The sequence below is a fragment of the Homo sapiens genome, chromosome 3, assembly GCF_000001405.40.
Source record: "Homo sapiens chromosome 3, GRCh38.p14 Primary Assembly".
Taxonomy (NCBI): domain Eukaryota; kingdom Metazoa; phylum Chordata; class Mammalia; order Primates; family Hominidae; genus Homo; species Homo sapiens.
Genome location: NC_000003.12, coordinates 176963639 through 177225867, shown reverse-complemented (window position 1 = coordinate 177225867; position 262229 = coordinate 176963639). Strand labels below are relative to the sequence as shown.

Genomic DNA, 262229 nt, shown 5'->3' with positions numbered 1-262229 from the left:
CTCTACTAAAAATACAAAAATAAGCCGGGCATGGTGGCGTGCGCCTGTAGTCCCAGCTACTCAGGAGGCTGAGGCAGGAGAATTGCTTGAACCCAGGAGGCGGAGTTTGTGGTGAGGCGAGATTGTGCCATTGCCCTTCAGCCTGGGCGACAAAGCGAGACTCCGTCTCAAAAAAAAAAAAAAGCTTAAACTGTTTTTTGGTTTTTGTTTTGTTTCATTTTTGAGACAGGGTCTTGCTGTCACCCAGGCTGGAGTGCAGTGGCTCAATTCTCCCACCTAAATAGCTGGAACTACAGACGCACGTCACCATGCCCATCTAATTTTTAAATTTTTGGTTGAGACAGGGGTCTCCCTAAGTTGCCCAGGCTGGTGTCAAACTCCTGGGCTCAAGCGATCCTCCAGCTTTGGCCTCCCAAAATGCTGAGCTTACAGACATGAGCCACTGTGCCTGACCTAGTAGTTTAAAATGTTAAGTAGATACAATTATTATATAAGAGTTTTTCTTGAAACATTTAATAAGTTACACAATAGATTAAAATGGTTATTTAAAACTAAATAAAACTGAAGACTTTATCAATTATATACTGATAAGTTTTGACATATACATATGAATACATATATATTCAATTTGAGTGAATATATGTTAAACATATATATTTATATATGTTAAACATATATTTATATATGTTAAACATATATATTTATATATGTTAAACATATATTTATATATGTTAAACATCTACTTTCTTCCCTATAGTAAATTCTTTTTTTTTTTTTTGAGACAGAGTCTTGCTCTGTCACCCAGGCTGGAGTGCAGTGGAACGATCTCGGCTCACTGCAACCTCCACCTCCTGGGTTCAAGCCATTCTCCTGGCTCAGCCTCCCGCGTAGCTGGGATTACAGGCATGCACCACCACGCCCAGCTAATTTTTGTATTTTTGGTAGAGACAGGGTTTCACCATGTTGGCCAGGCTGGTTTCGAACTCCTGACCTCGTGATCTGCCCGCCTCAGCCTCCCAAAGCGCTGGGATTACAGGCATGAGCCACCGTGCCCGGCCTGTTAGTTAATTCTTGACTGAATTATTGGAATATTAAATTTCAAATCCACATTTACCTATTTAAATTCAACTCATATGTTTTAGTTAAAAATAATAAAGCCAATGAGGTCACAAGATGGGAGTGGTCTAGGAATTAAGTCTTCAGAAGTTCACTGCCTCTGGTACTTGAGGCAGCAGCCCAGGAGGTAGTTTTAGTCAAAGAAGTTCATTGCACTGAAAGAACCACATAGTTAACCACACCCTATTTCCTGTATATTTCTGGATGGTGAAAATATCCAATAAACTGAACATGAAGATTATATTATAACAGCTTTTATTGTATACAACACTTGCTTTCCTGAAAGGTGTCCATGCTTTCCTTTCAGTGGCAAAAAACAAAAAACAAAACAAAACAAAAAACCAAACATGTTTAGAAGTAAATAATGATGAAATTTGGTCCATTCACATCTCTCCCTACACAGAAAATTTTGAGAAACTCATAACACATCTTTAATCAGTTATTTGCTTTGTACAGAGACACATGTATATAGAATTCTTCAAAATTCTCTTGTTACCTACAGGGCTGCCTTGCTGTTGGGGTGGACCCAGAATAAGTAGCATGATGAAGGTTGTAATGGGACTGGGATCTAGCCAGCTCCCTCTGGCCAAGACTTGACTTCTGGTCCAAGAGGAGGAAGGTGTACCTGGTTCTAATCAGTCCACACAGAATGGGCACAAAGGACCTGGCTGTGTTGCCTGAGGCTCTCTAGGGCCCTGCTCTCATAAATAAGAAGGACGAAGGAGGTAGCCTACAAAAAGACTTTCTTCTTATAGGTGTATGGGAATTAATGTATAAATGTAACCTCAGCTTGGCCCTTATGGGCTCTGTACCTTTTTTTTTTGAGACGGAGTCTCACTCTGTTGCCCAGGCTGGAGTGCAGTGGCATGATCTCAGCTCAACTGCAACCTCCGCCTCCTAGGTTCAAGCAATTCTCTGCCTCAGCCTCCCCAGTAGCTGGGATTACAGGCATGCACCACCACACCCAGCTATTTTTTTGTATTTTTAGGGTTTCATCATGTTGGTCAGGCTGGTCTCGAACTACTGACTGCAGGTGATCCACCCGCCTCGGCCTCCCAAAGTGCTGGGATTACAGGTTTGAGCTGCTGCGCCCAGCTTCTGTACATTCTTTTCTTTTCTTTTCTTTTTTTGAGATGGAGTTTTGCTCTTGTTGCCCAGGTTGGAACGCAATGGCATGATCTCGGCTCACTGCAACCTCCACCTCTCAGGTTCAAGCAATTCTCCTGCCTCAGCCTCCCAAGTAGCTGGGATTACAGGCATGCGCCACTACGCCTGGCTAATTTTGTATTTTTAGTAGAGAGGCGGTTTCTCCATGTTGGTCAGGCTGGTCTCGAACTCCCGACCTCGGGTGATCTACCCACCTCGGCCTCCCAAAATGCTGTGATTACAGGTGTGAGCCACCACGCCCAGCCCTTTCGTACATTCTGAACGCATAGATCTAAGACTACAGAGAGCAGGGCCATAGCATCTGTGTTTTGCTAAAGGGAGTGGGATGGAGTGTAATCAAGTACTAGCTATGCTTGCACACTTCTCGACCAGTGAGCACTGATATAATTCTTCTGGCCCTCAAAGAGCATAACCTTATTTGTCGATCAAAAATCTGGCCTCGGCCTGGCATGGTGGCTCACACCTGTAATCCTAGCAGTTTGGGAGGCCTGGGTGGGCAGATAACCTGAGGTCGGGGAAGTCGAGACCAGCCTGACCAACATGGAGAAAACCCATCTCTACTAAAAATACAAAATTAGCCGGGTGTGGTGGCACATGTCTGTAATCCCCACTACTTGGGAGGCTGAGACAGGAGAATTGCTTGAACCCGGGAGGTGGAGGTTGTGAGCTGAGATGGTGCCATTGCACTCCGGCCTGGGCAACAAGAGCAAACAAAGCTCCATCTCAAAAAAAAAAAAAAAAAAATCTGGCCTCAAATAGACCCCTGGCCAATAATATTTTATGGCTCTGATGGGAAAAATATTTAATAATTTGTACTCTTCACACCTCCTTATAATCCCTCTTGATCCTAATTACTGCCTGAACTAGAATCCCAGGGTGCGAAAAAGTGAAGGATCCTTTGAGATCAAGCCCATCAGCCTCTTGCCTTCTGCATGCCAGAACTGAGACCACTTTGTGCTTTCTTTCCCTCTTAATTCTTCCGATATGTTCACATTTTGCATCATTCACAACCTCCTGAGCAAGAAAATATGAGCAAGAAAATCTTGTTCACTGAAAATCTTGCTCTGCATAGCTCCCAGCCCAAACTAAAGAGTGTAAGAGAAAGAAAATAAGAAAACTACATGCTTCAAGAACTTAAAGCACTGTTGTCCTTCATTATATATTATTTGTACACCATACAAACCTTTTGTTTCATTAGTAAAAAAACTTCTTTGAGAGTAGGGGCTGTGTTTTTAAAATTATCTTTTAATATACGTGGAATGTAGTACAGTATCATGAATGCCCAGGAGTTTAATAAATTATTTGTTGGTGATGAGCAGGTCTATTCCCTGGCCTACCAGGAATATCCCACATAATCATCCCAGACAGATGAGAATCCATTCTTGCTTTTAAAGATCTCCAGGGAGTGAGAATCTAAACCTTCTTCCATAACTCATTTCAGTGTCTAATAAGCCTTAGTGTCTGCTGGAAGATTCTTCCCAAGAAGGTGGCATTTAGGAATGCTACCTAGTAAATGCTAGAAGGCACTGGAGCCAGTCGCTTGAATTACTACTAGGAACTACCCTGGGAGGAGGGAGAAGTGTGGGAGCCTAGGTGGGTGCTGATGGGGAAGGCAGTCAAATGAGGAAGAAAAAGGGCAGAGAGTAGGTTCCTTTCCTGCTCAGAGGAAGTGGCATCATACACACTTGGTAGTAGAGTTGTCCAGTGTTAATATGATTTGAGATGGGTAGTAGTCAGGAAGTCGTAGAGTTGGGAGAGCTCTATAATGGTGGAAGGCAAGTCTACCGTTGGCTCCCCAGCTTTTTATACCCTCTCTGAAGCAGTCTCCCTATGAAGATAAAATTGCTGTTACTATTCCCCATTATTATTCCATGGATGCCAGGGTTTTCTGTTAGTAGAAAAGGAATCCAAAGGCCAGAAGCAGTGGCTCACACCTGTAATCCCAGCACTTTGGGAGGCCAAGGTGGGTGGATCACCTGAGATCAGGAGTTCAAGATCAGCCTGGCCAACATGGTGAAACCCCATCTCTACTAAAAATACAAAAAAATTAGCCGGGAGTGGTGGTGGGCACCTGTAATCCCAGCTACTCAGGAGGTTGAGGCAGGAGAATCGCTTGAACCCGGGAGGCGGAGGTTGCAGTGAGCCAAGATCGTGCCATTGCACTCCAGCCTGGGCAAGAGCAAAACTCCGTCTCAAAAAAAAAAAAAGAGGAATCTGCATACCCTAGCTGTGCAAAAAGCGATCTGAATACTTCCTCTGTAAGGGTGCACGTGCAGGAGTGTGCACACACGAGCATGTACATGTGTGTCAAGAAGCTTGGCTGGCGTGCACCCCCACACCCAGCTAATTTTTGTTAGCCAGAATGACAGGACGTGAATGAAGGAAGGGTTAGTAGGAAACTTGCAACCTCTCTGGTCAAAGCAGACACAGACAAGGGATTCTGATTAGGGCTGAAAATCAGACCTGAGGCTCAAACAGAGGAACTACAAATTCAGGGAAAGTCTAGAAGAGGAAGGGGGAAGGCCAGGTGCAGGGAGAATAAGTGGGGAAGTACAGGCCAGAGAAAGTAGGACTGTTCAGTTATCTGCACTGGAAGAGGTGACACAGAGTTCTGCCTCCAGGAAAATAGGTTGGCAGGATCCAGTTCAGAGGTAGGCTTCAGCCCTCTGGTTAGGATATAGGACAGGGCTTCTGACCACCCTCTGTCCATGTCCTTCCTGAATGGAAGGGCAACAGGAATGCTGTGATCAGGGAATCTAGGCAGAAGGAAGGCAGGAAGGTGGCCCGGCCTCCCTACTAGGGGCTTAGGATGAAATGTAACTGGATGGAGTAAGTACTGCTGGATAGATTTGAGGAAATATTTAGATTGGGAACAACCAAAACAAGTTTCAAATCCTGTTAGGCCCTGATTGTTTGGAGGAGAGAAAACAGCCTGCAACAAGCTGGAAGCTTGCTTTGAGGTAACTGAGAGCAGGGGAGGATCGGGCACACAAGGCCAGCAGAAGGGATTGGTACCTCAGTGACGACCAAGAAATTAGTCACTTAGGAGAACTAGGTCATTTTGGGTGAAGAATGACCTGGTTCACCATACCTTAGTGTATCTTTCTCGAGGTCCCCACAGAGAAGGCATTTGATTGGAGAACTGTGGGAAGCAATGGATTTCAAAAACTAGGATAATACAACAAGCCCTAGTGATGTGAAGAACGTGGAGAGGAAGTGTAGGTGGAAGCGAGTGAGTCATAAACAGTGGTTCGTGAACCTTCTAAAGACTGTCAACCCCTTGGAATAGAACAAAGGCTGTGTACTGTTTCAACCCTTATTTCATATTAGCCCCCACAAGTCATTTTCTATAGCCCTGCAGGAACCTGATGTTATTTCGCCCAAATTGTAAACGATTTATTTTATGAATGCTGAATCACAAAACTATGGTTGAAGAAAACACTCTCCACATAAAAGAAATGAATCCCTAACCTGTATCCTACATTTTTATTTTTCTCCCTCCTGTGTGTATGTGTGTGTGTGTGTGTGTGTGTGTACTGTTGATTAGTATCTATTCCAGATATCAGCATTTTCTTTAAAACACAAGAGTTTTCTGTTTGTTTGTTTTTTTGAGAAGGAGTGTCACTCTGTTGCCCAGGCTGGAGTACAGTCGGCACGATTTCAGTTCACTGCAACCTCTGCCTCCCAGGCAATTCTCCGGCCTCAGCTTCCCATGTAGCTGGGATTACAGGCACCCACCACCATGCCAAGCTAATTTTTGTATTTTTAGCAGAGATGGGGTTTCACCATGTTGGCCAGGCTGCTCTCAAACTCCTGACCTCAGGTGATCTGCCTGCCTTGGCCTCCCAAAGTGCTGGGATTACAGGCATGAGCCACTATGCCCGGCAAAACACAAGTTTTGAGAAGCTTTTAGGTCAAAAACTTGAATTCAAATCCAAAGCTGGCCAGAGCCCTAAATACTATTCCTACTTTTCTTGGCAAATAAATTTTCAAATTTCTCTGGCATATTTCTGTGAAAAGTAATAAAATATGATTTATTAAACTTTTTGGTTATAGTGGACCTTTTGTTAACATTTGCTTATACGCTATTATGTGCCTCGTTTAGATCAAATGAAGCTCATTTGAGGTGTTTATCAAATGCAAGCCTGACCTCTCTCTGCCAATACAGTACTGGACTTTCCTTAACACTTCACTAGCTCAAATATTTCCTCTATAAATCCAGAATATAGGTATATATATTTTTAAGTCAAGACTATTCACTGTACAAAACAATGTTTTGACCAGGTACAGGGGCTCACACCTCTAATTCCAGCACTTTGGGAGGCCAAGGCAGGAAGATCACTTGAGCTCAGGAGTTTGAGACCAACCTTGGCAACATGGAGAAACTCTGCCTCTACAAAAAAAAAAAAAAAAAAAAAAATTCACCAGGCTTGGTGGCATGCACCTGTAGTCCCAGCTATTTGGGAGGCTGAGGTGGGAGGATCACCTGAGCCTGGGGAGGTAGAGGCTGCAGTGAGCCATGATTGCGCCTCTGCACTCCAGCCTGAGTGACACAGTGAGACTCTGTCTCAAGAAAAAAAAGACAAAAAAGAAAGAAAAGAAAACAATGTTTTACCACGTGTTAATTTAGGCTAAAGAAATTGCTAGGGTGCGGAGATGGATCTTACTTATTACTAATATTCTAATCTCACATTTTAAAAAATCATCAGGCCGGGCGCGGTGGCTCACGCCTGTAATCCCAGCACTTTGGGAGGCCGAGGCAGGCGGATCACGAGGTCAGGAGATCGAGACTATCCTGGCTAACACGGTGAAACCCCGTCTCTACTAAAAATACAATTAGCCGGGCTCAGGTGGCGGGCGCCTGTAGTCCCAGCTACTCGGGGGGCTGAGGCAGGAGAATGACGTGAACCCGGGAGGCGGAGCTTGCAGTGAGCCGAGATCACGCCCCTGCAGTCCGGCCCGGGTGAAAGAGGGAGACTCCGTCTCAAAAAAAAAAAATAAAATAAAAAAATAAAAAAATCATCATAGGCCGGGTGCAGTGGCTCACGCCTGTAATCCCAGCACTTTGAAAGGCCGAGGCAGGTGGATCACAAGGTCAAGAGATCAAGACCATCCTGGCCAACATGGTGAAACCCCGTCTCTACTAAAAATACAAAAATTAGCTGGGTGTGGTGGCGTGCGCCTGTAGCTCCAGCTACTTGGGAGGATGAGGCAGGAGAATCGCTTGAACCCGGGAGGCGGAGGCTGCAGTGAGCCGAGATTGCGCCACTGCACTCCAGCCTGGTGACAGAGTGAGACTCCGTCTCAAAATAAATAAATAAATAATAAAAATAAAATTAAAATAAAAAGAATTATAGTAAAAGGAACCCTAGGCCGGGCACAGTGGCTCACACCTGTAATCCAAACACTTTGGGAGGCCAAGGCCGGCGGATCGCTTGAGGTTAGGTGTTCGAGACCAGCCTGGCCAATATAGACAAACCCCGCCTCTACTAAAAATACAAAACTAGCTGGGCGTGGTGGTGCCCGCCTATAGTCCCAGCTACTCAGAAGGCTGAGGCAGGAGAATTGCTTGAACCTGGGAGGTGGAGGTCGCAGTGAGCCGAGATTTTGCAACTGCACTCCAGCCTGGGCAACAAAGCAAGAGCTTGTCCAAAAAAAAAAAAAAAAAAAAAAAAAAAAAAAAGGCCAGGCATGGTGGCTCAGGACTTTGGGAGGCCAAGGTGGGTGGATCACCTGAGGTCAGGAGTTCAAGACCAACCTGGCCAACATGGTGAAACCCCGTCTCTACTAAAATATAAAAACTAGCTGGGTGCGGTGGTGGGCACCTGTAATCCCAGCTACTTGGGAGGCTGAGGCAGGAGAATTGCTTGAACTCAGAAGACAGAGGTTGCAGTGAGCTGACACAATGCCACTGCACTCCAGCCTCAGTGATAGAGACTCTGTCTCAAAAGAAAAAAAAAAAGGAATCCTTCCATATTTAGGATGTGTTTTATAATCCTCTTTTTAAAGCACTTCTCAACGTTTCTACCAAGCTACACCCAATGGTAGAACTCATACCCCTGGCAAATAAATGCTCTGCTTTCAGCTTAAAAGCTCTTTAAAATATTATTTTTATCTTGGGCTGGGCCTGGTGGCTCCCACCTGTAATCCCAGCACTTTGGGAGGCCGAGGCGAGTGGATCACAAGGTCAGGAGTTTGAGACCAGCCTGGCCAATATGGTGAAACCCCTTCTCTAGTAAAAAAAAAAAAAAAATACAGCCGGGTGCAGTGGCTCACGCCTGTAATCCCAGCACTTTGGGAGGCTGAGGCAGGTGGATCACCTGAGGTCAGGAGTTCGAGACCAGCCTGACCAATATGGTGAAACCCCGTCTCTACTAAAAATACAAAAAATAGCTGGGCGTGGTGGCAGACACCTGTAGTCCCAGCTGCTGGGGAGGCTGAGACAGGAGAATTGCTTGAACCCGGGAGGCGGTGGTTGCAGTGAGCAGAGATTGTGCCACTGCACTCCAGCCTGGGCGACAGAGCAAGACTCTGTCTCAAAAAAAAAAAAAAAAAAAAAATTTCAAAAATTAGCTTGATGTGGTGGCGAGCACCTGTAGTCCCGGCTACTCGGGAGGCTAAGGCAGGAGAATCGCTTGAACCCAGGAGGCGGAGGTTGCAGTGAGCCAAGATTGTACCACTGCACTCCAGCCTGGGCGATAGAGCAAGACTGCGTCTCAAAAAAAAAAACCATATATATATATATATATATATATATATATATATATATAAAATTATTATCTTAAAACTCTATCTTTTTTTCCCTTTTGAGACAGGGTTTCTCTCTTTTGCCCAGGTAAGACTGCAGTGGCTCTATCACGGCTCACTGCAGCCTCGACCTCCTGGGCCCAAGCCATCCTGTCACCTCAGCCTCCCAAGTAGCTGGGACTACAGGCATCTACCACCATACTGGGCTAATTTTTGTGGGGTTTGTTTTGTTTTGTTTCTCACTCTGTCACCCAGATTGGAGTGCAGTGATGTGATCTGAGCTCATTGCAACCTCTGTTTCCCGGGTTCAAGTGATTCTCTAGCCTCAGCCTCCCGAGTAGCTGGGGCTACAGGCATGCGCCAACATGCCCGGCTAATTTTTGTATTTTTAGTAGAGACAGGGTTTCACCACGTTGGTCAGGCTGGTCTCGAACTCCTGACCTCGTGATCTACCCACCTCATTCTCCCAAAGTGCTGGAATTACAGGCGTGAGCCACCGGACCCGGCCTAATTTTTGTATTTTTTATAGAGATGGGGTTTCACCATGTTGCCCAGGCTGGTCTGGAAATCCTAGAGTCAAGGGATCTGCCCATCTCAACCTCCCAAAGTGCTAGGATTACAGGCATGAGCCACCCTGCCTGGCAAGGCATTGGAGGGTTTTTTTTGTTTGCTTGTTTGTTTTTTTCTGAGATGGATTCTTGCTCTTGTTGCCGAGTGCAGTGGTGTGATCTTGTCTCACCACAACCTCCACCTCGAGGGTTCAAGCAATTCTCCTGCCTAAGCCTCCCAAGTAGCTGGGAATACAGGTGCCCGCCACCATGCCTGGCTAATTTTTTTTTTTAATTTTAGTATAGACAGGGTTTCGCCATATTGGCCAGGCTGGTCTCGAACTCCTGAGCTCCGGTGATCCACCCACCTTGACATCCCAAAGTGCTGGGATTACAGACATGAGCCACCATGCCTGGCCAGCACTGGAGGTTTCTAAAAGTTGTTTTGTGCAAATGTTTTGGAGAAAAGCCAGCAAGTAGGTAGGAGAGTAGTTAGGAGGTTTTGGAGATGACAGATACTGTTCCTAGGTCTAATTTGCAAATATGCATATTTTAATCAATTCATAGAATTTAAAAAGATCTCTAAGATGAAATTCATGTCAAAGCTTCCAGGTATTTACTTACCTAGACTACTAAAAGTAGAAAATTATTTATAATTTACAACCTCCACAGAACATAATACTAAAATTTATTGTGGGACAACTCTCTTACTACCTTTTGAAGTCACATACCTTGTTCGACACAGGAGCCCTTATCAGGGAGCTCTCCCTGAGCTTCCCCAGGAAAGGGCCAGTGCAGTGAGCTCAGTGGGTGCTTCCCCAAGATGCCTTCAGGCCGGCTCTAGACAATTGTGAAACAGGTGAAATCGTTTCCACGCCTTTTCTGCCTGGCCAGTGGCCCACTTCAGGCCTCTAGGCCATGGGGACCAAAGCTTCCCCACTTGCAGCTTTTCTCAGCCCGTCTCCCCTCTTATTTTTTCTTCCCAAATATCATGTTCCTGTTGAAAACTCTTTTGTTGACTGAGCGCGGTGGCTCATGCCTGTAATCCCAGCACTTTGGGAGGCCGAGGCAGGCAGATCACCTGAGGTCAGGAGTTTGAGACCAGCCTGACCAACATGGAGAAACCCCGTCTCTACTAAAAATACAAAACTAGCCGGGCGTGGTGGCACATACCTGTAATCCCAGCTACTCGGGAGGCTGAGGCAGGAGAATCGCTTGAACCCGGGAGGCGGAGGTTGCAGTGAGCCGAGATCGCACTGTTGCACTCCAGCCTGGGCAACAAGAGTGAAACTCTGTGTCAAAAAAAAAAAAGAACACTCTTTTGTCCTTTGCCTTACACCAATAACCTTCCCCTGTATTCCATTACAAGTAGCCTGACACGTTAACTCACATTAAATGTATTGTAAAGTTCTTTTTTTTTTTTTTTTTGAGAGAGTTTTGCTCTTGTTGCCCAGGCTAGGGTGCAATGGTCAATATCGGCTCACAGCAACCTCTCCCTCCCGGGTTCAAGTGATTCTCCTGCCTCGGCCTCCCAAGTAGCTGGGATTATGGGATTACAGGCGTGCGCCACCATGCTGGGCTAATTTTTGTATTTTTAGTAGAGACGGGGTTTCTCCATGTTGGTCAGGCAGGTCTTGAACTCCTGACCTCAGGTGATCCACCCACCTCAGCCTCCCAAAGTGCTGGGATTATAGGCATGAGCCACTGCACCCAGCCTAAATGTATTGCAAAGTTCTAATAAGTATTTGGAAGTCATGGCTTTCTATCAATTCTTAGGTAAAGAAGTGTTTTATAAGTTCCCTCCCTTCCTCTCACCTCCTGGCCTTCAAGCCATTTCTTTTTGTTATTTAAGAATAGCTTTAGCGCTTAGTAGCTCAAATTTAAGGTAGGAAGAGAAGACTTTGGCCAGGCTGGTCTTGAACTCCTGACCTCAGGTGATCCGCCCGCCTGACCTCCCAAAGTACTGAGATTACAGAAGTGAGCCACCACGCCCGGTTTTACAACTGTGTATTCTTATTGCAAAGCCAGGCTCTGTAAAGATGGCATTTTATCTGAGAGTCAGGTTTACCAACAGGTAAAACTCTTCTTACTGAGGGCAAGCTCTTCCTGAAGACATTGAGATATTCCATTTTTGGCTACTAAGAGAGAAAGGTTGCTACTCCATTTTCCTGGAATACAGTAATGCTGGGTTTCATTGCTCTGCAATATTGTCTTGGGCATAAGTTCCCAAATGGAATGTGGCATGAAACATAATTCTTGCAGAGTTGCTCATGCATGCAGCTATGTGTGGCATAAAAATCCCCAGAGCAAACCTTCAGGTCGCCAAACAGTGTTAGTCCTAAAGTACCTCAGTGGAACATACCTGAAATTTCATGAAGCCTCACCACAGTCAGAACGTTATGCCCCTTTCCTCATCTGAATGCCTCTCTCATTGCTTGGGAGGCCCTACTTCAAGTTAAATGGCCAGCACTGCAAGGGAGGGCAGGATCAGACTCAGGTAAAATGGGGAGGTTGACAGATTATTTCTTCAGGTTAGAAAATCAGTAACTCGAACCCATAGGCCAAATCCAACTGAAGCCAGAGCTCCGAATAATTCATACGTTTTTAAATGGTTGGGGGAGGGGGAAGAGGGAGACAACAGAGAACGTGGCCTACAGAGCTTCAAATAGTTACCATCTGGCCCTTTACAGTAAAAGTTTGCTGGCGCCAGCTTCTGAGCCCTCACACCTCCCTTTCTCTGCCTTACTCCTCTTTAACCCTTCTTCATGCTCTCTAGAAAGGAGCCCGCCCCAGCCCTCAGCTCCTGGTTTATATACTCCATAATTAGAGTTAATCCTCCTACCCAAAGGCAAACCCATTGAATTGACTGCTTTTTCCCAACTAGAGAGAGGAGCCGCTGTTCTGGTTCTTCTCCTTTTCCCCTCCTCACTTTCCCCTGACTAAGGGGCCAGGGAACAGAGATGCCCTTCCCCAGCCACCCAGGCAGTGGGTATTCCAGTTCTCAGCGCCTAGGGGAAGGGGTTCCCATCAACCAGGGGCTTCTGGACACTCTTGTGTACCCTCTGCAAAAGCACTGGAGAGGTCTGCTCCTTGGGTTAACCCCTTTGGGTTATGACACCTATGGTCCTAAGAGAGGATTTATAAGAACTCTGGGCTCACCTTCGTGACCCATAATGCTCTCTGGATGCCAGCCCTTCAACAGTTTTCTTTCTCCCTTGCCAGGCTTGGATCTGTTTGTAGTATAGAGTGGTAGTTAAAGGCATGACCTCATCTACCTAGATAAAAATCCACCTCTGACATTTACTAGCTAAGGAACCTTGGTCGTTTAATCCATGTGTGTTGGGTTTCCTCATCTGTGGAAAGGAGATAATAGTAGTCCTTACTTCATGGCCTGGTGCAGTGGCTCACGCCTGTAATCCCTGCACTTTGGGAGGCTGAGGTGGGCGAGTCACCTGAGGTCGAGAGTTCGAGACCAGCCTGACCAACACGGAGAAACCCCTGTCTGTACTAAAAATATGAAATTAGCTGGGCGTGGTGGTGCATACCTGTAATCCCAGCTACTCGGGAGGCTGAGGCAGGAGAATTGCTTGCACCTGGGAGGCAGAGGTTGTGGTGAGCCGAGATCGCGTCATTGTACTCCAGCCTGGGCAACAAGAGCAAAACTCTGTCTCAAAAAAAAACAAAAAAACAAAAAAAAACAGTCCCTACTTCAGGCTGTGGTGAGGTTTACATGAGTTAATCTGCATGAAATTATTTTGAACAAGGCCTAACACATAGTAAGTACTCAAGACAGTGCTAGCTCTCACTATTGTTTGAGGGTTTGAGGTTAAGCTGTATCCTGGCTGGTCTTGGCCCAGCTCTCCATGTCCTTAGGCTGTTATATAGCTCAAGGGGAGGTGAGCTCTCAAACTGAGGCCAGGCCACCCAATAGGGTAGGCAAAACTGAAACAGGTGAAATGTTATGAGAGGCTTCCACTTCCCTTACTCTTTGTGTCTTCCTACAGAGAATAATGACTAAAAACACCTTGCTTTTGTATGGAGGTTATGATCTGCTTTCACAAACATTTAATTTGACACATGCAACAGCCCCGGTACATAGACGTCACATGGCAGGCAACTGCAAATGTTGACTGAGTGAGGGAAATGAACTGGGAGGCTGCCAATTTGCTGTATGGTTGGGTGTGGTGTACCCTCTGCTCTCTGTTCTGATTGGTTGCAAGGCATATAGAACTGGTCAATAAGTATTTTGACTATCCACTCTGGAAATTTGTTGTTAATGTGGGGCCAATTTTATCAGTAAGGAAACTGCGTTTCTCAGCCATTTGATGCCTGTCTGAGAACATACAACAGTGAAGGTAGAGCTGTGTCTAAAACCCAGTTTCTCTGGCCTATAATCTATCCCTGTGGCTGTTACACCTATTGCTAAATATGCATAAAATAAAGTTTGTTTTGTTCAGTGGCAATAATTAACTCAGTACTGGCACGCACTGTCTTCCTAGTTTGTTGCTCAATGAAGACTCACAATATTAGAAGGCTATCTATAAAGGGGAGTGTACTTGTTTTGTGTTGCTGTAACAGAACACCGGAAACTGGGTAATTTATAAAGAAAAGAGGTTAATTTAGCTCAGGATTCTGCAGGCTGGGAAATTCAAGAAGCATGGTGCCAGCATCTGCTGTTGAGGGCTTTCATGCTGCATCATAACGTGGAGAAAGGTCAAAGGGAAGTGGACACAGGGGAAGAAGTAAAACCCTGACGGACATCTTTCTCTATAAAAACCTGTTCTTTTATTAGTGAGAACTAATCCATTCCCCCAAGAACTAAACCAGTCTCGAGAGAGCAAAAACTCACTCACGGCCCAGAGAACAACACAGAGCCATTCATGAGGAATCCACCCCCAAGAGCCAAGCACCTCCCACTAGACACCACCTCCCAACGCAACCCATTGTGGATCAAATTTATAAACATCAGTTCTGGTGTGGACAAACCATATTCAAACCATAGCAAAGAGAAAGCTCTTATGCCCTAGGAGGAGCTTTCTGTAGTCTTTGCAGGTTCCCCCTTTCCTCAGAGAACAAGTGATTTACAAGATTATAGGAAGGACGTGAGTGAGTACAAGTGCTCAGCGACTTTCCCTCTCTTTTTGAAGGAGCCTTGCCTCAGGACACATACTTTCTCTTGTCCTCTGCCCCTTGATAAGCAGTTTCCCTGGGAGGGAAGGGCTGCCTATGGCTAGGTAGGACAAGTTTAGTGGGAGGGAACTACCAGAAAGTCCAGCTGGGCATGGTGGCTCATGTCTGTAATTCCAGCAGTTTAAGGGGCCGAGGTGGGGAGATCGTTTGAGCACAGGAGTTCGAGACCAGCCTGGGCAACATAGCAAGATCCCATCTCTACAAAAAAATACAAAAATTACATGAGTGTGATGGTGCATGCCTGTAGTCCCAGCTACTTGGGAGGCTGAAGTGGGAGAGTTGCTTGAGCCCAGAAGGCAGAGGTTGCAGTGAGCCGAGATCACGGCACTGAGTTCCATCCCGAGTTATAGAATGAGACCCTTTCTCAAAACCAAAAAAAAAAAAAGTCCATTTGGTTGCATATCCAAGCTTTGATCTTACAAAAAATTAAAAACAAAAGATCAAGCAATAAAATAAAAACATTTTACCAAATAGAGACACAATTTACCAAACTGTGTTCCACAGAAAGCAAACTTTGCATGATCTTGAAAGGTATGTCTTTTATTTTTTTTGAGACAGAGTCTCACTCTGTTGCCCAGGCTGGAGTGCAGTGGCGCGATTCAGCTCACTGCAACCTCCGCCTCCTGGGTTCAAGCTATTCTCATGTCTCAGCCTCCCGAGTAGCTGGGATCACAGGCGCCTGCCACCGTGCCCAGCTAAGTTTTGTATTTTTCAGTAGAGACGGGGTTTTGCCAGGTTGGTCAGGTTGGTCTCGAACTCCTGACCTCAGGTGATCCACCCACCTCGGCCTCTCAAAGTGCTGGGATTACAGGCATGAGCCACCGCGCCTGGCCAAAAGTTATGTCTTTAAGAAGTGTTCAATAGGCTGATAAGATTGTTTTTATTTTTTTATTTTTTTTGAGACGGAGTTTCACTCTTGTTGACCAGGCTGGAGTGCAATGGCGCGATCTCAGCTCACTGCAACCACCCCCTCCAGAGTTCAAGCGATTCTCCCGCCACAGCCTCATGGCTGATAAGATTTTTACAATGCAAGATTTTTCAGTATTTTATATGCTAAAAAGCAATGCAGACCTCTAGAAGGTGAATTTAACATTTATTAGCAGGATGTCGTGGTGCACAATCCCTGGGTGTTGTGGCCTGTAATCTCAGCTACACAGGAGGCTGAGGCAGGAGAATTGCTTGAACCCAGGAGGCGGAGGTTGCAGTGAGCCAATATCGCACCACTGCAGGCCAGCCTGGGTGACAAGAGGAAAACTTTGTCCCAAAAAACAACAACAACAAGGAAAATAAAAACGTCACATTTCCCAAACATCCTTAATGTTGGAACTCTTTACTTCCAGAAGCACAGACTACGTGCCCATTATGAGCGGAATACAGTTTGGGAAATGCTGACATAAGGAAATGATAGTTGTTATAATGGCTGTTACCTGACCAACAGATATTTGGGACAATCTCAGAAAGTGCATTTGGCTTACTTTCTAGTAGCTATAACAATATTGGGGGTGGGGTGGGGGTGGTTGGAACTACAGAGCCAGCCACAAACATGAGCAATATACAGTTAATTTCTATATGAATTGAAGCACCATCAGGAGGAAAACAATTCAAAGATTCAGGCTAAAACGGAGTACTATACAAATTGAGCTCAGTCATGTGTCTCAGCAATCTGGTAGGAGGGGTGCAAGTTCATATCATTTCCAAGTGGTGCAACCTGAATCTGTGGACTTGAATTGTAGCAAGACCATCCCATTTGAAGGCAGGACCTTAGTGTTCCCATTGGCTGGCATAAGGAGTGTTCAGCACATCTTAGCAGCTTTGAGAAAAACCGCCCTGATGTCTGCATCTCCAGCCAGAACCACTCAGGTCAATAAGCTACTCAGTCCACTGGAGAGGTGTCTGCTATAATCTGAATGTGTGTGGCCTCCCAAAATCCATATGTTGAAATACTAATCCCCAAGGTGACGATATTAAGACTTGGAGCTCTTTTGGGAGCTCTCATGAATGTGATTAGTGCCTTCATAAAAGAGGCACGAGGGAGTGTGTTTGCCCCTTTTATCATGTGAGGACACAGCAGAAAGGTGCCATCTATTAACCAGGAAGTAGGCCCTGACCAGACACCGAATCTGCCAGTGCCTTGATCTTTGACCTCACAGCCTCCAGAACTAGAAGAAATAAATTTCTGTTGTGTAGAAGTCACCTAGTTTATGTATTTTGTGATAGCACTCCCAACTGACTAAGACAGCAACTCAGCTCACCTGGGCCAGTAGAATTGTTTATTTAAGGCATTAGGTTTTTTTTAGCCTTAGGAGAGCATAAAGTCAAAGCGATAAAACAAATCAAACCCATCGTCTTATTGTATTTACTTATTCATTTGTTTATTTGTGAAACAGGGTCTCTCTGCAGCCAGGCTGGAGTGCAGTGGCGCAAACATGGCTCACTACAACCTCCACCTCCCAGCTCCGGCGAACCTCCCACCTCAGGCTCCCCGGTAGCTGGGACTACAGGCATGCACCACCACAGCCAGTTAATTTTAGTATTTTTTTGTAGAGATGGGATTTCGCCATGTTGCCCAGGCTGGTCTTGAACTCCTGGCCTCAAGTGATCTGCCCGCCTTGGCCTCTCAAAGTGCTAGGATTATAGGCGTGAGTCACTGTGTGTGGCCACTATTGTTTTCATTTATGTTTAGAAATACTTGTGCATATTTGTATTTGGTATTTTAACTATTTGTAATCTTTTACGTAATTCGACATTTTAGGATTTCTAACAAGTTATCCTTGTGAAACCAGTTTAAAACACCTAAGTGAAAACTGTAATTAATTCAGATTCATGATTTTAAGTGAAAATATATGAGAATTTTATTAAATCTGTAAACATTTTTGTAATGTTCAAGAGAACTTGATTCATATTTTATAATTTATCATATTTATAAGCATTACTTAACTACTTGTGATTCTTTGTTGAGCAACTGAAGTATTTTAAAAAGACTGAATACATTAAATGAATTAATGTAGTTTAATAATTCAAGGAAATTTAATTAACCAAATTGTAAACATTCTCTTAAAAAACAGAGTTAGATTTGTAACCTGAATTTCAAAGCTCAAAGGAAAAGTAGGTTTTCAAATTTGTAATAAATGAAATGGAATTACTATACATTGTCTTCTTTGCCCACAAAACCTGTCTTCAAGAATACCCTATACTGGCCGGGTGCAGTGGCTCACACCTGTAATCCCAGCACTTTGGGAGGCCGAGGTGGGTGGATCACCTGAGGTCAGGAGTTCAAGACCAGCCTGGCCAACATGGTGAAACCCTGTCTCTACCAAAAATACAAAAAAATTAGCCGGGGGTGATGGTGTGTGCCTATAGTCCCAGCTACTCAGGAGGCTGAGGCAGGAGAATCGCTTGAACCCAGAAGGTTGAAGTTGCAGTGATGCGAGATAATGCCACTGTACTCCAGCCTGGGCGACAGAGTGAGACTCCCCCCAACCCCAACCCGCCCACACACACAGAATATCCTATACCCGGGCCGGGCACAGTGGCTCACCCCTGTAATCCCAGCATGTTGGGAGGCTGAGGCGGGTGGATCACCTGAGGTCAGGAGTTTGAGACCAGCCTGGCCAACATGGTGAAATCTCTTCTCTACTAAAATACAAATATTAGCTGGGTGTGGTGGTGGGCATCTGTAATCTCAGCTACTCAGGAGGCTGAGGTAGGAGACTTGCTTGAACCCAGGGGTCGGAGGTTGCAGTGAGCCGAGATCATGCCACTGCACTCCATCCTGGGTGACAAGAGCGAAACTCCATCTCAAAAAAAAAAAAAAGAACACCCTATACCTAAATTGCCATGAGGCAGCACGGGTGGTGATGGTGGATGGTGAGAGGGGTAGGGAGTGAGTGAGACAAAGGTCTTCCTTTTGTAATCAGTAGATACACTAACAGTACCAAAGCATGCAACAGATGGAATCCAACAGATTGATCGTAATTACGCCTGCATTCAGCAAACATTTTTCTAGATTCTAGCCTAAAATATGTGGGTCACATAAATGTGATTAAGATGTGGTTCTTCTCCTCAAGCAGTTTCTCCTTTTTTCCACTTTGCATTTCTCTGCTCTTCTCATTCACTGAAGTACTTTTTAGCAAACACTTGAATTTTCCTGCCTTGATCTGCTTAGTTTTATTCATTGGAAAAGCAGATACTGCACTTGGCCTTGAGTTCAAATCCTTGTTTTGCCATTTGCAGCATGACCTTAGACAAACTATATGGTCTTATTACTTCAGTTTCTTCATAAATCAAATAGAGATAATAATATTATTTACCTGTTATGGACAACATGTTTGTGTTTCTCCAGAATTCATATATGGAAACACTAGCCCTAAATGGTATGGTATTAGGAGGTGGGGCCTTCAGAAGGTAATTAGGTCACAGCCTACATGATGGGATTAGTAATCTTGTAACAAGAGACAGGAGAGAGCTTGCTTCCTGTCTTACTGTTTTACACCACTTACACACAGCAAGAAGATGGTCAGCAGCACCCAGGAAGAGGCCCTCACCATAACTTGATCATGCTGGCACTTTGCTATCAGACTTCCCAAATTCCAGAACTGTAAGAAATAAGTGTTTTGTTTGTTTGTTTGTTTGAGACGGAGTTTTGCTCTTGTTGCCCAGGCTAGAGTGCAATGGCGCAATCTCGGCTCATTGGTTCTCCTGCCTCAGCCTCCCGAGTAGCTGGGATTACGGGCATGCGCCACCACACCCAGCTGATTTTCGTATTTTTAGTAGAGATGGGGTTTCGCCATGTTGGCCAGGCTGGTCTCAAACTCCTGACCTCAGGTGATCTGTCCGCCTCAGCCTCCCAAAGTGCTGGGATTACAGATGTAAGCCACCGCGCCCGGCCAAGTGTTTGTTGTTTAAGCCACCGAGTCTATGGTATTTTTGTTATAGCAGTCCAAATTGACTGAGGCATTACCTTTTCAGGTTGTTGAGAAAATCAGAGACAATTACATGTTAACATACCTTGAAAAGAGTTGATAACATGCTTAATAAATGGTAGCAATTAACATTATCTATGGTTTCCATCAATATCCTTATGGTTAGAAAAAGTCACCTAATGCTGACCCATGATTTCATATGTTTAGGCTTTTCACTACATCAAGAGCAGAAGAGCATTGGAAAGAAAACATTTGAGGTAGGAGACAATTGAGGTGACAGAGAACTCAATGCTTTTTTACTTATATTTACTCTCTAGGTGATTGCATCTAGGTCCATGATTTCAAATATCATTGCTTTACTATGAGTCTCAAAGTTATATCTCCAGTTCCAGTTGCACCTCTGAACATCAGATTTATATATCTGGCTACCTATTCAACATCATCATGAGGATGTATAATAGGCACACCAAATGCTAAAACAGAACTCTTGATAGTTCCCTCATAAACTAGGTCTTCTTCTAGCCGTTCCCATCTCAGTAAATGGCAACTCCATTCTTCTACTTGTTTGGTCTAAAATCTTGGAATAATTTTTTTGTTGTTTTTGTTTTTGAGATGGAGTTTCGCTCTTGTCACCCAGGCTGGAGTGCAATGGCGTGATCTCGGCTCACTGCAACTTCTGCCTCCCGGCTTCAGGTGATTCTCCTGCCTCAGCCTTCTGAGTAGCTGGGGTTACAAACGTGTGCCATGATGCCCAGCTAATTTTTTTGTATTATTAGTAGAGATGGGGTTTCACCATGTTGGCCAGGCTGGTCTCGAACTCCTGATCTCAGGTGATCACCTGCCTTAGCCTCCCAAAGTGCTGGGATTATTACTGGCATGAGCCACCTCGAACGGCCCCCACTTAAGCTTTTAAAAGTGTTGGGATTACAGGCGTGAGCCACCACACCTAGCCTCCGCTGGTCCTTTAAAATGGAAGGTGGTTCAAGTCACTTCTTTGCTCAAAGCCTCCTGGTGGCTTTCTTTTTTTTTTTTTTTTTGGGACGGAGTCTCGCTCTGTCACCCATGCTGGAGTGCAGTGGCACCATCTCGGCTCACTGCAAGCTCCGCCTCCCGGGTTCACGCCATTCTCCTGCCTCAGCCTCCCAAGTAGCTGGGACTACAGGCACCCGCCACCATGCCCGGCTAATTTTTTTTATTTTTAGTAGAGACAGGGTTTCACTGTGTTAGCCAGGATGGTCTCCATCTCCTGACCTCGTGATCCGCCTGTCTGGGCCTCTCAAAGTGCTGGGATTATAGGCGTGAGCCACCGCGCCCGGCGCCTCCTGGTGTCTTTCTATGACATGAGAAGAAAAAAGTCCTTCACATCTGGTCCCTGTCCCCGTCTCCTGCCACTCCTTTCTTACTTCATGCCAATTAACTGACATCATTTTTATTCTTAGAATATAGCATATTTGTTATATTATTCTTTTGTACATAATATTCCTTCTGCCCAGAACATTCCTTTTTCTGATAGTGGCATACTCACTCTGCTACTTCCTTTAGTTTTTTGCTCACATGTCATCTTAACTGAGCAGCCTTCTCTAAACCCCATATCTAAAATAATATATACTGGCTGGATGTGGTGGCTCATGCCTGTAATCCTAGCACTTTGGGAAGCTGAGGTGGGAGGGTCAGTGAGGCCAGGAGTTTAAGTTTACAATGAGCTATGATCATACTGAGAGGTGACAGTGTGCTGGCAGCCCTCGCAGCCCTCGCTCGCTCTCAGCGCCTCCTTGGCCTCCGCGCCCACTCTGGCCACGCTCGAGGACCCCTTTAGTCCGCTGCTGCACTGTGGGAGCCCCTCTCTGGGCTGGCTGAGGCCGGAGCCGGCTCCCTCTGCTTGCCGGGAGCTGTAGAGAGAGAGGGACGAGCGGGAACCGGGGCTGTCTGTGCACAGCGCTCGTGGACCAGCGTGAGTTCCAAGTGGGCGGGGCCACGGGCTAGCGTGAGTTCTGGGTGGGCATGGGCTTGGCGGCCCCGCACTCAGAGCCGTCCGCCGGCGCCACTGGCCTGGGCAGTGAGAGGTTTAGCACCCGGGCCAGCAGCTGCAGAGGGTGCGCCAGGACCCCAGCACTGCCGGCCCGCCATGCTTGAATTCTCACCGGCGCTCAGCCGCCTCCCTGTGGGGCAGGGCTCGAGACCTGCAGCCCGCCATGCCTGAGCCCCCTAGCAATGGGCTCCCGTGTGGCCCAAGCCTCCAAGACGGGTGCCGCCCCCTGCTCTGCGGCGCCCGGTCCCATCAACTGCCCAAAGGCTGAGAAGTGCAGGCACGCAGCGTGGGACTGGCAGGCAGCGCCACCCGCGGCCCCAGCACTGGATCCACTAGGTGAAGCCAGCTGGGCTCCTGAGTCAGATGGGGACTTGGAGAACTTTCATGTCTAGCTGGAGGATTGTAAATGCACCAATCAGCACTCTGTGTCTAGCTCGAGGTTTGTAAACACACCAATCAGCACCCTGTGTCTAGCTCAAGGTTTGTAAATGCACCAATCAGTGATCTATGTCTAGCTAATCTAGTGGGGACTTGGAGAACCTTTATGTCTAGCTAAGGGATTGTAAATACACCAATCAGCACTCTGTGTCTAGCTCAAGGTTTGTAAATGAACCAATTGGCACTCTGTATCTAGCTAATCTAGTGGGGACTTGGAGAACCTTTATGTCTAGCTAAAGGATTGTAAATATACCAATCAGCACTCTGTGTCTAGCTCAAGGTTTGTAAACACAGCAATCAGCACCCTGTGTCTAGCTCAAGGCTTGTAAATGCACCAATCAGTGCTCCATGTCTAGCTAATCTAGTGGGGACTTGGAGAACTTTTGTGTCTAGCTCAGGGATTGTAAACACACCAATCAGCACCCTGTCAAAACGGACCAATCAGCGCTCTGTAAAACAGACCAATCAGCTCTCTATAAAATGGACCAATCAGCAGGCTATGGGTGGGGCCAGATGAGGGAATAAAAGTAGGCTGCCGGAGCCAGCAGTGGCAACCTGTTTGGGTCCCCTTCCATACTGTGGAAGCTTTGTTCTTTAGCTCTTTGCAGTAAATCTTGCTGCTGCTCACTGTTTGGGTCTGCACTACCTTTATGAGCTGTAACACTCACCACGAAGGTCTGCAGCTTCACTTCTGAGGCCAAGGAGACCACGAACCCACCAGAAGGAAAAAACTCCAAACATGTCTGAACATCAGAAGGAACAAACTCTGGACACACCACCTTTAAGAACCGTAACACTCACCGTGAGGGTCCACGACTTCATTCTTGAAGTCAGCGGGACCAAGAACCCACCAATTTTGGACACAAATACCACTGCACTAGAGTCTGGGTGACAAAAAGACTCTGCCTAAAACACAATACAATAAAATAACATATATACCCATTATCCCACTTTATTTTATTTAAGCTTGGTTGTCTTTTACCTACCTTCCTAGAAGCTAGGTGTGGTCATAAGACCAAGCACTGGTTAATGGAATATTAGAGGAAGTGATAAATGCAACTGCCAGGATGTGTCCTGAAAGGAAAGGCCTAGCCCTCTATTTCTTCTGTTTTCTTTTCCAATGGCTGGAATTTGAAAATGATGGCAGGAGCAAGAAAAACCATTTTAGACCAGTGGATGGAAGATATATGTTGAGATAGAACAATCTAGGTCTTTGACATCTTACTCCAGAATGACAGTCACATAAGATAATACGCTTTCATCTTGTTTAAGCCATTTTTATATTCCTTTTTTTTTTTTTAACAGTGGTCAAACAATAGCCTAATACAGACATATTTTTTGAAAGTCTGTGTGTACTCCCAACCCTCACCCAACGTGGGATGTAAGCCCTGTGAAGAGTAGGGGCTGTTTTTGGTTTACTGAGACAGTGCCTGGCACACTAAACATTCAATAAACATTGAATGAATAGCAAAACCATCAATATAATACTAGGCCTTGAGTGCTTCCCTGAGAAAGTATGTGGCTGGTCAGTATAAGTAAGTGATTGTACAGCAACATGCTGTGTGTGTGGTTGGTTTTCTGTTTTGACTGAATCACAATCGCAGGATACAACCTGCTATTTTCATTATCTGAGAGGCATAAATACTTGTAAGATAGTTGTATGTTTCTTTTGCAATTTAAATGAAGACTCTCAAGTAAAGTTTATTGTTGTAATGAAATTGGGTCATAGAAGCATGGAAAACTGTGACAAGGTTCACACTGATGAGGAAAGGTCACAAGCAACACGCTATGCACTGAAGGAGAAAAGCAGCTTGTGTACTGACATCTTGAGATGTGTGGTTGGCATGTGCCTCATCTCGGAAGAACCACAAAGAATTGCACAAGGTAAGTCAAAATGAAACGGAAACATCACAGAGTATCAGCAAGACGCCTGGGGGTAAACGCTACAGACGTAAAGCCACTGAATTCCAGGGTGAGTAAAGAATATAAAATGAGTTATAGCACTAGGAGAATATTTTTGGTATCAAATGTCTTTTTTATACAATTAAGTTTGTTTTGAATACTTTATGTAGATGAGCTAATGTAAACAATTTAAAACATCATGATGATTTAAAAATATATATAGTAATGAGACCCTGTAGTCCTGGGATTGAAGCAGTTTCAATTTAAAATGTTCCATGTCTTTAGCGATGAAAGTTGCAAATGTGTAGGCTATCTTGCCATGCCACACTCCTCTCGGAAAAATATTACTGAAATAAAACAAGTCAGGATTTGTTTTTTTTTTTTTTTTTTTTTTGAGATGTAATCTCACTCTGTCACCCGCCCAGGCTGGAGTGCAATGGCAAGATCTCGGCTCACTGCAACCTCCCCCTCTCGGTTTCAAGCCATTCTTCTGCCTCAGCCTCCTGAGTAGCTAGGATTACAGGCATGTGCCACCACGCTCAGCTAATTTTTGAATTTTTAGTAGAGACGGGGTTTCACCATGTTGGTCAGGCTGGTCTCGAACTCCCGACCTCGTGATCCGCCCGCCTCGGCCTCCCAAAGTGCTGGGATTACAGGTGTGAGCCACTGCACCCGGCAAAACAAGTCAGGATTTGTTTAGCCATTTTACAATATATAGTAACTTCTGATAACAGTTACTGGTATGAGGTTTCTCTTCATTGAGTAATTAGCTAGAAAATTCAAGAGAGAACTTTTTTTTTTTGAGACGGAGTCTCACTCTGTCGCCTAGGCTGGAGTGCAGTGGCACTATCTCGGCTCACTGCAACCTCCGCCTCCAGGGTTCAAGCGATTCTCCTGCCTCAGCCTCCCAAGTAGCTGCGATTACAGGCACCCGCCACCACGCCCGACTAATATTTTGTATTTTTAGTACAGACGAGGTTTCACCATGTTGGCCAGGCTGGTCTTGAACTCCCGACCTCAAGTGATCTGCCCACCTCAGCCTCCCAAAATGCTAGGATTACAGGCGTGAACCACCACACCCAGCGGAGAACTTAATGTGTTCCTTTGCTTTACAATTTCTTAGTAATACAGTAATATCTCCTTTCTAGAAACACATTAACATTTAATTCAAAGTGTAATGGGAGTGTTAGATTAGGACAAAGTACTGAATATTAGTAACAATAGTTCCTTCTTTGTCCTTTCCTCACCCAGTGAGTCTAATCATTGCTTGTATTTTGGTGCAGCCCTGATCCTTTATGCTGGATATGTTGGGACAGCTAGAGGGCGAGGCGACAATACATATGACCTTTGAGTGATGGTTTATTTCTCTGAGTATTTAACATTGAAGCCACACTGTTGTTTCAGATAGTTTCCAGAATATAAAAATCAAAGGGATCAAAATATGATCTGATTTAAAACCCCCTTTGCTGGAAGAATCAAGGCCTTTCCACATTTGGGTGCCCCTATTTTTGTTTGTTTGTTTAAAAACACTCCAGGCTGCCGGGCACAGTGGCTCACGCCTGTAATCCCAACACTTTGGGAGGCTGAGGCAGGCAGATGACTTGAGGTCGGGAGTTTGAGACGAGCCTGACCAACATGGAGAAACCCCATCTCTACTAAAAATACAAAATTAGCCAGGCGTGGTGGTGCATGCCTGTAATCCCAACTACTCGGGAGGCTGAGACAGGAGAATCGCTTGAACCTGGGAGGCAGAGGTTGCAGTGAGCCGACATTCCGCCATTGCACTCTAGCCTGGGCGACAAGAGCGAAACTCCACCTAAAAAAAAAAAATGTACTCCTGCTCTCTCCTCTCTCTTCAATTAGTATGATCCAACAGTGGTGAGTAAAGTACATTTTACTGCAACGGATTTGTAAGTCCCCAGCCTCGATGATCTTCATATTTAAATGCAGTCATTTACGCACAGAAATGTCTTGTAAACTACAGGGATATAAACAAATGCATGGATTATTATCATTGTGAGGAGGCTCAACTAACACTGAACAACTTTAGGAGGCAGCTTGGTGTAGGGTATAAGAACTTCAGGCTGGAAGACCTGATCCTATGAACCTGAAGGAGGGTGTCTCCTCCCTTGTGGAATAAGGGATAGAAGTCATTTAGGGGAAGGAGAAGGGGTGGGGTGGGCAGCTTTGAATATGACGCTTTAAGAATGGTATGGTTGAGAAGTCCTCACTCACTGAAAGTGGGGTTTGATTTTACAGTCACTGCTGTATGGAGAGGACCCGCCCGTGGTGGCACAATATGAAACTTAAAAAATAATCTAAGCCAATAGATATGTTTCATTGAGTGGCTCCACCGAGATAGTTTACTTACTGAAGACAGGGTATGTTTAGTGATATCTACGTCATTTATCAACTCAAAAAAAAAAAAAGGAAGATACTATATACTCTTTTCAATTCTGAAATAAAGTCTTCTGAAAGGTGTTAGTTCTGAGGTAAACAAGCCTCAGCTTTAGAATCCTATTGAAATGCAAAACTTGCTTTGTGCGGTTTCCCTGTACACTCTGCATAGTGTTTTGGAAACCTGCAGTTATCTAAATTCCCATCGGGTGACATTGTTTAATCCAACATTCCCACTTTCATACATGAAAATAGCTCTAAGGACACACCACTAATATGCTTTGAACTCTCTGGTGGTTGGAAGGGAGTTTCCAATCCCACTCCCTTTCCTCTGATGGTTTTCCTGCTCCCTGCCCCACTAGGTCATTCAGGAAAGGCCTCTGGCAGCTCCCCCAAGCAAGGGCTCAGGGGGGAAAGAGACATTGACCTTGGCCAAGAAAGCACCTGTCTAATTACTGAACTTATTAGGCCACCAGGAGTCCAGACTGGTGCAAGTTACGAGTAGTGTGTGTGTGTGTGTGTGTGTGTGTGTGTGTGTGTGTGTGTCGCAAAACTTCAGGTTTCTGATATTGAGAGGAAATGATGGTTGCTTTAAAGTGATCACTACATCTATTTTCAAATATTCTGATGAAAGTAGGAAAACAGAACCCTTCACCTTTAAGAAAGCTGCAAACATTATTTTGCTTTGAAGGCAGTAATAAGCGAAATAACAAAAAGGTTTCAAGTCGTATCTTAATGTAAAAGGGTGGCTGCTTCTCCAGTCCTGAGCTTATACAAAGCTCTAAAAAGCACCCTACCCCATCTTTCTGAAAGTCTTAGAAAGATTACCACCCCATTTGCTTTAAAACCTGTGAGGTGCCTCCCTTCTTTAAAAACAACCCTCCCTCAACCATACTGCCACATTATCACTCATCTAAGTTATACTTTATAAACCGCCTTGCTGTGCTTCACACATGCAAAAAGTACACAAAGTGGATAAACTTCTACTGTGGATGCCACTGTGCAGGTATATATTTAGTAAACATTTAGTTACATTATTTTATTTTTGTGAAATAAGAACTGATCGAGCAAACCTTTCAAACAGACCCACCAGATGATAAATACCACCATATGCTTGATTCACAGTACATTTGGGCATAAATACTTCAATTACAGCTTTGTGTTTAGTATCAAAAACCTTTTCTTGTGTGCGTGTTTTCTCTCCAGATCCCGTGCTCTGGATCACATTTTGAAAGTCGCTTATTACAGATAAAGCACCTTTCCAGGTACGCTTCGGAGAACCATATGTATTTACGCACACAAAGGTGTTCACAGAGATTTTCACAAACAAATGTCCATATGATGCCGCGCCGCACTCCCCCACATGCCCGCCGCGTGTGCGCCCAGCCCCCAACGCCGCCGGGCCGCCCCCCGGACACGCGGGAGCCCGCGGCGTCCTTGGGGAAACTTCGCCGGCGGCTCCACCCCGGCCACCGCGCGGGCCTCCCCGCCCCCACCCGTCTCGGGCCCAGCGGCCCACACCCGAGCACACCCAGGCCGGCCCGCGGCGGTGGGGGCGGGGCGGGCGGCCCGGGGCCCCGAGGCGCCTTCGAGTGCCCGCGGGGCTCGCCTGATTTTTAAAAGAATGCGCCGCACAGCCCAGCCCCCAGTGCCGCCAGAGCGGGCCGGGAAGGAGAGGAGCGCGGCCGCTGGAGCCCCCCCGCCGCGCCGCCGCCGCCTCCCGGCGTCCGCGGCGCCCCTCCCCCGCCGGCCCCTCCCCCGCGCGCCCGCCCGCCCGCTCGCCCGCCCGCCCGGCGCAGGCCGCTCGGGTTTGTTTTGCTGCGCGGCCGCCGCCGCCGCCGCCGCCGCGGGCCTCGCGAGCTCATTTGTGCCTGGCTGGTCCCCATTCCTCTCTCCCCAGTGTTGAGTGTCTGAGCCGTTGGCTGCTCCGAACCGTTTGGCTCTTTCCCTTAGTAACAGCTTTTACCTTCTGCCTCAATTCCTCTCCCCGCTCGCGCCCTTCCCCCGCGCGCCGCCTCCCCCCGCCGCCGGCCGCGTGCGCCCCCGCCCCTCCCCCCGCGGCGGGAGCACCTCCGCTCGCCACCTGGGGACCCGCGCCGCGCTCCCCGCCCCCGCCCGCCCGGCGCCCATCCCCCGCGCCCTCCGCTCGCTGGGGTTATAATTGCCTCTCACCCCCCGGAGGGGTTATTTTGGGGGTGGTTGGAGGCGGTGGCGGCGGCGGCGAGGAGGGGAATTTCCTTGTGCCTCCATTCCCGGGAGGGGGGAGCGGCGTTGGAGGCCACCGTTTCCAGGTAAGCGCTGGGGGCCGGACCCTGGAGTGGGGGCGGCCGGGGGCCTGGGCGGGGGGCGCGGGCCAGAGGCGGCCGGGGGCGCTGGGCCGCGGGGGGATGGGCGCGAGTGGAACATGCATTTTTCAACTTGGCCCTTGGGGGAACTGGGCTTGCGTGGGGGAAGGGAAGGCAGGGAGGGCACTTGGGGCGCCCCCATCCCCCCGTTTTCCTCTCTCAGGTTTCTTTGAAATGCTCACGTGCCTGCCCACCCCCCTACCCTTTCCCGGTCTCGGGGGATCCTCACCCTAATTATGTTGTCCCCGAAAATGTGCACCTCGGCCTTCTCCCCCTCTTCCTCCCTTCGTGCATTTACACCCCCTTTTTGTGCGTGTGTGTTTGGGGGGGGAGGCTTTCAGGAAAGGATTTGCAGCAAATTGAATCAAGGAGCCATCATGAGGCCGACTCCTTTATAGCCTATTTTTAGCAGAGGAGAAGGAGCTTTTCGGTGCATGCTATTTTGTGAAACCTCGGGCGGCAATGGAAATCTCCCCTCCCCGGGCGCGTCCCCGGCCCGGGCGCGGCGACCCCGGCCGGCGTGCTGGGGGCTGCGGGCGGCTGTTGGGGCCGCGCGTCCGGGGCGGGGGCGCCGGCCGGGGGAGGGGCGCGCGGCAGCCGGGCCTTGCTCCGGGACGTGTTTATTTGTAACTTAGTGCTTTTTATCGTCTTAAGGAGGTATTTGGTGGAGGCTCTTTGAAGTTGGGTTCAGGAGTGTAGAATTGGCAAAGTTATTGCCAGCTTCCTGGTAAGTTTTGGGTGGCACAGAGTCACGTTATTTTCTGACAGTGTAAAGGCCACGTTGTGAGGGTGGTTTCTCGGTAACTTCCTCTTTGCAACCGATTTAATTTTTTGAACAGAAGCAGACTTTTATTTAAGTGGAATATTAATCTTAAATGGCAGCTCGAGGGAAGCCATGCATGTGTTAACGTGTTCAGTATTTTTGGAAGTTCTTAATTTGCTGAAACAGGCATCACTTCGCAGTGGCAACCGGGATTAAATTTAGGTTGTGAAAATGGTGTATTTCATGTAAAATTTGGGTTGTGGCTTTTAAAAAATGCTCTCTTTGTTAGGTTATCTAAGTGTCTCTAAGATAATTTGGTGATTACAAATGAGAAATGTTGGAAACTAGTTAAAAATTAGGTGTTCTCAGTGTCTGGAGTTTACTTGAAATCTTGGACTGTGCAGGCACCAGGGGTGAAGAGTTTTAGTACCTATGTGATTTACAGTTGACTTAGGAAAGTTTACTATTCACTTTCTTGTTTTCCAAACAGGAACCGTATGCTGATCTAAACAAGCTTGTTAATAAAATGTGGGGGGTGAAAATGCCAGGTTATTTTTAGTTTGAATTTTAAGACTGAATGGTTGCTCTACCCCCCACCTCATATAATTAAGTGATCTTCCCCCTCCGTTTTTCCTAAAGGCTTCTTCACCAGTTTGGATAATAAGGCCCTCGTGGTGTGTTCATCTACTTACCTGAAATAACTTGGAATAAATAATTTCGATTACACGTTGAAGATACAATGAGTGACTGTTTGGGTTTTCCAGTGTGATTCATTTTCATTTTTGTTAAAATAAGACCCATGCTACATTGATGTATTTTAGTAATGCCGACTTCCTGGGATTGTATGTTCTCACCATTTTAATAGTTTATAGTCTGGGGAAGTAGGGCACCTTTGTCTCCCCGAAAACATGGTGTGGGTTGGGTGGTATCATGGGAGTTGATGGCAAGCTTCCCAAATAGTTGAGAGTTCTAGAAATAGTTAGCATTTACCTGTGGGGGAGGGGCTGCAGGAAGAAAGTATGCCTGAGAGCAGTTAGGCGTGTGATGTGTGATTAGGCTTCTTGCTCTTAAATCCAGGTTTTCTTGTTTGGAATATGATTTTTTTTTTCAACCCTATCCTGCACTGAGATGTATGTAATCGCAATCATTAAATTCATAAATAACTACTATTTTTTTTGACGTTTGAGTTGTTGGAATCCGACCTACAGGACAAAATACTAAACTGTATGGGGGACGAAAACTACGTGCCTGGGAAAAGTTTTTCTTATTGCTAAGGAACTTAATAAAGTGACATGTTAATGGCATAAAAATTGTTGCAAAGCTCACCGTCAGTTTATGACATTTTTCTTTTAACGTATACCAGCTTTGGGTATTAATGTGGGAGACACTGGTGGTAAATGGAGTGACCCCTTGCAGAGATGATATTTTTGCATTGGTTGCTTCAAAGAAGTGTTAAGCATTTTAATACGTATGTCTAAGAATCTTTTTGATATTTGTATTCTCGACACCTAATTAAAGGTTTTGCATGATTACCATGACACCAGTCTCCCGAAAGAATTAGAGGTAACTGCTTCCTGTGTTCTAGGAGCCTTTCAAGCTAACAGAAGGTAATATAAATATAAGGGGTACTGATAAAAGGAAATGTATTAATAGACCTTTTGAACATCAACTTGTTGATTAAATCTATCAGTGCAGTATATATACAACCTTGTCAGACGAGTAGCTGACAAAGGAATCTCCCTAGTACAACTTGTAGCAGTACTATTATAAAGAATTCCTGACTTGACACATTTTGATGAAGTTGGTTGAAATAATTTGTTGGGTTTGTTCAATTTTTGGTGTCATTTATATAAAAAGAATAAAGAAGAATGTGAATGGTAGGAAGTCAGGGGAGAGGCATGGCAGAAACATTGGTATTCACTAGAACTTGTATTTTTCTAGTGCATGTGAATTGGACTCATTTCACAAATAACATTTACAGTATAAGTCACTGAAATGCAAAAAAGGAAAGCAGCTAACACGAGACATTTATACTTTATGCTCAGACATTCTGGTAGTAGAGGAGGGCTAGGACCCTAGAGCTGTGTAGTAAAGAATTGTTGAGTATCGTTCAGTTTAGGTACCACGAAGGTGGTATCTCCTGCTCTGCCACCAATAGAAACTTGAAGTTAAAAAGAAAAGACTCTGAGAGCGCTGATGCTGGAGAGATTTGGCTGTTTACCCCTCTGGGATTGGATTCGGTAAGAGTGCAATTAATTGCCCTGTAACCATAGAGCCAGAGGAGAGGGACTAGGTGCTCCGGGCTATGCTCTAGGAGGTGTGAGGTGCTTTCTATGCTGTTTATACCCTAGGCTAATCCTATGAGGTAGATAGTGTTGGGCTTTTTTTGTGGATGATGAAACAGAGATGCAAAGAAGTTAATTCCCTTGTTCAAGGCCACAAAATTATTAAATGAACACTAGGATTCAAACCTGGGTCTGTCTTAGATGACTGAATCTGCGGAATTTTCCCAGCTGTTTTGTTAGTCTTGATCCGTGTAGATCATCCTTCCAAAAACTTGTGTTTCTAATCAAGTTTATGATCTATAGTTGAGCGTCTGTACTAAATGGGTCGAGTGATTACATGGGTAAATGAAATTGATAGAACTCATATCATTGTGCTGAATTCCCTAGCACCATTTAATAAGATGCAGTCTTGCTGGGTGCAGTGGCTCACGCCTGTAATCCAAGCACTTTGGAAGGCCAAGGCGGGCGGATCACGAGGTCAAGAGATTGAGACCATCTTGGCCAGCATGGTGAATCCCCGTCTCTACTAAAAATACACAAATTAGCTGGGCGTGGTGGCGGGTACCTGTAGTCCCAGCTACTCGGGAGGCTGAGGTGGGAGAATCGCTTGAACCCAGGAGGTGGAGGTTGCAGTGAGCCAAGATCGCGCCATTGCACTCCAGCCTGGGCGATAGAGGGAGACACCCTCTCAAAAACAAACAAACAAAAAATTTGTGTAAGAAAAATCATTGAAGTCTTTGTGTTGTAGCATAGTGGTTAAAGTGAGTTCAAACTCAGGCTCTATCCTTTACTAGCTGTGATGTTGGGGTAGTAGCTCCTCATACGTTTTATTTATTTTTTAAAATTTTATTTTATTTTATTTTTTTGAGACGGAGTTTCGCTCTGTTGCCCAGGCTGGAGTGCAGTGGCGCGATCTCGGCTCACTGCAACCTCCGCCTCCTGGGTTCAAGTGATTCTCCTGCCTCAGCCTCCCAAGTAGCTGGGATTACAGGTGCTTGCCACCACTCCCGGCTAATTTTTGTGTTTTTAGTAGAGATGGGGTTTCAGCATGTTGGCCAGGCTGGTCTCGAACTCCTGACCTCAGGTAACGTGCCTGCCTCGGCCTCCCAAAGGGCTGGGATTATAGGCATGAGCCACATTGCGCCTGGCCCTAATGTGTTTGTTTCTTCATCAGTGTAAGGGGACAGTCAACTTTCATAGAGTTAAGAAGATCCAGTTAGTGTGTGAGAGGTACTTAGAACAATGGTTGACATTCTAAGCATCCTGTAAGTGTAAGTTGCTCCTGATAGGTTTGATTTTTGAAGTTTGTTTCTTTGTATTACATTTTATTTGCTTGTTATTTATTTTAGTAGGGGCATAATGTCATAGGAAGGATTTGATAGCTCCATTTCCTAAGTAACCCATTTGAAGTAAACTTAGCTTGGTTTTTTTTACTCTTAAAAAGTTGTGGTTTAAGGCTTACATATACTATGAATAATTTACATGATTGGTGTAGGTACGGTGGTGGATCTTTTTTGCATGCCTTTGTTGCTATTCTGTCATCTGGGTTGGACTTCTTAAGCCTACTTGCACCATTTGAAACATTTTTCAACTTACTTTCTTTCTTTTTTTTTTTTTTTTGAGATAAAGTCTCACTTTGTTTGTTGCCCAGGTTGGAGTGCAGGTTGGAGTGCAATGGCGCGATCTCCTCTTACTGCAACCTCGCGCCTCCTGGGTTCAAGCGATTCTCCTGCCTCAGCCTCCTAGCTGGGATTATAGGCATGCGCCACCACGCCCAGCTAATTTTTGTATTTTTAGTAGAGACGGGGTTTCACCATGTGGTCTCCATCTCTTGACCTTGTGATCTGCCCGCTTTGGCCTCCCAAAGTGCTGGGATTACAGGCGTGAGCCACCGCGCCCAGCTTCAACTCTTTTTTTTTTTTTTTTGAGACAGAGTCTTGCTCTGTCACCCATGCTGGAGTGCAATGGTGCGATCTCGGCTCACTGCAACCTCTGCCTCCCGGGTTCAAGCGATTCCCCTACCTCAGCCTCCCAAGTAGCTGGGATTACAGGCGCCTGTCACTTGCCTGGCTAATTTCTTGTATCTTTAGTAGAGATGGGGTTTCACCATGTTGGTCAGGCTGGTCTCGAACTCCTGACCGCCCGTCTCGGCCTCCCAAAGTGCTGGGATTACAGGCATGAGCCACCGTGCCAGGCAAACTCTTTAAATACAAAGGGAACTCTTTCAAGGTTTGGGTCCAGCAGAACCTAGGGTCTGCCTTTTAGGCTGTAGTGATTACTTTGGGTAGGTGGTTTTATTTTATTTTTCCTGACCACTTTTTATCTGTGTATTCTTTTCCGTATTATCAGATGCTGTCTAGATAGTTGTCCTTAGAAGTTCAGTTCCTCTATGAGCCTTATCTTATGTTCACTTCCCATTTTTAACCATACTTAATTTAGCACTAGTGTTCACTTTGCTAATAGTCAAAAGTTCTATGTATCAGGACTATACAGGTGCTTTGACAAGTACTGTGACAGTCTGAGTGCTGATGCCTGAATTTAACAGTGAGAAAATTGAGGCTCAGGTAGTAGGGGACAGAGCAGGAATTTAGGCCCAGTTTGTGTGAATTCTAGGCCAGTGTTGTTACCTAGCAGTCTGTCTTCTCAATGAATGAATGGTTGTAGGTCTGGATTATTAAGTTTTTATTTGGTTGCCCTGAGCAACCTTTCTTATTCATTTTATCTTCTGTAACTACTGACAGTGTAATTTATTTAAAGTACTGGTTTCATCTTGTCAGTTCCCCTGCTGGAGAACCCATAATGGATTCTCTTTGCCAACTGGATTGAATTTGTATGCTTCAGTCTGGCTTTTAAGAAGGTTCCATTCTACCTATTCAGCTTTATTTCTCACTCTTAGTTGGGATTCTTGCCGGCCTCTCAAATACGGTAGTTTTTGCCATACTCACTACTTTGCTTTTGTGCATGCTGTTGTTCCCTTTGTCCTTCTTATAGCCTAGTTTCAGTCCCCCTTCTTCCATGAATCCTTTTCTGGCCATCCTGACTCAGGATATTTCTTCTCTGAGATTCCATTGCACTTAATGAAGATCACAAATCCCATAACTGTTTATTGTTTTGTTGCCCCAACTACGATGTTTCTTGAACGGATGGACCTTTTTCCTTCCAGCATTTGGCAGAGTTCTTAATACCATTTTCATGTTAAAATGGATTGTGAGGGCCTGTGTTAAAATGGGAGCAGTGACAGCCCTGTTCCACTGTAATGTGGCAGCATCTTCTTTTTGAGTTAGACCTTAAAGATTTAGGTGTGCTATAGTCACATTTAACTGTTCATTTAAATTTTAGTGCTGCCAGAGTTGCAAAGGAAGAAAAATTTGTTAGTTTCTTAGATGAAAATGGATGGTTTTGACTGGGTACGGTGGCCCACGCCTGTAATCTCTGCACTTTGGGAGGCCCAGGCAGGGGGATCACCTGAGGTCAGGAGTTTGAGACCAGCCTGGCTAACATGATAAAATGTTTAGCTCTACTAAAAATACAAAAAATTAGCTGGGAGTGGTGGCACACGCCTATAATCCTAGCTACTCAGGAGGCTGAGGCAGGAGAATAGCTTCAACCCGGGAGGCGGAGGCTGCAGTGAACTGAGATTGCGCCACTGCACTCCAGCCTGGTCAACAAGAGCATCAACTCCGTCACATACACAAAAAAAGAAAATGGATGGTTTTGCCCTTTTAATTCTGGAATAGTAGCCACAGTACTGGGGGAAAACCTAGTCTAGTTAGGAATTGTGTCACAGTAAGTTGACTTTATCTGGTTATATATGTGTCAGGTAGTTAGGTATAATGATGCTTAAGATTTTGGACTCTTTTTTTTTTTTTTTTTTTTTTTTTTTTTGAGATGGAGTTTCACTCTTGTTGCCCGGGCTGGAGTGCAATGGCACATGCTTGGCTCACTGAAACCTCCGTCTCCTGGGTTCAAGCGATTTTCCTGCTTCAGCCTCCCCAGTAGCTGGGATTACAGGTGTCCGCTTACACGCCCAGCTAGAACTTTATTTTCTTAATCTGTTAGGTTTTTTCTTCATTATTTCCTTAGTAGTGTACCTAAGTTAAGATAGTGTTTTTAGATCTCACTGTTTTACAGCATTCTGACTGCACTGGAGTTTCATTTGAGCCATTACTATTAATTTATTAACATTCAGTATAGGATATATGTATTATACAATGTAAGTGAGTTTTATCTACCAGAAGAATGTCTCTTAACCATCTCCCTTCAGTAAATTTTTATGGTAAGACTGTGCTGTATTAGTTCCAGCCAACCAGGGTAATTGACTATAAAGGCAACTAATTTGGTGTTACATCCTTCTTTTTTTTTTTTTTTTGAGATGGAGTCTTGCTCTGTCTCCCAGACTGGCTGGATGTGATCTCCGCTCACTGCAACCTCCGCCCCCTGGGTTCAAGCGATTCTCCTGCCTTAGCCTCCCAAGTAGCTGGGATTACAGGTGCTGGCCACCACGCCTGGCTAATTTTTTTGTAATTTTAGTAGAGATGGGGTTTCACCATGTTGGCTAGGCTGGTCTTGAACTCTTGACTTCAGGTGATCCACCCACCTTGGCCTCCCAAATTGCTGGGACTAACAGGCGTGTACCACCACGCCCAGCTAATTTTTGTATTTTTAGTAGAGATGGGATATCACCTTGTTGGCCAGGCTGGTCTTGAACCTCTGGGCCTTGTTATCTGCCCACCTCGGCTTCCCAGAGTGCTGGGATTATAGGCGTGAGCCACCACACCTGGCCTGAAATTGTTATTTCTTATTTTTATTTTGAGACAAAGACTCATTCTGTTGCCTAAGCTGGAGTGCAGTGGCATGATCTTGGCTCACTGCAATCTCCACCTCCTGGGTTCAAGCGATTCTACTGCCTCAGCCTCCTGAGTAGCTGGGACTACAGGAACGTGCCACCATGCCCGGCTAATTTTTTTGTATTTTTAGTAGAGATAGGGTTTCGTTATGTTGGCCAGGCTGGTCTTGAACCCCTGACCTCGTGATCCACCCGCCTCGGCCTCCCCAAGTGCTGGGATTACAGGCGTGAGCCACCGCACCCGCCCAAAATTTTTAATATTTATGTATAGAATGTAAGCTTTTCAGCATGATTTTGAATCAAACAAAATGAGTTAGATTGAAAGCTCTGCTTTCTGAGAGCTTAGATTTGTAACTCAGAATTAGTGTGGACTGTAAGGATCATGCTGAAAGGTTAATACATTTTGGTAAACATAGAGTACCCAGATTCAGGAGATTTATGTGAAATGAATAGGTTTGAGGGATGAGGGAGGAGGAATACCTGTTGAACATTTAAACTGTGAAGTTTGCCACCTATTTTCCCCTTTATTGAAGGTTTCAGGAGGTAGAATTTAAAAAAACAAAACTCTGGGCTGCAAGGGTCAGAGATGGTCATTACGGTATCTTAATAGAGTAATTTCTTTTTTTTGACGGAGGTTTGCTCTTGTTGCCCAGGCTGGAGTGCAATGGCGCAATTTTGGCTCACTGCACCCTCCACCTCCCAGGTTCAAGCAGTTCTCCTGCCTCAGCCTTCTGAGTAGCTGGGATTACAGGCATGTGCCACCACACCTACCTAATTTTGTATTTTTAGTAGAGATGGAGTTTCGCCATGTTGGCCAGGCTGGTTTGAACCTCTGACCTCAGGTGATCTGCCCACCTTGGCCTCCCAAAGTGCTGGTGGGATTACAGGTGTGAGCCACTGTGCCTGGACAGTAATTCTTTTTTATATGAAATTGTATTCTCTGGGCCGGGCACGGTGGCTGATGCCTGTAATCCCAGCACTTTGGGAGGCCGAGGTGGGTGGATCACGAGGTCAGGAGTTCGAGACCAGCCTGACCAACATGGTAAAACCCCGTCTCTACTAAAAATACAGAAATTAGCCGGGTGTGGTGGCATGTGCCTGTAATCCCAGCTACCTGTTAGCCTGAACCTGGGAGGTGGAGGTTGCCATGAGCTGAGATCGTGCCACTGTATTCCTGCCTGGGCAATAGAGCGAGACTCCATCTCAAAAAAAAAAAAAAAAAAAAAAAAGGAAATTGTACTCTGGACTCTCAAGCTTTTTTTTTTTTCTTTTTAAATGTTTAAAAATTTTAATTACCTTAAAATGGTGGATTTTTTTTTAACTTTTTAATAAACTAGGTGTCAGTCTATTTGATATCTTCGGTATTTTGTCTGAGATCGGATGTGGAATCAATAAGTGCTTTTTTTCCTGATAACCTTTTGTGTTTCTCTTTTCTTCTCATTGTGTCTTTTTCAGCACAGTGGAGAGCGGGACATTGTAAAGAGACATTCAGTGACTCAGTTTTTGAGTGGATGCTTTTGTTTTTTGTTCTTAGTTTGCATCTGCTTGAATGGGGTAGCATTTTAACATGGGTCTAATATTAAGCAAACAAGTATTTTTAAACCAATTCTTTGTAAAGCCATGGTTACATGAGTAAATCACTTAGCTTCTATAAATGTCTATTAAGATGATCAGATGAAATGTTACCTGAAGTTCTCTTATTTGTGCAAATACTTGAATGAGTATACTCGATACTTCAATTCCTTTATTAAGATCCTAGGATTCTTTTTTTTTTTTTTTTTTGAGATAGAGTCTCTGTTGTCCAGACTGGAGTGCAATAGCACAATCTTGGTTCACTGCAACCTCTGCCTCCCGGGTTCAAGCGATTCTCCCTGCCTCAGTCTCCCGAGCAGCTGGGATTGCAGGCGCCCGCCACCACACATGGCTAATTTTTGTATTTTTAGTAGAGATAGGGTTTTGCCATGTTGGCCAGGTTGGTCTCGAACTCCTGACTTTTTTTTTTTTTTGAGACAGAGTCTTGCTCTGTTGCCCAGGCTGGAGTACAGTGGCACGATCTCGGCTCATGGCACACTCCGCCTCCCGGGTTCATGCCATTCTCCTGCCTCAGCCTCCTGAGTAGCTGGGACTGCAGGGGCCCGCCACCACGCCCGGCTAATTTTTTTGTGTTTTTAGGAGAGACGGGGTTTCATCCTGTTAGCCGGGATGGTCTCGATCTCCTGACCTTGTGATCCGCCCGCCTCGGCCTCCCAAAGTGCTGGAATTACAGGCGTGAGCCACCACGCCTGGCCGAACTCCTGACTTTTAAGTGATCTGCCAGCCTCAGGCTCCCAAAGTGCTGGGATTACAGGTGTGAGACACCACGACTGGCCATGATTTCAATTTTATGAGTTTTGACGGGGATCTATATGGAAATTTTTTTTAGAGTATTTAAGTACTAAAAATCTACAGCCTTTCATAGAGTAATAGTCTGGAAAGTATGTGACATGAGCATAAGCAAACACCTTGCCAGATGGGGTATAGTAATAACATATTTTAGTGGTTACCTTCAACTGTGAATAGAACACAGTTTATGGGTTAGGGAGAGATGTTTTATTCTCTTCCTTTAATTTCAACAGGCTAATTGGGAAGAGTGTATACTAATGTTGCTACATTTCTGTTTAGTGGCTATCATATGTCATTAACTCACAGTATAAGGCAATTGACTCATCTACTTTGGGTTTCTGAAATAAGGTAATGAGAATAGATAATGAATTTATCTTTTCTTTTTCTGCAATTACCTTTTTATGGGGCAGAACTTATAAAAAATAAGGATTTTAGGATACGATTTGTAGCTGTAGCAGTGCTCTTTGGCACTCATTCATATAACAATGTAATATACATGCTTAAGATTTTTCCCCTAGTAAAATGATGGGTTTTCTTTAAATTACTGTTCTCTGTCCTCTTTAGTAACGGATATACATTTGTAAAATTACAGACTGGGGTTAGGAGTGCAGACTGTTATTGTATTGTGTTCTTGTGCAAAAAAACCCCAGGTGTATCATGGGAATACATCTTTGACCTTGGACTTCCTTGTGTCCTGCTGGCAGAGGTCACTAGTTTTGACACCTGGTGAGAGATGTGAAGTGTTCCTTTATTTACTTATATTTATTTATTTATTTATTTGAGGCAGGGTCTTGCTCTGTCACCTGGGCTGGAGTGCAGTGGTGTGAACATGGCTCACTTTACCCTCCAACTCCTGGGCTTAAGCAGTCCTCCTACCTCAGCCTCCTGAGTAGGTAGGACTACAGACGAGCAGCACCATGCCCAGCCAATTTTTTTATTTTTAATTTTTTGTAGAGAGAGGATCTCACTATGTTGCTCAGGCTGGTCTCGAATTCCTGGACTCAAGCAGTCCTCCTGCCTCCCAAAGTGTTGGGATTATTGGTGTGAGCTGCTGTGCCCAGCCAATGCTTCTTTTATATATTTATTTAGATTTGGTGTTTGATTTTTTTGTTAATAAGGGACCTTCTCAAAGATACTTTTAAATGAAAAGACAAAGGGTCAGAAAATACTGGTTTTTTTTTTTTGGAAACAGTCTCATTCTGTGACCCAGACTGGAGTGCAATGGCGTTGATCTTGGCTCACAGTGACCTCCGCTTCCTGGGTCCAAGTGATGCCCCTGCCTCAGGCTCCTGAGTAGCTGGGACAGGCTCATGCCACCATGCTTGGCTAATTTTTTTGTACTTAAGTAGAAATGGGGTTTCGCCATGTTGGCCAGGCTGGTCTTGAAATCCTGACCTCAAGTGATCCATCCTCCTCGGCCTCCCAAAGTGCTGGAATTACTGGCGTGAGCCACTGCCCCTGGCCGGTTGGCTGCTATTTTAACTTAAGGGGTAGAAGACTGGAAAGGAGGACACATGCAATACAGTGTGTATGAGTATGTGTGTATTTATATATGCTTGTTGTGTGTGCTTAGAGTGACTCTAGAAAGCTGTGGAAGAGACTGATAACAATGCTGTTGGGGTAGGTAGATTATGTAGTCAGATGTCAGAGAGACTTATTTTCATGTGTAACCTTTTGAACTGTTGATGTTCTTATTACCATTTTGAAAAAAAAATTGAAAAATCGAGGCATGTGGTTAAGCTTTTAAAAACTTTATTTCTTTGGATTTGGATAGGATGGTCAAAAGAAGGGGGAAAATGATGTTAATTTCTCCTGTGCTTTTCAGTCAGTTCTTAAAGAGCTGTAACTGTATATTTCTGTAAACACTTATTTTCATTTTTCAGACTTGTTGGCAGAATTAGAGTAGTGGTATGATTAACAAGTGTTGTTTCTGTTTCATGACTGGGTCCTTAGACCAGTGGTGAATCAGTGATGATTTTTTTTTTTTTTTGAGCCACAGTCTTGCTCTGTCTCATCCAGGCTGGAGTGCAGTGGTGCGATCGGCTTACTGCAGCCTCTGCCTCCAGGGTTCAAGTGATTCTCCTGTCTCAGCCTCCTGAGTAGCTGGGACTACAGGCATGTGCCACCATACCTGGCTAATTTTGTATTTTTAGTAGAGACGGGATTTCACCATGTTGGACAAGCTGGTCTTGAACTCCTGACCTAAGGTGATCCACTGGCCTCTGCCTCCCAAAGTGCTGAGATTACAGGCGTGAGCCACCGCACCTGGCCAACTGGTGAATTTTGAATCCTATCCAAGCTTGATACTTAGAAAATAATTTAGTGCAAACTTTAGGAGGTTTTGGTTGTCCAGAAGTACTACATTTTGTCTTATTTCAAAGGTATTGCTTTGCCAAGGGTTTGGACATTAGGTGAATATTGGGGTTCTCATAGTGGTTGACTTTAATAATTATAGTATTTGGCACAATGGGATTTGTGGAACTATGGCTTCTGATACTGCACCGATCCTGTCATGACTTACAAACTTAGATGTATGTGTTATTGATGTCAAGGTGACAGATATATTAGATTTTAATGCTATTTTTGGTTGCAGTTGGTGTCATTTGCAATTGTGTCACTTGCAGCTTTTTGTTGGCTATTTAGTTTACCAGTAAAGGGGCTTGCCTTCTAGTTGTGCTCATTTTCAACTTCAACTGGAGCAACCTCAGAGAAAGGGAGCACCTGTTTTGGTGCACAGAATTGTGCTGCACTGTGACTTTGACACTAGCCTTCCTTTGAGGGCACTGTCATGGCCCTCTTCTCAGCAGTAACAGGAGACTAGGTAGGAGAGTCTTTGTCTCATTTTTGGCAGTGAACTCTCAGTATGTTACTGTGGTGAAGAGCTGGTCTCGAGCTCCTGACTTCAGGTGATCCACCTTGCCTTGGCCTCCCGAAGTGCTGGGATTACAGGCGTGAGCCACCATGCCCGGCCGATTAGATGTTTCAAGAAAAAGAAGATTGTACCTTTCTTAAAAATAAAGTTTTTTGGTCGGGCGCAGTGGCTCATGCCTGTAATCCCAGCACTTTGGGAGGCTGAGGTGGGTGGATCACCTGAGGTCAGGAGTTTGAGGAAAAAATTCGCAAGGTGTAGTGGCGGGTGCCTGTAATCCCAGCTGCGGAGGCTGAGGCAGGAGAATCACTTGAACCCGGGAGGCGGAGGTTGCAGTGAGCCAAAATCGCACCACTGCACTCCAGCCTGGGTGAAGGAGTGAAACTCCGTCTCAAAAAAATTTTTGCTTTCCGGAGTGGAATCCCTACTTTTCTCCAGGCAACACTGCTCTGGTTGACAACTGACAACTGCTTTATCAGTCACTTCAAATATATATGTTAAATTTTACACAAACGTTAACATGGATTCTCACTAAAAATCCATATGGCACAACACAGGGTATGTATACATGCAGAAATAACTGAAGGGTTATCAGGAACTTATGCACACACATTTTCTGTACTCTTCATTTAAAAACATGCTTTTATAAACCTAAATGAATTTTATTACTTAATTTTATTCAGTGAATTTAGAAAATACTCGTTCAAAGGAGTATAGAATTGTACTTTTCTACTTTTATGGATTTAGAGTCAGTACTCAGAAACGTCGACGTTCTGAATGACAGAGCATGGATGAGTTACATTTATTGGTGCTAATGTCTTTAGGTTGTATTCTGAAGCTGTATGAGGATTCTGAAGTTATGGTGCCTCAATTTTGTAAGGCATACATAAGAAGTAAGATACAAATGATAAGGAATTTTGATTGCTCTTAAATGTAAATTTAAGAGTTTTGGAGGGAAAATCTGAACAGCTGTAGCTTAGGAACCCTGAATGCTTCTCATAAAGGACAGTACTTAGAAGAATGACCATTATATAAAGTTTCTTATATCCCATTAGAGAAGAAGTTTGGATAATTATATTGTTTTAAAAAAATTTACATGCCATAACATGTTGCCTGCATGAAGTTACACTATTTGATTGAAGATTAAGCATTAGGCTTCTTTCCGTGACAGTCTTAAATTAACATCCTTGCCAATGATGACCACTAGTCATGTGTTTCTAGCACAGGCCTCTCCTTGATTGAGAGTTATTTGTTGCCTCATCTCACTAGGCAGAGATCCTTCCTTGAAAACAGGTCTCTCTCACCCATCTTGACCCTCAGCATCTGGTACAGTGCCTGGCACTCTTTAGCCTTTCCATTGTTGAGTTGAATCCTATGAGGCTCTGACTGAGGTATACGTTTGCTAGTACAGTAGACTCTTGTTGCTTTTGTGAGTGATTCACATATACAAAACTGGAAAGGAGATACATCCAGTTTCACAAATTAATTGTCCTTAGAACTTACTGTGTTCCTGCTGTCAGAGTTTTCTTCTTTTTCTGAGACAGGATCTTACTCTGTCACCCAGGCTGGAGGGCAGTGGCACGGTCATGGCTCACTGCAGCCCTGAACTCCCCGGGCTCAGGTGGTCCTATCACCTCAGCCTCTTGAGTATCTGGGACTACTACGCCACCATTCCCGGCTAATTTTTGTGTTTTTTGGTAGAGATGGGGGTCTCACTATGTTGCCCAGGCTGGTCTTGAACTCCTGGGCTCAAGTGATCCACCTGCTGTAGCTTCCCAAACTGCTGGGATTACAATAGGCATGAGCCACTGGGACTGGCTGTGCTGTAAGAATTTTGAGGGTCTGCTTGATAACCTGGCACCCTGCTCTTTGGTTTTTGTCATCTGCAGAATCCTTTTGGCTTGAAAACAGTGTAGAACTTGCTAGGGGAAACAAGGAATATACTCAAAATGTGGGTAAAAGATTCAAAGACCTTGGCCTGACCGTAGCAGTTAAACCTGAATTGGGGTGTTATTTGGGCTTGCCCACTTCTTCCTGATATTTATGTATTCTGCAGTCTCTTTAGACCCTTCATCATGTGTGTGTTTTTTTTTTTTTTTCCTAACTTGAACCCTTACGTTTACCTGATACTGGCATATGATTCTTGCCTGGCTTTTTTTCTGATTCATGGTCTTGCATACCCAGTCCATACATCTACTGCTGCCCTTCTCTTTGACTGTGGTTTTCCCTCAGAGGTCAAAGGATGTGTATACTCTGTGTCCTTTGTCTCTTTAAACCAGTTGCACAAGTGATTCTGTGGCCCAGATTGGTTCTTCCGACCTCCTCCTCTCCTGATCTGCTAGCATGGAATCTATCACAATCTAGCATGGGGACATCTTGTATTTTCCCGTGTTTTCTACTGTTGAGTGTAGGCTGGCAGAGGCGTTCTTTTTTTTTTTTTTTAAGACGGAGTCTGGCTCTGTCACTCAGGCTGGAGTGTGGTGGCATGCTCTTGGCTTACTGTAACCTCCACCTCCCGGGTTCAGGTGATTCTCATGCCTCAGCCTCCTGAGTAGCTGGGATTATAGGCGTGTGCCACCACACCTGGCTAATTTTTGTATTACTAGTAGAGATGGGGTTTCACCGTGTTGGCCAGGCTGGTCTGGAACACCTGGCCTCAAGCGATCCACCCACCGTGGCCTCCCAGAGTGCTGAGATTACACCTGCGCCAGTTCAGATTTTCATTTAATGACAATGAGTTGCGACAAGACAGAGTTGGAGAATAGAGGAGGTTCAGAGTTGGAAGAAATGGGAGTAGGTGATGGCAACACCGAGTTGTCAGAGTGAGCTGAGGCAACATCCTCTACTTCTAGCTCACTGATGAAAATATCCAGGATAGCGGGTCTGGGGTCCAGTGCCATGGGTCACGCCTCTAATCCTAGTACTTGGTGGTAGGCCGAGGTGGGTGGATCACCTGAGGTCAGGAGTTCAAGACCAGCCTGACCAACATGGTGAAACCCCCGTCTTTACTAAAAATACAAAAAACTAGCAGGGCGTGGTGGCCTGTAATCGTAGCTACTCCAGAGGCTGAGGCAGGAGAATCCCTTGAACCCAGGAGGCAGAGGTTGCAGGGAGCTGAGATCATGTCATTGCACTCCAGCCTGGGTGACAAGAGCAAATCTCCGTCTCAAAAAAAAAAAAATTCCAGGGTAATCTGAGATCTTGGTATTTAGAGACATTTGGTTGGGATGAGGGGTCTTGGTAGATTTGATTCTGTTATCATTTGGAACCTTCCAAAGTAGAGGATGACGCATTTGTTTTTGAGCTACTTTCTAGAAACCAGAATTTACTGTCAGAGAATATAGGATTTTCGGTTTTAAAACTTTGAACTTAAAATGATTGCAACAGTATTTTAGTGATATTCTAAAAAATATTTAAAAATAAAAGTTTAAAAAAGTCGTCAGCAGATTAAAAAAACTCCAAGGAGAGTAATATTTAAATGAGTAACATTTTTGTTTTCCTCTGAATGTTGTTAAAACAGACAAGGTACTATTAAATGGGGGGGGGGGGAATGAACGTATTTATGGGCTTTTCCCTTTTTTACCCTTTGTTTACTTGTCTGTAGATTAAAGTAGGTACTTTAATCTTTTGTATCTCTGGGCTCTGTTTCTTGTAGTGGGTATGCTTTTTTTTTTTTTTTTTTTTTTGAGACGGAGTCTTGCTCCGTCACCAGGCTGGAGTGCAGTGACACGATCTCAGCTCACTGCAACCCACGCCTCCCGGATTCAGGCAATTCTCCTGCCCCAGCCTCCCAAGTAGCTGGGATTACAGGCACGTGCCACCATGCCTGGCTAATTTTTTGTATTTTAGTAGAGATAGGGTTTCACCATGTTGGCCAGGATGGTCTCGATCTCCTGACCTCATGATTGCCTGCCTTGGCCTCCCAAAGTGCTGGGATTACAGGCATGAGCGACTGCACCCAGCCTGTAGTGGGTATGTTTTTTAATTTGTTGCTTCTCTACTTGGTTTGTTCCCTTTTTTGTGTCAGATATGCTGGTGAATCTAGCTGCCTCATTTTATCTAGCCTCATTTGCCTTTCTTGCGTTTTCTTCCAGATGATTCATGTGTATTTTGCTAGTAGATATATCGGTTGGTTGGCTCCTTTGTTCTGACAAATCAACATAGAAGTGACTTGTTACAAGTGAGAACTGGTAATGACAGGAACCATAACAGCATGCTAATGGTCTTTGATAAATATGGTGAATGCACATGGTAGAATTTAAAGGTCTTGGTTTGAAGCCCTCCCAAGAGTAGTTGCAACTTTGAGGTTGGGTTTAGGAATAACTTCTGCAACCTTTAGCTTCACTCCTGGGAGAAACTTTGGATACATTTTACCTGCCTCTCTTGAGCTTCAGTTCCCATATTTGCAAAATGCCATGACTTATCTCTTAAGAATTTAGTTAGAATAAAACAGATACCGTAAGTTAAAAGAATACTTGGTTGTGCTCCAGCGTGTGTCTGTATCCGGAATAGGCTCATATGTAATTGGTAAATACGAGAATTATGTCAGTACAACAAGGAGATTGCTCTGGTTCATACGTGATTTTCCCCAGCATATTCATGTTTTGCATCAGGTAACAATAGTCGAGCTCAAAGTACACTAAGAGCTGAATGAAACAAGCCATGGTGGCCACTTGTGAATTCTTCCTGTTGGCCTAGTTTGGCCATGTTTTTAGTCTTTGAAGTTTTTGGAGGGGGTTGTTGTGCGATTCTCCCCCATCTCTTCACAGCCCCAAGTATCTTTTTTTTTTTTTTTTTTTTTTTTGAGACGTAGTTTCGCTCTTGTTGCCCAGGCTGGAGTGCAATGGCGTGATCTTGGCTCACTGCAATTGCCACCTCCCGGCTTCAAGCAATTCTCTTGCCTCCGCCTCCCGAGTAGGTGGGATTACAGGCACCCGCCACCACACCCGGCTAATTTTTGTATTTTTAGTAGAACGGGGTTTCACCGTGTTAGCCAGGATGGTCTCGATCTCCTGATCTCAGGTGATCCACCAGCCTCGGCCTCCCAAAGTGCTGGGGTTACAGGCGTGAACCACTGCGCCTGACTGATAATCAGGTTATAAAAGAAAAGAAACCACAGCAGTTCCATGGGTGAAGAATATTTATACCCTACCCAGTTTGATCCTGGAACCTTTTCCACAACTTGTCTTAAAATATGGTCCCATCTCCTTTATTTTTCCAATAGATCGCTGGATTCCTGTATAATTAGGGCTTCTCCATGTTGGTCAAGCTGGTCTCGAACTCCTGACCTCAGGTGATCCGCCTGCCTGGGCATCCCAAAGTGCTGGAATTACCTGCTTAGTGTGCTTCCTTCACCTGAAAGTTGTATCTTTATTAGGAACTTAATATTAAACATTTTTATTTGTATTTTTATTCACATTGCCTTTGTTAATATTTTGGTTACAAAGTGGCATAGGGATGGTCTTCCTTTTTTTTTCTCATAAAGTGCTTGTTACTTTTAGCATGTGACTGTGTAAAGTCAAGTTTTCCGGGAATGCTTATATTGTTTTATAGAGTGCACAGAAGAAACATTTATACTTATTTTTAAAATCTGGTACTATATTAGATGCCCAGTAAATGTCATTTTCTTCTCTTTCCCCTTCCTTTAAGGGTTTTTGATCACACTCAGTATAAAGTTCAAACATCTTAGCCTATGAGGGTCCCTCCTCCCCAAACTCTGCTGTGCGATCTGGCCCCTGGCCACCTCACAAACCTTATCTTGTTTCACCTTGTTCACCGTGCCCAGCCATTCCAGCTCCACACCCACTGAACAAGCTTATTCCTGTCTCAGCGTCTTAATTACTTTGTTCTTTGCCTCATACTCTGCCCTGAGATTGTTATATAGCTGATTCTTTTATGTCATTCCCTCTCAGTTCCAATGCCAACACCTCAGAGAGGTTACACTGAAATTACTGCCCACCCGCGGCAGTTTTCAGCCATCAGACCCTTATTCTCCACGTTGCAGTTTTGTCTCTCTGAAGTAACTTTGATCATTGTTTTTTTTTTTAAACGTCCCTCCAGAATTTAAACTGCATGAGAACAGGGAGGGGCTCTATTTTATGTGTCATTCTGTCTGCAGCTACCTAGAACAGGACCTAGCAGGTTCGTAATAAATAGTTGAGTGGATTGTTGTCTTAGGTATGTTTTCATGATTAGCTGGTAGTCTTAAATTGGTTCATCCTTATAATTAGAGTACTGGAAATAATTTATTAAAAGGTTAGCATTTAGGGGAGGGTCAGAAGAGGTTTTACTAAATGTTGAAATTTGGAAGCCCAGGGACATATGTGAGTGCCATACTTAAAGATGGCAATCGAGTCAAATAATAGAAAAAACGGGTAAATGGATAATTGATGGACCAATCTGAAAATGTGCTTTGTACTGATGATAATCATAAATGAGAAGTTAATGTTTTATTTTTATTTTTATTTTTTTTGAGATGGAGTCTTGCTCTGTCGCCTAGGCTGGAGTGCAGTGGCGCAATCTCGGTTCACTGCAACCTCTGCCTCCTGGGTTCGAGTGATTCTCCTTCTTCAGCCTCCTGAGTAGCTGGGATAACGGGCGCACGCCACCACACCCGGTTAATTTTTGTATTTTTAGTAGAGATGGGGTTTCACCGTGTTGGTCAGGCTGGTCTCGGACTCCTGACCTCGTGATCCGCCTGCTTTGGACTCCCAAAGTGCATGGGTCAGAACTCCTTTAGTTATATGATAGAAACTTCATGCAAACTTTTGGCTTAAGTTAAAAAGGGTATTCATTGGCATTGGCATATGGAATCCAAAAGTGGACTGATTGATTGGGAAGAGCATTGAGTCAGCTGGGATTTAGGAGCAACCGGAACCAGACCCATTTGGATGCTACCAGTAATCTCTGTCAACAGCCCTGCTATTTTCCTTTTTCAAAAAATTGAGATGGCTTCCCTTTGTTGCCCAAGCTGGAGTAAAGTGGTGCGATCACTGCCTCCTGCAGCCTTGACCTCCTGGGCTCAAGGAATCCTCCCACCTCAGCCTCGTCAGTAGCTGGGACTACAGACGTGCCCCACCATAGCCAGCTAATTTTTAAATTTCTTTTTTGAGACAGAGTTTTTCTTCTGCCCAGGCTGGAGTGCAGTGGCGCAATCTTGGCTCACTGCAACCTCTGCCTCCCGTGTTCAAGTGACTTTGCTGCCTCAGCCTCCTGAATAGGTGGGATTACAGGCATGCGCCATCACGCCTGGCTAATTTTTTGTGTTTTTAATAGAGATGAGGGTTTCTCCATGTTGGCCGGGCTGGTCTCGAACTCCTGACCTCAGGTGATTCACCTGCCTTGGCCTCCCAAAGTGCTGGGATTACAGGTGTGAGCCAGCTTGCCCAGCCATAATCAAACATTTAAATAATATTAGCATTTAAGAAAATTAACCAGTGGCTCACACATGTATTCCCAGTACTTTGGGAGGCCGAGGTGGGTGGATCATCTGAGGTCAGGAGTTCGAGACCAGCCTGGCCAACATGGTGAAATTCCGTCTCTATTAAAAATACAAAAATTAGCCAGGCATGGTGGCGCAAGCCTGTAATCGCAGCTACTCGGGAGGCTGAGGCAGGAGAATCGCTTGAGCCCAGGGGGCGGAGGTGTTGCAGTGAGCCGAGATCGCACCACTGCATTCCAGCCTGGGCGACAGAGCCAGACTCCATCTCAAAAACAAAAAACAAGAAAATTAACAAGTTACATATTCTGAACAACTTATTATTTTATTGATTTTTATTTATTTTACTTTTTAAATTTTCCCCCAGATATCAGTGCTGCAAATTTATTTATTTGTTTATTTTAATTAATTTTTTTTTTTTTTTAGAGACAGAGTCTCGCTCTGTTGCCCAGGCTGGAGTGCAGTGGCGCTATGTGGGCTCACTGCAAGCTCTGTCTCCTGGGTTCACCCGCCATTCTCCTGCCTCAGCCTCCTGAGTAGCTGGGACTACAGGCGCCCACCACCACGCCCGGCTAATTTTTGTATTTTTAGTAGAGATGGGGTTTCACCGTGTTAGTCAGGATGGTCTCGATCTCCTGACCTCGAGATCCGCACGCCTCGGCCTCCCAAAGTGCTAGGATTACAGGCATGAGCCACCGCGCCTGGCCTGAATAACTTATTATTTTAATGCTTCATTAGGTCACCAAAATAAGTAAATGGGTTGCCATGTAGAATAAGCCTTTTGTGACTTAAGATATTTGTTTCTGGATTTCAGTTGCTTCATCCTTAACACGTTATGTTGAATCTCTGAGAGGTTTTTTCTGGACCTAATGTTCTTTAACCCTATGATTGCATATATAATTTAAAAAATTAAGTGTGTTCACCCAAATTACAGGGAGTGTGTACAATACTGATCTCTGCCTGCACTGGTTTTTCTTAAAACATTTGCGTTTTCCAGGCACGTTCTCAATTTTGAATACATTAGTCTCAAAATATTTTTTAGATATCTGAAGAGGAAACTTCTATTTTATTCATTAAACTTGTGAGTTCAGGTGCATTTGTTACATTCTGTTTCATGGAAGAGAGAATTAAAATAATATCACCAAACACATTTTTGAGAATGATTTTTTTTCCTTTAATATCTTTATTTTCATGGTATGATTCCTGAATGTCAAAGCCAATTCTTCAGCAGCTAAGCTTTTATTTTGCTTTGTCTTGGAAATTGTGTACTAAAACTGTGTTTGTTAAGTAGTACAATACAATGTTATTCACATTTATAATCTTCTAAATACTAAAATAAGTTTCAGGAGCTGCTTATATTAAGTGCTAATTGAGAACCAGTGTACATTAAAATAATTTACCATAAAAAATAAGACATGAGAAGAAGGCAGGTGTCAGGGAATAAAGATGCCAAACAGTTTGGTCTTTTCTGGCAAACAGTTTTGTTTATGTCTAGCGTACAGTTTTTAAGTTGGTAAATGATGAGAAGGAGCTGGAAATTGGTAAGCAGGGCTCATATCATAAAGTGACTTCTTTGCTGTGCCTAAGGACATTCTTCTGACCGTAATAGGAACTAGTGAAGGATTTTAAACGGAACGGCAGGATTATGTTTCAACCTTGGATGTGTAGTGTGTGAAGGATGAGATGAGGATTTGGGAGGGAAGGGCCTTAGCTCTGGACAGGGGAGAAAGTTGAGCTGGTAGTAGTGTAATAGGTGTGAATGACACCAGTAATTCTTGGAGTATTGCAAACTAGTTCATGTTTCTGAATTCTGCAAAAAATGCAATTGGAGATTCATAAGAGAGTGGTATTGAAAAGAGCTAAGCATCCGGGTCTCCTTTCTGGCTTGCTACTGCTCCTCTTTTTCTGGGGAACAGGAGTATGAAGATTGGGAGTTTGTTGGGATGGGGAATTAATTTGCTTCTGAATAGCTAATGGACAAAAGCTAAAGCAGGAGGGTGTGTTATGGGAAGTTGCTATTGAGAATGAGGAATCCTTTGTCATCATCATAACCTTTTTTTTTTTTTTTTTTTTTTGAGATGGAGTCTCGCTCTGTCACCCAGGCCGGAGTGCAGTGGCACTATCTCAGCTCACTGCAAGCTCTGCCTCCTGGGTTCACGCCATTCTTCTGCCTCAGCCTCCCCAGTAGCTGGGACTACAGGTGCTTGCCACTCCGGCCGGCTAATTTTTTTGTATTTTTACTACAGACGGGGTTTCACTGGTTAGCCAGGATGGTCTCCATTTCCTGACCTCGTGATCCGCCTTGGCCTCCAAAAGTGCTGGGAGTACAGGCGTGAGCCACCGCACCCGGCCTGTCATCATAATAACCTTAACCAAGGGATAAATAAATTAGATGCTTATTTGAGAATAGTCACGTGAAAAATCGATTGGTATAAGTAGTTCATGAAGTTGCTAGTGGGTGTAATTTTTGAATTTCGGATTAGTCCCTTTTTCATATATTTTGACAACACTTCTAAAGATTTTACATTAATATAAAAGTCATTAGAATTTCTTTGATAACATTGGAGTGTTAATCTGGATTAAATGTATAACTGATTATAATTTAAAAATATTAACTTTTGAAATAATTTTAGATTTACAGAAAGTTGCAAAGTTAGTACAAAGTTCCAGTGTACCCTCACACTGCTTCCTCAGTATTACAGTCTTACCTAACCATGGTGTATTTATCAAACCTAAGAAATGAACATTGGTATAATACTAAACTATAGGTTTTATTTGGATTTCTCCGGTTTTTTCCACGAATGTCTTTTTTTCTGTTCCAATAGCCAATCCAGGTTCTCATGTTGCATTTAGTTTTCTCCTTAGTCTCCTCTGACCTGTGACAGTTTCTCAGTCTTTCCCCTTTTTCATGACCTGGACAATTTTGAAGAGTACTGGTTTGTCTGATATTTGTAATGATTAGACTGAGGTTATGGGTACAATACCATAGAGTTGATGTGCCTGTCTCATCACATCATATCAAACAGGGGACACTTATTGGTATATTTTAATCTTGGTGATGTTAATCTTGTCTCTTGGTTAAGGTAATGTGTGCCAAGTTCCTTCGCTCTGAAATTACTGTTTTTCGCTTCTCAACCTGCTCATTAGAAGTGAGTCTACTAATCTAGCCCTCATGCAAGGCAAAGGGATGTTAAGTTCTACGTACTAGAGGGAAAAGCATGGAAAATTTGTGGACATATGTTAAAATCACCACGGTAATTAAGAAATATGGTGTTTTGTTTTGTTTTGTTTTGTTTGAGATGGAGTTTTGCTCTTGTTTCCCAGGCTGGAGTGCAGTGGCACGATCTCGGCTCACTGCAGCCCCCGCCTCCCAGGTTCAAGCGATTCTCCTGCCTCAGACTGCGGAGTAGCTGGGATTACAGGCATGCATCACCACGCCCGGCTAATTTTGTATTTTTTGTTTGTTTGTGTTTAGTAGATACGAGGTTTCTCCTTGTTGTTCAGGCTGGTCTTGAACTCCTGACCTCAGGTGATCTGCCCTTCTTGGCCTCCCAAAGTGCTGGGATTACAGGCATGAGCCACCGCGCCTGGCCAAAGAAATATGTTAAAACCACTGTGGTAATTAAGAAATACTTTGGGGAGATGCTTTGAGGCTGTGCAGATAGCCATTTTTTTCCTTGAAAGTTTTGTCCAATAATTTTAGCATTCATCAGTGGATCTCATCTGGAGCAATACTTACTATGGCTTGGCTTGGCTTGGCTCGGCTTGGCTCTTCTCTTCCCTCTCCTCCCCTCCCCTCTCCCCTCCCCTCCCCTCCCTTCTCTCTCTCTCTCTTTCTCTCTCTCTCTCTTCTCTCTTTCTTGAGATGAGGGTCTTGCCTTGTCACTCAGGCAGGAGTGTAGTGGTACGATTATGGCTCACTAACCTTCCGATCCTGGGCTCATGCGATCCTCCTGCCTTGGCCTCCCAAAATGCTGGGATTAGAGGCATGAGCCACTGCATCTGGCCGATGACTGTGGTTTTCTAATGGTGTGATTTTTCTAGTTCCCTTATTCCTTTTTACATGCATTAATTGGGTTTTTTTTCTTTACAGGAGATTTGTTCCTTTTCTCCTGTATATTTACTTATTTATTCACTCATTCCATGACTTATGTCAGTGTGGACTTGTGGATATTTTTGTTCTTTGGGTTATAAGGGTTATAATTTTTTTTTTTTTTTTTTTGAGGTGGGAGTTTTGCTTTGTCTCCCGAGCTGGAGCGCAGTGGCGCAATCTTGGCTCACTGCAGCCTCTGCCTCCCGGGTTCAAGTGATTTTCCTGCTTCAGCCTCCCAAGTAGTTGGGATTACAGGTGCGTGCCACCATGCCCAGCTAATTTTTTGTATTTTTAGTAGAGACGGGGTTTCACCATGTTAGCCAGGATGGTCTCAATCTCCTGACCTATCCGCCTGCCTTGGCCTCCCAAAGTGCTGGGATTACAGGCGTGAGCCACCGCATCTGGCCATTCTTTGGGTTATAATTTAATGTTACCACTACTTGATTTGCTGCTACAGTTGTTCCACCTTTTGCCACTGGCACCTCTTTCAGGCTGGCCTCCTGTGCCCTTTCAACATGCTCTGTCCTTTGATTTTTTAAGCAGTTTCTTACTTTCTGACATAACAATTTGCTCCAAACTCTTCTGGTATTTTTCTTTTCTAGCCCTAGAGTCAGCCATTTCTCCAAAAAGCCCTGGATTTCTTTTTTCGGAATCACAGCAAACTTTTTTTTTTTTTTTTTTTTTTTTTGAGACGGAGTCTGGCTCTGTTGCCCAGGCTGGAGTGCAGTGGGGCGATCTTGGCTTACTGCAAGCTCCGCCTCCCGGGTTCACACCATTCTCCTGCCTCAGCCTCCCGAGTAGCTGGGACTACAGGCGCCCGCCACCACACCACACCTGGTTAATTTTTTTTTGTATTTTTAGTAGAGATGGGGTTTCACCGTGTTAGCCAGGATGGTCTCGATCTACTGATCTCGTGATCCACCTGCCTCGGCCTCCCAGAGTGCTAGGATTACAGGTGTGAGCCAGTGCGCCCGGCCAACAGCACACTTCTAATTCAGGAGGTAGTGTCTTCATATGGATTTTATGTGTGTATGTATGTATTTATTTATTGAGACAGAGTTTCACTCTTGTTGCTCAGGCTGTAGTGCAATGGTGCGATCTCAGCTCATTGCAACCTCTGCCTCCTGGGTCCAAGCAATTCTCCTGCCTCAGTCTCCCGAGTAGCTGGGATTACAGGCATGTGCCACCACACCTGGCTAATTTAGTATTTTGAGTAGAGATGGGGTTTCTCCATATTGGTCAGGTGTGTCTTAAACACCTGACCTCAGGTGATCCGCTCGCCTCGGCCTTCCAAAGTGCTGGGATTACAGGCGTGAGCCACCGCGCCTGGATTTTATAAGGTATCAGTATTGGCTTGAACGTGATTGTATAATAGTTTTTTCTTAAGGCTTTTGAACCACAGTTATTCACTCAGTGGGCTTCAAAAAGGTGTTTGCTACATGCCAGCATTGTTAGAACTGGGGATCCAGGGACAGGTAAGACATGATCATTGGCACGGTGGCTCATGCCTGCAATCCCAGCACTTTGGGAGGCTGAGGTGGGTGGATAGCTTGAGCTCAGGAGTTTGAGACCAGCTTGGGCAACATGGCGAGACCTCGTCTCAACAAAAAATACAAAAACTAGCTGGGCATGGTGGTGCATGCCTGTATTCCCAGGTACTTGGTGGGCAGAGGCAGGAAGATTGCTTGAGCTGGGGAAGTGGAGACTGCAGTGAGTGACACAGTGAGACCCTGTCCCAAAACAACAACAACAAAAACCATTGATCTCAAGGACTTTAGAATATAAATGTGAGAAAGACCTTTTTCTCCCCACCCGATTCTATCATTGAGTGCCTATTATGCTCCAGGCACTGTGCCACGTCAACAGGAAATAAGAGCCAGGTAAGCATAATACAGGCTGTTTTTAGGAGCACCTGGGAAGGGTTATTAACCCAGTGTTGGGCCAGGTGGAGTGTAGAGCAAATCTTGAAAGATTTGCTAGATATGGAGTTGTGGAGGGGTGGGGGAAGAAGGACATTCCAAAAAGAGGAATATTAGTGGAAAGACCGCCAGGGATAGTAATTTATGAGTTAGGTCTACAGGTAAGTGTTTTTGTGTGGGACGGTTGGTGTGGGAGTTGGAGGTAGTGATGACAGGATCCCAGGTCATGAGAGGCTTGTGGATAAGCCAAAGCTTTGGAAAGTTGAGGGACCTAGTGAAGGAATTTGAGTGGGGCTGCAGTGTAATCAGATAACCCTGGCAGCACCTTGGAGAATGCATTGGGATTCAGGAGGCTATTGTCATGATAGAGGTGAGAAGTGAAAGTCTTAACTAGGAACAGTGGAACAGTGGAATAGTGGTTCTCAGATTTGTGTGCATCAGAATCACCTGGAGGGCTTGTTAAAACACAGACTGCTCAACCCTGCCCCCCAATTTCTGATTCAGCAGGTCCTAGGCTAGGACCTGAGAATGTGCATTTTCAGCAGTTTCCCAGGTGATGCTGATACTGCTGATCAATAAGGAGTATTTTAGAGCCACTGGGTGGGATAAAGGGAGTGAATTAGGGGGAAGGATTTAAGTAAGTGGTCATTGTGGAACTCTTCATCTCCTGATCTTTTTGTTGGCAGTGCTCCTTAACTTTTGGTCTTCATCTCATTTACATCTTTTAGAGCTGCTGACTGTTTTGACCAGTGAAGAAAGAGTGAGGGATTAGTGTTTGGAAACAGTTATATGGGTATGGGTGCAGTTTGTCTTGTGTATTACCTTTGGAAAAGTTGTACCACTCCATTACTGGAAGTCTTTGTCATTTCTCTATTAAGCTTCAGTTATAACAGTGGTTTTGTAGTAGCATTGCCTGAATATACATGTAGTGCATAGTTTGCAAAATGTTCTAATATGGTAGCATTATTTTGAATAGTTTCTTATTCCATGTATCTGCCATGATCATGCTTTTCTTAGCTTTGACTCTTTAGTGTCTTCCTGGAACCCTTGTGATAGTAACTGAAATGTCAATCTGATTGTTTTTATAACTGTGAATCTTAACATAATGAAATAGTGCTTTTTAAAAAGAGAGATAATTGTAAAATTCAAAGATTTATCCACTTTTGTGGCTGCAAGGTGATTATAACTTATTTCTCCTTTAGGCTAATGATTACAAAAGGTATAAATTCTAGATTTAAAATCTAAAGAAATTGGTATCCATGGAATTTGGTCTTCACTAATGTTGGAACATATCGAAGTGATAAATTCCCACTTTATCGCTATTGATTAATGAACAACATTAAGAAAATGATAAAATGTAATTACTATTACCACCTTAACAACTGAGTTTTCATTTTTGTAAATATGTGGAGTTTTCATTTTTGTAAATATGTGGTCAAGCTTTAGGGATTCAAGAATCCTAAAATAATAAGAAAAAAAAAGTTAATCACTTAGTCTAAGATGACTGACTAGAGGGTAGTTGGATTGGTAAGGCAAAGACAGGGTAAGTCAACATTTGTTTCCCCCTCTCCAAATCTGTATTTTCCTATTATGGAAAACCATAAAATGGCTGAAGATTTCAATGAAGTGAATACTTTAAATAATTGTAAATCAAATAATGCAGCTTTTAGGCTTAATAAGTAAATGTAATTCAGAAATGATTGAATTTTTATTTTAATACAAATATTTTGTAAAGTATATGTTTATTATAGCATTAAATGTATACAAGTTTGTAGAGAGAGAAAAGTTCAGTATGTTCATTATGTTCACATCCTTTCATGAACACCAAGTGAAGCAGTAACAACTGATTGTGAAATACATTGTATTTGGAGCCTTTAGAAAACGGTTCATGGCCGGACGTGGTAGCTCACCCCTGTAATCCCAGCACTTTGGGAGGCCCAGGTGGGTGGATCACCTCAGGTCAGGAGTTCAAGACCAGCCTGGCTAATATGGTGAAACCCCGCCTCTACTAAAAATAAAAAAATTAGCTGGGTATGGTGTCGGGTGCCTGTAATCCCAGCTACTCAGAAGGCTGAGGCAGGAGAATCGCTTGAATGCGGGAGGCGGAGGTTGCAGTGAGCCGAGATTGCACCACTGCACTCCAATCTGGGCAACAAGAGTGAAACTTCGTCTCAAAAAAAAAAAAAAAGGTTTATTTCCGTGTTTTCTTCCATGTTGATTCTTTTTAACTTCAAGTAGTAATGTATTTCTTAGAATTTTGTGTACCTAAATGAACACTTTAATTAGAAGAGGATTCATAAGTTATTTTTAATTTACCTGTGACAGAATCCTAGTTTCTGTTATATAACATGGCCTAATGTATATTGTTTATATATTTATCTCATTACATGGAAGAATTTAGCTTAACTGAAAAGATGCTGAAAGTTTTTGGTTGTTTCCCATTTATTATTTGAAAGTCCAGAGTAGTAGTTATAAAACTTGTATTGGAGTTTTTGTCCTATAACAACACTTTTTTAAGATACTTATTTTTTTTGTTGTTTTTTTTGAAACAGTGTTTCGCTCTTGTTGCCCAGGCTGTAGTGCAATGGCATGATCTCGACTCACTGCAGCCTCCACCTCTCATGTTCAAGAGTCTCAGCCTCCCGAGTAGCTAGCTGGGATTACAGGCATATACCACTACGCCTGGCTAATTTTTGTATTTTTAGTAGAGATGGGGTTTTTCCATGTTAGTCAGGCTGGTCTCGAACTCCCAACCTTAGGTGATCCGCCTGCCTTGGCCTCCCAGAGTGCTGGGATTACAGGCATGAACCACTGCGCCCAGCCTAAGAGACTTAATTTTTAAAGAGCAGTTTTAGGTTCACAATAAAATTGAGAGAAAGACACAGAGGTTTTCCATACCCTCTGCCTCGTGTCCCCAGTTACCAACATCCTGCACCAGAGTGGTACGTTGGTTACAGTTGATGAACCTAAGTTGACATCATTATCACCCAAAGTCCATAGTTTACATTAGGGTTCACTCTTGGTGTTGTACGTTCTGCGTGTTCGACCAAATGTATAATGACATTTGCATCTTGCCTTATAATAGAGAGGATTTTCACTGCCCTAAACATTTTTTGTGCTTCACCTATTCATCCCTTCCCCCACTTCCTGGCAACCTTCTGGCTGCCTCCATAATTTTGCCTTTTCCAGAATGTCACATAACTGGAATCATGTAGTATGTAGCCTTTTTAGATTGACTTCTTTCATGTAGTAATATGTATTTAAGATTCCTCCATGTCCTTTCATGGTTTGATAGCTCATTTCTTTTTAGTGTAGAATAATAATCCATTGTCTGCATGTACCAAGTTTATCAACTTTGACCTACTGAAGGGCGTCTCCATTACTTCCAAGTTTTGGCAATTATGGATAAAGCTATTATAAACATCCACGTACCGGTTTTTGTGTGGACACAAGATTTAAACTTGTTGGGTAGATACCAAGGAAATGTTTGCTGGATCATATGGTAAGAGTATGTTTAGTTTTAGTAAGAAAGTGTTAAACTGTCTCCCAAAGTGGCGGTACCATTTTGTGATTGCACCAGCAATGAATGAGAGTCCTCTTGCTCCACATCTTCACCAGCATTTGGTGTTTTCAGTGTTCCAGGTTTTGACCATTCTAATAGGTGTGTAGTGATATTTCATTATTGTTTAAATTTGCAATCCCCTAATGGTGTATGTAGTAAGTCCATTCTCACACTGCTATAGAGAACAGCCCCAAACCAGGTAATTTATATAGAAAAGAGTTTTAGTTGACTCACAGTTCTGCATGGCTGGGGAGGCCTCAGGAAACTTACAATCATGGCAGAAGGGGAAGCAGGCACTTCTAACATGGCAGCAAGCAAGAGAGTGTGAAGGAAGAGAAGTAGGAAGAGCCCCATATAAAACCATCAGAGAACTCACTATTATCAGAACAGCATGGGGGAAGCTGCATGATCCATTCACCTCCCATGAGGCCCTTCCCTCAGCACCTGGGGATTAGAAGATGAGATTTGAATGGGAACACAAAGCCAAACCATATCAGTATATGATGTGGAACATCTTTTCACATGCATATTTACATACGTATGTGTTCTTTGAATAAGGTCTCTGTTTAATATTCTTGGCCTATTTTTAAAATAGGGTTGTATGTTTCCCTATTGGTGAGTTTTTAATGTATTTTTCCTTTATTGTATTTTATTTATCTCATTATCATTGTTATTGTTATTATTTTTAGAGATGGGAGTTTCACCATGTTGCCCAAGCTGGTCTCAAACTCCTGAGCTCAGCCAATCCACCTGCCTTGGCCTCCCAGAGTGCTGGGATTACAGGTGTGACCCACTGTGCCTGGCCTATGATCCATTTTTTTGGACAGGGTGTGGCTCTGTTGCCCAGGCTGGAGTGCAGTGAGGTTATCTTGGCTTCCTGCAACCTCCGCCTCCCAGGCTCAAGCAATCCTCCCACCTCAGCCTCCTGAGTAGGTGGGTCTACAGGGGCATACCACCATGTCCAGCTAATTTTTTGTGGAGATAACGCTTTTGCCATGTTGCCTAGGCTGGTCTTGAACTCCTGGCCTCAAGTGATCATCTTACTCAGCCTCCCAAAGTGGTGGGATTACAGGTGTGAGCCACTGAACCTGGCTCTGTGATCTATTTTGAGTTAGTTTTTGTGAAGAGTGTGAGGGCTGAGTCTAGACTGGTTTTTTGCATATGGATGTTTAGTTGTTCCAGCACTCTTTGTTGAATAGACTGTCTTTGCTCCATTGTATTGTCTTTGTTACTTTGTCAGAGATCAGTTTTCTATGTACAGATGTATTCTGGGCTATTTTGTTCCACTGATCTATTTGTTCTTTCACTAATACCATATTGTCTTGATAACTGTAGCTTTTTAGGAAGTCTTGAGGTCAAGTAGGGCAAATCCTTTCACTTTGTTCTCTCCTTCAAAAAAACTTCATATAAACTTAAGACTTAAGTTTGTTGATATCCACAAAATTTGCTGGGATTTTGATTGAGATTGTGTTGAATTTGTAGATCAAGTTGGGAAGAAATGACATCTTGACAGTATTGAGTCTTCTATCCAAGGAAATGGAGTATTTCTCCATTTATTTAGTTCTTTGATTTATTTCATCAGACTTTCTTCATATAGATCTTATCCATATTGTTAGATTTGTGCCTGAGTAATATAAATGGTTTTGTGTTTTTCACTTCAAATTGGGAAGCGATTGACTTTTGTATACTAACCTTGTATCCTGCAAGCTTACTGTAATTGCTTATTAGTTCCTGGAGTTTTTTTTGTCAGTTCTTTCAGATTTTCTGTGTAGACAATCATGTCATCTGTGAACAAAGATAGTTTTATTTCTTCCTTCCCATTCTTTACCTTTTCTTATTGTGTTAGCTAGAACCCATAACAAATTTTTAGATACGAGAAAGAAGGAAGGCATTAAGGTTAAGTAAAATGTAGTACTATCATACATTTCTTTGCCACGGTAAAAAAAAAAATTAAAACTTCAACAAACTCGAACATATGTTTAAAAATATTTTAAAGTAAATATACAATTTTTCCTACAATGCTGTAGAGTATTTGAAATTTTTAGGGATACCATAGTCTTGTAGTTCATAATCTCTATTCAGCCCAGCTCCAGAAGATGTGAAAAATGTCATTGAAATTTTGATAGAGATTTCATTGACTCTGCAGATAACTTTGGGTAGTATGGACATTTTAACAATATTCTTTCAGTTCGTGAACATGAGACATCTTTCCATTTATTTGTATAATCTTTTTCAATTTGTTTCTTCAAAAATTTAGAAGTAGGCTGGGCGCAGTGGCTCACGCCTGTAATCCCAGCACTTTGGAAGGCCGAGGCGGGTGGATCATGAGGTTAGGAGTTTGAGACCAGCGTGGCCAAGATGGGGAAACCCCATCTCTACTGAAAATACAAAAATTAGCCAGGTATGGTGGCAGGCGCTTGTAATCCCAGCTACTCGGGAGGCTAAGGCAGGAGAATCGCTTCAACCCGGGAGATGGAGGTTGTAGTGAGCCAACATTGCGCCATTGCACTCCAGCCTGGGCGACAGGCAAGACTCCACATTTCAAAAAAAAAAAAAAAATTGAAAATAGGGAGTGATGTGTAAATTAAGCCATTCCAAGTTTTAACAATTTAGGGGCCATTTGAAGGTCTTTGCAGGAGGGAATACTCGGATAGCAAACATTGTGGTAGTTGTAAACATGAACAGTTTTTAATGTCAAGTCAGGGAGTCCTAACCAAGCCACAATAATGAATTTTACTCAGCTCTGGAACAAGAATTTTGAAATGTTATGTTAGTTGTTTTACGGTATGTTGCTGAGCGTATGCGTGTGCACGGTTGGTGTTAAGAAGGGCGTATAATCTGCTGGGCTTTCTCTATTGTTGATTGTTGCTAATAATTCTCTGGTTGAAGAAAAATATTTCCTTTTCAGGAACGTATTGGGAATATATTTGAGGTGAGTAAAGGTATATATTCTTTTTTGTGCTTGGGCAGAAGTACTGAGTTTTTACTGTTTAATTGTAATAACATAAATCTAAACTATTGATACATTTTGCGTATTTATGTGTATATCTATGTGTATAGAAAGTGATACATATGAATTGAAGCTGATTACTGCTTCAGAAAAGATTTGTTGGCTAGGTAATATATTCACGTTGTTCAAAATTCATAAGTATTCTCTCCCCTACCCCTACCCCTACCAAGTTACTTTCCTAGAGCTAACCACTGTCATCAGTTTTCTTTGTATCCTTCCAGATATTTTATATATATAAAAGTAATTAAGTGTATACTTTACACCCTCTCCCCAGTATTGTTTTAAATACAAATATTAGGGTACTAGTCACTTTGATGTGTTTTGCTGTTTTTACCTTATATATTTTACATCTTCTCACATCTACACAAAGAGCTTTCTTTTTTTTTTTTCAGACGGAGTTTTTGCTCTTGTTGCCCAGGCTGGATGGTAATGGCATGATCTTGGCTCACTGCAGCTTGCACCTCCTGGTTTCATGTGATTCTTCTGCCTCAGCCTCCTGAGTAGCTGGGATTACAGGTGCCCGCCACCATGCCTGGCTAATTTTTTTGTATTTTGAGTAGAGACGGGGTTTCCTCATGTTGGCAGGGCTGGTCTCGAACTCCTGACCTCAAGTGATCTGCCCGCCTTGGCCTCCCAAAGTGCTGGGATTACAAGCGTGAGCCACCACGCCCGGCCTCTTTTTTTTCTTTTAAATGGCTGCAAGACATTTTACTGTATTGGTACTCCATAGTTTAACCGGTCCCTTCATTGATGGATATTCAGGTTGCCTCAGTCTGTGGCTGTGGCAATGTTGAGTGAATAACCTTGGTACATAGATCATTCCCTATGCATAAAAGGATATCTGTATGATAAATAAATAATTGGAATTGCTGGGTCAAAGGATACGTGCATTTGTAAATAATTAGGGTAGTGACTGCCAGACTGACTTCACAGAGGCTGTACCGGTTTACATTCCTGCTCTCAATGTGTCTCTGCCCATGTTCTTGCCAACATAGTGTTACCAAATGTTTTGCTCTTTGATAATCTGCTAGTGAAGATATTACTTTAGTGTCTTTCTGATTTCTTTTTTATTTTGAATAAGATCGAGCATCTTTTTGTATATTTAAGTCATTTCTTCTTAGCGGACTTTTATTTTGGGCACTTCCATTTTTTATTGTGCTGTAATTTACATAAGGCAAAGTATACACTTGTAGATGTATAACTCAGTAAACTTTCTTTTAGTTGAGGTATGATTTACTTTCAATAAAATGAACAGATGTTAAGTGTACTGTTTTGATGAGTTTTAACAGCTCATGTAAAACTGACCATGTAACCCACCCCAGTCAAGATTTAGAACATTTCCATCACTCAGAAAATTTCCTCAGGCCCCATTTTGTTTTTCCTTCTCTCCATCTTAGACAATCAGTTTTCTAATTTCTGTTACCATAAATTAGTTGTGCCTATGATTTTTTAAAATTAAAACATATTATCCACCCTTGTAACTACCAACAAAATTGAGACATGGAACATTTCATGCCTTCCGGCAGGCAGGCTCCCTTGTCCATTCTTCCAGTCAGTATCTTGCCCACCAAAGGTAACCACTGTATTGACCTGTGTTCACTAGAGACTGGTCATGTAAATCTGTGCTTCATCATTTATTGTATCAAGCAGTAGTTTCTTTTTCATTGATACACACGCATAAGTGTAATACTACTATCTATTTTACTCTTTGGACAGATATGTGGCGTTTTCAACATTGCGCTATTCTGAATAAAACTGCTGTGAACATTCTAAAGCACTTAACATCTTTTTGGTGTATTAGAAATGAAATTGATAATAGGATGTAGATATATGTTTAACTTTAGAAACTGCTATAACCATTCCTCAAAGTGATTGTGCCAGTCTGCTCTTTCACTAGCAGTGTTTGTAAGTTCTAGTTGCTCTGTGTTTTTGTCAACACTTAATATTTTTAGTTCTTTTTTAGTTTCAGCTATTTGAGTGGGAGTGTGTGGTGTCTCATTGTGGTTATAATTTGAATTTCCTTGGTGACAAATGATGTTGAGAATATTTTCATGTGCTTATTGTTGATATATGATTCTTAACTGGGTGATGGGTCTTAGATTTTTTTTTTTTTTTTGAGTCAGAGTCTCACTCTGTCACCCAAGCTGGAGTTCAGTGGCATGATCTTGGCTCACTGCAACCTCTACCTCCCTGGTTCAAGCGATCCTCCTGCATCAGCCTCCCGAGTAGCTGGGATTATAGGCATCCACCATCATGCCTGGCTAATTTTTATATTTTTTTGCAGAGATGGGGTTTCACCAAGTTGGCCAGGCTGGTCTCAAACTCCTGACCTCAGGTGATCCACCCGCTTCAGCCTCCCAAAGTGCTAGGATTACAGGCGTGAGCCACCGCGCCTGGCCAATTAGTGCCTTTTATGTAGGGTTTGACATTATTAGTGCTGAGTTCAGAATCTTTTACTTGCATTTGAGTCACTGAAAAGTGTAATTAACCTAACTGGCTCATAATGTAAATAAAAATGTGAGATATGTGTGGGAAATAACCTGTTTGCTGACTGCTTGTAGAAGTCTTTTTTTCAGTCAGGGTTTTGGGGAAAAGAGAACTTAAGGGGTAGCATGTAAACTAGCTAAAAGAAACACATGGGAAAGCAAGGAGTCAAGGACTGGCACAGGGGTTATCTAAGATGATAGGCAAAACAGTCAGAGAAACAGGAAAACAAATTAGACTATAACAAATGGAAAATTATGCTGTTAAGCATTTACCAAATTTCCAAAACGGAAACACAACAAACCTAGGTGTGTTTGTGTACATTTGTGTATCTAAGATTAACTGGCTTTGTTTTAGTACTTGATATAAATTTTTTTACATTTCTAGAGAATGTTTTAGATCTTTATTTTTTTTTTTTTTGAGACAGAGTTTCACTCTGTCACCCAGGCTCGAGTGCAGTGGCGTGTTCTCGGCTCACTACAACCTCCGTCCTCTGGGCTCAAGCAGTCCTCGCATCTCAGCCTCCCAAGGAGCTGGGACCTCAGGTATGCACTACCATGCTTGGCTAACTTTTGTATTTTTAGTAGCGATGTGGTGTCACCATGTTGGCCAGGCTGGTCTCGAACTCCTGACCTCAGGTGATCCACCCTCCTCAGTCTCCCAAAGTGTGTGGATTACAGGTGTGAACCACCACGCCTGGGCTAGAATGTTTTAGCTCTTTATAAACATGTTTTATGATTTAGGACTGAGTTTCAAATAATAAAAAATAATCGAGAGCTTGAAGAAAAAGAATTCATTGGGAAGTATCCCATCAAACCCAGTGCAAGTAATATATCCTGGAATTGGAAGCAGAATGGGAACTATGGACTCAGTGAAGATTGTTCTGGACATTATTTGATTCTTCTTTCTCGCTGCCAATTGGATACTTTTTTTTTTTTTTTTGAGACAGAGTCTCGCTCTGTCGCCCAGGCTGGAGTGCAGTGGCGCAATCTTGGCTCACTGCAAGCTCAGTCTCCCGGGTTCGCGCCATTCTCCTGCCTTGGCCTCCTGAATAGCTGGGACTACAGGCGCCTGTCACCACGCCCAGCTAATTTTTTGTATTTTTAGTAGAGATGGGGTTTCATCGTGGTAGCCAGGATGGCCTAGATCTCCTGACGTCATGATGCACTACCATGACGTCCTCCCAAAGTGCTGGGATTACAGGACTGAGCCACTGCGCCCTACCAGATACTTCTACTTACATGGTTTGCAAAGCAGCTAAACAAGGCCTCCAACAGCTCTTCAATTTACTTGTTATTTGAGCTTCTTGAGAAAGTACTATTATTTTGTTCCCTCTTGCTCCATTTTCCCCACTCTTTATTGGATTAAGTAATGTGCTCAGGGTTACATGCAAATCTAGCTGTCTAGCCTTGCTCTTCACCACTACTTTATATTAAGTTAAATTAAACTATGAGGTTAAATGCATTAATGTGGTGGTATTAACGACCTTGACCTATTAATATAGCTTAAAAAATTTTTAAACAAATAGACATCCTAAATTTTACTGCAAAAACGTAGCATCCTTATGAAGATGCAAAACTAGTGTCTTGAAACTCAGGGGCCAGCATCGCTTCACTTGGAAACAGTGGCCATCATTAGTCTTTACTAAGCCCTGTGCATCAGGTGGCAGCAGGGACATTACTTATTTAGGACTTTCGTAGGAGCTGGTACTTTGTAACACTTAACGCTGATTATAATTATTTACTTGGATGACTTTTTTCTTTTCCTACCTGATTTTTGCACACTGACATATCTTTAGTGCTTCAAAGGGGTGCTATAAATTTGGTGCTTATTTTAAGAAAGAAGAGAGAATGGATATAAAAACTCATGCTGCTGAAAATGTGATGAGAATTTTGTGTCTTGGTTTTTCAAGTAGTTATTTTGATCAAGCTTGTCATTTATATGTGTATAAATTATATATATTGACTTTTCTATAGTATTTCTTTTAAATAAATCATACAGTTCTCACAACAGCATTGAATGTACTTTATTTTAAAATAGAGGGCCCTTATTTTATAAAATGTATACTCCAGTTGTGGTATAAGTGGTAATTTCCTTACCATTTTTAAGGTAATCTTTTTAGCATTAGAGAATTGATATAATTTCAAGTAGCTACTTCTTTCAGTATTGGAAGTGAGCTATTTACTTTCCTCAGCAGCAGGAGAATCAGCCTCAGCTTTTTAAACCTATGGTAGAAACTGATTTCTCTCTTTTTTTTTTTACCCATTGAGAAAATCCAGCTGAGTTCCACATAAGTAAAAACTGTCTTTACCACTGCAGGAATTAAAAATAAAAAATTCTTCTTGTTCTTTTTACATTTTAGGAGAATTAAAACTTTTAATAGGGTATCTCTACATTGAGGCTCTTTGAATGCTAATAATTTTAGAGACCATATTGTATTTATTATAGCTTAGTTTTGGAGGTGGGAAAATACGTCCATTTAGTGGCCTTAGTAGTTTAATGTGGCCCGCAGGATGGATGTTTCTCTTCTTGATTTATATTGTTTATAGAAGAATGATATCTCTTTAATATTACTTGAGGGGCTGGGGAGGTTAGGTTAATTTCTTGGGTTTATATAGCCTTAGGGCTGTTAGTAGTGTCCAATTTTCTTTAATCTAGAGGTGCTCAAACAGAATCCCTAAAGCGCCACAGATGATTTTCTAATCATATCTATATGCAGGTCTGTCAGCTTCTTAGCTCTTCCTGGTTACTGCTGCTGAAATGTCTCCTGGGAGCAACACCATAGCAACAGGATTTTCAGGGTCTAATATATAATATGAAATTTAGGAGTATACCATAGGGATGAATGGCTCTTCTGTCAGTTGTAGTCTTGTTTTAAATTCCTATATTGGCCGGACGTGGTGGTTCACGCCGGTAATCCCAGCACATTGGGAGGCCGAGGCGGGCGGATCATGAGGTCAGGAGTTCGAGACCAGCCTGGCCAACATGGTGAAACTCCGTGTCTACTAAAAATACAAAAATTAGCTGGGCATAGTGGTTCGCACCTGTAATCCCAGCTACTGGGGAGGCTGAGGCAGGAGAATGGCTTGAACCCAGGAGGGTAGAGGTTGCAGTGAGCCAAGATTGTGCCACTGCACTCCAGCCTGGGCGACTGAGCAAGACTGTCTTAAAAAAAAAAAAAAAAAAGAAAAGAAACAAATCCTATATTTACAGTGGAATTTGCAGCAGGGTTTTTTTTGTTTTTGTTTTTGTTTTACTTTTTATTTTTTAGAAATAATGTTATAAAAACTATCCAGTTCTTCATGTAGATTGTTTTATTGAAAACTACCGTGGTGGGACCTTAAGATATATGAGATAGCCTCACAGTTTTCCAACCTACCTATGAGCAAACCTATTAGCCTTGGGGGTGGGGGGAAACAACTAAAATAAAACACTTAACGAGGATAGTATTTATGATCTTCAAACAAACTTCATTGAGCTGTACTTTACATATGATAAAATGCATTCATTTGAGGTGTATTTGAATAATATACAAATGTATATACCTGTGCAACTACCACAATTTAAGACGAAGATCACGTATAAAACTGGAAAAGTTCCCTTGTTCCCAATTGCAGTTAGTCCCCTTTGGCACGCCCATCCCAGGAAACGGCTAATTTGCTTTCTAACACTGCAGGTTAGTTTTGCTTCTTGAGAAATTTCATATGAATGGAATTCCATTCCATTTTGTGGTAGGGAGAATAAAGATCCCTCTAAGACATCCATACTCTAATTCCCAGAACCTGTGGGTATTTAACCTTCCATGGCAAAGGCATTTTACACATGTGATTAAGAGCCTTGATGCAGAGAGTGATGCCAAGGTAATCCTCATTTAAACCAGCAAGGTCACTTATAACCCAGAGTGTTCTGAATTGAGTACAAATGTGCTATTTCTTTATGTTAAATTCAGAATTTTATAGTATTATATACTAAATCATGCCAGCAAGTCTAATCTCATCATACAGATCCTTAAAATCTGTAGTGAGAGGGTGATAGGACTAATGACTGCTGAAGAATGGTCAGATGCACACATTTCTTGGCTTGGAAGATGGAGGACGAGGCCCTGAGCCAAGGGAATGCTGGTGCCTCCAGAGTCTAGAAAAGTCAAAAGAAACTAATCTGCTTTAGGAGCCTCCGGAGAGGAAATTTTTTTTTCTTTTTGTTTTTTGAGATAGAGTCTCATTCTGCTACTTAGGCTGGAGTACAGTGACACAATCACAGCTCACTCCAGCTTTGACCTCATGGGCTCAAGCAGTCCTCTTACCTCAGCCTCCCAAAGTGGGATTACAGGTGTGAGACACTGTGCCTGGCCCAGAGAGGAATGATTACACCTGTTTACACCTTCATTTTAGCCCAGTGAGACCTGTGTCAGACTTGTAACTTACAGAACTACAAATTAACAAATTTGTGTTGTTTTAAGCTACTACGTTTGTGGTAATTCATCATCTAGCAAGAGTAGAAAGTGATACATACACTGTGTATTTTGTGCTTGACTTGTCCCTCCTTGAATTGTCATTTTGTTGTGCGGATGTAGCACAATTTTTTGTCCATTCCCAGTTGATGGATATTTGTGTTGCTTCCAGCTTTGAGCTATATTCTAGTGTATAGTAGTATATAGAAACTAGTATCTCCTTGTGTTTTAGTTTTTACTTCTGAGGACATTCATACATCTTTTTGTGAACTGTTCAAATATTTTGCTCCTTTGAAAATTTGGGTCATATGTCCTCATGTAATTGTTGTGGCATTCTTTTTTATATTCCAGACACAAGTGTTTTGTCAGAATTTTATATATATATATATAAATGTATGTGTGTGTATATATATATAAGTGTGTGTGTGTGTGTGTGTGTGTGTGTGTATGTATATATATAATTTTTTTTTTTTGAGATGGAGTCTCACTCTGTCCCTAGGCTGCAATGGCGTGTTCTTGGCTCACTGCAACCTCTGCCTCCTGGGTTCAAGGGATTCTCCTGCCTCAGCCTCCCGAGTAGCTGGGATTACAGGCGCCCGCCACCACACCTGGATAATTTTTGTGTTTTCAGTAGAGACGGGGGTTTTGCCATGTTGGCCAGGCTGGTCTCAAACTCCTGATGTCAGATCCGCCCTTCTTGGCCTCCCAAAGTGCTTAGATTACAGGCGTGAGCCACCATGCCTGGCCTATATGTCTTGATTTTTCATTCCTTTCGTGCCTTTTTTTTTTTTTTTTTTTTTGGTAGAGTAGAAGTTTCACGTTTTCATGAATTCTAGGTTTTTTTTTTTTAATGGTTTCTGTTTTTTTTTGTTCTAAGAAAGTTTATCCTGTATTTCTATTTAGAAGTTTTAGAGTGTTAGCTTTTAGATTAAAAAATGGTTTACTTTTTTTATTTTGAGATGGAGTTTCACTCTTGTTGCCCAGGCTGGAGTGCAATGGTGCAGTCTCGGCTCACCACAACCTTCACCTCTCGGGTTCAAGTGATTCCTGTGCCTCAGCCTCCCGAGTAGCTGGGATTACAGGCATGTGCCACCACGCCTGGCTAATTCTGTAATTTTAGTAGAGATGGGGTTTCTCCATGTTGGTCAGGCTGGTCTCGAACTCCTGACCTCAGGGGATCCGCCCTCTTCCCGGAGTGCACGGATTACAGGCATGAGCCACTGCAGCCGACCAAAACTGATATAATTTTTGTGTATGGTATGAGGTAAAAGTTGAAGTTCATTTTTTTTTCTATGTGACTATTCAGTTGTTTTCGTACCATTTCTTGGAAAAAAGAAAAAAACTATCTTTCTCCTTTTGAAAGTCCTTAGTATCCTTTAAGATCAGCTTTCCTTATGTATTCACATTATTTATAGACAATGACTATTTATTTATTCTTTTAAATTCATACACCTTTTGTTTCCCAAATTAAATTTCTTTCATAGATACAGAACAACATAGATCAAAAAAATCTTGAGTCATTTTTGGTAACTCATGTCTTTCAAAGGAGTTTTATTTCTTAAAGAAATTATTAGCTTAATATTCTTTCAATTAATGTGGAGTCTGTGGCTATGTTTTTTTATTTTTCATAATTCACAATACAAATCTTGATCAGTTTAGTGAGAGGTATCAGTTTTATTGATTTGTTCAAAAGACAGTTTAGTTTCACTGCTTTTTCAGTGTTGTGTGTCTGTTTTCTGTTGCATTGATATTAGCGCTTTCTTTGTTTAATTTGCCCTTTTTCTAGCTTCTTAAACTTAGATCAGTGATCTCAAATTCGTTTTGTTTGTGAAATAGTGCCCTTAAGGTGTTGCTTTAGCTGCATTTTACTATTTTTGGTACGCTCTTCTCTTTTCATATACTTCAGAATGATTTTTAATTTTCATTGTGATTTCTTCTTTGAGCCTTTGTTTACTTTAGGAATATGTTTATCTGATTTCAAATATTTGGTAACTTTGTATGGGACTTTTCTTTGTAGCCAGAGAAAATACTCTGTGATTTAAATCTTTTAGATTTGCATCTGTTTTGTTCTCTGTGTGTGATCTCTTTTGTTAATGTTTTATTTGCACTTCAGTATTTTGTATTATTTTTATCGGATGTTTTCTGTAAATACGAGTCCAGTTTGTCAAGTGTTTAGATCTTCTGTGTTATTAATTTTTAGTTTTATTATTTACAGAGAGAAGGGTGTTAATCTCCAACTCTAAATATGATTTCTTTTTAAAAAGTTCTGTCGGCCGGGCGCGGTGGCTCATGCCTGTAATCTTAGCACTCCGGGAGGCTGAGGCGGGCAGATCATGAAGTTAGTAGTTTGAGACCAGCCTGGCCAACATGGCGAAACCCCGTTTCTACTAAAAAAACAAAAATTAGCTGGGCATGGTGGTGGGCGTCTGTAATCCCAGCTACTCGGGAAGCTGAGGCTGGAGAATCTCTTGAACCTGGGAGGTACAAGTTGCAGTGAGCTGAGATTGTACCATTGTACTCCAGTCTGGGCAACAAGAGCAAAACTCCTTCTTAAAAAAAAAAAAGTTTGTCAATTTCTAGATTACAGATTTCCAAATTAAGGTGTTAGGTACACACATTTAGAATTTTTATGTTATCTTGATGGATTAACCACTTTATCATTAAGAAATGTTCCTCTTAGTCCTTGCTCTAGAGTACCTTGTTTGATATTAATGTATTAATAATCAGATTATACTTAGAGCTTCCTTATGCTTAATTTTGTCATGAGATATATTTTCCATTTTTTATTTATCATCTGTTTTCATAGTTAACATGGGATTCTTTTAAACAGGATATAGTTGGATTTTTGTTTGTTTTTAAATTCAGGCTGATAATGGGATTTAGATAATTTGCATTTAACATAATTATTAATGTGGTTGAATTTATACCATATTTGTTTTTTGTCTTATCTGTTCTTTTTTTTTCTTGGCGCCTTGATTTAGTAATTATTAGCACTCTATATTATTTCTACTATTGTCTTATTAGCCATACCTCTTTAGTGGCTACCCTGCAGTTCACTTGTTCCATACTTTTTTTTTTTTTTTTTTTTGAGATGGAGTTTTGCTCTTGTTGCCCAGGCTGGAGTGCAGTGGCGCGATCTTGGCTCACTGCAACCTCCGCCTCCCGGGTTCAAGTGATTCTCCTGCCTCAACCTCCTGAGTAGCTGGGATTACAGGCGCGTGCCACCACGCCCAGCTAATTTTTTTAGTAGGGGTTTCATCATGTCTGCCAGGCTGGTCTCAAACTCCTGACGTCAGGTGATTCACCCGCCCCGGCCTCCCAAAGTGCTGGGATTACGGTCGTGAGCCACCGCGCCTGGCCTTTATTGCATACTTTTTACAGTCTATGTTCAAGTAAAATTATTGCATTTCACATATAGTGTTAGATTTTTTATAATAGCATACATCTATTTCTCCCTTTTATGTACTATTTTTGCTGTGCATTTTATATGCTGTAAACACTGGATATTATTTTTACTTTAAACAGTTAATTACTCATTTAGAGGAACTTTTGAAATGAAAAGTCTTATATGTGCATGCGTATTTACTAGTTTGGGCACTCCACATGCCTTTGGGAAGATCGAGGTTTTCCACTTGTATCTGCTGTTTTCTTTCTGCTGAATAACTTCCTTTAACACTTCTTCTAGTCAGGTCTCTTGGTGAGAAATTCTATCTACTTTTAGTTTGGTAGAGTCTTTGTTTCCCCCTTCATTTTCAAGGATATATTCACTGAGTATAGAATTATGTGTTAATCTTTTTACTTCAACACTTTATTTTATTTTATTTTATTTTTGAGACACTATTTCACTCTGTTGCCCAGGCTAGAGTGCAGTGGTGCAATTTTGGCTCACTGCAACCTCCACTTCCCGGGCGATTCTCGTGCCTCAGCCTTCCCAGTAGCTGGGATTACAGGTGCACGCCACCACGCCCAGCTAGTTTTTTTATTTTTAGTAGAGATGGAGTCTCACCATGTTCGTCAGGCTGTTCTCCAACTCCTGACCTCAAGTGATCCACAAACAGTGTGGTTCTGTTGGGTAGCACCAGCTTAATAGGAATGTGAGCCAGAATTGCGAAGATCTAAGCAGGCTTTTAGGAAAGGTGTGTGGAAAATGGAAAAAGAGCAAAGGGAGATAGAAGCAATAATAAGGTAATTAGGGATAATCAAGAACAAAGTAAATGGGCTATCAAATTCTGAGATGGCTCTAAGAATGATGGTTAGAGAAATCTATATAGAAAATAATATATAGAGATATATAGAACCTAGGACCAACATGACTTGAATAGTGAGGAAATACAGATGACAGCTTTCTGCAAAAAGCTAAGAAAAAGGGTAGGGCGGCCGGGCACCATGGCTCACGCTCACGCCTGTAATCCCAGCATTTTGGGAGGCCGAGGCGGGCAGATCACGAGGTCAGCAGTTCAAGACAAGCCTGGCCAAAATGGCGAAACCCCATCTCTACTAAAAATACAAAAATTAGCCGGGCGTGGTGGTGGGTGCCTGTAATCCCAGTTTAAACCCAGGAGGCGGACGTTGCAGTGAGCTGAGATCGCGCCATTGCACTCCAGCCTGGGCAACAATAGGAAGACTGTTGAAAAAAAAGGTGGGCCTTGAATTAGTCAAGTACTTGGCTCTGGGGAAATTAATGAGAAGATAGATCTGGGAGTGAAAAGTAAAAAGCATAATCTAAAGTGAATGTAGCAACTTAAAAGGTTCCGTGGACTGAAAAAGAAGGGTGACAGCTGGGAGCATCTTTGGAAGAAGTTTTCAACATAGCCAGGCTGAATAATCTAAACTTCTAATTTGCTATAATCATAGTTAATTTATTTCTCATTCACTCATACTGTTACCCATTTGAATCAACTTGGAACAAATTGTATTCAGTAGTAGTATTTAGGACAAAAGAGTACAGTTTCTTGCTCTTGTGCCCCAGGCTGGAGTGCGATGGCGCTATCTTGGCTCACTGCAACTTCCACCTCCCAGGTTCAAGTGATTCTCCTGCCTCAGCCTCCTGAGTAGCTGGGATTACGGGTGCCTGCCACCACGCCCGGCTGATTTTTGTATTTTTAGTAGAGACAGGGTTTCACCGTGGTGGCCAGGTTGGTCTCAAACTTCTGAACTCAGGTGATCTGCTGCCTTGGGCTGGGATTACAGGTGTGAGCCACCGTGCCCGTCTGGGAAAATTCTTTTTATCCTTGGGTGATGAAAAATTAGTCTGATATTTCACAGTGGCTGAGACAGAGCATATGCCTCAGGTGTTCTGGAGGACAGCTGATTTCACACTCAGCCTGTTTTTCATTTTATTGTGTAAACCAGTGGTCCCCAACCTTTTTGGCACCAGGGACCAGTTTTATGGAAGACAGTTTTTCCACGGACAGAGGGTAGGCGGGTGGTTTCATCAGGCATTAGTTAGATTCTCATAAGGAGCGTACAGTCTAAGTCCCTCAAATGTGCAGTTCACAATAGGGTTCACGCTCCTGTGAGAATCTAATGCTGTAGCTGATCTGATAGGAGATGGAACTCAGGTGGTAATGCTGGCCCCACTGCCGTGGACTGGTGCCCACAGCTGCAGCCGGGGGTTGGGGACCCCCATCATCAACTAAGAAAATCAAATGCAACTGTTTTTAATACTGCTTTTGATACACACTGGTAATGTTAAGCTATACTGAAACATAAATACTTGAAAAATACTTCATCAGGAGAGGTGGTTCAATGTGAAAAATGTGTGGCTCTCAGTCACAGATTTGGCTTTCTTCCCAGCTTTGCTTTTATATACCACTGTGGCCCTTCACAAGTGACTCAACTTTCTCTTCACCACAGCGGTGCTATCTATAAAATAAAGGAGTTGAACAGCATGTTTAAAGTGTCTGATTCTGTGATTCTATGTGTTTTTATTATTACTGGCTTTTCTGAGCTACCTCAGAAACAAGTATATTATGTATAGTTATAACCTTATTTGTAAGAAAGAATGTTTTAAGTTTTGAACAACTCACCTTCCAATACAGTGAGGTCCGATCTCAGATTCTCACATGTTCCAGTTTGTGTCTTACTTTTTAAATGAAGGTAAAATAAAAAGCTTTGTGACTGTTTCTCCTTATTAATACCTCACTCTATTACCTTCCAGGCTTACCTTAACTGGAATTATGTCAGCGTCCTTAGATAATTACTTTCTGTTAGAGCCTGCTCAGCTGCATGGCACCTAAACAGAGGCCTACACAGGACATATTTTTCCACACACAAGGTCATTTTGGGAGTTGAGGTTAGTCAGGTAGAGCTGGGAATACTACCAAGAAATGGTAAGAAACATTCTACAACATCAAACTATGTGACATGGAAAAACAGTACCTGAATCTGAGGACTTCAAAGAGACATCGTATTTTGTTTTGTTTTCCTAGGTAACTCAGTCTGTAGTTGCTGAAAGAGGAGGAAAGGATTAGACACTGGTCAGTTTTCAGTTTTAGTGACCTGATAGCTTTTGGTCTCTGGATTTGGCATGCATGAAGGCATCCATCCTGCTTGGAGCATTTCATAGTAGCTGCACATTCCTGTTGTCTGGCTTATTTTGCCGAGTTTTAAGGAATTGAGGACTCTGTACTCTGTTCAAATATCAACTTCTTTGACACCACACTGTTTGCTCCTCTGTTGTATTCTTGAATACCATTCCATATGTCTCTCTAAGGCCAGTTTGTTAATTTAAAAAAATCTTCCTTACTACCGGGCTTTTCAGTTTCTGGGGAAGACAATTAAGAAGGTGCATTTGGCTCTTGGTTGACAACATCTTGATTGTTCTGAAAACAACCCTTTTTGACACTAAATTCTAGTTTGATACTCTTGTTTGGAATCAGATAAGAGAAAAAACGGGACTTTGTGGTTTAAATATTGAATAAATTGTATAGTATGCTACATATGGCATGTTCTCAAAGTAGATAATCTGGGATAACAAATATATTAATACCCACTTTAAGATTTATTTAAATTGACGTTTCCTTAGTTATATTAGAATAATTTTAGAGCAGAGGTCAGCACACTGTTTATGTAAAGGATTAAGGGTTAGATAATAAATATTTTAGGCATGTACTGAAGTCTGCTGTTAGGAAGCAGCCATGGATAGTATGTAAATGAATAAGCACGGCTGTGTTCCAGTAATGTTTTATTTATGATACATTGAAGTTTGTATGATTTTCACAGTCGCGTTGTGTCCCCCTCCGGCCCCCCCAACCATTTAGAAATGTAAAAATTATTCTTAGCTTATGGGCCATACGAAAGCAGGTAGGATTTGGCCCACGGGCTGTCATTTGTCAACTCCTGTTTCAGAGCAATGGTGATGAGTTTTGTTTCAGTTGCTTGCTTGTACTATTGAAGTGATTAATTGTAGAATTAGTATAATACAAAATTAGTTAAAAAGCTTTAAAATCTAGGTGGCCTATTAGTAAATTAGCCATTTTAAACCCCAGTTTTCTTATATGTAAAATGAGAATAAGTATTATAAAATATATTCTTCATTATAAGCAACAGAACTTACCCTGGCTTCTGTAATTAGAGTAGGGAATATTGAATATTAGGTGGTTCACAGAGTCATTGGGGGAGTGCTAGAGATATAGATTTAAGTCCAAGCTTCTGGGAACATTGCCTGAAACCATGCTGCAGAACTAGATTTGAGAAAGCCAGGGATACTGAACACTAAATACTAGACACTCAGTTTGATTGCAGATGCTACTGTTGTTGCCTCTGGTGCTGTTCCATTGACAGGTACTCCGCATTGCAATCACCGGGAAATGGCTAGCATTGGCTGTTGCCATCATCAAAAGCCAAATATGTCTGCCGTCTTGGGACTGAGCAAGAAATGGAAGCTCTGCTCATTGCTTACTTCTAAAGCAAAGCAAAGTCTCCTGGAGTTTTTTCTTTTCTTTTCTTTTCTTTTTTTTTGAGGGAGTTTTGCTCTTCTTTGTCCAGGCTGGAGTGCAATGGCGTGATCTCGGCTCACCACAACCTCTGCCTCCTGGGTTCAAGTCATTCTCCTGCCTTAGCCTCCCGAGTAGCTGGGATCACAGGCACGCACCACCACAACCAGCTAATTTTGCATTTTTAGTAGAGGCAGGGTTTCTCCATGTTTGCCAGGCTGGTCTCAAACTCCTGACCTCAGGTGATCCACCCGGCCTCCCAAAGTGCAGGGATTACAGGCGTGAGCCATCGCACCCAGCCAATTTTTATTATTTTTATTTTTTTCTCGAGTCTTATTCTGTTGCTCAGGCTGGAGTGTGATCTCGGCTCACTGCAATCTCCCCCTCCTGGGTTCAAGTGATTCTCCTGCCTCAGCCTCCTGAGTAGGTTCAATTACAGGCATGCGGCACCATGCTCGGCTAATTTTTTGTATTTTTAGTAGAGATGGGGTTTCACCATATTGGTCAGGCTGGTCTCGAACTCCTGACCTCGTTATCCACCCACCTCAGCCTCCCAAAGTGCTGGCATTACAGGCGTGAGCCACTGTGCCTGAGAGGTTTATTTTTGAGATCAAAGAGTATGCCATGTCTTTAGCCATAAGAGAAGCTGGGAATTTTAAATTCTAATTTCTAGTTTAGATAGTAAGTAGATTTCAGAACGTGGAAATATCCACAAATTAAAAAGTCTTTTCAAACTTGATAGATGTCCACAACAGTAAATACTTAACTGTCCCCTATCAGCATGTATACCTCCTTTTGTACTTAAACTTTCAACATCCTTAACTAGCTGTCATCTAAAAAATCTACAATTTATAAAAAGTTTGTGTTATATTCTAAATTGGTGAGTTGGTTATTTAGATCCTAAAATTGATTCTTCATTCAGAACAAAAAAATTATAAAATAACGGACTTGTTTCCATGGTAGCCAGAATAAGTAAGGTTGTTGACAAAAGCTAAGTGTCTGTTTCACAGAGATAACTTTCTTAATGGTGGAAAGATTCTGGGTGTTACCATATTGCTACCAGGTAGCTCTGTGTCCCCTGTGAAATGTGGTACTGTTTGGTGTGGAGGTGAGAGGAACTCAAGAGTTAATTGTTGCTTATAGTAGATCACATTATTCAAAAACAGTTGCTTCCCTTCTTTACTGGCTTCTCCCTACAGGACCTCCTATTTGTGGGAGGAGTACTTCCTTGTTCCTGTGGACATCAGGAATGGCCATGGAACTTGATTTGGCCACTGGAAGATGAGTAGAAGTGATTATTTGTCATGTCTAAGCTGAAGCCTTATTAGGAGCCATTGCATGAATGATTTTTGCTAATTTTCCTCAGCCCCAAGAAAAATGGGCCAGATAAAGACTATTTCTTTTGCTAGATTCCAGAATGAAGAAGATGCCTGTAGCCAACCTGTAGCTGACAACAAAAATGAGAAATACATTTTGCGCTGTCTGTTGAACCCAAGACCCTTTCAGAGTAAAACTAATTTAATAATCATAAGTACTTTCTTTCACTGTGTTGACATTTGCACTTTGGCTCAAAAGTGATGTTTTGGAAAACTTGCTGGTTAGGAAAAAATCAGTGCAGTTTCTTCAAACTATGTTCTGCAGCACCATCACCACATATTTATAGTAAACGAAGTTTTACTTGGTCGGGCATCGTGGCTCATCCCTGTAATCCCAGCACTTTGAGAGGCTGAGGCAGGAGAATTGCTTGAGCACAGGAGTTTGAGACCAGCCTGGGCAACATAGGGAGACCTCGTCTCTATAAAAAAACCAAAAATGTTAGCTGGGCATGGTGATGCGTGCCTGTAGTCCCAGCTACTTAGGAGGCTGAGCTGTGGTGATCCCTTGAGTCCAGGAGGTTGAGGCTGCAGTGAGCCAAAATCACGCCATTGCACTCCAGGCTGGGTGATAGAGTAAGACTACATCTCTTAAAAAAAAAAAAAAAGTCTTAGGAATCTCCTTGATGAAGCAGTAAAAAGTATTAATCTAAAAAAATCATGATCTGAATCTGAATCATTTTAATGGTCTTTGTGATGAAATGGGAAATGTTCATAAAATACTTGTGAATGCAAAAGTATGATGGTTTCAGAGGGAAAACTCTTGGGCATTATTTGAGTTATGAGCAGAACCAGCCTTCTTTAATTTTCGCTTGAAACAGTGACTCACTATGGTGATTCTGACATGAGCATTTTAGAGATATTTTCTCAAACAAAGTGAGCTTTTACTTTAAGGAAAACAACGGACGGTATTTGTTGCCAGTGATAAAATCTGAGATTTCACGTGATAGTTTGGGTTTTGGAAAATTATTAGATACTGTGAGCTTGATAGCTTCCTGTTATTTAGAATTTTTCTGATGATCTTGGTAAAAGTAGTAGTGAATACAACTTTTTTTTTTTTTTTTTTGAGATGGAGTCTCGCTCAGCTGCCCAGGCTGGAGTGCAGTGGCGTGATCTTGGCTTACCACAACCTCCGCCTCCTGGGTTCGAGACCAGCCTGGCCAACATGGTGAAACCCCCATCTCTACTAAAAATACAAAAAATTACCTGGGCATGGTGACGGATGCCTGTAGTCCCAGCTACTCGGGAGCCTGAGGCAGGAGAATCACTTGAACCCGGGAGGCAAAGGTTGCAGTGAGCCGAGATCACGCCATTGCACTCCAGCGTGGGCAACAAGAGCAAAACTCCCATCTCAAAACAAACAAAGCATATCATATGAAAGCCAGAAAACTGACTTAACCTGAGGCAGTATAGTGAAGATGTACTGCTGTACAAGCCAAATGAAAGCAAATTGCTTCTGAAATTCTGTTTGTAGAGATAGAGAAACCTTTGCCAGAATGATAGCTGCATATCAGGTACTGAACTAAGCAGATCACATATGAATACCAGCTCTTCCTTGTAGTCATTAAGATTAAAACACAGTCATCCTCTAAAAATATTTGTTTTCTGTATTAGCCAGACAGTTGTATTAAGTAGGTACCTGCTAGGAATTGCAATCCTTGCATCTTTCAGTTCTTTGACAATTCTTTCAGGAATGCAAATTACTTTTGTTTGGAGGGAGAGCTCCTGGGATCTCCATCAGACTTCCTGATAAAAACTACCCTGCAACTCCACCTGTCATGGCATCAGTATGGGAATTTTGTCTGTTGGAAAACTAAGACTGCCCTTTGCAACTATATGTTCAACACCTGGAGAAGATAACCAATAAATTGGGAGGGTTAATCTACTCTGATAAATGGACTTTTGACCAAAACTTTATTATTTGACCACTGTCATTCCTCTTTCTGACAAATGTGCCACATTGGTGCTATCTGGGTCTTTTAGAGATTTAAGAGTTAGCTTTTATAGTCCCAGAAAGGTCTGGGTGTTTCACTTTTCAAGTACATGGTTACCTTAGTAAGGGGCTGTTGATCTTTGTGGAAAGCCAAGAGGGAAATCACAGTACTTGTGATGTAATTATAGAGCTTTGTCTAAAGGATACCTTGCCTTACTGCCTTTATTCTAGAGGGTCTGCGAACTTTGAGAGGCTGTTATTTTTCTATCTTGGTGGCTTATGTCCCCCTTGTCAGGTCTCTGTATTCCATACATATTTGTTTACCCAGGTTAGGAGTTAGCAGACTTTTTCTATAGGGAGCCAGATATACAGTCACTGAAAAAAACAATGCAGTGCTGCCATTGTAGTGCTAAAGCAGCCATAAATAGTACATAAATGAGCTTTTCTGTTCAATTAAAACTTTATTTACTAAAACACAGTGGGTCAGATTTGCCTCCGGTTGTAGTTTTCATACCTCTGGTGTAGATCACATAGGATTATAGTGGAATGTCTTTATGTTACGGTTTTAGGGACTTTCCAAGGTTCCTGCAGACAAACCAGTTTGATAACCACTAGGTTCCTGTTCGTTAAGCTTGCCTGGTACCACTTGAAGTTATAATTAAACAGTCAACAAAATCAGCCTGTGCATTTGAGTTTTGGTTTTAAAGCTTTAGAGCAGGGGTTGGCAAACTGCAGTCTGCAGGCCAAATGTGGCCAGCCTGTTTTTTTGTGATCCACAAGTTAAAAATGTTTTCCATAATTTAAAATAATTGAATAAAGAAGATCAAAAAAGAATGATATTATTTTGTGACAAGTTAAAAATTACATGAAATTCAAATTTTCATGTGTAAAGTTTTATTGAAATACAGCCACATTGATTAATTTATGTGTAGGTTATGGCTGCTTTCTTTTTCTTTTTTTCTTTTTTTTTGGGACGGAGTCTCCCTCTGTCGCCCAGGCTGGAGTGCAGTGGTGCAATCTCGGCGCACTGCAAGCTCCGCCTCCTGGGTTCACGCCATTCTCCTGCCTCAGCCTCTGAGTAGCTGGAACTACAGGCACCCGCTACCACACCCAGCCAATTTTTTTTTTTCTAAAGTAGAGATGGGGTTTCACTGTGCTAGCCAGGATGGTCTCGATCTCCTGACCTCATGATCCACCCGCCTTGGCCTCCCAAAGTGCTGGGATTACAGGCGTGAGCCACCGCGCCCGGCCAGGTTATGGCTGCTTTCACTTCACAACTACACAGTTGAGTAGTTGCAACAGAGACCTTTGGCCTTGGAAGAATTACTATCTGGCCCTTTACAGAAAAACGTTTTCTAACCTTGGCTTAAGATGGAGAACGATTCTTTAATGTTGTACTTAGTAACTGCCTCTTTCTTTGTCAGTGCCATGAGTCAAAAATTTATGCTGTGAATATGTCACTTTGTGTTTTTTTTTGAGACGGAGTTTTGCTCTTGTTTCCCAGGCTGGAGTGCAGTGGTGTGATCTCAGCTCACTCCAACCTCCGCCTCCCGGGGTTCAAGCGATTTTCGTGCCCCAGCCTCCTGAGTAGCTGGGATTACAGGCATATAGCACCATGCCCAGCTAATTTTGTATTTTTAGTAGAGACGGGGTTTCTCCATGTTGGTCAGGCTGGTCTTAAACTCCCTACCTCAGGTGATCCGCCTGCCTCCCAAAGTGCTGGGATTACAGGCATGAGCCACCATGCCCGGCCTGAATATGTCACTTTCTTAACTCCAACACTGTTAGAAGCAGTCATCCCCACTCCACTGTCCTCGTATATCTGTGGCATGACCTTCATAGATTTCTACCAGTCTCACTTGTTCCCCAAAGCGTTGTTTTCTTTAGTCACTTCATTGCAGATGACCACAGTTGATAATTTAATTCTGTTAGAGCCTGAATGAACTATCAGAGACCCATCTTATATAATTAGCTGTACCCTCACTGAATTGAAACCTAAACAATTGGATAATATTCTCAGATTCCCATCACCTTGAAAGTTTGCTCATTTACCTACTTCACATGGTAGTTACAATAATTTAATGAGATAAATATAATCTAGTATTTTACTGAATTTTCACTTGCACAGGCACTGAGCCAGGTGCTTTTCACACATAACAAAAAGTTTAATTTCAAAGGTTAGCTGATAAATATTTTAAATTTAGGAATAAATATCCCCCTGCCCCATCATCACTTCACGTACTGTAAAAAACTTACAGCATTTACAAGTTTTAAAATCACATTAAAGTGGTTGACATAAATTAATATCTTTGCCTATAATATTCCTTCCCTTTTTTTTTTGACTTGTAGATACAGTTGATTTTTGTCATTCACTGTAGTTATGTTCTTTATAGTTGCCTTGAACACTGACTTAGCAAATACTGAGCATCGCTCCTACGGGAATATGCAGGGTTAGGTTCCTGTAGGCCTCGGTCATAACATTTTTGTCAGCTGATCAATAGTAACTGTGTGTTTCTGTTTAAAGATAACTTCCTAATATATATTGTTGATTGATTAATATTGCATTTAGAGTCAACAGCACTAAAACTCATATGAACAAAGCTTATTTCCCACACATATTTTCTCTGCAGCCTTTTTGTACTTAGCAATACTAGATAGCCCTAAGCATAGTGATCAAGTGCTATTTTAAATAGTGAAATGACCAACAGAAAGCACAAACATGCAAAAACGTGGCACTAAATAGACCACCCAAAGGACATTTGTTTGCCATATGATGGCTGAAACAAGGCAGAATGCTGTCTTTTTTTTGTCTTCAGGTGGGTAAGTGTACAATGGGCACCTCAAATTTTTCATCATTTTGTGCATGTCCACATATGATTGCAAAAGTGCTGCAAGTATTAATTTTGGTGCAAGCAGGCAAATTCATAAATGTGAAATCCATGAATTGGTGAGGATTGACTGTATTTCCCTTGATGCCACTAATTTATTATTGTAAATTTATTATTTTAAATTTTTATTTCACTTGCTTCTTAAATTTACTTATTTTAATCGTAAATAGACATAAAAATTTACTATATTAACTGTTAAAAAATGTATAGTTCAATAGTGTTAAGTAAATTCCTACTGAGGTAGGAGACGGGACTTGACTCCAGAGTTGGGGCTTGGACTTTGCACCAGGTGAAGACTAGCTGAAGCAGGGAAGAGATGAAAACACTTCTCCATAAAGACATGCCCACCAGTGTCATGTTAGTTTATCATTGCCATGGCAACACCTGAAAGTTTCTGTCCCTTTCCGTGACAACAACCTAGACGTTACCCCACTTCTAGAAATTTCTGCAGAACCTGTTCCTTAGTTTGCGTGTAATTAAGAGTAGGTGTAATTAAGAGTAGGTATAAATGTGACTACAGAACTGCTCCTGAGCTGGCCCTCTGGTCATACTGCTAATGGGGGAGCCCTGCTCTGCAAGGAGCAGTACTTCTGCTGCTGCTTCCACTAAAATTGCTGTCAAACACCACTGGTTCACCCTGAATTCTTTCCTGGGTGAAGCCAAGAAGCCTCCTGGGCTAAGCCTGAATTTTGTCTCTTGTCTACCCTGCACTACAATCAGTCTCCAGTATTCATCCTGCAAAACTGAAACTCTGTGCCCATTAAGCAACTTCTTCTCATTCCTCTCGCCTCTAGCCACTGGCAATCACTATTCTTATTTTCTGTCTTTATGAATTTGAGTATTATAGGTACCTTATGTAAGTGGAATCATGTAGTGTTTGTCTTTTTATGAACTACCTTAATATACTTAGCATAACGTCCTCACAGTCATCTATGTTGTAGCATGTGTCAGAATTTCCTTGCTTTTTAAGGTTAATGTTTCACTGTATATATAGACCATGTTTTGTTTATCTGTTGATGGACACTTTGGTTGCTCCCGACTTTCGGCTATTGTGAATAGTGCTGCTGTGAACACGGGTGTACAAGTATCTCTTTTGAGATCCTGCTTTGTTTTGGTCCACTAACAGTTTATCTTTTATATGCGATACATACACATTGTAAAAATGAGTGAACCAACCAGATGGAACAGATGTACACTGTAAAGTGATATGTTGAAAGTTCTTAGTTTGAGCTCATTCTATTCACCAAATACAGCTGTTGTTAAGACTTCGATATGTAACCTTGCAAATGTGTTTTTATGCACTTTCAGGTGCATATAAAAATATGTGAAAAATATTTAATACGATTTATATGTAGTTTAATAACACTTGAGATCATATGCATACTGTTCTGTTGATAACCTAATGCATTGTGAATATTATTCATGTAAATACAAATATATTTTGTTCTTAACTTCTACTTGGTATTCTGACTTACTTAACTTCTACCTGGTATTCTGACTTACCATAACTTTTTAGAAATCAAAATCAGTTTTTAAATTATTTAAAAGTAATGCATGCATGCAGCAGAATCTCCAAATAGGATAGAATGATACGAAGAAAACTAAGATCTTTTTCCCCCATCCCCAAGCTTTCTAGAGGCAGCCACTGTTAATAGTTGTTTATTTCTTGCTTGCTTTATTTTAAATGATAAATTATACTAAAGAGTCAGTATTAACTATGGGACATATTTCATTTGAAAGCTTTGAGAAAATTAGTGCATTTATTCTTCCTTACATTTTCTTTTTCCAGTTAAATATATTATTATTTTTACAAGATAAGGATTAGAGCAGGGGTGTCCAGTCATTTGGCTTCCCTGGGCCACAATGGAAGAAGAAGAATTGTCTTGGGCCATATATAATATACACTAATGATAGGTGATGAGCTAGAAAACAAAATCGCAAAAAAATCTCATAATGTTTTAAGAATGTTTATGCAGGTTGGACAAGCTAGGATTAGAGTTTGCAACTACGTGATTTTGAACCTCCTTTTTTCCTGTAGGATGATTTTTAAAATTGAAAAACAATTACTGTTATGACTATTATTTACTTATATTTATGAGGAAGGAAATAATACTGTCATTTAACTTGTTATTAAAGGAGAATCTCCCACTGTCAGTGACAAGGGTATACTGTTGTTTTCTTTTTCACTTGTTACTTCTGGTTCATACTCAGCTGCCACTGTTTCTTCCAGGTCGTGTTGTGTTTTCTTTGTTGTTTTGCCACTTTACCTTTTCAGTTTTTTCATATAAGTAAAATTTCAGTTCTTGAATGTCTGAAAATGCCTTTATTTTGACTCAGTGGCAAATCTGACTTGACAGCAGTGCTTTCAAGCTTTTTCATGTCGTAAATTGATAGAAAATGGTAATCTTTGTGTGGTGGATGAGACTGCTTGTAGCAAAGGCCTCTGGCTGCTCACCTGGTAACCTGTTGGTAGCATGCATTTGGGGAAGCTTTGGGTTATAGGAATATACGTTCAAGGTACTTTTTTCTTTTTTTGAGTTGGAGTCTCACTCCGTCACCCAGGCTGGAGTGCAGTGGCTCCATCTTGGCTCACTGCAACTTCCGCCTCCGGGTTCAAGCGATTCTTCTGCCTCAGCCTCCCGAGTGCCTGGGACTACAGGTGTGTGCCACCACGCCCAGCTAATTTTTGTATTTTTAATAGAGACGTGGTTTCATCATATTGGCCAGGCTGGTCTCGAACTCCTGACCTGGTGATCTGTCCACCTTGGCCTCCCAAAGTGCTGGGATTGCAGGCGTGAGCCACCGCACCTGGCTGTTTCAAGGTATTTTTCTTGTAGAACTTGGTGGACACTGCTATATTGTCTTCTAGCACCTGTTACTTCTGATTAGAAGATGAGTGTTAAGGTGATCCTGGTTTTGTTCTGGAAGCTTTCTTGGCATTCTGAAATTTTACTGGTGAGACTCCAGTTACTACAGGTATTTTTAATTTGTTTTTAATGTTACTCTGTTGAGTGTTTTCAGTTTGACAACTGAATCATTCTTCAGCTCTTGGAAAGTTTAACTTGCCCCTTCCATCTCTCTCTGTTCTCCACTTTTGCATGTCTTACGTTGTAAGTAAATGTTGGACTCTCTAGATTGTCAAATTTTCTTTTTCTTTTTTTTTTTAACTATATTTTTGGGTTTTTTTGCTTTACTTTCTGGGAAACGTTTATATTCTAGGCAAATGAATTTGGTGTTTAGTTATGTCCCATTTTATTACACAGTTGAGATTTTTATGCTTTAATTTTTTTTTTTCCCCCCGAGATGGAGTCTTGCTTTGTCACCCAGGCTGGAGTACAGTGGTGTGATCTCAGCTCACTGCAACCTCTACTTCCTGAGTTCAAGCGATTCTCCTGCCTCAGCCGCCCAAGTAGCTGCAGCTACAGGCGCGCGCCAGCACTCTCAGCTAATTTTTGTATTGTCTCTTTTTTCTTTTAGTAGAGACAGGGTTTCACCACGTTGGCCAGGCTGGTCTCGAACTTCTGACCTCAGCTGATCTGCCTGCCTCGGCCTCCCAAAGTGCTGGGATTGCAGGCATGAGCCACCACACCCGGCCAGTGCTTTACTAATTTTTAATAGCCATTGCTATTTGTTTTTTTCTTAAATGTGGCGTATTTTGTTTTTTAATCTTGCAGTGTGTTTTTTGAGTCCCTATGAGGATATTAATGAGAATTAAAATATGTTTGTCTGTTCGCTGATTTCTGTATGTTCCTCTTGCACCTTTTATACTATTAGGTTTTGGCAAATTTTTGGTGCATCTTGGTTAGTATTGTTAGTTAAAGTATGTTTCTGTTGCAGTATGTATATTGGTTCTTTTTCTATGAGGCTTCTCTCTTGAATAGTAGTTTTGGTGACAGGTTCTGTGAAATGGGGTCAGGTATGGACCAGCAGTACTCCTTCTAGGGAGTATGGGTGAGGAGTCAGCAGGCACATGGTACCCTGCTCTCTTGGGTTACTGTGGTGTCTTCAGTACTTCCAAGGAGCAGTGCTTTGGTATATTTCACTCAAATGGTGAGAGATCCCTTCCTCTTTCCCTCCTTTTTCTCCCTTTTTGCTTCCAGCCCCTTTTATTTCTCTTTCAGCATTAGAGGTCTAGTGTTGCCTTCATCTTTGTGCTGTACTGCTCTCTCCAACCTGGCTACTCTCACAGAAAGCCTTACCTGGCAACAATGCCCACTTTCCCCCTCTCCCTTTTTTTTTCTCCCAGACAGGGTCTTGCTCTGTCACCCAGGCTGGGAGTACAGTGATGTGATCATGGCTCACTCCAGCCTCAACCTCGAGGCTCAAGTGATCCTCTCACCTCAGCCTCCCAAGTAGCTGGGATCACAGGAGTGTGCCACCACCCCAACTAATTTTTACTTTTTATGGAGATGGAGTCATACCATGTTGCCCAGGCTGGCCTCACACTCCTGGGCTCAATCAGTTCTCCCACCTCGGCCTCTCAAAATGCCGAAATTGCAGGTGTTTGCCATTGCACCCAGCGAATGCCCACCTTTTATAGAGATTCCTTTTCTGGCTTTATCCTTACCTTTAAGCTGCCACCAATCAGCATCTCTGTTCACAGGGTCAGAGGATGGGGTCATCTGTCCAGAATGTGGGTAATGCAGTGCCCTGATGAAGTACCATCATTGTTTCCTTCTTGTAGTTGTGATTAGTATATAACTTGGAACTTCTCTAGTGTGGCCTTGAAAAGCCTTTCATGTCTTAAACGTGGGTTTTTTTGTCAGTCTGTTTTACTTTCAACCTGATCAAAATTCTTTAGAATTTATCATCATCCAGTGACATCTACTCGCTTTGCAACAGTGCTGTTGTTTCATTTTATCTTTGAGACAGGGTCTTGCTCTGTCATGCAGTTTGGAGTACAGTGGTATGATCACAGCTCACTGCAGCCCCAACCTCACAGGCTCAGTTGATCCTTCCACCTTAGCCTCCCTAGTAGCTAGGAGTACAGGTACCACCACCATTCATGGCTAATTTTTATTTTTTTCTGTAGAGTCGGGGTTTTGCCATGTTGCCCAGGCTGTTCTCAAACTCCTGGACTCAAGTAGTCCACCTGTCTCAGCCTCCCAAAGTGCTGGGATGACAGGCCTGAGCCGAGGACCCTGGCCTTTTATTTCATTTTAATTTAAATCTTTTCCCTTCATTTTGCGTGGGGCCTTGGGAAGGAGGAGCAGTAGATACATTTGTCTGCCTTGAACTGTAATTGGCTAATTTATGACTGTAAATGTTCCCAGACATGCCTCTCTTCTTAAAAAATGTTTGATTTTATTTTTAATTAATTAACTAATTCATGTATTTATTTTGAGACAGAGTCTCGAGTTCTGTTACCCAGTGGAGTGTGGTGGTATGAGCACAGCTCACTGCCTCAACCTCATGGGCTTAATCAGTTGATCTTCCTGCCTCAGCCTCCCGAGTAACCGGGACTACAGGCACACACCACCACGCCCTGACGATTTTTGTATTTTTTGTAAAGATGAGGTTTTGCCATGTTGCCCAGGCTGGTCTCGAATTCCTGGGCTCAAGCAATCCCCCGTCTTGGCCTCCCAAAGTGCTGGGATTACAGGCGCAAGCCACCATGCCATGCCGGGCCATGTCTTTCTCTAAGGTACATTACTTCTTTAGTATATAGTGCCTTAGAAGAATTAATCAGTCATCTTTCCCCCCCCATAACATTTTAATTTTAATGTATGCCATAATGCTTAAAGCTGTTTTCTGGGCTTATGGCCTGTTATAGAAGTAAGCATGCATAGTCATTGTCATATTGCTTGCCGTCACTTGCTGAGTGCTTTTTCTGTATATAAGGTTATACGTGTGAGTGAGGTCATCTTTTTTGAGAGACCGTATATATTGGAGGATATTTATCTAATCACTCATGACAACGGTCAGAAAACTCATAATATTGAGTAATTGTCTTTAGTGAAGCATAGTAAAGCAGGGAAACATTTTTGAAAATGATTTAGTAAAAGCCCTGGGGGAAGAGAGTAAAAGACAGGACCAGCCAGTTCATTTTTTCTTCTTCGCCGTATTATGGTTGTACACTGTAGTTTTAGGGCACACTTCAGCAGGGGAGAAATATGGTACTTATGCCCCAAATGCCTTTTCATGTGACGCCTTTTAAACCCTGTTTATCTATTTTTGATAATGTAGGACATTATGATAGATTTTTACTACTCCAATGTTTTAAACATCAGGATTTTGATTAAAAATTGAGAGGATGGCCAGGCGTGGTGGCTCATGCCCACGATCCCAGCACTTTGGGAGGCCTAGGCGGGTGGATCACTTGAGGTCAGGAGTTCAAGACCAGTCTGGCCAACGTGGTGAAACCCTGTCTCTACTAAAAGTACAGAAATTAGCTGGGTGTAGTGGCTGGCGCCTGCTTGCCACTTGGAGGCTACTTGGGAGGCTGAGGCAGGAGAATCACTTGAATCCGGGAGACGGAGGTTGCAGTGAGCCGAGATCCGTACTTTTGCACTCCAGCCTGGGCAATAAGAGGAAAAAAAAAATTGAGAGGTATGTCAGTGCATACAACAGACAGTGCTTTTGTCTATGGCTTTTGGACTTTTGGACTGTGATTCACAGGTACCTATCTCTGCCTTATACATGTGTGTATATAAAACTGAAATTAGTTTCATGAAGCAATATTTGCCTTTCATGTGATGCACTCGTATTAAATTCATTAAAAAAGGATATGGCTCACTAAATTTATTTTACGATCCACAAACTGATTGTGACCTGCAGTTTGAAAACCCCTGATTTTAGATACTGATCTATTGGAGTAAAGGGAAGATGGAGAGATTTGGATTCCAGTAGATCTTGGTTCGTCTGGCTTAACAGTTTTAGGTAATTTCCTCATTGGGAAGGAATAAAAAGCACTCTGGGGTTAATCCGAGAAGGCCAATTCCAGCCCTCTGGGATTAACCTCCAGAGTGCTTTTTATTTACATGGTTTAAAAAAAAAACAGCCTTCCACCAGAATGTAAATGCCAGTAGAGCAGGAATCTTGTCTTTGTTGGAAGATGTCAGTGATTTCATTACAGTTGCTTATTTTTGCAGCTGTAAGCTGGAAATAATATCTTGTTAGCTTGGTTGTGATCACTGGAAATATATACAAAGTGGGCCAGGTGCGGTGGCTCACGCCTGTAATACCAGCACTTTGGGAGGCCGAGGCGGGCGGATCACGAGGTCAGGAGATCGAGACCATCCTGGCTAACATGGTGAAACGCCGTCTCTACTAAAAATACAAAAATTAGCCAGGCGTGGTGGCGGGCGCCTGTAGTCCCAGCTACTCGGGAGGCTGAGGCAGGAGAATGGTGTGAACCCGGCTGGCGGAGCTTGCAGTGAGCCGAGATTGCACGACTGTACTCCAGCCTGGGCGACAGAGCAAGACTCCGTCTCTTAAAAAAAAAATACATACATATATATATATATATATATATATATATATATATATATATATATGTATACACACACACACACACACACACACACAGAGTGCGGCCTTGTGCGGTGGCTCACACCTGTAATCCCAGCACTTTTGGAGGCCGAGGTGGGTGGATTACCTGAGGTCAGGAGTTTGAAACCAGTCTGGCCAACGTGGCGAAACCCCATCTCTACTAAAAATACAAAAATTAGTCGGACGTGGTGGTGTGCACCTGTAACCCCAGCTACTCGGGAGGCTGAGGCAGGAGAATCTCTTGAACCTGGAGACAGAGGTTGCAGTGAGCAGAGATGGCATCATTGCACTCCAGCCTGAGTGACAGCACTGCACTCCAGCCTGAGTGACAGAGCAAGACGCCGTCTCAAAACACACACACACAGACACACACACAGACACACACACACACACACACAGCCTTGCAGTGCCAGGAGTGATACAGATATTTAATAATTGGAAGGCTTTTATTATCCATCATTATTTTTACTGTATACCCGTTAGTTTATTAAGTAGGCTCTGAGATTCAACTTTATTCTTGCTTTTAGAGAGACAACATGTTATTACTAGAGACGTATAGATATAACTGCCATACAGGGTGAGGTGGATGTTAGTAGAGTATGTAAGAGGTATTGTAACTTAGAGGAGGCAGTCAGGGTAGGGAAATTACAGATGTATTCCGTATTTAAAAATTTTAAGGAACAGAGTCTCTTAAATTACCACCAGCTAAATGGGGTATTTCTTTAAGGAAACATAAGGGGGAAAGACCGGAATTATCTTAAAGCTGCAAAGCCAAGTGTTTCAGGAAATTGTAGTACTGTTTTGCCTATAACTGATTGTTTTCACTTTCTGGCTTCATGGATAATTGGCATGTGTTATAGAATGTAACACATTCTTAGGGACTGAATTATCATGTATTCCCCTTAGTAGCAACAGTACTAGGCTTCCAAGTCTAGTGTTCTGCCATAATTCTGTTTTCTCTCTTTCTCTCTGCTCCCAATAGACCAGGCTTTCCTCTGATTTATGGTTCCTGCTTGTTGCTATGTGACTTGTGGTGACCTCTTTCATACTCTTGGTTCCTTGACTCCAGGTTTTTTGTTTGCAAGCAACAGAATCAGTCTAGTTATCTGAAGCAAAAAACGGGAAAGATGGGGAAGTTCATTGAATTAACAAAAACAGGAATAAAGAATCTAGGTTGTAGACATCACAGTGGGCTGACTTGGCAGTGGTTAAGAATCAGTTTGAATTATTTTCCTGTATAATTTCTCTCTCTTTACATTCACGTATCTAGGAGACTGTCTGATTTGCCTAGCTGGAGTTATGTTCCAGTCCTTTGCCCGGGGAAGAAAAGGGCACTGTGATTGAAAACCCCAAGACTGTGCAGAAGAAGCTGTGTAGTTTCTCTAAAGCAAAAGCGGAAGACTAAAAACAACAGACGTCCAATATATAGTGTTAACATGGAGTGTTACTTTTTTTTTTTTTTTTTTTGAGATAGGAGTCTCACTCTTTCGCCCAGGTTGGTGTGCAGTGGCGCGATCTTGGCTCACTGCAACCTCTGTTTCACCCTCCCGAGTGGCTGGGCTTACAGGTGTGTGCCACCATGCCCAGCTAATTTTTGTATTTTTAGCAGAGATGGGGTTTCACCATGTTGGCCAGGCTGGTCTCGAACTCCTGACCTCAAATGATCCATCTGCCTCCGCCTCTCAAAGTGTTGGCATTACAGGTGTGAGCCACCACACCTAGTGCATAGAGTGTTACTTCTGTGCATGTATGCGTATATTATTATGTAGAATAACATGTAGTGTTACTTCTGTGTGTCTGCATATGAGTGTATTATTATAGTCCAACTCCAGAGAGAAGATATGTATGACTGTTAATCATGCCTAGTATAGATTGTGTTTATTGGGCACACACCTGGTGTAAAAAGTGAGCAGAACTTTGATGCAATGTGCAATGAAAGCTCAGGATGTATATCTTGAAACTATGCCATATTGTCAGGGGGTGGTAAATACAGATAATGTCAATCCAAGGATTGTGGATTCGTTTATTTATTTTATTTATTTATTTTTTATTTTTTGAGACAGAGTTTTGCTCTTGTTGCCCAGGCTGGAGTGCAGTGGCGCAATCTTAGCTCACTGCAGCCTCTGCCTCCCAGGTTCAAGCTATTCTTGTGCCTCAGCCTCCTGAGTAGCTGGGATTACAGATGTGCGCCACCATGCCCGGCTAGTTTTTTGTATTTTTAGTAGAGATGGGGTTTGGCCATGCTGGCCAGGCTGGTCTCAAACTCCTGACAGGTAATCCTCCTGCCTTGGCTTCTGAAAGTGCTGGGATTCCAGGCGTGAGCCACCGCACCTGGCCGATTCATTTATTTTAAGTAGTGAAATTATATGATTGTATTTATCTCAGAGCATTCATTCTGGAGGGTAGTATATGTATTGTTGAGGTGAGGGTGAAGGGCGGTGTGAGCAGTTACAGGCATCAAGAACAGTAAGAAAGCTATTGGGTGGAAATCTGAATTCATAAGGCTCTCTGTGATCTGCCCCTGCCTGCCTCTGATTTAATTTCCTGCCATTTGTTTATTGCTTGCCACTCTGTAGCCACCCTTACTTTTGTGGGAATCAAACTTGTTCTTTCCTTAGAGCCTATCCCTGGTTGTCACTTTGTTGGATTCTTGTCATTTGTACCTCATTTCATGTTCCCCATCTCCTTTCCTGGCCATGTTCTCTAATCCCATTTTGTCTCTATGACTTTCCACTATCGTATCATTCGGTTTTATTTTTTTAACCACTGTTATTACAATCTGTTAACCTTTCTTTCCCCCCATCTCTGTTAACAGTGGCAGTTGGACAAGGTTTGATTGCTAAAGAAAAGTCACATGATCCAAAGTAACAGTGCTCATCAATCTGTGGTTTATTGCTGAAAAACGATACTTAAAGCAAGTGCTTTCAAGTTAGGTTGCACATCACAAGCAAAGGGTGCCTCCCATCAGTGGACCTGAAGGAGCTAAGTGTGAGGTTCAATTGTCCCCCTTCTGTAGGGCCATATGGATATCTTTCTTTCTTGGATCAGGATCACTGATGTGCGCAGAGAACACCTTGGAACCAGGGATCCCATAGTGGAATCTCAGTGGGGCTTATATTCCTGCTGGCCACATAGGCATATTTTTGCTACATAACCAGCCTTAATGGCAGAAACCTCAAGGGGCTCACGAAAACCAGGTGCAAACCATCAGTCTCACTGTTAACAGTAAACAATGCTGACAAGCCGGTACAGACAGGCCATAGCTCTTGGGATTCATGGTTTCAGAGCAACATTATTAATCAGTATGTTTGGTACTTTGACCAGGTATCAGTGCCATGCCATTACCTCTCTTATTTCAGGAATGTACACAGGACAGTTCCAGCCTTCTGGGGTTAACAATCAGAGTGCTTTGTGTTTCCTTTTTTTTTTTTTTTTTTAAACTTCCACTAGAATGTAAATGCCAGTAGAGCAGGAATCTTGTCTTTATTGGAAGATGTGATGAATTCGTTAATGTGTTTTAAGATTTGACAAAGGATATTCAGGGCCGGGTATGGTGGCTCACGCCTGTGATCCTAGCACTTTGGGAGACCAAGGAGAGTGGATCACTCGAGGCCAGGAGTTCAAGACCAGCCTGGCCAACATGGTGAAACCCTGTCTCTACTGAGAATACAAAAATTAGCCGGGCATGGTGGTACATGCCTGTAATTTGGGAGGCTGAGGCGGGAGAATCACTTGAACCTGAGAAGCGGAGCTTGCAGTGAGCCGAGATCACGCCACTGCACTCCAGCCTGGGCAACGGAGTGAGACTCTGTCTCAAAAAAAAAAAAAAAAAAGATATTCAGAATGACAATGTGTTTTTTTAATTTAGTTTTTTTTTGTTTTCTCAACTTTTAGGTGTGGGAATAAGTATCTTTGGAAGACCAGGCACTTTATGCAGTATTGAGCTCAGGAGGCAGTGAGTGTTAAGGAATGGGTGTAAAAGTGAGTGTGATTCTCTTTCCCATCTTGCTATTTCTTTATTTTTCCTGGACTCTCTCTTAAGGGTCTTTATGATTAGGCAAATAGCTTTTGACTTTTTTTGTGTGTGTTGCTATGTGTCTTTGAATGAAGAGTTAGGCATTCAGTATGTTCTCTTTGAAGTGTCTCCTACGCTTGACATGGATTCCCGATTTGCTGAAGAAGTTCTCAATATATTCTCTGAAACCTAGTTTCTGTTGCCATTGTGCTTGACATGGATTCCCGATTTGCTGAAGAAGTTCTCAATATATTCTCTGAAACCTAGTTTCTGTTGCCATTGTGCTACTGACTGCGTGATAAGCCTCAGTACGTTTTAAAATTTTTTATTTTAGAGACAGGGTCTTGCTATGTTGCCCAGACTGGTCTCTAACTCCCTTGTCTCAAACAATCCTCTTAACCTCAGCCTCCCAAGCAGCTGGGACTATAGGTGCAAGCCTCTGTGTCCGGCTCAGTAATTTAACCAATTTCACAGTACCTCTAAACCCCAAATATGGTGGCCTTTTCTTTCAAAACATTTCTAGATGGACCTTTTCTGAGGAGTTAACAATTGTTTTAGTCTGGGCTTTGATAATCTCTTTACAGGTCTGTTTTTGCCTCCCTTTCAGGTAATTATTTTTTTAACTTGTTAACTTGTTTTGAACACTTGAGCATTTTATATGGTTCAAAATTTAAAAAGTACAAAAGTGTATACAGCAAAAAACCTTTCCACATCTGTCCCCTAGCCACTTGGTTCACCTCTCTGGAGTGACGGGTATTATTAGTTTTTTATGTGTCCTTCCAGAGATGATGTTACTATATACAGAAAAGTACGTAATATGCTGTCTCCCAATGTATTTCCCAAAAACGTTGTAGAATATTATATGCACTGCTTTTATTGCCTAACTGTCTTTCCTGGTGATCATTCCCAAATCGATATCTGAAGAGTTTCTTGTTTTGTTTTTGTTGTTGTTGTTGTTTTTGACTGAATAATACTTTATTATAATTTTACCAGGCCCCTGTTGATGGAGAATTGGTTGTTTCTTTTTATAATGCAGCAATGAATAACATTGTATATAAGTTATTTTGCATGTGTGCAAACGTTTTGATGAATAAGTTCCCCACAGTAGAATTTCACGGTCAAAGGATATGTGCATTTTTATTGTATTTATTTATTCTTTTTCTTTCTTTCTTTTTTTTTTTTTTGAGATGGAGTCTCAGTCTGTCGCCCAGGCTGGAGTGCAGTGGCGTGATCTCGGCTCACTGCAACCTCCGCCTCCTGGGTTCAAGCGATTCTCCAGCCTCCATCTCCTGAGTAGCTTGGACTACAGGCGCACGCCACTACGCCCAGCTAATTGTTGTATTTTTAGTACAGACACGGGTTTGGCGTGTTGGCCAGGCTGGTCTTAAACTCCTGTCCTCAGGTGATCTGCCTGCCTCGGCCTCCCAAAGTGCTGGGATTACAGGCGTGAGCCACTGCACCCTGCTGGATATGTGCATTTTTAAATTTCACTGCCAGGTTGTCTTCATGGAGGTTGTAGTTATTGATATTTCTACCACCAGTGTGTGTTATAACACTATAGAGTGTTATAAAACTTCTTATCTTTGCCAAACTGGTGGATAAAGAACGGTATCTTGTACTTTTTTTTTAAGATATGCTTTTCATTATGATATGCAGAATACATTAAAAGGTACAGACTACAGATGGTGAAGTTCACAAATTGGACAAACCTGTGTAACCACTATACCAGTCATTACTCTATCCCCAGCCTCTGGAAAGGTAACCATTATCCTGACTTAAAGTATCTATTCATTATTCTTGTGTTTCATATAAACATACAGTGTGTGCTCTTGTTTATGGCTTGTTTTTCTCAGCATTATAAGAGATTTATTTTACTGAGATTCATCCAAATCGTATCAGAAGTTCTCAGTGAAATCTTAATTTGCATTTCTCTTGCAAGGAGGTTGAGCACTTTTTAATGTTTTAAGCTTTAAAATTTTTATTTTCTGTAAGCTGTTTACATTCTGTATCCTTGAGTAGGGAATCATTTTCTTCTGGATCTCGTTACATGTAAAGGAAGCTGATTGTCTCAGATATGAGTTGTAATTGTTTTCTTCATCTAGTCCTGCTTTTGATTTTGCATATGATAGTTCTTGCCATAAAGGATTTTTAAAAAAAGTATAATACAATTTTTTGTGGCCATTTACCTTTTTTCTCAATTACTTGTTTTTTTCCTGTGGGCCTACTGTCTTTTGAGCATCCCATAGCCCTTAGATTACACTTTAATGTCATCAAAGATTAAAGTGCAAAAACCACCTCTAAAAATGACCGTGCTGAACATGAAATTTGAATCACGTGTAAGTGGAGTTATAGAAGAAATAGCTGATGGGGAGAGTGTTGCGAGAATCTGCAGCTGGAGAAACTTAGTGAAGGTGAATTTATGGACATAAATGAGGAAAGTGGCTGTGATGAAAAAGACGATGGCCTCATAGGAAGTGTCACTGGCCAAAAACTTCACAATAAAGGAACTCTATCAGAGATATTTCATGACATTCAACATTCAAGGATAAAATGTTAGAAGCTTTAGAGAGTTGTGTGAAAATGCCCCAAGAAATTTCCCCAAGAAATAGAAAAGATATTTGCTCTGTGTCATAAGTGGCCAAGTTTGGTGGCTCAGGCTGGGCACGGTGGCTCACGCCTGTAATCCCAGCACTTTCGGAGGACGACGGGGGCAGATTGCTTGAGCTCAGGAGTTCTCAATCAGCCTGGGCAACATGGCAAAACCCCATCTCTACTAAAAATACAAAAATTAACCAGGCGTGGTGGGATGCATCTGTTGTCCTAGCTACTTGGGGGACTGAGGTGAGATGATCGCGTGAGCTTGAGAGATCCAGGCTGCAGGGAGCTGTGTTTGTGCCACTGCACTCCAGCCTGGATGACAGAGAAAGACCCTGTCTCCAAAAAAGCAGAAAAGATGCTTGCTCTCTGTGTCATAAGTTATATGAGAACAAAAGTTGCTATTCAAAGTTCTCAATAAGCCATTTACCAAGAAATAAAACAGTTCACATCGGTTCTAATGTTTTAAATTACAGTGTACTAAAAGAATGATTTTTTTTTTGTCTTTTTTTCCTGAGACGGAGTCTTGTTCTGTCACCCAGGCTGAAGTGCAGTGGTGTGATCTTGGCTTACTGCAGCCTCCACCTCCTGGGTCTAGGTGATTCTCCTGCCTCAGCCTCCCGAGTAGCCAGGACTATAGGTGTGCACCACCACGCCCAACTAATTTTTGCATTTTAGTAGAGATGGGGGTTTCACCATGTTGGCCAGGCTGGTCTCGAACTCCTGACCTCAAGTGATCTGCTTGCTTCGGACTCCCAAAGTGCTGGGATTACAGGCGTGAGCCACTGCGCCCGGCCCGTTTTACAATGTTTTGATTATACGTTGATAACTGATAGTAAATGTTTTTAATATCTTGACCAAGTTTTTAAAGTAATGGAACAATTCACACTGATTAAGATCACCTTGTTCAGTTTCAAATCTTGGTGATTTTTACATTCCCACACTACCATCCAAAATGTGAACTGCCGGTATATGTTTAAACAAAAAACCTCCCAAACTCCTTAAAGTGACTCAATAGTGTTTCAGACAGTGAATTCTTCCTTGTCTCTTCTAACTTTCAGGTCCATTGAAGATTAAATAGAACTGCATGTTTGATACCCTTTTCTTGTACTTAGGACTTGATCTGCAGCTGTTATAGATCTCAGGTCTTCCCTAAATTGCCAGATGTTGATACTAGTAGTCTAATGAGCTGTGTGAAGAATAGTATACAAGATAGCAAGTAACAACAATGATTGCAATCCAAAGTGTTTCTTGAGCACCTGCTATACCAGATACTGTGTTTTTAGGTTTTGGAGATAAATAACATTAGGTCCCCTGTGTTCTTTTTTTCTTCACACTCTATAAAGGGCAGACAGATGAAAGGATAGTAGAAGGAGTTATATCGTAGAAGAATTTTTAATGATACTGAGAATTACAGATAATTTTAAACACTTTTAAGATGTTGCAATTCTGTGCTGTTTTATATGATGTTAGAGATACCATAAAAGAAATGACTCAAGGGACTTGGGAACTAGATATACAAGTTGAGCTTCTGTATGTAGGTCAGGTGGCAGTATGTTGAGATACATAGAATAACACAAAGGGTTTTTTAATGTAATAATACATTATGGAAAGAATTATACTTGGGCAGCAGGTTCCACATTGATTATAATCTGTGGCAGATTACTCTTTAAAACAATCAAACTTTTGTATTGTTGAACGCATTTTATGAGAAGAGAACTGTAGGTTAGTTCACCAACTGAATGTTGTTTTTGCTGAAACTGGGTTTTGCTAAAACTGCCATTCTAATGCTCTTATTCCTTAAGCCTAAACTTAGATGGTTAAATATTACAACCGTACATTATGTACAGTCACTTGAAAAGGATTTGATTTGGGCATTTCTCTGTAAAAGCTTGACTTGTGCCCTTTTTTTTTTTTTGGCTGAAAATGGGGGATGAAATCAAGGATATATTGATTTTAATTATTTGCTAAAGACATATTTATTGAATATTTATGGAGAGCCAGTGCCAAGAATTCTGAGGGATATGAAAATGCTTGTTAGTAGGCTACCATGGAACTTAGTTTAGTAGGTGAGAAAGTCTTGAATGTGAATAGCTGAACAAGTAATACAAGTTGGCAGTATTTTATGGGTGTTACAAGTGATGACTTAGGTTCAAAGGAATAAGCAGTTATTTCTAGCTGGAGGAATCAGAAGGCTTCATGGATGTAGGACTTGAAAGGCATCTTATGGACATATTAGTAGAAGATGTACTAATTGGAGCAAACAACACTGGGAAAGTCCTGATGATTTAAAGCTTCTCTGATGTATCTTAATTTTATTACATAACCGATGTTTAACAAATGATTGGATTATTAATATTACCATTTTTTGGTCTTAAAAAGAATATTGTTGTGTTAGATGATTCAGCATAGTATTGTAGTTCTCAAAGTGTGATCCTTGGCAGCATCAACATCTCCTGCTAACTTGTTGGAAATGCAGATTCTTGGCTGAATCCCATATCTAGCCGTTGAGTCAGAAAGTGGTGTGGGATTCAGCACCCTGTGCTTTAACAGGTCTTATTTTGACAGAGCCACTTCTACTTAATGACTACCTTTTTAAAAATGCGGTAACTGATGCTCACTTTGGCAGCACATATGTTAAAATTGGAATGATACAAAGATTAGCATGTCCCCTGCACAAGGATGACACACAGTTTTACAAAGTGTTTCATATTTTTTATTACGCACTGCATGCCTGTATCAAAATGTCTTGTGTACTTCATAAATATATACACCTACTGTGTACTCCAAAAAATTAAAAACAAAAGAAATGTGGTATCTGTATCAACTGTATTGGCTAATAATGATTAATAGCCCATTCCATAATTTGATTAAAAGTCATTCCTTAGCTTACTATTTGAAATATAAAATCTTTGTCAGTTTGGAGGGTAATTTTTTTACTTGGAAATTTGAAAACTTGGAAATTGAATAAATAAATGAGCTATTTTAATTGTCTTAGTGAATCATAAAGAAAATTGCCAGCACTTCTCCATGGCACGTCAAGTATACTGGCTGTTTTATTGCCTCCTAGAATTTAAAAATGAGTTATTGTAGTCGTTGGTTATATATATATTCATATATGAAACATGTCCTGATGTATATTTTTCATTCTTGTGAAATAAAAAAGACACTTGTCAGTTTTATACTAAATGTTTTTTAAAATCCTGTTAATTCATTATTTCTAATTAAATGCTAATAATTGAGGAACGGCCAGACTGTTTTCCAAAGGACTGCAGCATTTTGCATTTCCACCAGCAGTGAATGAGGGTTTCAGTTTCTCATCTTTCTCATATCCTTGTCAACCCTTATCACTGTTTTTTTGTTGATTGCCATCCTAATGGCACCTCATTGTGATTTTGTTCTGCATTTCTCCTGATAGCTGGTGATGTTGAGCGTATTTTCATATGCTTATTGGCCGTTTGTATTTTACTCTTTGGGGTATCTGTTCAGATTTCAAAATTGGCTTGTCTTTTATTGAGTTGTAGTATTTCATATATTCTGGATGCAAATGTTATGATTCATATCTGTGATATGATTTACACAACTTTTGTCCTGTTCTGTGGGTTTTCACTTTCTTGATGTTGTCTTTTGAAATGAAAATGTTTTACATTTCTATGATCTCAGTTTATTGTTTTTTTCTTTTGTTTCTTGTACTCTTGGTGGCATATCTATGAAACCATTGCCTAATCCAAGGTCATAAAGATTGACCTGTATGTTTTCTTCTAAGTGTTTCAGAGTTTTAGCTCTTAGTTCTATAACCCAGTTTGTGATAATTTTTTATATGGTGTGAAGTAGGGTTCTAAATTCATTTCTTTTGCATTTAGCTGTTCAGTTGTCGTAACACCATTTGTCAGCCTCAGTTACAGTGACAGATTTTTATGAATTTTTATCTAGACTTTCTAGATCTTACTAGCAGTTGAGATTTTGAGTTTTACTATTCTCATTGCATTGTCAATTAAGAGAATAAACTTATTAAGTATTGAAGAAAAAGATGCCGTGAGTTAAGCACTGTGTTCCCTTTTAGGAGTCTTTAAGGAGAAACTGGAATAGGTTTTTGAAATTGATAGGTCACACATTTTTTAAATGAGAATGAGAGAATGGGAGAAAGGCCTTCCAGTAGCTGAAGATTTTCATTTAAAGCTGAGGAGTTTGTTTATTTAGCCCTATAGCACGTAAGAAATAGTTAATAGTTAGACATATTTGAATCATAGAGAAGAATGATTTTTCAAATAATTACTAATAGAACTGTCTAATAACTTGGTAAAGTAGTGCCAATTATTGGAGGAGCTCAAGTGAGGTTGAATGATGGGTCATTAAAAGTACAGAAATGATTTCTGCATTGAAAACAAAGGTTGTTGACAGAGTTCTGGGATTTCTAGTTAGTCATGTGACTATGCTAGGATTTCCATTTTCTTTCACATTTGTGAAGGTTTTCTGCTTGGGATCCATCCTTCCCCAGACTTCTGTCAAGTTATTGGAAGGAAAGTGAGGGAAAACAGGAGGTATTGTCTTGCAGGATTAAATGATAGAAATACTCCAGTTTTTGATTAGCTAATGTTATTATGCCTTACCCTGAAAATTGGTCTCATCGCTTGATCTAGTTCTTTCTGGCTTCTTTAGTTCTTTGTTCTTTAAGTAACAGTGAAGAGTGAGAATGAGAGACACTAGCAACAGTGACTGTTGAGATGAGAACTAAACATTAAAGTATCCTCTAACATCAAATTTGTGCATTGTTGTGGTTTGTAGATTGTGAATTGAAGAAAGCTGCATGAATTGTAGGAAAATGTAAATCGTGATAGTGTAAATGGAATTTCTTTGTCATCCTTTCATGAAAATAAAATTTACTGATTCAGGGAATTATGTTCTTATTTTGTAAATGATCCACTTGAGTAGATTGTTCAAAATGTACTCAGGAGAAAATGTACTAGTGCGTATTTGTACTTTTTGATGGGTATGTTTGAATCATATGTTTTAAGGTTTGGAAAAATCTGATTATATAATCTGATTGAGGCAAATGAATGAATTCAGTCACCTGGTTTTCAGTCAGAATATTTTGAGAATCTTTTAGCTATAATGCTCTGAAACTTCAAAGTAAAATATTAAAGCAGAATTGGAAGCATGAGAAAATTAGGTATCTTTTTTCTTTGAAGTGAGATTTTTGGAATAATCTTTTAAATAGGAAAACCTTTTTGAGCTTAGCCTCTTCCATGTTTAAAATATTTATCTTGTTTGCCCAATTGTAGGGGTTTTCTCTGTTAAAGATTTGAGCATAGTCTGAATCTCTTTGGTTGGAAATAATTGGCTCCAAATGAAAGCTTCTTATCAGTGATGTTGGTGTAGGTATGCTCAATGAGTGATGTAAATCAATTAATATGAAGATGTTATATAACTTTTTAAGGCTTGAATTTTAAACTTTTGTTAATGTATGTACTTTATGATTAGGAAGGTAAATACTGTTTTTAGTATGATATGAGTTCTCTCTTGAAGTTACTGTACATTTTTAAAAAAACTATTACAATATACTAATCAAGATTTTCTTTTTGTCTGTTTTTGAATGGACCACTTAAAGATTGCTGCTGTTCACAGGTTTCTCTGCAGATTTCTTATAGGAGTTAGCAAAAGACTTCTATTTCCCCTCCTCTCAATTAAAAGATACAAGACACATGTGTGCGACACAAGACAAAATGTGGGGAGAATATTGCTCATGATGTTTGGTTTTCTGTGGCTGACTTTTTTCATAATGTTTAACAGTTCTATTACTTGAATTTAGAGAGGGATTCATTGTGCTAAAAAGTACCTCCACATTCAACTGTAATAAGCCACATTATTAAAACACTGTTGGAGTTGGAAGATAAAGATACTGTTGATGCTCATTGTTTGGTATTTGTGGATGAGCCTGAAACGACTAATATTTAATCATGAGTCTTTTCTGCACTTATGTGATCTTCTGTGCTTTGATTTGCAGCTATCTCCACTGTTTAAAGAACCTGTTGCTCTTTGCAACTGCCTTATTTAGCCCTATCTGCTAGAAGCCATTGATCCAAGAACTCTGCTTTTCCTCACACTCGACTTTAATAACATTATGAAAGCTAGCCCAGTAAAACTGAATTTCCAACAATGTGGCTTCAGTTGTTGGTGGACTTGCAGTATTTTAGGTCAGATATCTTTCTTCAAGTGCACAAGAGGTATAGAGTAAAATTTGACATCTGTGTTAGAGGCAGATCTCATGATAATGTTAAGGGATTTCGGTCATTACTTTGCAATTTTCAGGGTACATGCTGAACTTCTTGATGCTCTTCTCTTAGTTCTATTACATCACCTCTTCTATGACCCCAATCAGGCGTGACATTCTTAACTGAATTCCTAGATGCTTTGACACAGGCTTACAGTGTTTTTTTTTTTTTTTATCTGTCTTATATAAGTTATGTATTAGAGGAGGAGGGAATATTTTAATTGTTAGGTACTCTATAGTACCTAACAATGTATTCCATTTAGTAAACACAGTCTTAAGTAATAAGTAAATTTGACAGTAATGCTCAGAAGCAGCATTTTGGTGAATTAATCAACATTGTAGAAATTATTGATTAATGTACTTTTAATTAATAGAATAAAACGTTGCTTATTAATACTTTAGATTTCAACACTTCATGGTTTCACCTTCACATCAGTTAATTGGAATGCTGGGATCATCCTAAATGTATTTATTTGTAGGATTGGGATGAGGGTTGCTCTTGCATTGTGATTCTTTCAATCCCATTCTCTCTAGGACTTCTAGTAATTCTAGGTTTCCAGTAATTAATGGCTCTTTTTATTAGTTGGAAGTTTCATGGATTTTTTTTTTTAAATCTTTAGCTAAGAACATTCTAAACCACTTGCAGTATCTAAACGTGTCAGACATGAAGGTAGCCTTAATGGAAACAGGCTTGCCTTCTGTAAACCTCACAAGGAACAGCCTCGATGGGATTGTGAGTTTCATTTCCCATGTGCCAAAAAGAGGCGGAGCTCAGAGCCAATGATGAAAGATGTTACTTAATCCTTTTAGACTACAAAATTTATGTTAATTACCAGATAAGACCTTTTCCCTCAGGGAGTTTAGTATTTAAAGAGAACGTTAATGCATGTAATTTATAATCTGCATGAATTTAGTCTGGCTAAAAAAATTGCACATTGTTTGGAAGGGAGGCTAATGTTTGAAAGAAAGATGCGTGTGAAGTCAAATTGGGACTTATTTCTAGAGGAGATAGGCTATGGATAGGCTATGGAAGGGAAGAAAAAGATTGACATCCAGCAAGATTTCTCAATGGACTTTATTTTTAAATTTTTATTATGACAAATTTGAAAATAATAAAAGAATAATGAATTACCGTATCCTGTTAGCTTCAACAGTTATCTGCATATGTTGAATTTAGTTGTCACATTTCTTGAGACTTTAATCTGGCATAGTTCCTCAGCCATTCTGTCTTTTATGACATCGATAGTTTTAAAGAACATTCCTCAGTTTATGTTTGTTTCCTGAGGACAAGATTTGGATTATGTTTAACTGTGATTTTATAGGAATGAAAATGTTAGAATTCTATGACAAGCCGTAGGTTATAATGGAACTAATTCTGGACCAAGAATCAGGAGTCCTGAGTCCTGGCTCTTAGAAAGGAATTGTAGTATGCAGTATTTAAAGAATGTAGACTTTGGATTAGTGACACAGCTTTAAATCTCAGCTCTTTTGTGTAGCTGTATAATAATTGTATAAATTTAAGCAAATTGGTTAACATTTTAGGGCCATGTATAAAATATGACCAGTAAATTCCTGTCTTTTCAAGTTGTTAGGAGTAAATGAGACAACATGAAGTACAAAGATGCTACACTATGTGATAGTGATTAAAATACTGTAAATTTGAGCTGGTCCGAAGGTAGTGAGTTAACTCAATTGATTATGTAGTCAGTAACAGATCGAACTTGTTCTATTCTGTTGCCCCCCTTTTCACTATTGCACTCGACTAGTCTAAAAATAAAAAAAGTAAATTTGGGAAAGAGGAAAATCAGTGAGTTAAAGCTGCGAAAAGGAAGTTTGAGTGGAAAAGATTGCACGTGACCTTTGATTTTAAGGATGGATTGACTTTGGATAAAATATCTAGGTGTAGAGTATCCACTGGAAAATCTTAAGTGTAAGGGAACGTAGTCAGATTAGTGTGGGAAATAATGTTAGAGTGAGGAAGTTAGAAGACTCTTGGGAATTAGAGTTTGAAGGTCTGGGTTGTAGTCCAGCCTTTGCCATTAGCTGGTTGTATGATTTGGGGTAAGTTATTTAACCTGTCTAGACCTTGTTCTCTAACACTATAAAATGACTGGTATGTTATCAGCATTCTTTAGAAACATCCTGGTAAGACAGAGTAGTAAGAGAAAGCTTTCATCAGGAAGGAGGTCATCTGCATCTTGAAAGGTAGACAGCCTCTAGATAGGAGAAGAGGAAAAGGGAAAGCCATTAGAACAGGAATGCCGAATTAAAGAAGGCATAACTGGAGGTAAAGACCTATACTATCACAGGGAGGAGTGCATGTTGGAAAGTAATGAGAAGTTAAGGTTATCAATTCTGTGCTCCAGAAGTAGGCTCTATATAGTTATGTTTGCTGTTTAGAGATGATGCAGTTGGAAAATGGCCCTCTTATTTAAATAAAGGTTGGTGAGACACCTGCTGGAGTATAACTAGATTCACCTTACGCAGTATTTTTAGATGAGCGAGTCCCCAAGGGCTTTCTGTTAGCAAAAAGGAGGATATCCCAACTCTTTCTCCCTGAAATTTGAAGTAACTAATACCAAGGGCAGTGGTTGCATTACAATAAAATGACCATGTAGAAAATGGGTGAGGTTGGTATAGAGCACTAATTCAATACACAGGACCAAGGATTCTTTGGAATGTTTCTTCGTGTCGTGTGGTTGATTCTGGAGCTTCTAGCCACGCAAGTATGCCAGTTGATCATGGAGGAACATTAAATGGTCACAGAAGTATAATCTAAAATAATCTGCAAAATTGGTAATTGGTGTTGTTGCCTAGACTGGGATCTGGACCAGCAGTGTATCACAATGTAGTGAATGGTCACTGTTTGTTCAGCAAATTTCAACAATTTCTGTTGCGGGACAGTTAAGAAACAAAGACAGTATATGAATAACCATTCTATGTAGGTTTCTCTGCCTCAGGATTCAAAACACCCCTTCCCCTAACCATTCATGTCTATTTACTTATCTAAACAAAATCAAAAGAAGCCCTAATTATATAGGAATCCAGCCATCGATTGGAAAAATAAAAGAGATGGGACCATATTTTATGACAAGTTGTGGAAAAGGTTCCAGGATCAAATTGGGTAGGGTGTAAATATTCTTCACCCGTGGAACTGCTGTGGTTTCTTTTCTTTTAAAACCTGATTATCAGCCAGGTGCGGTGGCTCACGCCTGTAATCCCAGCACTTTGGGAGGCTGAGGTGGGTGGATCACCTGAGGTCAGGAGTTTGGAGACCAGCCCGGCCAACATGGTGAAACCCCATCTCTACTAAAAATACAAATAGTAGCCGGGTGTGGTGGCAGGTGCCTGTAATCCCAGCTACCCGTGATGCTGAGGCAGGAGAAGTGCTTGAACGTAGGAGGCGGAGGTTACAGTGAACCGAGATCATGCCACTGCACTCCAGCCTGGGGTACAAGAGTGAAACTCCGTCTCAAAAACAAAAAACAAAAAAAACCTGATTATCCAGGTTTTTCTTTGTTTTTATGAGCTTATACTTTCTATAGGTCCCATTTTTCTTGAGTTATTATGTGGAGTTGCTGTCTGGTTTGCAGGCAATATGCCTGAATGGTTACAATGCTAAATCGTATCTCTTGATTTTATAAAAGTTCAGTTTGAGAAACTGACAAAATACGACACTTGCCATATATTATAATGTATTCATTTTGTCTCTACTCCCCCATTAAAATACAAACTTCAGGGTGGTTTCTTGACTGTTGTTCTTAGCATCTGAAATGAAGCATGGCAAATAGTACACATTCAGTAACTAGTTATTAAATGAATGAAGAACTATGATATTTGACAGCATTACATGCAACTAAGCCTCATAAAGAAGGGAATTCACAAATGGATTCTCTTTAAAGTCTTCCTAATGTCTGTCTTTTTATTTCCTTTCTTCTTCCTTCCGTTGTGGGCTTTGTTTTGATCAGTGAAAGGGTGAGTATAAGAAGCTGCATTTTAAGTTTTCAGGAATCTAGTCATGCCTTTGGATAAAAATACCGTGGTCACACTTTTAGCTTTGATGAGAAAAGGGCCTCATTAGGTCATTTTGAGTCATTAGGCTCAATGTTAAAGCTACTCAGCGATGAGGGCATGAAAGACGTATAGTTGTTTGTTCACAGTGCTTGTCCTTAAATAGGCTCTTAAATGAGTTAATGAATGAATGAATGTTCAAGAACTCTTTAGAGACTTTGAAAAGATCGAGTGATTTTGAAATAACAGACTCTGGGATCTGGAACTTCTATATTCGCATGGAATAGAACTAGTTTCTTAGAATGTGGGTAGTCATTGCTTGAGCTTTCTACTAATATGTCCTGAGTCTCTGGCTGAGAAGAGTGGATAAAATGGTAGGTGAGGTAAAGAAAGAAAGTCACAATTCGTATACTACCTATAAAAGATTTATAAATGGCCATTGGCCCTAGATTCCTGGTTTCTGATTTCTTACTACCTACGATAGACTCCTGGTTTCTGATTTCTTACTACCTTGCATAGTATAAAAATAGCAAATTGAGGGGGTCAGAATGTTCAGTGGTTATTGGTTGACATTCACCTTTTTTCCTTCCCATTGAACCCATTCTGCTCTTTAATACTGCTTCTTTGCCCTTGGAAAGAAATCGCCAGTTTTACTTTATATTTCTCCCAATCAGTGGCATAGAAGTAGAGTTTATTAAAGCTCTAAGTAAGATTTGTTGAATTCTTTCAAATTAGAAGATTAGTCACTGTACTAGTGGAATTTGAAGTCAAGACTGAATCAAAGTGTTAACATTTTCATTACTGCACTAGAAAAGATGCATATTAATAGAATTTATAGAGCACATTAGATTTCCCTGTGTAGCAAACAATCTGGGAGACCCGAGAGCTTATGCTGCCTATAAGGAACTACGCTGAATGGGAAACTGGTATTTTCTATGACTGTTTTAACATTATTTTGATGTCATATCTAAAAGGGAAATTTTAGACTGTGCAGATAATTCAGCAATCTGCATGACTTTCAATACCAAAATAAAGGTACTATTTTAAAATACTGTGTAATTATGGAGCAGGCTTTAATGGAAGCCTTATTAAATTTACCCATTATTTGCTGTTGCTGAAAATATCTTTCCCAGGAATTCAGTGTTGCTATTCTAGGCAATAGTTTCATTGCTTCGCAGCTACTATTTGGAAGACAGGGAACAGGAATAATAATACTAGACTGATGTTTGTTTAAATAGTGGAGATTTGATTAATCCAGTACCCACTATAGATTATTGGTTGTGATGTTAGTTAAAAATGGGCATCATTTCTTCAAAGCCATAATCTTGACCCACTCCTGCAAATTCTTTTTTCTCCCTTCTCATTTATATTCAGTATTTATTCTAGAATCGTTACCCCATTTTCGGAATGCCAATAGCAGTGTGTTTAGAAACCGGGTCATGTTGTTTTTATAAGATAAACTGCATAATGTTCCTAAGCACAGAAAATAAAGCATTCTGGACTTTCAGACTGGGTGGATTGACAGTTTATTTCAGCAAATCTTGTACTTCTGGTAAAGGACAGTTCAGTGTTTCCCATCATATAGAAAATCTAGGAAAAATAGCAACAGCTACCATTTATTAAGTGCTTTTTATTTCCCAGGTACTATTACGTGCTTGATAATGCATTATCTCATTTAGTTAACATAACTTTCCTCTGAGAGAAGATACCATTACAATCTTGTTTTACTGATGAGAAAACTGAGGTTTAGAGAGGTTAAATAACCAGCTTGTTGTTTGATTCTCAGTGGAAGGTAGAGTAACAGTATTATTGTAGTTCTTATTCTATCCCATATGTTCTCGGCATTCAAGTTACAAAGCTGGATAAGGCATCTTTCAAGATACATACCTTCTAGTGAAGGGAGACAGGCATGTAAAATGGATATCCACAATGGTTAGTAGGATGTGAGTGATCTAAAATTTAGCCAGAGGATACAGCATTTCCAAAGTCTGCTAATGTAAGAGGAGTTTGGGAAACTAAAAACATACACATGTCAAGTTGCATCCTAGAAATAGAAGGTCATGGTGCTTAGTGCTTACTTACAGGAAATGAGGGAGGAGAAGGAGCCATATCTCTAGTTTGGGTGACAAGTTGGGTGAAAGTGGCGCCATCCACCAAGGTAGGAAATACGAGAAGAGGAACAAGTTTGGGGTGGGAGATGAATTAAATTTATACATAGAAAATTTGCAATGCATTGTGTGACATGGGTTGGGGGGAGAATGATGATGTCTAGTTGGTTTCAAGTAAGTAAAATACCATTTTAAACAAATTGTGAGACAGGAAGGTACTGTTTTTCAAAATTCCATTGCCCTTAGTGTGATGAATTCCATCAGGTTTATTGCCTGGGTTGGAAAATGGCTACTGCTGCAGGAGGCATCATATTTAAGCAGGAAGAAGTGCTGCACCTGTTCTTTATTTTCATTAAAGCAAAAGCTTCCCCTGGCCTCCTCATTCCTTCCCTAGCGGACTTCTGAGGCCTTACCAGCCAGAACTGATCAATATGGCTGCCTCTGGCTGCAAGAAAGGTTAGGAAAGCAAGTATTTATCTGGGCCTGTTGCTGCTTTGAAGAAAATTAGAATTATGTTAGCAAGGAGGCTGAAGGCATCTGAAGAGTTGTTAAATGAATAGTTAATTAAGCAGTGCCTCAACAAAGAAACCCATTACTACTTCTTGCTTCAAAACTAAAAAAATCAAAAGCTTAAATTTTAGATATCCAATGATGTTCAATTATAAATTTTGGGATGCATTAAAAACAATTTGGGCTGTAGACCTCAAAGTTGCGGGGAAAGAGTGGAATGAGGCGTACGGATAGTGTGATTGAAGGGGGGTCAGTAGGCAGCATAGAGAGATTTGGGGAAGAATTGACCAAATTTTGCGGTTGTGGTGGACAAAGGAGGCAGAGCAAAGGGGTGTGACCCTCAGGCTTTTGGGTTGGGTAGTGAATAGCAGTAAGCAGCACAATATGACTATGATAATGACTAGTGTTTTTGTGCCTTCCAAGACTTTTTGGTAAACTTCCAAAAGGAGAAAAATGATGTATTTTAAAATTTCAGTCTCTCTTATAAATACTGATTATGTTATTAAGTAAATTTGACCTGACTCCATCAGGTGAAGTTCCTGATTTTTAAAAGTATCATCAGTTTTTTTAACAGTTACATCCATATAGTATTGCAGGAAGTAGTTAGTTGTATGAAATACTATAGGTCAAAAGTAATTGGAAGCTGGGTCAGGTAGATGGTTAAAAAGTGTACTTACTGGTTGATGGCATTACACTGTACTCTGGTGGGGGCCCAAGATCCTTACTGTATGGAGTCCATCCTGCCCATGGCACTGTGGCAGTAAGACAATATGGATGTAGACCGCCTCACTCCTCCTTACAGTGATACTTTAATTAAAAATCATTATTATTATTATTATTATTTTTTTCCCCAAAGTGACAAGGTCTTACTCTGTTGCCCAAGCTGGAGTGTAGAGCTGTCATCATGGCTCACTGCAACCTCAAACTCCTGGGCTCAAGGGGTCCTCCTGCCTCAGCCTCCCAAGTAGCTGGGACTACAAGTGCATGCCACCCTGCCCAGCTAATTTTTAACATTTTTTTTATAGAGATGGGGTCTTGCTGTGTTGCCCAGACTTGTCTCGAACTCCTGGGCTTAAGCGATCTTCCCATCTCAGCGTCCCAAACCACTGGGATTAGAGGTGTGAGCTACCGTATCTGGCCAAACTTTTTTTTTTTTCTTTTTAATTTTAAAAAAGTGACATACGACATTATGTTTTTGTCATGTGCAACACAAATCTTTTGAAATACATATATTGGCTGGGTGTGGTGGCTCATGCCGTAATCCCAGCACTTCAGGAGGCCAAGGCAGGAGGATCTCTTGAGCCCAGGAGTTCAAGACTAGCCTGGACAACAGTGTGAGGGCCCGTCTCTACAAAAAGTTAAAAATTAGCTGGTCTTGCTGGGCAGCTACTTGGGAGGCTGAGTCAAGAGGATCTTTTGAACTTGGGGTTGGGGAGGTGGAGGTCAAGGCTGCAGTGAGCTATGATAACACTGCTGTACTCTAGCCTGGGCAACAAAGCAAGACCCTATCATATATATATCATATATCATATATATGTATCCATATATATGATGTGTGTATATATATATGATTATATATATGAGATGTATATATATATGATGTGTATGTATATATATGATGTATGTATACATATAGAGAGAGGAATGGTTGAATCTAGTGAATTAATAAATGCATTACCCCATAGTTACCATTTTGTGGTAAGAGCACATAACATCTACTCTACATTTTTCAAGAATATGCCATTTTTAACTTTAGTCAAATTGCTGTATAATTGATCTCTTGAAGTTTATTCTTTTTGTCTAACTGTAATTATGTATCCTTTGACCAACATTTACCCAGTAGTGGGATTGCTGGATCATATGGTGGTTATTTCTGTTTTAAATTTTTTTTTAGAAACCTTCATATTATTTTCAGTAATGGCCACCAACAGTGTGTTAAGGATTCTCTTTTCTCCATATTCTCAGCAGCACTTGTTGTCTTTTGTCTTTTTGATAATGTTCATACTGACTGGGGTGAGATAATATTTCATTGTGGTTTTGATTTTCCTGATGATTAGTGATGTCGAACATTCTTTCATAAACCCGTTGATATTTGCATGTCTTTTGAGAAATGTCTATTCAGGTCTTTTGCCATTTATTTATTTTTATTTAATTTTTAAATTGTTTATAGAGATGGGGTCTCCATATGTTGCCCAGGCTAGTCACAAACTCCTGGCCTAAAGCGATTCTCCAGCCTTCACCTTCTAAAATGTTAAGATTACAGGCATGAGCCACTGTGCCTGGCCATTTTGCCGATTTTAAATATTAGGTTATTTGATTTTTTGTTATTGAGTTGTCTTAAGTTCTTTTAGATATTATTTGTCAGATACATAATTTGCAAATATTTTCTCCTGTAGGTTATTGTTTTTCTCTGTTTATTGCTTTCTTTGCTGTGCAGAAGGTTTTGGTTTTATGTAATCCCATTTGTCTATTTTTGCTTTCGTTGCTTGTACTTTTTGAGGTCCTATCCAAAGAAAATCCTTGCCCAGATTGCTGTCAGGAAGTGTTCCTCTTGAGTTTTCTTTTAGTAATTTTCTAGTTTTGAGTCTTATGCTTAAGTCTTTAATCCATTTTTTTTGTTTAATTTTTGTATATGGTGAAAGATAAGGGTCTACTTTCATTTTTCTACATGTGAATATTCATTCTGTTTCCCCAAAACCATTTATTGAAGACACTGTTCTCTCCCCACTGTGTGTTCTTGGCACCTTTGTCAAAAATTAGTTGACTGTAAATGTGTAGATTTACTTTTGGGTTCTCTCTATTCTATTCCGTGTGTGTGTGTGTGTGTGTTTTGAGACAGTCTTGCTTCATCGGAGTGCAGTGCCACGATCTCTGCTCACAGCAACCTCTGCCTCCCTCCGCCTTTCAGATTCAAGCGATTCTCCTGCCTCAGCCTCCCGAGTAGCTGCGACTCCAGGCACATGGTACCACGCCCGACTAATTTTTGTATTTTTAGTAGAGACGGGGTTTCACCATGTTGGCCAGGCTGGTTTCGAACTCCTGACTTCGTGATCCGCCCGCCTCAGCCTCCCAAAGTGTTGGGATTACAGGTGTGAGCCACCGCACCCAGCAGGTCTTTGAGGGCTTTCACAAAAAAGTGTTCTCATACTTTTCTTTTTCTTGAAAAGTAGAAATTTGGCCGGGCACCTAATTACTTGTTTTTAAAACGGACAATATTATGTACTGTACAAAATAGTCAGATTTAAATGATACTGAGTGTGCCAGCAATGTAGAGTTTAATACTCATTTTATCACCTCTGATAAGAATGTTTAACCATTTCCGATCTCAATCTGTATGCATAAAACAAAGGGGATTGAATGAGACAGCTTTTCTTTAACTGTCCTATGATCAAAACAAGTTTTCCATGCTATTTAAATGATACTTTAGGCCGGGGGCCGTGGCTCGTGCCTGTAATCCCAGCACTTTTGGAGGCTGAGGTGGGTGGATCACCTGGGGTTAGGAGTTCTAGACCAGCCTGGCCAACGTGTCAAAACCCCACCTCTACTAAAAATACAAAAATTAGCTGAGCGTAGTGGCAGACGCCTGTAATCCCAGCTACTTGGGAAGCTGAGGTGGGAGAATTGCTTGAACCCGGGAGACGCAGGTTTTAGTGAGCCGAGGTGGTGCCACTGTACTTCAGCCTCGGCAACAGAGTCAGAGCCCCTCACAAAAAAAAAAAAAAAAAATATATATATATATATATATATATATATATATATTTGATTTTATATCTTTGTTGTCTTATTTCTTAGAAGGCAGGAGATATTTTCTTCTTCGTTTCAGGGCCTAGTTCTTATTTTTTAAAAGGCTTCAAAGGATCTTAGCAGTCAATCCAATAAACCCAGTCATTGCTTGTTGGTGGTGAGTCTTAAGAGGCTTAAGTTGTAGGCCTAAGACCACTGGCACCCTACAGGCAGAGTTGGGATGAGGACCCAGGTGCATTGTAAAAGGTTCCCTAAACCGTTTCTCTTTCTGTGAATAAATGACCTTGGTTTAATGTTTAGCTCTGACTCATCTGAAATCTAAAGTGAAATGTCAATATTAACAGCCACCATATAGGGTATGGCAAAGAGATTCCTGACACGTGAACTGCACCTGGTTTGGGAAGGTGTGATGCATTCTTAAAACAGCATATCCTTCGTGGATTGGGTGCCCTGGAAGATATGTCCAGGAGATGCTTATAAGATGATAGTGGGCCTGGCGCAGTGGCTGAAGCCTGTAATCTCAGCAGTTAGGGTGGCCTAGATGGGCAAATAACTTGAGGTCAGGAGTTCAAGACCAGCCTGGCCAGCATGGTGAAACCCAGGCTCAACCGATCCTCCCAGCTATTTTGTCTCTACTAAAAATACCCAAATTAGCCTGGCATGGTGGCATGCACCTGTAGTCCCAGCTACTCGGGAGGCTGAGGCAGGTGAATCGCTTGAACCCAGGAGGCAGAGGTTGCAGTGAGCCGAGATAGCGCCACTGCACTCCAGTCTGGGCAACAGAGAAAGGCTCTGTCTTTAAAAAAAAAAAAAAAAAATCAATCATAGTGGTTTCTCAGTGGAACTCAGGTGTGTCTAACCCAGGGTAACTTTTGTATCGTTTGTGGATTCTTTGCCCTTTGCATACCTACCTGAATAATGATATGGTGATGGTGATGATAGTAGGGAGAGGTGCAAAGACAATAGCTCCTGGATTGCATGTCCTCCTGTTGTGTGCCTGGCGTGATACTGCCCTGCTAGCCTGTCCTGTCCTGTAGCTTTCTCTGTAAACACATGCCAGGTGTGGCCTACTTAGGTTTTGTGAATTTGTCTAGTTGAGTCTGAGTTGTTAGAGCAGTTCCTTTCAACTGTTGATTTGCTTGACGTGAGATCAAGGGGGTGAAAATCATACACAACACATTTTTTTCCTCTTTGTTTGAAAGATATTTTCCTCTTCTGGACCCTATCTAGAAGAAGTATTCCTTAGACAATTTCCGGCTTCTTTTCTCTCATGAAGAGGAGGTAAGATTTTTGTTCTCACACTTATCTGCTTCCCAAAATATCCCCCCCGTTCTCATTAAGTTCTGACCACTCCTTCCTCTCATCTCATTTAATTCTTATTCATATCTAGAATTGTGTTTTAGGTACAATAGTAGGCATAAGTCACAGACATACTGTCATTTATTCCTGTGCATTTACAATAGAAGGTATTGAAAAAATTCAGCTTAGTGTCTTCATAGTTCTAGCTTTATGCATTTTCACAGACATTTATCCTTTGCCTCCTCTTTGTCTTCTGCTGAAGAATAGTGAACACAGTAGGGAAAAAAAAACCACAAAACCAAGACCAGGTGTTCTTAAGCAAAGAAGTTCTGGTTTGTGTTTTGTTATTTTTCCCTAGTCAGGTATTTTAAATTCGTAATGGTGGGTGTATAGCCCTAGATACATTGTAAGCTTTGCTGGATATTTACAAATTGTTGCCTAAACTGTAGAAGGGCTTAAGTCATTAGACATTCTATTTTAGTGACATTTTTCTGTTTTTCTGTATCATGTGTCTTGGAAAAACTTTGAAGTTCTTTGATGTTAATTTTGTAAGAATGTGTGTCTGAAAATATTTTGACTGAATAGACTCTGGGTTACAGTTAAGAATTTCTTTGATTTGGCACATCTTCTCTTTAGCATTTCATAGCTTTTATCATGGCCTGCATATACAACATGTCAATTATAATGCCTGATAGGTCTCCTAGGAGTTGTAGCTTCACAATATATAGGAGGCATCAGGCACAAATCGATACTGCAGAGAAAAAATTAGAGTAACTAAAACATAAATGACGTATTTTGTGAATAAGGAAGTGTTCTAGGTATGCCTTCCAGTAGTAAGCGGACAACACCAAGATATAAGGCACGTCTTCATACATCATTGTCTGTACACAGAACATCGAGCATACAGGAAGCTTCCTGAGTATCTTGCTGTCTCTCAATTGAAATACAAACCAACTCTGGCTCTGACCATCCTACTTTAATATTGCAACCCAGGGGTTCCTCTTTCACCTCTCTTCCCCCCAACTTCTGAATCCCTTTACCCTGCTTGGACTTTTTCTTTTTTCATAGCATTTATGATTGTAACATTACTTATTAATCAAAATTCTGCTGGAATTTAAACTGTGAGAGAGCAGGGATCTGTGTTTTATTTACTGATGTATTTTAGTAAGTTTTGTCCCCAGTGGGTGAATTAATAGTAACTCGATGTAAAGGGCTAACTTTTAATGTTAACAATCTCTAGTAGAAAGGTTAATTACAATTTGTTTTTTCTTCCTTCTTCCTTTCTTTCCCCACCTCTTCTTTCTTCCCATAGTTCTGTTGTCTACTGCAGGACAAATCTTACAATCATCCCAAAATACAAAAACAAAACAACCTTCTGTTTAGTCTTGGAGGTAAACATAGGCTTTAAATTACATTTCTTCCTATTCTCTTAAAGGGGACTTGCTTGATAGTTTGTATTTTCTTGAGTAACTAATGCATTTCTAATGGAGAGAGTTCATTTAGTGTGCAGGTTCTTTGTTTCTGATTGAATGTTTGGTTGCTTTCATATTCAGTTTATGTTCAATTAAAAAATTGGGAAAAGGTATGAAATTGACAATTTTAAATGTAATTTTGTTTATATATTAACTTGTTTTTAAAAATTAATTACAAATATACAATTTACTTGTTTTTTCCCCATATTTATCTGTGAATTAGATTATGATTTAGGATTGTTAGAAAATGTGAAAAGAAAACATGTTTGACAATAACATTTTCATCTCTATTATAGAAGTGATTTTTGGTATCCAGATATCCTTATCCCATCAAAAAGCTAAAATGCAAGCTCATTTTCTGTTAATTTTTAAGATGGGCATAACATTTCTTCTCATCGCTGCTTGGTGAACATTAGCTAGTATTGCCACAACTTATGGCCAGTGTTTTCTGTTTCTTCCTTCCTTCTATTTGCTCTGGCAAAGAGGACGCATTTCCAGGACCAGTCTCAGCTAGCCCAGTGTCTTTATTGTCTGTTTCTTTGTTGTTTGCATTAATAAAAATACCATTAGTATTTTTTAAACTCATGGAAATTCATAATTCAAACAATTTTTTTGCTTAGGGAGTTGATTCTTTTTGTTCTTTTAATACTATACTATTTTTAACCTTTTTGCTCCCTTTTAAACTATACATGCAGTTATAATTAACTGATATTAGTATTACTTCTGTGCGAAAATGCCTTTAGGCATTCAATAGGATTATAAATCCTAGTTTATTTTCTTTACAATAAGCCAAACACTATGTTCATACTTGTTATCAAGCTGTCTAATACACTATATAGATGAAGACACTGAGGGCTTGCTTACAGTTGTATGGATATGATGTGAAAGAGCTGAGTTTTTAAACAGAACAGAAAGCCTTATTCTTTCCATTCTTACCCCCACTGTCTTTTAAGTTTCTAAAGATGGCAGAGGAATGTTGAAGTTTAATACTTATAATTTTCTTAATGAACTTCATTATTATATATAGGGCCACATAAGATACTATGTTTGAATTCCTTAGAAAATTTCCTTTTCATAGAATGGTTATATATTTTTAGTAGGCAGTGTTTAAATAGTAAGTGTTTTTGCTTGGTCTGTTAATTTATTTGATTTAAAAAAATGTTTACCTCATTTAACCTAAAAGCTTCTTTGCTTTATCCTGGATCTGTAGAAATTTGGATGGTTCTGGGAATTGCTTCAGAGTCAACAAACTATGACCTGTGGACCATATCTGGTGTGTTATCTTTTTTTTTTTTGAATAAAGTTTTATTAGAAAGAGTAATGCCCATTCATTTTTTAATGTATTGTCTGTGGCTACTTTGCTGTATAATAGCAGAGTTGAGTAGTAGTGACAGAGACCAAATGGCCTGCAAAATAAAAAAATATCTGCTAACTGGCCATAGTTTGCCTTAGACCATTGCGTGCCAATGACTGAGAAGTAAGATGGAGTAGTTGTATTCAGATAATCTCAGTTGGTGTTTTATTATCGTAACTTGGGTGCTGGGCACAGAGAGGAGTTTTCTGTATTGAAATATATATAATATATGAGATCTTAAGAAAGGTAGTTTCGTTTCATGATCCCCGGATGGTGTATCTATGTGTGTGTGAACCAGAAGTGGCTCCTTGAATGGGTCAGGCAGATAACACAGCTTGTGTTTGCTGGTTCGAATGTATCATTTTAAGTTTGGTGAACAAGTTAAATTGAAAGCATTTTGGCAAACCAACACCGGATGAGAACTTGGCATTCTCCAGAATTAAGAATATTCCACTAAAAAAACCCCCATACAACCTTGATTTCATAAATGAATGTATTTCTGGCAGCTATTTTGATTGGAATGTGGTAGTTAAATGAAATATTTGTTTTAATTTACTGAAGGAAAAGCATTTGCTGATACTGTCTAGATTATGCCAACTTTCAAAATATGAAATTAAAGAAACCAATTTGAAAACTTTTTTTCACGTGAATCTGTAAGGAAATGTTTTCTGTAAGGACACATAAGAGCGACTCTTTGAGTTCATCAGTAGTGGATAAATAGAAACATAACATTTCAGAATTCTGAACCTAATATCTAGTTTAATGTAAGTGTGTATATTTTTTGTGTGTCCAAAGCACTTCAGAATGACAGTTTTCAGTTTAGTAATTATCCGCTGACATATTCTTAATTTTTTTTTTAAAGAGGCCTATTGCATTCTATTACAAAGTAAAAATTGAAGCTGTTTAGTTGTGAAGAGTGTTTGAAGAACTGCTTCATTTAGAAGGTGTTCATTATCACTGTGAGGTTATGCTAGTCAGGATGACTACTGTGGGCATATTCCAAATCTGTTGTAATTAAAAAGTTTTATAAATGATAATTTTTTTTTTTAGTAGTAATGCTGTTGTGTTAATTCACTAAAAGACATAATGTACCTGGATTCAATAGCCTTAGTAGCACACAGGACGGCAGAATCTGAATGGGCAGTTTGTGTCCTGCACAGAGGTACACAGCCAAGGGAAAAGTGGGCACTGAAATCCAGGCCAAGCTGTTTCCCTGTTAGCGGACTGTCTTCACAGAGGAAGGAGCTTCCTTTATAACAATTTATTTCTGTTATTTAATATGCATTATGTCTTATTACTATGCTAGGCACTGATTAGCACTTTTTATTCCACTCTCCTAACTTATTTTACAGATGAAAAAGCGAAGGCACTGAGAGAGGTTATCTAGTTACTAAGAGTCAGAGCCAGGGAGTCCAAACCCACCTGTGTGGCTCCACAATTCCAGGCTCTTAACCTCCGATACCACGTGGCTTCCTTTTTGTAATTTATTTTGCTAGAGTCTAATTTGCACAAAGGTACTGCAGAAGCTAGTGCTGGCGCTGATAATACACTTGAGTGCTAAGTTAGAAAGGGATGGGGCGCACGTAGAACAAACTTCAGCTCATTTGCCTAAGTGCCCACTAGAACTTCCTTGATGAATCACATATCCAGATTTTGTTTGAACATTGTCATTGATTTGCGCGATGGTTTCCCTTTATATTGAATAGGAAAAAAATACCTTTCTATAACTTCTGCCTACTACTTAAAATTTTGTCACACATAGCTGAGGCTCATTTGGGCTTTATGTGTTTTTTATGCATTTTCTTCTTTTTTTTGTTATTATGTTTTGAAGTCTTTTTAGGCCCCTTTCTGTTTATGGTGTCTTCATTATCATTGTCCTTACTTTTCTGTTCATTTTTGGGAGACAGATTGAGTTTATCTTTTGTTTGTCATCATTAATCTTAAAATTAGATTAATAAACCACTTAATTTAGTCCGATGTAGTATTAACATATTTCTCCCTCTAGTTCTGAACACCTCTCACTTTGCAATTTAGTATTTGAAAGAAGCGACTCTCCTGCCTTAGGTTAATAATTAGACCTGACTAGTAAAATTCTCCATCCTGTCCCTTCCCTTCCCACCCCCACCCAGTGGTTCTCAGTCCCCATTGGAATCACACACATGCACACACACACCCACACACTGACACGGGGTGGGTGGGGAGGATTTTAAATGCAAGTGATGTAGATCCTACCCTAGACCAATTACATCTGAGTGAGGGGCTCACCACGTCATAGTTAGGTTCTAATCTGGGGCATTTCTGTAGGACAGAGCTAATCAAAGACAGTCTTCTTGGCAGAGCCATTCTCATTTCTATTGGAAATGTGTTCAACTGAATGATTTGTGTGTTGTAGCCTAATTAGCTATTCAGATTCTTAATACCTTGAATCAGATATTCAAACCTTAGGAAGAGTGAGAAATCTATTAAGATGTAGGAATGTCAGTTTTCTTTTCTAACTTAAGTGCCAGTGTACCCACCTGTGTGGTCTTAGGCAACAAAGCTTGATATCCCCCCTTCATATTATTTCTTAGATCTTCGTTGCTGTTTCTACTGGTCCACCCCTCCTTCGGCCCCCCACACTTGTTTCTTTCTTCCAAACTGCTTTTTTAACAAAGGGTTTAGCAGCTATCAAACTTTATGTAAACAAGAAAACAGTGTCATATCTGTCGTATTTCAAAGGCACTGTAAGTTACACCATTAATTTAATAACATTTTGGGGAAAACAGTTATAGTTACACATTAATGCTCTACTCACTTTAAAGAAAAAATAACTTAAAATCATAGATACATTTTTATATTAGTTTTCAAGTATCCGTAAATTTGGAGTGTAAGCTTTTTCTCATGTTCAAAATCCCTATCACTGAAGGTTTGTGAACCGGAAGCTTTTGATGCATAGGCGTTAGTGCCTAAGTAATACACTTGACTTATGTTAGCATTAGAAACTGTTCAAACCAACCTTTAATTTTAAGAACTCTGTGGGTCATTGTAAGAGAGTTTGTGCTGTTGTCTTTAATTGCATTGCTTACCCTGTGACAGAAAAATTTAGAAATACTTGAGAGTTTTTTGTTTTATTCTTGCACAATAGTTTATTTTTGTATAATCTTAACATAAAATTCAATGACATGTGATGTTACCAGTGAAACTAATTCAACTAAGGTAGTAATTAGGTGATTAGACACCAGTGCATGTTTAAATTGTTTTCTTTTTATGTGAGTATGTGGTCTTGAGAATAGCTTATTTTTAAAAATTGGTGTCAGATAACTTTTGAATCATTTTTCCCCTAATCGCTTAAGTAACAATGGGAAATGAAAACATAGGCAGTAATTGCAAAGCTGTGCGTGATCTGACAGTGAGTCTGATCTCAGAGTCACTTAAGATATCCCTGCTGTTATAGCTCCTTCTGCTTTTCACCTGCCTTACCTTCTGGCTGTCTAGAATATTATCTGTATGTGTAATTCCATGGGAAATGAGGATCGGGTGAGGACAGTGGAGGATGTAATGCTTAGAGGCTTTGACGTATGCGTAGTATGTTGTTGGAGATAACATACTAACATTCCTTTTTGTAAAACGGATTAAGAAGATTCAGTTGAAACTCTGATTTACAAATATGTATATATTTAATTGTTCCATTAGGAGGTAATACTGTTTTTGTTTCTTTCTTAATTGTGCTTTCAATCATGTGCTAAGCAATTTAATTTGAACTTTTTCTGTGACTTTTCCTGGGAGTTAATTTAATAAAAATCTTTCTAAGCAGGGTCAATTCTGGTAGAATTCTTATATATTTCTCTCTCTCTCTTTTTTTTTTTTTTGGAGACCGAGTCTCGCTCTGTCACCCAGGCTGGAATGCAGTGATGTGATCTCAGCTCACTGCAACCTCTGCCTCCTGGGTTCAAGTGATTCTCCTGCCTCAGCCTCCCGAGTAGCTGGGATTACAGGCATCTGCCACCATACCTGGCTAATTTTTGTATTTTCATTAGAGATGAGGTTTCTCCATGTTTGCCAGGCTGGTCTTAACCTTCTGACCTCAAGTGATCTCCCTGCCTTGGCCTTCCAAAGTGCTGGGATTATATTTTTCTCTTAATTCATGGGGTGACTTTCCCAAATTCTGTACATTAAAACAAAATAATTTTATTTTTTAAGGATACCAGATATACTTCCTTGAACTTGTTACTGACCACTAGGTTCTAGATTAGAGTGTGTTGCTACCTTAAATAATAAGTTTTTATTGTGTTTGTACCTTTGTCTAGGAAAAGGGCCCATAATGTCCATTAGCTTTTCAAAGTTATCTATAAATTAAATAAATTTACTTCTAGAGACTGCAATGTAGTATTTTTGAAGAACAGTCAAAATATATCATTTGCTTTTCTTTAGAATTTTTCCATGTTAAAAAAACTTCCTAATTGTGTGTAGGTGGCAGATCTTAGAAGATGTCTGCTAAGTCAACAGTGTCTTTCTATGCTGTAAGCCTTATCTAAAATTAATACTTCGTTTACTTTAGATAAAATGCTCTGAAATACATTTTTGGAAGCAAAGCTTTTTGTTTGGAGACAAAACACAAACCTTACAGCCATTTATTTTATTACAAGAAGTAAATATATTTAGTTTATGTAGTACACAAAGGAGGTGATAGTTTTTACACTAATAATGTGATTGATCATGTACTTCTTGAGTTTCTTGTTAATGATGGAAGATCCACCTTTATTGGTCACCTTCTGGAAGTGGTGTTAAAGTTACTGGTATATAACCAGGTTCTCTCAAGCATTTTCAAAGTAACAATCCACTGGTGAGTTTTTCCTTCCCAGTGTGATTTATTTGTTCAGTAATTCAGTGTCTACTGCATTTTATTTTCAAATATGTTTATATCTATTTCTCTATATCTAGACACTAACATTTTATCAGCATATATATCTTAAGAATCATGTATGTTCAAGGCATTATTCTTAGTTCTGTTAGGGAACAGCAAGATGATTAAATCAGTCCTGGGTCTCTAGAAATTTGATCAGAGAGGTATGATAGAAGAATAAGGCACTATGCGGTTGTGGAAAGGGAGATATGTTAAGCTGGGGCTCATTTCTCTCTCTGGATGGTGGGGTGGATAATTAATGGAGGAAGCTGATTGGGCCTGATCTTTGGAGGAGGGATAGGAAGATTTGTGAGCAGAACCGTAGTCAGAAGGACATTTCTGGTAAGGAATGAGGAATGTCAGGGCAGCCAAAGAGTGCAGATAACACTGCACACAGTGATCTGCTGTGGTGAGAGTAGAGAATGTTGAGTAAAAGTAGAAATGCAGATAGACGGGACACACATGTTTTGGACTTGAATTCCTTTAATACAAATAGTTTCAATAGTTTCAATATACATTGTCAGACTATCTTAAATGCACCTTAAGTTTTGTAATTCCTTTGTAAAGTATATCACTATATCTTTTAAAATTCAGATGTTTATTTTAATTACGTGGTGTGCTTTATAAATGCATTGCATGATGGCTAGGACATAGGTAAATGAGTTGACTAGGAAAACATCTAAGAAATAAAAAAATATGGTCCTGCGTATGTTTCTAGAAATTTTCCAGATTAATTTGCAGGTGCAGTTGGTATACCATTTTTCACATATTTATTCACCCTTCAAATCCTAGAATCAAATACTTTTTAACCATGTCATCAACTATTAAATCACTATTGTGGTCTTTCTCCTTAACGACTTGTAGTATTAATAGGAAAAGTTAAATGAATGAATGAAGACAAAGGTAGAGAAAAGGTAATTAGTGAAAACTGAGATTAGATACATCTATGAGGGTGATGAGAGACTCACTGATGACCGAAAAGTTAGAAAAAGAAACTGGAAGAATGATCTGATTTAGCATTCTATAAAGGTAGATGTATGTAAGTTTGTGTGTTATATGTGTACCATATCTTATTAGTTTCTATGTTCATTTATTTATGTTCATTTCAAAGTAAAAAAAAAAATTCTAATGGTTAATACAGGGGTTCAAATTTGTACCCTCATTTGGTTCTAGTATAAGAGAGTCATGTAGAACATATTGTACATAATGCTATTTGGAGGAAAAAGTGGAGGTTCCGCAAAGCACCGGTGATACATTCATTCATTCGTTCTGTTTCCTGGAATTGCTATTATTTCAGCTTAGTATTGTAAGTTTATTTGTCTTAGTCCATTTTCTGTTGTTATAACAGAATACCATAGACTGGGTAATTTATGAATAAAATAAATTGATTTCTTATAGTTCCAGAGGCTAGAAAGTCCAGGCTTGAGGGGCCGCCTGTGGGAAGGGCCTTCTTACTGCTTTATAACATGTTGGAGGGCATCACATGGCAAGAAGGCAAGAGCGAGTCAGCTCAGGTCCCTTTTGCTCTTCTTATAAAGTGGCCAGTCCCATCATGGGGGCTACACCCTGATGACTTTATCTTAATACTAATTCCTCTCAAAGGCCCCACCTCCAAATGTCATCAACATATGAATTTGGGGATTAAGTCTCCAACACATGAAATTTGAGGGACACAATTAAAACACAGCATGTATTCACTTGTGTTTAATTACATAGATTTGTAGATTTTATTACCCAGTTTTAACCAAGCCTCACCAAAACAGGCTCATGACTTAATCTTGCAAAAAAAAAAAATTGCATCTAAAACCAAAATAGTTAAGAAACAAGCCAATGGCGGAGCCAGTACTTAAACTACAAGAGTGAACTCTTCACTTGCTATGATCTAATCATTTAACAAATGTCTGAAAAAAAAATAGCGATTGTCATGGCTGGGCATGGTGGCTCACGCCTGTAATCCCAGCAGTTTGGGAGGCTGAGGCGGGCAGATCACCCGAGGTTGGGAGTTCGGGACCAGCCTGACCAACATGGAGAGACCCCCGTCTCTACTAAAAAATACAGAATTAGCCAGGTGTAGTGGCGCGTGCCGGTAGTCCCAGTTACTCGGGAGGCTGAGGCAGGAGAATCACTTGAGCCTGGGAGGTGGAGGTTGTGGTGAGCTGAGGTCGCGCCATTGCACTCCAGCCTGGGCAACAGCGAGACTCCGTCTCAAAGAAAAAAAAAACCAAAGAAAAAGAAAATAGCAGAGCCAATACTTAAACTACAAGAACGAACTCTTCACTTGCTATTATCTAATCATTTTATAGATGTCTGAAAAAAATTAGGGATTATCAAGAAAGATGTTTGAAATGTAGATTATTTGGCCCAGCACAGTGGCTCACCCCTGTAATCCCAGCACTTTGGGAGTTGGAGACGTGTGGATCACTTGAGGTCAGGAGTTCGAGACCAGTCTGGCCAACATAGTGAAACCCCGTCTCTACTAAAAATACCAAAATTGGCCAGGCGTGGTGGCTTGTACCTGTAGTGCCAGCTACTCAGGAGGCTGAGACCAGGAGAACCACTTGAACTCAGGAGGTGGAGGTTGCAGTGAGCTGAGATTGTGCCATGGCACTTCAGCCTGGGTGACAGAGTGAGACTCCGTCTCAAAAAAAAAAAAAGTACATTATTCACTGTTGGTGTTGATGAGCTTTGCTCTACAATTAAGTTGTACCTTTAGATACTAGTTAATGATGTAAAACTATCATTAAGACATTAAGAATGTAGAATGTTATGAACAAAAATATTATAGCACTGTAAATAAATAATTTATCTATCTTTTACTTATGTTGGGAGTTTTTCTTGTTTGTTTGAGACAGAGTCTCTATCACACAGACTGAAATGCAGTGGCATGGCCATCTCAGCTCACTGCAACCTCTGCCTCCCAGGCTCAAGTGACCCTCGTGCCCCAGGCTCCCGAGTAGCTAGGACCACAGCCATGCGCCACCATGCCTGGCTGATTTTTTGTATATTTGGTAGTGATGGGATTTCACCATGCTGCCCAGGCTGGTCTCGAACTCCTGAGCTCAAGCGGCCCGCCTCGGCTTCCCGAAGTGCTGGGATTACAGGCATGAGTCTCTGTGCCTGACTTCTTGTATGTGTTTTAAAATACACATTATTTAGTAGTACATGTTAATTATTTATAAATAAATTGAATGCATGTATGCCAAAAAGTTTTGTGACAAAAATGCTCCATTGATTTTTAGATAACAAGTAGCCCTATATAACTTTAGCTCAAAAAGTGACAAAAACTTTATACTGAAATAATTGACATTCATAACAAATGACCTTGAGGTAAACAGAGCCTAGTGGTATCTAGTCATGATGTGTAAAGAACATTTCCTCAGTCTGTGCTAGAAAGGACCTACCGAGTAGCTCATAAGTGCCTCTAGGCAACAAACCTTGGGGGCTCACGCCCACGCCCTGTTTTGAAGCACCAGGGATTGGTGGGATAGTGTATGTGGCATAATCATCATTTACTTAGTTATCTTCTTACTTCACCTAATTGGTGTAGGAGCTAAACCTCCCATATATAGTAGTAAACTCCTTTCTGTGGTGTCAGCTTGATTTTACTCTTTAGAAAACTGTACTCCGTGGTGGAAACTGTACTGGTCAGTGTTCCAACTAAGAGTCTCCTCTGACATGGTATGTGAAGTATAACTTTTTTGTTGTTGTTGTTGTTGAGACAAAGTCTCGCTGTTGTACCCCAGGCTGGAGTGCAGTGGTGCGGTCTCGGCTCACTGCAACCTCTGCCTCCTGGGTTCAAGGGATTCTCTTGCCTCAGCCTCCCAAGTAGCTGGGATTACAGGTGCCCGCCACCACGCCCAGCTGATTTTTGTATTTTTAGTAGAGACAGGGTGTCTCCATGTTGGCCAGGCTGATCTCGAATTCCTGACCTCAGGTGATCCGCCTGCTTCGGCCTCCCAAAGTGCTGGGATTACAGGCGTGAGCCACCGCGCCTGGCTGCAAAGTTTAACTTTTATATTTACACAAACGGTTTGTGGAATATAAGGTGCCCTGACTTAGCAATTGAGAAAACTGGATAAGCCCTATAAAGTTTAAAGAGAACAGAGTTAATAAGTTTTGATTGAAATTGTTTCTAAACCAATGATATATTTCTCTTTATTATTAAACAATATAGAATGCAAGTTTATGCCATTCTTGGTGGCCCATGATTATAGATTATGAACATACTAATTGGACCGTAATGCAATAATATTTACATGAGTTGAGTTGCCTGGTGGTGAGACCACTTGTGTGCAGATGAATCTCTTTGAGTCTCATTTTGTTCACTGTGCCAACCTCTTATGAACGTTCTAAAGACTTGCCAAGTATTAAGCACTCAAAAGTTGCTGCTGTTGTTTATGATAACAATTACTTGGGGGAGAAAGAAATTCACTGGTGGGGACCTTAAAGAATATTTCAAACATGTAACATTTGGTATGGAAAATCTTTTAAACTGAATTTGTTTTAGGGCACATTGAATACTTTACTTTCCTTTTCCTCAGCATCAACAACAGCAACTTGTGATTGGCGGTGACCGGATATTCAGTTGCACATCCCCACATCAATGCACTGCCAATGGTAAGACTCTCCAACTCCCAATGTCAGTGTTTCTTATTCTCTTGTTTTTAGAATCTTTTGAGAATTTTGAAAGTTTCTCACAATTTGACAAAATACATGTGTTCCCAAGCTAAGTAAGTGTTTTTTTTTTAAATTTTTTATTCTTTTTAAATATATGTAGTTTAAAGTATTTAAAAATAACTTTTGAATATTTTGTAAAGGAAAAATTGCTACTTTTGAAAATTTCTATTTTCTTTTCTTTTTATGTTTTTTTGAGACGGAGTTTCGTTCTTGTTGGCCAGGCTGGAGTGCAATGGCGTGATCTCCGCTCACTGCAACCTCCTCCGCCTCCCAGGTTAAAGCGATTGTCCTGCCTCAGCCACCCAGGTAGCTGGGATTACAGGCATGCGCCACCACGCCCAGCTAATTTTTTGTATTTTTAGTAAGAGACAGGATTTCACCATGTTGGCCAGGCTGGTCTCGAACCCCTGACCGCAGGTGATCCGCCCACCTGAGCTTCCCAAAGTGCTGGGATTACAGGTGTGAGCCACCGCATCCAGCTGAGGATTTCTGTGTTCTGTAGTTTTAAAAACGTCTTAGCTACGGTCATCAGGATGAAAAATATTGTTATATCGTGATGGTCTTGTGTTTTGTCAAATGAACTAAATTTTGTGAATAGTATTTTCTTGTTAAAAATGCAACAGTGGCATTTTGCTCTTCTATTTTTGTCCATAATTTCACTGAAATAGATTGTTTTTGTGTATTGCATTTATCCTAATATTTTTTAGTTATGTGCATTTAAATGGCTAGGATTCTACCTGTTATAATTAATCATTTTAAGGAGAGTCATTCTTATCTACTTAAAAAGATTTTTAAGAAGCCTTTCACTGTAGAATATAAATGGCAATCATGTGATATAGCAGAAAGACTAGTGGACTCTGTGGGAGCTGGCATTTGCTTTATTTCCTGAATATACTATGAATCTTTGACTTTTGGCAGTACTCTTATAAAACTTAGGTGATGGAATTGGACTTTCTAAGGTTTATTCTAGCTGTATGTCAAGTGCTTATCATTGTTAACTGGAAGTCAGAGTGATTCTCTCTTAAAAAAAATTTCTTACCGAAATAATATTGTTGTGTATTTTGGGGATAAATAAATAGAAGATAAATGAATTTTTACTTTTTTAAAGAATCAAATAATAACATCTTACATTTATAAATATTTTCTGTAGTTCATTACCAACAATTTTAGTTTTACTAAATTAGGGAGGCATAAAAACTGATTGAGGTTTATAGAATTTGGTGGGAAATGATGTATCAGTCTGAAAGAAAAACTATTAAAAGTTAAGAACCAGAATAAGTGGTTAAGATATTTGTGAAAATATTCCCAGAAATAATTCCTATTAGAGATGGATTTTTTTCAGTATGTTGATAGGAGGATTTTCTCTGTTTAAACTCTTCTGAATTCCTATTGGGGAAAAAAGGTTGACCTCCTCCTTTTCCTGTTCTCCTCCTCTGCATCCTGCTCACCCTCTTCCCTTTCCTCTCCTCCTCTCTCCTTTCTCTTTTCTCTCTCGGGTTGATAGGAGATGTTGAAGAAAATAAGATGTCCCCACCCCCCAAGCCAAGCTTTACCTAGCACAAAGGATGGCATGGTTTTTGTTAATTTATAAAGCACTTGCTGGGGTCTTTAGATTGCTCTGGCAACTCATTAACCACTAGATCTGCTGTTTCCCAGGGAGTACTAGAGTTTCTCATGAAAGAAACAGATTCATGGTAAATCAACTTTGGTATTTGGAGTATCTGCTCTTGGCTTTTTGTTCACATGAAGTTTTTGTTCAAATGAAGTTCACATTTGAAACCTGTTACTCTTCTTTGTTGTCGGATCCTTAGTATTTGTGGCACGTCTCCCTTGGCAGTCAAACCAGTTGGGTATCTGAGATACAGGTGTCATGAAGCTACCTATCTCTTACAAATGCCTATCCTTAAGTGAAAAATTTTTATGTGTTACTCATATAGACTGTTTTTATAACCGCTCATAGACTATATTTTAAATTAGATCATCCCAAACATGTTTGTCAGTTTTGTTGAAAATCTCTGAAATCATTTTAATGTCATGATCACAGAAATTTAAGTGTGTGTGTGTGTGTGTATGTATGTATGTTAGTGTGTGTTAGAGATGAAGGAGACCAAGATTACAGCAAACTTGCTTACAGTCTAGCTAAGGACACTGAAGCCATTTCTATATATTTGCACAGATGTGCTAGTAAATTTGTAGGTATTGGTTCAAAATGGTATGGTTTTCCCATGACCCTCAGAAATGCAATAATAATCTGGGTTGAACCTGTGCTGTGTAGTATGTCATATTTATTTTCTCTGAAAATGCCAGAGTGCTTAGTGGGATTATATACAGTTACCTCTACTACCTCCCTACCTACCCTCAACAGTGTTTTTTTCTCTTAAAATTTAAAAGGTTGGTATATAGTAGTTGTACTTATTTTAGGGTACATGTGATATTTTGATACTTGTATAAATATAAAATGATCAAGTTAGGATAAGTGGGATATCCATCTCCTCAAACATTTTTCTTCCCCTTACTGAACATTGTTCTTGTTAAAATAATATGAGGGATTCATAACATCCTTTTTTGCCTTCACTCTTCTTTTACCTAGACACAAGTAATTTTAAATCTAATTGCACTTTACGGCAGGGTGCAGTGCCTCATGCCTATAATCCCAGCACTTTGGGGAGGCCGAGGCAGGCGGATCACTTGTGAGATCAGGAATTCGAGACCAGCCTGGCCAACATGGTGAAACCCCATCTCTACTAAAAATACAAAAATTAGCCAGGCGTGGTGGCGCACACCTGTAATCTCAGCTACTTGGGAGGCTGAGGCAAGAGAATCCCTTGAACCTGGGAGGCAGAGGTTGCAGTAAGCCACTGCACTCCAGTCTGGGTGACAAGTGAGACACCATCTCAAAAAAAAAAAAAATCTAATTGCACCTTTAATCATGATTTATAGCTGCTTTCCTGTATAAAATGTTTCATAAATACTTTTTTGTAATTATCTCATATTGCATTAGTAGGACCCATTGGCCAGCAGGTGTATATTATTATTTTGACTTTTTATTTATTATTTTTTGAGACAATCTACCCTGTTGCCCAGGCTGAAGTGCAGTGGTGTGATCTGGGCTCACTACAAAACCAAAACCGTATACCCATTAAACAGCACCCGCCCTCTCCTACCCGCCTGCGAGTTCCCAACACCCCCCTCTCCCCCTAGCCCGTCCTCTGGCAACAACCTTTTATTTCTGTTTCTGAGTTTGCTAGATACCTCATATAGGTAGCACCATATACTATTTGTCTTTTTGAGATTGGCTGCTTTTTAACATAATCTCGTGATGATTCATCTGTATTGTAGCCTGTGACATTATTTCCTTGTTTTTTTTTTAAGGCAGAATGAGATTCCATTGTATGTATATAACGCATTTTCTTTATTTTTTTATTCTTTTTTTATTTCAGTCGGTTTTTGGGGGAATAGGTGGTGGTTGCTTACATGGATAAGTTCTTTAGTGGTGATTTCTGAGATTTTGGTGCACTCATCACCTGTGCAGTGTACACTGTACCCAGTGTGTAGTCTTTCATCCCTCTCCATCCCCCACCCTTTCCCCCTAGTCCACAAGGTCCATTGTATATTCTTATGCTATTGCATCCTCCTCATAGCTTCGCTCTCACTTATGAGTGAGAACATGCAACGTTATGGTTTTCCATTCCTGAGTTACTTCACTTAGAATAATGGTCTCTCATTCCATCCAGGGTGCTATGAATGCCATTATCCATTCCTTTTTGTGACTGAATAGTATTCCATGGTGTATATACACATACCACAATTTCTTTATCCACTTGTTGACTGATGGGCTGGTTCCATAGTTTTGCAGTTGCAAATTGTGCTGCTATAAACATGCGTGTACAAGGATCTGTTTCATATAATGACTTCTTTTTCTCTGGGTAGATACCCAGTAGTGGGATTACTGGATCAAATGGTAGTTCTACTGTTAGTTCTTTAAGGAATCTCCACATTGATTTCCATAATGGTTGTACTAGTTTACATTCCCACCAGCAGTGTAAGTGTTCCCTTTTCACCACATCCACACCAACATCTATTATTTTTTCATTTTTTGATTACAGCCATTCTTGCAGGAGTAAGGTGGCATCACATTGTGGTTTTGATTTGCATTTCTCTTATTTTTAGTGATACTGAGTATTTTTTTCATGTTTGTTGGTCATTTGTATATCTTTTGAGAATTGTCTATTCATGTCCTTAGCCCACTTTTTTATAGGATTATTTGTTTTTTTCTTGCTGCTTTGTTTGAGTTCCTTGTAGATTGTGAATATTAGTCCTTTGTTGGATGTATAGATAGTGGAGATTTTCTCTCACTCTGTGGGTTGTCTGTTTACTCTGCTGATTGTTCCTTTTGCTATGAAGAAGCTTTTTAGTTAATAATTAAGTCCCATCTTAATTTATCTTTGTTTTTGTTGCATTTGCTTTGGGGTTCTTGGTCATGAAGTCGTTGCCCAAGCTAGTGTCTAGAAGGGTTTTCCCAATGTTATCTTCTGGAATTCTTATGGTTTCAGGTGTTAGATTCAACTCTTTGATCCATCTTGAGTTGATTTTTGTATAAGGTGAGAGATGAGGATACAGTTTCCTTCTTCTACATATGGCTTGCCAATTCTCCCAGCACCATTTGTTGAATAGGGTGTTCTATCCCCACTTTATGTTTTTGTTAGCTTTGTCGAAGATCAGTTGGCTGTAAATATTTGGCTTTATTTCTGGGTTCTCTGTTCTGTTCCATTGGCCTATGTGCCTATTTTTATACCAGTATCATGCTGTTTTGGTGACTATGGCCTTATAGTATAGTTTGAGATCAGGTAATGTGATGACTCCAGATTGGTTCTTTTGGCTTAGTCTTGCTTTGGCTATGTGGGCTCTTCTTTGATACCATAGAAATTTAGGACTGTTTTTTGTACTTCTGTGAAGAATGATGTAGTATTTTGATGGGAATTGCACTGAATTTGTAGATTGCTTTTGGCAGTGTGGTCATTTTCACAATATTGATTCTACCCATCCATGAACACAGGATGTGTTTCCATTTGTTTGTGTCATCTATGATTTCTTTCAGCAGTGTTTTGTAGTTTTCCTTGTAGAGGTCTTTCATCTCCTTGGTTAGGTATATTCCTAAGTATTTTATTTTATTTTTGCAGCTACTACAATAGCTGTAAAAGGGTTTGAGTTCTTGGTTTGATTCTCCACTTGGTTGCTGTTGATGTATAGAAGAGTTAGATTTGTGTAAATTAATTTTGTATCTGGAAACTTCGCTGAATTCATTTATCACTTCTAGGAACTTTTTGGAGGAGTTTTTAGGGTTTTCTAGGTATACAATTATATTATCAGCAAACAGCAACAGTTTGCCTTCCTCTTTACCGATTTGGATGCCCTTGATGTCTTTTCTTGTCTGATTGCTCTGGCTAGGACTTCCAGTAAGTACTATGTTGAATAGAAGTCATACCACATATTCTTTATCCATTCATCTGTTGGTAGACATTTGGGTTGCTTCCACCTCTTGGCTGTTATGAATAGTCCTGCTTTGAACATGGATGTGCAAATCTCTTTGACATCTTGATTTCAACTCTTTTTAGAACTGGAATTCTTTTTGGGATCTCAGAAGAGGGATTGCTGGATCATATGGTAATTCTAGGTTTTTTTTTTTCCTTGAAAAACTTCTGTACTCTTTCCAGAGCAGCAGCACTATTTTACATTTCTACCAATAGTGCAACAGGGTTCTACACACTGGACAACATTTGCTGTTTGTTTGCTAGTGCCCATCTTAATGGATGTGAGGTGCTGACAATAATTTCTTTACACTACCAACTATCTACTTAGCTTCAATTTTTCTGAACTGCTCCTAATATGTTTTTACAGAATCAACAAAACTTATACATTATGTTTGGTTACTGTGTATAGTTATGCTTCTACCTATTTTTTCCCTTTTATTTGTCCTGTGAAGTTTTCTACATTCTGTATTTTATTAATTGGATTCCTGTAGTATAATGTTCATCTTTTCCTTATATTTTCTGTAAATTGGTGGTTATAGCTAAAGGCTTCATCTAATGAATTAAGATTAATCTAATCTTAATTTAGGTTTTTTCCTTTATTATTTTGGGAGGTTGGGGTGGCAGAATATTTCACAGGTGGTGCTAAGTATAGATGGAATACCTCTAATCTGAAATGCTCCAACATCTGAAATTTTTTGAGCACTAACACGACACTCAAAGGAAATACTCATTGGAGCATTTTGGATTTCACATTTTCACAATGGGAGCGCTAAACCGTTATACTGCAGATATTTCAAAATCTGAAACACTTGTAGTCCCAATCGTTTTAGATAAAGGACACTTACTGTATGCTTGCATAAGGAAGCACCCAATGTTTGTTTTTTATTCCTGACAGTAGGCGACATTGATGATCATTCCTAGAACCATTATTTCCATGAGGGCAATGAGAATGTTCATATTCAATTATATCAAGCTTTTATTATGTGTAACATTTCTATAAAGAGAAACTTTCCCCAACAGATATTTCGTTACTTTGTGGCACAGATTGCACAGGAAAGGCATATGAAATGCATGATTCTTTCTTTTATTTACCAGTTTTCAAAGTACTGAGTTGTTTCCTGGAAGCCTTTCTAGTATTCTTGAATACCTTTCTAGGTAACAAGTGAGGATTTTTTTGAGTTATTGTGAGCGTGTGGATTTAGGCATTTGATATGTTTTATTGACTGTAGTTTGTATTCTTATTGATGTCATTCCCTTGGCCAAAAGAGCCTTTTCAAGTTGACTTCTGAGTCTTTTCTGACATGACTCTAGTATTGTCTCTCTGGTAGCTTCCTTGCTTTCTGACAAAACAACATGTTGGCCAAAGCTCATCTTGTACATGTCCTTCATTGGTCCTCAGATCAGCTATGTCTCTAAAGTCCTGATTCCTTTTAGTGAAAAAGAATATTTATATATTTATGTTATATAATATGCAATAGTTAATATGTAAACATAATAGAAAATAATGTATTAAACAAAAGTAGAGTATAAATGACATATAAAGTACATGTACTTTATAAGTACTTTAAGTACATGTAAATGTAGAAAATAAACATAATATAAAATTATACGTATTTTTATATTTATAAATGTATATTTAACCAGTATGAGTAGTGACTGTTGTTTTCATTTTTCTCTTTTTGTCCACGTCTCAGTGGGATTACAGCTAAGTATTACGTTTTAAAGTAAGTCCTCATGTGTAATCTGCCCCCCTGCCCACCTCCAATTTGATATATAGTTGGGTCAGCTTGTCCCTCCCCTCCCCTATCTCCCCAATTCCTGCTCCCATTTCCCTTTTCTTCTTCCCTTCCCCTCTCCCTCTTTTCTTTTTCTTTCTTTTCTTCTTTTCAGCAGGGTGTCACTCAGTCACCCAGGTAGGATTGCAGTGGCCTGATCATGATTCACTGCAGCCCCGACCTTCTGGGCTCAATCGATTCTCCCACCTCAGCCTCCCAAAGTAGCTGGGACCACAGGTGCATGCCACCATGCCTGGCTAATTGTTTTAACTTCTATTTTATTTTATTTCGAGACGGAGTCTCGCTCTGTCGCCCAGCTGGAGTGCAGTGGCGTGATCTTGGCTCACTGCAACCTCCGCCTCAATTCTTCAAGTGATTCTCTTGCCTTGGCCTCCTGGGCAACTGGAACTACAGGTGCGTGCCACCATGCCCAGCTAATTTTTGCATTTTTAAGAGAGACCATGTTGTCCAGGATGGTCTCTGTCTCCTGACCTCGTGATCCACCTGCCTCAGCCTCCCAAAGTGTCTTGATTACGGATGTGAGCCACTGCACCCAGCTGATTTTTTTTTTTTTTTTTTTTTAGTAGAGACAGTGTCTCCCTGTGTTGACCAGGCTGGTCTTGAACTCCTGGGCTCAAGCACTCCTCCTGGCCTCAGCCTGCCAAAGTGCTGGGATTACAGGCCTGAGCCACTATGCTGGGTCCAGGCCAATTTGTTTCATTTTATTTTTAGTATTTAGAATTTAAAAATATTTGTTTTTATTTTGTTTTATAATCATAGGAAACATTTATATCACTTCAAAGTGAGATACATTCTTACTTCCTCCTTTTGTAAGTAACCAAGTTTTAAAAATCAAACTATTTTTGGTTTATCTTGCTCAAATGTAAACAAATCCATGGGTATTCTTAAATATTCTGGAGATCACTTCATAGCAGGACATAGAGATAGTCTTTATTCATTGTTTTACAGCTGCATTCTACTCCATTACACAGATAGCTGTTTCAAGAGTGGAAGTTTTTAGATAGGAGCATGAAATGTGCATGTCAATTTGCCAGATTTCCTTCTGTAAAGCATTATGCCATCTTATGTTCCTTTCAGCAATATACGAGGTTCCCTCTTTCCCCATTAGCAGACAGTATATATGATGTCTTTTTTGATACATATATGTCTTTTAATCTGATAGGTGAGAAATAGTATTTCACTATGGTTCTAATTTGCATCTTTTCATTTATTTTATAACTGTTTGCTAGTTTATTTTAGAACTGTTTGCATATCTTTTTCTTTGAACTGTTCCACAGATAGATTCTTATTTTCCAGAAAAGTCTACCAACTGTGTCGATCAATCCCCTGAGCCCTTCTATTTCCTCTTGTTCTGTTTGTATAGTCATCCCACAACTTCTAAAAATTAATTTGGTTTAACAACAGGACTCTTCCACAAAGAATAGAATGATGCTGAGCAGTTCTCTTAGGTTTGATTCTTGAGGAACCAGACCCTTGATTATAACCCTTTATTGGAGAGGTGGATCTAGAAAGTTCCTGTGGAGAAGCCAGAAAGGGAAAAGGAGGCTGATACCGACTGCCTGAAAGACTAATTTTTTTGTTCAGTTGGACTCAAATCATGTGGCATCCTCGGGAACAGTGTAGAACATGTCTCTTTTTCCACCTAAGGGGCAAGGAACCTCGGGTAATTTGTCCACTAACCCCCATTCCTTAGTCTGGGAGTTAGGCAGTTAGGCTTTGCGGAGGGCAGGGCAGCAGCTCCTGACCTGCTGTTTGGCCTCAGGGTGCTTTGCAGTAAAAAGCTACCCAGCTGCTTGGGAAAGTTGAGTGATGAGGGAATGTGGGCTGGGCCCTGCTGGCCTCTTCTGCATTGATGAATATTCTGGTCTACTGACAGGTACATTTCTCAGTGTAATTAGTAAATCACCTCTTTTACTCATAAACCACCCTGCTGTATTTTGTTAACATATCTTCTCTCAGAACTTGATTATTCTTAAAAAACTGAAAGAAGTTATGACTTGCCAGACTGAAGACAAGACCCCAAGGAGTTGTGACCCTGCCAACAGGTCGCTGCCGAGAAAGAGTGTGGTACATAGCGAGGAGTCAATGATTATTACCTACTTATAAATGTAGCATCCATAAATTAATTTGTTCTATTTACTGTAGGAAAGTTCATTGTTACTTTCATTTTTAATCTTTTACCATCATGATTAGGAACTGGTATTATTAAATGTGAAGAAAGAAGGACATTGTCGCATGATATTGTGTGAACCATTTTCATTTGGTTGAGAATGTATGCCTCTGGAGAGCTGATTCCCAAATCAACAGTAAGAGGGTTACATTGAACACCTCTTAGTCTCTAGGCTTTTCTTTTCTTTTTTTTTTTTTTAAACAAATGAAGAAAAGCAGAGCACACACAAATTGGAGTTATATTTAACTGATTCCTTGTATCTTTGTCATTAGAGGCTGAAATAACTGAGCCTAAAATGGAAGCTGTGAAAGACTGTAGTATCACGTGAAAGGCAGAGAAAGCTTGGCTTCTTACATGGATTTAATCTTTACACAGGTTGAGCATTGGTTATCCAAAATACTTAGGACCAGAGTATTTCAGATTTCATATTTACTTGGATTTCGGAATATTTGCATATCTATAATGAGATATCTTGGGGATAGGATCCAAGTCTAAACACGAAGTTCATTTATGTTTCATATACTCCTTATATATATATAGCCTGAGGGCAGTTTTATACAGTATTTTAAATAATTTTGTGCATGAACCAGAGTTTTGACTGTGACTTGTCATATGAGATCAAGTGTGGAATCTTCTGCTCATGGCGTTATGTCACTGCTCCAAAAACTGCAGATTTTGGAACATTCTGGATTTTGAATTTTTAGATTGGGGTGCTCAATTTATATTAACTGTGATAGAACTTGTTATGGTGAATTACTATTTTCATTTTAAAACATTTTTCATGTTTCAAATAATTTTGCTGTCCTTTCTATAAATTCTCAGTGTAGGCACTATTCAGGAATAAAATACTAGCTGTCTTACCTCGAGAAACACAGAGTAGTGTGAGAGCAAGGACATATACCCACAATAGAGGGATAGATGTTTAACACGGTAATGTTAAAACAAAAGGTGTCCTATCACTGAATATTATCTGGCTTATTTTTAAGTTTTCCTAATTTTCTTTGGGTGTACTATATTAAATTTGGTCTTACTAGATTTTGACTATTTGGGGTTGGACAGCATGGTCCCATATAGCCATAAAATTGGAAACTGAAGGCCATTTCTTACTTCAATGGTGTATTGAAGCCATTTGAAGACTCCCCGCCCCCCATTCTTTTTTCCTTTCATTCATCCATCCGTCCAGTGGATAAGATTGCATGATTTAAAAAAAAAAAATTTTGCTTGAGACAGAAATTAACATGCTAAAGTTAGTGTGTAAAGGACAGGAACTTCTAGTTTCATACAGGTTCTGTTTGTTTGCTTCTTCAACTTCTGTCCTTTTTCTTAAGCCAGTTAATTTTAGTTATATCTTTTGATTTATTCCTGGTTCATAGAAACAGAAATCCTTCACCATGCCTATTTTCTCTCTTTTTCTATGATTTACTAGCACCTGTAAGGAGAGTTTTTAAAACAAAAAGGTTGGAATGCTAAAGTTCTTAATTCACAACCCTCTATATGTTAGGCCTTCATTTCCTGTCAGATGTTTATTGGGATCATTTTGAGTTTATTACAACCTGATATTTTTTAAAAAAGTGACTTAGAGCCTAAGGGCTTATGATTATAGAACAGATTACATAGAGGTACTTTAAACATGTAAGAGAAAAATGCCAAAAACCATTTTGATTAGTTTAATTTTTTTTTTAAATAAAAAAGTAAGTAAAAATCAACCCCAAAATGGAAGGGTTAGTATAGTTGACCCTTGAACAACACAGGTGTGGACTATGTGGGTTCACTTCTACTTGGTTTTTTTAAAAGTACAGTTGCATCTAGTATGCCTGCCTTTCTGCCTGTCTGTCCTTCCACCTCTTCTACCTCTCCCACCCCTCAGACAGCAAAACCAACTTCTCCTCAGCCTTGTGAAGAGGATGAGGACCTTCAGGATGATTCACTTCCATTTAATGAATGGTAAATATATTTTCCATATGATTTTTTAAATAACCTTTTCTCTAGCTTCTTTTATTGTAAGAATACAACATCTAATAGCTACAACATGTAAGGTGTGTGTGTTTATGTTACTAGTAAGACTTCTGGTCATAACTAGGTTGTTAGTAGTTAGGTTTTTGGGAAGTCGGAAGTTATATGTGGATTTTTGATTGGGTGGGTTGATAAAACCCTAACTCCTGCTTTGTACAAGGGTCAACTGTATATGTTCCGTGATAGAGAGTAGTTATCTTACTTAAATATTGTTATAACCATGTAAAGTTGTTAATATCTGTTTCATTGGTGAGAAAACCATTATTTTTCTTAAAAAAAAATTGTGGGCTCTAATTATAGTAGAGAGATGAAAATTTATTTCAGAAAAGAGACTTCCGTTGCTCCAACCCCATGTCATGTAACAGAGCAGACACTTTCATTACCCCCTGAACATACAGCTTGTGTATGTATGTATGTAAGACAGACTACCCATATTGAGACACCTTGGCCCTTCTTTTCTATTGGCTCCCCTCCCCCACCGTTTCATGTCTGTATTTAGACTTACCCAGTATGGTAACCACTAGAAATACGTAGCTGTTGAACACTTGGACATAAGACTAGTCAGAATTGAGATGTGCTGTAAATGTAAAATGCATGCTGGATTTTGAAGACTTAATTTTTTAAAGTAAAATATCTCAATTTTAAACTATTGATTATAAGAAATAATATTCCAGATACATTGGGTTACATAAAATATTATTATTAGAATAAATTCTGCCTGTTTCTTTTTAACTTTTTCATGTGGCTACTAGATAATTTAAAACTTACGTGTGTGGACTTGGCTAGTGCTAATATCTGGGGAGACTGGAATGACTTTCTGAGGGTTCCTAAAATTAGATATTGGGACTGTGTTACAAAGCTAAGTAAGTTCTCTTGTTTAGTTCTCATTTTACAAATGAAGAACTAATGTTTAGAGAAGTGATTCCATATCATATACTTTGTCATAGTTACAGAACCAAGAATTGAACCATTATCTCATTTGCACTCCAGCATTCTTTTAAATTTTGTGTAACACAGATTGTGTAGAGGTGAATCGTGAGAGTTTTTGGTGGACCTCAGGCACCCATAGAATAATAGGATTGAAAGCACCTTGATGACAGGTCTCTAGATTTTTTCATTACTTTTGAGAGCTAAAGATATTTGTTATTTTGGGAAAATTTTCTTTTATTAAAACAGAATTTTATTGTCATCTATATGTAATCTCTTATTCAGGAAGATCATAGTGTTTGCTATCATTTTCCTATACATCCTATTGTCTTAGAATTTTTTCCCATATTTTTTCAGTCATAAAGTTTTCATTTGAAAACTTTTTTTTATCGTGTCTACTTCTGAGAACTTGTGTTTCCTGTCCCTTCATGGGCATCTTTGAGAATTCTGACACCTGGATCATCTCAGGATTAATATCTGTTATTGTCTTTTCCTTTGAGAATGATCAGATTTTCTTCATCTGTACCATTCCTGGAGAATGTTGTTTTTAAATGAAAGCAAGCAATTAACATTGATAGGCTCAGACTCCCAAGTTCTGTGGCACCCATGGGCAGTGGTTCCAATGTCAGTTCAGTTTTCAAAGTCTTTGCTAAGCTACTATGAGTCTGCTTCCTGATTGAGCCTCTCAGGAGTTAGTATGGAACCTGAAGGTGATTTGTGTCTTCAGTTCTCAAGACCTTTGTAGTGCTTCTTTGGGTATGTTCCACATGCACATCTTGGGATGAATTTGGAACTTGTGTTGGTTCATAGGAAGAATTGCAGGATCCACTTCAGCTCTCTCTTAGGGATTTATTCTTATGCTTTTCAGTTCCTGGAGGCCTCGTTTTTTCTGATTTAGTTTCGATTTTTTGATTGAAAGAAACTGGCTCAATCTAGCTGGTGAAAGTTGGGGGGAACACCAAAAAAGTAGGCCAATTACAGTGTTGAACAAGTGTGCTCAGAAGAATAGTAGAGAGTTATAATTCCACAAATGGAGTAGTGGCTGCTATGGAACAAATCCTCCCACAAATAGTAACTACAATTTCTGGACAACATATGAAAAACAAACATTATGAGGACACCATAGAACAAACCTGTTTCAGAAGTCAGACCGGATTGGATTCTTAAGAGAATGGCATTGGAGTTTCCTGTTATTGACGGATCTTTGCCTGAGGACAGGTTCCCGTTGGCAGAGGAATTAGAGAATTGTTCAGAACTAACATTGCACTGCAGAGTAATGGGGTCCAGCACAGGAAAGGAGGAAATCCAGGAAGAAGATACCCATAGAGGTGGAGTACCAAATGTGGTTTATAAACTCTCCTAAAATATGGGGTTGACCCCCAAACTGGTAACAGTTCAAGTATCTATAAACCAAGAAAAAGGATTATCAAGTTGCTGTATGTGTACAATGGAATACTCCTAAGCAATAGGAAGGAACCAAGGCATCGATGTCTGCAGCAACTTGGATTAATCTCTGAAACATTATGCTGACTGAATTAGTCTTCACAAAACAAGCCATCATATGTGATTCTACATATATCCTAAAACCAGACAGACCTCATCTATTGTGCATGTGGGGTGGGACAGCCAAAACGAAGTTATGAAAGGGAAAGAAGAAGAGGTTGGTAGGTGGTAGGAATGAGTGGTGAGGACAGGGATTAAGTGGGGAAGTGCATATGGCAGCTTTCTAAGGCATTGGCAATGTTCTGTATTCTGTTAGGGATTTACGTTACTCAGGTACATACGTTTGTTAAAACTTACTGAATGATATAGCCAGTATATGTCCGTTGTATTTTGTGTAAGTTTTTTCTTTTCTTTTCTTTTTTCTTTTTTTTTTTTTTTGAGACGGAGTCTCGCCCTGTCTCCCAGGCTGGAGTGCAGTGGGGCAATCTGGGCTCACTGCAGCCTCCGCCTCCTGGGTTCAAATGATTCTCCTGCCTCAGCCTCCCAAGTAGCCGGGATTACAGGTGCCCGCCACCACGCCCAGCTAATTTTTGTATTTTTAGTAGAGATGGGGTTTCATCATGTTGGCCAGGCTGATCTCGAACTCCTGACCTCGTGATCCACCCGCCTCAGCTTCCCAGAGTGCTGGGATTACAGGCGTGAGCCACCATGCTTGGCCAAGTTTTTCCTTTAAAAAAACAAAAACAAAAACAAAAAAAAACCATTACTTGATGGGCAAGTTGCAGTATTTACAGAAGTATACTGATGACTGCAAGTTCTTTGAATAGATGTATTAACAACAAATATGAGGAAATGTTAATTTTAAATTGTAGGTGGTAGCTATGTGGATATTCATTTTTTTTCTATATGTTTGAAAATTTTCATAGTAAAATGTTAAGATAAAATAGAGACCAGTGAATGATATTTCTCGAAGTCAGATTCCTGTTAATATGTTGTTTTTTTATGGCATTCATCAAAATTGATTTCTTTAAATTTGAAAATAGTTTAAAGAGCTTATCGGTAACATTTTTCTGCCTGTGCATTAAGCTGTGACCTGCTTATGATGCAGAAAGATAGAGAAATATGAATAAATAAAAGCAAGAAGACAAAACATACATACTAACTTGATCGTTTCAAAATGATGTAGCAAAGACTAAGGTCATTTCTAATACAGACATTTGGAGGGGATGGATACATAATTAGACTGTGCTCAGATTCAAGTATGATTAATGGGAGATGGAATTCATGGAATTGGTAATTTCGAACAGGTTTTTGAAAATGCTATGGGAGGAAATTATTAAGAGTTTGTTTCCACTCTCTTAATTGACCAATAGTCATTTATGGATTATGGCTTAGGACACTTTTTTCAGTGTGTTGTATTTATTTTTCAAAAAAAAATGCTGTATGATTTTTATTGTGGAATTATTAGCGAGATTGGATTGATTAGAATTTATTTTAAAATATCTCTTTGGAGGCCGAGACGGATGGATCACGAGGTCAGGAGATCGAGACCATCCTGGCTAACACGTTGAAACCACGTCTCTACTAAAAGATACAGAAAAAATTAGCCAGATGTGGTGGTGGTCGCCTGTAGTCCCAGCTACTCCAGAGGCTGAGGCAGGAGAATGGCGTGAACCTGGGAGGTGGAGCTTGCAGTGAGCCCAGATGGTGCCACTGCCCGTCAGCCTGGGCAACACAGCAAGACTCCGTCTCATATTCATATATATATATATATATATATATATATAATCTCTATCTTAGAAATTTAGTAATAGTCTGTTAGGGAGTTGTTGGATTAAAAAGCCACTGTGACAGGATTTTATGGTTCTTTCATAAAGTTTTGAGAGACAAGTATAGTTGTATTAAAATTCAGTGCTGTAACATCTAGTGTTACGCATAACTGTTACAAATACCAGTTCATTTTCTGGCCTCTCTTAATTTGCTGTTAGGAAAGTTAATCTGATAGTTATTCTGATAGGCTCAATTTTTAAATATATGTATCAGATTAAATTGTGAGTGGGGATGAGAGAAAAGTAAATATTAGTATCAAAATATAATTTGTAATTACAAGATATAAGATTTTTAAATTTATTTCATTTTTCTCTCTGGTATTTTTTTTTGAAGTACCTCAATTTTAAATTCATTTTAGAACATAACATGAAATTACTTGATGTTATAAGGGTTTGATATTTTTCTAGCAACCAAAAATTTGGACTTCTTTTTTGGTCTTTTGTCTTTTTATCACTCCAAATATACTGCAATAATTTTTTTGTTTAAATCACCATTTGTATATATTATAACTTTCTCAAAGTAAAAGTGCTATGTTGTGCGTAGCTCTAGCCATTTTGTTGTAAGAATTCTATATTACTGATACCTAAAAAAGGCATTTTGGTCTTAGAGAAAATTGTGTTGTATGCTGACTTTGGAGATGGTAGAATTGCAAGTGTGTGTTCATGCCTTCCAGATAGAAATTTAGTGGTGAACAATCAAGGGGGTTTCACACTGTGTACCAGCTAGTTATTTAAACATCAAATTCTCCTTAACTTCTAATTTTAGTACCAGTGTCTTCCTAGAGGAGAATATTTTACCCAAACAGAAACAATAGTTCAGTTAGACTTAAATTTTATATTGTATATTATATATACAATACTGTAATTATACTGACTAAAGACAATACTATTAATTGTATCTTATAATTAGTAGTTGTATTTTCATTATTAAATATCTTTTTTTTTTTTTTTTTGAAGTCAGGGTCTTGCCTTATCTAGTCAGGCTGGAGTGCATGCAGCGCAGTCACGGCATACTGCAGCCTCAGAGACCTCCTGGTTTCAAGTGGTCCTCCCACCCCACCCTCCTGAGTAGTTAGGACTACAGGCATGCACTAATATTTAAAACTCTTTGTAGAGATTAGGTCTTGTTATGTTGCCCAGGCTGGTGTAGAACTCCTGGGCTCAAATGATTCTTCTCTCTCAGCCTCCCAGAGTGCTGGTATTAAAGGTGTGAGCCACCACAACCCACCTGTTATTAAATATCTGAATGTTTAAGTCTCTGAAAAAAATGATGGACAAGGTAAGATAGATGGATAAAATTGCTGAAAACAGCTCATGATCAAAATAGAACCCTAAAGAGTTATCTGTATATCCATGTGATTTCTGTTATTTGCCATCATAATACCAGAATCAAAATGAAAAATAAATTTCATGTAAATGAAAGTTTTGTTTCAAAGATTTCTATCACAGAGACACATTGATATTACATCCATCTTAAGACTGGCCAAGAACAAGAGAGAAATCTTATTAATGATTCTGAATGTCGTATTAGGAGATACTATGTATTGCCAAGGTGAAATGTTCAAATGACTAAGTAGTGGACTTGCATGTGTGTCAAGTTATTTTATAATCACTTTAGGTAATTTGCATTTAAGAAAAACTTTTAAAAACAAGCTTTTTCCATATGAATGTTTCATCATATCTTTACATCCTTTAAAAGTTGATTTCTAAGATTTTCTTGATTGTAGAGATACGTTTACTGGTTCTCATATCCTTGAAGTGTTAAGTCTGCCAGGTAAGAACCTTAGCATCAACATAAGCAATGAAGTATAAAGGAACAAATAAATATAAAGTAGAACATCAGCTGATCTTTGAACTTAAAGCTAGTTGTTAAGTTTGTCAGACCCTGGAGGATTTGCTAGAACCAGGCAGTTAATTGTATTTAGGTAATTTAGTTAGAAAACCACAGTTTTTGAGGTACCAGGACCTATTGTTACTGATAGATGTTTGATTTCTTTCAGTATAGAAAACTTAAACATGGAGACACTCTTTTAAAAAAATGTTTCTGTGTGTCACTGAAAAAAAATATATATTTTTTCTTTCAGTTAGCTTTATTGTCAGAAGGAGAAGCCAGATTTCTATTTTGAGAGAACCAGAAAAAAGTATTATGAGTAGGGAAAATATGCTCATTAACACAGAAGGATATCACAAGCATACTTATTGTTTTATTGCATGTTAAATTTAAATAGTTTAATTTACTCTAATCATTTTTCTTGTCATTTTATTCTTTGTTCAGTTATTTCATCAGGGGCAGTTATGGGCACTTTATCACTTAAAGTAAGTACTAGCCCAAAGGTGTACTATTTTCTAGATTTACTTGGGCAGTCTGGCCAAAGGTGAATAGGTCTTTTCGGGCCATAATTTGGGTTACTCATTACTAATTCAGCTTAGATGTTAATGATAAAGCCTGATAATGTTACTAAGGCTGATATATTCTAAAAACCTTTCTAGCAGTTAAAAGTTAGAAAGCAATTGCTTTTTGCAATTTAAAATTTTGTGTATGTCCTTTTTATTGAGGACATAATTATGTCCTTATGAAAATTATTTTCAACCTTGTTCCCTACTGCTGTTTCCAGTGTTAACAGTTAAACCTTACTGTTAACAGAAATCTTACATTTGATTGATTCTTCCTAAATTCATCTTTAGGATCACTCAGTGTTAAAGCTAGAGGAGCCCTTTCAGATTATCTAATTCAGTACCCTCATTTTACAGATGAGGAAACTGAGGCCTTGGACTAGAACAGAGGTCTCCTGACTCAGTCCAGGACTCTTTCTATTACATCATGCGGCCTGATATTTGTCTTTATGGAACTCAGCAACATCACATACAGGGTGAGCTTTTTTTTTTTTTTTTAAATGAACACATAAAGTGATTTGCTACCCTCATTAGTTACTAGTCCTCATTCTTGTCTAACTCTTATTTTCCTTTTCTACCCATATTTATTTTAATTGATTATATAGACCCAATTACTTGTGACACTTTTTTATTTTACTGCTACCTCTTCTTGACGTTTGACTATTATTTTTAAGAGTTAAACTTTCAGAGGATTTCTTACCAATGATGACTGCCACTTTATCACGCACTGTAGCAACAGTCGATTAAAATTTATAACAGGAATTATTTGTAGAGTGTTACATTTAGATTAAAAAAATTACAAATAAGTCCAAGAGTGTGGATAAGATCTAAGCAGCTATAATACTAGATACAAATTTTTTTTTTTTTTTTTAAATGGAGTCTTGCTCTGTCGCCCAGGCTGGAGTGCAGTGTCGTGATCTTGGCTCACTGCAAGCTCCACCTCCCGAGTTCACGACATTCTCCTGCTTCAGCCTCCCGAGTAGCTGGGACTACAGGCGCCTGCCACCACGCCCAACTAATTTTTTGTATTTTTTTAGTGGAGACGGGGTTTCACCGTGTTAGCCAGGATGGTCTTGATCTCCTGACCTCGGGATCCACCCACCTCGGCCTTCCAAAGTGCTGGGATTACAGGTGTGAGCCACCGCACCCGGCCGACATTTTTTTTGTGAAATACCGACATCCCAAGAAATAATCAGCCAACAGTGTGATGTAACTGCCATTAAAATAGCCTATGCTACGAATGCATGGATTTACACAGATTTATGTTTTAGGTTATTGCATTGTTTTCTGTATCGGTACTCAAATTGGCTTCTGTGTCCTTTTGAGAAGTCCCTAGCAGTTTTTTTTTTCTTTTGAGACGGAGTCTCACTCCGTTGCCCAGGCTGGAGTGCAGTGGTGCAATCTCAGCTCACTGCAAGCTCTGCCTCCCGGGTTCACGCGATTCTCCTGCCTCAGCCTCCCGAGTAGCTGGGACTACAGGCGCCCGCCACCATGCTCGGCTAATTTTTTGTATTTTTTTTGTAGTAGAGACGGGGTTTCACCGTGTTAGCCAGGATGGTCTCAATCTCCTGACCTCGTGATCTGTCCGCCTTGGCCTCCCAAAGGTTTGGGATTACAGACGTGAGCCACCGCACCCAGCCGATATTGTTTTATTTTAATCAAGGCAAAACTGTATGTAAATACTGCTTGAATTATACTTTATTTTTTTTTTTTTGAGATGGGGGTCTCACTCTTTCGCCCCAGCTGGAGTGCAGTGGTGGTATAATCATAGCTCACTACAGCCTCAAACTCCTGGGCCCAAGTGATCCTCCCACCTCAGCCTCCCAAGTAGCTGGGACTACAGGTTCATGCCACCATACCTGGCTAATTAAAACCAAAATTTTTTTTTTTTTGTAGATCCTGGGTCTCCCTATGTTGCCCAGGGCTCAAGTGATCCTCCCGCCTCTGCCCCCCAAAGTGATGGAATGACAAGTGTGAACCATGCACTCAGCCGAATTATATTTTATATGCTGGAGCATGAGAGCTATGTTTTATTATTTATGAAAGTTTAAAAATATATTTGAATAATGTTTTAGGTGCCTTATAAGATACAGGCTGCTGATTTGTTTTGTTAAAACAGGCAAAAGATTTATTCATTCTGAAGAGAAACCAGATCATGACAGACTGCTTTTTAAATGCTTATAATTTGGTAGTGGTTGAAAAAATATGCATATTAAAAGGTGACATCATAATAATGTTAACACTTAGTGGGTTATAAATGGCTTTTCCATGCATTCCCACCTGTGAGGTGTATAGATTAGGTTTTATTCTCTTTCACAGTTGAAGAAACTGGGGCTCCGGGAAGTTAAAATGACTTGATGTAATGCCTTAATGTCAAAAGCCAGTAGCATCAAAAAGAAAATGTCAACGTTCTGACTTCTGGTCAATAATCTTTTTACTGTTGTCCAGTTTTGAGAAGAGCAATAAAACTGCACTTAGGGGTACAGGAGGAAAGTAGCCAGACATCTTTAATGTTGATATTTGAATAGGTATCATAAAGAGATAATATTTGAAGAAGAATAGACAAATTTCAACAAGTGCAGTTGAAACAGAACTAAAAGCAGAAAAGTGGAAATTTGTGGGACATGTTAGAATGATACCAGCATACTCACTTGAAGAGTAAAGTGCATATAAAGGTGGTACCATATGGCTAGATAGGTACTTTGGAACCATAGAATGGAGAACTTAGGAGACTCTTAGGCTGTCGTAATAATACAGGTGATAGGTACTGTAGAAAGAGAGACGTGGCTGTAAGAGGTGTTGGATACATTTTAGAACGTGTAGATTTTTAAAGCTTCATTTGTATTATGTGAATATAAGTTATTTTCCCTTTTCCTCAAGGACTCCATCTCACCAAAAGCCCCTCATTTTCAGGTGAGATCTAAAGTAAATAAGTATTTTTCCCTTCTGAAAATTTTCTTTTATGATGGATTTAACATAGTTTCTTACCTGCTCTATATTTATAAAAAGTTTCAAGTTAATAATACTAATAAAACTATTATTATAAGACTACCAAAAGCAGTTTAAAATTTCTTTGTGGTTCTTTTTAGTTCTTAGATTATATTCCCTAGAGATGTATGCAGCGAAAGTACTGTTGTAAGGTGTGTTAGTGTTCTTTGTTAGTAGACAGTTTTACTGGTTTACAATACTAAAATGTTCTTTCTCATTCATTTTGTATGTAGATAAGGTGGGTTGACTGTGGCTCTCTTCCAGTTGTCTGCTCATTTGGATAGCCAAGCTGTTGAAGTAGACCCCATATAGGACATGCTCGTTGAGCAAGAGAGCTGGCAGACACTTGTAATGTCTCTTAAATCTTGTGATTGGATATAGTGTGTATCACATCATCTGGAATTCCACTGGCCAAATTAGGTCACATAGCCAAGGTCCAAGTTGCTGGGATGGGGATGAATAACTCTATTTCAGGAAAAAAGAATGCTTAAATTCTGAACCAGTAATACATTCAACCTCTACAGCCACTTAAATTGATTCTTCCCATGTGTTGATGCCATCATAGTTACCATTATTAGGGTTAGTTTTGTTTTTTGTTTTAAGGGGATTCTCTGATAACCAAGGTGGACAGATGACTGAAGGTAAGAAGAAAAGGCTTTTGTTACCCTTGTCTGTACCTGTCTTCTACAGCATGGAAGGGGCAAATGATGGAATCTGTATTTGTCTTCCCAGGCTTTCTCAGCTTAGTGTGACTGTTATAGATTGAATTGTATCCTCCTAAATTCGTAAGTTGGAGTCCTAACCTCCAGTACCTCAGAATGTAATCTTACTTGGAAATAGGGTCCTTATAGAGATACTTAAGTTAAAATGGGATCATTTAGGTAGATCGTAATACCTTATGATTGGAGTCCTTATAAAAAAGAGAAAATTTGGGCACATACAGAGGGAGAACAGTGTGAAGACACAGGGAGAACATGGCAAAGTGACTAGAGTGATGTGTCTACAAGCCAAGCTCTATGGTCCGAATTTGTCCCTCCAAAATTTATGTTGAAACCTGATCTCCATTGCAGTGGTATTAAGAGGTGGCTTTTTTGGAAGTGCTTAAGACATAAGGGCTTTGCCCTCAGTGAATAGAATTGTGACCTTATAAAAGAAGTTGAAGGGAACCCCCAGGCTCCTTAAACAGTATGAGGAGGACATGGCCAGAAGGCACCATTTATGAAGCAGAGAGCCTTCACTAGGCACTGTATCTGCTGGCACCTTGATCTTGGGCTTCACAGCCTCCAGAACTGTGAGAAAAAACTTCCGTCTAAGGTATTTTTTGTTGTATTTTGTTTTTTTGTTTTTTTTCCGGTAGCCCCAAATGGACTAAGACACCAAGGAAGCTAGGAGAGAGGCCTGGAACAGACCCCTCCTTAGCACACCTTCAGAGGGAATGCGGCCCTGTGAACACCTTGATTTTGGACTTCTATAAGACAATAAATTTCTGTTGTTCTAAGCCTCTTAGTTTATGGTACTTTATTGTCACGCTAATTTAGAACTTTGCTAGAAAGCACCTTTAAATAGAAGTTTGGCAGCCAAGGCAGGAAGAAATTAGCTTGAGGCTAGCTTATTTTTTAACCTTTATTGTGTAATGAGTAGTCTAACTGCTAAGTAGATGGCAGGAGGAGAGGGGTCTGTCTATTTAGATTGGGAAACATACCTTCAAATCTGTTACTTTTTCAGCCTGAAAAAGTGAAATATACTTGAGTTAGTTCTTTCTAAGATGGAAATCTGTATTGAACCACACTATACTGATTAGTAGGGAAGTTTTGAAAGCTAGAAGATATTATGAATTGTGTCCCCACAAAGATATGTTGAGGTGCCAACTCCCAGTACCTGTGAATGTGACTTATTTGGAATGGAAATAAGATCTTTGTAAATCAAGTTAAGATGACGTTATTGGCATGGGCCCTATTCCAGTATGACTGGTGTTTTTATAAAAAGAGGGAAATTTGGACACAGACAACACACAAAGAGGAGAATGCCACGTAAAGACTCAGACACAAAGCAAGGTGGCCATGTGAAAATGGAGGCAGAGACTAATTTTGCCGCTACAAGCCAAGGAATGCCGGGTGCTACCGAAGCTGGAAGATGGATAGAACGACTCTCTTTTCCGTTGGAGGGATCGTGGCACTGCCAACACAGTTCACTTCAGGCTTCTAGCCATAGAACTATGAGACAATTAGTTTCTGTTGTAATTTTAAGTGGCCCAGTTTGTTGTAGCTATCACAGTAGCGCTGGGAAACTGATGCAGAAGGACATGTGGATTTTGAGAGTACTTTGTGGTCTTTGGGGCTGTTGTCTTACATCATTACATTTTGTACAGATTACCAGAATGGATAAACCACAAATTCCTAAACCGTGTTGTGCATGGTGTTCACCTTCACATGTTTCAGAAATATTAAGGTACTTAATATTACTCAAGTTTGAGAAAGATTGAGTTAAAATGTATTTATGTCTTTATTGTGATATAAGTAAGTTCCTTGGAAAGCAAAACATTAAGATATTATTCATTAACATTTTGTTATATTAGGTTGTTCAGCCTGTCACCTACCTGGCTTTAAGGAACGAAATATACTTGGTGGCGGTGAGGGTTGGGGAGGTAGCATAGAAAACTTGGAATATAAGTCTGTTTGAAAAGGGCAGTGGGCTCCGTTGATGTTAGAATGCCGGGGATCAGATTTCAGGCTCACGAGAAGGTGGGGATGAGGAAGTTGTCAAGGCAGAGAGGTTAATTAGTGAAATAGTGCCCGATTTTGAGGTGGTTGGTAAGAAAAAGGTTGATCTAGGGAAAGCGTTGATAGAAGCGTAGGGAGAGCTGTGCTTACTCACATTTTTCCCTAGGCTTAGGCTTCCTGTTGGTAAAGAGGTTGATCATGGCTCATACGCAAGGACTTTGGAAAGAAGGAAAACCCTATCTTATGCTTGAATATCTTCTAATATATCCACAGCAATTATTGATGCAGTCAGGAATAGCAGTGTGAGTGTAGACTAGTTTCTTGGCATTATTAAACACATATGCCTCTCTATTCTCTAGCTCTTTCACTCCCTACATCTCCTCTGTTCTTTCTTACGTATCCTCAAGGTACACAGGGATGGGTATGGAAACTGTACCAGGTATAACTTGGAAATCTGGCTATAAAGAATTTCAGATTTTTTGCCCAGCTAGCCCTGCTCCCTTTATTCCTTATGTAGCAAACAGGTTGAGTATGTAATGAATCAATTCTCCAGTACCAAAGACCTGCATTCTTTGTTGCTGTGTATGTGGTAAAGAACGCTACCCCATGTTTGGAGTCCTGAATGGGTTTTCTTGGGAAATAAATGCTGCAAGAGAGAGACTAGTTTCAAGTTTTGGTTAGAAGGAAAGGGATTGCAACCCTTTGGCACCTTCTACAATACAAGTGATGAGTCTGGGCAAAACAAACAAAAACGTGCTGAATCCCACCAGAAGGAAAGACAGTGTGTTGCGGGAGCAGTGCGCCTTTACTGCAGCTTCCACACTCCGCTACACCTTCTACTAAAGTTTGGTAGCAAATGGGGTAAGTTTGGCTATGAAGCCCACTCTTCACTGTATTGTTCCTTTATATTAATGGATTTCTATATTGCTACAGTGTTAAGGGCCTAGAACAGTGGCAGGCGTGTAGTGTAGTACTCAGTAAAACATTTGTTACATGCATGATAGAAAAACTAAATTTAAGTAAAATGATTGAATCTTTCCAAATAGAAGTCCATTTATAGAAGTGTAGTCTCAGAAAATTTATAATTTTCATTCCTCCAATATGTTTTAGAGTTAGTAGATGCCATGTGTTATATCAAAACTAGAGCTTTGATACTCTGATATTTATGGCTTTTAAGTACCTTTTTTGTTTATTAAGTATAAACTTATCAATATGTATTCCAACATGAACACAACAGAAACCAAACTAAAGATTTAGGTTGTGTTAAAATATGACCAGTACTGTGGGCTAAGGAGCCTGTTTTCCAGTTTTTCCAGAGAAACTCTTTGACAAAAATATTTGTCACCAATATTGCCATGAGGGACTCAATAGGTCTCAAACATTTTGGTCTTAGGATCTTGTTACAATCTTAATTTATTGATGATCTCAAAGAGCTTTTGTTTATGTGGGTTATAGTTATCAATATTAAATGTATCAGATATTAAAATGGAAATTTTGTATTACTTACTAATGTATTTTTTTTCTTTTTTTGAAATCAAACTCTCTCTTTGTCACCCAGGTTGGAGTGCAGTGGTCCTGTCTTGGCTCACTGCAACCTCCACCTCCTGGGTTCAAGCGATTCTCCTGCCCCAACCCCCCAAGTAGCTGAGATTACAGGTGCATGCCACCACACCTGGCTAATTTTTGTATTTTTAATAGAGACAGGGTTTCGCCATGTTGGCCAGGCTGGTCTCGAACTCCTGACCTCAAGTGATCCACCCGCCTCGGCTTCTCAAAGTGTTGGGATTACAGGCGTGAGCCACTGCGCCTGGCCATTTCATTCATTTGCAGGAAAATGTCTGCCAAATCCCCAGTCTGAATAACTATATTGTCATTTCTTCTTTGAAGTATAAACGCTGTTCCATGAAAAAAGTGGCTAGTGTAACTTGCAATTCAAACCATTGCAGTCCTGTTTTTTGAGACAACCATCATTTTAGTATGCAACGGAAGTAACTCTGTTACTTAGCACTTTGTTACACACACAGCATATTAAAAAGATGTGTATTTGAACATTTAAGATTTTCATAATATCACCTTTTCTGTTTCATTCAAGGATATTCTTCAGGGAATTTTTTTTTTTTTTTTGAGTGCATAGTGGTGAAAAAATACAATGACTACTAGTAATACCATCAGGTCTTGATTCGTAATACTAAGGTGTGAGCAGTTTTACCCACTATCGCTTTGTAACATTGGTGCAAATGCCAATGGAGTGAAAAATGCAAGTAATATCTTAGTAATACCATAAAAGTAATTTTGACCTCACAGTTCCCTTAAAAAGTCTTGGGAACTCCAGGGGTCTACGGATCCCAATTACTATGCTAAATAAAAAGTTGATCACATTTTGTCATTAGTATAATAGAATACCGTATCTGATTTTAAGTTTTGAACACCTTGAACAGCCTTAACAGTGAAGTACATTGCTGTGTGTCTTTTAAGAAAGAATCTTCTAAGAAGGTACTATTCTATTAAGAAATATTAAGAGTTAACTTTGCAGTTAGAATCTGTAACTTGACTGGGTAGGGCACATATAAGGAATGTACACGGTAGGGCCTCAGTGTGGTTATGGAGTGATGTACTTCTCTTCTCCCCAGCCCATGTGCCCTGGGGGCTTTTTTGTTTGCCTGTTTTTTAAATAGTACATTTTATATGACAGTACTGCCAACTGTTTTCTCTCATCCTGTGAAATTGACCTATGAGACTTTCATGGTGGATTTCTCCTAGTTTTCAATAAAAGTTGGAAGCCTTCTCCAATTTATGTCAGTTATCTTTACTCCATATACTTTTCCCTTTTTCTTCTGGGTTTACTAGTAGCTGGGTTGTGTGTGAGTGCACATCTGTATGTGTCAATCTATTAGCTGAGTACTAAATTTAGTTTGCATCGTCTTCACTCGATTTGAGCGAGCATTTATTGCCCTGTGGGGGATGGATGTTGATCTCTTCACAGTTTTTTTTTAAAACTATACTTTGATACTTGGGCTGTTATCAATCACATATTTCTGCTTCCTGAACAATCTTTTGGACATTTTTACTCTAGCCCTTCCAGAGAATTGACTGAGTATAACCAATCCATGGACACAAGTTTTGATTTACTTACTAGTCTGAGTTACGTAGGATTTTTTTCCCTCATGAGGAACCAAGGAATAACCACATCTTCTTCTAATACAGTGTTTCATAAACATTACTGTGGGTAGTATTTATTACCCTGGCCTCCTTTTCTCTTTGTTCTTCCTATAATATTTGAGTTTTAAGCAGAGTTCCTATCTATTCAGGTGATTAACTGTCCTTGTAAAGCTTTAGCATGTGTTCCACTCTTTGAGATTCTTAGATGAAACCCCGTCTCTACTGAAAATACAAAAAATTAGCCGGGCACGGTGGCGGGTGCCTATAGTCCCAGCTGCTCGGGAGGCTAAGGCAGTAGAATGGCGTGAACCTGGGAGGCGGAGCTTGCAGTGAGCCGAGATCGCACCACCACACTCTAGCCTGGGCAACAGAGCAAAACTCTGTCTCAAAAAAAAAAAAAAAAACAGATTCTCAGAACATGTCTGTTCCAAAGCTAGAATAAGTAGTTAGTTTTAGTTGATAAAGTCTCATTAGCTTTCTATTGTAATACAGATTCCTATTCAGACACACTCAGTATTTTATGCTAGTCAGACAGATTTTGACAGATCTTGATTTTAGTTTATTTTTATTTATTTATTTATTTTTTTTTTGAGACGGAGTCTTGCTTAGCTGCCCAGGCTGGAGTGCAGTGGTGCAATCTCAGCTCACTGCAGCTACCGTCTCCTGGGTTCAAGCGATTCTCCCATCTCAGCGTCCTGAGTAACTGGGATTACAGGCACCTGCCTCATGCTGGCTAATTTTTGTATTTTAGTAGAGATGGGGTTTCGCCACGTTGGCCAGGCTGGCCCTGAACTCCTGACCTCAGGTGATCCACCCGCCTCGGCCCCCCAAAGTGCTAGGATTACAGATGTGAGCCACCGCACCTGGCCAATTTTTATTTTTCGTGTCTGACTTTCTAATTCTTTGCCAGACTGACATTGCTTTACCTTAAGTTCTGTGACTGATTACTGCTTAGTTATTGAAAATATGTACCAGAAGTATGACCTATCTTCTTATCTCTTAGCATTTTCATTTCTTGTCCTTCTTTGTTCCCCTGTTGATATACCTTGACTGTAATTTATTCAGTTATTCCATACATATTTATTATTTCCTAGGATATGTATTTTTATGTTTTAGAAGGATCTTAGTTATAATCTGTGTAAATAATCACTTTTATACATTTAGGAAGTTGAAGTCAATGTCTGTGGGCAATGAGGCAGCTCATCAGAGGTCTTTTGGGTATAAAAAGAAATAAATTTGTAGCTAATGACTCTTGGACTTAAATCAAAGTGACTCATCATATAATGGATGCTAGTTTACTGCTTTCAAGCCTCAAGAGCTTTGCTGAGACTTTTAAAAAATTGCTTAATTGAGATTATGAGTCAGTGTTCCCTATCATCAAATAAACAACAAATATTCTGTTTTTTAAAAAAGCATTTTGTGAAAACCATTCTTACCTGTGGGCTATACAAATATAGGTGACAGGTTGAATTTGACATACAGGCTGTAGTTTGCAGATCCCTGGCTTAGATCACAGTTGAAACCAGTTTGATACTAGAAGTCTCAGTTAACTAATGAATAATTGATTTGGTGTGTTGTTTTTCCTTCCTTCCTTCCTTCCTTCCTTCCTTCCTTCCTTCCTTCCTTCCTTCCTTCCTTCCTTTCCTTCCTTTTCCTTCCTTTCCTTCCTTTCTTTCCTTTCCTTTCTTTCTTTTCTTTCGTCAGAGTTTTCCTCTGTTGCCCAGGCTGGACTGCAGTGGTGCGATCTCGGCTCACTGTAACCTCCACCTCCCGGGTTCAAGCAATTCTCATTCTTCAGCCTCCCGAGTAGCTGAGATTACAGGCCTGCGCCACCATGCCTGGGTAATTTTTTTGTATTTTTTTTTGTAGAGATGGGGTTTCACCATGTTGATCAGGCTGGTGTCAAACTCCTGACCTCAGGTGATCTGCCTGCCTTGGCCTCCCAAAGTGCTGGGATTATAAGTGTAAGCCACCATGCCCAGCTGGTGTACTGTTTTTTTTATGTCTTTATATGTTGGTGTTTATAAAGGTTGATAAGTCTTAATAAACATCATGTGCAGTAGGTACTGAAATATTTCTTAATGAGATGAGCTTATTGTTTTCCCTTTTCCTGATTCCTGGAGATGTCTGTCTGAGATCTGACCCTGATTTTGGTCTTCTAATACATTTTTTAGGCCTATAAAAATGCTTTCTTAAAAATTGCTTTATGACCTCATACTCTCAGGTAGCTTGCAAGGTTCCTATATACAACTCTGTGACATATACTGACTCACGTCTTTGAAGTTTAGAAGTAGAGGAGACTGTCTGATTCCATTTTCTCATTTTATAGATGACACAGAGACCCAGAAAATTTGCATCACTTGTCTAAAATCATATAGGCCATCCAAGATGTTATTTTTAATTTACATCCGAGCTCTGGATTCCAATGAAAGAGAGAAGGAAAAGTAATTTAAGTTCGTCACATCTAAGTTATAATTATACTTTAGTTTTGGACTAAGTTATGTTTGTAAGATAAAGTAATTTCGATTACACATTTGACTTTAGATCATGCAAAGAGTGTCCAGATCTCTTAAAAATGTGCTATAGCTAGGAGATTTAAGAAGATAATCTTATTTCTTTCTTTGTGTCCATAACTCTTTCACTGTTTTTTTCAGTCATCTAGATTTAAAATTATGTAATCGAGGATCACAGTTGGGCCCTGGCTTCAAGAATGGAATCAGAAAAGAATATGCTGTCTGTCTTGATTGAGGGTGACATTTAAAGTAGTACTTTGATGTGTAGGAGAACTAGGAGAGGATTAAATATTTGGAGCAGTAGTTGTCCAGCGAGTATATGCTGAACTGAGTTTTGTGATGCTGAAAATGCTGTACATATTCAGCTCACTGAATAGTCGTAGCTGGATTGCCTCACTAGTCCTGTGTTTTTGTAATATTTGCTGAATTATTGGCTACAAAGTTATGCAGTAAAATGATATTTCATGGTGAACATTTACAATATTAAGCGAACTTTTGAATATAGCCACCAATTGGCTAAATATTAAGACTAATTTTGGATTTGCTTTTGGCTACATTAATATAGCTATGGTTTGAATTAAGTAGTTGATTGCCTATAAGTGATTGGAATTTTAAATAAAAGCTTTTATGAGTATACAAGTGATTTCTGAGAGGAGGAAAGTTACAAAGATCTAATTTTTGGGAGGATCTCAGTTAATATTTAAGAATGAGTAAATATGATCAGGTAGAATATACAAATAAATCCTTTGTGAATTTAGGAAGTGTCTATTTTGAATATCCTGTTTATTTAATAAGCCATAAGCTCTTTGAGGGCAGGACTTCATTTATGCATGATATACTCTTCATCAGGCCTGATACCTGGGTGGTGAAGTGTAAAGACTGGATGAGTGTCTCAGTGCTGTTTTGTGACCTAGTTTAAAGACAGTTGTTCTAAAAGATACCAGAATGGAGGAACTATAGTGGTAAGTCTTCTTGTGTACTCTTTGAGATCTGATTCCTAGTATTTAGTACTCATGCGGGCAGGGGAAGACTACATCACATCCTAGAGCGTTCATTTGGCTATATAAATAAACCATAATGGACAAGTTCTAAGTTCTGCAAAGCCTTATTAAGTCCACTCATGAAGTAGTGGCATTTTCTCTAATTTCACTCTTTGGCACATAGGCTTTTAAGTTGTTTTAGAAGTAAGCCTTTCAAGGTCTTTTTCCTTTAAAAAAAAAACTTAATTGCCGGGAACTAATATAGCACTATGATCAATTAAATAATCAGTTTATAGCAGTTTGGACAGATAACTTTCCTGCTCTTATTTGGTATTTTTTATTATGACTTAAAAATATACCAGCAATATATATTTATTGCAGGAATTTTTAAAAGCAATAATTTATATCATTTTGATTTGTATTTTTCTTTGCCCTGGAATGCATTAGGTGGTGCTGGAAGCATCACTTGTTACTAGTTTCAGCTGGGAAATTGATGGCCTTTGCTAATCAGAATGAGCATTGTGAAAAACCTTTGCAGGTTGGATACTTTCATCCAAGTTTTGGACTGAATGATATTAGGGGAAAAGAAAATTTACTGTTTCTTTGTCAGTCTGTCTCAGTTGGATTCCACCTAGCCCATCTCATTTTGGGAAATCCTAAAAATAAAATAGTTGCTAATTGTTCCCCGTGACAAACATATTCATGATTGATCAAATTATGATTTAATTTCTTATAATTTTATCATGGATGGGGTTGGATGTTTTGTTTTTAAAGTCATTCAATTTAGCATGCCTTCAGAATTGACTGTGCCTGCTATGTGTGCCGAGCACAATACCGCACCTTACTGGTGGTTAGGCTAAAGTTGAGGAAGGTGTCCTGCCAGAACATTTACCATCTAGTGTACTATAGTACATCTAGACCAGTGCCCTGGGCCAGTATCCTCAAAAGAGTATTTGACTTATTCCATTAAGCATGTAATAAACATTCAGGTTATATAAAGTTAATTGTACTCTTTGAATTAATTTTTTTGGTGAAGAGGGTACCTTTTCTTTAGATGAAGATATTGTAATTGTCACTCTTCCTCTGTGGTTTCCCATCTCAGTAATTGACAGTACCAACCGTTCAGTTGTCCAGAGAGAAACCTTTGATTCTTTCCTTTTCCTCAACTATGCCTCAACTATGCATCCAGTCAGTTACCATTGAGTCTACCTTCTAAATATTTTTGGAACCCCAGTGTTCCTCTGTGACAGTCCAGGATTTAGTCTTCTCCTGAGTTACTGCAATATTTTCCTAATTTGGCTCCCTAATTCCTCTTACTCCAATCTAGCTTCTTTATAGTCTGTGCTTTTCCCTGCTCTTCCTGAAACTGTTTAATGGATTTGTTTTCTCTTAGTGCTGCCTTGAAGGTCCTCCTGAATATAGTTTCTGCCTGCATTTCAAGCCTTACTCGTCTCTGTCCTCACTCATTCCTTCCACACCTGCTGCAGCTCATGGGATGCTTCTGTTCACTCCCTCCCTTCCCCAAGCACCCTTGTTTTCGTGCCCCTCCTTTAGTCTGAATACCAAGGACACTCCTTCTAAATGTGTTCCTAGACTGCTAACTTTAGTTAGGGCTTCTTCTGTGTGTGTCCACTAGAAAATTGTCATTGCCTCCCATTTGTCTTTCTCCCTATGACAAGCTTGATGGGTGGTACTTAGTCACCACTTTGTCCTCAATGTAGGGCAGTAGCAGTTTGTCACCTGGTAGCCTACTCAAATGCTTGTTAATTTTTGATTTTTTTAAAAAATCTGCTAACTGTATCATAAAGAAATCCATGATGTGGCAGGACAACCAGCATAGTTCCACGTTAGATATTTCTTTATGCTGAATAGATGTGAATATATCATTTTTAAAGAGGAATTGGCAAACTACACTCTGTGGACCAAATCTAGCTCGCTTTCCTTTTATAAGAATCACAAGCAAAGAAAGGTCTTTACATTTTTATAAGTGCTTAGGAAAAAAAAATCAGAAGAATAATACTTTATGATACAATGATATTATGAAATTCAAATTTCAGTGTCCATAAGTTGAGTTTATTGGAACACAGCCACACTCGTTTGTTTACATATTGTGTGTTGCTGCTTTTGCACCACACAGCAGAATTGAGTAATTGTAACAGGCTGTATGGCTGATAAAGCCTGAAATATTTATTGTTTGGCTCTTTATATAAAAGTTTCCTGACCTCTCCTTTCAGTCATTTCTGTGACATGAGGACAAATAAGTATAATTAGATATATTTGAGTCATGCCTCAGTTTTCTTTTTTCCCCCACTTCGTGTTAAGGTTTAAGTATGTCCAGTAAGAAAGCATCATTTGAGTTTTGGGAACTGTATTCCAGCCTATCTCATACATACCTAGAGCTTTTTGAGACTTGAACATTACAGATGAGATGGTGAGAAAATAGAGACTTCATATCCTGCCAAGTTTCATAGATAAAACTGGAGTGGATAACTCATGGTTCTACCCCACCCAATGGTCTTTTCCCAAGTAACTGATATTCTTTTTTAACTAAATCAGCCTTCTTGCAAATAACTAATATTTTTTATTTTTAAAATTTACTTCTTTTTACAGTTAAGGAGAAAAAGTGAGCAACATTTTATGCTATTTGATAAAATCATTAAAATATTATGCTAAAGCCCTCTAAAAAATTTTGTTTTATTTTTGCCAGTATGTTACTTTGAAGAAAAATAACACCAGCCATGTTTTGGTTGTATAATCATTTTCCTAACTATTGGAAGCAACTTTGTCAGGTTTTATTATTAGGCAATGTAGAACCTTCGTTTTACATCATTTAATAAAATCAAATGGTTTTTACAACATTGTTTACATCTTGTTTAAAAATATTTTACTGAGAAAATAATTAACTTTGTTTTATTTTTAGGGTTATATCCTGTGTTGTGACCTCATGGTTTAAGTGGGAATAAAGATGAGTATAAGCAGTGATGAGGTCAACTTCTTGGTATATAGATACTTGCAAGAGTCAGGTGAGTACTTTTATAAAGTAAATAGGCCTCAAATTATTTTAATATTCTCAAAATAATCTTTTATGCATTTGAAATTTGTATCAGTCCAAACCGTTGAACTTTGTATGTTTTCTTAATGTCTGGACTGCCATTTTAAAGCTATGTTTTACTGCATGGTTTAACTCTCTGACTCTTTCAAATATGTTGCAAACAAGGCAATTATTTGTAACAGTTTGGCTTTCGTTGTTCAAAGACCATTTTTATAATCTGTTATGAGGTGAGATTATTGCATATGTAGTAGGAACATAAAAACTTTTAGCCACCATCAGTTTGATAATGTATATCCAGAATTCTCAATTAAATGTTGTTGGTCCTAATTGTAGTTAGTATTTTGGAAATTAAATTAACAGTATTTTCCTAGAATGCTTTCAAAATTATTATTTGAATTAAGTGTATCCTTGATCTGAATTGTTATTATTGTAATGGGAGTAATTATAAATAGAAATCATTGAAAGCCATTTGCAACTAATATTAAATCAATCAGTGATCTTCCAAGTTTTATTGATAGATAAAACAGAAGGAATACTGCAAGGGGAAATGTGGATGGATTAAGCAAAAATTTAAAAGTAGAAGAGGGAACATGGTTGGGTATGGGTGGAGGTATAGGATGGTGAGAAAGATTAATTGCAATGGAAATGCCGATTGCTACTAAAAAATGAAAGCATTTGGTGATTTTAAATGTCATGGTCTAGAGATTGAATTTTAGAAATTATACCTTAAAGTTACTGTAATGTTTTAGCAGTAAGGTGAGGTGCCCCATAAAAAAGATAATTTTGGTAGTCAAGTGTGAGGGAGGATGGAAGGATAAAGTAGAGGTCTAAGCTTGTAGAATATTGAGCCCCCAGTTTATGGTTTTGAGACTTGAATCATTCTTCTTGTATGGCATAGTTAGTTGTCCTTTCCTATGCAAGGAATACAAACATGGCTTTCGGTCTGAGAGCCTGTTGCTTGCTGAGATGTTCCCAGCTGTTCTTCAGTGCTGAGCATTTTTTGGGGGTAGGGGTTTTCTATTCCCAAGCACCATCACTGCCCCTCTCTGAGGTGTAACAGCTGTGAAAGTGATGTCCAGAAGGACAGGGAGGGAAAGAGAGATTAGTATCCAAGCCCACAGAGAATAATTTATAATGAAGCTTTGAAGTTAATAGCTCTTGTTTTGTTTTCTTTGTTTAAACTGGTAGACTGGTACTGAAGGCAGATCTAAAGAATGTTTTGAATAAGATAAAATGATTAATAAAGTGAAAAAGTAGTGACTAGTGATTGTTACGTATGTAACTTGTAAACAAGTTTAACAATTTCAAATACTTGTGTTTGAAAGTTGTGTAGCACTTTCAACCCAAATGGAAAAAATTTGTTGGGTTAAAGCAAACTCTTCTTTCTGCTTTTAAATTTAATCACCTTTTAAGCCAGAGCTTTGAGACTTTTGGACACTGGAGCAAAAACCATTGTGAAGGATCAGTAGATGGGAAATATATTGTAAAGGCTTGTTGGTGTATGGTAAAGACAACTATTTAGGTTGAGCCATATAAAATTACTGCTTTTGGAAGTTAGAAACAGTTGAATAGCTCAGCACTACCTTGTCGTTCAGTGGTGTTAATGAGAGCAGTAATATTTTTCTTTTTCTAAACAAAAGTCCACAAATTGATACTTGATGTTACTGTAAGAAAACAGTAAAAAGGAGCAGTAAAATAATATTCTCGGTTAATTTCTGAACGAGTAGATTAAATATTATCAAAAGTTGTGGGTTTTTTTGTTTGTTTGTTTTTTGAGACGGAGTTTTGCTCTTGTTGCTCAGGCTGGAGTGCAGTGGCGTGATCTCGGCGGCGGGTTCAAGCGATTCTCCTGCCTCAGCCTCCCAAGTAGCTGGGATTCTAGGCATGCACCACCATGCCTGGCTAATTTTGTATTTTTAGTAGAGTTGGCATTTCTCCATGTTGGTCAGGCTGATCCCAAACTCCCGACCTTAGGTGATCCGCCCGCCTTGGCTTCCCAAAGTGCTGGGATTACAGGCATTACACCCGGCCCAAAAGTCTTCTTAAACTTGCTTTTCTTCTTAGAGAAAAAACCCTTCAAAATTCCATGTTTTAAGGTGTTTTATGTTGAAATAAAAATAAACCAAGAATTAAAAAAAAATTTGTATGGTAGACTGATATATCAAGTTCTCCATAATTGTTTAGTATGTTCTTAGGTGTCCTTTGTGTATTCTTTAGAAAGTTTTAGACTTTACAGTGTAGTGGTGATGCTAAATCACATCTCTAAAAATGTGAAAATCAGTCCCTTGGTAAAAATTGTAACTTCCTGTTTACATTATGATTTATAGGGAAAGATCAGACTCAACTGATGACATTTTGACTTATGGCAGTTTTCCCAGGACTGCAACTTGCCATAAATTTAAGAACTGCTTATGTTAAGAATTCTGAAGTTTGAGCCTCTGACTACCTGCATCAGAGTCACACTGAGTGGGGCCTGGGAATCTGCATTTTACAAATGCCCCAGGTGATTCTTTTGGCTTAATAAAGTTTGAAAGCCACTGGTCTATATTAGTTGTAGGACAATTAGAACTTGACAAGACAATTGGCAAGCATTTAGCATATTCACAATATCTTGACAGAAAAATTATGCTGAGTATTCAAGATAAAGTAGAAAACATGGAATACATGTACATCTGCTGAGGTTTGGGCTATGAGAGCATATCCTAAAGAGGGGCTGCCACTGAAAGTGTATATTTGTGTTTGTGGGTCAGGCGGAATAATGAGATAGCAGAAATAATGAGGCGTTTTTATGTCTTAAAGGGTGCCATGAGATATTTATTTGAAATTGCATCCAGAAATAGGATATGGAAGAGAGTTTGAGAATGTTATAGTTCTGTGAACTCAGGACAGGGTTCAGATAGAACTCAGAATCTCACTCATAACAAATGCCCATAGTAGCTTTAGATCTGGGCACTTGCCACTTATTCCAAAGCTTTTTTTTGGTTCTGATCTCCAATTATACTTAAATGTGGCTACTTTTGCAATAGGTCCTAATTCAGAATCACCAAGTACAGTAATGTCTGGGTTGTTTTGGGGATTCATCATATTTATCACCACAACCTACAAATGATACTTATTGAGAATTAGTCATTCAGTATCTAAGAAATGCGATATAAATTACTCTTAGGTTATAACTATGTTTCTTGAAAGATCTAAAGTAATACCGAAGAAACTGGAATCTTTATACTGCTGCTTTCCCTGCAATAGAGCACTGAATTGGATTAGGAGACAGCAGAAAAGGAACATCGTGGCAAAGGAAGTATTTGTGCAGGGACATTCAAAGGACTGGTTTGTGAAGACTTCCAAAAAGCAAAACTAAAATTTCCGCCTGGCCTGTCTCATTATCAAAGACTGTCCAAAAACACATTATGAAAGTTTTTATGTTTTGATAAATATGTGGTTTAGTAATACTTTTTTTATGTAAGAACTTTTAACATTTGTTCTCTGCATATTGTTCAGTGTTGACTGTGTTATCTATCTGCAGGGGGAAAATCACTTAAATTGTTTTAGGCTTAAATATTTTTTACTGTTGTCAATACTATAAGATACTATCTGTTGAAAGTTTCCCACCTCCAAAATTACATAAATTCTCAGATTCATTTTTCTCACCTATAAAATACGTTGCTGTGGAGAAGGGATTTACATTGTGATATTCAGCCTCAAATATTTGATGGACATCTCTGTTTTAAATAAGCCATCCCTCAGACTCATCAAAACTAATTAAAGAAAAATATATTTATTGTAGGGTTTTTATTAACTATTGTAACTTTTATTTTTTGCAATTTTATCACTAGAAAGTTCACCCTACGCAAATTACTTTGGTCCTCACCATTCTGCCTTTTTATGAAGTGGACTTCCCTATTCAACAAATATTTCCTAGGGAATAAAATGATTTTTTTCTCTTTAGAGATGACTTGAAAACTGAGCGTATTTAATATATAATACTGTAAGTAACGATTAACTTGATTCAAAAGTATTGTTCCTTTAATTAGTGTTTGCCCAGGGGCATTAATTTCATTGCCCTAATAACTTATCTAGCAACCATATGCAGATAAATACTTAGTGGTACATGCCAAGTTGCATATAGTAGAACCTGATACAGTGTTAATTTTAGAGGCACTAAGCTGGTTTGGACCTTTTTAATCTCTCCCCCACCTTTTGCGTCACCATTGACTTCTTTAGTTATTTGCAGTTGTGGTTTGAATAGTTTCTGGCAGTTATTTTTGAACTTTCTGACACCTGGTTTTCTTATAAGACAACCTGTTTTCTATAAGAAGATGTCATTTTATCCAGCTTCAGTTGTATATTTGCTTTAGGGAAAGAATTCTTGATACTAGGTTTAACTATTACATGTCTAAGAGCTCTGTAACTTCTCCATTTATATTGTACTTGACTGTTGGAAGCTATGAAACAGTTGCATCTTATAATTGAACGACTTAACTGGAATTGCAAAATCAAAATGTCCTTGTTACTAAAATGAGTAACTTTCTAGATAGTGATTCTGAATATTATTACTTTTTAAAAATTTATTTAAAAATAACCGATGTTGCATACTGTCTCCATTTTTAAGAAAGGTGATATATAAGAAGGAAATATATAAAATCTGTATTAGGGTTCTCTTGAGGGACGTAACTAATAGGATATATGTATATATGAAAAGGAGCTTATTAGGGGGAATTGACTCACACAATCACAAAGTAAAGACCCACAATAGGCTGTCTGCAAGTTGAGGGGCAAGGAAGCCACTGGTGGATCAGTCCAAGTCCCAAAACCTCAAAAGGCGGGAAGCCAACAGTGCAGCTTTCCATCTGTGGCCAAAGGCCCGAGAACCCCTGGTAAACCACTGGTGTAAGTCCAAGAGTCCAAAAGCTGAAGAACTTGGAATCTGATGTTCGAGGGCAGGAAGCATCCAGCACGAGAGAAAGATGAAGGCTGGAAGACTCAGCAAATCTAGTCTTTTCTATGTTCTTCTGCCTGCTTTATCCTAGCTGTGCTGGCAGCTGATTAGGCGGTTCCCACCCAGATTGAGGGTGGATCTACCTCTTCTAGTCCACTGACTCAAATGTTAATCTCCTTTGGCATACTCTCACAATTATATCCAGGAACAATACTTTGTATCCTTCAATCCAATCAAGTTGACAATATTAACCAGGATGATATATAAGAAGGATAATACATGTAGGCTTCAAGAGTTTGGTTTATGAAGGATCTCCTTATCTCTCTTGCACCCTCCCTCCCTCCATTTTTTCCCCCTAACTTTTTCAATGGGATTTTCCATCTCCTTAGAAATACAGGCCTTGTACCATACCATTTGTTTTTTGAGATGATTATTACTTCAAATGTTATATTTGTAAAATCACAAGTCAGAACCATATACTATTATTTTTTAATTTAGAAAACGTGATCACAGTAGGCACAAACTAACCTTTATGTATAACATTAAAGCTCTGACCTGTACTACCATGTAACATATAGCTCATTCATTCATTTTTTTGTTTCATTGTAGCAGTTTCACATTAGGTCTGTAATGGCTAATGAATATTACAGTGCAGTTTCTTTGTTGACTCAGATAAAGGTAACTGGGCCATTCCTTCCTATGTACCTTATGCCCAGTGCCATTTATGAACAGACATTACCAGTGTATTCGATGGAGTCAGGTTGAAGTGGTTATCAGTAATGTGCTTCTAGTCATGAAGAACTGCAGTGAAGAGAGCTCAGCGTCTGGTATGTCCGCCTTCAGTCTGCCTTTTAGTTTTTATCAGTAGATGACCAGCTACAGAAGTGCAAGTAGGTATATAGTTTTGTTTTATAATCAAATGAAATACAGAATAACCTTGATTTTACACACATGGTTGTATCCATGACTAATTGACAATAAACAGCAAGCAGTTGTCATAAATGCTGATAATTACAATTCTTTTTTTTTCCCAAATAAGTTTTTCTCCTCTTTTTGTAAGCTGAATTACCATTTTTTGCTGACACAGGAAATTCGTATTACACATTCCTGCTAGCACACTTATCAAAGGGACAATGGTCCTTTAATAGTTGCCAAACAGAGAATTTGTTCAATGTTTTTTAGGACTAGCCAGCATAGCGAGAGTATAAGGAAACATGGAAATTGCTTTTGGCATTATTAATAATCTTTTTGGAAAGCAATTTGGCAATGATGAAAACCTTCTTTAAAATGCTTATATCCCCTTCAGCTTTTGAGGGAATCCATCCTAAGGAGAAAAAAACAACACACATTGTACATGGCAAAAGCCTATACATATAGATATTTGAGGTAATATTCTTTTAAAATAGTGATCATTGGAAAAGTTCGAAGGTCCAGCTATGGCGTGAATAATTTACTGGCTGAATATTATGATGCTATTAAAATTATTTCAGAAAGTATTATTTATATAAAATGTTCATAGTTACATGTATTTTTAAGGGCAAAATTAGGGCACGAAATTTTATAGCTAGTGTATCAGTACTAGATCTAGCTCTTCAATAACAAAGATCCCCTGTGTCATTTTTTCCCCATCCTATTTACCTTTTCTAAAATCTGGATCTGTAGGGCAGAGTTGGAGTCAAGAAAGCATTTGATGATGAGAACATGAGTATAATTTGCTGAGCTTTTCTGACTTGAAGCTTATATAGGACCTTGGATCAATCAGATTTTCGTTTCAGACTAGGGCAGTATGTTGTGGTCATATTTAAGCTTTGCCTTTTTTACCAGTTTGTCTCATCTAGTCATCCTGTACCATAATCATGGTGTTCAGAGTCCATTTTCTTATTCTTGTATTGCCTATTTGCAAGGTAGAGTTGGCAGGCTCTGTATGACTAACTCCCCTTTGAGAACACAGTCCCTAACATCCTTACAGAAAGCACTTCCTGAAACAAGCGATCTATAGAAAATGGCTGTTTTGTGATCTTCATGCGTGCCACCCCACTCCCTGCCAGCTGTCGTTGCTCGTCTCTGTCACTGAATGACTATATACTTCATGTGTTTCAGTCTTATTTCTTTCTGGAGTCTCTCTTCTCCCTGAGTCTCAATACCCTAGTCAGTGTTTAGAGTACTTGATTACAGAGGTACTATCAGATTTGCTCTTACACTTGGAAAGAAGGGATGCTATTTTAGATGGTCATGCCGGATTTTAACATCTAACAGATTTAGGTGGTCTCTTTTGCCTCCTATTATATAAATCAAAAGCTGTCCCTGGAAAAAGCCTTTTTCTGCATATATATATTTACAGATAAATGGAAATAGCTTCTGGCACAAAACTAGTTCAAGTTTTAGATTTTTCCAAGGAAGACTTAAGTCATATGCTTTTTCTGGAGTCACAGATTTTTTTGATGTGCCAAAATACATTATAGTATAATTGCATTCTAATTTAAAAAATGTTTATTGAGTACTTGTTGACTCAGGTAATGTGCTAGTTTCCCAGAATTAAAGGATTACTAGACTTAAACCCTTTTGTCAGGATCCCAGTCTAGTAGTCACACACAGGCAAACAACCATAGCCACACAGTTGATAACCAGTGTGGTAAGTGCCACACATACAGAAATTCTAGGATCAGCGTAGGAGAGACTGGTTAGCCCTGGTGTAGTGAAAGAGGATTTCACCTCCATTCAGATAGGAGAAAGAGCAAAGGAGGACATAAGGCTCAGAGGCATGATGTATAACACAGCATATTCAAGATGTTAGATGTAATTTGCCACCACTTGAATTTATTGTGTAATGGGAGTGAGACGGGGTGTGTAGTATTGAGATGAGACTGGAGAGACAGAAGAGCCAGATTACAGAAACAACTGTGTGCCATAATTAGGCGTTTGACCTTTGTTATGAAGGCCAAGGGGATCATTGAAAATTCTCAAGCAAGAAGTGATATGTTCAGTTTTTTGTTTTACAAGTAATAGTCTAGCTGTAGCTTGGCATATATACTGAATTGAGGAGGAGGGGAAAGAAATGTGTATAGCAAAGGGTAATGGGGACTAAACGCAGATCTGGCAGAAAAGGTAAGGTGATGAGCATCTACAGATGGTAGAGTGGTAGGATTTGGAGTAGGATGGTAGGATTTGGTAAATTGTCAAATGCCAAGGGACCGAGAGAGAAGAGGGAGTTAGGATGACTATGACTTTCAGGTGTAGTGAAATGAGATCAGAAGTTTCTAAGGAAAAGTAGTTTTAGGGAGGGGAAGAAGAAAATTGATTTTGAACATAGTAATTTTAAACTGCTATGTAATGCCATGGCTAGAAATAAAGAAAATATTCTAGTTGAATTCAACATTTAAGCAGAGCATTTAAGTTTGGAACTTCTCTAGGGTAAACATTAGTGAGAAGTGCCAAAACAATGCTAATGACTACTTCAGGGATGTTTCATTGCTATTTGAGAGCATCCTAAGTACATCTGCAGTACCTTGAGATGCATGTAAGCACCTGTGATAGTTTTTCTCCTGGTCTGACAGAACAAATTCAGGATATCTGCAACATTCCAGCCAGAAATTGGCACAGTTCCACCTGCAAGTCTTAGACTATTCTTGGACATATTATTACTTTAAACTTAAACTCTATAAGCTAATTAAATAGGGTCCAAATTTAACAATTTTGACTATTTAAATTGCAGTCATGAATAAAGTATACAGAAATCATGTACTTCAAACAAATTTATAAGCATTACATAAGTCAAGACACTTTCAAAACCTTGGCAGTAAATATGGCAATAAGATGGCTCAGTGTTTCATGCACTGTGCAACCACTTTCCAGGACCCTGAGATGAAAACAAAACAGTGATGTAGTCTTTTACTTTCTATCAGGAAACAGGAGCTCACTCTCTCCCTTAGCTTTATCCTTGACCATATTTTAACTGTTCAAGAGGAGTAGTAGAGTCTCTGAATGAATTTGAATCTGTACTTTCTCATTTATTAGTTGTGATTTTCCATTAGATTATAAAATAATAAAATTATATGTGTGTACACAGTATCTAGCATATGGTATAGGCCCTCTGTAAATGATGTCTTCTGTCTTGAAGTTTTCTTAAATCTCTTAAGCTGCTTGGCGTTTGGCTGTTTTTACTATGGATGATTTACTGTGAATTTATTCAGGGAGGGGTTATATAATTGAAAACAGGAATCTCCAACCTCACTGCTTAAGGATTTTACTGCTATGTCTCTCATTGTTTCTCCCCATCCTCCCTCATCCTTATTCTGTTTTCTGCCTTGGTGATCTGGAATCTACTCATATTCAGATAGTTGTGGGCTTCCTGATAGGGACAATTCAAAACGGTGCTTCTCCGCCCCCACCCCCCCACCCCCGCCCCGCCCCCCGATTGGTATCTCTGTGAGCCCAGATTAAGGTGAAAACTATGAAAACTATAAATGCATTTAATTATGATCTTGCTTATGGGCAAAATCAGGGGCTAAAATCAAGGTTTTAGAGGTAACATTTTTCCACTTGCCTTTTCCACTGTGGGTTAGATGTTGTGAGCATAATGAGTTAGGTGTTCCAAAGAGAGAAGGAAGGGGTTACAAGGAAAATCAACTTAGGTGTACTCTGACTATCAAATAACCAAATTTTCCTAGCCACATGCTAGGAAATTGTGAGCCCACAGTATTTTCTACTAGACTGTTTATAAGTACCACAAGGAGTATAAGAGTGGAAGCACAAAATCCAAAAAAGACATTACTAAACACTAAAAAACTAGGCTAGACAGGCTAGCCAACAGACATACTATATAGATTAAATCAGTTTAACCAAGACCCAAAATAAGCCTGTATTTATTTCCTTTGTTTAGTATAAATGTTTATTAATATTCTATATTACTTGTACAATTTAATTGAATTGTTTAAAATACTTCATAGAAATTACTACTTAATGATAAATGGTGATTAATATTTCAGTAAAGAAAATAACCACCCTTGGTTTATCAGCTTCTTAGAATTTTACCTTTGAATTTTGACTAGATATTAATAAAAAGCAAGGCCAACATAAAGAGATTTTTATTAAGTAAGTGCTTTGGTTTTAAGTATTTCAAGTTAAGAGTAAGTAATTGCTGATGGAGACCTATAAACCAGGTAATCATTTGCTAGCTGTTCATTTCTTAAATATTTCATATAGATGAGTTATTACTAAGTGGCAAAGAATTGGTATTTTTAAAGCACTTAATTCATACATAAAATGAGATTTAACCGTTATGATTTTTTAATATTTGAATTTATTTTTATTATTTTAGTTTTCCTAAGTAGTTCCAAAGAGCTCCAAAATACTGAATTTATCAGATGTTTGACAATTTATATGTAGAAATTTAAATACTTCAGATTTTACCTGAGTGCTAGATTGCTTTACAGACATTATTGAATTATAACTACGTAGTAGATAACAATTACATGAAGTAAATGAAGATCATTCAGAATGAATGAATTCCTATTTAAAGCATATTATGTGTACCACTTTTGAGAGATGCTGAATACTTGAACTGGGCTGGGATGAAAGAAAATTTGAAATAAAGTTCCTTAATTCTAGATGTAAAAAATATTAAAATATAATACAGAAATATTAAATGTCCCTTAATCTGTCTTGGCCTGATTTAAATGAAGCAATTTAATTATATGATTTCCAAAGACTTGTTTTACCTTTTACATTTGATGCTTTTTGTTAAGAAAAGTTGTGTACCATGACATTTTAGAAAATTTGAAGCTATATAATCAAGTATTTACTAGAAATTTTAAAGAGTACATTAAGAGAAAAAGAAAGTATGTAAAGGCTGACATGTTTACATGCACACACACGCGCGCGCACACACACACACACACACACACACACACGACCTTCGTCTGGGATTTTAAATGGGTAGGATGGGATTTGAAAAGATGATGGTGATCTTTCTTTCTGTGTCATTTAGCATGTTGCCACTAGGAAAATAAATTCTCATGCCTTTTCTTTTGTTTTTAGGATTTTCTCATTCAGCATTTACCTTTGGTATAGAAAGCCATATCAGTCAGTCCAATATAAATGGTGCCCTCGTCCCACCCGCTGCATTGATTTCTATCATCCAGAAAGGTCTACAGTATGTAGAAGCAGAAGTTAGTATTAATGAGGTAAGGAAGACTTATTTCAAATACTGATTTTTTTCATCTTAAATATGCCGTTAAGTCAGCTGTCTTGCTTGCTTATTCAGTATTCTGACTTTAGCTTCACAGGGTTAACAAAAGTGCAGGCAGTTCATCCCTAATGTGGTAGTCAGGTTGCACCGGCAAGGTGTTGGCGCCTAGTTGTAAGGACCATTATCTGTAGTTTGTTTGCCTTAATCTGTTTGTGTAAGTAAACACTAATAAAGAATTTTTATTAACACAACAGCATTGTGCTGTGGAATGCTAAGATCATAATTATTGGCCTGAAAATTGTAAATTCTCACGTTATTTGAATATACCCAAATTTAAACCAGTTTGTAATTGAAGCCAACTCTGGATGGTACTGCCTATCTAAGGACTACATGTGAGTAGTTTGTTTGGCTTAGGGGTCAGCATACTGTGGCCCATTAGCCAAATGCTCCTCCCTGTTTTTCTCAATAAAGTTTGATTGGAACATAGCCACATGCATTTACATATTGTCCATGGCTACTTATGGCATAATAGTAGTTGAGACAGAGACCTTATGGCCTGCAGAGCCTAAATTAATATTTACTGTCTACTCTTTTACAGAAAAAGGTTGTAAACCCCGGTCTAGTTTAAAATGTTGTTTTTGTTTTTTGTTTTGTTTTGTTTTGTGTGTGACGGAATCTCGCTCTGTTGCCCAGGCTGGAGTGTGGTGGCACAATCTCAGCTCACTGCAACCTCCGCCTCCTGGGTTCAAGCGATTGTCCTGCCTCTGCCTCCTTAGCAGCTGGGATTATAGGCACCCACCACCATGCCCAGCTAATTTTTGAATTTTTGTAGAGACAGGGTTTCCCCATGTTGGCCAGGCTGGTCTTGACTCCTGACCTCAGGTAATCTGCCCACCTCGGCCTCCCAAAGTGCTGGAATTACAGGCATGAGCCACCACGCCCAGCCTAGTTTAAAATTTTTATCTATAGTGAGGAGCTTTTCCCATTACTTCTATTTCAGAGATTAACATGTTCCCCTTTTGCGAGTATTTTTAAACTGAAGTATCTATGATTTCTGTATCAATGATTATTACTAGAATTAGAAATTACATAATATACTAAAATGGATTTGTTTGTTTCCTCAGCTCTTTGAGTGACCATCCAGTAACGCAAAACTAAATTTTTTCTTAAAATGTGTGTAAATTTGACATGGCGCTTATTCCACAGTGTATCTGTGTTGGGTTTAGTATCTTAAAAATTATTTATAAGTTAAAATACTTTCTCCTGTTCCTGAAATATTACATTACAATGGACAGTTTAGAAAGACAGGCTGTGTTTTTGCAGCTCACAGTACCCTGCAATAACACTGTAGATTGTCACTGGTACATGTTTACCAGTTTAAGTGAACCAGACTTCACATATGCATGTTCCCAGCTAATTTGTACTGTTTGTATTTCTGACTTGTTCTGTGTTTGTGTCTCTTCTTGTGCTTACTTGGAGAACTCTTTATTAGGAACTTCCTAATATCAATAAGTAGAGCTTTGGAAATTTTAATAACTCCCTAATATTCAAGAGCACTATAGCCCCATGAAGTCTGTTTCTGCTTTAATATTTGAATCAAATCACAAGAAACTCTTCAGCTCAAAGTTTTTAGTTTTTTAAAAGATGTATTTACTATAATGGGGCACCAGGCCTCTGATCATTATATGAACTATATTCCATATTGTTTGTTGCTTTGACTAACAGAATTTCAGAATCTAATTAATAAGCCTTTTTATCAGCTCGGCCTACATCTTATTATCTCTTTCATTTCAGCTCTATCTGTACAGCTCTATACTGTAATAATAGTATGAATTAAATGAAAAGGAAAATGTAAGCAGTCATTTCCAGTTGCTGCTTGTAGTTTCTTTATTCCCTCCGGACTTCTTATATGAATTCAGAAAGTTCCTAAAAATGTTTTTTTAGGAACGAAGATTTTCATTTCATTTCTGATTTTGTATAAATACAAATAACTTTAAATATTGCCTTTGATTTTTCTTCTCTCACAATTTTCCAAATCCAGGATGGTACCTTGTTTGATGGTCGACCAATAGAGTCTCTGTCCCTGATAGATGCCGTAATGCCTGATGTAGTACAAACAAGACAACAAGCTTATAGAGATAAGCTTGCACAGCAACAGGCAGCAGCTGCTGCAGCTGCCGCAGCTGCAGCCAGCCAACAAGGATCTGCAAAAAATGGAGAAAACACAGCAAATGGGGAGGAGAATGGAGCACATACTATAGCAAGTGAGCTCAGACAAGAATTTTTTTTTAATTACATGGTTTATTTATTTATTTTTTTAAACTTTTAATTCGGGGTACATGTGCAGGTTTGTTATATAGATGAACTCATATCACAGGGGTTTGTTGTACAGACTATTTCATCACCCAGGTACTAAGCCTAGTGCCCAATAGTTATTTTTTCTGATCCTCCTCTTCCTCCCACCCTCCACCCCCCAGGAAGGTCCCAGGAGACAAGAATTTTTAAAAATTTTTTCTCAGAAGAAATGCCCCATCTTCTATGCTGAAATAATTTCATCTGTTAACTTGCACCAACTTGTTTCCCTAACTTGTATCACACAGTTCAATTCAGATTTTTATTCCTAAAGCTCCAAAAAGCTAGATTTACTTTTATTTTCTTTTTAAAATATCTAGAAACCCTTTTCCCATTGTTAAATGAATTTTTACATCTACATTTGATTTCTAAATAAAATTTGTAATACTAGTTATCAACAAATAACCATAGAGCTCTGACATCGAGATAAAAGGCAACTCATGTTATATGAATGATATCAGCAACCCCTACTGGCAGAAACTCAGAATAGTACTGATAGACATTATATTTAATTCAAACCATTTTATCGTTTTATCCATGTTTAGGTCTAATCATTTAAAGTCTCCCATCCCACTCCCACCCCCACCCCTCTAAAAAAAAAGTATGTGGTCAATACTTAATTAAAGATAAGAATTTATTTTCTGTGTGACTAAGACTGTGTAGTCATGTTCAGCTTAACTGGATATAATTGAAAAATGTTACACTGTGTGCGATAAAGGAAGGTATTTGCTAGTTAAGAAATCACCCATCCACCATGTTGTAATACTGCCTAACTGGAAATGCTTACTTGTGTTTCACGATGCAGATAATCATACTGATATGATGGAAGTGGATGGGGATGTTGAAATCCCTCCTAATAAAGCTGTTGTGTTGCGGGGCCATGAATCTGAAGTTTTTATCTGTGCCTGGAACCCTGTTAGTGATCTCCTAGCATCAGGGTATGTTTCTCAAAGTGATACTAAAATGACTTAAAAATATCTTATTGAACATTTTATAAACATATGCATTATTCAGGTTTTCTGTTGTTGCTTAGTTGTGGCCATTTTGTCTCTGTAAATTTTTTATTCCTTCATGAAGTAATTGTAGAATTTTTAATTAAACTTACTATTTCGAGAATGCTTGGGGGTCCCAACGTGTAGAATGGGAAAAATACTGGAAATGAAAATTCGTGATAGTCGTTTTTATTTGCCTTATTAATATTCAGATGTAAATATGTTGCCTTGTTCTGATACGTGAGAATGTCATGAGGATCTAAAATATATTGCATACTTTTATAGGTCTGGAGACTCAACAGCAAGAATATGGAATCTTAGTGAGAACAGCACCAGTGGCTCTACACAGTTAGTACTTAGACATTGTATACGAGAAGGAGGGCAAGATGTTCCAAGCAACAAGGATGTCACATCTCTAGATTGGAATGTGAGTATCACTATATCCATGATGGATATAATTACTAGTATACCTAACCCTCAGAGCCTCATACTCACGGCAGGGTTTGTCTATTTGTTCAGAATTTGGGGTTTTATTAACTAGTAACAACAAACCGGGAGTCGTCCCCTGCCAGCCCTCTCCCCCACTGTGGGACACAGACTTGCCTTAGTCAGACCAAGGTTCAACATCCAGCTCTTCAGTGTATCCCACAGCATATCCTTGGTTAAATTGTTACTTTTTACTCTGTACTTCATTTTCTTTAAATGTCAAGTAGAAGTGTGAAAATGGTACCTAAATATTTGAGATAATAGGTGAAAATTCTTACCATAATAACAAACAACATACTAAATCTATAACAACCGAGTCCTTAGGGGATAAAAGAATTCTGTGTAGCAAAAAACATGTTCTTGTTTTTCTCTGTATTCTGTGAACTGGTAGAACTTTATTACCAATTTCCTTTTAGGGATCATTAGTCTAGACAACGTCTGAATTTTATTCCCACTGTAGGAATCTTGTAATTCTCTGATTCTGTGTATGATTCAACATCTTTCAGGACAACTTGACTACTGTGACTTACAAAAAACTTTGACTTCGTTGTTGATAAATTCTCACCATTATAGTTTTAAATACATCTCTTACCTCGCTCCGCTACCCCCTGCCCCTCCCCCAAAACTCTTAGATTATTTCAGCATTGCAAAGAATATCAAGATAGTTGTTCTTTGCTCAGCAAATGAATGTTCTTTTCTCTTCTGTTTAACAACCCTTTGTGGACTTTCTAAAGGATCTTCCAATTCTTTTCCCCGGGAATGAGATCTATCTTTAAAATGATTATCCCCACTAAAGTTCTCAGTTTCTGTGAAATGTTTTTTCAGAAATCATAGCTAGGTATTTTTAGCATTTTCTTCCAAAATTGCCAGCAGCATATTTACTCTTCCCCTCCATATGACAATTCTAAAAATTCCAAAGGGGTTTAGCACATTGTAGTATTATTTACTTGTAAGATCAAGACAGAATTATTTTCTTAATATGGGCCCTTATTATATTTTAGTTCAGATATCTTACAGCTTTCTTACGCTACCTGGTCCACTGGCCATGTTAATGAAATTTATAGTTTACACTGAAAAGGATGGTTAATGAATATTGGTTTGTTGAGCTTGGTAGTTCTGAACTGCATTTTATAGTTTTGAAAAGTGTGGGCTTTTAAAAAATGTGTTATTCACGGTGAACTTGGAAAACATTATCCTCGATTAATGATTCTTTTCCATGGCTAAAGCAAGAGAGCCTGTGAGATTTCTCATCTTTACAGTATTTTCCTAGTTGAGCAGTTCATGAACTAAAACATTTAGGGACTGATAGTTTAGAGGAAACTTGACATTGTGTAGGATGTGGAAATAAGCTTTTACTGTTGACTTCAACATGGCTCCCCTTCTTCTTGAGACAGAGCCCTAAGGGATGGCCACATCCCAGCAGAATTGAGTCTGCAGTTCCCAGAACCAGCATTTGTTTTTGTTTGTCACTTAGCCATACTGCTAAATGGCTTGAGAGATGTGAAATAGGTGATCTTGTTTTGAATGCCCTTACCAAAAACCATCAATAATATGTCAAGTAATGCAGGATTTCATTCTCCAGTAATGTTTACTGATTCTAGCAATAGTCTGTTTACTATAATCTGTAACTTCTGTGTTTGCATAGAGTAGGTTAGATCTGTCCTTTTATTACACAATTCATCGAGGCAAGGTGCACAGCAAGGGAATATAAGTTGAGAGAAATTTATATGGACTTTTCCTCCTGGTAAAGTAGGCAGTTGTACTTACTTCATTAACTATAAAGTCAGCCTGTGCTCTTTTCTGGCTCTTTTCCTTGTTGATCTTTTTATTGGCAAATATTTCATAGTGGGAAGGGATTAATAATAGAAAGGAACATTCAAGTATTTAAGAATCTGATCATTCGAAACAATGATATTGTTTGGATCATACCCACACACTTCGTTTTAGACAGTAAAGGATTTAGAGGAATGGCCATATAAAACCTTCTAATCATATTTTAAAGTTTTTCTTTTTTACTTCTAATAAATCATTGTAAGACTATGAATTTGATGTTCTTCCCAGTCCACCACTCTACCTTCATTCTTAGTTGTGTGAGTCTGTGAGAATACTTTTGGCATGCATGAGGTGGGGTGATGTAGATCCTGGTCCAGAGCAATCACTGTCAGTTGTTGAACTTTGGATATAAGGCCCCCATACAACATTAGTGTCACACAGTGGAAGGGTTTCATAGGCCTTTAGTGGCACTCACAAGTAGGCAAAACTGACAAGTTTTGAAGCAGAGAATGTCTTCATTCTCTTCTGTACCTGGGATTTAAACATGAAATACTTTAACAACAATTAAATACCGTATCTAGATTATATAATTAAAGAAATGTTTTTCTCTGGCAGAGTGAAGGTACACTTCTAGCAACTGGTTCCTATGATGGGTTTGCCAGAATATGGACTAAAGATGGTAAATGAAGCATTTTCCTTTTTACTTTGTTGTTGATCTAAAGATAGAAAATTTAAAATAATGTTAATGTTTTTCTTTTGCATTTTAGGTAACCTTGCTAGCACCTTAGGGCAGCATAAAGGCCCTATATTTGCATTAAAATGGAATAAGAAAGGAAATTTCATCCTAAGTGCTGGAGTAGACAAGGTAAAAGCTCATTAAGTTCTGTAAAGGCAAATGTATTACAGAGCTTAATTGAAAGCAGTATTTTGTCTTAGCTGCCAATTACATAAACATTCCTATTTGGGAAATTCACATAGGAATTTATGCTAGAAATACTCCTTAGGTCTATCAGCTCATTTCTGAATCTACTTACCAAAATGTCCTTATCCTTTTATCTATGTGAACACTTTTAATTTTACCTGGAATTTGAACCATAAACAATGTCATACGTCCTGCACTTTTTGCTTCCCTTCTACAATTTCTAGTTAGTCTCACCAGTGAATATGGCTCTGGAGTGAATCCATGGGAAATTCTAGAGCTGGTCTGTTAGCCGAACTCCTGGTACTTAATTGAAGCTAATATGAAATGCAGGATCTGTCTAGCCTTCTTTGTCTAAGTCGGCTGGTGAATATAGATGAGTTGGAAATAGGACCTTCTTCCTCCTAAAGGTTTAAGATTATCTTAATCCAGGAAAGGGCATGCTAATAATTGAGTGTGGTGTCAAACAGGGAAGTGGAGAGAAGCTAGTTCACTCTTTATAAAATTCAGAGAGCAATAAAAAAAGTGGCAAAAGGGGAAGAAAAGTGAAGTAGGCTGGGAAGGAGAGAGACTGAGTCCTGTTAATAGTCACCGCCACTAGACAATACTTTAGGTTCTTGCTTTAAGTACTGCCAAAATTCAAGCTGCCTTTTTGGGTAAATGGGAGCTTTCAGAATCTTTCAGTATTGAGAACTGATTACGTTGTTAACCAAGAACTTCTCTCTTACTAAACATCTATACGAGTCTTACATTAAATGTACTATTACAATGGAGTTTTTTAAGCAAAATCTAGTATAATGCCTGGCCCTTTGTAGACTACCAGTAATTGTTATTTGAAGTAAGTTGACCAATGCAAAATCATCAGGGAAGAATCAAACTGCTTAATAGTCATTTTCTCCCAAAGTATATAGCCTTGTGGTACTATTTGGGATAAAGTGTTTAAAATTAAATCCACTCTGACATTTCATATTGCTGTAATACAGTTAGGCATATACTTTACACATGTATGTTAAACTTCTTTCCATGAGTTTATTTTTCTTTTCCTTTTAATCTCAGACTACAATTATTTGGGACGCACATACTGGTGAAGCCAAGCAACAGTTTCCTTTTCATTCAGGTAAATTTCTTATAATTTACGTGAAAGCTGGAGCTTGCTTCTGTTTTTCTAATTAAACTTTTAACAGCATATAATTTATTTTAAATGTTGAAATATCAAGTATCAGTCTTGTTACTAGTCCTTTGGAGAGTTGATGTTCCATGACATTCAGACTCTTAATTGTCAGAGGATCATCAAACGTTTTCTGTGAAATGTACCATAAAGCATTTGCAGCCTGGTGCAATTAGAGGTGGCATTATTTAATGGAAAGAACATAGATTTTTGAATCAGAAAATCTAGGTTTGAATGTCAGTTCCACTCCACTTAAGAAGCATTATTAAGACTGAGCAAGTCACTTAACCTTTCTGAGCCTCCTTTTCACTGTCTGTAAATGAGGGATAATAATAATAATAATACCTGTTTGTTATGGGATAAGGCTAAATGATATACATGAAAATACTGTATAGACTCCTATAAGTTTAGGTATTGTTGTCATTTTCTCATTTTGGATCCAGGTACCTGAGTATTTGTCTACAGGAAGTAAAAAATAGACTTTCCCAATGTTGTTGGAATGTTGGTGGCTTAGATGGATTTCTCTTTTAAGAAATACTCAATGTGGTACTTTTATCTGATTAATCAGACCTCGAAAATAGTGCTCCGTCCTTCATGATATACAGTCACACACCCAGACATTCAGCTTGAGTAGAGCCAGCCATATTTTTGTGCCCACGCTCCGTTTAAGCCTAGAACCTTTGCGCCGCTTTTCAGTGAGTTTCCCGACTGCAGTAACTAAATGATGTTAAACTGGAACAAGATACCCAGTGGTTTTAGTACTACCTGATTTAGCTGTCTCTTTGATTTTGTTGTGCTAGAAAAAATTTCAGTTTGGAGACTGACTAAAATAACCCTGGTTATTCTCAAATCTTTGATGACATCCTTTTACAAACAGCGAGCCAGTGGCACAGCATCAACTTTAAAATGGAAATTTGCAACTTCAGGCATTTTGCTTTTTTTTCATTCTCTGTTTAGTGTGCCTAAACAAGCCAAAATAAGGTGCAAAATGATTTTTCTGTAGTATCTGAATAAGTTTGCAAACATCGTTAAACAATTCAACTTGATTAAAGCTCACCACTTAATAAGCATTTACACATACATTTTTGTTCACCTGTTGTGCTTCCTTTTCATCTTTGCTTCTAGTTTTCAGAATTCTCTCAGGCTTCTTGGCTGTTAATCATACTAATTTCTCGTACATCCTAGGAGTAATGTAAAGTTGAAGTAAGTATGTTTATGGTACTATTGCTAGGTACCATATGATTAGTACCAACTCTGTGTTGGAGATGGTGCTCTTTCTGTCCCCTTTAGTCCTGACTACAACCTGATGAGGTACATAGTATCAAAGTATTTTTACGAATAAATAAGCTTCAGTTTACCCATCGTATTCTTTCTTACCATACTTTTGTTTTTAAGACAATTTTATTGAGGTACAGTTGACATAAAATGAACTGTATGTATTTTACTTGAACCATTTGATATATTTTGACATATGTATACACCATTGAAACTATTACCGCACTCAGGATAATGAATACATCTGTTACCTTCAGACGTTTCTTCTTGCCCCTTAGTGATATCTCTCTCCCATCCCCAGAGATTAGATTACATTGTATGATTGGGATCATACAGTATATACTCTTTTTTGGTCTGTCTTCATTCTGCATAATTTTTAATTCCTGCAATATACAAAATATATCTTATTCAACTGTTATCAGTAAGTCTTCTAATCAGCAGCTGGCTATTAGTTGGTAAGATTTTGGGGAGTCAAAAGCTATGTGCAGATTTCCAACTGCACAGGGGGTTGGTGCTCCTAACCCTCACATTGTTCAAAGATTAACCATATCATATGTTCAAAAAGCTAAGTAGAGACACAGAAGATATGTTATTAAACTTCTAGAGATGAAGTTATGTTATTAAACAACATGTGAGATGAAAAGTGCACTGGTTAGGATAAACCACAGATTCGATGCTGCGGGAAGAAATGATTTATGACCTTGGAGGCAGCATAGAATCTATCCAAAAACGCAGAGAACATAGACTGGAAAAGAGGGTGTGGTGACAGAGCATCAGTGAGTTGTGATAAAACTTTGGGCAGACTAATACCTACATAGTTAGAATCTTAGGTAAAAAGGTAGGGGAGGGAAGAGGGGCAGAAAATAAGATTATTTAGCCCATTTAAAATTATCACCTCAAGGTAGATGGTGACAAGTTAAAGGTGTGCACTATAAATCCAAAAACACTACTAAAAATAATTACAGTTAAGAACCCATCAAAGGAGAAGAAAATGTAATCATAAAAAATATCCAATTAATCCAAATGAAGGTAGAAATACAAAAAGGGGAAAGAACAGAAGAGATAAACAGAAGTACAGTAAATTTAAATGTAACCATATGACAAAGCAAAATAAGTGTAAATGGCCTAAATATTAAAAGGCAGAGATTGTGAGACTGAATCAACAAGCAAGACTCAACTATATACTGCCTATGTAAAATATACTTCAAATACAAAAATATCAATAGGCTGAAAATAAAATGATGTAAAAATAAATACCATGCTATCACTAATCAAGTGTACATTTATACATTTCAAGTGTATAAGTATGCATTTCAGCAAGAGACAGCTGAAATGGCTACATTAATATAAGACAAACTAGATTTCAAAGCTCAGAAGATTTACAGGGAAAAAGGAGGTTATTAATACAAGATAAACAGTCAATTCAACAAAACATTTTAAAATGATAATGCATTTAATAACACTGTTTCAAAACATATGAAGCAAAAACTGATGGAACTTCAAAGGAAATAGAAATTATTGTGCTTCCAATTGTTGAAGACTTTAGTATTCTTCTCTCAATAATTGATGGACTGAGAAGATGGGAAGAGGGAAGTAAGGCTATAAACGATTTGAAGATTATCCGATAACTTGACCTAAATGACATTTATAGCAACAATGGAATTAAATTAGAAATCAGTATTAGAAAGCTCTCTGGAAGAGCCCAAGTACTCAGGAACCCACACTTCTAAATAACTCATGGGCCAAAGGAGAAATCAAAATTAAGTTAGAAAGTTTTATATTTGACTAGAGATTTTATAAGTTAATAATATACTGAAATCCATTGAATTGTATGCTTTAAACAGGTGAATTGGTATGTGAATTATATGTCAATAAAGGCTTTTTTTTTTAAAAATAAAGTCAGTAATAAATGCATCCTTCTTCGCTCATAGGTTCATTCCTTCTCTTTTAAAATTATGGAGGCTACATGGGTTAATGAAAGTAAATCAGAAGAGGGGTGGAGCAGACAAAAATGTTAACTTTAGCTCCAAGATTTTAAGAAATTATTTAACTGGGAAAATTAAGTTTTCATAGCCTCTTATGTGTAAAATGAGATGGGTATTAGTGAACACACTTCTCTCACTTGTCAGGTACATAAAATTTTTTTTTATGTTAGATATTTCTTTCTAAAGAACTTGTACTATCAAGACTCATTTTAAGAGTAAATATAAAATAAGGAGGTATGTGTTCTTTGATTACATCAATCTATAAGCACTGTATTTTATGAGGCAGGCATATCACAAAAGCGTTAATCACACAACCTACGTTGCAACATTTCCTACATCCCAACAATCTTGATTTGGTTATGTAGTTTGGTTTTGTTTTTCTTTTATGAACCTAATAGCGTGTTTGTTTTAATGCTACTTTTTGTTTATTTTAGCCTCCTCTCTAACATTTTGCAGGCTGCCCTGTATAAAATTAACACCTCTGGAACATCCTGACATATATTTGGCCTTGTGAATAACACTTTAATGTATCTTTAACTGTCTTCTAATTGGATTTTTCAGGCCTCCCTTCCCCATTTTTTTGCACTTGTTAACAATAGAAAGATTACTAACCAAAAAAATTAAAATTTTTAGAATTGTATTTTAAGTGATAATACTTAATGTCAAAATGAAAGTGCACAGTCAAAATGAAAGTGCACAGTAGTTACTGAATTAGGTTCCATGGAGGAAAACGACGTGTAAACTAGACACTCCAATAAAGGGAATTTAATACAAAGAAATATTTGCAGAGGTGTTGGGAAGAGTGAAAAACTAAGGAATAGGAGGTAACCAAGAGACTAATTGAAGGAAGTCTAAGACTCTAGAGGAGAAGGCAGGACCTGATTGTCCAGTGGGGACTGGGTTGTAGAGGATAGGCTGCCTGGCAATGCTCGACACCCAGCCTGAAATGATGGCAGTCGTGCTTGTCTTCTTACTACTCCTAACTTTGGACTCCTCACTTTGAACTCCTGACAGTGTCTTACATTGTATGAACCCATCTGGAAACCACTAGGCACAGGAACCCGGGACATAACTTACAATAGCCCTCCTGGGTTGCACATCCTAGCAGGGCAGAGTGCAGTAAGGAACGAATGAGAGTTGACTGCCAAATGAACAGGACAGTCATCCACATTGCTGTCAGAAATGGTGATACACACAAGTAGAGGCAGAGTTCACACATCATGCGGATAAAGTTGGCACATATTTTTGTTTACTAGTTGATTTAGGTTGGGTTTCTCCAAAAGGCAGGCCCTGTGCCAAACATTTGAGTGAAGTGACTTATTGTGGAAAACCTCTTAGGAGAAATAAGTGAAGAAATATGGGAAGCAGGATGGGGGGGAGGGAAGAAGCCAAGGAAGGAAGTGATTCTGGTGAAGAAAGGCCCAGTCTCAGCCTGGTGCAGAGGGGAGCTTGCACCTCAAAGTTTTTCTTACATTGAACCAAGGGTGCTAGGTCTTTAGATCTCTCCTCCCTCCCTCCTTCCCAAAAACATACACAACACCAGCTTGGATACAGAGCAGCAGAGCAAGGCAGTTCTGTGAAGTTTGTCCCTGGCAGCCCTTAGCAGTGAAGCACTCAGCTGGGAATTGGACACAGCACAGGCAAAAAGGCTTATGGGCAGGAAGAGCAAACACCAGCTAAAGCAGTGCTGCTTCATGACTAGAATAAAAATACAGCCTGCAACTTACTCAGCCTGACAACTCTGAGGTGTGATTTTTGACTATGTTTACTTTGTTGGGAATTCTCATAATTTGAAATTTTGTATAAAAGGTGAATTTATGTTAATAATTTTATATGGCACTTTGTTAAAAGGTTGATTGAGGGAGGATTAAATATTTTAAAAATATAGTTATTTGAAATTTCATGTAACCTCCATAGTAAGTTCCCATTAAATCTTTTCTTTCCAGTCTGTTTCCTTTATGAGCTTACTCTATCCAAGTGGTGTCCTGATACCTAGTTTTTCATTGTAGAAATATACCCAAAACTAATTATTTTAATGTCTGGTCATATTACTACAATTCGCTTCTTTGTTCTTTAGTACTTAGTACTTTTAGATTTGGGGCTTACCTGATTTGTCTTTAGCCAGGCAGTGAAATCAATTTCACTCTTTCCTGTTGTACTTTATCTTTTAAAAAAAAAAAATCTCAGTATAGTTCTGATTAAAATTTCCTTTCTGAGTCCTAAATGCTTTAAATCTTCTTTTCCCATTCTTTTTACTTCTCCTATCCATAGTTACAAGTTCTTACGCATGACATATCTCTTGGCTGATAAGTTTAACTGCTTAAGCACCTGTTTATGTTTCATTTTTAACATAGCCAGTTACTATTATGCTTGGATATACACAATGAGGGAGTTTGTGGCTTTGTTTTCCCTTTCCACAGACGTCTCTAATCTCCTTTATTAAATGCTTTGTATTTCTACTAATTAGTATACATAGCTAAACTTTTTGTTTTTGTTTTTTGAGACATAGTAGTCTTACTCTGTTGCCCAGACTGGAGTGCAGTGGTGCAATCACGGCTCACTGCAGCCTCGGCCTCCCCAGCTCAAGCAGTCCTCCTGCCTCAGCCTTCCAAGTAGCTGGGACTATAGGCATGGACCACTACACCTGGCTAATTTTTTATTTTTTAGAAATGAGGTCCCACTGTCTTGCCCAGGCTGGTCTCAAACACCTGGGCTCAAACAGTTCTCCTGCCTTTGCTACCAAAGCGCTGAGTCACACCTGGCCACACAGCTCAACTTTAACTCTCCTGTTTTTCCCCTTTAAGTTTTTTCTTTAAATTAGGGTTGACAAACTTTCACTAAAGGACTTGAAAGTATTTTAGACATTGTAGGCCATAAGATCTCAGTTGCCACTAATCAGCTCTGCCCTTGTAGTGAAAAAGCAGCCATAGGTAATATGCAACTTCATGCATTTGTCTGGGTTTCAATAAAACTCTTATTTATGGACACTGAACTTTAAATCTCATTTTTCCACATTTGTATGTCTTCCTTTGATCCCCTCCTCCCCCATTGCACTATAAAAGCCATTCTTGGCTTATGTGCCATAGTTTGTCAACCCCTGCTTTAAATGCAGTCTTTGATATGCTTCTGTTGCCTAACCCAGTTACTCACTATTATTACCATAATCTGTGTTGCTAATTACGGAGATCTTTTGCACCTTGCAGCAGGAGACAAGGATGTTCAATAATTTCAGAGCTAAACTCAAAGTATTAAATGCCAGCCTGCTTTGGGGCTTCAGAGATTTTTAAATTCATTGATTTTAAGGGGCATTTGATTTTAAGAGGTGTTTGACAAGAACAGATTTTAAGAGGTATTTGGCAAAAGTTGCTTAGAAGAAAATTATTTGCAAATCATATGCCGTATTCCATTTGTTAGTTGAGTAGATGATAATGGGAATGATACTTATTCAGCATAACATTTGTCTAACTCTTGTAATTGACAGAGTACTTCCACACACATGATCTCACCTGGTCTTCACCATGTGTACTAAGGATAAAGATAGTACAAGTTTAGTATCCCTTATCTAAGTGTTTGGGACCAGGATTGTGTTGCATTTTTTATTTTTATTTTTTTTCTGATTTCGGAATATTTGCATATACATAAGGCAATATCATGGGGATGGGACCCAAGTCTGAACATGAAATTAATTTATGTTTTACATATACCTTATAATATAGCCAGATGGCATCATTATACAGTATTTTTACTAGTTTTGTGCATGAAGTAAAGTTTGTATTAAGCATTTAATGTGTGGAATTTTCCACTTGTGGCATCATATTAGCATTCAAAAAGTTGCAGATTTTGGAGCATTGTGGATTTTGGATTTTCAGATTGGGGTGCTCAACTTGTGTGTTATCCTCACTCTTGTGTGTGAGGGTAACACTTGCATGTTACCCTTATCTAAAGAGGATATATCATAGAGGTTAAGTGACTTGCTTGTGTCCACTAATTATGCAGTGACAGAACCGAGGCTTCTTGTCCATTGAACACTCACAGATTTTAGAAATGAAAAGCATGATATCATCACATTTAATTTTATCATTTTATAAAAGAGAACCCAAGACCCACAGAGCCAGCTCTCAGGAACCTTCATCTCCCAGTTACTAGGCCAGTGTACTTTCTCTTAGGGTCTGTCTCACCTAGAAATAACTAAATTGAAATTTGTTAATATTGTTGTATATAGATACTTTTATTTTAATTTTTTCTTAATATCTTAAAAAGTATAAAGTAAAATGTTTAAGTGCCTGTTAGTATATTTTATTAGTCAACAATGGTTCAAAGCTAAAACTCTTGGATTTTAGTACATGTGGAATAAAAGCAAATCTAACCTTTGTTCCTTTGCAGCACCAGCATTGGATGTTGATTGGCAGAGCAACAACACCTTTGCTTCTTGTAGTACAGATATGTGCATTCATGTCTGTAAATTAGGACAAGACAGACCTATTAAAACATTCCAAGGACATACGGTAAGAAACCTTTTTTCCACATTAAAGTGGTCATGATTAACAAGTAATGTTTCAGAATAGTTTTAAAGTATGTATGTTTAATATTCAAGTAGCTACCCAGTCTATACAATGAAAATGTGAATATTTACTATTATTTTTAGAATGAAGTAAATGCTATCAAATGGGACCCAACTGGCAATCTCTTGGCCTCCTGTTCTGACGACATGACTTTAAAGGTAATTTGCTTAGTAGGGAGAAATGGGTTGGCGGTGTCACACAGTATGGTTGCTCTGGCCATTTTAAGACCATTTAGAATGTCTGTCTTACATGGAGTGTTTGTACCTGCATGAAAACTCCAACATTTTAAATGGCTAACCATTGTTTTTTAAATTTTATAGTTTCTTTTCTGAAATACATAAAACTATTTGAATGTAGCAAATTATATTAAAATGATGGCTTGTGATACAATGAGACATATGATACCCTATTAGTTAGGGCTCTCCAGAGAAACAGAACCAATAAGAAGATGGATGGATGGATGGATGGATGGATGGATGGATGAGAGATTTACTGTGAGAAATTGACTCACGTGATTATAGAGGCTGAGAAGTCCCACAGTCTGCTGTCTACAAGCTGGAGACCCATGAAAGATGGAGGTGTGGTTCCATTCCAGGGCCAGAGAAGGAGTGCCAATGGTGTAAGTCCCAGTCCAAGAGCAGAAGACCAATATACCAACTCAGCAGTCAGGCTGAGGCAGAGAATTCTTGCTTCCTTGGCGGTTTTGTTCTGTTTAGAGCCTCACTGGACTGAGTGATGCCCCCCCCGCCGCCCATTGGGGAGGGTGGCAGTCTGCTTTTCTCAGTCAGCTAAGTTAAATGCCTGTCTCAACTGGGAACACCCTCAGACACAGCCGGAAATAATGTCTCACCAAATATCTGTACCCTGTGACTCAGTCAAGAAGACAGATAAAATTAGACATCACCAATAGTAAGAAAGGTCATGCTATAAATTGTCTTCACCATTAGAAAGTCATATGTTGAGGCAATTAAAGTTTATTTGCAATTAAAGTTTATTTGCATATGTAAAGATTTGACTTAATAAGTACTCAAAATCTTTGTAGCATTCATGGATTTGATTGGAATTCTTTGCGTTGTATTAATTTGATTTTGCTGTGGTATGACTATGTATCACCATTGCTGGGAAACTGATACATAGCAGAGAATCTCTCAGTGAGCGAGCCTAGTTGACATACCAACATCCACATCTCAACATGGATCTCTGTTTTTCTTGTTGTATGACTAAAAGCAAAACTGCTGTCTCGCACCTAAGCACACCAGATTCCTCATTTGGGGAAAAAAGCATTTGGAGATAAAGAACAACGTAATACTTATTTCCAAAATAAATGAAGCTTTGAGCCCTCTCCTGCAACAGCTAACCCTCTACTGAAAACAGTTTTATCCTTGACTTTGCAGTACCAAGGACTGCAGATGTGATGACCGTTACAGATATGAAAATCATGAGGGAAAACTGATTTTCCTGCTACTATGAACAGATTAAATTTAACTTTGCGAAACTTGTGAGGTTTTCTCCTTTAAGTATCTGCTATGTTTTTAGACAGTTCTTCTTAAGTCTGGGCTCCCTTACAAAATTGCTAGTATTAATACTCTTCTTAATGCTTTCATCTTTGGCTTTTCCTTATGTGCACACGTATTAATGCTTATAACATGAAAAAAACTTCTTCTGGAACTGTGTGTGACACATATGAGGAAATGACAGAAGGGCAGTGTCCAGAGGGCCTTGTGCCACATATTGAGTTGAAGCTGGAGAGAGGTTAAAACTAGAAATTGTTAGAGAGCTTTTCTTCATCCTAAGAATGTTTAAATGTCACAAAGGATTTTAAAGCAAAAACTAGGATGGATGGATAATGTGTAATGGGCCGTTTTCTGAGAAGAGGGAATGCCAGATGGAATGAGAAGGTGACGCTGAGTCATGCGAATGGAGGAGATAGGTGGGACTGATGCTTAGAGAACTGTAAGCTCAAGATTAAAAACTGGGAATTCTCAGCAGATAGGTGGTCTTTAAAATCCTTGGGCATGGCCAGGCCTGGTGGTTCACTGTTGGGGTTCAATCAGGCTGGTGGGAAAAATATTAGAGATAGTTATAGAAATAGACACATATCTTCTTGGAAAACTGAGAAGTAACTTCAGTAATAGATCTGGCTGAACGCGGCCTGGTTCCTTTACCTTTAGTTAAACAAATTAAACTAGTAATAAAGGAAGGCAGGGTAGTTTACCTAGCTAGCTTGTTTACTCATATAATATTAAGACTAACCTTTGATGTGCCATGGGTGCTTAAGTGCTTTTTACTTGGGAAGTCCACAATGTCAGTTACCCTCTAATGGTGTTGACTCAAGCCTTTGTGAATTAATCTTACTGAATAAATTTGAGTCTCACTAGCGGATAGGGCCATGGTCGCAACTGTTTACAGAACTCTCCAGGGAGTCTGTAAATGGCTCGGACACCCTCAGCTGGACTGGCGAAACAGGATATCTGTGTGTTAGTGTACTTTATTCATCCATTGCTGGGTCAGGGTCTGCAGGCAGACACCCACAGCTAGTGCCCCCATGTTGCCACAGCTCATGCCTATAATTAAAGCACTTTGGGAGGCCGACGTGGGCAGTTCACTTGAGGTCAGGAGTTCAAGACCAGGCTGGTCAACATGGTGAAACCCCATCTCTGCTAAATATACCAAATTTAGCCGAGCGTGGCGGCAGGTGCCTATAATCCCAGCTACTCTGGAGGCTGAGGCAGGAGAATTGCGTGAACCCGGGGGACGGAGTTGCAGTGAGCCAAGATTGTGGTGCTGCACTCCAGCCTGGGCAAGAGAGTGAGACTTCATCTCCAAAAAAAAAAAAAAAAAATTGGGGCAGGGACAAAACTGTGTAGGTAGTACAGAGTAAGAAAAGAGGGGACCTAAAAAAGTGAGTCTTAGAAACTCTAACAATCACCAAATCAAGAGGGATGAGCTTTCCAAAGGAAACTGAGAAGGTGACTGAGAAAGTGGAAAAAGAAAGTATGTAGAGGAAACTTATTTCAAGGGAGGTAAGAGTTGAGAGTGGCCAACAGTATCAAATTCTATGAATTAGAAAGGTCTAATGAAATCAGTTCTGAAAACATGTCGTTCAGATTTATTTTACTTGGGGTTGTAAATACATAGGGCACCAAAAACACTCTGATGCTTCATTATCTTTTAATGGTTATGTCACGGAAATGTAAAGTTGAGCTGATTTTTTTCTTGGTTGGCCCTCCTTGGGTTTGGCATGTTGTATGTGTATGTGTTAAGGAGATAACTGCAGGACCTACCATGTCTTTATTGAGTGATTTTTTTTTTCCCAGAAATACTCTTCGTGTTGATTTCTATGAATTTTTGCTCAAAAATAATAGTCACTTGAAATCTATACACACAGGCATATTTTCATCTCAGGAAAGGCTTATTCTCTACTTTGACTACTTTTTTCTACTTTTTTTTTTTCCTACTTTTCATTTGAGCTTTATTTCCTATGCTACTTTTTACGGTTCTCTGTGAGTCCTCATTATTTATAAGTTGGTTATTTATTTTCAGTTCTCCATTGTAAAATTTTCCTGATTCTAAAATTCTAAGAGCAGTTTATTATGTAGATCTTTTGCTTAAGGGACAGTGTAAAAACTGTGCCTTCAACATTTTAGGATCGTTAACTAATCTCAGAACAACTATAGTTAATTCAGTCTTCAAACTTTGTAATAGTGAATATTTTTAAAGGGCTTAAAGCTAACTTTTTTTTTTAAACAGAGATGTAAATATTAAATATATCCTATTGCATTTCAGTTTCTTTGTAAATATTCTATCATCATTCTGGTTATATCACTCATGTTTTAGACTGTCCATATAATATTTTAAGTGTCAAAATAATATTTTAAATATACTCATTGTATGGAAAAATAATTGTATACATTTTTCTTTTTTGTTTAGATATGGAGTATGAAACAAGACAATTGTGTCCATGATTTGCAAGCACATAATAAAGAAATTTATACTATCAAATGGAGTCCAACAGGACCAGGGACTAATAATCCAAATGCCAACCTTATGTTAGCAAGGTGATACTTCTGTTTCATTTTTCCTTTTATGAGTCTTCTACAAATCAGACTTCCAATAGATATGACAGAAGTTTAGGGAAGATTTCATGAAGTGGAAACTTTTTTTTTTTTTTTTCCAATTTCAGTAGTTTTTGGTGTATAGGTGGTTTTTGGCTACAAGAATAAATTCTTTAGTGCTGATTTCTGTGCACTGGTTTTGCAAGCAGTGTAGTGTACCCAGTGTGTAGTCTTTTATTCCTCACCTCTCTTCTCAGCCTTCTCCCCACTCCCACCTCCAGTCCACAAAGTTCATTATATCATTCTTATACCTTTGTGTCCTCATAGCTTAGCTCCCACTTACAAGTCAGAACATGATATTTGGTTTTCCATTCCCGAGTTATTTCACTTAGCATGATGGCCTCCAGCTCTATCCAAGTCACTGCAAAGGACAATATTTTATTTCTTTTTATGGCTAAGTAGTATTCCATGGTGTATGTATACCACATTTTCTTTATCCACTTGTTAGCTGATGGGCACTTACGTCGGTTCCTTAAGGGGAATCTTTAAACACTGAGTTTTATTATTGTTTCAAGTTATAATGATATTCTATATTGAAATAATCAAATATTGACTGATACCAAATACTGATTAAAATCCAAGCAATTGAGGCATAGCAAAATCTTCAGTATCTTTAGAAAAAAAAAAGATAAATGGAAAAATGTGGTCACTTTGGTGTTCAAAACCATGCGAAAGAGGGATTATTTAGACAGAGAGGAATACAGTAAATGAGCACATTTACGTTTTCTACTCCTGGACTTGGGAGATTCCTTTAAGTTGTTTTTTTCGCTTGTTTAGCTTTTAATTTCTAGAACACTTGCTCTTCTTTCTAAATTTCATTTATTTATTATTTTCTTGTCACTGACTTGAAGATCACAGAATATTCTTCCTAACAGTCCAGTCGGTCTGCTTCTCATAAAGAATTTTGGCTATTAGATTTGGCTGAATATGGGAGGTTGGGTGGGAGCAAGGCTGGGGGAGTATTTCCTTACTTATAAATTAACTTTCTTTCCTTCCTTTTTCAGTGCATCCTTTGATTCTACTGTTAGGTTATGGGATGTAGACCGAGGGATATGCATCCATACCTTGACAAAACACCAAGAGCCTGTGTACAGTGTAGCTTTCAGTCCTGATGGCAGGTATCTGGCAAGTGGTTCTTTTGACAAATGTGTACACATCTGGAACACGCAGGTATGTCTTCATTATTTAAATGGTCAAGTGCTCTTAAATTTAGGTAGAAGCATTTGCCTATACACTCTGCCTCACCATTTGGTTGTCATTCCTCTTGTGGCATTAATTGAATTATTGGTTTTAAAATAAGATAGAAACTAATGGAAGTTATATCTTTATGGAGACTGGAATTTTGAAATGGATTTTGATCATTTGTTTTATTATTTATTATTGTATTCTTTTGTTTTTTTCCAACGGTTTTGCAGATATCAGATGTGAATGTTTAAGATGTATTTATTTAGATAAATGACAGATTTTATTTTTCAAAATAGTTGTCTCCGAAGGAGCTATATGTGAGCAGTAAAAGTCAAAGGACCAGATTTTATGGCTGAATGCAATAATTTATGAGAAAGAAACTTACAACTACATTACCTTTTCAGGTAGTATGTATGGTGTTTCAGAGATTCTTAGAAGTGGAGAAAACAGTCTGTTGCTTTCAATTTTTTAAATCTTCTCAATGTTTTAGTTTTTTGCTCTATGTACTATACTTTTTTAATAGCAGTCACTGAACTCACCCCTCTCAGTTATCGGATCTTTGTTGGTTGTAGTGCACACATAATAAGTTGTTATGGTGTATTTCTCTTTGTGTAGGTGTCCGCCACCATGGTTCATTTCACAAATTAATTTTCATCACTTACTTTGAAGATTTTTAAATTACTTCATACATGCATACAGTTCAGAAAAAACCTCAAACCTTGTATAAAGGTATACACTGAGAAACTTTGTTCCTCTCCTGCTGGTAACAATTTTTATTAGTTTTTATTTCTTCCTAGCTTCTTTATGAATAAAAGCATTGTGCTTCTTCCATTTTACACTACTGCTGACAATATAAAGTAATATTTTACCGCACAGTTCAATCCATTAGTGATAAATGGTATTTCAGCATAGTTTTAAATTTGCATTTTCTTATGAATGACATTAGGAATCTTTTTTTATATATTTAAGCACACTTGTTAATTTTTCTGTGAACTGTTTGATCATGTTTTTTCCATTATTTTCAACTGGGTTATTCATTGTCTTTGATTTCTAGCAGCTCTTTATAGACTAAAAAACTAAACCCTTTGTAATGTGGTTGCAGATTTTTGCTAGTTGAACAAATGATTATTAAGCCTGAATCTTACATTACATTTTAATAAAATTTTTTAATATTTATTTTTGTTTTTCTTTAAATAGAAACGGGATCTTTCTATGTTGCCTGGGCTGGCCTTGAACTCCTGGGCCCAAGGGATCCTCCCACCTCAGCCTCCCAAAGTGCTGGGATTACAGGCATGAGCCACCATGAGCCTTCTAATAAAATTTTAGGCTGCACATGGTGGCTCATGCCTGTAATCCCAGCACTTTGGGAGGCCAAGGCGGGCAGTTCTCTTGAGGTCAGGAGTTCAAGACCAGCTGGTCAACATGGTGAAACCCCATCTCTCCTAAAAATACAAAAATTAGCCAGGTGTGGTGACATGTCTGTAGTCTCAGCTACTCGGGAGGCTGAGGCAGGAGAATTGCTTGAACCCAGAAGTGGAGGTTGTAGTGAGCCAAGATCACACCACGGCACTCCAGCCCGGGCAACAGAGTGAGACCCTGTCTCAAAAAAAAAAAATAAAAATTAAGTAAAAATGTTCTGCTTTAATTTTTATTATTACTTCCTTACCTCTACTCCCATATTTGCTGTCTTTATGAATATATGCCTATGTTGGATATATTCTGTAACTATGATATATATGCCTTAAAAACTCTTTCCTAAATTTTAGTTTAACTTTGTGTTTGTGGGAAGACACTAATCATACACCCAGCTAAACTTTATTTTTCATTTTTATTTTTATTTTTTGAGATGAAGTCTCGCTCTTGTGCCCCAGGCTGGAGTGCGATGGCACGATCTCGGCTAACTGCAACCTCCACCTCCTGGGTTCAAGCGATTCTCCTGCCTCAGCCCCATGAGTAGCTGGGATTATAGGTGCCTGCCACCACACCCGGCTAGTTTTGGTATTTTTAGTAGAGATGGAGTTTCACCATGTTGGCCAGGCTGGTCCCAGACTCCTGACCTCAGGTCATCCACCCGCCTTGGCCTCCCAAAGTGCTGGGATTACAGGTGTGAGCCACCATGCCCGGCCTCACCCAACTAAACTTTTTAAAACTGAACAACAGTTACAGAGTTGATGAAAGTGAATCTAAATCTAAATAATATCATTTCCATGTATATTCAAGTTAGTATTTGTTCATTTTCACTTTTAATAATTATACATTTCAAACAGAAAATAATATAACACTCATATATCTACTGCTCAGATTTAATTGATAAGAACATGTTGCCACACTGTTGTGAATCTCTTCCTTCCTATTTTTACCTGATAAAATGTTATAGATACAGATAAAGTGTTCACCTCCATTTTCCTCTTCCTTCCTAGAGGCTATAGCAATCCTGAAGAGAGTGCCTGTCATTCCCATGATAAATGATATATACTACTATTTTCTGTGGTAAAATTGTAATTAATCATGCTGTTGTGAATCTTCTATTGTATGTCTTTTCAAGCTAGTGTTTTTTACCACTTCTTTGAAATATCACATTAATACTTGTACCTCTAGAATGATTATTTATTTAGACTATTCCAGAGCATTATATGAATATATTAATATATTCATTAATAATATATTCATAATATGAATATATTAATTTTCAAATTTATTTTCCTATTGGGGGATTTAAAAATGTACAACATTGCTGGAACATCCATCCACGTTTTCTTGTGCACATGAATGAAAGTTTCTCTAACGCTTCTCTGTGTGTGTCTGTCTCTCTCTCTCTCTCTCTATATATATATACACACACACACACATACACACACACACCTGTGCATAGCATATCCTGTAAGTGGAAGTCATGGCCCATACGGTATATTTACGTGCTTGTGCCTAACTGCTCTTCAACGTGCATACACCCATTTACATTTCTAATCACAATATTTAGGATTTCCCATTTTCCTTTATCTTTAGGTTATCAGACTGGTGAACATTTTTCCAATTACATGGATATGAAACATTTTGTATTTGCATTTTCTTGATTGTCAATTAGTTTAAATATCTTTTCAAATAGTTATTATACAGTTGGACTTTAGCATTTTAGTTCACCACCACCACCACAATTTTTCAATTGTTTTATATTCTGTACTGATTAGTGTTCATTATGCATTCTGGGTACTAATCCTTCCTGGTTATATGGATTCCAGTGATCTCCCAGTACCTTCTTTTTTATTTTCTTCATGTGGAGTGTTTATCACGTAGAAGTTTTGTGGGGTTTTTTGGTTGTTGTTTTGTTTTGTCTTGAGATAGAGTCTCACTATGTCGCCTAGGCTGGAATGCAGTGGCAGATCAAGGCTTACTGCAGCCTTGGCCTTCCTGGGCTTAGCTAATCCTCCCACCTCAGCCTTCCAAGTAGCTGGGATCACAGCTGCATGCCACCACACCCCACTAATTTTTGTATTTTTCTGTAGAGACCGGGTTTTGCCATGTTGCCCAGTCTGGCCTCAACCCCCTAGGCTCAAGGGATCCACTTGCCTCAGCCTTCCAAAGTATTCCTGGGATTACAGGCATGAGGCATCACGCCCAGATCATATGAAAGTTTTTAATGTTAATGTTTAGATGTATTTATCTTTCTTTTTAAAATTAGTTGATTATTTTTAGAGATAGGGTCTTGCTGTGTTACCCAGGCTGGACTCCTCAGCTCAAGAGATCCTTTGACCTCAGCATTCTGTGTAGCTGGGTCTACAGGCACATGCCACTGTGCCCGGCTAGATCTTTCCTTTTTGATAGCTTTTTTTTTTTTTCATAGCTTAATACATTTTTCCTTATAGATATCACTGAGGTCTGATATTTTTTCATGAAGTATCTAAGTTTTATTCCTTTACATTTATTTTTTTAGCCCCTTTGGAACTGATTTTTATATATGGTGTGAGGTATAGATATTTCCATTTGGGTAGTCAGTTGTCTTAGCACCATTCATTGTCCCCTTTCTGTTTTCATAATGCCGGTTTCATATACCTAGTTCATGTATATGCAGTTTGTTTATTACCTTCTCTTTTATTCCATTTACGTATTTGCCTTATCTGAATCAATAGCATAGTTTTAATAATTCTAACTTTATAAATCCCTCTTGTTGTTATTCTTCAAAACTGTTTTTCTGTTCTTGCCACTTTAGTCATCCATATTTCCAAAACAGAGCACACAATTTTGGATTTTGTTTATGAGTGCCTTGAATTTATAGGTGAAATTAGGGAAAATCGTTATTGAGTTTTATCACCCATAAATACGTTATACCTCCATTTATTTGTCTTTTATTCCTTTGGTAAAGTTTTATAGTTTCTCTAAGGATCTTTTTTCCTAATGTGTTTTGAGGTGCCTTATGGTTTTTATGTTACTATGAATGACCTCTTTTAAAAAATACATTCCTTTTATATACTAGTTGTTGCTCACATTTAGAACATTTTCAGTGAACTCATTTAGTCCATTGTGACAAAATCAATTTTAATGAAATTTGGGCATAGAACTGTAGAGTGCTAATGGAAGATACTACAAGACATTGAAGGGCATTTGACCAACTGTTCATATTATTTTGTTTTCACTATTGTGTACCAAAAGTCTTACTTTTTCAAACTTTGAAAATAGTAAAACAGTGAATTTTCAGTGCAGGAGAAAATCATTATCCTATTGTTGTATATACATCCAGGTTTTTTGTTTTCCCCTTTCTTGTATGATGAGTTGCCTAAGCATTTGATGAGTAAATTGTAGAAGTCTTGTGCCAGCATACATACAAATTTGAGGTAGATGCCGATGATCTGAGCCATTGGCCTTTTTAAATGTCTTAGCTCTGCCTTGTTGCCCATAATGTTTTGGTTCGTTATAGCCCAGTTCAAGCTTAGAGATTGGTAAGTGCTTTTTAAAAGAAAGTTGTTTTGTTTTTTTAACCCCCAAGTTGGCTGTAGATTGAATGTCTGTAGGTTGACTGTAGATTTTATTTTTTATATCTCAGCAAACTAGATTTTGTTGGTTCTACTTTTTTCTCTCCTCATTAACTATAGATACTCAAAGCCTACTATACTTGAACTTAATCTCATAAATTATGAGAAATTTTAAGTAAACAAAACAGTTGAGCCTTCCCAGCCTGATAATCAGTAGCAATGTGTCAGTACCAATGCATCTGTGATTTGTGCCACATTACTGGGCTAAATTTGAAGAGGAAAGCTCGGTCAAACATTCTTCCAGCTTGTCATCTTGGATAGGCTGAATGGGAGGTATTTTCAAGGTGCATGGTTTGTTGCCATGTGCTTTTAAGTAGATCTGCCACCTCTAGCTTGACTTTAGGTTACCATAAAGCTGCAGAGGTCACTTTTCTGATTTGTCAGGGCCGAACACCTGAAGCATATATTTCAGTTTTCATAACAGGACCTCTGATCTTTGTCCTGTTATATTGACTGGTTTCATAGGAGAATATATTTTTGGATTGAGTTTTAATTCTTCAGTAGCAGCTGAATAATAAAATAACGTTGTTACATTTATGATTCAGCTTAATGAATGATTACATTATTAGTATTCCTGCCTGTGTTTTTTGTTTAAACATATAACGTCTTTCAAGAATAGTGTACATATCTGTCTGGGCACTGTGGTGCATGCTTATAATCCCAACATTTTGGGAGGCCAGGGTGGGTGGATTGCTTGAGGCCAGGAGTTCAAGACCAGCCTGGGCAACACGGTGAGACCTTGTCTCTACAAATAATTTTTTAAAAATCAGCTGGGCATGGTGGCATGCACTTGTAATCCTAGCTACTTAGGAGGTGGAGGCGGGAGGATCACTCTAGCCCAGGAGTTAGAAGGTGCAGTGAGCTATGATTGCACAGCTGCATCCATCCTGGGTAACAACAAGACCCTGTCTAAAGAAAAAAAAGGAACATACATACATTATTTTAGCTTCTTTTATAATCCCCTAGCTTAGGAACTGGTCAGTAAATATAGAGTGAATAACAGATTTATACTGGAATTATCTTTACTAGTTTGTTATACTTCCTCTTTAAGATGTTTTGTCAAAGAAATTCTGAATTTATTTTGTTTCTCTACATGTTAGCTAGACTCATGTATCATTTAGCAACAACAAAAACTTATTTCATGTGATAGACTGACTGTTTACTTCTAGCTATTGTTGGCTATGTCAGAGAGACCAGATACCTTAGCCAAGAATGGTTATCAAGACTGGAGAAACTGAATATGTGTGTGAGTAATCTTTTGAGAACAGGCTGGTATTATCTTTTTGTAAAGGGATCATATTACATTTCTAGAATTTCAGAACTTATTTTTATAGTTGAAGCTAAGTCCCTCCTCTGATTGCTAGAAATAAAGCTATGTAATATTTTTATTTCAGCATTTGGATTTATTATAATATGTATTACGATTTTTAAGATTTTGTTTTTCATTCTTTTAGACAGGTGCTCTAGTTCACAGCTATAGGGGAACAGGTGGAATATTTGAAGTTTGCTGGAATGCAGCAGGAGACAAAGTTGGAGCCAGTGCATCAGATGGTTCAGTAAGTATAGTAAAGTGTTTCCAAAGAGGGTGTGGGTGGGTATTCACATCAGAATGCAGCTTATTGTTAGTGATACCAAAGTGTTTTTTTCAAAATAAATTTTAAGGTATGATACTGATTTTTTTTTTTCCTGAGGCTGTAAACTTTTCATGTGCGTTGGATTCAAATAATGTAAACAAAATTTAGGCTGTCCTTACCAAATACCTTATAATCTAGAAATGGACAGTTATTTTTAATATGAACCTTCATTTATGAAATTAGGTATACCAGAGGAACATTCTGAGAAGGATTGAAATGTTTAATGTGTATTTCTACCTTCTCCTCTTCACAGAAGAATTTTTTTGGCCCAGGGAAGGCAGAACTAGAGGCAGTTGGTTCCTGTGTTGAGGAATGTGTGATACTGAAAGATTTTCAGGATGAGGTTAGCCAACTCTTTACAACAATGCAAATATGGCTTCCAAAGCTGTAGAAGCACCAGAAGGTGGGAAAAGGGTAGCTATTTACTGATGCTGTAGCTGAATATAATCTGTGATATCTTTCATTAGGGTCCAATAGATAGGAAATGGTCTGTTTTGAGCATTTTCCCCCTCCTTTTTAATCAACAGAGAGTATAAAAATCCTAGCCGTGGTTCTTCCCCCACAGTTTGAGCTCATGGTTGTTCTCTTGATCTGCTTAAATGATCTGTCTGATTTCTGTCAGTTAAGTGCTCATTTCCATGATTATTATGCTTTACCAATTTTATAAACTTGGAACTAAGAAACATTTCAAATTGTACTATAGAAAAGTTAAACATAAAATGTACAATAAAATTCTGAATACACTGGTTGATTATTTTAATTTCTTACAGGTTTGTGTATTAGACCTTCGGAAATAGCGCTACTAGTTGGAAGCCATGGACCGACTATGAATGTGTACATAGCCAAAATGACTGTCCCTGACCCATGTACTGCTATAGTCCCACTTGAACCATGGCCAGTCCACTACAGCCAAATCTAAAAGAAATATATACATACAGTGTATATAAACAAAATTGCACCCTGAAGATGACAGAGTTTTGTCACAGCTTGTGAATTCTGTTCACCAAGTGCTGGAATCTAATCTGCTGTGCCCCTAAAATAGCATTTAGAAGTTTTGGATATGAAAAACAGAAGAGAGAAAAATATACATTATAAAAGCAGAACATACATGTACCAGTTTTTGGATACTAAATGACAGCCTTGTTTCTCCCCTTTGAATCAGCAGACACCATGGATTATATTCTTTTTTTCCCTTCAGTAGTGAGCAGTTTGTATGTACAGAGAAAATGGACTTACAAAAACTTGCAGCAGTAGTTTGTTCTTGCTTTAAAATTTCGTTTTTGGTTTAGATTATGGATGCATGAAGTAAGGGAGTGAATCAGTTTCTTGTTTATATTTTTTTCACCTTTTAAACAAAAAATTCTTTAAAATATTTTAATGCATTCTTTTGAAGAGGTAGATGTTTGGTACATTTTATGGCTCCCAGAGCATATATTCAGTTGGTGCATGTTGTGGAAGGGGGAATTGGAAATTAAATGAAAACCTATGACTTTGGTCATGTCAATCTGTAAGACACATCAGTAAAAGGGTATTATGCTCTGTTGGTTTTGTTTTTTTGTTTTGCTTTTTTTTTTTTTTTTTCTTTTTTGTTTTTTGGTGATGTGGCTTAAATGCAATAGTTTCTTTTTTGGGACATATTTCTGCCAATTAAAGACTAGAAGGGCACAACTTTTTTTTTAATTACCATAGAGAAGATACATTAAAAAAAATCTTCTGATGTTTTGTAGCCATAACTAAATTATGGTAAAAATGTGCACTATTGTGAAAAGGAGCAACGTAGTTTTGGGTTTTTTGTTGTTTGTTTGTTTTGCTTTGTTTTTTAAGAGATTAAAATGTTTCTGGATAAGGATTAGCTTCTCGAAGTGTCCATCATTCTGTGTAGAAGCTTAAATATGTAATGTAACCAAACTCCAGTATTAAAAATCTCTCATGTTGTTTTCTTTATACAAAGCAAGATAACGGCATATAACACTGCCATTACATGGCAAAATGTTTGCTACCTTAGTTTAAAAAACAATCTCAAACAAAAGACTTGCTTCAAGGTGTTTTTAAATAGCAGTGATTCAGAATTTTTTTTAATGAAAGTATAATTGCACTAACCTTCTTCCTGCTGCTCTGATTCTGCATTTGTGGTACTTGTGACTACGTTTTTTCAAATATAGATAGATTTAAGCTGCTAATTTTTTTTTTTTTAGTAATCACTACTATATCATGTCTTTTACTCTGTTTATAATATCAAGTATTTTCTTAAAGATATAGATATTAAACCTTGTGCTCATGCAACTTAGAGTAACATATACAGACAAATGATTGCATGAGGCCATGTTTATATGTGTGACTAATAAGGCTTGTCATGATTAACATAATCCAGGTATGTCATTTCTGAAGAGAATAGTCATCAAATTTATATCTCGAAGATTTTAATTAAGGAATTGCTTATTGTTGAGCTTAGCAAATTAATAACACTATTTCTGTCACTAATTATTTTGAGGCCTTTTAGTACTAAAATTTTAACCTGTGTTCTAAGTAGAAACTGATTTAACCCAAGTAATGCAGCTTTGATTGATTTCAGCATTCGTTGCTTTGCTATTTTTACAAAACAGCATTGATTGAAGCAAGTCTTGGTTTTACTAAGGTAGGGTAGCATTTGCTATTGGTAAAGAGAATAAATACACTTAATTTCACAATACATTGTTATATGTACCCCAGTTGTTGTTAGTGGGGACTATGATACTGTAATAATATTTTTAAAAATTTACATCAAGAGAGGCAGTCATTCACGATGGTTTTGTGCCAGCTCTTTTTAGGGTTTTGGATCACATTAGAGATATTTAGAACATATTACCCTGTGACTTACGTAGGAAACCTAATATGCTGAGTATCTGGCACTTGAATTCCTGCTTTTATTGCTGGAGGTCCACATCTGTGGTTGACCTCTGTTATTGTTTAAAAAAAATAAATAAAAATTAAAAAAATCTGTGCAATAATTTTAAAATGTGCTCCCAGGAATAGACACAAATGTTTTGAGTATCTTTTAAGCTGCATTTTCCTTTAGTGATGCATTTGTCAATTGCACTGAATTTAAATCTGAAAGTCAGAGGTGATTATTGATAGTACTTTTGTATTTTGATATGGACAGTTTATTCATTTGCATACAGTTATTGACTTTTTCCCAGCTGATTAAAAGATAGTCAAGAAATTCTGCAATATAGCTGCCAAAATAGACAGCTACATTTTTATGATATTGTCATCTTTTCTGTTTTTTTTTTCTTTTTTTTCTTTAGCTATTTTACTTAAGCATAATAGCCACAATAGGACATATAAAAGATTATAAATACAGAGCTTTATTATCCTGACGTCTTGGGTCTTTTAAGTATATACTTTTCTGAAAGGTATCCATTTTGTAGGCTTGGGTTCTTCATGAGCATACGATTGTTTATTTTTGCTGCTGTTCTCAACATCATCATTGCCTGCTGATGTGCCACGATGCTGCTCCAATAGACAGCAATAAGATTGTCTCTAATTTGAGCAGTAACATGATTGCAAGAGACCAAGTTTCACAGCTTGTAAAGTTCTGTATTTGGGATTCTTGCTTATTTTTCCGCCTGTGTTTTTCTGAGAACTTATTCCTGATGATCAATTGAATCCAGTAGTTTTTCTATGCTATTTGTTGTTGTATAAGCTACTGTAAGAAACTTATCATAAGGAAAAATAGAAAGGAAAACTTGAATCAATACTCATTGATTAAAATGGAATAAAGAAAGAGCAGCTGCCACTTTTAAACAACATAAAGGAATATCTTTTTTTGTCTCCGTGTAGGAAATCCCATAAGTTCTTATATTTGTTCCAGTTCCCATTTCCTGCCATTGACCAGATAACATCATTGACTTTCAAATGACTTTTAGAAGTGATAACTCTTAATTTCCTAATAGATACTAGATTGTATTGAATTCTGTTTTAATTATTCTCTAGGTAAGTATGTTTTAGGATTAAATACCTTTTACAGATACTGAAAGTGCCTCCTTTTGTGGTGTAAAAAACAAATTATGGTGCAAAAAGTAATCACTAGATTGAAATACATGAAGGTTTTTTGCTTTTTGACATACGAAAATGTCAAGAGAAAGGCCAAAGATTTGTACTTTTTCACTTACAAAGCACTCCTTTTTCCCTTAAACTTCTTTCTGTCAAATTAGATTTAATGAGAGAGTACTATTTTTAAGGAGCTATCTGTTTATGTAGAATGATTTTGTTAAGAGTAATGTAAACTATTATTGAGTAGAGGCCTAAAGAGGACTGTGCATTTTTGCTATTTAAAGGAATCACAAATGATCATACTTAAGTGAGCAAAAATGACAAGTTTTACTAGCTAAGTAGAGAAATAAATCTCAAATGCAGCGCTACAATTTTCATTATCTTAAGTACATTGTACATTTCTACAGAACCTGTGATTATTCTCGCATGATAAGGATGGTACTTGCATATGGTGAATTACTACTGTTGACAGTTTCCGCAGAAATCCTATTTCAGTGGACCAACATTGTGGCATGGCAGCAAATGCCAACATTTTGTGGAATAGCAGCAAATCTACAAGAGACCCTGGTTGGTTTTTCGTTTTGTTTTCTTTGTTTTTTCCCCCTTCTCCTGAATCAGCAGGGATGGAAGGAGGGTAGGGAAGTTATGAATTACTCCTTCCAGTAGTAGCTCTGAAGTGTCACATTTAATATCAGTTTTTTTTAAACATGATTCTAGTTAAATGTAGAAGAGAGAAGAAAGAGGAAGTGTTCACTTTTTTAATACACTGATTTAGAAATTTGATGTCTTATATCAGTAGTTCTGAGGTATTGATAGCTTGCTTTATTTCTGCCTTTACGTTGACAGTGTTGAAGCAGGGTGAATAACTAGGGCATATATTTTTTTTTTTTTTGTAAGCTGTTTCATGATGTTTTCTTTGGAATTTCCGGATAAGTTCAGGAAAACATTCTGCATGTTGTATCTAGTCTGATGTACTTATCCATCTCATTACAAACAAAAACACACAGACTGCATTTGTAGCTCTGTAATCCTTGAATACGGAAGTAAATTTTCTTCTTTCCTGACTTTGACATTGTAGCTATACTGTTTCCATTTTTGTTTTTACAAATCCTTTGGGTCTAATTCTGTGAGCCTACCTATAGCACTGGATTAAAATGTCTGCATCATTTCTTTAGTTATCCAGTTAACTTTAAAACTGTTGTAAAAGTGTAAACCAGCCCATGACAGGTTTTTGTACATGTTAAAGAACTTCATTGTTCAGTTTTCATGATTATTGTGTAAGGAAGACTGATGTAGATGTTCTGTGCTGTCCTGGACCATGTTAATTACACTTACGACGTATTTTAGTTCCACATCACAATGATTTGTCCCCAGTGACCCTTTTATCCTTTCTAGGCACATTTCTTGTTGTTGTTGTTGTTGCAGTTCCCCTTTGCATTGTATTGCTTTGACAACTGTAATTTGAATCAGATCTGAAAGAGGTCCAGAATAAAATATATTTTGATATTATGTTGGCTGTGTACATATATAAAACCTTTGATGTCTATGTAGTTTATATAGACTATTTACTAGTCAGGTAAAGAGAGAGGGATGGTATTTCTTGTTTACAGTTTGTTTACATTTTAATTGCTTTTACTTCTCCAGTGTTCTATTGTAGAATAAACCTTTTTTTCCAAGTTAGCCTTCATAACCTATAACACATTCATTCTCTCCCATACTGGTGTTACTGATTAATAACTGCCATCAGAACCCAAACCACTGTTTTTCATAAACGTATTGTTTCCCAAGATATATACTTTAAGCCCATAATAAAATTACAAATTTTACTATTTTTATTACTTCTTGCAGGAGATAAGATTTTTTTAAATGAAGGGGTTATTTACTATTTTTATTAAAGTATAATAGAGCATCTAATCAGCTAAGGGATTGTAATTTTTAATTCTTTTGAAAAATAAATATTGTATTTAAAAGACGTTATTTCACAGAAGCTGAAAAAGAGACCTTAGATAACATTTGTTTGGTTAGCCACACGGTTGAGCACAAAACAATGTGTAGATGTGTTGAAGATTAGGGCAGGAGGCTCAACTTCTCGGTGACCTTTTTTTGCTTCACAACAAGCCAATTATAGTTGAATCATTTTCTCTCTTAGCTAGTTGTTACTACAAACTTTATAAGAAAAACAACTAGACACCTTCTAGTTTTAATTAATACCAACTCCTTTAGAGTTAGAGACTTTTTAAAAAGAATCATTGAGCATATTTTCTTTTTTTTTTTTTTAAGAATTTACACTCTCTAGGTCTTCTATTTTTCCTGTTTATTTCCTTAAACAGAAATAAATTCAAGCATAGTTTTATGTTTTATTAGAAATAAGCCACTGCAGTTGCTAGAACTGACATGCTTTCATTTTCAAGGGGTTAACTTTTATTGCATGGCATAGATTATTAGTAATATCCTGCATTGTATACTTTTCCAAAAAGGGTTGGACTCCTAAGGATTAGAATCCTTATAAGCTTGAGGGAAAGCTGAAACTAATTTGAACAGTAATAGAAGGGATTATTTTTAATTTCATAGTTAACACTTTACAATGGATTAGATTTATTACCTAGTATAATCCGTAGCAGATCAGATCAAAGTTTACTGTTTTACCAATATATTCATTTGAAAAAATACAGTGGAGGAAAAGACACTTTAGATGGTAGTTTTATGGTGCTTTTCTCTGCTGTACCAAAGTGCTTTGTCATCAATGAAATGTTAACCCTATGCTACTTTTTCTGCATGCTTCTTAAATGTCATCTTAATGCTTAATTGTCCTAACTTGTAATATTTTTGTATTAAATTTTTTTAGGAGTTCCTTGTAATTTCTTTACAATTTAAAATATATTAAACACAAAGTGTTTAGTAAAGTACAGAAGACAATTACTAATGTTTCTTGGTTGTTGGGTTTGTATGATCCATTGGGCAGACAATTTATATTTTAAGAACTAAGACCAATGGGGTGGAATCTATACCGAAAAAGATATCACAGTCTTATTTAAAAAAAAAAAAAACAAACTTTCTGACATACTAATCTAATGTCAGAACGAGCTGCCTTAAGAGATGTTGTGCTGTCAGAAAGCCGTAAAGCATAGGTTGGATTGCCACTGGGCCGGGCTCCTGTGGAGAAAACAAGCACTGCCTGAGCACCTCAAATAGACTTGCATTAAAAAATCTAGTCACATTGAACTTCACAGTCTGAAATCAGACATTTAAAAACAGGATCAGCTTCCAGGATCTCTCACATTCAATATAGGGGATTTTGAAGAATCTACACACTGCCAAGACAAGACCTTTTCCCTAAGCTTTTATTGGTTTAATTTACGTACACTTGCTGGACCAGATCAATTATCTGATTTTCCAACCTGGGTCCATGAGGAACAGTGCTCCCCATAGAGAGGGAGGAATAGCTAAAACTCCTAGCAGAATGAAGAGCTGCCATTTGGGATGGCCTAGAGTCATCAAATAATTCAAGTTAAGTTTAATATGACATAAAAATTAGCTATGTAATATGGATTTTAATATTTCCACCTGAAATGGTTGAAATATTTTAGTGTGTGGGAATAAACTGAAGTTGGACAGATCTGGTGTTGAAGTAAATGAAGTCTGATAAGAGTCAATTAGCGGTAAGTTCATTCTACTTCTTAAACAGTGTTGGTTAACTTGGAATGTGCGTTGGAATCTTTTATGCCTTGTCCTACCCATTGACCAATATGGTAGCACAAGGTATGTGTGCTGCTTTTCATATGCTTGTTTGGTTTTGTGTCATAATGTGGGAGGTGGTTGTCACTAGCATGTGGTATATTTATTGTAGAGCACATGCTGGTTAAAGAAATTTAAATACAAGGTATAAATAATAAATGTTCATTTTCAAACTCCCAACCAAGTCCTTAGTGGTATCCACTGTTAACAACTTGACATATGTCCTTCTAAGCATTTTCAATACCTACTTTAAAAAAAATACAAAAGAGATCATAATCATTGAATTCAGAAACTCACTTTTTCACAGAAACCATCAGGGACCATTGTCCCATCCACTTAAGTACATTCAAGTACTTCCCTATACTGTAGATGTAGAATATACTGTATGGTTTAAAGAGCATGAATTCTGCCTGACTGACTACCTGGGATGAATCCAGACCAGCTGCTTGGCCTAAGGAGTTGCTGTCTTGGTTTCCTTGTCTGTAAAATGGGGATAATGATAGTTACTTTTCTCATTGATGGGTTGTGAAGATTACAAAGTTAATATATCTGAAGCCCTTAGAGAATGGTGCCTGGTTATATAAAGCACACTGTATATTACCAAACATTTTTATTCCTAATGGTAAGATTTTATTGTACACCAAGATTTAGCCCCCTATAATGTAAATTTACTTTTTCACCGTTTACTATTACAATGGAGCAATAAAATATTCATATCTACAGGACAAATAGAACAGTCAATTCTGATGTACACTCGTTTAATACACACTTCAAGGATTCTTTAAAACTCGCCTCCCTTGGACGGGCATGGTGGCTCACGCCTGTAATCCCAGCAATTTGGGAAGCCGAGGCGGGTGGATCACAAGGTCAAGAGTTTGAGACCAGCCTGACCAACATGGTGAAACCCCGTCTCTACTAAAAATACAAAAATTAGCCCGGCATGGTGGCGCACGCCTGTAATCCCAGCTTCTTAGGAGGCTGAGTCAGGAGAATCGCTTGAACTCGGGAGGTGGAGGTTGCAGTGAGCCGAGATCGCACCATTGCACTCCAGCCTGGGTGATAGAGCGAGACTGTCTCAAAAAAAAAAAAAAAAAAAAAAAAAAAACTTTGCCTCCAAGCCACTTTCTGGCACTAACAAGGTATGATTTCAAAAGGAGCCATTTAAGAATTTGTAGAAGGGAGATTGAAGAGTGCTTTGTATATTTACTCAGTGTAGTACAGGAAAGAGAGTAATCTAGACCTGTAAGTAACAATCTGGGTTATGGGTTAGCAGAAAACAACTAAATTTTTAAGCCTATGCTCTTTAGCATTTAATGACTAAATACTAATGATGTGATGAAGATTTTGTTAAACATGGATGAAAATTTTTCTACTGTAGAGCACAATGTACAGGCTAAATCCAATTATAAACTTCATGGAACTACCAGACTTTTAATAGCATATATTAATATTGCTGGAAGCCAGATTCCTGGTCTGTTTGCTAAATTAGCAGACATTTGGATTTTTTTGTAGGGCTTTTTAAATTTTAAGACTATTTTCACCCATTTTGCCTTTCAAAATCCTGAGTACTCTTTTTTTTAATTCAGCAAATATTTGTTGAGTAATGTTTTCTAAGAAGTGTGTCTGCCACTGGATATATGGTAGTGAGCAAGAAAAAGGCTCTGTTCTTGTGATATGTAACTACAACGGAAGGTAGTTTATTAAGTGCTGTAACAAAGAATTTGGTTGAAGCCTGCTGGGCGCGGTGGCTCACGCCTATAATCCAAGGCTGAGGCGGGTGGATCACCTTAGGTTGGGGGTTCGAGACCAGCCTGACCAACATGGAGAAACCCTGTCTCTACTAAAAATACAAAATTAGCCAGGCATGGTGGTGCATGCCTGTAATCCCAGCTACTCGGGAGGCTGAGGCAGGAGAATCGCTTGCACCTGGGGGGGCGGAGGTTGCGGTAAGCCGATATCGCGCCATTGCCCCCCAGCCTGGGCAACGAGAGCGAAACTCCGTCTCAAAAAAGAAAAAAAAAAAAAGAATTGGGTTGAAGCATCTGAAATTACTTTTTCTGAGCCAGAAACTGCCAAACACTGACAGTTTCAAATGGTTCAACCTAATCCCAGGTACTGTGTTTGCAAATGGCAAGGGGTACCTAACAGTTGCGTTTTGATCCTTCACTCTATGTCCCAGGACACCCTCTTTGTGATCCACATTACACTTGTAATTACATGTTTTATGTCTGTCTTCTAGTGGTCACTATTACAATTTTAAGTAGTATGTATTTACATCTTCAGTGATTAAGCAGTGTCCGTTGGTTTCTTAACCAAGAAAGGTAAAGAAATGAGGCACTTCATGCTTCCTCTTAAGAGGTTCGCTTTGATTTTTACTTTTTAAAGTCAATTGGCATATTTTTGCTATTACTGTTGTGAAAGTCAGCAACGCAGATGTTGGAATGTTGTGCCAGCCACCATCCGTCTCCTCAAACCCTCATCCCTGTGAAGTTTCCAAAGAAACAGTATGTTAATCAGAGTACTTCTTTGTTAATTTGCTACGTGAGCCACTCCTGTCATCCCGTTCAACTCTCTAGAGAGAGGCTGGTTTGGATTTGGATTTAGGGCTTTACCAATCAAAAGTGTAGCCCATTTAGCTTCATCTGGAAACTCTAGAAACCATCCCAGGTTTCACCCAAGATCCTAATCAGAAGCTTCGTTGACAAGATCTCCCGTGAATTGTATGCACATGGAAGTTTGAGAAGAACTAGCTTAGGGGTCTAGGTCAAAATAGAGGATCTTCTGCTTTTCTCTTCTCCACATCTATCCTGAATTCCTTGAGACCAGCGAGACCAGCAACAAATCTTAAAACTACCATAAATAACAGTTGCTACTAGGGGTAAAGTAGAGGAAGAAGTCCCCAGAGGGAACACAGTTTACTGATTCAGACATGGGGTGGGAAAATACTAGAGTATTAAATGGCTTTAAAGGGTTCTCATGAAAGATAGTAATCTTGCCCGTATTAATAATGTCACTATCAATATCTAAGGCTCTGACCAACTGATCAAATTAACCAGATGATCTTGGGTGAGATACCCACTCTGCTGGAGATTCATAATTACCTGCCTCATGTTGTGAAGAATAAATGAGACAGTGCATATATTTATTAGCCGCATGCCCAGCACATAGCAATGCATGTGAAGTATAACCGTTTTCATTCCCTGGTCGTGGAGGATGCTAGGATGACATGTGAGGAGCAGAATGTCCCATTCCCTTGTGTTGTTCTGTAGCCACAACTGTTAATGCTCAGTTTTATATTGCAGTAAATTCAGCACTGACTTTGAGATCACAGCTGCTTCATTCCCGAGTTCTTCATTTGGAACCGTCCTTTGGTTGAGCAGACTTCATTTTCAAATAGGGCTAGTGAGCGCTGCCTTCCTTGAATCCCTGTATATTTGAGACTTTTTTTCTTGCCTTACACAAAAATGAATACTTGATACAACTGTGTTATTTCGGGGTCACATTTTCTTCCCCTTATAACTCAGGTGGTTAGTACTAAAGTATAACTCCCAACAGGAGAATCAGTGGTGTTCTACCCAAGACCTACTGAAGCAGAATGTAGGCGGAGTGAGGAGCCGAAATCCGCGCTTTATGCCCGCTCTCCAGACGTTGCTAATGCGCGCTAATACTAGGGAGCCACTGCTGTGCTGCCCCGCTGTCTTCTGCCAGTCACTGCTGCTGTGGAGATGTTTGAGCCCAACAGAACTTTTCCCTCCGCATAATTTTTTTATACCTAGATTGCCAAGAATTCTTTGGCCTTGAAATTCAGTAATTTCTCAGAATATGCCTAGGCATTGATCACTTCTGAAGCTGTCTAAATGCAGTAAAGCCTTTGTTCATGTTTTTTTTTTTAAATTCCTAAGAGCTTGCTTATAATTCTGAGTATGTCTTTGTTGTTGTTGTTGTTGTTGTTGTTGTTTTGTTTTGTTTTTTGTTGTTTTTTGGTTTTTCGGAGTCTCACTGTATCGCCCAGGCTGGAGTGCAATGGTGCAATCTCTGCTCACTGCAACTTCTGCCTCCTGGGTTCAAGCAATTATCCTGCCTCAGCCTTCCCAGTAGCTGGGACTACAGGCACGCGCCACCACGCCCGGCTGATTTTTGTATTTTAATAGAGATGGGGTTTCACCATGTTGGCCAGGCTAGTCTCAAATTCCTGACCTCAAGCAATCCACCCGCCTCAGCTTCCCAAAGTGCTGGGATTACAGGTGTGAGCCACAGTGCCTGGCCTCTGAGTATGTCTTCGGTAACATTTTGTTGACCCTACTGCAGGCCCAGCTGAAGTGAGTAACCATGAATACACAATGGCACCAATTTGCAGCATTGTGATTTTTTTCTCCAATACTGCTTACAAGCCATGGGGAAGTGGATGTCTTAAACGGTGACCAAGACTAGCAGGAATCCTAGTTATGGAGCATTTAACAGTCGACATTTTGCAAGAGAGTGAGTACTCTTAAGTACTTTGTGGGATGGGGGCAGTACCTCTAGTCAGTGAGGATATCCCTGGAATAGGTATGCATAACGTTTGTAAGTTCAAGTTTCTATTGTCTGTCTGGAAGGATTTCCATGTCTAGAAGGAACCAGCTGTGGCCTAGCTCAAAGGCAAGCACAGCTGGCTGAAGTCTGAACTTAAGTATGTCTGGCGTGTAGACTTCCTGGGTAAGACCGGAAGCTCTGCTGCAATGGGAGGGCCTATCAAAAGGGTTATAAAGTTAAGGATGCTCAAAGTTGAGATTTTTGTGGTGCTGAGTTGGTTTGAGGCATGCTGTGAGATAGAGGCCACGCGGCAGAGGACCAGGGTGGTCTTACAGGAATTGTGAATTTTCATAGTGGAGGAAGCTTTGTCTCCTCTTCACATTCAACCACATTCTTTGAAATTCGTGAATCTCCTGTAAGGTTTCTTCTCCCTTTTATTCATGCAGTTGCCTCTTCCTGGAGTACCTTCTCCCCTCTTCATTTGCCTCACGCTCAATCAAGTGAGTGCCTCAGACCAGTACCCTCCCATTCTTTGCCCACTTCTTTCCGTCTCTGCCTCCAATCTGAGCGAGGTGCCCGTTTCCCCCTCAGCTCTGTTTATAAGATTGCTTCTTGTGCTAGCTACTCTTTATTTGAGTTCCTGAGGGGTAAAGACTGTCATACTTACCTCTGGGTCCCCAGAGCCTAGCACACTGCCTGGAAAATTGTAGATGTTTGATTAATTAATTTGAGGTGTTGACAAGAAGGGGGAAGGTTGCTATCAAGGGGATGGATGATAAAACACCATATAATTAGGCACTCTTGGAAAGTAAATTGTAAAAATGAGAAGGTGGCATACTGTAGTGAAAAAAAGCATCACTTTTTTTCTTAGGGATGTTAGCCTGAACAAGTTACTTTACAGCTGAACATCAATTTCTTATGAGTAAGAAAATATTTGTGTAAGATATCTTGCTTTTGAGATGGTTTTAAGGATTAGCAATTATGTAAATCCAGCACAGTGACTGAATAAATTAGCTTTTTATACATGGTATGATGATTATTACTATTTTTACTTTTATAAACATACCAGAATAAACTTTTGACAGGGTGATTTGTTGAAAACAATTTGTTGTAATTAGATTTACAAAGCAGTACTATTATGGATGGGAATGTAGAAGTAGTTTATTGAACAAACCGTTCTTAAAAATTTTAAATTATTATGATGGGACATCTTAAAATATGTCATTGTTTTTTGCATGCAGCCTAGCTGGGTGATAATGGTTGTGTGTGTGTGTGTGTGTGTAATCAGTTCCCTTGTATTACTTTATCTGCAGTTTTTTTCCTCTTGCCCTTAACATCTATCAGTTGTTTTTTTGTATTGTCAAGAATACATCTTATCTTGCCCTTAACATCTATCGTTTTTTGTATTTTTTTGTATTGTCAAGAATTAGAAAATGCTCTTTTAAATGCAACTCTGTGCCAAACATCCATTTTGTAATCTATTATTTATAGAAAAACAGCAGAAACGCCATCGATGTTAAGAACCAAGGTTTTAAAGGCATAGCATTTCACATTTTCTTTTGGCTTCTGTTTCAATTCTCTCACTAGGTTTCAATTTTAAAATACTAGTCAAGGTCAGAATAGCACCCTACTTTTCTGTTTGTGTTTGACCATTGTTTTTCTGGCATAGACCTTTTGTTCTGCATAATTCTTATTTCTTATGGTATTAATATGTGTTTGTTATAGAAAATTTCGAAGTAAAAAAATTGGGGTGTATGTGTCCACACACATGTAAGAGAAAATTACAGGTGTAAATTTTTTCTAGCTTTGAGCAGAATTCTTAGGTGCTACTAAATCTAGGCAAATAAGCCGTTTCTATGAGAAATAGGGCATCCTAGAGACAGCCCAGGTGGAGCAGGTAGCATAAGTGAGAAGGAAAACGTTGTTACATCGTCACTGAGATTTTAGGGTTGTTATTGTAGCATAACCCAGCTAATACTGATCGATATGCTCTCTATCCCAAAGCTGACCCACCAGGACATTCTCGCCACATAATGTTCTATACAACTACATAATGTTCTAGACACTTTACTATGCATTTATAAACAAACCAATACGTTGTGTTTTTACATAAAAGAGATGGTACTAAACATGTTTTTGCGTGACTTGATTTGATTTCATTTAGTATATTGAAATAGTTTTCCATGTATTTATTTAAAAAGCTTCATTGAGCTTTAACATAAAGTACACATTTAAATTGTGCAATTTTATGTGTTTTGACATATGTATATGCCTGTGAAACAGTCACACTTAATGAACATATCTGTCTGTGAAACAATTACACTTAAGAAAATGAACATATCTTTGCCGGGCGCGGTGGTTCACGCCTATAATCCCAGCACTTTGGGAGGCCGAGGCGGGTGGATCATGAGGTCAGGAGATCGAGATCATCCTGGCCAACATGGTGAAACCCTGTCTCTCCTAAATACAAAAATTAGCTGGTCGTGGTGGCGGGTGCCTGTAGTCCCAGCTACTTGGGAAGCTGAGGCAGGAGAATCGCTTGAACCAGGGAGTTAGAGGTTGCAGTGAACTGAGATCACGCCACTGCACTCCAGCCTGGAGACAGAGTGAGACTCCGTCTCAAAAAAAAAAAAAAAGATACTTTTGAGACGGAGTTTTCCTCTTATTGCCCAGGCTGGAGTGCAGTGGCGCGATCTTGGCTCACTACAACCTCCACCTCCCAGGTTCAAGCAATTCTCCTGCCTCAGCCTCCCTAGTAGCTGGGATTACAGGCATTCACCACCACGCCCGGCTAATTTTGTATTTTTAGTAGAGATGGGGTTTCTCCATGTTGGTCAGGCTGGTCTCGAACTCCCGACCTCAGGTGATCTGCCCGCCTTGGCCTCCCAAAGTGCTGGGATTACAGGCATGAGCCACCACACCCAGCCAAAACCATATCTTTTATCTAGCTTTGAGCAGAATTCTTAGGTGCTACTTCACAGTCCACTCAATTTGGCCTCCATCCCTGACTCCCATCTGCCGTAGAAGGCCCAACCCCCCGTCTCAGCCCTACTCCACTCCTGCAGTATAGTGGCAGGAGTTTTCCTGCTCATCCACTTCTACCCTTTAATAGAAAATAACCTATCAATCCAAACCTTTACATTACGTCTGGGGGCTATTACTACCTTATTTACAGCAATCTGTGCTCTAACACAGAACGATATCAAAAAAATTGTAGCATTCTCCACCTCAAGCCAGCTAGGCCTTACAATCATCACAATTGGCATTAATCAGCCACACCTAGCATTCCTTCACATAATGTGGGGTGATAGACATGGGAGGCTTAGAAGGCTGGGGGTGGGTGAGAGAGGAGAAATTACTTAATTACTTCATGTGTACAATGTTTGGGTGATTGTTGCACTAAAACACCAGACTTTCTCACTACAAAATATATTCACACATCAAAACTGCCCTTCTACCCCTTAAATTTACACAAATAAACATATCTGTCACCTTTAAAAGTTTCCTGTTGCCTTTTGGGAATGAATTCGTCTGCCCCAACCCCATCTGTCCTGCCTCACTGTTCTCAGACAACCACTGGTTTGCTTTCTGTCACTATAGGTGGGTTTATGTCTTCCAGAACTTTATGAAAATAGAATCATAGTTTACTCTTCTGGGAGGGAACAGTCTGGCTTCTTTCACTCAGTGTAATTTTTGGAGATTCATCCATGTTTCATCCATCATTCCTTTTGGAAATGAACTACTATTTACTGAATATTCTGTTGTGTGGATGTACTGTAAATCATCTAACCAATAACCTGTTGATCAACATTTGGATTGTTCCTACTTTTTGGGCCCTTACTGATGATGTTGCTGTGAAGATTCATGTACAGGACTTATTTGTGTACAGGACATGCTTGCTTTCATTTCTCTTGGGTAAAAAACTATATATATGTTTATTTTCTGAAGAAACTTGCCAACTCCTTTTTTTTTTTGGTGGAGATGGTCTTTTCCTTACCCAGGCTGAGTGTGAAGGCACAGTCGCGGCTCACTGCAGCCTCTACCTCCCCAGCTCAAGCGCTTCTCCCACGTCAGCCTCCTGAGTAGCTGAGACCACAGGCACGAGCCACCACACCCAGCTAATTTTTTTTTTTCTGTAGAGATGAGGTCTTGCTATGTTGCCCAGGCTTGTCTAGAACTTCTGGACTCAAGTCTTCTGTCTCTTCCTCCTAAAGTGTTGGTATTATAGGCGTGAGCCACTGTGCCCAGTGTGGCCAAATTGTTTTCTAAAGTTGTTGTACTACATACTGTTTTACATTTTTCAAGCAACAGTATATGACAGTTCTTGTTGGTCTGTGTCCTCAACAACTTGGTATGATCAGTCTTAAGAAAAGCATGTCTATTATAAATCTAAAATTATTCAAAGAGTTGCAAAGATAGTACAGTAAGTTCCCTTATGTCCTTTAACCAGAATCCCCTGGTAGTAATAACATTTGGTATACTGATCAAAACTAAGAAAGTAACATTGGTGCAATACTTTTTAACAAAGCTAGAATTTATTCAGATTTTTCCAGCTTCTCACCAATGTCCTTTTTGTGTCCCAGGATCCAGTGCAGAATACCACATTGCATGGGGTCATTATGTTTTCCTTGTCTCTTTCCATTTGTGACACTTTCTCAGTCTCTTCTGTTTTTTATGTCCTTGTCAATTTTGAAGAAGTCTGGTCAAGTATTTTATAGAATGTCCCTCAAGTTAGGTTTGTCTGATGTTTTCTCATGTTCAGACAGGTGTTACGGGTTTGGGGGAAGACTCAGACTTTAAATGTCCTTCTCATCACATCATTACAGGGGGTGCATGATAACATGATTTATTATTGGTGACTTTGATCATTTGGCAAATGTAGTGTCTGCAAGATTTCTCTACTATAAAGTTACTGTTTTTCCATCCTCTGTTCATTAGAAGTGATTTTTGAATTCCAGCCCATATTCAAGGGAGAGAAATTGAGCTCTACCTCTTAAGGGGAAGAGAATCTATGGATGTATGTTAAAACCACCACAGTAATTAATACATATTTTGGGAGGATACTTTGAGGCTATGCGGATAACCTGTTTCTCCTTCAAGCATGGCCCTCTAATTTTCACATTCATAAGTGAATGTTACCAGCATCAATTATTACTGTGGAGTTTTAATCATAATTATTTTCCTCTTCCCTTTTACATTTTTAGAGGCAGGGTTTTGCTCAGTTGCCCAGGTTTTAGTGCAGGGGCGCAATTGTAGCTCACTGTAGCCTCCAACTCCTGGACTCAAAACAATCCTCCAGGCTCAGCCTCCTGTGTAGCTCGGACTACTGGCATGCACCACCATGGTCTCCCTATGTTGCTTAGGCTAGGCTGGTCTCCAACTCCTGGACTCAAGTGATTCTTCCACCTTGGCCTCTGAAAATGCTGGGATTGCAAATGTAAGCCTCTCTGTCTGGCTTTACATTTATTGTTTGTCATTCTTCCATAAGGAAGATTTATCCCCTCATTCATTTTTTTTAGTCATTTATATCAACGCAAAATCTGGGAATCCCCAAGGCCACCCTCGCTTCTGACACCAACTGCAAACTCGGGTGTCTCCAAGACTACCCTCCAGATCAATACTTCTCTAGAAGTATGTACAGAACTCAGCAAAGCCATTATAGTCATGGTTATGGTTTATTACAGCAAAAGGATAGAGATTAAAATCACCCAAGGAAGGAGGCACAAAGGGCAAAGGCCAAGAGACACTAAGTGCAGAGTTTCTAGTTATCTTCTCCCAGTGGAGTTGTGTGGGCAGTGCTTACCCCTCCTAGCAATTGTGTGCAACGTGCATGGTACTGCCGAGTAGGGAAGCTCTTCCAAGCCTTGGCGTACACATTTCATTTGGGCTGGGTCACATATATGCATGCGTTTCCAGCCTCAGGTCAGAGATTGAGCCTGATACCCAATGGCTTAAGGTGGCCCACCACAATTCACCTTAACATAGATTATTTGCCAGGTCCCAACCCCTCCAGGTAAACAAAGACACTCTTATAGGGCAGGGTATTCAAGGGCTAAGAGGGTACTTCCCGGGAGCTGGAGGCAAAGGGTGAAACTTTCATTAGGCAAGGCTAATTGTTTACTGAATTATCAGGATAGAGTCATGGATATTTATTTTATTCTAGAGGTTAGAATCCAGTCATAAAGTTAGGATACTTATTTTGTTGCTCACATTGTAACTTCTTTAGCCATTGGGAATTCTTTCAGGTTGACTCCTGTATCCTTTCACCATGCCACTGTCCTTTTTTAAAAAGCACTTTGTTACTTTCTGGCATTTCAAAATATTCCAGGCTCATCTAGTATTTTCCAGGCCTCAGTCATAGATAAACCATTTCTTTAAAGACCTTAGATTCTTTTATTGGAGAATAGTATTTAGAAACCAAGATCTGGGCTTTAGGTGTGTTCATTGCTCCCAAGGTATCATTGCTTCTAGGTCCCCTCATATATGTATGTATACTTCACCATGTATACTCACATATCTCTATTTCTGTATTGCATAAATATGCATTCTTGTGATATTGCGAACACTAATCCCGTGCCACACAGTTCATTCTAGCCTTCCCCCCTGGCTTACCTGTCACTTCTTTCTTGTAATCTGGCTCTCATTATCTACAATTTATTATTTGTTCAACTCTAGTATACATTTAATATAGCTTCAGAGCTACTAACCTACGCTTGTGTCAAAAACAAATTTACTCCAACTGGAGTACAGTTCATACAATACCAATTTTGTGTAGTAGGCCATTCTTGCTATAAAGAAATATCTGAGACTGGGTAATTTATAAAGAAAAGAGTTTTAATTGGCTCATGATTCTGCAGGTTGTACAGGAAGCATGGTGCTCTGGCATCTGCTTAGCTTCTGGGAAGGCCTCAAGGAGCTTTTACTTATGGCGGAAAGTGAAGTGGGAGCAGGCACTTCACATTGTGAAAGCAGGAGCAAGGCAGGGGTTGGGGGGAGGGACCCCACACTTTTAAACAACTGGATATGTGAAGTGAGAAAGACAACTCATCACCAAATTAATGGTACCAAGTCATTCATCATGGATCTGCCACCATCAGACAAACACTTCCCACTAGGCCCTACCACCAACATTGGGGATTACATTTCAATGTGAAATTTGGGCAGGGACAAATATACAAACTATTTCCTTCTGCCTCTGGCCCCCTTAAATCTCCTGTCTTTCTCACATCACAAAATACAATAATCTCTTCTTAACAGTCCCCTAAAGTCTTAACTTATTTCAACATTAACTCCAAAGTCCAAAGTCTTATCTGAAGAAGATGAGTTCCTTCCACCTATGACCCTGTAATAACTTATTTACTCCCAAGATACAATGGGGGTATAGACATTGGGTAAACATTCCCATTCCAAAAGGGGAAAATTGGCCAAAAAAAAAAAAAATGTGTTACAGTCACCATGCAACTTCAAAACCTATCAAAGCAGTCACTAAATCTTAAAGCTCCAAAATAGCCTCGTTTGACTCCAAGGCACACTGGTGCAAGAAGTAGGCTCCCAAGGCCTTGAGCAGCTTAGCCTCTGTGGCCTTGTTGAACCCTGCAGCTGCTATCACAGGTTGAGTGCCTGAGGCTTTTCCAGGCACAGGATAAAGCTGCCAGTGGATCTACCTTTCTAGGGGCTGGAGGATGGTGGCCCCTTTCCCACAGCTCCACTAGGCAGTACTCTAGTGGGCACTTGGTGTGGAGACTCCAACCCCACATTTCCTCCTCACACTACCCTAGTAGAGGTTCTCTGTGAGGGCTCCAACCCTACAGCAGTCTTGTGCCTGGACATCCATCCTTTCCCTTACATTTTTGAAATTTAGGGGAAAGGTGCCAAGCCTCCCTCACTCCTGCTGTCTGTGTGCCTACAGGCTTAACACTATGTGAAAACTGCTAAAGTTTGTGGCTTTCACCCTCTGAAGTGGTGTCCTGAGCTGTATCTGGGCCTCTTTGAGTGCAGGCTAGAGCTGGAGTGGCCAGGATGTGGAAGCAGTGTTCTGAGGCTACACATGGCAGTGGGGATCCTGGGCCTGGCCAAGAAAACCATTCAGTCCTCCTAGCCCTCAGGGCCTATGATGGGAGGGGCTGTCTGAGAGATCTCTGAAATGCCTTTGGGCCTTTTCCCCATTGTCTTGGAAATTAGCACTTGGCTCTCTTTTATTTATGCTGATATCACTAACAACTGGTTGCTCCACAGCCTGCTTGAATTCCTCTGCTGAAAAAGATTTTTCTTTCTCTGCCATATGGCCAGGCTGCAAATCTTTCAAACTTTTATGCTCTGCTTCCCTTCTAAATATAGATTCCCACTTTTCATCATTTATTTGCTCCCACATATGAGTTAGGCTGTTAGAAGCAAACAGGCCACACTTGAACACTTTGCTGCTAAGAAATTTCTTCTACCAGATACCTTAAATCATCACTCTGAAGTTTCAACTTCCACAGATCCTTAGAGCGGGGGCACAGTGCAGCCAAGTTCTTTGCTAAGGAATAACGTGTGACCTTTGCCCCAGTTCCCAATAATTTCTGATTTCCATCTGAGACCTTGTCAGTCTGGATACTGTCCATATCACTATCTGCATTTTGGTCACAATTATTTAGCCAATCTCTAAGAAGTTTCAAACTTTCCCTCATCTTCCTGTCATTTGAGCCCTCCAAACTCTAACAACCTCTGTTCATTACCCAGTTCCAAACCAGTATTTTCTTAAGTTACTTAGATTCGTGCCTTTTCTTTCTCACCTCTTCAAAGAGGCTATGTCATGTAATTGTAATGTAATTGAATTCATTCTTCAGTCTGGATTTCATTCTGACATTTTAGTTGAATTACTTCTTAATTTGCATGTAGTAAAATTTACTCTTTGTGGTATACAATTTGATGGGTTTTGATAAATGCATAGAGTCATTTACATATCAACCACCAAAATGCCATAGAGCAATAGTTCCATCACTGTAAAAATTCCTGTGTGTAGCCACTTTGTAATCATCACCACTCTTTCAACCCTCAAACAATCATTGGTCTATTTTCCACATAGTTTTGCCTTTTATATGTTGTCATATAAATGAAATAATGTATAGCTTTTTAAATCTGGCTTTTTTCCATTTCTAAAATGGATTCATGATTCATTCATTTTGTTAGATTAATCAATATTCATTCTTATTGCTAATTACTTCTCCATTGTATGGGTATATCACAATTTATCCATTTACTTGTTGAACATTTTGGTAATTTCCAGTATTTGGCAGTTATGGATAAAGTGGCTATAAACATTTATGCATAGGTTTTTGTGCAACCAAAAGTTTTCAGTTTACTTGGGTAAATGCATAGGAATGGGATTGAGAGGGAGGTTGTATAGTATATATAAGTTTAACTTTATAGGAAACAGCCAAACTGGCAAAGTAGCTGTACCTTTTTTTTAATTCTCATCAAAATTTAATGAGAGTCTGTTGCTCCACATCCTTAATAACATTTGTAATTGTCAGGTTTTTTTAGTCCATTCTAATAGGTGTGTAGTGGTATCTCAATGTGGTTTTAATTTGCATTTCCCTAATGATTAATAAAGTTGACTAAGTTTTCATGTATTTACTTCCCAGCCATATATCTTCTATGGTTCAGTGTCTGTCCAGAACTTTTGCACATTTTTAAATTGGAATTTTTTTCTTTTTTCTTTTTATTGAGCTTTGATAGTTCTTTATATATTCTGGATACAAGTCCTTTATCAGATACTTTTTTTTTTTTTGAGATGTAGTCTCACTCTGTTGCTCAGGCTGAAGTGCAGTGGTGTGATCTCGGCTCACTGCAACCTCTACCTCCTGGGTTCAAGTGATTTTTCTGCCTCAGCCTCCCAAGAAGCTGGGACTATAGGCAGGTGCCACCACGCCCGGCTAATTTTTGTGTTTTTGGTAGAAATTGGGTTTCACCATATTGGCTAGGCTAGTCTCAAACCCCTGACCTCAAGTGATCCACCCACCTCAGCCTCCCAAAATGCTGGGATTACAGGTGTGAGTCACTGCACCCAGCCTGATTTTTTTTTTAACGGTGTTTTAAAAAATTATTTTATTTAGAGACAAGGTCTTGCTCTGTTACCCAGTCTGGTGTGCAGCAGGGTGGTCATAGCTCACTGCAACTTGGAAGGCAACACTTGCACACAAGTTATCCTCCTGCCTCAACCTCCTGAGTAGCTGGGACTACAGGTGCATGATACTACACCTGGCTAATTTTGTAATGTTTTGTAGAATTGAGGTCTCGCTATATTGCCCAGGCTGATCTTGAACTCCTGACCTCAAGCAATCCTCCTGCTGTGGCCTCCCAAGGTGCTGGGGTTACAGGTGTGAGTTACCATGCCCAGCCTTAATGGTGTCTTTCAAAAAGCAGACATGCTTAATTTTGGTGAAGTCCAATTTATCATTTTTAAAGCAATCAGCATTTGGTGTCATATCTAAAATATTTTGCCTAACCAAAGTTCACAAAAGTTTTCTCTTATGTGACTTATGGATTTCAGTTTTACTATTAGGTCTGGGATTCATTTTGAGTTAATTTTTGCATATGTTGCAAGATATGGCTCAAAGTTCATTTCTTTGCACATGGATATCCAATTCTTCCAGCACCATTTGTTGAAAAGACTATTCTTTCTCCACTGAATTGCCTTTGCACTTACTTTGTCAGATTTATACTTAAATATTTTATATTTTTTTGTATAGACAATACTGTTGTTCTAAAATTACAGTTTCTAGTTTTTCACTGCTGGTACATAGAAATCCAATTTATTTTTGTATATTGACCTTCTATTCTGCAGCCTTGCTAAATGTACTTATTTGTTCTGATAGCTCTTTTGGGGTTTCTCTGGAAGTTTCTATACAGATAATAATGTCATCTGTTGATAGACATAGTCTTATTTCTTTCTATAATCTGCATGCCATTTAAAATACTTTTTTTTGTCATATTGTACTGAATAGGACTTCTAGTATGATATTGAATGGGAACAGTCAGATCTGACATCTTTAAATTTTTTTCTGATCCTGGAGGATGAGCATTCATTCTTTCACCATAACGTATGATGTTACCTGTAAGTTTTCTCTAGATGCTTTTTGTGAAGTTGAGGAACTATTGTTTCTAGTTTGTTGAATATTTTATTACAGATAAATGTTGAATTATAAATGCTTTTCTTACATGCATCGAGATGATCATATGGTTTTTCTTCTTTAGTCTGCTGATGTAGTGAAGTATATTGACTAATTTTTGAAAGTGGAACCAAGCTTATATTCCTGGGATAAACCCCACTTGCCCATTATGTACTGTCATTTTTATATGTTTCTGGGTTAATTTGCTAATGTTTTGTTCCAGGTTGATGAAGAATGATGTGAAGTTTTATTTATTTACTTTGTAATGTCTTTGGTATCAGGATAAGGCTGGCTTCATAAACTGACTTGGGTAGTGATCCGTCCTATTTTAACTTCTGGAGGTTTGTGTGTACTGTAATTGGTATTAGTTCTTCCTTAACCACTTGGGAGAAATCACCAATGAAGCCATCTCAGCCTAGATTTTGTTCTGTTGGAATGTTTTTAATCATGAATCTGTTTCTTTAGAAAATTTAGATTATTCATGTTTTCTATTCTTCTTTCGTAGTTTGTGCCTTTGAAGGAATTTGTCAATTTGCCCAAGTTTTTGAATTTATGAGCTAAGGTTATTTGTAATATTAACAATATTATCTTTTTAATGTTTTTAGGGTCTAATAGCTACTTTTTCAATACAAAATTGGTATGGTGTCCTTCCAATATTGGTAATTCGTGTCATCTCTTTAAAAATTTTTTCAGACTGCTAGAGGTTTATTTGTCCATTTTATTGCATTTTTTAAAGGTTTTGAGTTATTTTCTCTATTGTTTTCTATTTTCAGTTTGATTAAGTTTCTGCTCTTGATTATTTCATTTCTTCTGCTTGCTTTAGGTTACATTTGCATTTTTTTCTAGTGTCTTAAGGTGCAAGCTTCAATCTTTGATTGGAGGCTTTTTGTTTGTTTGTTTGTTTTAATGCTATACATTTCTTTCCTTTCTTTCTTTCTTTTCTTTTTTTTTGAGACAGAATCTCCCTCTGTTGCCCAGGCTGGATTGCAGTGGTGTGATCTCAGCTCACTGCAGCCTCCGCTTCCTGGGTTCAAGCTATTCTTGTGTCTCAGCCTCCCGAGTATTCAAGCAATTCTCATGCCTCAGCCTGCTGGGTAGCTGGGACTACAGGCATGCGCTGCTACACCTGGCTAATTTTTGTATTTTTAGTAGAGATGGGGTTATGCCATGTTGGCCAGGCTGGTCTTGAACTCTTGACCTCAGGTGATCTGCCCGCCTCGGCCCCCCAAGGTGCTGGGATTACAGATGTGAGCCATCATGCCCAGCCTACATTTCCTTCCAAAGACTGCTTTAGCTATATCACACAGCTATTGATAAGGTGTGTTTTTATTTCCATTCAGTTTAAACATATTTTATAATTTTCTTCGTAACTTTTTGCCCAATGGCTCTTTTTGTAATGTGGGGTTTTTTTACATTTTTATTTTTTTTTAATTTTTAAAATTTTGTTTAATTAAAAAAAAGAGACAGAATGGTACTGGTATAAAAATAGGCATATAGACCATTGAAACAGAATAGAGAACCCAGAAATAAAACCCAAATACTTAACAGCCAACTGATCTTTACAAAGCCAACAAAAATGTAAAGTGGGGAAAGGACACCCTTTTCAACAAATGGTGCTGGGATAATTGGCTAGCCACATGTGGGAGAATGAAACTGGATCCTCATCTCTCACTTTATACAAAAAACAACTCAAGATGGATTAAGGACTTAAATCTAAGACCTGAAACTGTAAAAATTCTAGAAGATAACATTGGAAAAACCCTTCTAGACATTGGCTTAGGCAAGGATTTCATGAGCAAAGACCCAAAAGCAAATGCAATAAAAACAAAGATAAATAGCTGGGACTTAATTAAACTAAAGAGCTTTTGCAGGGCAAAAGGAACAGTTAGTAAACAGACAACCCACAGAGTGGGAGAAAAATCTTCTCAATTTATACATCTGACATGGGACTAATATCCAGAATCTACAGCGAACTCAAACAAATCAGTAAGAAAAAAACAATCCCATCGAAAAGTGGGCTAAGGACATGAATAGACAATTCTCAAAAGAAGATATACAAATGGCCAACAAACATATTAAAAAATGCTCAACATCACTAATGATCAGGGAAATGCAAATCAAAACCACAATGTGATACCACCTTACTCCTCCAAGAATGGCCATAATAAAAAAAATCAAAAAACAGTAGATGTTGGTGTGGATGTGGTGATCAGGGAACACTTACACTGCTGGTGGGAATGTAAACTGGTACAGCCACTATGGAAAACACTGTGGAGATCCCTTGAAGAACTAAAAGTAGAACTACCATTTGATCCAGTAATCTCAAATCAGGGTATCTACCCAGAGGAAAAGAAGTCATTATATGAAAAGGACATTTGCACACACATTTTTATAGCAGCACAATTCCCAAATGCAAAATCATGGAACCAACCCAAATGCCCATCAATCAACAAGCAGATAAAACAATTATGATATATATATGATGGAATACTACTCAGCCATGAAAAAGGAATGAATTAATAGCATTTGCAGCAACCTGGATGAGATTGGAGACTATTATTCTCAGTGAAGTAACTCAGGAATGGAAAACCAAACATCGTATGTTCTCACTGATATATAGGAGCTAAGCTATGAGGACGCAAAGGCATAAGAATGATACAATGGACTTTGGGGTCTTGGGGGGAAGGGTGGGATGGGGGTGAGGGATAAAAGACTACAAATAGGGTGCAGTGTATACTGCTCAGGTGATGGGTGCACCAAAATCTCACAAATCACCACTAAAGAACTTACTCATGTAACCAAACACATCCTGTACCCCAATAAACTATGGAAAAATTTAAAACGTTTTTAAAGTTTTATTTTTAAAATTTTGTTTAATTAAAAAAAAATAGAGGCAGGGTCTCCCTATGTTGCCCAGACTGGTCTTAAACACCTGGGCTTAAGAGATCCTCTCCCTTGGCCTCCTAAATTGCTAGGATTACAGGCGTGAGCCACCATGCCCAGCCATAATGCATTGTTTGACTTCCAAATATTTGATTGTTTTCCAGATAGTTCAGTTTTTGATCTTTCACTTAATTTTGTTGGGTTTAGAGAACATACTTAGTATGGATTCAGTTCTTTTGACTTTACTGAGGTTTGTTTTATTACCCAGAATGCAGTGTATCTTGGTGAATATTCCACATGTACTTGTAAGAATGTGTATTCTCCTGTCTTTGGAATGTTCTGTCAGTTAGGTCAAGTGGCTGACATCCTAGCTGATTTTCCATCTACTTATGCTATTGATTAATCTGAGAGGAGTGTTGGCGTGTTTGAGTAAAAGTCTGGATTTGTCTATTTCCCCTTTCAGTTCTATCATTTTTTACCTCATGAAGGCCTTTTGTTCAGCACATACATAGTTAGGATTCATAGATCCTATGCAACAAGTAAGTCCTTTTTGCCTCTATATCCTCAGACTCATTTCAAAATTACTAACTCATGATAAAAAAACCATTGGTGTATGAGAAAGAATATTTAAGTTGGATTGATCCAGAAGCCCTGGCCCACTGCCACTTCTCTGCCACTTAGTAGCTGTGGCAAAATCTTTTGCCCTCTCTCATTTTCCTCATCTGAAAATAATTAGGATTATAATGCTTACAAGATTCATAAGAGAATAAATACAAAGTAGACTTGGAAAATATTTGTTACAGAGAAGGGACCATTAAATATTTGTTGAACTTAATACTTGCAGATTCTGTCTGCTCTCTCATCTTCATCATTGCTCTCTCTACCCTCCTCTCTCTGCTGTGCCAGGGAGCTTGCAATTTCTGTTTCTCAGACTCTCTTGTTATCTGTATTCCTGGTAAGTTCTGCTAAAAGTGGAGGTACCAGTGGGAGAATGGAATCTTGGAAGAAGACAGAGCCAGTCCATTTTTTTTTACAATCTACTCTCTCAGGCAGTGGTGCAGCCGCAGTGGAGATTTCATACATGAAAATGCTGAGACTGAAACTCAGGTGTTCTCACTACAAATTTTGCAGTGTTTCCCCAATATCCCATGTATTCATTTTCTATGACTGCTGTAACAAATTACCACAAATTTATTGGCTTAAAATAACCCAAATACATACTGTTCTATAGTTCAGAAACCCAAATGGCTCACACTGGGCTAAAATCAAGACCAGACTTATTTACTCTTGCTAAATATGTCAAAGCCAACTAATTGACGAAATATAATTTAAGCTTGGCCTTTTATTATATTCTGTAGCTGAAAATCCAAGGCTGGACTGAAAAATCAGCAGAGCTGTATTTCTTTCTCCAGTCCCTAGGGGAGAGTCCATTTCCTTGCTGTTTCCACTTCCAGAGGCTGCCCACATTCCTGTCTCTATGTTCGTAGTTACCAAAGTTGAGTTGAGTCCTTCTCACACTGCCATCTTTCTGGTTCTCCCTCTGTCTACTACCTCTGTCTTAACTTTTAAAGGATCCTTTATTTACCTTAGGCCTACCTGGATAATCCAAGATAATCTGCCTATTTCAAGGTCAGTTGACAAACAACCTTAGTATTTCCCTTTGCCATGTAGTATACTGTGGAGTCTAAAGCAACTCCATCTGGGATGCTAATTATCCATGTTGGCTTCTGATTAACTCCACTTCCAGGAAGGCCTCTAAGGTTTCCAGTGTATCTGTACCTTGTGTAAGGGCAGATACTTAATGTAAATGAGGCCCTTAGATCAAACAACCTTGATGTTAGTTAATTTCCATTGTCCTACATATTCCTTCTAACTCACTCTTTCCTTATGTTATATAAGTCTGGGGGATAATGGTATGGGGATCCACCATCTTATCTCACCACTGCCTGAGACACAAATATCGCTTCTATTCATAAGTCCCTATTAAATGTTTCTTTCTAAGAAACTAGATTTGTCAGCCACTTTCTTCAGCCTGTCAGCTTCCTTGGGCTTTGGGGCAGGTCTGCACATACCATAATCACAGGTTCCAAGGATTAGGATGTGGACATATTTAGGTAGAGGGGTCATAATTCTGCCTACCACACCCTCACTGTATCTCTTTTTACAATAGCTAAAGAAGATGAAATATTGGGAGGGTGCGGTGGCTCACGCCTGTAATCCCAGCACTTTGAGAGGATGAGGCAGGTGGATTGCCTGAGGTCAGGAGTTTGAAACCAGCCTGGCCTACATGGTGAAACCCCAACTCTACTAAAAATACAAAATTAGCCGGGCATGGTGGTGCGTGTCTGTAATCTCAGTTATTTGGGAGACTGAGGCAGGAGAATTGCCTGAACCTGGGAGGTGGAGGTTGCAGTGAGCCAAGATCACGCCACTGCACTCCAGCCTGGACAACAGGAGCAAAACTCCATCTCAAATAATAATAATAAAGAAGATGACATAGTGAAGAATCCAGGGTTAGAAGTCACTCTTGCTACAACTATTAAGCAACTATTGTTATTGCTGGATAATATTAAGCGATAATAAGCTATACCCACTTCTTCACTACATTCTGGCTAGCAATGTTTTCATTGTCTTAGGAAAGGCATATGGCAGAGCAGAAAGCAGAAATATTCTCTAAGTCTTTCTGAGTTTTGCTACTCAAAAACTCAAGTCCTTAGGAGGACTTGGTGGATTTTTTTGACATGGTAAGAATGTGACAAAGTAACATGAAGGTAGGAAGATTTTCTTCAGACATTAGGTCTGCTGGCAACGGCTGGGGAATACTTGGGAAGAGAGAGACTAAAAGAGGTTGTGGGTTCCAAGATCAGAGAAGACTGTTTCCTGCTTCCAGGCGACACCACTGTGAGGAATGACAGTAAGTTGTGTCTAGTCAGATGGGACTTTACAGCTAAGCAAAAGATTTCACGTCTCACGAACAGCTTAGAAGTAGCAGAGACTCTGCAGTCCTAAAAAGGCCATAAATTCAGGAAAGATGTGCTAACTGGTTGCACCAATAAACGATTATCTGGCAAAAACAGCCATGGAGCTCTGGTACCACCCAAGGGAGAAGGGCAATGGAAACCTCATAAAGTAGTAAAGCATTTGTAAAATCTGACCTAGTGGAATAGGATAGCCTGAAGGGTAGCTCAAAGTCTGAAATTAAGTTTTATTAAGAAATCAAAGAAAATTCTATTTCTTTAACACTTTAATTTGTTGAATGGGACTCACACCTGGTACTTTGTACTTAATTTACCTGAAAGTAATTTTTTCTGCTGAGTTCACAGACTGTTTCCATGTTCAACAGTGTTGATGAAGAGTAAGAATAATATTCCTCTTAGCAATCCTATGACAAATGAAACTTACTTAACTTCAACTGCAGAATGTAAGTCCAAATGTACATTATTTGGTAATCAGTTGGTTTTGACACATTTTAGGTGGAGTAAACAGTTGTCAGGAAGATCCAGGGAGAATTAATCTAAAACTGCTTAAAAATCTCCCCCTTAAAGTCTAATATTGTGACTTGATAACATTTTTACGAATGCTTTACTTTCCCTTAAAAGAAATTCTCTAAAATTGCTTTTTGACAGATAGTGACAGCATTTTAAACAAATAGCCTGAAATGTTGTTGCTTCATTTTCAATACTGTGTTCCAAAATGAAATTAGAGTTCTTCAGAGTAAAGATTATTTCTTGAATATCAAATTTAACTGAGGGAAAGTAGAAAACATCTTGGTAAATCTCAACTGAATGATTTGGGATTCCTTGCGTCATTCTTCTGTACTAAGGAAGTAAGCTGATAAAGAAGGTGACGTCTATAGGCAAATACTTTAAATGAAGCCTTTGGATGCCACATCCATTACAAATACAGGGGCTCCATAACTTATGATGGGGCCACCTCTGGATAAACCCACTGCAAGTTGAAAATATCTTAAGTAAAAAATGCACTTGATACACCTAACCTACCAAACATCATAGCCTAGCCTACCTTAAACATGCTCAGAACACTTATACATTAGCTTATAGGTGGGCAAAATCATCTGGCAACACAGTATACCATACAGTATCCGTTGCTTACCCTCCTGATCACATGGCTGACCAGGGGCTGTGGCTCACTGCCACAGGTTTTTGAATTAATGAATAAATGATGAATGAACGAATTAGACTAGTTTTGTATCACTTATATATAAAAAGGTACCTGGCACATGGGTTTGTACTAAGTCTTTTTAGGTTCAGTGAAGGAAAGAACAGATAAATGAATAAACTAAACATGGCAACTCATGTGAGTCAGCAAGGTTGGGTCTTTGCTATCTTTATGAGGCTGAAATTGCTGTATGCTCAAAGCAGCCGTTCACACCTGCACCAGTGGGGCATGTTTTGACCCATTTACCGGGCAGTGGTCTCTGAAGGAATGAAGCAGAAAGGAAGGAGGATTTGGATTTGAGTCAAGGTAGCTTTGTGCATTTCACCTAACTTCTCAGAAACCACCCTCATTTGTGGTGTGAGAACCGCAATACTGACTTCATAGGGTTGCACTGGGGATTAACCAGATTTATACACGGGGCATACCACACTCTGCAGATGTTAAATATTGTTATTTGTTAGAGAAAAACAAAAGTTCTGGGATTATGATGTTGTGTATCTTTTCAGAAAAAATAAATGTATGAAAGTACCTAATGGTTTTGTTCTTGAAACTGATATTTAATTAATTTGGATCAGTTGATTGATTTACTGGGTTGTATTTCCTAGGGGTTACTGTTATGCAAATTCAGTAGAATTGTGTGTTCCCATAAATCCACAGGATGTCATTGTCAGTCTCCCTTTATTACTCTAAGCTATCTCTTACTTAAAGTCACTTAGCCAACTTCCTAAAAACTTTGATAATGGAAGAAAAGATGAATCATGGTTATCATCAAGATAGGCTAACCTAATTGCTTTTGGGACTTCAAACCATTTTCCATTAGTAGCTTCTCTGGGCATTGACTAAGACAATGAGAACAGTAAATTACAAAATAATGACAATGCACTAAGGATAAAATTAAAAATAGATTTTACATAAATATTTGAGATGTGAACCTAAATGAGACATCAAGATTGTGAGTTTAAAGACCTAAGAAGAGTTCATGCTAAAAATTTTGAAGTATTTTGATGAGAAAGTTAAGATGATAAGTTATATTCTAATCATCTTCAATCATCTTGGCAGAAGAATTTTAGAATTGAGAGGGAATATATAGATAATATTTAAACCCAATTGCAGCATTTTTTTTTTTCCATGGATGGAAAGACTGAGCCAAGAGAGGGTAAGTAACCTATCCAAAGTTTAACAGCGGAAAGTAAATAAATGAAGAACAGGGCAGGGCTCTGCTCCCTATTCCCAAAGAACTTTGTCCCTGTCTCATTTCCCCTCAAGCCCAGAAAAGTCTGCAGCAGATCTGGAGGGAAAGTCCTCATCTTCCTCCATCATTCCTCCATTTCTCTAGCAGAAGATACTTAAGACTGAACTTTCTTTTCTACCTTTTACTTCCTTAGCAAACTCTCTAAATTCTGTAAGGGGTTTAAGACTTTTGGCTAAAGAATTCTCCCCTGAAACAATGAATATGCAGCTGACGCTGACAACCCATTTAGAGGGTGAATGGTGAGAAAACAATGGGGGTTGGAAGAGAATTTGGGGAAGCCTCTAAATGTTCCCAGAGAATATCCAGCCAAAACTATGTGCCATTCATTGCTGAGTGTAGGGACATAGGCCTAAGTAAATGAGCAATTAAAACACATCCTTGCTTATCCAAATCCTAGAATGTATCACAGGATGTTATAATTATTCTATTAGTTTTACTCCAGCATTTATTTTTGTTCTGCTTACGTCACTTATTACTTTCTCCAAGATCCTTTAAATGTTTCCACCCCAGACTTAACTATTTGGATAAAGCATGAATCCAAATTGGAGTATTAAAAATAATGGAGCTGAGGCCGGGTGCGGTGGCTTATGCCTGTAATCCTAGCACTTTGGGAGACTGAGGCAAGTGGATCATTGGAGGTCAGGAGTTCAAGACCAATCTGGCCAACATAGTGAAACCCGTCTCTACTAAAAATTCAAAAGTTAGCCAGGAGTGGTGGTGGGCACCTGTAATCCCAGATACTCTGGAGGCTAAGGCAGGAGAATTGCTTGAACCCGGGAGGGAGAGATTGCAAGTGCCTCCCAAGGTGAGCCAAGATTGTGCCATTGCACTCCAGCATGGGCAACAGAGTGAGACTTCGTCTAAGAAAAAAAAAATGGAGCTGAGGGAAGCAAAGCAAAACTCTGTTCTTTCTTTCTGTCACCGAAGAATATGCATAGGTTGATTTACCTTTTCTGTGAAAGAATACCCTCATTACAAACCCTGATATGGAATAGTATTAACACCCTCATTACAAACCCTGATATGGAATAATATTAACTTGTATTGGGGAAAATGGTATCTTTTTCCACACTTTCTTTTCTGGCATTATTATTTTACAATTTTCCAGAAAGGACAAAGCAAACAGCTATAAATACTCACATGCACTTAGAAGTACATTTCTTTTTAAATTACACATTTTGTTGTTTTTAATTATCAAGTTCAATATTGCAGCATATAAAATTCTTGGGGTTTTTTTTTGTAGAAAATATCATCACTTAACATCCTTCATTTGTCTGTTCGTTCATGCAGTCTCACTCTGGCAGCTGTTGGAGGCGATCACTTCCTTGGGAGGCACTTGTATCGTGTTCATGTGCATATTAATGAAACTCTACAACTTTCCTATTCTAACCTAAACACTTTGCTGCTACTTCAGCTGATTATGGCCCTGGATACTTGCCACAGTGAATCCTGTATTTAGTGGAAACAAAATATATTGATGACAAACATGTTTCTTATCAAAAGTCAAAAAGATGGATCTGAATTCAGATTGTGCAGTAAAAACAAGTATGTAAACTCATTATACAGACAAGATGCAAATTTACTGAGCCTGGGAAAAATGATGAGGACAGCTTCAAATCTGAAGGAAGAGGCAGCGTCAGGCCTCATTATTATAAAAGCTTGGCTAGAAAATAGATTTTTCAGGACATGTTTGTGTGGAGGCGAATATTAAATCATCGAGTCCCCCGGGAGGTGGCAGAGCGCGTGAGTGCCTGGTGAATGTGGTGGAGCAGCTAATGGGCTGGAACCACTGAGATCATGATTCTCTTTCCTCATTGTGCTTCCATGCCAGTTCTGCCTAATCACATGATTAAACCAGTAATTTGAGGCCATAGGTTTTCTCTTTATGTGGTCTACGTGGCATTACAGTTAAAAAAAATGATTTTTTTTTTTTTTTTTGAGACGGAATCTCGCTGTCGCCCAGGCTGGAGTGCAGTGGAGCGATTTCAGCTCACTGCAGGCTCCGCCCCGCGGGGTTCACGCCATTCCCCCGCCTCAGCCTCCCGAGTAGCTGGGACTACAGGCGCCCACCAGCTCGTCCGTCTAATTTTTTGTATTTTCAGTAGAGACGGGGTTTCACCGTGTTAGCCAGGATGGTCTCGATCTACTGACCTCGTGATCCGCCCGCCTCGGCCTCCCAAAGTGCTGGGATTACAGGCGTGAGCCACCCCTCCCGGCCAAAAAAAAGATTTTGTTTCGACATATTATGCACCTAATCTGTTATGTGTTCTATGCATATGGATGTCTTAGTCCAAACCAATTATCCAGGACTACACTCAGACAGAAAGAGAACACATAGTCGAACCCCTAAATTTCTTGGAAGTCCTACTTGAAAAGCAACTTCTGTGATAGGTTAAATTGCCTCCCCCAAAAGTATCCATATCTTAACTCTTAAAACCCATGAATGGCCTGGCGTGGTGGCTCACACCTGTAATCCCAGCACTTTGGGAGGCCGAGGTGGGTGGATCACGAGGTCAGGAGATCGAGACCATCCTATCACGGTGAAACCCCGTCTCTACTGAAAATACAAAAAATTAGCCGGGTGTGGTGGTGGGCGCCTGTAGTCCCAGCTACTTGGGAGGCTGAGGCAGGAGAATGGCATGAACCCGGGAGGCGGAGCTTGCAGTGAGCCAAGATTGTGCCACCGCACTCCAGCCTGGGCGACAGAGCGAGACTCCGTCTCAATAAAAAACAAACAAACAAACAAACAAACAAAAACCATGAATGTTAACCTTAGATGACAAAATCAAGGGCTTTGCAGATGTGATAAAGTTAAAGATCTTGAGATGAGAGGATTATCCTGCATTACCTGGGTGGGCCCAAAGTGCCATCACATACATCCCCTTATAAAAGGGAGGCAAGGAAGATGTGAGCAGACAGAAGAGGAGAAGGCAATGTGACCACAGAAAAAGAGAATGGAGTGATGTGGCCACAAGCCAAGGATTGCAGCAGCTACCAGAAGCTGGAAGAGACAAGAAACGGATTCTACCCAGGGGCCTCTAGAGCAGGGGTCCCCAAACCCCAGGGCCACACAGCAGGAGGTGAGCAGCGGGCCAGGGAGTGAAGCTTCATCTGTATTTACAGCTGCTCCTATTGCTCGCATTAAGGCCTAAGCTCCGCCCCCTGTCATATCAGCGGAAGTATTAGATACTCATAGGAGGCGAACCTTATTGTGAACTGCGCATGTGATTTACACACTCCTTATGAGAATCTAATGCCTGATGATTTGTCACTGTCTCCCATCACCATATGGGACCATCTAGTTGCCGGAAAACAAACTCAGGGCTCCCACTGATTCTACATTATGGTGAGTTGTGTAATTATTTCATTACATATTACAATATAATAACAATAGAAGTCAAGTGCTCAATAAATGTAATGTGCTTGAATCATCCTGAAACCATCCCCCCACCCCCAGTCTGTGGAGAAATTGTCTTCCAGGAACCTGGTCCCTGGTGGCAAAAAGGTTGGGGAGTGCTGCTCTAGAGGATGTACAGCCATGTTGGCATCTTGATCTCAGCTCCGTGAAAGTGACTTTGGACTTCTAGCATTCAGAAGCATGAGATAATATATTTCTGTTGTTTTAAGCCATCAGGTTTGTGTTCATTTGTTACAGCAGCGATAGAAAACTAATACAGCTTCTGGCTGGGCACAGTGGCTCACTCCTGTAATCCCAGCACTTTGGGAGGCTAAGGCAGATGGATCATCAAGGTCAGGAGTTTGAGACCAGCCTGGTCAACATGGTGAAACTCTGTCTCTACTAAATACAAAAATTAGCCCGGTGTGGTAGCATGCACCTGTAGTCCCAGGTACTCGGGAGGCTAAGGCAGGAGAATTGCTTGATCCCGGGTTGCAGTGAGCTGAGATTGTGCCACTGCCCTCCAGCCTGGGACAGAGCAAGACTCCATCTCACCAAAAAAAAAAAAAAAAAAAAAAAAAGAAAGAAAGAAAGAAAAAACTAATACAGCTTCCTTCAGGCAGCCTCTGCTGACTTCTCAATTTGGGTTGGGTGCCTTTCCTACAAATTGTTTTAAAGAGATGGAATCTCACTCTTACTCTGTCACCCAGGCTGGAGTGCAATGGTTCAATCATAGCTCAGTGCAGCCTTGAATTCCTGGGCTCAGCGGATCCTCTCTCCACAGCCACCTGAGTAGCTGGAAATACAGGTGCATGCCACCACGCCCAGCTAATTTCTTAAAAAGAAATTTTTTTAGAGACAAGGCACACTATGTTGCCCAGGCTGGTCTCAAACTCCTGGCCTCAAGCAATTCTTCCACCCCTGCCTCCCAAGTTGCTGGGACTGTAGGAGTGAGCCACTGCACCCGGTCATTTCTTACATATTTTGACAGCACCCAGTACTAATAGCACTGCATAAAAACTTCTTGTTTCAAGGTCTTTTTTTCTCTGCTGTTAGTTCTGAAAACGTAGGGAGAGAGCTTCTTATTATAAGAATAGGCTTTAGCATTGTGTTTGGCACATGGGAAGTAGTTATTAAATAACTGAGAAATTTAAATGTGTGGACTCAAACTTTCAATATTTAAAAATTGACATCTCAGTTTTCTAGAAGGGGTGTGGTGTGTGCATCTCATTTATTAAAAGTAATGGCCAAAACCACAATTACTTTTACACCATCCTAATATTTCAAGGCCCAAATCCCAAAGTTTCCCAAACAAGCTGCCACTTAGAAAAAAAGCAAACAAAACCTTCTGTTGGAAATTAGCCTGTTTTTATTGGAGAACTGACATTTGGGAAATAATTTTATATTAAAAAATTCTGAGGCCAGGCGCAGTGGCTCATGCCTGTAATCCCAGCACTTTGGGAGGCCGAGGCAGGTGGATCACTAGAGGTCAGGAGTTCGAAACCAGCCTGGCCAATGTGGTGAAACCCCGTCTCTACTAAAAATACAAAAATTAGCCGGGTGTGGGGGTGTGCGCCTGTAATCCCAGCTACTCAGGAGGCTGAGGCAGGAGAATCGCTTGAACCCGGGAGGCAGAGATTGCAGTGAGCTGAGATCACGCCACTGCGCTCCACCCTGGGAGACAAGAGCAAAACTGCATCTCAAAAAAAAAAAAAAAAAAAATTCTGAAGGTGTAAAGAAGTAAACCTCTAAGTTTGAGTAGTAAAACTGTACATACACTAGGCTTATTTAAAGTCTTTATTGTTGTTGTTGTCGTCGAGTTGGGGTCTCACTCTGTCACCCAGTCTGGAGTGCAGTGGCGCCATCACTGCTCACTGTAGCCTCAACCTCCCCAGGCTCAGGTGAGCCTCCCACCGCAGCCTGCTAAGTAGCTGGGACTACAGGTGCACACCACCATGCCCGATTAATTTTTTGAATTTTTAGTAGAGACAGAGTTTTGCCATATGGCCCATGCTGGTCTCAAACTCCTGGCTTCAAGTGATCCACCTGCCTCGGCCTCCCAAGGGGCTAGGATTACAGAAATGAGCCACCATGCCCAGCCTAAAATCTGTTATCTCCTTTGTGGTTTTCAAATTGGTCTCTCTATCTCATTCTGCCTTTCTTATCTCATCGCCAGAAGGGTAAAGTTCCACCTCAATAGAGGGACAATCACTCTAAAGCTTAGCCCTGTCTGCTTTCCTATCTCCCACTACTCACCAGCACAGAAACTTCTCTGCTGCTAACCAGAAGTAGTGACTGTCCCAGGGCACAATGTGGTGTTTTGTTTCATTCTGTTTTGCTGCTCAGTCTTTTTCACCTGCCACTTTTTCTACTTTCAAGGCTATTTTCTCTCATCTCTGCTTACCCATACTCTTCATCCTTCAAGGACCTGATCAAATGCCACTTTTATACCACTCCAATGCTGAGTAATTTATCAGAAACCTGACAGCACTGAACTGTACTGCATATTTTTATGTCACTAAACGGTGGGAATCTTTTCATGTGTGAATTCCATATTCTCATTTGGCATAGAGATGAAGGTTAAAAGTTTGTGCTATCATGTTGCTTAAGATAGATGTTCATTAAATACTGTATGATAAATTAGTAACACACAGCAACCACTTGAACAGTCTGAGATTATTTGCTGAGTGCTCAATAGCTAAACAAAGCATGTTCTACAGTAGTATTGTTTGACTAAAATGTTGAATAGTTGGTCTCACAGGATGCAGCATCCACATTCTGAGTAAATGAGATTTCCTTCGCATTACAGTTTTTTAAATTAATATAAGCTGAGTCTGACATTGAGTTTACTTAATAAAATGATTTTATGTCCAAGTGCAGTGGCTCACACTTATAATCCCAGCACCTTGGCAGGCTGATCCCTTGAGCCCAAGCGTTCTAAACCAGCCTGGGCAACACGGTGAACCTCCGTCTCTACTAAGATTACAACATTTAGCTGTGAGTGGTAGTACATGCCTGTGGTCCCAGCTACTCGGGAGGCTGAGGTGAGAGAATCACCCGAGCCAGAGAAGTCAAGGGTGCAGTGATTGCACAACTGCACTCCAGCCTGGGTGACAGAGGCTCAAAAAAAAATGTTTTTGTAACAAAATGACCATATGTAAGATAAAATACAACTCAGACGTTATGAAATGTGACAACATAGTTTTATCTTTGTCTGGTTGAGGCCATAGAGTCCAGACTGCCCTTTGTGGTGTGACTTTGAATTCACTGAAGGAAGTGGAAGTTATCACTCTTAATCATCATGGGAAGAGGTAAACTCTGGGATAGTAACAGGTGGGGACTAATAAGGGAAGCGTTTCTTACTGTGGGAATGAAGTGGACCCAAATTTCTAGGCCTAAAGAAGCCTGGAGTGATTTTAGGGATGGGGCTAATATATGTATATATATTTTTTACCCTAAGTTATTACAGATACAATTGGCGGAGTTTACAGCTTTCTTACAGGATTTAGTCAGCTTTTCTAACTCCTTCTGATGGACCAGTACCCAAATAATACTCTCTGGCATTTCCTCTTTTCCTCCCATTACTATTACGGCACTAATTTAGTAGCCATGGGACATGGGCAAAGTTGATACATAATTGATAACTACTTTCTAGCTAAAAGAGAAGCTGCTACTTCTGGACTTTGTTTTCCTCCATTTTCCCATAGGTTGGTATGTTGGTGTTATGTTCACTCAGCTCCACCATAAAGGACAATGCAGAGCGATAAGATGCAAAGAATGTGGGGTTCTTGAATGAACTCCTGGAAAAGAGCTACCTCACCAGCTTAGGCCTGCTAAGCTGCTACACGAGAGAGGAATAGAAGTCAGTCTTTTTTTTTTTTTTTTTTTTTTTTTGAGATGGAGTCTGGCTCTGTTGCCCAGGCCAGAGTGCAATGGCGCAATCGTGGCTCATTGTAACCTCTGTCACCCAGGTTCAAGTGATTCTCCCGCCTCAGCCTCCCGAGTAGCTGGGATTACAGGCACCTGTCATCATGCCCGGCTAATTTTTGTATTTTTAGTAGTGACGGCGTTTCATCATGTTGGTCAGGCTGGTCTTGAACTCCTAACCTCAGGTGATCCGCCCCCCACCTCAGCCTCTCAATGTGTTGGGATTACAGGTGTAAGCCACTGCACCTGGCCTTTTTTTTTTTTTTAAAGACTGAGTCTTGCTCTGTTGCTTAGGCTGAAGTGCAGTGGCATGATCTCGGCTAGAATCCAGTAGCTAGGATTACAGGCGGCGCTACTACACCCGACTAATTTTTGCATTTTTAGTAGAGACGTAGTTTCGTCATGTTGGCCAGGCTGGTCTCAAACTCCTGACCCCAAGTGATCCGCCTGCCAAAGTGAATCTTTTTGAAGTCATATATTTTTGGTGTTTTTGCTTTAGAAATGTAATTATTATTCCAGCTAATATAGATATTGGTACCTAACATTATAAAAACCTTACCTGTGTGGCATTGCTCGAGATATTGACAATTAAAAAATAGATGTTGCAGATATTGGAAAGCTGATGAAGCTTATAATGTCAAGGCAATATTTGGTAAAATTGTCATCTGCAATTACTTGGAAAGAAGGCCACATACCTGATTGTGAGCCCTAGAGAAAGCAGTCAAAAAGCCAGAATATTTGTATGTTGGCTGCTCTTTGCTGCTTTTCATGGGTTATTATAACAAAGAAATGAGCCCAGGCAAAAACCGACCAATTTGCAAGAATAGCTGGAAGAAAGGAGAACCACATGGTTCAACTACTCTGAATCCCGCGAAGGTGGGAGATAAGGTGTTTCTAAGAGTGTTCTTCAGTGTCCTCTCATCAAAAGATTCCCAATCAAACCGGGGAGTTAGATTCAGCAACAAAGATCAGATTGAGCCTGTTGTGTCAGATAGCCTCAAGGGAATTGCCTGTGAAGTGGGAAGAGAGTGATGGTTAAACTCTGAAGCCAGAAAATAAGGAGAGTTTAAGAAATATGACCAGTAAAGATACTGTGGGTTGTAATTGACACATTAAATCAGACCTGAATCCAATAGACCAGAAACTACCACGTATTTGGGTAAATGTTATTGCCAAGCAAACCACATATCTGTTATTGTTCAACCTAATACAATCCTCAGGCTTGTAAAACTGCACTAGTAGGAAGCAGTGTGAAAGGAGCTGGGCATCCCTGAAGGAAGGCATAAGGAAGGAATGTTTTCAGACTCAGATGAGGGCACGGAGAACAAGGGGCAAGGCAGAACCACTCCAAGGTAAAGCCACAGTCTTAGGTGACAGTAGACAAGGAACTTCCTCCCAGAACCCAGAACCAAATACTAACCCCAAGAAAAGTACTCCACATATGGGGCAAGGCCCTTTGCAATGACTGGTGGCAAAACTCCATCACTAATGACCAGCGGCTGATGCGTATTTTGTTTCTTCTGTTTTCTGAGAAGGAATTTCTACTGTGTGTATCCAGTCCCATCCACCGATGTTTATTGAAGATATGGGTACAGGGACGAGTGGAGGCAGGGGAAGAATCGGGGAGGGGATGGGCTGGTGACTTGTTCACTGGGAGACACATCCAGATTTGGTGCAGGTGGCTGCATATTGCCCAGATATTTTGGACTTTAAGTTGGGTGCAATAGCTGGATAGGACCCTGGGCTATCTTTTTTAGGGGAGAGGTTGAATGTGTTCTGTGTGAGGGATAGAAAGGGTATGCACAGTACAGTTATTTGAGTGATCAGTGTGTGTTAGGAAATTGCTTATTCTCCAGCTTTCTTTCCTGCTGGATGTGGACTTATGACAAATTTTGGCAAATAAGAAGTGAGCCAGGCCAGGCTCAGTGGCTGAGGCCCGTAATCCCTGTGCTTTGGGAGGCTGAGGTGGGTGGATTGCTTGAGCTCAGGAGTTCGATACCAGCCTGGGCAACATGAAGAAACCCTGTCTCTACAAAAAATAAAAAAGATTAGCTGGGTGTGGTGGCACATGCCTGTAATCCCAGCTACTTGAGAAGCTGAGGTGGGAGGATTGCTTGAACCCAGGGGGTGGAGGTTGCAGTGAGCCAAGATTGTGCCACTGCTCTCCAGCCGGGCAACAGAGTAAGACTCTGTCTCAAAAAAGAAAAAGAAAAGAGCCAAACTGATATGTATACTATGTATACCACTGAGGTACTTCCTAATTAAAAGACAAATATCTGTCCCTGGATTTTGGCTGTAATATGGATGTCATGACAATTTAGCTGTAACAACGTAGGTGAGGACAACATCCTTGGGGACGGTGAAGCAATGAGAAAGAAGCTATGTCCCTGACCTGTGTAAGTTCCTCCAGCTCATACTGGCCATATTATTCTGTAAGCCAGAACTTTCTATCTTATTTAAGTCACTGTATTTTGGGGACTCTTTGTTACAGCAGCTTGATCTTTCTCCCAGTTCAAGATACCTCTTACTGGCTTCCTGTATAAATGTTACATTGACTGAACACATGAAAACTGTTCTGGATTGCACAAGGCTAGTTTTTTTACTGTGCTAAAGAGTTAGATGTCTCAGTTGATTAAGACATGGACAATTTTCTTGTAATGTTACCTGAGTGACAACTGCCACAGTTATAGAAAATTGGTGATCATTCTTGGACATGACTTTGGGAGTGTTGGGGTAAAAGAGAGTGTTGAAGTGGTAAAGCCCCTGTAATCACCCTTGCCATGATTCTCATGTCTGGGCCCTATCTTAAAATAATAATAATAATAGTAATAATACATCACTTAAATCCTGCATATGCTGGCTCTCTCTTTGGTTAAAGTCCTCTCACAAATGTCTATACTGTCCTTATTTGCAAGGAGATGTCCCAGTAAGGAAATCATAGGGAAGTAAGTGGGATCTATGAAAACACTTCCTGTTAGAGGTGGAACAGATCCTGCGGGTATCCCTGTGGGTCTGAAGCAATTTCAGTCCTTGCCTCCTCAGAAGAAAGAACTCGACTGAGGGGCATAAGGCAGAAAAAGAGACTGAGGCAAGTTTCAGAGCAGGAGTGGAGGTTTATTTAAAAAGGCTTTAGAACAGGAAAGAAAGGAAAATTCACTTGGAAGAGACCCAAGCCAGTGCGTGAAGGTCCGAGAGAGAGGAGAAGAGATTAAAAAAGAGGCCTTTAACCTTGATCCTAGGGCTTCACAAGCTGGCTTCTTTCCCTTGGTTCTTCTCCTAGGGTGGGCTTCCCGCATGCGCAGGCGTTCCTTACATTTTTGGTAAGGAAACTGAGCATGTGCAGTGTGCTTAGGCAGTTACACACATGCCCATCTGAGACTTTTTTCCTTTTTCCGGTGGTGGGTGCCCCAGAACATCATACTTCACCATTTTGTCTCTTAACATGAATGCCCAAGAAACTGCTTCTCCCTGGGGCCTGCATTCAATTCACACGTTTAATGTTAACGGGTGTGGATGATCAGGAGATTGCCTCTCCCTTGCTGCTGAATTACCGTTTTTAGAGAGGCACTGCGATCATTGCAAACCATCCCCCTACATTCCTAGTGGATTGGGGGAGAGCCCTCGCCTGACCCACTCATGCCTGTCTATCTATCTATAATATTCCCAGTTTCACTTCTCCTCTTCCTCTGAGTGCCTCTAGCACCTTATTCTTACTTTTGTTCTTAAGTATGAGAATATGACAATAGTGAAACTTCCTTTGCAAAAATTGTAACAATGAGAATATTATGATAGTGAAAGAGATCTAATCTAACAAACCCCCATCTTGCCTTTAACCTCCAAACTGCGTTTAATTATTCCTGGGCTTGGGCCACGCTAACTTTGGGAGACATTTATAGTTTAAATGATAATAGCACTTCCCCCAAATTAAACTGCCTTCGTAAGGCTAATAAAAGACTACCAGCCAGGTTGGGAGCAGGAGTGGAGCTTGAATCCTGCTAAGGCGTCAATGTCATAAGATTTGCAACTTTCCCAATTACTCCTGCAGATAACATCACTATTGTAGAACCTAAGATTGGCCTTTTGAGATGTCTTTTTGGGTTTTTGCATTTCTGATGACCAATGGCTCCACCCAGACCTGCCAACTGGTCCTGTGTCCCCACCCAGCAGAGGACTCACATCCCTGTGATTGCATCCCCAACCAACCAGCAGCACCCATTCCGTGGCTGGCCAAAATGTCCTTGAAAATCCTAGGCCAGGCTTGGTGGCTCACACCTGTAATCCTAGCAAGGCTGAAGTGGGTGGGTCACTGGAGCCCAGGAGTTTGAGATCAGCCTGGGCAACATGGTGATACCCCATCTCTACAAAAATACTAAAAATTAGCTGGGTGTGGTGGCTGTAGTCCCAGCCACTTGGGAGGCTGAAGTGGGAGGGTCACCTGAGCCCAGGGAAGTTGAGGCTGCAGTGAGCCATGATCATGCCACTATACTTCAGCCAGGGTGCTCTCACTCCAGAGTGAGACCTCGTCTCAAAAAACAAACAAACAAACAACAAAAACAAAACAAAAATAAGAAGAAGAAGCAAAAAAAGAAAAACCCTAGCCTCTGAATTTTCAAGGGAGGCTTATTTGAGTAATGGTAAAACTCCAGTCTCCCATTCAGCCAGCTCTGCATGAATTAAACTCTTTCTCTATTGCAATTCCTCTGTCTTAATAAATTGGCCCAGATAGGGCCAGTGAACCCACTGGGTGGTTACATTAGTTTTTCTCCATTTGCCAGATCTCCTTGAGTGTGTGATGACAGTGACCGGGAATGAATTCTAGACTCACCTCATACCACCTTTTTTTAGGTGAGTACCCTTTAATCCTCACCCTATTGTGAAAAAAAATCATTAAGTGTCAAAAGGTTTCTAATTGTGTTTCTAATTGGTCTAATTTTCTGACTACCCCTTTGAAAGAAGACTCCAGTGATCAGATTTATAAAGAATGACTTCAAATTTCAGGTATTCCTGTTAGCTTGGATTTTCCCTTGCTAAGATTTTTAGAACAGGGCTGTTTTTTTTAATGTGACCAGACCTCCCTTTGGTGCTTGTGAGTATTTTACTCATGTGCTCCTGACGGCAACCCCTTGCCTATCCCTGCTTTTGTTTTATCACTCTCGTTTTAGTGACAAGTATTTGTAGTGGTACCAATTCCTCAGGTGTTCAAAAGAACATTCCCTTCTTACTTTTCTTTTTTCCTTTCCAAATGTATTCATAACCTGTATGATTATTTGGTATTATGCTACCTATCTTTGGATAACATAATGTAATTTTTTATGCTTACATGCAAATGAGCATTATCCAATAATAAAAAGTGGTAGATGTACTTGAATCAAAAGCGGTGATAATTATACAATCTTTAAATTAATTAATGAGCCAAAGGCAGCTAAACATTAACATTTAGAAAGATCTCTACTGCATGAGCTACTAATGAGTTCATTGAGATCCATCATGCAACCCATTTTGGAAGGCATAGGCTGTATTTAATAATATTCAATCAAATCTAATATTAAAATTATGAACACAAGGCATTGTTGAGTGTGAAATTACCATTGAATTTTAATTGTTAAACTTGTATTTCTTGTTGGTACTCCTAGATGAATGATAATTTGATGAGGAAGTGGGTAATCTGTATACAGTGGGCCATTTACTGAATAACAAGGAATTCTAAGGTGTCCTGATTCAGGCTGATCATTCACGTACAAATTCAAAATTCATTTGTCTCAGCTGCTTTGGAGTTTCCGCTGTCCCCAGGCAAGAAGGGTGCTCATTTTGACTTCTTTTCCCTCTATTCTATGAGTTTTTTATTTTATTTTATTTTTTTTGAGACAGAGTCTTACTCTGTTGCCCGGGCTGGAGTGCAGTGGCACAATCTTGGCTCACTGCAACCTCCGCCTTCTGGGTTCAAGCGATTCTCCTGCCTCAGCCTCCCGAGTAGCTGGGATTACAGGCAGCTGCCACCACGCCCGGCTAATTTTTTGTATTTTTAGTAGAGATGGGCTTTCACCATGTTGGCCAGGATGGTCTCGAACTCCTGAACTCGTGATTCGCCCACCTCAGCCTCCCAAAGTGCTGGGATTACAGGCATGAGCCACCGTGCCCAGCCTCTATGAGGATTTTTCTTTTAAAGAACATAGGAAGTTTTAGAAACATATTAACAGTTTCTATTATAAAATAAATTTTAAGTGAAACAATACAGAGATGCCCTTCAGTCCCACCCCTGCTTTCTTTCACTCATTAGCCAAACCTCAAAGTTACCCACTATCCTGACTTCTAACAAAATTGAAGAGTCTTGCCTGTTTTTGTACTTTATAATAATGGAATCAGATGGTATTTTTTTGTCTACTTTCTTCTGCTTAACATTGTTTTTGTAAGATTTATTCATATTGTGGCATGTCATAGATCATTCATTTCTTACTGTTGTGTAATATTCCACTGGGTGAGTAGCCCACAATTTATTTATCTATTTTACTATTAAAGAAACTATTTGATTAGTTTCCAATTTGTGGCTGTTTTGAATTGTGCTACTCTGCACATTCCAGTACGTGTTTTGTTGATTTTTAATTGTGGTAATTGTGAAAGAAAATCATTAAGTGTCAGAAAGTTCCTAATTGTATTTCTAATTGTTCCAATTCTCTGACCACCCCTTTGAAAGAAGACTGCAGTGATCAGGTTTCAAAAGAATGATTCAATTTTTTTTTTTTTTTTGAGATGGAGTCTTGCTTAGCTGCGCAGGCTGGAGTGCAGTGGTGAGATCTCGGATCGCTACAACCACTGTCTCCCAGGTTCAAGTGATTCTCCCATCTCAGCCTCCCAAGTAGCTGGGATTACAGGCACCTACCATCATGCCCTGCTAATTTTTGTATTTTAGTAGAGACGGGGTTTCACCATGTTGGCCGGGCTGGTCTTGAACTCTTGACCTCAGGTGATCTGCCCACCTCAGCATCCCAAAGTGCTAGGATTACAGGTGTGAGCCACCACGCCTGGCCCAAGAATGATTCAAATTTAAGATATTCCTGTTAGCTTGAATTTTCCCTTGCTTAGATTTCTAGAACAGGGCTATTTTTTAATGTGACCAGAACTCCCTTTGGTGCTTATGAGTATTTCACTCATGTCTTCCTGATAGCAACTCCTTATACATAAATAGGTTATACCCATCAAACAACAACTGCCAATTCCTCTTGCCTTCTGGCCCTGGGCAATCACCATTCTACTATCTCCATGAATCTGACTACTCTAGTTACCTTATGTAAATGCAACCATACAATACTTATTTTTGTGTGTGTGATTGCTTTGTTTCATTGAGCATAATGTGCTCAAGTTTCATCCATGTAACATATGTCAGAATTTTCTTCCTTTTTAAGGCAGAATAATATTCCATTGTGTGTATATATCACATTCCAGTTTATGTTTTTGATGAACATATGAACACATTTCTGATAGGATTATACTCAGTTGGGTCACACAGCATATACAAAGTTTTGACTTTACTAGAGTTTCGCGAACAATTTCTTTTACCAATTTACACTCTCACCAGACATGTATGAACTAGCTACATTTTTTTTTTTTTTTTTTTTTTTGAGACGGAGTCTTGCTCTGTCACCCAGGCTGGAGTGCAGTGGCGGGATCTCGGCTCACTGCAACCTCTGCCTTCCAGGTTCACGCCATTCTCCTGCCTCAGCCTTCTGAGTAGCTAGGACTACAGGCGCCCGCCACTGCGCCCAGCTAATTTTTTGTATTTTTAGTAGAGACGGGGTTTCACTGTGGTCTCGATCTCCTGACCTCATGATCCGCCCGCCTTGGCCTCCCAAAGTGCTGGGATTACAGGCGTGAGCCACCACGCCTGGCATGGTCTAGCTACATTTTAATTTAGTAAAGTTATTGTTTCTTCTAGCTATGTATACTACAATGGCCAGATGCCAGTTATAAAAGAGTATTGAGTGCATTTTTTTTTTTTTTTTGAGACGGAGTCTTGCTTTGTCTCCCAGGCTGGAGTGCAATGGTGCAATCTCAGCTCACTGCAACCTCTGCCTCCCAGGTTCAAGCTATTCTCCTGCCTCAGCCTCCCGAGTAGCTGGGATTACAGGTTCCTGCCACTGTGCTCGGCTAATTTTTGTATTTTTTAGTAGAGACGGGGTTTCACCATGTTGGCCAGACTGGTCTCGAACTCCTGACCTCAGGTGATCCACCCGCCTCAGCCTCCCAAAGTGCTGGGATTACAGGCGTGAGCCATCACGCCCAGACTTGAGTGCATTTTCATTGTTAATACACATGTTATTAATTGAGGTAACATCAGCTTCTGCAGTACATACAGTTTCTTTCTCATTCCCTAACCAGTTCAATGTGTTTCCAGTAAGGCAGTCTCCTCGCCTGTGAGAATTGATTCAGGACTTCAGAATTCTTTTCTTCCATTTCGTAGCTCTACCATGTTCAATATGTGGTTTCCAGTATTACCCTGGGCATTGACATCCAGAGAGGAGAGTGTGGAGAAAGCAATGCCATCTTTTTCACCATCTCAGCCAGGAAGTGACACATATCCTTTCTACTCACATTTCCTTAGTAGGAACATGTCACATGGCCCCACCTAGATGTGAGGGGTTGGGCAAAAGGTATTCCCTGGTTGGACGGCTGCTCCATTAACAGCTCTACACTATGGTCAAGTCCAACAGAAGATAAAGGTAAAAAATTTAAAAAGAAACAAACAATACACTATAGAAAAGGAGCACCAATACTTGTTGGCTGCTTACTGTGTTTGCCACACATGCTTTTACATTTTTCTGTACCACTCCCTCAGAAACAATGTTCTTTTCAGAATCCCTAGCTTAACACAGTGATCAATTGAAGGAGCTTAGAAGACTTGGCTGGCATCAGTATACATGGGACAAACATAATGGGCTGTTGAGACATAGCTCATAGGACAAATGTTTTATAAAATGCTTTATACAGTAGGCCCCTATCTTTATGGTAACATCTTATATAATCCCCTTACTTTAAATAACTTTCTTGTAACCATAAACAATAGCCAAAAATAAGCAAGGAGAGAGAGTGTGATTTGCAGGAAAGTTGAGAGTTGAGGCTGCACAAGGGCACATCCGTAGGTTATTTGTCCTCTATGATCACCAGTATCTTGGCAGATCCTTGATAAGGACATGGTATTCACTATTTGAAAGTCCCAATCTGAATTTGGACCACCTGGAAGAAGCTCCAGGTCACTTGGGTCTCAGCCATGTCCAACGTCTAGGTAACAAGCATGAGACAAGCATGCAAATCACGTAAATGCAAGGTAACAAATAGGATAAAGGTGGAGGGCTCAGCATTAATTACTATTCTATGGTTACAATAATTTTATTTTATAAGATAAGAGGACATGTAGTTTATTATTTAAAGCATTAGCCCATGTAAGGAAAGCAGTGAAAGATCTATGCAAGGTACCAAAGAAAATGATGTCTGACTACCCTGTTTGGTGTATCTTCTAATCTCCCATCTCTCCATTTTATAGCTAGAGTGACCTGTGTACATTAATTGTTGGCGTGGCTTTTTTATCTGCTTCTTAAAAATGTGTCCATGTTTCTCAGTTATGTTGGAGGCTGTTTTCAGTTGAATAAGATTGAGGCTTTAGAAATGAAATGGGGCCAAGTTTGCCACATGACACTTAGGGCTGTACTTATAGGGCGTGGCATTTGATAGGGGCAGGATGGAGAACTCTCTGAAAATAGATAACAGCTACATGCATTGAATCCTCACAATGTGCAGTTAGTACATACTACACATTGTGTCTGCACTATTCCCTTTAATCCTCACAAGGAAGAAGAGACTGAGGTTCAGAGAGGTAACCTGCTCATGGTCACTCAGCTAGTAATAAAAGGACCCCCAGTGTAAACCGACTCTGTCTGATTCCTAATCACAGTCTCCACAGATGAGAGTGAAAAGTTCTTTCTAGAAAAGTGCTAGAGAAACCTGAGAGTAGATAATGATAGAAATATCAAACTATAACCATATTAAAGATTTCTGGATCATCCTGTGTCACGGCCTTGACTGTAATTAAATCAGCAGCCCCTTTACCAATGAGGACTCACTGCCATTAATATCCATCACGGTGACCTTTCCTGGTGGTACTTAGAGCTATTTGTAAAATAAACACGAGGTAAAAAGTAATCAGTTTTCTGATGGTTTAATGTGTAAATATTCTTTTCATTGTCAACTGATCCCTACATGCGACAGTATGCGAGAGAGCAGTGAGCCAAGATTTCCCCAGCCTTCACAATTACAATGTTTATGGCCAATTAAGAGTATATGCTCAAAGTTTTCTTTCATCACCCTACTGGAAGAATAAAAGCATGTATTCTAGGACGCTGGCAGAAACCCATCCGTAAAGCAGGGCACCGGCCGTGGTGACTATCTTGCAAGTGATGAATGGCGGTGATGTTCAGGGAGCTACTCCAGCGTTGCTATTTATTTTGAAAGTGCGCAGGGCAGCCAGGTTTCACAACTCATTAGAAGTATTGGGTTGTTACAATACGTACCAATAAAAGGTACAACTGCTCTAGGGAACTGGTGGGTTTTATAAAAAGGTCCTTTATGTTGTATACTATATGTCAGGTTGCCTCAAAGTGATAATTTACGTATCAGTGAGAAAGGCAAATTATTTCTGTAGTAAAAGGGAGTTTAATTTATAATATAGTTAGAAGGAAATGATAGAAATATCAAACTATAACTATATTAAATATTAAAGGTTTCTTTCTTTCTTTTTTTTTTTTTTTGAGACGGAGTTTTGCTCTTGTTGCCCAGGCTGGAATGCAATGGCACAATCTCACTGCAACTTCCGCCTCCTAGGTTCAAGCAATTCTCCTGCCTCAGCCTCGAAAGTAGCTGGGATTACAGGCATGCGCCACCATGCCAGCTAATTTTGGTATTTTTAGTAGATATGGGGTTTCACCATGTTGGTCAGGCTGGTCTTGAACTTCTGACCTCAGGTGATCTGCCCTCCTCGGCCTCCCAAACTGTTGGAATTGCAGGCGTGAGCCACCGCAGCCGGCCAAAAATTTCTGTTTGTTTGGTATGCGTTCTTTTGCTTCTGAAAGTGTTGGCCAGTATTTGGCCTGTGCCAAACAGTTCTACCAATTCGGGGAACATTTACATGCTCCAATTCCTTCTCAACCGTTTTCAATCTCATCCCCAAATACTCTTTTTGGTGAAATCCTTGTGAAATTTAAATTAATTAGGATTACTTTACTTGCGGTATTAAAGTAGGTTAATTGTAAAACCAAATAGACTCTCTCCATCCACCAAAAACTTATAAAGGATATATAATAGGACAGTGTTTGCTCTCCTCTAATGATTCAGGGACTTAGGCTTCCATTGTGCAGCCCCACCATCTATTCAGCTGCGGTGTCCAATACAGTAACTACATTTTTTAAAACTTATTTATTTATTTATTTATTTTTTGAGACGGAGTTTCGCTTGTCACCCAGGCTGAAGTGCAATGGTGTGATCTCGGCTCACTGCAACCTCCGCCTCCCTGGTTCAGGCAATTCTCATGCCTCAACCTCCTGAGTAGCTGGGATTACAGGGATGTGCCACCACGCCCGGCCAATTTTGTATTTTTAGTAGAGACGGGGTTTCACCATGTTGGCTGGGCTTGTCTGGAACTCCTGAGCTCAGGTGATCCACCTCCTTGGCCTCCCAAAGTACTGGGATTACAGGCGTGAGCCACTGCACCTGGCCAGTAACTACATTTTAATTTAAATTATATTGTTAAATAATATTAAAAACTCAATTCCTCAGTTGTGCTTCAAGTGTTCATATGTGGCTAATGGATACCACATGAGATAGGGCAAATGTAAAATATGTTCACTATCTCAGAGAGTCCATTGGACAGCCTTGTCTTCTTGCTGAACCTGGCCAAGGGGGAAAGAGAGAATGGAGGGGTCAGGCCTTTCACCAGAAAGCTGTGGCCTGGACATGGCATACAATTCTGCTCACATTTTATTGGTGGAAGTAATTCTTTTGAACTTCTATTCAAGGGGCCCTGGGTGGCAAAAATTCTATTCTGTTTACAATAGAGAGTGAATTTCATTTATAGGCATTTCTACCACATTAGATCAATTTAATAATCCAAATATGGCCTAGAGAAAAGCCGTTGGAAATAGACAGATTTAGATTCAAGTTCTGCTTCTGCACGTTCCAAACTGTTTGACCTTGGGTAATTCAGATATCCTGACTTAACCTCCTTGTTTTTATTTATTTTTATTTTTTAAATTTATTTCTATTCATTTTATTTTATTATTTTTTTTTAGCGACAGGGTCTTGGTCTCGCCCTATTACCCAGGCTGGAGTGCAGTGGCATGATCATAGCTCACTGTGGCCTTGAACTCCTGGGCTCAAGCAATCCTCCTGCCTAGCTCTCCTGAGTAGCTAGGACTATGGGCATGTGGCACAACACCCAGCTAATTTAAAAAAAGTTTCTTGGCAGAGGCAGGGTCTTGCTATGTTGCTCAGGCTGGTCTTGAACTCCGGGCCTCAAGTGATCCTCCTGCCTCAACCTCTCAAAGCACTGGGATTCAGATGTGAGCTACTGTGCCTGTCCAACTTCCTCATTTTTAAAAGACAACAGTGGTGATATCTGATTCCTAGGACTTTTGTGAGGTTGGAATGCACGTAAAAATGCAAATGTGCTTTAAAGTTCAAATACACACACACACACACACACACACAGACACGCATACAGTCATGTGTGGCATAATGATGTTTCAGTCAACAATGAAGCACATAGTGGTCCCAAAAGATATAATAGAGCTGAAAAATTCCTGTCACCTAGTGACATCACAGCTGTCCTAACATCACAGCATAATGCATTACTCAAGTATCTGTGATGATGCTGGTGTAAACAAACCAACCGATGGCCTGGCACAATGGCTCACACCTATAATCCCAGCACTTTGGGAGGCCAAGGCGGGAGGATCACTCGAGCTCAGGAGTTTGAGACCAGCCTGGGCAACATAGTGAGGCCTTGTCTCTATTTATATAAGAATGTAAATATTTTTTTAAAAACCGACTGCACTGCCAGTCATATAAAAGTGTAGCACATACAATTATGTATAGTGCATGACACTTGATAATGATACTAAACAACTATGTTACTGTATTTATAATATCTTTTTTTTTTTTTTTTTTTTTTGAGGTAGAGTCTTGCTCTGTGGCCCAGGCTGGAGTGCAGTGGCGCAATCTCGGCTCATTGCAAGCTCCGCCTCCCAGGTTCACGCCGTTCTGCCTCAGCCTCCTGAGTAGCTGGGACTACAGGCGCCATTCACCATGCCTGGCTAATTTTTTGTATTTTTAGTAGAGACGGGGTTTCACCGTGTTAGCCAGGATGGTCTCGATCTCCTGACCTCGTGATCCACCCGCCTCGGCCTCCCAAAATGCTGGGATTACAGGCGTGAGCCACTGCGCCTGGCCTGTATTTATAATATCTTATACTTTTGTTGTTTTAGAGTATACTCCTTCTACTTATAAAAGCCTGTAAAACAGCTTCAGGCAGTTCCTTCAGGAAGCATTCCAGAAGAAGGCATTCTGCTCACATTTTGTTGGTGGAAATAATTCTTTTGAACTTCTATTCAAAGTTCAAAGAAATTTTGAATCCAGGGCCCTTGGGTGACAAAAATTGTATTCTGTGTATAACAGTAATTGAATTTTAGCAGGCAGCCAGGTATTTCTACGATATTAGATAAACTTAATAATCCAAATGTGGCCTAGAGAAAAGCCTTTGGAAATAGCAGACTTGGATTCAAGTTCTGCTTCTGCACCTTCCAAACTGTTTGATATTGGGTAATTCAGATACCCTGATTCAACCTCCTTGTTTTTATTTATTTTATTTTAGCTCCATGGGTGCTATTGACCCCGAAGACCTTCCAATGGGACAAAATGTGGAGGTGGAAGACAGTGATATTGATGATTCTGACCCTACATAGGTCTTATTTAATGTGTGTATTTGTGTCTTTGTTTTTAACAAAAGCATTTAAAAAGTAAAAAAGACAATTTTAAAGTTTTTAAATAAAAAAGCTTATAGAATAAGTATATAAAGAAAAAAAAATTTTGTGCAGCTATACAATGTGTGTGTTTTAAGCTAAATGTCATTATAAAAGAGTCAAAAACTTTAAAGAATAAAAAATTTATAAAGTTACAGTATGCTATTGTTAATTTATTTCTAAAGAAAGAAAACTTTTTTTTTTTTTTTTTTTTTTTTTTTTTTTTGAGACAGAGTCTCGCTCTTGTTGCCCAGGCTGGCATGCAATGGTGTGATCTCGGCTCTCCGCAACCTCTGCCTCCCGGGTTCAAGCGATTCTCCTGCCTCAGCCTCCCGAGTAGCTGGGATTACAGGCATGTACCACCTCACCTGGCTAATTTTGTATTTTCAGTAGAGGTAGGGTTTCTCCATGTTGGTCAGGCTGGTCTCAAACTCCCGACCTCAGGTGATCTGCCTGCCTCAGCCTCCCAAAGTGCTGGGATTACAGGTGGGAGCTACCGTGCCCAGCCGAAAACTATTTTTAAAATTAAATTTAGTGTAGCCTAAGTGTAGAGTGTTTATAAAGTCTACAGTAGTGTGCAGTGATGTCCTAGGGCTTCCCATTTCTTCACCCCTCACTGACTCAGGCAGAGCAACTTCTACTCCTGCCAACTCCATTTACGGTGAGTGCCCGATACATGTGTACCATCTTTTATCTATTTTTTTTTTTTTTTTTTTTTGAGATGGAGTTTCGCTCTTGCTGCCCAGGCTAGAGTGCAATGGCGCGCTCTTGGCTCACTGCAACCTCTGCCTCCTGGGTTCAAAAGATTCTCCTTCTTCAGCCTCCCGAGTAGCTGGGATTACAGGTGCCAGCTACCACGCCCGGCTAATGTTTGTATTTTTAGTAGAGATGGGGTTTCACCATGTTGGCTAGGCTGGTCTTGAACTCCTGACCTCAGGTGATCCACCTGCCTTGGACTCCCAAAGTGCTGGGATTACAGGAATGAGCCACCATGCCCGGCCCACATTTTATCTTTTATATTGTATTTTTACTGTGCCTTTTCCATGTTTAGATATATTTAGTTGCAAGTTAGCACTGTGTTACAACTGCCCATAGTATTCAGTATGGTAACATGTCGTACAGGTCTGTAGCCTAGGAGCAGTAGGCTATTCCATACAGCCTAGCTGTGTAGTGGGCTGTATCATCTAGGTTTGTGTAAGTACATTATGATGTTCACATAATGATGAAATTGACTAACAATGCATTTCTTAGAACATTTCTCCATTGTTAAGCCACACATAACTCTGTGCATGTGTTTGTGTATATACACTTGTGTGGTAGATTGCATCATTTACCTCAACTCCTCTTCATCCCTCCCTGCAGCCTTGCCTTTTGCTATGACGCTTTGTGGTATAGTTTCCTGCCTCTTGAATCTAGGCTGACTTTGACTTGTTTTAGCCAACAGGACGAAAGAAATGTTATACCAGTTCTGAGCCTAGGCCTTAGGAAAGTTTGCGGGTTTCTGCCATCACAGTGAAAAAAACCCACTTGGGCTAGCCTGCTGGTCCCAGAAGGAGGTTGATGGACCAGAGCTGTCCCAGTTGGCTCCTCTTAGATCAATCCTCAGTGGATGCATAAGCTAAACAAATGCTTGTTATTGTATGGCGATGAGTATCGTAGTTGCTTTTTGTGCATCATAGTGATATTAAATCACCACAACTATTAAGTTACAACTTGAACAAGCTTTAACATTTTAAGTAATATAATTTACCTAAAATATACTAGTAAAAGCCAGTAAAGAAAAAGTTTGGCTGACTTTAAAACACACATACACTATATATGTATGTATACATGCACACATACACCGAAGCACGTGCATGCACACACACACAAGCACACACACACACACACACACACACACACACATATATATATATATATAATTTTTATTTACATTTCCTGGTACTTTTACTAATGTGACTTGAAAAGGAGGGCTCTTGATGTAGTCAGTAGCAACAACAAATGAGATAAAATAATAAAGGAATAATTATGTGATCAATGGTTTTAGGTAAGAGTAGACAAACTTTATGTAAAGGGCCAGATAGTAAGTATTTTTGACTTTGCACCTACTCAGCTTTGCTTTTGTAGTGCGAAACCAGCCACAGACAGTATGGAAACAAGTGAGTGAACTGTGTTCCAATAAAACTTTATTTATAAATATAGGCAGTGGGCCAAATCCACAAGCCATAGTTTGTAGACCCCTTTTCTTAGGTATACTAATTACTGGTATGGCGATACATAAACTTAGATCCATGCGTCATTCCATATACTGTAAACAAAGAGGATGTGAGGTTACAAAAAGGATACAAAGTTGTAAGACATGAAAAAGAATTGTTACACACATTGTGAAGGGCAACTGGGCTAGAGCCTTTGTTGAATTGAATGAGACCCTCTAGTCTGTTGCCTAATATTTAGCGCAGGGCATGCTTTAGGACTGTGACTTATTGTTAGAGCAATAGAAAAATATTATAAACAAGGCTGATGGGTTTAATTGTATTCAAAAGCCCTCAAATTTCTGCTCCATAAAAATCAATTAAACTAAGATAGAATGGAAAACAATGGAAAAGAGCAGACCCACTCTGTAAGTATATCTCAGTACTACTTTGCCAGCCTGGGGTACTTTTAAGTTCATATCACACTATCAAGAATTTCTTTACTTTATCTTTTGAAGTATCTTCATCCATGAGTTTATTTAGTCCAGGATGTCATTCTTTGATATGCTGGGTGGTTGGAGAAAAAAATGCAAAAATCTAACAAGTATCCAATAAGCCCTGATGTTGCTATCACAAGGGGTCATGTGAGGCCTTGGGGAGTCTGCTATTTGGCTGCTCTTCTTGACAAATGGTATCCAGCCTACCAAGTGTCTAATGTGTCAAGATGTTCCATTGTTGATGGTGCCATGGCTTGGACAAGCTCCCTTTGTACTGGTCACAACCACCCTTGACACAGAGCTGCTGCCAACACTGTTGTGGGAAAGGGAAATATTGAGGGGCTTCTGGGAGTAAAGGCCTCACCAGTCTGCCCCTCAGGGCCATGTTATTTCTATTATCTCCTTATCATTCCTAAAGTCTGTCTGAAGATTTCCCACCTCCACTCACTCCCATAATTTTTCTGTTCCTATAGTCTCCTGTTTGCTACTCAAGGCTCCTTACGTATATTTTTTAGCAGCCTCATATACATGGTTAAAGCATGACTATTAATAACATGTAAAATGAATAAAAATATACACAGATAATATTTAGTATCTACTGAACGAATGATTAAAGAATATGAACAAATATTTGCAAATGAAAAAATACAAACCTTTCCTGTCCCCTGCAGGATAAAATACAATTTCTGGCCCTTCCTCTCTAGTTCAGCTTTCTAAGTAACCTCTCTGCTTTGAGGAGCTTAGGAGAAAGAGATGAGTTGGTATTCCTGCCAAAAGAGGAAATTTGAAAACAACAAAAGCCACAGGCTTCCAGCCAGAGATAAGCTAGTAGCTAAAAATCTTTGACTAAAATATTTATTTTGTAGAAAGAAATTTAAGTACCAGTTCTAATAAAGGCCCAGAGAAATAAACTTTGGAGGTGGGACTTACCAAATGGACCATGAACAGATTGGGAAATATAACTTTGAAAATCTATACAAAATGGTAGTTGTGCTCAGTGGTTTTAAGAAATAACCACTTTTCCCCTTATGGCACTAGTAATAAATTTTCTTTGTATTAAAGAAGAAAATACAAATAAGTGGGGAGGTTAAGGGTCTGAGCTCTGAAGTCAAACAAGCTGTGTTAAATCCCTGCCCTGCCACATAACAATGTGATCTTGGGTAAGTATTTTTAACCTCTCTAAACCTGAGGTTCCTCATTAGAAAAAGAGGGAAAATAATCGTAGCTCTCTCAGGGGGTTTCTGTGACCATTGAATGAGGTCATGCTTGTAAAGTGCTTAACATTCATAGCAAACAATTAATATCACTTATTATTTTTGTTACCCATAATCCTACTACTCAGAGATCACTGCTGTTAATGTTTTGATGTACAGGAGGGGTCCTCATTAACTGAATATTTATGACCTAAGTCACAGCAGTTACAAATTTGTTAGAATATAGCAGCATAAAAGTATTAACTCATTAACTGACTACTTATAAAATATCTGCTCTTAGACATCCCTTCCTGCTTAATCCTTGTGTCTAGCCCACCCAGCGTATCAACATCTGATGTTTCAATGCAAACGCAAGGCAAATTGAAATATGAAACTGCAAATCTTACACAAAATGCAGGATGTCATGTAAGCAATGCTGGGAGTCTTATCATTGAGAAATGAGGATCTGGCAGAGTTAGACCAGTTAACAAGAACAGAAAATCAGCTCTGATGGTGGCATGAGAGGCCCCTTGAAAGAGAATGATTTGAATAGTAAAGGATAAAGACAGGCTCTTGGGAAAATTGATGAAACTCTCAAATATTTCTGCAAAAGAGACTCTTTACTCTGGCTTTTTGGACAGGAGCTAATTTTGCCAGATGCTTTTCTTAGACAGACTCCACTTCTTTCCTGTAGTTGCATCTTGCTAGGCCCATGACCATCAAGGTGTAACCGGCTGGGCCTGATGGCTCATGCCTGTAATCCCAGCACTTTGGGAGGCTGAAGCGGGCAGATCACTTGAGCTTAGGAGTTCGGAACCAGCCTGGGCAACATGGCGAAACCACATCTCTACAAGAAACACAAAAATTAGCCAGGTGTGGTGGCACGTGCCTGTAGTTCTAGCTACTTGGGAGGCTGAGATGGGAGAATTACTTGAGCCTTTGAGGCTGAGGCTTGGGGAGCCATGTTGGTGCCAGTGTACTACAGCCTGGATGACAAAGTGAGACCCTGTTTAAAAAAAAAAAAGTGTAATCATTAGGGTGGATTCTCCAACATAAACAAATCCTGTAAATATTACTTTTGAAGAAATTGTGGTCTACACTGATGCCCTTTTGTCTTTCCTGACAGGAGTCTTATATAACAAAGAGGATTGTTGAGTCTGCAGAAACATAATCTACTTACAGAAAGATCAGACCTCTTGGCCTTTCTGCAGATGTTACAGTGTTTTTTGGTAGTAGGCCTCTCATTTCTGGTAGTAGATCCTATTGAGAAGCTGATGACAGTTAATTATCCCCCTTCCAGAAAAATGAACATTTGTACCCAGCATGAAAATTTTCATACAGCTTAAGGGGAATTCCAGTGAAATCCACTTACAGATCACAGGTTAATAATCCATGTTTTAATTATTACGTTTTAATATCTGAAAATATTTAGGTATGGCAGACACATCTGACAGCAATAACTGAAGTATACCCTGAGAATGACCCTGTATGATAGATGTACCTGACAGCAATAACTTAAGCAGCTGAGAGTCACCCTGTGGTCAAAGAAGAATGTATATTTGGAGTTCTGAGCTAAGGAATCTGGGAGTGGCCAACCCAGAGATTCACTTCTTATCTGTAAGGAATATCTGAACCCCTGGTCCACCTCATGGAATACAGACCATACAGGGCACGGAGGCCATTTGTTTTGGGTTAAATGAAGATTGCCAGGTGGAGTTTGCTGGGGGAAAGTGCTAAGTGAAAATGCTATATAAACTGCGTGCTTTTTTATAAGCAATTGTAGTCCTCCTGTCCAGGCTACTGGCATTGAACTGCCCTGTGTGTAAGTCCCCCCAATAAACTCTATGTCTTGTTTGCTGGCTCCAGGTCCCTTCTTCGGCTTCTTGAACATGGTGCCATCCTTATTGTAATCGGTAGGGGAACAGCATGACAATTATGCATTTATAAACTTAGAATTCAGTAAGCTTTAATGCAATAAATACATATTGAACATTTGCCCTTTGCTTATATCTGTAGGGGATAAAGAAGAAATACTGGACATAGCTCCTGGGTTTCAGCTAAACTAAGGGAACGGACAGAGGATGCAGATAGGATATGCAGACTGTCAGTCCATGTAGGCAGAGAGTTACCCAAAAATGTCATCTGCAAGAGGTATTAGGAACAGCCTATAACATAGGGAGGTAAGGGAGAGGACCTAAGAAAAGTTTCTGTGCTCCTCAAGGTCAGGATATGAGAAAAGTATGCAGATAAGAAATGTAGACTCAGAGAAGAAAGAAGCTTGAGTGAAAGCCCTCTTATGTGTTCTCATTTGGGGCCATACTGATGTCGGTTTATGAATTGAACTTACTAGGCAGTCTATTCATCCATCAGCTCATTCTAGGCACCTGTATGGTGACTACCCTGTCATGAAAACTTAACAAGGTAGATGCTTGTTAAGTGCACCTAAATAAGTTCTCATTTACTTAAGAACTGAGAATGAGTGAATCTACACAATGAAAAATGTGAAGTTGTTTATTAAGCAACACACCCATATCCATATCCATCTGTACAGGATTTAAAAAGTACTTACAGGTATGGCTCCTGGTTAGTGCTGGTGTTTCTCATGAATTTCTCTTCACTAGAATATTGTGGGAGCCATCAGCCAGGTGGAACTTTCTGCTCAAGTTCTTGAACGTGCGACTCTCCTTACTACAAATTCAGTATGCAAAACACCTACTGTAAATGAAATTATCTTCTGTCCTGTGGCTGTCGGGGTCTGATAGGCTATTGTTGGTTTTAGCAGGAAATGGATTGACACCTAGAAGAATCTTCCATGTGGCTTCCTTTCTTTTACTATCTACCACTTAGTTCAATTCCTATAGTCCTAGAAATAAGAGGGTTTAAACCTCTTTGACTTTATCAAAGTAATTCTTTTGTCAGGCATATTTCTTATGTTTGGGGTGGGATGCTGGAGATTGCGATGGGTTTTTCTGCTTTCTTTTCACTGTAGTAGCAAGAATTAAAAGGATTCAGCTTGCTGCCTTGCCAACATTTTGCAGTTTAGCTATTTAATCTTCAGTACAAATGAATCCCTCCTGCAGATTCACACAGACACACCTGGGTTGGCTGAAATAAAAAAGACTGAGAGGAACTGAGAGACAAGACAAACATACAATTAGAAGCCAATACAGATTAGTGCATGACCAAGTGCTCAGCTATATCATAAGTTAATATGAGCAGAGTCATGCTGTAGAGAGACATGGGTGCTGTTAGAGGTCTGGGTGGCAGTCGCCTGAGTTTGAAGCATAGATTGGAAGAAAGAGAAAGTTGTTATCTAGTTGTTATCTGGCTAGTAAAATCCAATAAGGTGCAGGTGCTGAGCTAACTGGCCTCTTCTCTGCCTGAAAGCTATGTCCAGGAATACAGCCTTGGCCCAGGGAAGAATTAAAGGAGAGTGAGCAAAATGAAAGTAGACCAGTGGCTCAACGTATGACAGCTGAATTTGATGAATGAAACACCAAAGAAGAAATAGCTGTACTAGTTTATGAGGGAGATATGCCAAGTCAGGGCAAATATGTCACTCAAGTGCAAATTTAAGCACCTGATATGCTATATGCTCATGGATGATGTTGAAGACAAAGTGTGTTTAGAAAGTTCATCATGAATAGAGCAGTGTTTCCTGAAGTCCACAGCGTTTAAGATCAACCACAAATACTGTATTTCTTCCTAAGAGCTTACTTAGACTTGAAAGCTACGGATTTCTTTCCTTTATGTCTTTAAAACGTTTCTATATGGCTTGTTGGTTGTAGTGACCTAAATACCTTCATCAAGCCGCAATTAAGTCCTTGGGACTGAGCCATGTGCCTCTGTGGGAGGTAATTATGAAAGCTGGATTAATTTGCCATTGAATTATTTATGTAAGCATAAATATTGCAGAGGCAATTAAACCTCAGGTATTTCTTTAGGTGCGGATAAATCAATTTGCATTGTGTGCCGCTAGTTCATGTCAGAGGAAATGTTTGACAGGAAATAGGAATCTTCATCAAAAGACAAAAATACCCCAAGAACCCATCTCTCCATTAATTTTCTTTGCTCTCTAAACATACCCTGTAAAGTAATTTTGTGTGTTATTGTAATCCTTTCCAACTGCCAGAGATAATAAGTCAAAAGACATTGAGAGTTCTCTCTTGTCAATACCAGGAAGTCAATCTTCTGTCTATTCCAGTATAATTTAGCACAGTGAGAATCAACTGATTTCACAGATATTAACTTTATCGAATACACAAACGAAAGTATTATGGGAAAAATAATTTCTCAGTAAATAGCAGAGATAACTTAGCAATCAGGAAATGCAATCTCCTTTTGGTCTCAAAACTTACTCAAAGGCTGGAGCTCGCCTGGAATCCACCCCCCTTATACCCCCACAAAGCAGTGATTTACAGAAATGAAACCTGCGGGATACATATTATGCAAACGCTCTAGGGAAGTGAATCATAGCACATCCAAGCCAAAATTGATGGAGCTGCAGTGAAAATAAAGTTATTAAATTTGTGGTGAAGGGGAAAATGCAGAAGGTAACACTTTTAACAGTATCTCCTATATAAAACCAATCAGCTATTTCTAAAGAAGTTGTTACTGGAAGCCATTGCATCGTCTGCCCTTCTAACCCCATTGTGTTCCTCCAGTCTTTATTTTGAGATGGAGCCTCACTCTGTCGCCCAGGCTGGAGTGCAATGGCACAATCGTGGCTCACTGCAACCTCCGCTTCCCGGGTTCAAGCAATTCTCCTGCTTCAGCCTCCCAAGTAGCTGAGACCACAGGCATGCGCCACCATGCCTGGCGTAGTATAATATATATTATTACATAAATATATAATATTTATATATTATATTATTTATATTATATATTAAATATTATATATAATATATTAATATATTATATAATATATATAATATATTAAATATTATATAAATATATAGTATAATATTTATATAATAATATACATTATATATAATATATTATATATAATATATATTATATATAATATATTATGTGGCCTTATATTATATATAAAATATATTATTATAATTTATATATTAATTATATAAAATTATATAAATTTATTAATTATATAAAATTAATATAAAAATATATAATATATATTATATATTAAGCGGGGTGGCTTTGAATGAGGTCTGTGATCTGACATTGGTGACCTTATATATAATACATATTATTAATATATATTATATTTTAATAATATATATTTTTTATATATATAATATATAATATATAAGGCCATTATATATATATATATAATATATATATAATATAAGGCCACCAATGCCAGATCACAGACCTCATTCAAAGCCACCCCGATTTTACTGAATTCAGGAGCTATTTCCGAGAGCAGCTGAACATCTGGCAAATCTAAATCATCTTTATCTGGGTCTTTTCTATGGTGGACATACTGCAGTATCCTAAGTAAAGAAGTTGAAAGATTAGCAGACTGTAATTGAAATTAACCACGTTCATCTATCAAAGCACATTAAAATGGAAGCTACAGGAAGGTAGGGGCTTCTCTTACTACTGATTCAATGGTGAAAATAGTTTTGATTGAAATTGCTGTTCTGCACAATGTAAGTGAGCGATAAATGATGAAGGA

General features: G+C 39.5%; 1 protein-coding gene, 1 long non-coding RNA gene and 2 pseudogenes across 19 annotated transcripts, besides 17 other annotated features; 3 read left to right on the top strand and 1 right to left on the bottom strand.

Annotated features, from left to right (window-relative positions):
• TBL1XR1 (TBL1X/Y related 1) lies at window positions 24068-206524 on the top strand. Of its 18 annotated transcripts, none has more exons than NM_001321194.3 (17): window positions 28386-28747; window positions 127327-127402; window positions 145923-146041; window positions 160846-160948; window positions 171950-172095; window positions 174142-174364; window positions 175258-175390; window positions 175730-175871; window positions 178319-178382; window positions 178471-178568; window positions 179679-179739; window positions 187434-187555; window positions 187696-187770; window positions 191543-191670; window positions 192732-192897; window positions 199394-199495; window positions 200344-206524. In NM_001321194.3, exons 4-17 carry the CDS (start codon window positions 160891-160893, stop codon window positions 200368-200370), a joined length of 1545 nt encoding a protein of 514 aa, NP_001308123.1. In that variant the 5' UTR covers window positions 28386-28747; window positions 127327-127402; window positions 145923-146041; window positions 160846-160890; the 3' UTR covers window positions 200371-206524. The 18 variants fall into 18 exon arrangements, with proteins under 18 accessions (XP_047304896.1, NP_001308123.1, XP_011511444.1 ...); NM_001374328.1 differs by lacking the exons at window positions 28386-28747; window positions 145923-146041 and adding exons at window positions 29390-29528; window positions 134688-134717; XM_047448944.1 differs by lacking the exons at window positions 28386-28747; window positions 127327-127402 and adding exons at window positions 138832-138903; window positions 145447-145487.
• Window positions 27792-28299: an enhancer, noted in NCBI's record as "H3K27ac hESC enhancer chr3:176915357-176915864 (GRCh37/hg19 assembly coordinates)". NCBI's record gives its function as "activates a minimal SCP1, AML or CMV promoter by ChIP-STARR-seq in naive H9 embryonic stem cells {active_cell/tissue: H9 hESC(naive)}" and the evidence as "EXISTENCE:reporter gene assay evidence [ECO:0000049][PMID:30033119]".
• Window positions 27795-28174: a silencer, noted in NCBI's record as "silent region_14905". NCBI's record gives its function as "represses an Ori minimal core promoter by ATAC-STARR-seq in GM12878 lymphoblastoid cells {active_cell/tissue: GM12878}" and the evidence as "EXISTENCE:reporter gene assay evidence [ECO:0000049][PMID:35858748]".
• Window positions 28300-28809: an enhancer, noted in NCBI's record as "NANOG-H3K27ac-H3K4me1 hESC enhancer chr3:176914847-176915356 (GRCh37/hg19 assembly coordinates)". NCBI's record gives its function as "activates a minimal SCP1, AML or CMV promoter by ChIP-STARR-seq in naive H9 embryonic stem cells {active_cell/tissue: H9 hESC(naive)}" and the evidence as "EXISTENCE:reporter gene assay evidence [ECO:0000049][PMID:30033119]".
• Window positions 28300-28814: a biological region, named in NCBI's record as "NANOG-H3K27ac-H3K4me1 hESC enhancer GRCh37_chr3:176914847-176915356".
• Window positions 28415-28604: a silencer, noted in NCBI's record as "silent region_14904". NCBI's record gives its function as "represses an Ori minimal core promoter by ATAC-STARR-seq in GM12878 lymphoblastoid cells {active_cell/tissue: GM12878}" and the evidence as "EXISTENCE:reporter gene assay evidence [ECO:0000049][PMID:35858748]".
• Window positions 28715-28814: a silencer, noted in NCBI's record as "silent region_14903". NCBI's record gives its function as "represses an Ori minimal core promoter by ATAC-STARR-seq in GM12878 lymphoblastoid cells {active_cell/tissue: GM12878}" and the evidence as "EXISTENCE:reporter gene assay evidence [ECO:0000049][PMID:35858748]".
• Window positions 29295-29344: a silencer, noted in NCBI's record as "silent region_14902". NCBI's record gives its function as "represses an Ori minimal core promoter by ATAC-STARR-seq in GM12878 lymphoblastoid cells {active_cell/tissue: GM12878}" and the evidence as "EXISTENCE:reporter gene assay evidence [ECO:0000049][PMID:35858748]".
• Window positions 31578-32168: an enhancer, noted in NCBI's record as "NANOG-H3K27ac hESC enhancer chr3:176911488-176912078 (GRCh37/hg19 assembly coordinates)". NCBI's record gives its function as "activates a minimal SCP1, AML or CMV promoter by ChIP-STARR-seq in primed H9 embryonic stem cells {active_cell/tissue: H9 hESC(primed)}" and the evidence as "EXISTENCE:reporter gene assay evidence [ECO:0000049][PMID:30033119]".
• Window positions 44093-44387: a silencer, noted in NCBI's record as "tiled region #10853; HepG2 Repressive DNase matched - State 8:EnhW, and K562 Repressive non-DNase unmatched - State 14:Gen5'". NCBI's record gives its function as "represses a minimal TATA promoter and a strong SV40 promoter by Sharpr-MPRA in HepG2 and K562 cells {active_cell/tissue: HepG2 | K562}" and the evidence as "EXISTENCE:reporter gene assay evidence [ECO:0000049][PMID:27701403]".
• Window positions 72843-73343: an enhancer, noted in NCBI's record as "H3K4me1 hESC enhancer chr3:176870313-176870813 (GRCh37/hg19 assembly coordinates)". NCBI's record gives its function as "activates a minimal SCP1, AML or CMV promoter by ChIP-STARR-seq in naive H9 embryonic stem cells {active_cell/tissue: H9 hESC(naive)}" and the evidence as "EXISTENCE:reporter gene assay evidence [ECO:0000049][PMID:30033119]".
• Window positions 74474-74523: an enhancer, noted in NCBI's record as "active region_20837". NCBI's record gives its function as "activates an Ori minimal core promoter by ATAC-STARR-seq in GM12878 lymphoblastoid cells {active_cell/tissue: GM12878}" and the evidence as "EXISTENCE:reporter gene assay evidence [ECO:0000049][PMID:35858748]".
• Window positions 81033-81327: a silencer, noted in NCBI's record as "tiled region #13561; K562 Repressive DNase matched - State 14:Gen5'". NCBI's record gives its function as "represses a minimal TATA promoter and a strong SV40 promoter by Sharpr-MPRA in K562 cells {active_cell/tissue: K562}" and the evidence as "EXISTENCE:reporter gene assay evidence [ECO:0000049][PMID:27701403]".
• Window positions 99748-99851, top strand: RNU6-681P (RNA, U6 small nuclear 681, pseudogene; annotated as a pseudogene).
• Window positions 167705-167774: an enhancer, noted in NCBI's record as "active region_20836". NCBI's record gives its function as "activates an Ori minimal core promoter by ATAC-STARR-seq in GM12878 lymphoblastoid cells {active_cell/tissue: GM12878}" and the evidence as "EXISTENCE:reporter gene assay evidence [ECO:0000049][PMID:35858748]".
• Window positions 167815-167874: an enhancer, noted in NCBI's record as "active region_20835". NCBI's record gives its function as "activates an Ori minimal core promoter by ATAC-STARR-seq in GM12878 lymphoblastoid cells {active_cell/tissue: GM12878}" and the evidence as "EXISTENCE:reporter gene assay evidence [ECO:0000049][PMID:35858748]".
• On the bottom strand, window positions 177945-188463 carry TBL1XR1-AS1 (TBL1XR1 antisense RNA 1). The gene is made up of 4 exons (NR_174966.1): window positions 188124-188463; window positions 187418-187506; window positions 180884-180971; window positions 177945-178234 (listed from the first exon to the last, which is right to left on the bottom strand). It is a non-coding gene; the product is annotated as a TBL1XR1 antisense RNA 1 (long non-coding RNA).
• Window positions 183998-184242: a silencer, noted in NCBI's record as "fragment chr3:176759414-176759658 (GRCh37/hg19 assembly coordinates)". NCBI's record gives its function as "represses an EF-1alpha promoter that drives an FKBP-Casp9 reporter gene in an ReSE screen in HepG2 liver carcinoma cells {active_cell/tissue: HepG2}" and the evidence as "EXISTENCE:reporter gene assay evidence [ECO:0000049][PMID:32094911]".
• Window positions 185653-185947: an enhancer, noted in NCBI's record as "tiled region #5683; HepG2 Activating non-DNase unmatched - State 16:ElonW, and K562 Activating DNase unmatched - State 14:Gen5'". NCBI's record gives its function as "activates a minimal TATA promoter and a strong SV40 promoter by Sharpr-MPRA in HepG2 cells, with weaker activity in K562 cells {active_cell/tissue: HepG2 | K562}" and the evidence as "EXISTENCE:reporter gene assay evidence [ECO:0000049][PMID:27701403]".
• Window positions 187289-188488: an enhancer, noted in NCBI's record as "CDK7 strongly-dependent group 2 enhancer chr3:176755168-176756367 (GRCh37/hg19 assembly coordinates)". NCBI's record gives its function as "activates an origin of replication core promoter dependent on BRD2, BRD4, P300/CBP, MED14 and CDK7 cofactors, with strong dependence on CDK7, by STARR-seq in HCT116 cells {active_cell/tissue: HCT116}" and the evidence as "EXISTENCE:reporter gene assay evidence [ECO:0000049][PMID:35650434]".
• On the top strand, window positions 214822-215449 carry MTND5P15 (MT-ND5 pseudogene 15; annotated as a pseudogene).

What these genes read in the sequence shown, in the direction of transcription:
- TBL1XR1 (XM_047448941.1), top strand. Translation starts at nt 117,802, where the DNA reads ATGACCTGTGGACCATATCTG. An exon ending in TGGAGCACATACTATAGCAA is followed by an intron (nt 174,365 to 175,257) that starts GTGAGCTCAGAC and finishes TTCACGATGCAG; the next exon opens with ATAATCATACTGATATGATG. An exon ending in TAAGTGCTGGAGTAGACAAG is followed by an intron (nt 178,569 to 179,678) that starts GTAAAAGCTCAT and finishes TTTTAATCTCAG; the next exon opens with ACTACAATTATTTGGGACGC.